The sequence below is a fragment of the Urocampus carinirostris genome, chromosome 2 (assembly GCF_059441175.1).
Source record: "Urocampus carinirostris isolate Australia breed hairy pipefish chromosome 2, RoL_Ucar_1.0, whole genome shotgun sequence".
NCBI classification, from domain to species: domain Eukaryota; kingdom Metazoa; phylum Chordata; class Actinopteri; order Syngnathiformes; family Syngnathidae; genus Urocampus; species Urocampus carinirostris.
The window spans coordinates 9,656,180-9,892,475 of record NC_142350.1 but is presented as its reverse complement, the minus strand read 5'-3'; the positions used below and the strand labels follow the sequence as shown (position 1 = coordinate 9,892,475).

The 236,296-nt window shown below is 39.3% G+C and overlaps 6 protein-coding genes and 1 pseudogene across 12 annotated transcripts; 3 read left to right on the top strand and 4 right to left on the bottom strand.

Annotated features, from left to right (window-relative positions):
- The first annotated feature begins 41,236 nt into the window (after positions 1-41,236).
- Positions 41,237-134,221, top strand: ext1b (exostosin glycosyltransferase 1b). Its single transcript, XM_088328848.1, has 11 exons — positions 41,237-43,031; positions 113,175-113,268; positions 113,888-113,995; positions 114,217-114,336; positions 118,280-118,412; positions 119,883-120,001; positions 122,658-122,753; positions 127,826-127,915; positions 128,647-128,807; positions 129,805-129,976; positions 132,008-134,221. The coding sequence occupies exons 1-11, from the start codon at positions 42,100-42,102 to the stop codon at positions 132,191-132,193; spliced, it is 2,211 nt and encodes a 736-aa protein (XP_088184974.1). The 5' UTR covers positions 41,237-42,099; the 3' UTR covers positions 132,194-134,221.
- A 1,016-nt stretch (positions 134,222-135,237) lies between these two features.
- Positions 135,238-179,837, bottom strand: med30 (mediator complex subunit 30). Of its 2 annotated transcripts, none has more exons than XM_088328849.1 (5): positions 179,767-179,837; positions 176,423-176,651; positions 171,940-172,098; positions 159,035-159,142; positions 135,238-136,672 (listed from the first exon to the last, which is right to left on the bottom strand). In XM_088328849.1, exons 2-5 carry the CDS (start codon positions 176,621-176,623, stop codon positions 136,583-136,585), a joined length of 558 nt encoding a protein of 185 aa, XP_088184975.1. In that variant the 5' UTR covers positions 176,624-176,651; positions 179,767-179,837; the 3' UTR covers positions 135,238-136,582. The 2 variants fall into 2 exon arrangements, with proteins under 2 accessions (XP_088184975.1, XP_088184976.1); XM_088328850.1 differs by having other exon boundaries at positions 135,238-136,669.
- LOC148370998 (U2 spliceosomal RNA) lies at positions 142,862-143,109 on the top strand (annotated as a pseudogene).
- Positions 179,838-180,498: 661 nt separating the features above from the next.
- On the bottom strand, positions 180,499-198,534 carry slc30a8 (solute carrier family 30 member 8). 3 transcript variants are annotated; one of them, XM_088328845.1, is made up of 10 exons: positions 198,227-198,534; positions 196,854-197,005; positions 196,630-196,776; positions 188,191-188,344; positions 187,958-188,112; positions 187,784-187,896; positions 184,587-184,692; positions 184,391-184,525; positions 183,299-183,421; positions 183,138-183,217 (listed from the first exon to the last, which is right to left on the bottom strand). In XM_088328845.1, exons 1-10 carry the CDS (start codon positions 198,298-198,300, stop codon positions 183,153-183,155), a joined length of 1,224 nt encoding a protein of 407 aa, XP_088184971.1. In that variant the 5' UTR covers positions 198,301-198,534; the 3' UTR covers positions 183,138-183,152. The 3 variants fall into 3 exon arrangements, with proteins under 3 accessions (XP_088184972.1, XP_088184971.1, XP_088184970.1); XM_088328844.1 differs by having other exon boundaries at positions 196,854-197,008; positions 198,227-198,532; XM_088328846.1 differs by lacking the exons at positions 183,138-183,217; positions 183,299-183,421 and adding an exon at positions 180,499-180,811 and having other exon boundaries at positions 196,854-197,008; positions 198,227-198,529.
- A 13,040-nt stretch (positions 198,535-211,574) lies between these two features.
- On the top strand, positions 211,575-215,222 carry LOC148370995 (uncharacterized). Of its 3 annotated transcripts, none has more exons than XM_088328841.1 (2): positions 211,575-211,982; positions 214,409-215,222. In XM_088328841.1, exons 1-2 carry the CDS (start codon positions 211,605-211,607, stop codon positions 214,658-214,660), a joined length of 630 nt encoding a protein of 209 aa, XP_088184967.1. In that variant the 5' UTR covers positions 211,575-211,604; the 3' UTR covers positions 214,661-215,222. The 3 variants fall into 3 exon arrangements, 2 of the variants coding, with proteins under 2 accessions (XP_088184967.1, XP_088184968.1); XM_088328842.1 differs by having other exon boundaries at positions 211,606-211,916; XR_015849744.1 differs by lacking the exon at positions 211,575-211,982 and adding an exon at positions 211,992-213,398.
- Positions 215,138-225,081, bottom strand: LOC148370994 (alanine and arginine rich domain containing protein). The gene is made up of 2 exons (XM_088328843.1): positions 224,634-225,081; positions 215,138-217,049 (listed from the first exon to the last, which is right to left on the bottom strand). Exons 1-2 carry the CDS (start codon positions 224,847-224,849, stop codon positions 216,927-216,929), a joined length of 339 nt encoding a protein of 112 aa, XP_088184969.1. The 5' UTR covers positions 224,850-225,081; the 3' UTR covers positions 215,138-216,926.
- A 3,305-nt stretch (positions 225,082-228,386) lies between these two features.
- Positions 228,387-233,254, bottom strand: utp23 (UTP23 small subunit processome component). Of its 2 annotated transcripts, none has more exons than XM_088328838.1 (3): positions 232,881-233,254; positions 232,449-232,623; positions 228,387-229,921 (listed from the first exon to the last, which is right to left on the bottom strand). In XM_088328838.1, exons 1-3 carry the CDS (start codon positions 233,066-233,068, stop codon positions 229,535-229,537), a joined length of 750 nt encoding a protein of 249 aa, XP_088184964.1. In that variant the 5' UTR covers positions 233,069-233,254; the 3' UTR covers positions 228,387-229,534. The 2 variants fall into 2 exon arrangements, with proteins under 2 accessions (XP_088184964.1, XP_088184966.1); XM_088328840.1 differs by having other exon boundaries at positions 232,449-232,609; positions 232,881-233,012.
- Between the last annotated feature and the right edge of the window lie 3,042 nt (positions 233,255-236,296).

The window sequence follows — 236,296 nt, the reverse complement described above, 5'->3', positions numbered from 1 at the left end:
CAAGCGTGAAATAAACATGGGAAAATGTCAACCAGAACAAAAGGTTGACATCGCATCTTCCTTTATGTTGCTTATGATTGTCAACCTCTCCCACGATTTTTGCCTTTTCAGCATTCCCGAGTTTGTGAAATCTTTGTATTTCCCAGGCTCGAGAAACCTTTGCTTTTTATTCCGGGGTCGGTAAAATCTTTGCTTTTTTGTCCTGCTTTTATGTGGATCTTTTACTTTTTACATCTCTCTTTCAAGCTACATCTCACTGATCCCTTCACTACGTCTTTTAAGAAGACTCGGCGACTGCTGTTGCTTATATTGGCAAGCATCCGCTCGTATCTCGACGGGCTTTGGCGTGTCAGTGTCTCGACGCGTATCATTATCTCGACACGTGTCAGCATCTGCGTCTGGAGGCGTCGGCGTGCCCCAGCTTCTTTTTTTTTATCTTCACAGGACTTTGCACGCATGTAAGTGGGCATCGGGAGAGCGTCTCCTTAAGCCGCCTTATCGGGCTTCTCTGCCTCGCGTTGATTCTGTGGAGATGGAGCTGACATCCACCCGCCTGTGAACTCCCCGGTCTCTTTCTCGCTGCCAGCTGCTCCTCTCCGACGGATACTTTTCGGGGAGGTTTAATCTCGCCAGCTTTACCACAACCGGTGTCAGCGCAAGAAAGGATCTTGCTCATCCATCCATCTGACTTTCTTGGGTAGCCTCTTGAACTTTGGAGAGAAAAACACTATCTGTTGCAAGTCCCCATGGGGCTGGTCTTGATGCAGTACAATATAAGCACGTGGTTTGATAGAATTGTCTGTCTATGGAGACTTGGCCTGGTAAATGTCAATACAAATTCCAATAATTTGAATTGCTTTGAGAACTAGAAGGTAATGAGTAGGACAAGATTAACACCTCTTGTTGGCGAGACAGGAACAGAAATTAGACTTGTATAGGTTGAAAGAAAGACAATTTGGAGGTTGAGATGAAGACAATACCTTTGGAGGTCAAGACAAGAACAGGAATGAGACTTGGATGTGGAAACCAAACAAAGAGAGTAGGACGTGAACCTTTGGAAGGTGAACGCCAAGAACAGACTAAGACAGTGGTGTTAAATTGATTTTAACTCGGGGACCACACGATAGAACAAGTGTTCTCTCGGGGGCCGGACTAGTAAATGAGAGAGAAAGTAAAAAAAAGAGGAAAATATAAGAGGAAGAGAGGCAGAGAAAATTAGAGAGAGTAGGACAAAGAAAATGGGAAAGAGAGAGAGAGAGACAAGTGAGAGAGAGAGTGTGCGAGAAACAAAAAAGACAAAAAGTGAAATAGTGAGTGACAGGGAAAGAAAGAAAGAAATCCAAAGAGAAATAGAAACAGAGAGGGGGAGAAAAGAGAAAGAGAAAAGGGAATAAAGAGAGTAGGGGAAAGGAAGAAAGAGCAAAAGAAGGTAAAAAATACACAGAGAGAAAAAGACAAAGAGAAATACAGAAAGAGAAAACGACAGAGAGAGAGTGAAAGAGAGAGAGAGAGAGAGAGAGAGAGAGAGAGAGAGAGAGAGAGAGAGAGAGAGAGAGAGAGAGAGAGAGAGAGAGAGAGAAAAAATTACTAGTACAGCGTTTGTGAGAGGATCCTGGCTTTGGCAACATCAAGTGGACATACAGTATGTCAACCTCCAGCTTGTTTTTCTCTTACGCTTCACTGAGCGTTGTCTCGCGGGCTGGATTCAATCCCTTAGCGGGCCAGATACAGCCCGCGGGCCGCCTGTTTGATATCCCTGGACTAAGACCTTTGGAAGTTGAGCCCAAAACAAGAAGAGTAATGCGAGATCAAAATATTGGCGTATCAAGACTAACAAGAGATTGAGACTTTTGGAAGCTAAAACCAAGACCAGAAAAGTAGGATGAGATCAAATCCTTTAAATATTAATACCAATAACCGACCAAGACTTTTGAAAGTGCGAATAAGACAAGACCTCTCGAGGTCGAGACAAGAACAGGAATGAAGCTTTTGAAAGTGGAGAGACCAAGAACCGAGTAGGTTGAGAAGAGGACATCACCTTTGGAGGTCGAGACATGAAAAGGAGACTTTTAGAAGCTGAGACCAAGACAAGAGAGGTCGATATCAAACGTTTAATGGTCAGGTCCATGAAAAATACTTTGGAAGTTGAGAAAAAGACAAGATCTCTGGATTTCAGAACTAAAACAGGAAAGAGACTTTTGAAAGTTGATTCCAAGACAAGAATGAGATTCAAAGTTGAGACTAAAACAAGACTTTCGGAGCCGGATACCAGAGACTGATATACGAGACTGAGACAAGACCAAGAGTTGGGAAATCAAGGCCAAACCAGTATGCAACTTTTGGGGTTTAAAATCGAAACTAAGACTTTAGAAATTAAAATCAACAACAAAAACGAAACTTTTTGACCTCAAGACAAGACCAAGATTTTTGGAAGCTGACACTGAAACAAAAATTATACTTTTGAAAAACGAAGATCACTGCTTTTGGAAGTTGAGACCATACAAGGTTTTAAAGGGTGAGACAAATACCACACATAGACAATTCATATTTGAGGCCGAGGTAAGACCAAGATTTTTGAACATGAGGGCCAATACAAAACTGCAAATTTTGAAGTTTGATATCAAGATCAAAACCTTTGGAGGCCAAGACCAAGATCAGACAGAGACCCCTGTAAGCTGAGAAAATAATACAAAGAACAAACATAGACAATTGGTCTAGATGACCCAGACAAGACCAAGATCCTTGACAGCCAGGGCCAAACCAGACTGCTGCTTTTGAAGTTTGCGGTAAAGACTGTTAAAAGTCGAGTCAAACACAAGAATTAGACTATTACATTTTAAGGCCACAGTTTTTTAATGCAAAAATCAAGACAAGACTGAGATTTTTAGATGTTGAGACCAAGACCGACAATTTTAGCTCATGAGGAAAAGTCGAGTCCCAAACGTTTTAAAGGCAAGACCTAGACAAGATTAAGATTTAAGTTCACGGTAAAAGCTTTCGTAATCGAGAACATGACAAGAACAATGAATTTAAATGTTGAGACCAAGAAAGACCTAAACCTTCAGGGAATGAGACTGAAATAAAACCAAGACTCCATCCATCCATCCATTATCTGCACCGCTTATCTTCAGTAGGGTCGCGGGGGTGCTGGAGCCCATCCCAGCCATCATCGGGCAGTGGGCAGGGGACACCCTGAACTAATTGCCAGCCAGTCACGGGGCAAAAACAAGACTCTTTGAGGCCAAAACAGACTGTGCTCAGTAAGATTAGGACCCAGACTTTTCAAAGTCAAGAACAAGAATACGACTGACATTTTTGGAAATTAGATTAGGATATGCCAAGACACTGATTTTTAGAGATTGACACCAAAATATGACCTAACTTTTGAATTTTGAGACCTAGACAAGATCGATACTGCTAGGTTTTTTTGTTTGTTTCCGGTCCATATTATCACTCCATGCATGGCTTCGTGCCCCGATTAAATTGCGATGGGAGTTTGCCCGTTCACTGGATTACTGTATTGGTCTGGTGTTTTGTGGTCGGGTTTCCTTTGCATTTGTGACATTACTGTCAAAGGAAATGACAACCCAGTGAGGTTGTGACTAAAGTGTGGAATTTCCAACCAAACACATATACAGATCCATACCTGGGAACCATTGAGATGTGAAGAATTCTGGTTTCGTAATAAGCTAGGAAGAAACACTCAAATGTGTTTAGAAGTTTTCAGTGCTGCTTACTATTGAACCTCAGACCGCCACCATGGTTTTCTGCCAGGAAATGACGGCCTCACCTCCCGTGGTGCTTTTTTAATCAGGTAGACGTTGGCGACAAAAAAAAACCCAGCAGGACTTATCTAAGGAGAAAAAGAACTGTGATAGTTAATATTCGCAGTAAAGTAGACCTTGGGATACTGTGTCCCTGCCTTATGGTGTGTTCTGTCGTCACCGTCCCCCTCCCCCTTACATCCACCAGCTACTCCACTCTACCAGCTCAAGTTAACACCAAAGGTTAATAAACTTTCATTTTCCTATACATATATTTATAGTTACAGTGTTTAAAATGTTAATTAATCCTATGCAGGTTTATTACATATAAATTTTACTTGATATGTAATATATCATTGTTTTGTTGTTTTTATCTGGGGCTCAGAATGTATTCGCTAATTACCGGAGTTTTCTATCCTCTACACCACAATATCTCCACCTCAGAACAGATTATTGTCGCACTACGTATCTATTTTTTCAGGCGCGGCCTACATCTCAACTCAACCTCGCTTATGTAACAGGAAATGGACAAATGGACCTGATGGTCAAACAACATCAATAGGTCACTGTTTTCCAGATCTTCTTAAGTGCTTCCCGGTTCCACACATGTTTCCAGTCATAATGTTAATCATCTGCCAGGAGTTGGAAAGACCCTAAGATGAAATGTTGTAAAGTGGGGGTGGCCACGTCGGATGAAACGTTTCCAAATGAATATCGACAAATCCTCGGAGGTTAGAAGTCCAAAAACATGTACTCAGAACCCCTCGGGAAACTGCTGGTGCCACGTTTCATTGCCCTTTCTCTGTGAGCAACATAAAACAAGATAAATCCATTCCTCCCAAAGGGGTGTATGTTACTTCAGTTCTCCTGTATCTTCAGGACCGCCCTCCCCACCCCCACCCCCCTTCTGACTTGGGTTCAATCCAGATTAAAGCCATAAAAGCAGTCACTCAAAGATGACAGATCAAGGCCCAGCAGAGTGAAATGTTTCTGCTATTTTGGCTCTTTCAGAAGCAGCGGCATGCGGAGAAACTGCTCATTAGAAGGCAAGTGTGACAGAACCTCTCCCCCCCACCACTTCACCAGAACTCAAGCAAACAGGAGGGAGGAGGAGGAGGAGAGAGGCAGATGGTGGCAGAAAGTGGAAGGAGGGAGAGAGGAGAAAAAAAGGAATGCTGGAGGTGGAGTGAAAGTGATGGAGAGTGAGAGATACAGCTGTGGAAGGAGAGAGTGGATGTCATTAGCTTCGGACCAAAGGCTGTTTAACGAGCAGGCTCGCAGCAGCGCTCCATTGTCAGGGGGGGCCTGCTGAGTCCAAAACCTTCAGGTTCTGCTCTAGTCTGTTCCATCACGGTAGGGGAAGCTAGGAAAAGAGAGATAAATTATCACTACTGACATACTGGTGGAGGACAAATTCGGAAGGTCCATTTCCTCAGGATCTACAGTTTATTACGAATACAGTAGACCCCTCATAATACAACATTAATCTGTTCTGAGGTGGTGATCGCATAGTAAAATAACAGGATAGCAGAGGGATAGAAACGTATGGTAATTAACTAATGGATTCGGAACCTGCAATACCCCAGATAAAAACATTAAAATTTACACATTTTATAAAGTACTACGTTTTTTTGCGGATGGACCCAAGCGCAGGGTAGCTAGAATCAAAAGAGGTACAAAGTAACAAACAGGTGGTCACAAAAAAAATACAACACATACTAAAGGGCTGAAATCTATAGATGCACGACATGGTGGCTGTCCAGGGAATTTGTCCCGATTTAGTGAACTGTCGCTCGATAATCTTAAACAGGTGGTGAATACGGCCAAACCGACGACTTGTCTGTTCGACCCGCTTCCAGGTTCGCTTATTAAAGGTCAGTTTGAGGTCCTTGGACCCAGTTCTAAATAATATAAACATATCACTCTCCTCAGGTGTAGTTCCAGCGGCTTTTAAGTCCGCCGTTATTAGACCTACACTGAAACGACCCAACCTTGATCCAGAAAGCTTATGTAACTACATATGTCAAACTTACCGTTTCTTTCTAAAGTACTTGAAAAAGTAGTGGCACAGCAGCTGAATGATTTCATATCCGAGAACAATCTTTTTGAATCAATGCAATCAGGATTCAGGGATAGCCACTCTACTGAGACAGCTCTGATAAAGGTAACCAATGATCTCCTACTGGCAATGGACTCTGGCGCTTCATCACTTTTGCTGCTGCTGGACCTTAGTGCTGCTTTTGACACAGTGGACCATAATATCTTACTAGAACGGTTGGAAAAATGGATTGGTCTCTCGGGAACCGTCCTCTCATGGTTCAGATCCTACCTCTCAGATAGGACGCACTGTGTTAAATATGGCGAAATTACATCTGAGCCCTTTAGTGTTGTTACCTGTGGTGTTCCGCAGGGTTCAGTGCTTGGCCCCCTTCTTTTCAGCATTTACATGCTTCCATTAGGTGATATTATTCGCAAGTATAATATCAGTTTCCACTGCCACGCAGGTGACACTCAACTATATCTTCCGTTGGAGGTATCTGCCAAACTAAATTGTGGAAATTTGGAGGCCTGCCTCGCTAAGATAAAAGAGTGGATGTCACTCAATTTCTTGCGTCTTAACTCTGAAAAGACAGAAATGTTAGTTATTGGTCCATCTAAATGCTGTGACTTATTCTCAAAAACTGCTGTGAACACTGACAAATGTCACATCACCCAGAGTGACTCAGTTAAAAATTTAGGTGTCATATTTGACCCTGATCTGTCCTTTCAAACACATGTGAAGAAAATTACTAGAACCGTTTTTTTCCATCTTCGCAACATTGCTAAAATTCGTCCTATACTGTCTCAGTCGGATGCAGAGATTATAGTTCACGCGTTTGTTACCTCCCGTCTCGATTACTGTAATGCACTACTCTCCGGTCTCCCGAAGTCCAGAATCAATAGTCTTCAGCTGGTACAAAATTCTGCAGCGAGGCTTTTAACTAAGACAAAAAAGTCCGATCACATCACGCCGATTTTGGCTAACCTGCATTGGCTCCCTGCTAGCCTAAGATGTGATGCCAAGGTTCTCTTAGTATTATACAAAATCATACATGAACTTGCTCCCTCATATCTTTCAGATCTGATTTCCCCCTATGTTCCGGTCCGAAGCCTTCGTTCTGAGAGCGCCGGTCTTCTGGTGATCCCAAGAGCCAAGAAGTGTTCCACTGGTTCGAGAGCGTTCTCCATCCGGGCCTCGGTGCTGTGGAATGCTCTACCCCCTGAGATTCGATCTGCAATCTCAGTGGAAATGTTTCAATCCAAGCTTAAAACCCACTTCTACTCTATAGCACAGGAATAACCTATACTTTTCGTGGACAATATCTCTGTATTATTTGTGATTGCAACATCCTTTGCTGTCTGGTAATCCTGAAAGGGGGATGCCACATGTGCGGTCCCTTTTCAAGGTTTCTTCATTTTCCTCATGTTGAGATTTTTTAGTTTTTCCTTGCCCTCATGTTGGTTCCAGATCAGGGGATGGTGTAATAATAGTCTGAAAAAACAGTCTGTGTAATAACCTGTGATGCCCTTTGAGACACTTTGTGATTAAGGGCTATACAAATAAAAATTACTTGACTTGACTTGACAAAACAACAAAATGTCCAAACAAAACGAGACCTGACATGATAGTAGCAGACATGAAAAATTATATGGCAACCGGGACCCAGGGAGAAGCCTTCACATCTCTGTCCTGGCAACCTCTGGTTCCTGTCTCTGCAGAGAGGAAAAATCTCCTTCAACTTCTGGTTCTTGTCTCTGTAATGAGGAGAAAGCCCCTCGACCGCTTCTGGTTCCTGTCTCAGCAGCAAGGGGCAAGGATCGTTTCGATTGAGGTTTTTTTGCTGAAATCTTCATCCCGGGTTCCCTGCATTTGGGTCCGCCCTTGCAAAAATGACATGTATAGGATATATGTAAAGAAAGAGAAAAATCTTACCTCAGGTATGATATGTCATGAGCTGGTCAAGTGGAGTAGCAGGTGGATGACACTTGCCAAGGTTTTAATGCGATTAAAATATTTCTTAGTTTAAATCCCCTTCCTTTTTGTGATGATAGGCCTAATTGTTGATTGGTTAGGGACATTCAAGTAAGCAAGGTTTATTTTTCATTTATTGATCAATGCAAGCTTCGTTTCCATGGTATTCATGTTTTTACTTCTCCATTTAACATCACAATGAACAAAAGCGAATAAATACAGTGCAGAAAATACAGTATTTTATTGCTGACTCATTTAGTGATTTTCTTGATAACGTGACAGAATCCAAAAGCAGGCAATCTTATCATTTGTGCTAACATTGCAAAATTTGAGTTTTAGATATTTTTGCCCATGAGAAATAATCTATTGATGTCGTATAGTGGGTGAGTGAGTGAATGAATGAATGAATGGTCTTTATTGTCACTATACAAATGTGCAACAAAATTGAAGAGCTTCTCCTTTTAGTGCAAGTAGCAATGTAAATAGCGTAAATAGCTTTGCGCTAGCATCTGGGATCCTATGAGTGAGCAAGGTCTCCATGAGGATTAAACTATAAACGTCACAAATGTAGCGGTTTCGCACGAGTTGCAGCTCCAGGCCATCTGTTTTATGTATAATGGAATTTTCGTCTTGTGAGATACAGGCTTGGCAAGGGTGGCTTGTGTGAGTTGGTACGTAGCCGCAGCAGTAGGCTGTACCTGTGAAAGGCTGTAAAGAGGGGTCAAAAACACCTTACTCTTCACTGGTAAGTGAAAACATCATAAGGTATCTGTACTCTAAGGCCAGGGAGAAAAGGATTATTACAGTTTTATGTTTTCTCTTTGACCTTCCAAAGTCTTGGTCTGATCACTGCACCTTCCCTGGGCACTGGAGTCACTGTATCCTGGGCGTCTACTGTACAGGGACAAGTTTCCTCCCCATGATGTCCAAGTTCTCCCTTACCGTGTAAAGCTTGATTGGCCAGTTGCGACCCGAGGTAAAGCTGTTCGGATGCCCCTGGACGTTCCGGGCATGTGCCAAAACAATGAGACCCCTGGGGTGACCGAAGACTAGCGAGACTTTGAGGGAATGAAAAAGAGTGACTGCTGTGTTTCCTGGCTCCTACGTATGTTTTTAATGCCTGATCTCTGGTATTTCCTTTCCCAATTACAAAAAGCGGTAAATAAAAAGGCATAAAAACAAAAGATATAACAATGAATTGCATTGTTCATGTACAGACTTTGTGTCTTCTCATAAGTATTTGTTATTCCAGTAGCACACGAAGGAGTCTATTACCGTAGACTGATATATCCAGATTTTCGTGTAGGTTTCATGTCGTTATACCTGCTGGAGAATTTGCTTGATTGCTCTGACACACGTGGAATGGCGGATGGGACATGTGATCATTTGTGATTGCACAAAACTCTCAACCTCAGACACCTGTGACTGTGTATAACTTCTAGACCACGAGTCTCCAACCTTTTTTTAAGCGCCGAGGCAATTTTTGTTATTCATTAGTCCAAAGGGCAACCACTTTGGTATACATTTTTCAAGTAAATCCGTATCTTGTACTACTTTCTATGTCTTTACTATGTTATTACAAGATTAAGTATTGCAAGTATAAATAAGAGAAAAAAAGGACAAGGGAAGACAGCGAGAGAAAGAAAAAGAGAGACAGAAATAGAGAGAGTAAGAGAGAGAGAGGAGGAGAAAGACATTGTGAAAGAAGGAGAGAGAGAAAGAAAATGAAGAGAGAAAGATGAGAATGAAAGACAGGAAGATGAAAAAATATATAAATAAAGAGAAAGTAAGAGCGAAAAAAAGAAAAGAGAGAAAGAGACAGAAAAAGAAAGGGAGAAAGAAAAAGATAGCGAGAAAGAGGGACACATAAAGAACGAAAGGAAATGAACTGAGAGAGAATGTAAGAAACAAAGAAAGAAAAAGAAAGAAAGAGAGGAGATAAGGTAGGTAGTAGGCTTAAACAGACTCAACCACAAATACAATAGAATTTTACTATAAAATCACAATGGCCCAGCACTGGTGGGGTATTTTGAAAACTGGTCTGCGGGCACCTCAGCTGTCCTCACGATGTATTCAATGTTGTATTTCAACCTTTGCTTGCTGCCCAACCTTTTGACACTTGTTTATGCCCGACTAAAGACTTATTATATCCTGACAACCTTGAGTGTACTGGACTGTGTTTTTGTTGCCCGTTTTCTCCTTTCCTCCTATGTGTGGAGAGTATTTTGGCACAAGGTTCGTACGGGTATCTGAAATCCTTGAATATACTTGCATTTTAATGTTGTGTTTTCAAGGTCAATACAATGCATGAGTTTTGGGCGAAGTCTTCGAAAACCCTTGAAATAGTTGCCGTTACCATGTTTCTTGGCAGTCTGACTCTATAGACCACACTAAAAAAAAACAATACAAAAAAGAAAGTGTGGGAAAATGACGCAGACACGCCTGCTCTGGTGGCTTGTCTTTATGGCGTTGTCATTTGAAATGTCACTGCCCTGTACTGGTCGCATCCAAGAGGACAGCTCTATTTAGAAAACCGGCTCTTTTGGCTTGGCTCCTCAGATTTATTGTTTTTTTAATGATATATCATCAATAATAATAAAACATCATGCACCACATTATTTAGTAATTAGTAATTTCATGTTTTGCAAGGGATCCCAGAAAAACACATTAGACAAAAACTAAAATATTCACAGATCTACAAAAAACATTTTGTAATATACAAAACTATTTTAACGTTTTACACACCGGACAAATTTAAATTCGAACAACAAGACAAAATCCCTGAAAATGCAAAACAATAAAATAAAAATTTAAAACATTAACTCTTCAGTGCAGATAATAAATGAACTATTTACAATTGTATTTCAACTAATTTGTCACGGTCGCCATGGCTACCAGTCTGCCGCGCCCCCGAACTCAGCTGCAGCAGATCAGCTGATTGCTGGTCTGCTATTTAAGGCTGGATTTTGGGTTTGGCGGGCGCTGGCTCATTACACAATTCCCGGTCTGTTATGCCTTGTCCTGTTTTAGTTTTAAACGTTTTCCGTCTGTTATGCCTTGTCCTGTTGAGTTCGTGCCGGAGGAACTCTGTATTGTTCTGTTTTGTCCCGGAGTATTGGGCGACTTTTATTTTGTTGAATAAAACTTATGGATCGTTATGCAATTGAGTTCTCCCTTCCTGCCTCCTGCCTCCGTTCTGGTCCGGTCACCTTCCACCCCTTCCCTCTACCTCGCCTCGTGACAGAATGAGCCAGCCACGACAAGAACTCAGCGAACGATCCCAGCGCGATTTGGGGAGACCTGGAGAACGCAGCTTGGCAAGCGCCCACTGAGTCCGACTTCGACTCCCTGCCCGTCCGAACCACGGCCCCGCCCGTCGTGGCCATTGCTGTGCCTCGAATGGGGTCCCGGGAGGAATTGACGCCTGCCTGTTCGACTCTCATGCCTGCCTGCCCGACTCCCGTGCCAATTGCCTGCTATTCAGTCTCCCCTGCGTGCCAGTCCGACTCCGACTCCGCTGCCTGCCGGGCCGACTCCGCTGCCTGCCGGGCCGACTCCGCTGCCTGCCGGGCCGACTCCGCTGCCTGCCGGGCCGACTCCGCTGCCTGCCAGTCCGACTCCGCTGCCTGCCAGTCCGACTCCGCTGCCTGCCAGTCCGACTCCGCTGCTCCTATTTTGCCGGTTCTGATTTTGACTCTCTCCTGTTTTGCCGGTTCTGATTTTGACTCTCTCCTGTTTTGCCGGTTCTGATTTTGACTCTCGCCTGTTTTTGCCAATTTTGACTGTCCTCTGTGTTTGCCGGTTCTGATTCCCTGTCTGTCCTGAGTTTGCCGGTTCTGATTCCTTGTCTGTCCTCTGTGTTTGCCGGTTCTGATTCCCTGTCTGTCCTCTGTGTTTGCCGGTTCTGATTCCCTGTCTGTCCTCTGTGTTTGCCCGTTCTGATTCCCTGTCTGTCCTTCGTGTTTGCCGGTTCTGAGTCCCTGTCTGTCCTTCGTGTTTGCCGGTTCTGATTCCCTGTCTGTCCTTCGTGTTTGCCGGTTCTGATTCCCTGTCTGTCCTCGTGTTCGCCGGTCCAGTTTGCCTGCCGGCCCCCCCCAACCCTGCCGAGCGTCGAACCATTCCGGGGCGTGAGGTAGTCTTTTATTTTTTTTTTCCTTTTTTGGGGACCTCAGGAGCTGTCCCTTAAAGGGGGGGCTCTGTCACGGTCGCCATGGCTACCAGTCTGCCGCGCCCCCGAACTCAGCTGCAGCAGATCAGCTGATTGCTGGTCTGCTATTTAAGGCTGGATTTTGGGTTTGGCGGGCGCTGGCTCATTACACAATTCCCGGTCTGTTATGCCTTGTCCTGTTTTAGTTTTAAACGTTTTCCGTCTGTTATGCCTTGTCCTGTTGAGTTCGTGCCGGAGGAACTCTGTATTGTTCTGTTTTGTCCCGGAGTATTGGGCGACTTTTATTTTGTTGAATAAAACTTATGGATCGTTATGCAATTGAGTTCTCCCTTCCTGCCTCCTGCCTCCGTTCTGGTCCGGTCACCTTCCACTCCACCACGCGTCGTGACATAATTTAGACACAGGTCTTCTCTAAAACACGCTAAAGATACATATTAAATTTAGTAAAACAAAAAGCAAAAGATCAGCAGTCTTTAATTTACAACGATTGAATGCACCCTGCTTGGGAGCAATCAATATCATTAAAATGAGTCCAAATTTGGCTCATTTTTCTGTTCTCTATACATACAGTACTTTCTTTCTTTTTTTTGTCCTCTGTGTTGAACTGAATTATTACCCAAGTGCTATAGAGCCTTTTCTGTGTTAGTAAACAATTGTGGCATAGCCAAGCAGCGTGTGCATAGTTAAAGCAGAATGGCAGAATTCCTGTCATTTTATAGCAGCCCAGTGACACAAAAAGATCGTAGATCATTTTTTGGAACAGCTCATAATAGCACTAATGATGTGCTATTAGAAAGATAGCTACTTTATTTTAGATATCAAAACTAACAAAAAGGAAATGATCCCTTCATTGGCGCTGTATTACTTCCTTCAAAAGCACTGGGAAAAAAATCAAAATTGTTCTTAAGAAGTGTGTGAATTTGGCCATAAAAAAGGTCTATGAACCCTGTTGTTATTTCCCTTTGCCACCATTACACCTGTCAACCCTGCTCATGTGTCCACACATGGGTCCACCCACCAAATCTTATCACTTTTATTAAAAATAAGGAGGTGATTTAAGCAAGGAAATGACAACTTTGGCATATGGCATCCATCCGATACTCTGATTGACCAGCTCAAGTCACATGCAAAGATAAATAAAATGTTACTTTTTCTCTACGTTTATTTATTCATGATGTTACTTATGTGTATTTAACCAATACACATACATTACATATAAGTCTTACCTACTATACACTACTTTTGTCATTTTTATATTTTTCTCTGTACTACGAGACTGGGTGGAAACATTTGTTGGCCTGGAGAGGGATGGGCGCCACCAAGCTGTTTTTTTCCAAGAGACACCACAAGAAATGGTGCCCCCTAAGAGATCTACGCACCCACTAATGGAGATTCGGACTTCATTGGCTAACTAGCATAGATTTCTCTCCCCCGCTATATGGCAATTTTACATGACGGTCGCAACCTCATAATAGATCAGTGTTTTATCCTGGGGGTCTACTGTAATGTGAATTTCTTTCCTATTCTCGTCGAAGTGACCAACGAAAGCATTTTGTCAGCGCAAGGCTTAGTGGAACAGGCTGTGGAACAGCATGAACAGGAGGTGGTAGGATGCCACATCCTTCTATGTTACTTCACACCCTGAAACAGTCCTGGAAAAGTGTTAGAATCGAGTCCTGCTTCTTTCATGTCCTTGATAAGACTTAAGTCGTCATCCAGGATTTTTTTTTAGGGGAGATTGTTCGTATCTTTGTTTGCATACTTTGTGCCTGAACATGGAGGCAAGAGGGATGCGAGATTATGGGGGATAAAAACTTTAGAATTCGTCTGGGTGAATTGGGTCGGATCCGTTTTTCCACAGCATAATAAAGTCTAAAAACAGAAAGACTATATTAAGAATTAATTTGAATTAATCAACCAAGGAAAAAAAATACACACTCTACTTACGAATGTGATTTGTTCTGGGAGTAGCTACGTGACCTGAAAACTTCGTAAATCAAGACGCATTTTGAATGTAGTTGCGCTAATTTGTTTCAGGCCTCGCAAATGTACAGTATGATATTTTTTTAATAAATTATAAAAGAGCATCACAACATAAAACAAATACACGGTAAAATTAGATTACCGCACAAAAAAAACATAAAACGAGAGGCACACCATGTAAAAAATCTAGGAATAAAGGAAATTGATACCAATATTTATTTACCTTCTTGCCTCGCTTTTGTTGAAAAACTGATCCAATGACATATGCTTCTGTCTGTTTTGACAATCCGTCGGAAATTCGCAGATGAAGCGATAGCCCGACATGTCAATACTTTTTCCGTGCAATTCCATTCCACAAATTTTGAGACTTCCTGGAATTTTGGTAAAATGTCTTAAATTTGGGCTGATTGAATGATGGCTGCGTTCTCCTCCCTGTTGTCTCGCCGGGACCCCTCTTCTTCCTCGTCTCTGAACTCTGATCTGTGACGGAGACTCGAAGAGAATGCCGAGGGCACGCATGAGCACTGGGTATCCAGGGAGATTTTAAGCAGTCGCCATTTTGTTTATGTTCGGGAGCGACTAATAGCAGCACGTACTGTACTGTTTTTTTGCCTTCCTATCCTGAAACGCCTTTGTAACTAGGGACAATATTTTCCCGTTTAGATACTTTGTATCCTGAAACTCAAAACTGTTTAAAACGTAATATACCAGGCCTTGAACGATAACACAGTTGTAAATAATATCTCATCTCATCTCATCAGCCGTACCGCTTATCCTACGTAATCTAAAAACATCTAAATCTAAACTACTTCATAAATCCTGATTAGTGTGTTTGTATTAAATTGCCAAACTGAATTTTGTGAAAACGTACACAGTACTTAGTTGTGCGTTGTACTCATTTTTATAGAGGTGATAAATTGTGAATTTTGTCTGTTGTACTTCCTATCTCAAATAAAATCAATAAAAAGATTGAAAAATAAATGTGTTTAATACATAAGTAGATGATCATTCTCTTTATTAGTTGTTCGAAAAAAATAATAAATACTTAAATAAAATTATTTGTCGATGAAGCCTATAAAATGGAATTTATTTGAGTTTCCTGAAAAATTTTATCATGTTATTACTGTGTTATTACTGTGTTATGTCATCTCATCTCATCAGCTGCACCGCTTTTCCTCAGTAGGGTCGCGGGGATGCTGGAGCCCATCCCAGCAATCATCGGGCAGTGGGCAGGGGACACCCTGGACTGGTTGCCAGCCAATCGCAGGGCACACAGGGACAGACAACTCACTCGCTCAGTCACACCTAGGGACAATTTGGACCGGCCAATTCACCTGAAAGGCATGTTTATAACAAGGTTAATTATTTAAAAATAGGGTAAGATAGAATCAGTCAACCACAAAAAAAAAAAAAAAATTACTAGACAATCTCAATGACCCAGCACTGGGGGGCTATTTTTGAAACAGGTTTCGCGGGTACTTCAACTGTCCTTAAGGGGCAACGCGTTAAAGACCCCTGTTTGAGACACTCCCCGGGAAAACCCAATATTGCCAAGTTTGTGTCCATGAAGGAAGGAGTGAATTTGTGTTATGTTAGGTTTGGGGGAGCCGCGCATCCATCATCCTGCTGCCCCTTTTTGCTTTCTTTGTGTTTGCTGGTTTCAAACTTGGCACACATTTCCCACCGTGACAGCTGGGACGAAATGCCGAGCAAGAACCCCAACCATAGCAAATGCGTCGCATCTTATAACATGTTTACAAATTAGCAGGAGGGTGCCGATTACTTATGGAGATGGGAAGGGATCCAGTCACAAAAATAGAATATCCCTCATTGAAATATAATGATTAGGCCTGTTTAACTGTTGATCAAGCTGTTTTAACCTTTGAGTTAAGGTAGTTAATGTAGATTTAAATCATTAACTTGGTGTTGGGATGGGGGAGATTCAGTCACCAAAAATAGAAGTATTCCATTTTAATGTAAAAAAGATGGAAGATGTTTGTTTGTATTTGTTTTCTCTTAATTTATAAAATGCAAGCTTATGAAGTCATTTTTAGTATTGTCAAAGCTTTAACTCATAAATTAAATCTTTAAAACGGTTTCAACCTGTGAGTTAAAGCTAGCTTAAAGCATTAACTCAGGGTTTAGATCACAAGTGTCAAACAGGCGGCCCGCGGGCCACATCAGGCCCGCTAAGGGATTGAATCCGGCCCGCGAGACAACACTCAGAGAAGCGAAAGAGAAAAACAAGCTGCTGGTTGAAATATGTCAACTTGATGTTGCCAAAGCCAGGTGCCTCTCACAAAGACACTGTACTAGTATTTATTTCTCTCTCTCTCTCTCTCTCTCTCTCTCTCTCTCTCTCTCTCTCTCTCTCTCTCTCTCTCTCTCTCTCTTCTCTCTCTTTCTTTTCCACCCTTTTTCTCCCCCTCTGTCTGTCTCTTTCACTCTGTGTCTCTCTTTTTCTCTTCCTTTTTTTGCTCTTTGTCTCCTTTTTTCTCTGTGTCTTTTAACTTATTTTGCTCTAAGAGAGAGGTGTTGTGAAAGGATAGTGGGATGTTTGGACGTGTTCTAAGGGATGGGCTGGGCACTCGTATGATGCGGCAGGGGTAAACCAGTGAAAGCTGACGGCCGCTGCTGTTGAACAGAAGAGTGTGTTTTGTCACCCTGACTTGACATGGCCGCTTTCTTGCATGACCAACTTGGGTGCCGAGGTGCTCAACGTGTTTGGGTGTTTGGGCATTTGGGCATTTGGGTTGGCCATGGTCAAATTTTTGGTGTTTTTTGCTACTTTTTTTCCTTTTACTTTTCTTTGTCTTTGTGTATGTGTTTGTCTTGCTGTCGGTCACCCCTCTCGAGGGATATGACCAGGGTTGATAGATAGATAGATAGATAGATAGATAGATAGATAGATAGATAGATAGATAGATAGATAGATAGATAGATAGATAGATAGATAGATAGATAGATAGATAGATAGATAGATAGATAGATAGATAGATAGATAGATAGATAGATAGATAGATAGATAGATAGATAGATAGATAGATAGATAGATAGATAGATAAATAGATAGATAGATAGATAGATAGATAGATAGATAGATAGATAGATAGATAGATAGATAGATAGATAGATAGATAGATAGATAGATAGATAGATAGATAGATAGATAGATAGATAGATGTTGTTGAAGCTTTAACTTATGAGTTAAAGCTGTTTCAACCCTTAAGTTAAAGCAGTCTTTTGCATTAACTCCTACTTGTAAAGTCAGAATTAGTGAAGGCAAAGCTTTAACTTATTGGTCAAAGCTTTACCTTCTTAGTTAAAGCTTTAACTTACAGCTATTTTGACTTTCGAGGAGATTCAAAACATGAACTTAGCATTTGAAAAGAGGAAGATCCACTTTTGGCTAATGTAGTGCCTAGCTAATTTTAGAGTAGCGTTAGACTACTTTTGTGTTATTTTGAATTTATTTTATTATTATTATTACTATTATTTTTATATATTTTTTTTTATTGGTGTGTTAAATGTTGAATCTTAGATTTCATAGTTGTATCAAGGCTGGCTATCAGTGTAAACCTTACTTATTTTATTCATAGCACTTGATATTATATGTTATTTAAGATGAAACTAAAACAATAGTTGATCAATAAAGAGCGAGTGCTATAAATGCAAAACACCGGCTTGGTTTGAAAGAAACGGTAGCGCCGGCAAAGTATCTTGGCATGCAACCAAGTATATTATCAGTGCAGTGCGTGTTATCACCCTGATGTGTTTTGACAGCTCGAAGCTCCTCAATATTAAACTCCTGAATAGGTAATGGAAGCAGCTGCGATGCCAGGTTATGTCTGCGTTTCCGGCCCCAAGCCTTCAGTCATCAATTTGTGGACATAATACCAAGGAAATGACTTTTCATTGTTCGTGGACGGATAGCGGGGTGGCGGGCCACCACCCGATTGCCTTGGCGACGTCGGTGATTGACAGGTGGGATGAGACGCTTTTAGGAAATGATAGCCTACTCTTAAACGCTGAAATGCTGTCATCACTCGCTACTTCGCTCTTTGTATTTCGCGGCTTCAGTGCGTCAAGGGCAGAAAACTGTTCGGCGATCAATTACCCCCAATAACATACTGCTAGGAGAGAGGACCAGTAGAGAGGTCCAACCTAGCATCTCTTTCTGCCATTCTGTCCACCCAAAAGTGAACTGCATTCGTGTGGCCATGATACATTATCCCTGATCGCATACAGTTGCGAGCAAGGTCTGGTAGATGGCACTTTTGTCGAAAAACATACCTTTCCGGCCTGCTTAATAGAATGAAATGCAGTGTTGTCGTGATCCACTATCCTTGGTCGACTATTGCTGAAAGCAGGGGCCGGCAGAGCGCTTTTTTCTCTTTTTCTGTCTGTCTTTCCTTTCTCTGTTTCTTTCTCTCTCTGTGTCTGGACCCACTCGCGTAACGTTACTCACAGTTTTATTGGGGAGAAAGGAAAGGAGTGCACACACAATTCAGAGATGGCTGGTTGCGGGGAGTAGGTTGCTCAGACGCAGAAGTGGGACTTCTGTGGCGAGCGATGGCGGTGTCTGGAGCAAAAAAAAATCGAAAACCAGGAGAGGAGAGTAGACGTGGTCGAGATAAAAACGGATCGTTATTTGGGGCAGGAGAGCAGACGTGGTTGAGATCAAACATGTCGTAGAGGGAGAAAAACGAGCAAAAACACAGGACAGGCGAAAAAGGGCTTGTCGTGTCAAAACGGAGATTCGCAGACGGACCAACGAAGGGGGACTGACTGGACAGAGTTTAAATACTGACAGGGAGCCAATCTGTCAACAAGCTCCAGCTGGCGCCAACCGGGCGGCGCCAATTGGGCACCATGGCAACAGTGACACACGGGCGGGGCCAACTGTTGCTATGGTAATCGTGACGCTGTCTTTCTCTCTCTCGCTTTCTCTCTCTCCAAACACACACATATATATATATATATATATATATATATAGAGATGTTTTTTGTCCTATCAGTATAAAAATGTTCAACTGTGATTAATCGCAGTTCCGAAGAACAGCTCTATTTACCGTTTCCAGGTTACTTTGTACCCGCTTTTGTGTCGCTCAACCTCGACTGCGCACAACCCGACATGAACTCACAAAAAAAAGAATGATGGAATACATCCGTGAAGAAAGCTGAGCTTGTACTCAAAACTTAATTACATGTACACGCCCGTTAAAGCTTTTCATGGTGAGTAATGAAACAAAAGTGGACAAAAGTTATTGTGAAGCTATACGTGTCCTCACATGTTTTTGTTTGTCTTTATGGTGACAATCATTCTGGTCTGTCTGTTGTCAGCGATGACTGATTCCTTTGTTTATGCGTCAATTCATCATGCGGAACTACTGGAAGAGAAGTTCAAGATTTTAGTCATCTATTGTCTTAAAAAGAAAATATGTTGTATGTTGTTGTTTAGAATAGACAAATGAATGGAAGAGTCACGTTTCAATAAACGTGTAGAATCATAATCACGTGTTATAACAGGTGACTTAGAATGGATTTTGATATTTTAACTTTTTCTCAAGTTTCAGGTAAAGGCTCTGAGGTGGGGGTCAGAAAGGGAAGTTGCCACACAGCAGGGGATAGAAACCTATGTTAATCAGTGAATGTGTTTTGAACACTCTGTACCAATGATAAAAACATTGAAATACCCAAATAATACACAGTAAGAACTACTTTTGTGTAATATGCGTGTATATGATTAAAAAACTGACACGTTATTAATTTTGGTGTGACATGACTAAAGCTGGTAGATTGGAGTAGAAGAAGGATGAAGATAAATGAGTAGATGAAAGTTCAAACAGATTTTATAACTTCCACTTGAGATGATTGCCATCCCCTTGCTTTAATTATCTCCTTGTTTTTAATCATAGTCCTGATCGTCAATTTAATACAGTCATGCAACTTAGCAAGGGTAGCAGTTCATGTGCCTTCTTTGTTTTTTTTGAAAATCGCAAGCTTTGTTTTCATGGTTAGCTTTTTTTGTGTGTGTGTCCCCATTTAGTATCTCTGCAAGCCTAGGGACACATAGCTAATAGATTTTAATAGTCGTTTTAAAACGCACGCTTTCCAGGATTGTCATGCCATTGGAAAACTTGGTTATAACTGATCTTAAAGGTCCTGATCGTTGATTGGTTACGGACGCTTTCCATAACAAGGGTACAGATTCATACGTCTTCTTCATACTTCTTGATAATCTCAAGTTTCCATGGTTATCATGTTTTACCTCTCCCTTTAGCATCACTGTAAGCCTTGGGACCCATAGAAAATTAATACAGTACAAATTACACAGTATTCTATTGTCGACTCTCTAAATCTTTATGAAGCACACTAATATCTGCATTAACTGAACAACTAAAAGGCATTATGGGACATTGTTCAGCTGTGACGCAAACTAATAGTAAACAAGCATTTTATATGACGTGAATTAAAAGCAGATAGGCATCTTATGGCCTCGACAAACACCGTAAAGTTGGAATATTATATGTATAGTTGAGGAAACAAAAAAAATGAATTCCACTTTTACTGTAAAAACGTCATAAGGCAAGGTACACCGGCAGTCTACTGTGCGTCTAATGTCCTTATGACTCAACACTTTATCGTCTGGATTTCGATTTCAGTTCAAGATTCAGAGCGGCTGACCTCAGCCTGAGGATCTGAGGATGGAAGAGCTGGAAATTGGAAAAATCTGGCCTCATCCATCTAAACGGGAGCTCGGGAAATTGAAGTGGAAGCTTGGATTAGTAAGACTGGCTCTCTCGGTCAGCATTTATTTACATTAAAACTATCTAGAGTTAGCTTAAGTATCTAGTTAACTATCCTGAATCTGACAAAGCAGTCCCAAGCGGCAGAAATTGCATAGGTAACGTTTGTGGCACTGCTAACGCTAATGCTAATTTGTAAAAGAGAGCAGATTGCCATCAGCTTTGTAGAAATCGGGTAAACTCGGTTGAATTTCCGGCTACTTACTAGCATACTTTGAAAAAGTCCTACGGGCAAAATTTGGTCTTAAAATTACGTTTGAGTAGCAGTGCTGTCTTCTAGGGATCAACAGAGGAAGTGTAATATTTCTCGTATCAGTAAGTAGCAGCAGATGGCTATTATTGTTTAGGTTATCTGGTTTTTAAGTATTTCAAGATTTTGCCTGATTGTTAGCTGCCATTATTTAGCAGAAATTGCGTAGGGAGGGTTTTTGTGGTGCTAATGCTATTTCAGGGAAATAAGCTTTAATAAAGAATTCTATTCAGCTCACACTTCTGGGAAGCAAAGTACAAGCAAAACTTGTAAACTCACGATGGCGCACAATGGCGCACAATGGCGCACACTTGTGAAGCGTGAAAGAAACAGGCACGGCACTCCATTGAATATGATTGAGTGGCATAAATGACATTTATACTAAGTCAAAAATAAAATGCAGAAACAACATCTATTTGTAGAATGGCTTTGCTCCTGCACCACCACTTCTAAATGGATTGCTTGCAAACATTTATACGGGACAGTTTGTTTGTCACTAGTCATCTAAATGATTTATTCGAATTAATCCAAAAATCGGAATTTTAATTCCAGTCCGACTACTTCCTGCATGTAGACCTCCCAAATATGTTAAAATGTTTTAATACACAATTAAGGTCACGCTATATAAAATGTCCAACAACTTACTATTTAGTGATATTAGATGCTTGTTAACTGCCCTTACTTAGCATAGATTGCATCGGTATTGTTTGCTAATGCTTATTTGCAAAAGTCAGTAAATCGCCGAGAGATCATGTCTAGCGAGTTCAAATTTTGAGCTAGTTACTACAAAGGAATCTAATTAATGATTTGAGTAACTTGTTAGCATACATTTAAAAGAAAATGAACGAGCAAGGTTTTGGCTAAATATTAGCTTCTCTTTAGAGAAATTTTGAGTAACGGTAGTGTCTTCAAGGCTAACTGTAATACCCTTCCGTATCTATACTTGCTGGCATATCGCTCTCTTCTTTGCTCTTTGTGGAAAGTGACATTTTTTATAAAATTGTAAACCAGACGTTAAAGTAAAAGATCCTCTTTGTGTTTTTTCTGTCTTTTTTCTGCAATTTAAGCTCAAACTTCCTCTTAAATTTAAGATGGTTACAGATATTATATTCTTTTCCTAAATAATGAAACTCAAGCTGAGACTTATCTTCGATAGAGGTGGTGGTTTTTTTACACAAATAATAAAATATGCCTTCGCTGAGAAAAAGCAATATGAAGTGCGCTGTTGTGGGTGCAAACACTGCCTAAATACATGGCTTCCTTAATTGCTTTTATCGTAGTTGTAACCGAGTCCAAAAAATACATTACTCTGAATCAGTCTACACCAGGGCTCCTCGACCTTTTTCATGCTGGGAGCTACTTTTTTTCCACCTATTAGTGTAAAGGGCATCCATTTTGATATACATTTCTAAAATAATAACTTATCTCTTTCTACATACTATATTGGTACTATGCTATTACTAGGGTAATTATTGGAAATGAGAGAGAGAGTGAGAGGGGAAGTAAAAGAGAAAGAAAAGGAAGAAAGGGAGAGCAAAACAAAGGAAAAAGAGAGACAGTATGAATGAGAGTAAAAGAGTAAGATAAAAAAAAGTGATCAAGTAAAAAAAGAGAAAGATAAAAAGAGAGCTAGAGAGAGCAAAAGAGAGAAGAAGGAAGGGAAGAACAAGAGATGGAAAGAGAAAAAACAAAAAATGAGAGATAAGTAGGAAGTTGGGTTAATTTGACTCAGTCAACTACAAAATATTTTTTTACCAGAAATTCCCAATGACCAAACACTGCCAGAGTATTTTCAGAACAGCTCCGAAGGCACTACAGCTGTCCTTAGGGGGCACCTAGGTGCCCAGGGGCACCAGGTTTGAGACCCCTGGTCTACAATCTATTCTTCCCTCGATCGAAAAAAAAAGAAAACTCTGCAACCTGCACCAAAACTTAGACCAGTTTATGACAGAGTTAATAAAAATCAACTCATGTATATTACCACCCAAACTAGTTCTCGATTGAGTATTCCATTCTTGGCGCATTGTTCTTCGTAAAAATAATGCTCCGTATCCGTCAAACTTGACTGGCAGCTTTTCATGTTTCGTCCTCTAGATTTGTATTCAAGTTTCCGCCGATCTTTTCGTGCTCTTCCTTGATCGAAACAAATGAGGGAGAAAACTAGGGAGGACGGCTGGGGTGAGCGACGATAACGAGTGATGAACGAGGCCAGATGACGACAGAAATTGCCCTCAGGTCCCCTAAACGCAAATATTGCAGATGAAATACTTCATAAGAGAGATCGAGTCCAAACTATTTCAGGTGGAGTCACTACCCCAAAACGTGAGGTGTAACTTTTCAATATGGTAATGTTTAACCTTGGCTTACCAGCTCAGTAGCCTATATGGTAGGGCGCCCGCTTTGAGACTGGGAGGTCGCTGGTTCGCGCCTCGGCCGAGTCATACCTAAGACTTATAACATTGGTAAAATGGCGGCGCCCTCTGTTGGCTGCGGCTGCATCGGCTCGCTACAACGGGTCAGGTGTATCGACATTTCGTTCTATGTACATTGTTACAAAGAATGACAATACAAAGAAAATTATTATTATTATTATTATTAGTAGTAGTAATACAAAATATGTGCAGTAGACCCCCAGGTTATGACATTTTGAGGCAGGGAATCGCAAAGTGTCGTATAGTAGGGGATGGAAAACTATGGTAAAGAGGTAATGATAACTAGCTAATGTGTTCTAAAAATACCCAAATAGTCCATAGTAGGTAATTCTTATGTGTCATATGTGTGTATATTATTATATAAATGAAATAAAATGAAATTGTATTAAACTTTGATGTGAGGTAACTTAAGCTTGTACAGTGGAGTAGCAGGTGGATTCAAAAGGGAAGGAGACAGTTATAACAATAGACAAGAGAAACTTGCTTTTATTCCCTCCTTATCTTTAAATATAGTCCTGTTTGTCAAGTGGTTACAGCCTTTCATCTTAGCAACTTGTTTACCTTCTTCAAATTCAGGTTATCATATGTTTATTCTTCGCTTTAAAAAGCATGTAGCGAATAAATACAGTAAACGAAACATAGTATTGTATGTTCGACTGGCAAAATCTTTACCAAGCACATGAGATTCTGCCCTGAATGAATAAAGAGAAAGGCCTTGTAGGAGATAGTTCAGCCAATATCATTCAGGCATTTTCATGGTGCTGTGACGCAAAACAACATCAAATCACCATTTAATATGATATTGACCAATAGCAGACAGGCATCTTAGATAGGTATTTGCCATTTGCACAAACACTGCTAAGTTTGAATGTTGTACATATTCAACATGGAACTTAATTTTTTCTTTGGTGTGACGTAACTTGAGCTGCTCAATGACATGTAGCAATTTATGTTAAATCAATATTTGCAATCTTGTTTGGTTATGGATATATTCCCGAGCAAGAGAAGCCATTTTTGTGCCTTCTTCATATTTTTCATTGTCCCAAGCTTCATTCACATTGGTTATTGTGTTTTTGCGTCTCCCTTCAGCATCAATGCATGCTTTGGAAACCGTAGCGAAAAAACACAGTACAAAAAATAGTATTTTATTGCGAACTCACAAAATTTTCCAAAGCACATAAGATCCTAAACTCAATAAAAAGAAACGCATTGTGAGAAGTAGTTTAGCCAATACCAGATCTTCATTTTCATGTTGTCATGACGCAAGCCAATAGCAAACCAGTTTTTTATTTGACATCAACCAATTGCAGACAGGCATCTTAGAAATGCAACTCATAATGCGTATGAATGTCACCAACTAACTTGTTGTTGATATCGTATAGTGGGAAAAATGCCTTAAAGAGGGACTGAAAAAACATATTTTTTCACACTTTGATTGTGAAAACATTGTAAGGTGTAGGCGCCATATTTTGGGGGTCTACTGTATTCAATATTATATATATATATATATATATATATATATATATATATATATATATATATATATATATATATATATATATATATATATATATATATATATATATATATATATATATATTCCACAAAGTTATCAACACACTGAACTGCAGTTTTGGACCACAGTTTAAAGTGTAATATCCCAGTTCTTAGTGCAACATCCTGATTTTAAGTGTAATATCCCAGATTCAAGTGCAATGTCCCGGATATGTATGGATTTAATTTTGGTTTTAGCAGCCTCAATATCCCCCCTGCAATGGCATCAGCTCTAATATAACTATTACCAGTGGCAACTGCGTCCTTTTCTTCGTATAATGGGCCTATTGAGTAACTTACAAATGATTTTAATAGTGCTTCTGTTAACGTCCTTGACTCTGTGGCGCCCCTAGGAATAGCTTTGAAACAAAGAAGCATACAATTTGGTTTACTGAAAAACACAGGTCATTCAAACAAGGTTACAGGAAACTTGAACAAAAATGGCGCACTACAAAGCTTGAGGTTTTCTGGCAAGCCTGGTGTGACAGCATGCTAAATTATAAAGTGGCTCTTGCTTCAGCTAAAGCATCGTTTTTCTCTAAGATTATTGCTGTACATAAATAGAATCCGAAATCGGTATCTCAGGAACCTTACTCTCAGGGTTTAGGTCCTACCTATAAGACAGAACGGAACGTGTTACCTAGGACAATCTGACCTCTGAACATTTTGATGTCACCTTTGGCGTTCCAAAGGGCTCTGTACTTGGCCCTCTTCTTTTTAGTATTTATATGCTTCCTCTTGGTAATATTATCCGCCAGTTTTTATTAGTTTATAATGCTATGCAGATGACACTTAAATCTATCTGCCACTGGAGGCAACCTCTCCGTTAAGTTGTAGCAAATTAGAAGCCTGCTGTACTGAAATACAAAGATGGATGTCACTTAATTATTTTGTGCCTTAACTCCGAAAAAACAAGATGTTATTGTTGGTTCATCTTATTGTCGCTTTTTATTCTCAAACACTGCTCCGAACCTTGACAAATGTAATATCACCCCTAGTGACTCTCCCAAAGATCTACCTGTTATATCTGATCCTAATCTGTTGTTTCAGTTAGTTGTGAAAAATTACACTAGAATAGCTTCCTTCCACCTCCGTAATATTGCAAAGAATCGCCCGATGCTGTCGCTATCAGATGCTGAGATTATGATTCGTGCGTTTTTTACTTCTCGGCTTGATTACTGTAATTTATTGCTTTTTGGTCTCCTGATGTCTAGCATCAAAAGTTTGCAGCTGGTTCAAAATGCGGCAGCAAGACTTTTGACTAAGACAAGAAAGTTTGACCATATTACTCCTATATTAACTATCTTGCACTGGTTCCCAGTCCGCTTAAGATGTGGCTTTAAGGTTCTCTTACTAACATACAAATGTTTGCATGGACTTGCCCATTATTATCTCTCTGATTTGATTTCCCCATATGTACCTACACAAACCATCCGCTCAGAAAACACTGGTCTACTTGTGAATCCAAGAGCCAAGAAGAGATCTGCATGCTCGAGAGCATTATCCATCTGGGCTTTGGGGTTGTGGAATGCTCTGCGATCTCTAACCTCAGTTGAAGTTTTTCAATCTAGACTTAAAACACATATCTATGCTATAGCTTATGATAGATGCCCACCTCCTTCTTTTCTTTACCTGTCTTTTTCAGCTACCTGGCTGGTGGTGAAATCAGGGAGAAGGACGTATCAAGATGAGTCAGCGGACCAACGCCTGGACCTGGAGCATGTCAAAGTCCAGCTGTCAGAGATGGGAAGCTGCACCGTTGCTGTCGTGCACTTTCTGGACAATTTCTACATATTACCTATGTTTTTCTTATTGATGTTCACTATGTTTCGTGTATTGTTACCCAATGCAAAATCTATTGCATCCTGTTCGTCCTGATATCGGGATTACCACTATGGAGGCCCCTTCTCAAGATTTCTTGTTTTCCCCATGTTGAGCTTTTAAGTTTTTCCTTACCCACGTGTGGGTTAAGATCAAGGAACGGTGTAATTGTGGCCTGTGCAGTCCTTTGAGACGTTTTGTGATTAAGAGCTATACAAATAAATGTGACTTGACTTGACTTGGTCATTTGCCAGATTGTAATTAGCTTGTCAGAGAGCCTAATTGGGCTCATCGTTTACATATTTGAGAAGTTTTAATGACAGTTTTAATGCAGCATAAATGATGGTTGTTCTTTTCCTGGGTATATACACCCCCCAGATTAAAAAAAAAAAAACATGTCGTCAGTGGCGTGATAAGACAAGTCTCTGTGTTTGTGTTTTACATTTGTATTTTTCTCGATAATATTTTTTTTTTAAACATGTTGCAACAAACATCTCATTACAAAATGAACAAATCACCTGAAAAGAAAAAGGCCTGAAGGTTGGAAGCCAAAGGCTTATAGAAGACCTATCCGCAAAATAACTTTGTACACTTCTTCTATCTGTCATGATTGCCCATTGCCCTCACCTGTGCCCGCTCGTTTGGCGCCAGCTGCTTCTCGTTGCCTGATTGGTTCCCCTCCTATTTAAACTCAACGATTCCATTCACTCCTTGTCAGTCCATCAGCAAACCTCCGCGCATAGAAGGCAAGCATTATTTGTCTCTGGCTCCTGTCTGTCCCGTCCTTACCTGTATCCTGCTGGTATGCCCCTGGCTTCCGATTGTTTTTGGCTCCCTGACTTTTTCCTTCCATCGACCACGTTCCAAACTCCCGCCCCAGCTACTCGACCCATGTTTGCCAACCGACCACGGTCTGATCTCCCGTCCCGGCTACTCAACTCGTTTCTGCTCATCGACCACGCTCCGATCGCATGTCCCGGTTACTCCACTCGTTTCCACCTTCCGACCACGCTCCGATCCCAAGAGCTCCCTGCTCTTCTTGCCCAGCGATCGCCGAATTGCAGGCGCTTGCTTTCCCGTACCTGACTTCTCAGCTTCTGCAATAAAGTTTGTTGTGAAACGTTATGTGTTTGGGTCTACCATCTGTTCGGATTTTAACACAATCAATCATATAAACAAATGATCATATCCTACATAATAACACTCATTTTTTAATCCATTTAAAATGATTACATTGTTGGAATCACGATACATACAGCATTTCACAATCTCAAAAAAAGATGTTTTTCTTTACCCATCCTTCTCCTCCTTACTCTCTAATAACAATATAAAGTGTAAAACCTGAGAAAAATAAGGATTTTCTTGTGAAACATTTGAAATGGGATTGGACGTGTACCAAGAGTTAAATACAAGACCAGGTAATGGGCCTGTGCCATTTCCAGTTTCCGAATTACATGTTAGGAGGAAATAAACACTGTTAAACTAGTCTATTTTTAACTTGTAATTGTAAAACATTTCAATTCGACAATTCAAGGTTTGAAAATTATTGGTGATGGACAGCAATGACAATTCTGAGCAGATAATCAAATTATATTCATAAATGCTTCTACAATGTCACAAAAAGCATGAACGTTAAAGTTGACTTGGGGGAAGAAAATGAACATTTTGATTTTTTTTAAGTGATTTATCTGAAGTTTTATTTTGTTTTAAAAAAACGACCCTAACTATTGTTTTTAAAATCTATATACAGTTCTTTAACTTTAGATAGTTTTAGATGGCGTAGTGGTAGTCAGTAGTTTATACAGCCCTTTGAGACTTCTCTTGATCAAGGGCTATACAAATAAACACGACTTGCTGCTGATAAACATTTGGAGTGGTTGATCGAAAAAAATTCAGAATCAAACGCATACAGGTATACACTGGACCCCAGGATGCAGCGACCCCATCTTGCAACGTTTTCACTTTACCGTATGGAATAAGATGGGTTTTTTTTCGGTCCATCTTTAAGCCATTTTCCCCACCACTCAACTTCAACTAAAACTTATATTGTGAGTCCAAAAACTTTCAAAACACAAGTGTGGTTAGTTCCAACACTAAGATACCTGTCTGCTAATTGTCAATATTATCTAAAATTCTGCTTAGCTATTGGTTTGTGTCTCTGCATCATGAAAACATTGATACGTTATTACTTCCCACAATGCCTTTCCCTTCATCCGGGTTACAATCTCATGTGCTTCACAAGGATTTTGTGAGTTGACGATACATCACCCTATTTTGTCTGTAGTCTATTTTCTCACCATAGTTTCAATGCTTGCACTGATGCTAAAGTGAGAGGTAAACACATGATAACCAGGAAACAAAGCCCACGATTGTCAGGGAAAACAATGAATCGCTAATCTCGTTAAATTGGAAGGACCTAACCAAATCGATGGAGATTATTATTAAAAATAAGGAAGCAATTAAAGCAAAACAAGCCATGTTTTGGTGAAACATAAAAAGACCCAATACCTTAGGTAATTTGATAATTTTGTGTATTTTACACAAAACAACTAAATCTTCGGGTTGTTCTTGACATATTGACTCAGATTGTTTAGTATAAAATGGACCTTTTTTATTTTAAACAAAATTACTGCTTCTGTATATTTATCTTATAACAACACTAAAACATGTTTCAATTTGTGTGGGTTTTGTTTCCGCAACGTTGGGTGATATCAACCTTAGCATTGGTCCATTTTTGACCCAAACTTGAATTATTTTGAACCAACTGCTTTTAGAGTGTGCCATTCTCTTTTTTTTTGCAGTTCAGAATGTCGTGTGCTCTTTAAAGACTTTGCGCATTGGTGATACAATTCTGTTGTTTTTTGTACTATAAATAGATAAATAAATATTGATTATGTAAGACAGGGAACCAATCAGGAAGCCAGCAGCGGCTGGCGCCAAACGAGCGGGCACTGGTAAAATTAATCAGTCATCATGATAGATACATAACTATGTTTTTTTGTACTGTATTTATTTGCCATGGGTTTAACACTTGCAGTGATGCTAAAAGGAGAAGCAAAAGCATGATAACCATGGAAATGGAGGTTGAGATGATCTAGAATGACGAACAAGGCACACTCCTTGTTTCCTTCGCTAAGAAATATAGCTCTAACCAATTGACAATTAGGACTACTATTCAAAATAAGGAGGCCATATAGCAATTTCACTTTGCAATCCCCACCGAAGAACTAAATCATGTTGTATACAGGGGTCTACTTTATAGACCATTTCACTGAAAAAATCTTGTTGCACACCACCAGGCGGTAAAAGTGAATCCAAACGAAAGATCGCTTTTGCTAGACCGCACAGGCACACAAATTGGATAATTTCCCACAGCACAGTACGACAATTCATTCCTGCGGCCGTGCGGCCGAAAAACACTGGTGTTTGGTCTTTGGGCCAAGCTAATCAGAGACCCCAGAACAGACTAAATACAGACTGTCGTATCCAATCTAAGGCGAACCCTGAACCACGGCACTTGACTTGAATACAGTTTTCACGTTCCGAACTTGTGACGTCAGTGTGAAACCCGGCAACCCGTCGTAACCTCACTTCAGCGTTAAAACGTTTGAAAAATGTATCCAAGACGCAAGCGAGGCTTCATTTGTCTCTTTGACTTAACTTTCAGTCTGAAAGGGACATTCATAATTCATAAAATCATAATTAAGCCTGCATTGTCACGCTCAAAACCTGTCCCCATGTGTCGTTACGGTCTTCTCGTTCTGAGACCAAAACACGTTTTCGTCTGCGGTGTTTACAGACTATCAACAAAGGGGAAAATATTTGCATCTCTTTGATGATTGTTGATGAATAGTTGACGCGGCCGACTCTTGGAAAGGACTAGCAGAAAAATGTCCCCGCCCAGTAATACAGTCAGAGTCATGAATCTCATAATAGTATAATAGTATTTTGTGTCAGGAACCAGAACAGGATCAGGACCCAATCGCGTGACGTTCTCACACAAGCCTTTATTTTACAGGAAATGCGGAGTCATGCACATTAGGCAGCCAGCCCGGCGTGGAAAGAAAGGAAGTCAGAGATCGACAAAATCGATTCCAATTGCACGAGTTGATACTGGACAAATGGGGTCGATACCGGACAGGATGGGACAGACAAGATAGATAACGAATCAGGATATCGAAAATAAACAGCAGAAACTAGACGGAAACAAAACTGGAACCCGAAATTAACAGGACAAAAATAAACGGGAACAATACCGGACTGGAAATATCAACAGGAAAACAGGACCGAGTCAGAACCCACGTCTTGTGGGGCAGAAGTTTGTTTGACAGGCAGTCACACAGCCTTTTGCGTCTGTATTGCGGGTAAAATTTTGCGATTTTCTTTTGCCCGTGGTTGCCCGCGGTAGAAAATGCGCAAAATTGGCCAACCCGCTGTTCATCCGTGGTATGCCCGCAAAACAGACGCCGGTGACTGTTCCGCTTCCTCATCACGTCAGTTCCACGTCCTTTCCGCGTGTGGACCACGGGTATAAAAGCTGCCGAGCCGGGCTGTAGAAATCATAATCGCTCAAGGCACAGTCCCGTGAAGATAAAGATTTCAAGCTATGGCACCGAAGAAGAAGCCAATATGTTATTATTGTAATAGTTCTCATCTCATCAGCCGTACCGCTTATCCTCATTAGGGTCGCGGGGGGGCTGGAGCCCATCCCAGCCATCTCCGGGCAGTGGGCAGGGGACACCCTAAACTGGTTGCCAGCCAATCGCAGGGCACACAGGGACAGACAACTCATTCGCTCATTCACACCTAGGGACAATTTGGACCGGCCAATTCACCTGAAATGCATGTTTTTGGAACGTGGGAGGAAACCGGAGTGCCCGGAGGAAACCCACGCAAGCACGGGGAGAACATACAAACTCCGCACAGGAAGTCTGGAGCTGGATTTGAACCCACGACAGGTTCCCATGACATGAACTGTGCCGCACAAGCGCTAACCACTGCGCCGCCGTGCTGCCCTATTGTAATAGTTTTTCATTTTTATTTTATTATCTTGTTATGAAATTAAAAGAAATGTCAAGAAATAAAAATGGATTAAGACGAGGTCACTACGGTGACGGGGATCCATGTTCACCCCTTGACATCTCGAGCACAACTGACGTGTGCTCGGCAAGTCGCGCTGTATATACGCGGAGAAAGGCGTTTGACAGTCACACGCGTTACACACGCTACTTCACGTGATAACACCGCGATACAGGCGCAGAACAAACGTGCTATGACCGTGCTCCACCCGCGATTACCCGCTAAAATTCCGCGTCCTACCCGTGTGTAACCACGCCCTGGCCGCGGCCGTAGCACGTCGTTCCGCGTCAGTACCGCGTCATATCCGTTTGTGTACCACGTGTGCCGCCCGCGGTTACCCGTGGTCTAAAGTTTTGAGCAGCGCAAAACTTTTTCGCGCGGCCAACCGCGTGTGAATTTCTTGCCGCGTGTAAAGCACGGCTGTATCTCGTCTGTATCACGATCTCAAAGCGTCCAACAGCGTCTGCTTCACGGGCAGAAATTTCTGGTCGTGATTCAGGCGCGATAGAGACGCAAACGGCTGTGTGACCAGGCCCTCACCAAGGAAGCAAGAGAGCGCTGAGCTTGATATAGACAGAAAGCCAATCTCTCAACGAGCCGCAGCTGGCGCCACACGGGTGGGGCCAATTGGGCACCATGGCAACCGTTACACGCACGGGCGCGGCCAATTGGGCGCCATGGTAACCATAACAATTTTGTGTATTTTATATATATATATATATATATATACTCAGTATTACTCAGTATTTTTGAAGTTGTTTTTTCTGAGTTTGTCCACCCCTGATCTGGTGCTCAGCACCCCCAAAGCTCTTAACCTAAAATTGCCCCTGCTCTAAGTCTTCACTTTTTGCCACTGGCTTTGTCCATTCCTGCATGCAAATCGAAGAAGAAAAAAAAATCTCGGCCATACTCGGTGACCTCACAATCATGCCAATAATGCAGACTTGCCGGCAGCCGGGTTGAAGTGAAAAACAGGTCGCCAGAGCGGAGACGGCTTCGAGTGGACACTGCAGGGGAGAAAAGGCATTAACATTCTGTTGACGCAGATCAGCATCGCATATTGTGCATATTGTCTATGATGGAAATGCGAACCCGACACTCACCGTGGGTGTCGAGATTTACCGTACAGTAAGCCCCCGGGATACAACGTTAATTCTCTCTGAGGTGGGGTTCACAAACTGAAATTGCCGTATAGCGGGGGGATAGAAACCTATGGTAATTGACTAATGCCTGAACAACCCAAGATTCACAAATCCCTTAACAGCATGGGTAGGTCGGGGCACCAATGAGGACGCAACTCTGGACAAGCTTCTTCACTGTTCACAGTCCCTGGCCTGTTCTTGAGCACCAGTCCATTCTTTAATGTTGTAGACCAGTTCTTTTTCGGTCCTCCTCTCCTCCTGAGCAGTGGAGAAATGTATTGGTCAGTCCTGATGATCTCGAGACGTGACCATCCCACTGAAGTTTCCATCTGCACACAGTAGACAACTGTTCTTCGTAGAGTCCAATGTGCACTCTAAAGGCGTTGCCCACCGTTTCGTTTCTCATATGGGCTAAGTAGCTGATACCTAGAAGTTTTCTGTAGCATAGCATCTCCAAGGCCTGGATTTCCTTTTCAGTTTTGCTGTGAGAGTCCATGTTTGCAAGCGTAGAGGAAGATAGAAGTAACCAGGGCTTGCATGAGTCTGATCTTTGATTTCACTGTTCTTGTCCCTCCAGGATTAAAACATCAAAATAGCTGAATCATACATGAATACTACTTATCTGTAATATACGTATATAGGATTAAATAACATAAATATTAGGGAAAATTCCTATTTTATTAGCCTTTGTTGTGACATGATTTGAGCTGGTCAAGTGAAATAGCGGGTGGATGCAAAGGGAGGAGGAGCCATGGATTCAATTTAAAACAACTTTGAACCTTTCCACTTGCAAGGATAAACGTTTTTGAACACGTGAAAAAATTTGCTGTGGATGTTGTATTGTGGTTCTGTTGGTAGTATACAAAATCATGCATGGACTTGCTCCCTCATATCTTTCAGATTTGATTTCCCCCTATGTTCCGGTCCGGAGCCTTTGCTCTGAAAATGCTGGTCTACTCGTGATCCCAAGAGCCAAGAAGAGATCTGCAGGTTCGAGAGCATTCTCCATTCGGGCCCCGGTGCTGTGGAATGCTCTTCCCCTTGAGATTCGATCTGCAACCTCAGTGGAAATGTTTACATCTAAGCTTAAAACACACTTCTATTCCATAGCATATGAACAACCTATATTTTATGTTGGTTCTCGACTGGGCTGACTTGAGGACCCATAATTCCACCCTGATGACAAACTAACTGCAACCCAAATCAAGGAGAAAAAAAAATCACTTCTCAAGTCTATCCAATGAAAGGATTGTGCAGTTTTGAAGCAGAGGTAGTAGAATAATTTCACCTTTTTTTATTTTTATTTTTCAAAAAACAAAATGACCAACAAAACCAAAACAACTTCAAGTACTCCATATACTTGCAAATAAGCCTATAGCCCATTTAAGGGGCCCCATAAAACTGCTTTAAAATAGCCACATACTAAAAATAAATATTAATAAAGTGTGTACCTACACATTGATAATGATCAATTTATGATATGTAATGAATGAATGAATGAATGAATTAATTAATTAATTAATTAATTAATTGCCTTGATCCTAATTTAACTAGTTTAACGAAATTGGCGAGTTTCTCCTTTCAGTGCAAGTAAAACTAATTTAAAAGGTAATAATGATCAAAAGGATAAACCATTAAAACAGTATATTAATGAGATATAGATAAAGTATTATCATACTGGTAAAAAGCTAAAAATATTAAATTATTAGACCATTTTTGTTCCTTTTAAAAACGCTTTAATGGCATACACTCAGACACCATTTTTGAATTTCGCAATTATTTATTCCTTTGACTTGATCGTTGTTGTCACTATTTTCCACTTTTCTTACTTCCTTCTGGTTGTCACTTACTTTCTTAGGACCCACTATTAATGGCGGAAAAAGAAAACAAAACCTACAAAGTCACAACAAAATGAGATGTGGTCCCTCACAAACGCAATCGGTCACGTTGTTATTAGGAGCCACTCTAAAGTGGAAAATGTAAACAAACACAAGGAAGGAAACATGTCCCAGGGAAAATTAATCACAAACGCAACCATTGAACAAAAGGAAAAGATTGAGCAGGGCATCTACCATTGAGGAGTCAAATCGACCGTCTGTTTTTCCTTCTTCACACCATTATCTTGCCAAGGCTCGCAAACCACTAAAAATGGGTCACCGACCCACTTTTGCGTCCTGACACAACAGTTAAAATACACTGCTTTAAGGCATGGAAAATATTGATTATCACAGTTTTCTTTTTCTCCAGTTTTCTGATTTTGAACTGAATGGAAGACAAAAAAGACATTGTGGGAGGTAGTTCAGGAAATAGAATATTAGCATTTTCATGAACCTGTGACGCAAATCAATACCAGACAAGCATCATCTAATGTTGACCAATAACATACAGGCTTCTTACAGAGGTAACTTGCACAGACACCACAAAGTTGTAATTTTTTTATGTTGTATAGTGGGGAAAATGCCATAAGAGCGGCTGAAGAAACATCTTATTCCACAGCATAAAGTAAAAATCTCATAAGAAGGAGTTGGCGTATGCAGATGGTCCACTGTACAAAAATTCTCTCAATTCAATTCCAACTTAATAGACGCTATAGGTCCCGATTTCTAACTTGTTCATCAATCCACCTGAGAGCTGCTGGAATTGTAAATGAAGTGGATTACGGTTTGTAATCGTCCGGGGGGGATCCGCAAAAACCCCGGAGCAAACGTGGGCGGCTCGGGCGACATCATCAGCACTTTCGGAATTGATTAGCGCTTTTCAATTCAATGGCGTTGATTTGATCAACTCGCTGGATTTAAAGACTCTCCGGCGAGCGTTCAGCAGAAAGTCAAATGGAGCTTTGTTTATCGGGATGCAAAGTCGAGAGTAAAAAAGTTAAAAGCCAAGGGTGGCGAAAACTACAAATATTTCCACGCAAGTATCACTTAGAACCGGAAAGAGAAGCAATGCTAAATGTTAATTCAACATAAGGGTGGTATGGTTACCTTGTTTAACAACAAAGTGTACTTTTATAAAATAAAGTCTAAAATTGCTAGCTTGTAGCTAGCAATAATTTCTGTGAAGTAGTAAACATCACCCCCACGGCTGACATTTCAAACAAGTTTCACTCAGAATGGAAATACAAGCAAAAAGAAGCAATGCTAAATCGTGAGCTAATCTAAGATTCACACCTAGCTTGGTAGCTACTTGCTAAACAGAACCACGAATAAATGACGGTATACAATAGGGGCAACCTATGACTCGTGAGCCATATATGGCTCTTTTTATGAATACATTCGGCTTGGAGATAAAATCTAACTACTGAACATTATTCTGTGTTCCAAAGTCAGCCTGATTTAGGTACATGCAAAACCGAAGCAACACTGACAAGTTCAGCGCTTCAGTCCAGTATATATATGATGTACATGGTACAATCTCGCCCGATTTAGGTCATTATGAAGCTGAAGAAACACTGACAAGTTCAATGGTTCAGTCCAGTAAATGTAGACCACATTCTCAACTACTGCTCACTGTTGAGCTACTTTATGATGAAAAGACACCGATCAAACTGTAAATAGATAAAAATGCCAGCAAACCAGTTAGCAATTTGATTGGGTGAGTGGTCGAGGTGGGCAGATCTCTGCACACAGCGCAATGCACTTCCTTCTTTCTCTTGCTCACTGCAGTCTGCGCCAAAGGTAAATACGCAATATCCTTGTTTTTGCAGTATTTTGTGATCTCTCATCTCATTAGCTGTACCGCTTATCCTCATTAGGGTCGCGGGGGGGGGGGGGGGGGGGGTGCTGGAGCCCATCCTAGTCATCTCCAGGCAGTGGGCAGGGGTATTTTGTGATATTTTTACAAAATAATTTGGCTCGCACCTTATATTGAAACCATTATTTAGGACAAAACTGACAGTCAAAAAAGAGACTCTTAAGTAACTGTGGGCAGGAGACAAATATTAAGTGGTGTATTTATATCGATTAGGGACACAGGCTCTGGCATTATTCCGTATTTCATAGATTTGATGTCTAAAGGGGTCTAAAAAGTTTGCCACCCCTGGTATACAATATTACTCAAAACAGGAATACGAGGATAGAGAAGCAATGCTAAATGCTAAGCTACTCTGGGATTCCCATATACAGTGGAACCTCGGTTTTCGAACGCCTTTCAGTTCGAACAAATCGGAGTCCGACCAAAAATTTTGAGAAATTCTTGCTTTGCTGTTCGGTCAAAAAATCGGAGTTCGAACGTCGGTAATGCGTGAGTGCGTACGCTAGGGTGCGATGCTTAGCGGCGTACGGGTGTAGATCGCTCTTCGCGTGACCAACTGTTATCGCGTGCAGACGTGCTTCGTTTTGCTTTCGCTTTTAATATAGGTGTACGAAGTGTTTTAGCCCCTAATTATGCCTCCGAAGAAAGTCAATGCAAGCAGCAAAGTTGCTACAGGTGAAAAAAGAAAAGTAGTGCATACAACTATTGCATTTAAGAAAGAAATAGCAAAATATGAAGGAGGTGTGCGAGTGTCTGATCTTGCCTGCGCCTTCTGCGGACCACCACAAAGGTAAGAAATCATTTTCATAATTATTTTCTTTATCCTTTTTTTTATTTTTACACGTTCATGTTAGTGTAATCTTTCGTACGGAAGATTACGATAAAGCGAACGTACGATTAACCTGGGTTAGCTTTGAGTTTACGTTAAACATTCAAGGTAAACATTCAGGGTGTTGGAACGGAGCCCAACATTGAGGGTGTTGGAACGGAGCCCCCTTTCCAATGAACCGCTCACCACTTGTTGTGGAGACCCGGATGCTAAATGACTTGTAAACGACCGTATTTTTTTTATTTTTACACGTTCATGTTAGCGTAATCTTTCGTACGGAAGATTACGATAACGCGAACGTGCGATTAGCCTGGGTTAGCTTTATGTTTGCGTTAAGCATTCAAGCTAAACATTCAGGGTGTTGGAACGGATTAAAACGATTTACATTATTTTTAATGGGAAAAATGATTTCGGTGATCGAACAAATCGGTTTTCGAACAGGGTTCTGGAACGGATTATGGTCGAGAACCGAGGTTCCACTGTACTATAGGTAGGTATTTACTTGCTAAACAGAACCAGGAATAAATGAAAGTATACAAGTATCACTTAAAACAGGAATATGAGGAAAGAGAAGCAATGCTAGACGCGAGGCTAATCTAAGAATCACACATATCCATGTACTGTAGCTATTCGATAAACAGAACTAGGAAAAAAATTAGGAGTTTTCCTTCCATTTAAAAATGAGCAATACCCGAGGAAATATTGTTTCCATGTTACCGTGACATCACAAGTTTATCAGCAACCAATCGGCAGCAGCGCGAGCGCTCTCAAAGACTGTTTTGTCTTCCCCCTCGCCAGAAAACTCGCTGAAGCATCAGATTAGCCGTCCACCTCAGGAATGTGTTTACCGCAAACCTGAATATGAAAGTTTTCACGGCGGCTTCTTGACGTCAGCAAGGGGATGCGCTAGCCGACAACGATGGAGAATTTGTTTTTTTTTTCAGTGAATACGTTGTTATCTGATGCGGAGAGCAGTTAAAGTTTTATTGCGTTTTCAAATGTTATCTGGTTGGAACAATAAGCTGGGAATCAGCCTCACGCATTTGCTAACATTTTAGCCGTATGCTAATTTGAGATATAGCTTACTTTAATTGAATGTGTAGAGACTTTATCAGTCGGTGATACAATACTGTATTTTTTTGTACTGTTTTTTATTCCCTTTGGGTCCCAAGGGATGCAGTGATGCTTAAAGGATAAGCAAAAACACGGGAACCATGGAAACAAAGCTCGCAATTACCAAGGAATGTGAAGAAGGCACACAAATCGATACCTTCGCTAAGTTGCAAGACCGTAACTAAATCCACGATCGGGAGTATTATTGGAAAAAAAAAGGAGGGAATTAAAGCAAAGTAATATCCCAAGGGCATGACTATCCTTTCAAGTGGAAGTTTTAAAATGAGTTTTAATTTGAATCCGCCATCTCCTCGTCCCTCTGCAATCACCTGCTACTCCACTCTACCAGCTCAGGTTACGTCACACTAAAAGTAAATAAAATAAATTAAATAAAACAAGGCATGCCAAAAAAGAGCCACCACGCATGACACGAATTTGCTAACTCAGCCCCTGCTCTCAATTATATTTTGCTCTTGATAATAGATCACGACCAAAAAATGCAATTCATTTTAGGAGGGTCACAACGGCTCACTTCAGCAACCTGAACCCCCCAAAAAGGTGCTATCCCAGTCCCTGCCCTCGGCAATAGTTGACCCGGGTATAGTGGATCCTGGGTACAACTGTACGTTCCATTATAGTAAGTAAGAACAGCATGCCTCCTGAAAAGAGGGCCTTCTCCTGGTCCACACTCACAGTCGTATGTGGTTGGGGATAATGGATCGTGGACTAAAGAGTGCAGTTTATTTTAGGGGGAAATAACGACAAAAAAGAGCAGCCCGGCCCAACAATAGTGCACTCTTCCAGTCCCTGCTTGCAGTAATATGTGATCAGGAATAGTGGATCGCAGCTTCACGAGTGAGGTTCACCTTTTGGTGGACAGAAGGGCAAAAAAGACCCACTAGGCTCAATAAAAATACGCTCTGATGGCCCTTGCAGTAAAATGTGAAATAATTTTCACCTGAAATGCAAAGTGGCCGCCAAGTGAAAAGTGCTAACCACGCATGCAGAACCAAATGCTGTGAGCAACATTTGGCCCAAAACGGGACATTTCTAATTACCATTATCATAAAACAAATAAAAAAAGAGCAATCAAGCTGCCCGGCTCATAAATCGTTGCTTTGCTACAGTGAGTTTTGATTACGGATTTTTTTTCTTTTTCTAATTGATATAGAAGCCTTCTGTCCTAACTGCGAAATTACATAATTGATTGTCCGAAAAATGAGTCCATGCTAAATGAAAGAAATGGAGAGAGGAAGTCATAACTTATCAATATGGATTATTTTCAATGATCTCGCGTGATCTATTACCAGTCATGTCGATTTTTGCGTACGATGCAATTTTTTATGTCTCATTTGCATGTTATGATAGTTAGCACAGCGTATGTCAGATATTCAGATAAAAAAGTCATTAAAGTATCGTGTTTTTTCAGAATTTGTTGAGATCAGGTTGACCTTGGTTTTCCAGCGAAAGAACAGATTTGTTTTTTTTTTTTTTTTTTTTTTGCTGGGCTGGGAATTATTAGTAGCAGGACAGATGAAGGTTTAAATAGCTCACTGGCAGAAGTCCCGATCACTCAAAACTCATGAAAAATCCCACCGAGGATAAAATGCTCCAATGAGGTCGGGCTGCCTTTTGATACTGGCCTGGAGTCACGCTGTTATTAGGAGCCACTCTAAAGTGGAAAATGTAAACAAACACGAGGAAGGAAACATGTCCCAGGGAAAATTAATATGTGAAAAATGAAAACATAATTACAACAGACTTTTCCATTTTCATTTTATGTATTTTAGTCTGTTCTAAGGCTCACATTGTTATTCCTTGTAATAATCAGCAAAGAACCAGAATCATGAGAATGGATGGATGGATGGATGGATGGATGGATGGATGGATGGATGGATGGATGGATGGATGGATGGATGGATGGATGAAAAATGGATGAACGTGTGGATGATTAATCGATAAAATTATGGCTGGATGAATGATTAATTGATAAAATGATGGATGGGTGGATGGATGTAGTGGTACTTGAAGCAGTGGTCAATACCATTATTATTCACAAGTTAACAAAAAGGAACTAGAATTCGAAGAACAATAAACTGTGATTGAAAATGTGTAATTCGAGGGTAAATATTTTATTGTAAAGAAAATGTCTGCAGAAAGAATGGTATTTTATATTAACTTGATATCAGTGTTTGGTATCGATGACTTTTAAATAGACAATTGTGGTGATTGGTATCGAGCTGAAAAATATAATCAGCAGGGAAGTGAACAGGAGAAACAAAGGCATTGAAAAAACAAGTTTGGTCCGTTTAGGACCTGAGTCACCCTCGAACACAAATCGCGGTTCTTGGGAGGGCCAACCCCTGCCACCACTTGCCTCCACCCGGGCACTGGTGGCACCTCTCCAAGCGACCTGGGGGCGTTCCCACCTCGCGGAGCAATCCGGTTATGAATGGGTGCATGTCTCCAAGTCCCGCCCTTTCCGCTCCGTGCTTTCACCAATCAGCGTCAACGCTGAAGCCTGCTCCGCGACGTCACGACAGTTGCAGTCGTGTCGCGATTGGAATGCGAGCGACTAACAAACGGAATTGTGGACGCTGGGAAATTGCTTACCCAGCCCGAGGAATTTCTCCTTTTCTTTGGAACCTTTCCGAGCATTCGCGTGGGGCCGCCTCCGCTTTTTTTTCCTTCGTCGAGCGGAGAACTTAAAGCGTCGCCGAGCGAGCGAGCTTTTATTATCAACGCATCGTGTCTGAGATAAGAAGAGCAATGCCCGGATTCGTCAGGTTACGCCGTTGTCGCTGAAACGTTTTCCCCCTGGTTTGTTTTGGGAAGGACCATGGAGTGATCCGACGAAGAAGAGCCAAGCACCGAGCGGTTCGGGACGAAGAACGCCGACTTGTGTTCACTAGCGGGCCAACGTTGGAGATTTCCCACCCCTGGGGGGTTGGTTGGTAAAGGGGGGGACGTTGCCGCTGTTTAACCAGAGTAAGCTACTTTTTTCCGCCCCCCCCTGGTTGAAAAGCTCTGAATGAGAGTGCCGCGGAGGGGTTCGCGGGCCACCGGGTTCGGGCGGCACGCTGGAAGTGTTACGACGGCAGAGGAACGTCTTTCGGACGGATTAAAAGCGATATCTCGTCCGTTGTGTTGAGCTCATCCAATGTAGTCCCCCAAAAGTCATTCAAAGACGTTTTCAACCAGTTTCCGCTGGGTGAGAAGTGGAAGCCGCTGTCCAAATCGCCCACATGCCCTGGATCAGTCGCTGGCTTTGGGAACCGAATACGCAGGAGGGTTGGGGATCCTTGGAGGAGGCAGCCGGAGGATGGAGCCGTGTAGCCGGCGCTGCTGAGACCCGAAGCCGGTCGCCGTCGTCCTCCCCGAGCCGGACCCATGCAGGCCAAAAAGCGCTACTTGATCCTGCTGTCAGCCGGCGCTTGCCTGGCGCTTCTTTACCTGGGAGCAGTACCGCTGCAGACGGCGAGCAGGCGCCGGCACGACGGTAAGCGTCGCGGGTACCGACCTTTCCGCCCCTGGCCTCACCTTTCGGACCGCTTACACTCCTTTGCCCCGGGGGACGCCGAGGACTATAGCGTGCACACGTCCACTAAAAACGACCGGGACTCCAACGCCAGCGTTTACAAAGGCAAGCGGTGCCGAATGGAATCATGTTTCGACTTTTCCCGCTGTCGCAAAAACGGCTTCAAAGTTTACGTGTACCCGCAGCAAAAAGGAGAGAAGATATCAGAAAGTTATCAGGACATTTTGTCCACTATCGAGGGGTCAAGGTTCTACACCTCGGACCCGAGTCAGGCGTGTTTGTTCGTGCTGAGCTTGGACACCTTGGACCGCGACCAGCTGTCTCCACAGTATGTCCACAACCTGAAGACCAAGATCCAGAACTTGCCTCTGTGGAACGATGGCAGGAACCATCTGATATTTAATTTATATTCCGGGACGTGGCCGGACTACACGGAAGACTTGGGCTTTGACATGGGCCAGGCCATGTTGGCCAAGGCCAGCATCGGCATGGAGAACTTCAGATCCAACTTTGACATCTCCATTCCCCTCTACACTAGGGACCATCCCAAATCGGGAGGGGAGAAGGGCTTTCTCAAGTACAACAATATCCCGCCTAATAGAAAGTACATGCTGGTTTTTAAGGGGAAGCGCTACCTGACCGGTATCGGGTCGGACACCAGGAATGCCTTACACCACGTCCACAATGCTGAGGATGTTGTGCTGCTCACCACCTGCAAGCACGGAAAAGACTGGCAGAAGCACAAAGACGGCCGTTGCGATAAGGACAACGCCGAGTATGATAGGTAAGCCCCACCAAATTATTTTCCGGTCTTTTTTTTAAACAAAATATAAGATATTTTCAAGTCTTAAGTTTATCCTTTAATAGTTAGATGAAAAGATGTAGTGGGGTACAGAGAAAACAGGTGAGGAAAAACAACATCTAGTCAGGAAGTTGAAAAAAAAAGAAAATGTTAAATATATACATCTTCTCCAAGTGAAATGTGTATCTAGCTTTTTTTCATCTAATCAAGATTGGTAAGTCGAGCTGCGTGACTCCAACAGATTCTCTTTCTGTCTAAATAATATCCAGTCTTGGACAAATCACACGCAAGTGAGAGCTTTCTAACAATATGTATTGAGGTATAGAGAAAACGGGTGAGTAAAAACATCCAAGTCTAGTTGGGAAACTGCCAAAAAAAAAGTACATTATAAAATGTATATATTTTCTCCAAGTGAAATTTGTGTTTTTATTTTTTTATTTTATCGCATTTAATTTTTTCTCATCACTTTTTAACTCCTCTATAGTATTGTGAGAAAATAGAGGAAATATAAGTAAACATTAAATAATATTACAATTTTATTATACATTTTTTAAATGTAAATAATATTAGGAAAAGCAAACCTTGTAAAATAAGCGGCTCCATAAAATATCAATAGGCGAAGCCTATTTTTGCTAATATATATTTATTTTTATTTTCATTGTTTTCTAGTTTTGGGCAGTAGGCACAAATAAATTAATATATAAATCAATAGTCATATAAAGAAGTCCCTTTTAAAAAGATAATTGTGTTTTCTTGTTCTCCTTTTTTAGTTTTGAGCTGTAGGCACACTACGAAATATGGAAAACTGTTTTGAAATAAAATAGTACATAAATAAAAATATAAGACCCTTTAAGTTATATCACTATTTCTACAAGTAGTCTCATTCTGTATACAATATATGTATATAGACGTGTATCAATTTTTCTGTCTCTTTTTTTATAGTTTTGAGCTCAGGCAAAAAATCTGCAAAATATCTAGTGTAAAAGATGGGGAAAATGTTATAAATTATGATTATTTCATGTATACAAATATATATATATATAAAATTTTCTATTCCTCTTTTTTTGCATATAATTTTCCAGATTTTTTTTTTTTTTTTAACATTTGTTTATCCTTTTTGGGGGGGGCGGGCTAGGTTGAGCGTTGTGCACTGCAAAAAAAGTTCAATAAAATTGTACTACCAAATTAGTAAAAAAGGGAAACAATACAGTCATGAAAGATTAAAAAAAAATAATTAGAATGTGCAACTATTTTCTACCAACAAAAATACATTTTGTAAAGCCCCCAGATGACCCTACTTCAATCCCCACCTCCAGTCCTGCAGTAATTTTTATTGAATTAATTCTTCCATCAATTTAAATAACACTTCCAAATCTAGTTGTAATGGTGGGACTTGTAAGTTTCACCAGTAGCAGGTGATGGCATTTCTAGTCAATTAGCCCTACACCCTCCCCCACTTTTCTCCCTGGATTAGTATTTTCACTTGTCTACTTGGTGCTAATATGTTAAAGTCACTTGTGAAATTATTTAGTGCAGATAAATACACCTCAATACTGTGTCGTTTTAGCTGTTTCGTGTCATCTTTTCCAGTCGGGCCCTCGGGGTTAGTTGACTCATTTAGTGATAATGGTTCTTGCCTACAGCTGGTGTATTTTACATGCTTTTCTGCAGAAGTTATGTGATGCGCTATGCTTCGTCATGCCACTGCCCCAAAGAACGTAGTTTATCAAGCAGGTGATCCTTCTCCACGGGTAAACTCAGGCATGTGCTAACAGCACTAGTCGTGCCCCAGGAGCAAATATTTCCAAAGCGTTTGAGATTTCATTTCTGCAAAAGAAATCGATTCTGAGCGGGGCCCAAGCTGTAACCGGTGAAAGTTTCAAGTCAGCGCGACAGGAAAATCATGCCTGGACACGCCAGGTTTGGAAAATAGTTTAGTCATGTTCCTAGCCAGCCGAGATGTGGCCAATGGCGCCCAAATTATTGTATCTAAATTAGCTACTGCTACCCATTTCTTTTCATTTCCTGTGGTTGTTCAGCTAGTCGCACATCACAAAGTTTGGTTTAACCCTTCTTTGGTATATGCAACAAAACGGACAACAGCACTTTAAAAAACAAATAAAATAACGCACTCGTGCTTAATTAGCTTGCATCTGCAAATAAACTAGTCAAATCATCAAACTTGTAACTTGTAACAGGCAGGAAAACGTTTAGGGGCAGAGCAATGAGGTTTCCACTTATATGTAGGAAAACCCTTGGAGAAATACTGCTTTTTTAATGATTAAAATTATGCAACTTTACATTTTGACTAAAATCAATATTTTCGATATATTGTTGTGGACCACTGAGATACAAGAGGAGTCAGTTTTGAGTTTGGGTAGCTCAGTTATTGCCATGTAGCGGGGGACAGAAACCTGTAGTAATTGAAACTTATGCATTCCGAACCCCCGGTGCCCACGATTAAAACATTGAATCTGAAAAACAGTATATAGTAAGCCCAACTTGTGTGTAATGTACATGCGTATGATTTTAAATAACATTTTAAATGATTACACTTTTAAAGGAAATATTTCATTCATCATATTCATATTTTATTCATATTCAGTGTGACATGAGTTTAGCTGGTTGAGTGGAGTAGCTGGTGGACGCAGCGGGGGGAGAAAATGGCGGATTAAAATGAAAACTGATTTTAATAAGATTGTCATGCCTTTAGAAGATTCCTTTGCCTTAAGAGTTTCCTTATTTTTAATAGTAGTCCAGATCATTGATTAGTTATGTTACCTAGCTAGAGTACTGATTTGTGTGTCCTCTGTATTTATTTATAATCACAAGTTTCTTTTCTATGATTATTATGTTTTATGTTTCTGCTTCTCTCTTTAGCATCAAGGCAAGCCTTGAGACAAAAAACAGTATTGTATCCTTGATTCTTGAAGTCTTCACGAAGAACAAGAGATTCTAAACTGAATAAGAAAAAAAGTAATAGTGGGAGGGAGTTCATCTAATTCCATATCAGAATTTTCATGAGGCTGTGGCGCGAATCAATGGCAGACCAGCATTTTACATTTAATTGACCAATAGCAAAGAGGCATCTAATAGACATAATTTGCCATATGCATGAAAACTGCTAAGTTAGATTTTTTTTGTTTTTGTAACATTTTTTTTGTAGTTGTTCGCAAAGTGGGGAAATTGCTGTGAAAAGGAGCCCCGGAAAATCGTATTCCACTTTGTAAAGTAAAAATGTTGTAAGGCGCGGTCACCGTATCAGGGTGGTCTACAGTATCAAGTATTTGTAAGAGGCGTCAATTAGGGCGTTGTTTGTTTTTATGCTGGCCAATTACCATGGAATCTAATGTCGAAGTCTGGCGGTCCAGTAAATAGCACACCAAATTTGCCAAACGAACACATATGGAAGAACGAGACAAACGTTTACTGTATGAAAATTCTGAGTCTATAAAAGCAAATGGGACTATCCCATTCCAGGAAATGAATTTCTGTTACTTTTTCTTTCGATTTGCTCATGCTCGTATTACGAGTGCGTTTGGCAGGTTAAGGATAAGCGCGCTGCTGCGTTTGCCACCTCGTGCCGCCTGAAGCAAGGTGCTGTAAATGACTCCCTGAACTCGAACTGAACTTTAAAACCCGCTATTCTGTCGAGCATACGGAAAAAAAGCTGCTAACACAAAGCGCACGAGTAAGCGCTCGTCACGCCATACGTCATCCTTTCCTCAAACAATCACGGATCAGCACCATTTTCCGTATTATTTTTCCTTTGGAAACTGTAATGGGGAAAAAAAGTTAGCCGTCATTCTGCTTGTTTCAGTTGTTTTAGATTAGCTAGCTACACTAGGTAATTGTTTGATTCATTATTGTAAAAGATGAATGAATCTTTGAGTATCTTTGTCTAAATCGCACCATTTTATTTATTGCATCGGGTGGTAGATGTGTTTATCGAGCCCGTTTCTCATCGTATTTGCAGCTTTAGCATCCAGTCTCACTGCTGTTTCCTTTTAAAACTGAGTAAATCCAGTTTTGCTTTGATAGTTTCTTCCAGGCAGTTGTGTTTGCTTTTCTTGAAGATCTGTGATTTCCCACACTTGTTTCAGGAATTTTTGAGTTGCTTGGGGTTTGATTTTATTAGCCCAACTTGATATTTGAAATTCTTTTCGGACATTCTGTGTGAATGCTGAATCTTTTTTTATTCAGAGGGGAAAAAATGCTGTAAAATAGCAGTGTTTTTTTTCTTGTCACGATGTTGTAATGGAGCATTATGGGTATGGAATGTGTTCAGCCAAAATGACAATGTACAACTATTGACCAATCACGCACGCTTCCAAGACAGGAAAAAGCAGAGACAACATGGTGCCCTGAATAAAAATTGTGTGATGATGAGTACAAATCAAACGCCTTTTCCTAGGTCATCAAAGATGCTCTCCCTTTGGCGTTTTGGGTTATATTGTCGTATCATCCAATGTTGAAGAAATGTGGTCGGCGGTATTTGTTGACTGATCACTCATTGCTCATATATTGCAATTTAACACTGCGAAACAGGGGTCACAAAACTATGGCCCATGGGCTTTGTCAGACCCACCAACAGATTTAATTCGGCCCACGAGGATTTTTTTAGGTAACACAAAATTTCATGTATATACGTAAAATTAAAGTCATTTTTATTCTTTCTTTGTGGCCTGGTATAAAATGACCGTCTGCCCAGTACCGGGCCGCAGCCTGGTGGTTGCCGACCACTAATTTATCCTCCATCCATTATCTGCACCGCTTATCCTCAGTAGTGTCGCCGGGGTGCTGGATTCCATCTTCGGGCAGTGGGCAGAGGACACCCTGAACTGGGTGCCGGCCAGTCGCAGGGCACACAGAGACAGACAACTCACATGCTCATTCAAATCTTGGGACAATTTAGAAAGGCCAATCAACCTGAAATGCATGTTTTTGGAATGTGGGAGAAAACCAGTGTGCCCGGAGGACGAAGAGAACATGTAAACTCTGCACAGGAAGGCTGGTAGCTGGATTTGATCCCATGACCTCAGAACTGTGCCGCGTACGCGCTAACCACTCATCCAACCGCCCCACCCCTAATTTGTCCTATTAAATAAAAGTAAAATACTATTTTATCTATACGATATATATACTTGAAAAAAATTGGCACACCCGCTGAAGGTCTTGGTTGATCAACACAGCGCTAGCAGACAACACAAGGCTGACATTCAAGCATCTGCAACATTCCCTCTCAAAATCATGTTAGGCCGAGATAAGTGTTGCTTCCTCCACTTGGCCCACCTTTGAGGCCCTCCAGGAGAAAATGTCAACCCTTGCTTGGATGCGGCATGCACGCCAACGTGGCGAAGAGCCCAATCAAACACGCTAGCGCTATTATTTTGACAAAGACGAGCAAAGGGAGAGAAAAAGTGCCAACGTGCGAGAGGAGTTCCCCCGAGCGAGCCAAGACATTTTTGCTGATGAAACCGCCGTAATAAAAGAGAGATTTGGTTTGTGTTCCTCTCGTTGCCGCCTAATGGGAACAAATTCGACGCTAAGCTTTTTTTTATTGCAGCACACGCTAACTGCAGAAAACTGCAATGTCACAAATCTCAATTTTTATTCACTTTCCTTGTCCCCTTTGTGACCTTGGCAGTGGCACACGTTCAAGTACTGCAAAATAAGAGCCTGTTAGATTTTCATGCAGGGGATCTTTCGCAAAAACCCTAGAACTAAGCTAGATGATACTTACACCGTAATCTACAACTTTTGAAGCCAACAAATAAATACGTACAGGTCACACTAACTGCTAAGCGAACCTAAGATTACATCGGTTAGTATGGCCTCCATATGCATGTTAAGATTACAAGCATCCTCTCAAACATCAAGACATCCTAAAGGCTACTTACACTCCAATCAGCTAGCTAACATTAAGTTTTGCTTGTTACTATTGTAGCTAAAAGCATTGGGGACCTGCTTCTCAGTCGGTGACCATCACAGCAAATAGGCTACAATAATAATTTATGATATTGACAACACATTTGGGTCATGCTAATTGCTAACTTAAGACTATAAGGTTTAGCATGGATGCTCTTGTGCCTGTTTCCTGTCAAAGAAGATTGCCAGAGTCCTTTCAAACATCAAGACAACCTCAATGTTGCTTACACTCCAGTTCGCTAGCTAAAATAAAGTTTTGCTAGGTACTTGCTACAGTAACCGACACGGCAATCAAGCGACAACCCTGACAAATAATTTATAATGTTGACAAAGACACACATTGAGGTCATGCTAATTGCTAAGCTATTACGACTAATTTAATTTGGAACTGAGTGCATGAGGACAAGGGACTTCAGGCAATTTGTGTTATTGGACTCGAGATCACAAAATATGTATATAGGCTTTCAAAAAATATTGATAAATCAATTTAGCTTTGCTTCAATACAAGAGAAGTAGAAAACCGTATTATATTCATTAAGAAAAAAAACATTTGTAGGATTTTTTAAAGCAAAAATTATATCATGGTTGATATTCTATAGTACAGAAAGCATATGGAGTTTACATTATGCCTCTTATCATTTATTTATTGTAAGACGGTAAACAAAAAAATAGATTTCCCATGAAGCTCAAACACAAAAGAAGTATGCTAACGTACTGCCTGCTACTTAAGGAGACCCAGCTTATAATTTAAGTGCAGAATTAATTCTCCCTTATCAGGAAATCATTATGAAAACAAAACAAAAACAGGGCACTGTGTTAACATTATTGCAAAACTCCACTTGTAATGACATAAATATAACATGTTTCCAACAGCGTTATTACACATTTCACTTCAACATAGCCTGACTGCGTGCCACTGGCAATAAACAAGACCCTAGTTCCAAAAAAGATCACAGGATGTCATGGTTGCAAAGGTCAACATATACATTTTCTCTTAGAAATTGGGTCATTGGCTTTTCTGAGGTTTTGTGATTCAATGATTTGAACCTTGTTAACCACTTGTAAGCCCCGACAGAAAATATGACCTCAGACATACACGTTTCACTTTAATGTAACCTGTGAGTTGCTTGGCTACTTTGCCTGCCTGATTTCCAGACATCCGAACGGCGACGGCGCTACATCCACAGCCGTTTAATCAGAGCCACTTTTTCCTACATTTCACTTTTCGGGCCATGTATAGAGAACGGCGGGTTGCAGCATTCCTTAAAACAGCTGTGTGCAAGGAGGGACTTGTAATTAATGTCCACCGATACCATGAAGTAGGAACATATGTCTTTGTATGAGGAATAATGAACACGTGTAGACACGTAATTACAGTCTAAGCCTCTAGACATTTTAAAGGGTTGAATATAATCGTTTGAAGGAAATGCTGAGTCCTAACACACGTTATGCATCATCAACAACATTCGAACTGAAAACATTTCTCGCATTCCTTTACATGAGCCGATATTTAGACTAGCTTCAAGTCTGATAGATTCTACTGGAAAGCAAACCCGGTTAAAGGTCAGGGAATGCTTTTATGATCAAGCGCGTGTCTTGACAGCAAAAAGCTCGCAATCCTACAAATCTTCAGCATGTGTTTAGAGTTACGCTACACCGGAGCTACAGGCGAATATATGAGCTCAAACTGTATATAGTTCGAGCGCCCCAGTCAACAACTAACAGCTGTTTGGACACGTGCGAGCATTCTGGAGACAGCGCGGCGTTGGCCTGTTAGACGCTCTAAAATCAATTTGGCTAAGAGGGCTGCGTCAGTGTTTTTGCAAACAAATTAATTTATAATAAGTCACAACGGGAAGCATTAGTTGATGCAATCCAAATGATATGGGGAAATGTACAAGATGGCTAAAACTATTGAGACATGTGTTGGTAACTGCCCAAAACGGTGATCTTTTAGGGATGCACCCAATTTTTTGCATCAAAAGGTTTCCGCCCCAAAATAACCAAAAGGGAATTTTCAATTTCATCTGAAAAAAAAATTGACCATAACAATAAGACTTTCGAAAGAACAATGCTGTGATGGCAAGTGAGGCGAGCCATGTGAAGCTAGCTTTCCCTCAGGGGGGATTATGAGCACAATGCACAATTGATTATAAAACTTTAATTTGCTTCGTTGCTTTAATCGCCTCCTTTTTCTTAATAATTATCCTGATTGTTATTTGATTCTGGCCATATTTCTTGGCGAGGGTAATGATGTGTGTGCTTTTTTCATATTCATTCATCAACCCAAAGTTTGTTTCCATGGTCATCATGCTTTTGCGTTTAGTATCACTGCAAGTCTTAGGACCCATATTTATTAAATAAAGTGTTGTATCACTAACTTGCAAAGTCTTTACCAGGCACAAAAGGTTTTGAACTGAAAGAATAAAAAGGCATCGTGGGGTGTAGGTCAATGAATAGCATACAGACGCTGCCCGACATACAGACGAGTTAGGTTCCGGACGATAGTTAGTAAGTTGAATTTGTTCGTAAGTTGTTTTAGTGCTATATTTTGTATGTTAATGGTTTATATAAGTATGTTTAAGGCTTGCATAAGTAACTTGTATTGTTTTTTACAAAATTAACATTTCATAAATTAATATGCTCTATAAACATAAATAAAGTTAAGTGTTACTTACTTTTGGAAGATGTTCTTCCAGAGGTCCTCCCCCGTGGTAAAAAGTGGTGGAAAAAAAGGATTCCGACCATTTTCCTAATCGTATTAAGCTTTCTTATCCCACTTTCATTACTTTGCACTTTACATATTGATTGGATGCACGAGATATTAAACAATAAAAACGTCAAGCGCGCTCGGGATACAGTACATGTTGTTATGATAACACACGAACCAGGAAGTAGAAGCCGGATTTCTTCGTGAGTGTGGATGCTGGGTGACCTCTCACCGCTCCACGCGGCGCAAAGAAGCACTCCAGCACTGTCCTCTACTCGGATAAATGTGTATACAATACAAAATCTAACTTCGAGCAATGTCCGGATATTTTTCGACATCTTGAAAAAATGATCGTATCTGCAGGAATCCGTTAGCCGAATGTTTGTAAGTCGGGGAGCGTCTGTATCTGCATTTTTATGATGCCATGAATCAAACCAATAGCCGAACAGCAGTTTATATGAGATCGTCCAATTGCAGACAGGGATCTTAGAGGCGTAACTCCACATACATACGAACACCTCAAGAGGTTGAATTTCATAAATATTTGGGTACGTAAAAATATTTTTGTTGTTGATGTTGTAAGGTCGGGAAAATACCACAACGAGGAGATAAAAAGCCATTGTATTGCACATCATAACATGAGAACATCGTAAGGTAGGCATGCCGTAACCCAAGGGGCTCCTCTATGTAAAATGTATTAATACATTTAAATAAAATTTAGTTTTACTAGAGTTTTTTTATTTTTACACTGCAGTGTGCCTCAAGAAATCTTCCAGATGAAAAAGTGTGCCCTGGTTCAAAAAAAGTTGAGAAACCGAACACTTGCAGATTCAGAGAGAAGGGAGTCACTCATGTTTGTTTTTCCCGTTGTCAGATTAATAAATGATGAATATTTCATGATTGCCTGGCCTCCCTTAGATAACGCATCATCTTCTGACAGAGAATGTAAATGATGCACCGTATAATTAGTCTGAGCATGTCGCATGAAGCTTAATTAGGACTCTTTGATATTCTGGTGTGTTTGTTTACCCGAGAAATGCCCAAACCGTCGGCAAGGTATAACAAAAAAAGTGCTTACTGTGCCCATTTGATTGTATGGTGTAATGTTTTTGTTTGTCTTTTTTAAGTACAAATAACTTGTGTGCTGTCAAATTAGAATTTTTAACAAATCTTGCACAACTGTATTGATTAGGTATCCGATCCACTTTACATTATACTTTTGCGCCATTATGAGGATGGTTTACAAACTGCATTTACCTTCCATTTCGGTCCAACAGAAACCATAGATTTTGCCATTATCAAAATATTTTGAAAAGGTACCAGGGAGCCACTAGGGAGTGCTATAGATTGCGTATGGCTCCAGAGCAATTTTATGGGAGGGTAGGTACAACTACGTTGGCTATGGAAAGCATCTTCCTTGGTTTAGCCAAACAGATTCCAGAACACAACACGACAAAAATCTGCAAAGTAGCGAAACTGCAATACAGGAAGGGATTTCTGTGCTATATTATTTCCACACCGTTCAAGCTTGTTATCGGCTAGCCTTTTGATGAACTAACGTGAACAGTTCTTTCTCTTTCTCTGTCACTCTCTTCTGTCGCTTTTTATCTCCAATTTATTCCCCCTGTGTATTTTTTTACGTCCATTTGACGTATTCAGAATGGATTCCCAAGTGAAAACCCTGCAACTATTTTTGAGAAATATGTGAGACTTATTGTACGACAGAAATAAATCCATATATAAAATATTCTGAAAAAAAATGAATTTTTTACTCTTACTCATATTAAGCATGTAATCCGATAGCTTATTGCATATACAGTTCTTTTGCTTTCTCCAGTGTTTTTTCCCCCATGTGTTATTTCTGTCTTCCGCAGCGTGTTTTTGGTGGGCACATGGCGGCGTTTTGGTATTCTTTGTCTGCTAGGCGGGTCGTGTGAACGTTAGCATGTGTGCGCTATAGTGGCCTGCACGATCGGGGTTGCGACCCTGCTGTCTGTCCCTTGCTTAGCAAGTGCTGCAAAGCCCGACTCACTGACCCAAATTCAATGAGAGATTAGCAGCCCAGCCAAGCCGCCTCTGGCCTCAAAGGTGGCTGCCGTGGGGGAAGTCGGGGGAGTGGGAAACAATTTTCGGATGGATGTGAACTCTGCCACTATTGCTCTGTGAAACTCGAGACTTTTACTGCACCCCCACGTTGCTGGCTTGTCCATGTGAGACCCCCCTTTCTTTTTTTAGACTAGCGCTATTCTATACAAAAAACACTTGCATATTTATTTGAAAAACATACAGTTGTTAAAGGTGGGGTGCGTCGTTTGCGGTGTTCCTAAAAAGTTGAAAGTAAATATTCTCCCTATTCAGTATGTGCTAACAATTCCTAATTGAGTTCAAAGAGCCCTTATGCTTTGTTTTCCACTACGCCCCTCTTTTATCTTACTTTTTGCAAAATGCGGAACACATTAGGTAGGAGGAATGGGGGCTGGTCGGAGTGCTAGAGAGTGACGTCATGCTCTTCCCCCCGGGTTTTGTATTTGTTTTTATTTGTCAGTGTTGCATGAAAATGGTGAAAGTGAGAAGAGCCCTTCTTTAAGTACAGTCCAGATTGAAACGTTAGAAATATACGCACTTGCACACGCATAATGAACGAGCTGACAGTCTGCAATGATGACACAAGCCAGGAGATGGTGTCCGCGAGAAAAATATGTTCAAAACTCAGCTCCTTTAAACATATGGATGGCTAATGATACGAGAAAATTGATCCATATCTCAATGGTCGGCCATACTGCTTTTAAAATCTCGATTATACGGCCGTTTGAAAAATACTATTTAATCGTTAAAATTCCAGTTACAATTTGAAGGAAAAATACTACAAATTAACATGTTAGATAATATCAAATATTATTATTCGTAACAGTTGTATTTTTCACGTTTTACATATAATTTTACATTTACCTTTCTTGTGTTTCCTTTATTTTGTCTAAAAAATGCCCGGTGAAATAAGTTGGAAAAAATATTTTGTAATATTTTGTATCAAAAAAAGAAGATGAAATCTGTGATTTACTTCATCTAAAAGTCCATGTTGAAAGTTTTGTTAAATCTTTGAGGAGAAAATATAACAAGAAAACAAATTGTATCAGAAATCATAATTGTTATTATTAGTAGTATTTAACTAGTTTTAGTCCAATTTTTCATTATTTCTATCCAACTTTTTTTTTTTTTTTTTACAATATAGCTTTAAAAAATATTGGTATGAATTATATACTTTTTTGTAATATACTATGTGGAATAGATAAATAAGATTTGTGATTTATTGCATGTAATAGTCCACGTTAAAGATACTGTTAAAACATCAGGCATAAATGTAAAATACATGATGATGATGACAAAATATTAAATGCTCTAAAAGTATTATTATAATTATTATTAGTAGTAGTATCTTCCTTATTTGACATGTTTTTTAACACAAAAAAGTCCTGTGAAATAAATTGAAAAAAAGGTTATATATTATGTTATTGAAATAATTGTGTCAAATAAATTAATACAATTTGTAACTTAATCTAATTCTTTTAGTTAGAGCTATGAGCAAAATGTTACACGCCCTGTGTAAAAATTGTACTTTATATAACTAAATGATTAAGATAAATAAATCCATGTTTTATTTGTTATTATTACATTTGTAACTTAATATTTCTATCTTTGATCGGTGGAGCAAAGTATAATAAAAAAATATACAAATCATTAAATAAATTGACATTTTATTATTTAAAATGTGATTTTAGATGGCTTTTTTTAAATGGCCTGGCGCAGTTCAAAATAAGAATAAAATACATCAAAAAATACAATAAAAATACAAAATAACACAATAAAAAGAGCAAACATTTATGACATAACAACAATCTTACTTGAAAAGAGTATCAGTTGTAATACTGAATTTGTTTTCTGTAAAAAAGAAAATTCTGGAATATTTGAGTTAGGATGGGAAATAATAAGGGAGGGGGCTTTGGAGGTGTTACAACCCCTCAAAATGTCAGCTTTGATGGCCCCTATAGGCCGTTTGACACGCATTTACCGCTAGACGCATAAACGGGGGCCGATCCTCAACGTCAGTTTGCATGTTGCCCCCCTGAATCCCCCATCCTCATTCTCACCACCTCCAGAGTGAAAATAAACACTGGCCCTCTTTGCTGTTATTGATATTCAAATGGTAATAGGCCGGCCGAGGAGGGTAATCCGAGTCAAGGTAACGCGGATGGGAAAGGGGGACGGGGGGCAATAGCTTAAAAAAACATTATGTCACTGAGGAATGCGTGCAGAGCTCAACATTGGAGAGGCTGAGGCTAGATTTGGAGAAAGGCTGTTTTGTTGCAGGAGATCTGGCTCCCTGGCAGGCTGATTGAAGGGCTCTATTACCCCAAAAAGCCCCCACCCTCGGCCCTCCTCCCTGGCCTGGCCCAAGGCTGCTTTATGGCTCCGTTTGACTTGCACTCCCCGGGTGTAAACGTTGCGACGGGATCCTTTTGTGCGCAAGTTTACTCTCTTCCTGAGGAAACACTCGTGCCTTGTTGACACGGCAACCCCTTGCCATATGGCTTGGACAGCTTCACAAGAAAATGGTAGACGATATCAGGACCCCCGACAAAGGAAAACGTATATCTGTATCGTGGCGGGGAATACATTTCACACATAGGCCTTCAGTATCTCTGCGTCTGAATAAAGCCAACCCTCAATATCTGTTTTATGGCTGCATTACAACAGAAAAAAGGGTCGATTTGTACAATCAATTCTGATTTTTGTTTTATTTTTGTTGCCCTCCATCCCCAAAAAATAACCACAATCTCAGTCATCAAAACTCTTCATTTTGTTGAAACCAAGAACATTTAATTAAATGGATCCAAATGAGAAATCGGTCCATTTCGGACCCCATTTAACTTACTTTTGAAAATGTTGATGATGCAGTGTATTATAAATTAAAACACCCACATACCCAAACAAAGCCGTTGTAAATACTGTTAATTTTGTCCAGAATATGCAAAAATATTAACTTGTTTATTTAAAAATAAAATAAATTAAATTTCAAAAAAAGGTTGGATTAATTCAAGTACATAATCGGTCAATTTTTGACCTTATTATGACTTGTATTAAAGTGATTTTTAATTTTTAAGTGATGCTGCACATTAAAAATTGTCACTAGTTAATTCTGCTCCTTTTTAAAAAAGTTGAAAAAAATTTTTTTTTGTGTAAAACCACCTAATTTCATTTTTTCGAAAAAAAAAAACACCAAAACATTTGACTTTTTTCCCATCCATCCAACCATCCATTATCTTTCGCTTATCCGGGGTCAGGTCGCAGCAGCCTTAAAAGGGAAGCCCAGTTGTCCCTATCCCCAGCCACCTCCTCCAGCTCATCTGACGGGATCCCGAGGCGTTCCCAAGCCAGCCGAAATACATAGTCTCTCCAGCGTGTCCTGGGTAGCCCTCGAGGCCTCCTGCCGGTGGGACATGCCTGGAACACCTCCCAAGGGAGGCGTCCAGGAGGCATCTTATCAGATGCCAGAACCACCTCAACTGGCTCCTCTCAATGCGGAGGAGCAGTGGCTCTACAGAGTCCCTCCCGGATGACTGAGCTTCTCACTTTATCTCCCAGACACCCTGCGGAGGAAACTCATTTCAGCCACTTTTATCAGGAATCGTGTTCTTTCGGGCATAACCCAAAGTTCATGACCATAGGTGAGGGTAGGAACGAGCCCAACTCAGAGTCCTCCGGCTCTGCTTCCCCAGAGGAAGACGTGTCGGTGGGGTTGAGGAGGTCTTCGAAGTACTCCGCCCACCAATTTGCAACGTCCTGGGTCGAGCAGCAGCGCCCCATCGCCACTATACACAGTGTCGATGGCACACCGCTAACCCCGTGTTAAACATTAAAACACCTATAAAAAAACTCATTAGAAATTCATTAGATAATATTAAATAAATGTTTGATTAATAAAATCAATCCAACTTTTTTGACCCCATTTTGACTCATATTTGACCCAAACGATAAAGAAGCCGCGTATTATAAATTAACAGGCGCACTCGTCGCAAGTTAATTCCGCTCCCGTTTCCACAGCTCGAGGTTTTAGCTCTCGTCGCGCTCCTGCGATCTAAAAGCCCCCCCCCCTCATATAAACAGACATAGGAGTTTAAAAGTCTCCCAGAAAACTTTCATGACATCACAGACGGAAACATTTTTCAGTGTATGAGTCATTTCCACTGCGGTTAGATATTCAGTGGCGTTTCTTTTCCTCTATCCAAAACGTTTGCACGTACTTGTTTCTGGCTGTGATGCATCCCCCATTGAAAAGCTCAACAAGCAAAATCACTTCTAATCTCAAATCAGTTCTTTATCTGGTTTTTAAAGGGACAATGTGTATTGTTTAGCGCCTCTCAGTGTAAAAAAAAAAGCAAACTTCATTCATTCAAAAACACTTTGTTCATCTAATTAATTGAGCAAAAGTATGTGATCTATGATATGTGTGCATTTTTAAATACTAAGCTGAGGCCTTTTCATTTATTTTACATAACATGAGGCTCACCTTGAGTGAGCCGACAAAATTGTCTGCCATTTTGTTGCTGTTGAGGTATCCAAAAACCTAAAAAAGCCTACCCCAAAACACAAAAACCCTGGCGAAAGGCTGGGCAGATAACTGAGAAGAAAAGAAGTGCGGTTGGGTCACTTTGAGTCACCGTAGTTTTACATCCCCCCTAAGCTCGTTACCACCCTATTTGGTTGCACGACACAATACTGCAACATCTGAATTATGGTTTCAAAACGAGGTACAAGCAGTTTTTTTTTTTTTTTTTGTAAAAATGTCCAAAAATATTGCAAACATGGATACTGACAGTTTTACCTTCAATGCTGATGGAGCTGGGCAGGGAGAAGTGCGCTGTCTGCATAGCTCCGCCCAACTCTACTGCATACCCAATCAATTTGCTCAGTATGTTTGCCTGGCGTTTATGGATGTTTAAATTTTTTTTCTGTGGGTTTTCATTACAAAGTGTCTCAACAGTGAACCTTAATTGTTTAATGAGCTTTCATGTAAAGTTTTCTTTAGTGACGTACAGCCAAAATGATGTCTGTTGGTGCGTGATCTCGACTAATCTTTAGTGGAGAGTATGTTCTATATATACTGGACCAAATAGTTCATGCTAATATGCACTAGATACGACTCTGCATATATGAGATTTTAAATAAAATTTGCATATGTATAACTTTATCTCAGAGCCGTATGTACTCATGAAAAAAGCCATATCTGACTCGCGAGTCACAGGTAAACGAGCCATATATGGCTCGCGAGCCATAGGTTCCAGACCCCTGGACTGAGATCTTGATACACACTTATAAGAACATATTTGATATTACTGTATCATATTGTTGTTATTGTGTTATTACTATGTTATTAACACTAAATCGGGAAATACAACGTTTTCTGCGCAGTTTTCCACAGATTCGCTTGCGAATGATTTTTTTTAGAATGAGCGAAGCAGAAAAACGAATGCAGTCATGCTAACTTTCCATGCCGCTCACTTTAAGACACTATACAGTCGCCCTAACGTTACTTTGTAGCCGTTCTGGCTAATTGCATTTGTCAAACCACTCTCTACTTGGTATTCTACCCGGTCGTCTCCAGAGGTGCATTCATCCCTCTTTGTGTACCACCTGCTTGCCTGAACATTAATTCTGCAGCCCAATACATTTTGCTGACCTTCTCATCTGATAAAGAAAGCAGGCCTCGTTACTCATCGCTAGCCTCGGAGTGAGCTAATTTGAGCTAATGCTAAGCGAGGTCGCTTGTATCGACAATAAAAAAACGTTTTCAGCTTGTCACTGGAATTTTTTTGCAGGTTACGTTGCGGCGTAAGAGAACTAAATGAGTTTTTGGCTAATAACTACCACTTTTGCATGCAGGCAGATCATGTTTCAAGTGGAACCCTTGCTAGTTTTTGGCTTGAACTGTTTCAAATCGCTGAGGTATCGGCGCAATGTTTACACTGCAGTACAGACGGAAATCCAGACAAGTATGTGTTGGGTTTACTCTGCAGTCTGCGTGTTTGTGTTTGTGTGCATAGTGCGCAGCCAGCGTTTCTTTTTCACAACCAGGTCCAGTTTTGACATTTAATTCCTGCTCACTTTGACTGTACTATTCATATATTACTAATATGTTACTGTGGTTTTACGTTCTTATTAATACTATAAGAGATAATTGCCAAATTGGTGTAGTTGTCCCCCCAAAAATGGCCACTCCATTTAATTTGTTTTATGTTGGTAATGTGTTATTGCTTTGCTATTAAGACAAGGAAAATGGCTTAATTTTTAAATATCTTGCTCACTTTAATTGTATCGTTATGAACAATACCAATTTAATATCAGTGTTCACGGTTCACTTAACCACTAAGGTCTTAGGGGCATTACTTCCTGTGATGTGTCTTGGGCAAGTACAGCCTGGCATCGGCTGTTTTTTTTCGGTAGCAGTTTTCTCCCCTACATGAAAGAGAAACTGACATGGTTACCAGTAGAAGGAGAAGCCTTGTGATGTGACTCAGATACAGGGCCTTCATGAAATGAAATGAAATGATCTGCATTTATATAGCGCTTTTCAAGTCAATGACTTCCCAAAGCGCTTTACATTGTGCTTCACATTTCCCAATAGCGGCCGTGATCTGTGCAGCCATGTAAGGCGCTAACCTGCTTGTTGGGGGTATTGGGGGTTCAGTGTCTTACCCAAGGACACTTCGGCATGTAACACGGACAAGCTGGGATTCGAACTGGGATCTCTTAATCCTAAAACGATCGCTCTACCTCCTGAGCTACTGCCGCCCTTCATCATCTAGTTGCTGTTGTTTTTCGGTGTAAAGTGTCATCCCCTCTTCAGAGATGAGCTACACTTCAGCATTGACGCATACTGATAAAAGACCATTTTATTCTGAAATAATGAGTATCACATTTTGCAATACGCATTGCATCACTCGTGGCTTTCGTACGTCTTAAAGGGAAAAATGCTGAATCGGCATAGTCAATTTGATTTTATTTTTATTAACATACTGTATTACTAATGTGTTTCTACATTGTTACATTATAACTAAACCTAGAAGGGAAAACCGCTAAATTAGCGCAATGGTCCACAAAAAAGTGTCAATTTGTTGTCATTGGTATGTTACTAACATGTTAATAACAATGTAATACAATTCTAGTAAATCCTAAAGGTAAAACCGCTAAATCTGTGTCATCAGCAAATGACCAGTCACTTTGATTTTATTCTCATTGGTATGATACTATTGTGTTGCAGCATTGATAGCACATTGTTACTTGAAGGGAAAACTGCTCGATTGTCCTGTTGGTGCACCAACAAATGTCAGTCAATTTGATTTTAAAGTTATTATTGTTATTAAGACTAGATGCAATAACGGCTGGGTCAGTGTAATGGTCTACAAATAAATGACCTGTTAGTTCTTGTTGTTTTTTATATTGTTATTACTAGCGTGCTTCTACATTATTATTACATTGTTATCAAGACTAGAAGGAAAAACGGCTAAATTGATACAGTCGCCCACATAGAATGGCCAGTTAGTCCTGGCTCACTTTGATTTCTTTACTGCGATGTTACTGTTGTGTTTTACTTTAATATTACATTGTAATCAGTAAGTGTAAACTTTTTTTGTTGCTAAGAATGTATTTTTGCCCAAGCGCTCAATAAACACTCTCTACTATATTTTTCGGGCTATGCCATATGGTTTTAATTCCTATGTTATTAATGTGTTACTGCATTGTAATGGCATCATTAGTAAGACGAAAATCAAAAATCCCCAGCAGCAACACAAATGTATGTCTATGTTGATGCTTTCTTACCGCAATGAGACAAAAAAATATACCATGTTACAATAGTTGAGTTGTATAAAGCTCTTTCTTTTAAAATTTCCCCAAATTTCCGTCGAACGGGTGTTTCAGGTCGCCGGATGAGTTTATTTACTTATGTGCGAAGCAGAGGGGATTCATTATTCAATAACTTGCATTAAATGCGGAGTGTGGAGTGAGACCAAACGAGCCGGCGGCGTCTCTTTCTGGATGCTGATAAGCTTTTTGATGGCTTTTTTGGGGGGGGGGGGAACGCATTTCTTGCAAAAAGTAATAAATATATAAAGTAGAAGCGAGGAGATGTGACAACTCCGAGGAGGGTGCATTCAAAGTGTCAAACACTGTAGGAATTTCTTGAAAGCAAGAGTTAGTTCTGTCAATCTCAAAAGCAGGAGCATGCGTTCCTGGCGCCGCGGGGCGGAATGAACGCTAATATCGTTGACACTTTCATTCGACAAAGGTGAACTTTAACCTCGCTAACGCCAAGGGAAATGCTCCCACGGACATTCTTGGGATTCCTGTCCGGCATTATCCCGCGAGAATGGAAACGGGGAGCTTATATTTTCCATGTTGTCTCCGGCATTGACGTGAGCTGACAAACAAGATATTAATAACACGACTGGAATACGTATAAGTACACGGTCAGATCATCTCTTTTTATTGTTTTTGTAAATGCCGAGGTCCTGCTCATCTCTGTAGAGCGGGATGAAGTTTTACACGGAAAAACAACGGCGACCACATGATGGAGGTGCTGTATCTGTGTATGATCATGTGACTTCTGCTAATGGTAACCATGGAAACCAGTATTATCTATCTCATGTAGGCAGCTGACCGCTACCCCAAAATAACAGCCTGACGAGGGGTGGATGCCGGCATGCTGTACTTGCCCAAGACACACCACAAGAAGGGGTGCCCATACGACCCTAGCGGTTAAAGGATCCGTGAACAGTGAAAGTAATCTGGTATAAAAAGTAGTGAAAGTAATTATGTCAGGGGTCGCGAAACTTTTTGAAGCTGAGGGCTACTCTTTGTTACAGAATACCTTGAAGTGCTTACAGTTTGAAACCCATTCCTGAAATAACAACTTATGTTAGTAAAATGCTGTTATTGTGGTACTACCAGGTTAAACTTATTAAAAGTAAAATAGGCCAGTTCGAAATCAGATTTCTTCGAAAATAGCAATGACACATCACTTGATGAGCTTTTTTCAGAACACCTCAGCAAGACAAAAATAAGGGCAGAATCTTGATAAACTACCATTTTCTTCCAGTTTTTATTGGCCCAATTTGATCCTATAAACTACTTAATATCCTAAAATGGCCTTGAACCCTATGTTGGAAACAATAGTATATTAACAGTAATATGTATTTTAATAGTAATAATAATGATTTTATTTTTTTCAAATGACTTTTTCCCCTTGAGGTTTTCAATTTGTTGGTAATCTGCAGCAAGACATTTACTATTCTGACCATAAAAATGCTGAAACAGAGTATTTTTGTGAAATTATCTTTTTATTTCACTCCGTCACGACACGTTTGACAAAATATCGTGGACGCTTTTCTAAAAACGTATCTTTTCTATTTCAGTGGTTATTTATTTCGTGAATAGAATGTTTGAAACAAAAATACAAAAAAGCCATAAATCGAGATACGTATTTTTGAAATAACCGCAAAGATATATGAAAATATTTGCCATTGCATTGATTTAATAATCAGAAGCAAAAAAAATGCCCCAAAACAGAGGTGTTTCTTTTTTAAATGGCAGCGGCGATATGAAAAAAGTTATATTCAAAATTAAGTTGATCTGCTGGACCTGTCACGGTCGCCATGGCGCCCAATTGGCCCCGCCAGCTGCGACTCATTGACAGATTTGCTTTCCGTCTATTTAAACTCGGTGCTCTCATTCTTTCTTTGTCAGTCCGTCAACGAACCTCTGCCCCGCAAGACGTGGGTTTTGACTTGGTCCTGTTTCCTGTTGGCATTTCTTGTCGGGTATTGTTCCAGTTTATTTTTGTCCTGTTTAATATCGGTTTCCAGTTTAATTCCCGTCTATTTTTGTCCTGTTTATTATTCTCTCCAGTTTTCGTTCCAGTCTAGTTTGTCCTGTTTTATTTCGATATCCTGTTTCATTATCATTCCTGTTTGTCCTGTCCTGTCCGGTATCGACCCCATCTGTCCGATATCTACTCTGGCAATTGGTATCGATCTCGTCTGCCTCTGGTTTCCTATCATTTCACGCCAGACTGCTGCCTAGCGTGCATGGCTCCTCATTTCCCGTAAAATATAAGGCTTGTGTGAGAAACGTCATGCGTTTGGGTCCTGATCCAATTCTGGGTCTTGACAGGCCATCGTTTTTTTTTTGCCCTTTTAAAGAGTCCTAAAAATCTTAAAGATAAGGAATCTAAAGATTCCTTATAGCAACTGTGTTGTTCTGAAATCTCTGTGACCGTGTTTAGATTTCTGTAAGAAAAAAATAGACTGAACTTACTATTTTACTGAAATCATATGTAAAGATACTCCAAATATGGCCACACACACCCGCTGCTGTTATTTCCGAGTCCTGCCAACATTATAGCTCTCCTGTTAATGATTGCCCATTTAACGTTGGCCAACGCGACCTTATCAAGGCCGCATGTGTCACAGCGTCGCTCCTTATCAGTGTGTTATTGCACAGCGGATTTGTTCGTAACTAAACGTATTGGCGCGGGAAATCTAGCAAAGGTCGTATATCGCAGCTGCAGGAAGACAGACGGCCACCCAGATGTGTTTACGTCTTGCTCCTCTCAGTAGAAGCCGTATGTACTCATGAAAAAAGCCATATCTGACTGATTAAACTTCTGACGTTGAATAAACGTTGTAATGTTTTTAAGGGGATATACTATATTGATTGAAATTTTAATCATGTTTTGGTCAGCTATGTTCGAGACCCCTGCTAATTTATGTATGATAACATTACAAAACATGTTGAACTCAATGAACTTTATATGAAATGTCATTTTTGATTGTAGGTCATAAGCTACATGGAAATGAATGACCTCAGTTAATTAGGATTTGGCCAACTTTTTTGATCTAGCCAATAGCATTAGCTGATAGCTCCATAGCAGCTTTGCCTAGTCTGCTAGTATTGATGTTTCACTATTTTATTCTGCTGTTCACTGTGGCCATGTTTGCTTATGCAGCTTCGAGTATTAACGACTACCTTTGCTGATATGGCCTCTAGCTTCGGCAATGTTAGAGCCAGCAATAGCCGATAGGTCCACAGACGCCCTGGATTGCAATAGCATCAAAATTTACCTATGTTTCTGTGAGTATTAACAACAAGCTTGGCCAATGTCCCTGTATGAGTTCCTTGCTGCTCTACAGATGCTGCCACTAGCATTAGTAGCTAAAACTACAAACTTAGACTAGCATTAGCAGCCAGTTCTGCCTACATTGCTGCTAGCATTCAAGGGACGCTTATTTGGGGGGAACCTGCTGGCTATATAAGCTACAAGCTTTGTAGACTTTGTAGCCATTAGTTACTTGCAGGCTCTGCTGATGCAGCCATTTGAATTAGTGGCCAGCTTTACCCATGATGGTGCTAGCATTCATGGCTAGCTTCTTTGAGTTGTTTGCTGGCTACATTAGAGACTAGCTTTGCTGACTTTGCCACTACCATTACTTGCTTACTTAGCTGGTGTAGCCCCTAGCATTACTTGCAAGCTCCGCCTATGCCCTCACCAGCATTATCAGTTGGCTCCACCGATGCTCTGGATAGCTTTAGCTGAAAGCTTTGCCTACACGGCTGCTAGCAATTACAGGTAGCTTTGCTAAAGCAGACACTAGCATGTGTTTAAATGATTGTTTTAAAAACTACCGGGAAAACAATTGTGTGAAAACTTTGACAATCTCCAGTAGCTCACCCTTCATCATCTCCACTCCCACCTTGAACCAAGTTTGATGGACTTTGGCGGGCAACAATTACATAACAAATCAAAAGTGCGTCACGTTTTGAAATGGTCACACACTGACCCGACAGAAGAAAATCGGCGGCAGCAATTTAGCACTCGGCTGCTTCGGCTGTCAGGGTCATTGTATCTGTCACGCACGTCCATGACCGCACCGACCCCTCCTTGCCTTTGGGGGCCGCGTGAACTGGCCGGGCTTCAACAATAGAGCACAAAATTGACACCGCGGGGTCGAGGAGGCAGACAAGGGGGAGATTGTGCGAAGGAGAAATGAACGAGGTGACAAAATGAAGTGAGGCCACAGAGTGTTGCACTCACAAAAGCGCCGAGCGTCAGAGCGCTTGGACAAAAGTGCGTTTTGGGGCTTTGACCCTAATGTAAACAGTTGAGCACGGGCCAATAGGACCTTTTTTTCCAGCACTAGCCAAAAGACCTCTAGGATAGGTTCCACTTTCGAGGAGAACCAAACAGGCGGGCCCGGAGTGGGCATATAAATATATGATGTACTGTGTATGTACACACGTGTGCTACTTTGTTTGTTTAAAGCCGCAGCGTAGCGTTGGCTGACAGCTGCTGCTGCCAATGTGGTCAGCGCTGACCACCGTTTGTTTCCAGAGCTTTTTTGCCAGGATTTTTGCGTGTCTCCGACTGGATTTGTGAAAATTTTCCTTGAACTGGAGAGGAGCGCGTTATATGTGGAAACTCGATGACTACGTTTAAAACATATACTTGTGTGAATAAACGTGAATGCATATTATTTATACAATAATCATCACTTATTATTGTGATGATTATCACGATTGACCAGAACCCCCCGCGACATACAAAAATCTGAAAAATAGCCCCTCTCCCATTTTTAACATGCTTTAATCCTGCCCCTGCTCGCGGAAATAGTTAAAAGTTAGTGTTCATCTTAGCTTTAAAAAACGGGGGAAAAGAGCCACCACGCATGATACAAATTAGCTCCCTCGGGTCCCACTCACGGCAACATTCGACCAGAAATAATGGATCGCGGCCGCACAAGTGGTGTTTATTTTCGGCTTAAAGAATGGAGGAAAAAAGGCCATCACGCATGACACAAATTTGCTATCTCGGCCGCAGCTCTCACCAATGGTCGACTAGTGTTAATAGATCACGACCAAAACAGTGCAGTTCATTGTACGTGGGCCACAATGGCACTCTCTCGGTCCCTGATCTTAGCAGATGATGGATCGCAGCCATTACTGTTTTTTTATCTCTTCAGGCAGGGCCAGAATGGCTCACCTCCTTACAGAAGGGTTTTATATGTGACTGGGAAGCAAACCTATGTGCACTTCATTAGGCCCGACACTAGCGAACTCTGCCAATCCCCGCTTGTAGCAATATGCCATCAAGGATAATAGATAGTGGCTTCCTGAGTTGATTTTAGCCGAAAAAACTGACAGCAAAAAAGAAAAAAAACACCAAGGCCTTTTGTTTTATTTTGCTATGAAACTTGCATATATAAATTATGTTTGTATTTTATGTTAAAGTTATTGTTTTATTTATGAATATTTTTTGTCCTTTTTTATCAATTGTGGAAAGTATTGATATCTCTGTGCCACAGTTTGAAGCTAGATTTAAATGCACAAACCGGAATTTTGACCTTAACCCTGAAAAAATGCTGAATTAGATAGATAGATAGATAGTTTATTCATCCCTATAGGGAAATTCACACTTCCAGCAGTATCTTTTGTTGTTTATTAGAATGCCCTTGGGGTGCTGTGTTGTAGCAGCAGCGGAGTGGATGACGTCACACGCTAGTCCTCAAGTTCGATGTCCCTGCAGCCGATGGAAATCTTTGTGCCCAGGGTTACACCACCTTGTGTTCACGTAGATAGCGAGTCCACCTCATCTCTGCTTCCCGCAGGCTTTTGTGTCTCTAACAGCGCTGAAGCCGGTTAGCTACGGGTAGCTCCATGTTAGCGTCCGGGATGCTAGACGTGAGCCACGTATCCGTAAAACAGCAAACTGCACTCCCTGTACGCTTTGATGTTTTTCACCAGAACAGCCAGTTTGTCGGTCTTATTTGGTAGAGAGTTCACATTTACCCTTATTATGGACGTTACCAAAGCCTTATAACGCCGCTAGCCGCTTCGCTAGCTCCGGCTCTGCATCCACGATAGGCCCCCTCATCACGCCAGCACGAGAATTCTTCAGGGCACAGAGTTGATTCCTCTAATAAACGCATTTTTGTGCGTTAAAACCTATAACGATAGAATAGAAAGTAATCCAAAGTGTAGTTGTCAAACAGGACGAAAAACACCAAAGATAAAAGCAGACACTTAAAACAATAAATCACAAAAAGTGCGAAATAACACGGAGCTGCTGGAAAGGCTGCCGCCAGCGGCGGTGCCGCTTTTTGGAATTAGGAAAGTATCTGCATCATCTTTAAGCGCCACTCATGTATCATTGCCTGATTTTCCTCTGAGCGTTTCCTGTTGGGATTAGGAAAGAGGGTTTTAGTGTACTTTCCCACAGAACGGATCTGAAGGTTTTTGTACTCTTAGTTGTGACTAAAGAAAAGCAAGTCATAAAATACAGTTATTTACAGCGAGGATTTTCAAGCACTTCAAAGATTTCCTTGGTTTAATCACCTCTCGTTTTTAATAATAATCGCCATTGTCGATTGGTTACGGTCATATTTTCAAGGAAGGGTAACTATTTTAGTCCCTTCTTCATATAGTTCGGGTGGGTGAACCGGTCCCAGAGAAAAATTAGCTTAAAGAAAACCGGAGTGTGTACTTTGGCCTCATTGTTTGCCATTTTAAAGGATGTCCGCTGAGCAAGGAAATGAAGGGTGTGGAAGGGACGCCGTGACCAGACAGCCGGAGTGTGGAATGGCCCGGCAGAGGCCACATCAAGACCCTGAGACATGTTGAAGCTCTCTCATATTAATTAGATATGCATGTTGCGACAATTTTTCGGGATCCGTTTTGTCAGGATCACAAACGAGGATAATAACTCCACGTTCTCGCCGAGCTGGCGGCTTCCAAGAGAGAAAGGAATTGGAAAATGTGAAGCCCTCTAACTAATTCCCCCAACCACCCCACCCCTGCAAACACAATCCCTTTTGCCTTAGTAACCTGACGGCTTTTCCCAGTGCCAAGCCCTTTCGTTGGGCCATCACTCAGTGCTCCGGAAAATCCGAATCTCTTCAGTCGGGGATCAAAGCTCGGGGCTCAGCCCGGCCACCGTGCAAGAAGTCACATTCTTCGGCTGATCTGCAGGGACCTGCCATGCAGCTTGACAGTGGAAGAACGTTGCGAATGTTTGTCCAGAAGAAAAGCTGACTATCTATGCACTTCCCCCGCCCCGTTGGGTTTCAACTGTAACCGTTAAAATCCAATAGAAAAAGCAGCAATGTGGAGTTGATGGATGGATGAATGTGTGGGATTATCTCGAATAGGCTCACTCCCAATGAACTGAACTCACCTTGACCTCTCGGGCATAAGAGGAAATGGAATGCGGAAAAGAAGTGAAGCGACAGGAATTGGCAAAGCGGAATGTTTGGGGAGGAGGGGGAATGTAGACTACAGTTTCAGAATACCACCAGCTAGATAGAAAGAGAGAAGAAACATACAAAATCGTATTAAAGACGCCAACAAAAGTAGCTTTAACTTTTCCTAAGTTTTACATTTTGTTGTTACCAAAAATTTGACATGAAATAGATGCAAGCCAGCTATGTCTTTCAGATTAGGCCAAGGGCAGCTGATGATTTTTGAGGCTGTGTCAATGACTCTCTAAGGTTCTCCTGTCTTTTGCAGTGCTTCCAGCGTACCACACAGTCATGATGACTGCTAGCACAAAAGAGAGGACAAAGGCCGTATCTTAGCTAGAAAGAGAAAACAAACATTCCAAACCATATTAAAGTCCCCAACAAAAGTAATCTTAAGTTTTTCAAAGTTTTTTCAGTTGATACCAGCAATATCCTGAAAATACACTACGGTAACGCAAGCCAGCAATGTCTTCCAGACTGGGCAGACAGCAGCAAATGAGTTTCTAAGTCGTTTTGATGACTCTCTGCACTCAGCGTACCACAACGTGATGCAAGAAGGGTGAACAAACATTCCAAACTGTATATAAAACCCCATCAAAGTAACTTTCAGAGGTTTCCCCTGTTCTTGTTCATGCCAAAACTGGACACCGTGCCCTTTTCCCTCCCCTTTCATAGCTCATTGTTTCCATCAAGAAAAACTTAGAAATGTCAGCAGAAGATAAAATAAAAATCAGGTATTCTCCTGCCGTCGTCTCCAAAGAACAAATTTACGTAGAACGTCAGGAAATGAATTTAAAAAATGTAGGAATGTTTTGGTAAACTACTTTAAATGAAGTATGAAAAAGGCACATTTTGACAAGTGTAACTTTAAAGTTTTGGCCGTAATTTGTTTTCTGCTTGTTTTGAAAGATCTATTAGCTATAAAGCAATCTACTTCCTTTATCGATTGTTCCCGTCGTTTTTTTAAAGACGAGTGTGACTGATGAAGGATATATCTCATTAACTGCTCGTAGATGTTTCCACTACTTAAAACCTTATTTATCTCTAATAGATCGAAACACGTTTGCTCACTTGGCTCCCAGTGTTCCGAATCGTATTTTTTTTCTCTATTAACTGCGCAGTTCTGCATCTCCAAATAGATCTGGATAAAGCAATCTATTTACCAACTGTGTGACTCACGGAGAGAAGGCGAAGCCACACAGGAGAAGAGGAACACGGGAAGACGTAGCGAAAAAAATGGCCAGGCAAAACGAAGCCAATCCGATGCATTGAATTCCGCATTCCGCACCCACAGCGGTTGACTGGTAAACTACTCAGTTTGATTTAAAAAAAAACATATAGAGAAGCAAAGACAGCCTTATTTTGCACACCATTAGTGACGTTGCTCATCCTTCAATGGGGCCTCTTGAAAAAAAACAACCTTTCAGTAAAGTACCGAGAATTTACTGTCTGAGGGTTTCGAGGAAATAATTGAGCAGCAAAAATATTACAAACTCGACCTGCCTCGACTAATGTCTGTAAATGACTTGTTTCATTTTATGCGAGATGGGTATCAAGAGGATGGGTCGATGAATCTCAATTAGAAAAGTCGCGCTATCAGCATTGTTTACTAGCTAGCTGAAATAGATGTTAGACTGTGACCTTATGGTTTATGAATAAGAACTCATATGAAGTTTTTTTTGCATCAAAGCACGCTTGTAATACGAAGTAGCTCTTATCATTTATTACTCAAATAAGTCACGGTGACTAAATCAAAAATCAAATTATAGTTTCATCAGCACAGTGATAAAGAAAAACTATTTGAAGGCATTTTTGTTGCCCAGGTTGTATCAAATTAAAGCAGGCTTGTAATAAGTAAGTAGGTCGCATCATTTATTTGTCCAAGACGTTGTGGGGGCTAAATCAAAAATAAACTGGCAGTTTTATCAGCACACTGTAACTATTATTCTGCATCAAGCTAAAAAAAGACTGTTACTGACCAATAGAAAGGGAGATTGGTAGAAATGAATGGTTAATGTTTGATGTCCCTAAGAAATTTCCAGCGATGACTGTTTGAAGCCAGAGGCTTTTAGGACACTGGTCCTCTAAATAACTTTGCATATTTTTTCCGTCAATCATTTTAACCCATTATCATGACTTGTATCATGATAACAATTATTTGTTAGACCATTTAGAAATGATCACTTGAATTGAATCAAGATGAACATTTGACAGTTTTTGTTTTTCTTGCTCTCTAATGGTCTGCATTTATATAGCGCTTTTTCAAGTCAATTACCTCCCAAAGCGCTTTACAATGTGCTTCACAGTGATCCATTCACACACACACACTCACACACCAATAGCGTCCATGCAGCCATGCAAGGCGCCGACCTGCTTATTGGGGGCATTCAGTGTCTTAGCCAAGGACACTTCGACATATAACCTGGAGGAGCCGGGAATCGAACCTGCGACCTCTTGATTCCAAGACGAGCGCTCTATCTCCTTAGCTAATGCTGCTCTCTAGCTACCATAACATGTGTAAAACCTGAGCAATAACACAAGGAAGTGTTTTCTCTTTGATGTTTTTTTAAATGTTTGGTTTGTACCATGTTGACTGTTTTCTCCACATTGTCTTCCCTTGAGGTGATTTAAAATAATACCAAACTAAGTTTATAGCAAGTTGACTGTTTTCCCCACAATATTACTCCATGATGATTCTAAATCATTGCAATTTGACGGGTTTCTTCACAACATTCCTTCCTTTGATGTTTTCAAATCATACAGAGATAAGTTATTACCAAGTTCAGTGTTTTCGCAACATAAGTAAAATCTCGGGGAACCTTGAGCAGGTGTAGACAGGCGTGCGATGATTGAATATGTTCGATCTTTTGGTCTGACCTTTCGGTGACTTTAAGTCTCCAGAAAGACTGAGATGTCAGTGAGACTGATTGTACTCTAGATCAGGGACCACATATCAAGACCTGGAGCCATATATCGCAAAAATATCTCTCTCATTGGTACAGACTATGAGAAATCTTATTGAAAAACTTTGTGTTCCCCAGATGTTCCCACTGCAGAGATCACAACCTGAACTTTTGTTTACCTAAGTGTAGCAATTAGATGCACGTTATAGAAATCGTTGTTTTTGTGTCAGTTGCCTGTTCAGTTAAATCATACGGTACATGAGGCAGAAGATCGGAGAAGCACAAGCAGGTCTATCTTCTGGGAGGTCAGCGAGCGTTCCCTCTGAGCCTCATTAGGAGCTGTATTTGTGAGAGGGAGGAGGAATCCGAGGCAGGTGGGGTTAGTACAGGATGGGAAGGTTTGTGGTTGAGGAACAACCGGAAAAACGAAACTTGTTTTTTTAGAAAAACGATGAGCAGCCGTTGCAGTCTTGTGGACCGGAAAAGTCTTACCAGTCGCGTGGGACAAGGCGAGAGAGGACAAAAGGCAAAAAATAGACCTGGGAGAAGTTTCCACTTTGCTTGTTACATGCTTGACATTTTCTGAAATGTTAAGGAAAGTCCACTTTGTAAGGCTCCAGTCAGGTTTACGGTCAGTGCTATAATTTTCTCCGTTGTGAGCTCATCATCTTTAATCATTTCCTCAATCAGTGTCCTCTCTATTTCTTGATAATCAAAGGCTTTCATTTCAATGTTGCTTCATCACTGCATAGTGATGAAGCAACATTGAACTGTGACTCATGATGTCTTTACAAATTACATACGATAATGAACTGAATGAAAATAGAGAAAGACATTTTAGGACGTAGTTCAGCCAATAGCACAGTGCATTTTCATGATGCTGTGAACCAAAATAATTTGTTGTTGCTGTCGTATGCAGCAGTGGGAAGAATGTCATAAAGAGGGGCTAAAAGACCATCGTCTTCCACAATGAAAGTGAAAACCTCTTAAGGTGGGGTAACTGAATCTCGGGGTATACTGTACTTGATTAATCTGTCTTTTTTATTTTAGTTGTTGTTGCGTTATATATCAAGTTATTCTGCTCTTCGAGAGATTATATCATCGGTTTACGTAGTCTGGCTTTAAATGTCCCAAAAATATAAACCATTTTTCACCTGAGCGTTTAGTGCCAAATGAAAAATAGTTACAAAAGCTCTAGTTTTTCCTGTACTCTGTGGAAGCAAGCGACGCATGGTCGGGTGTTGATTAGCCCGAAAATCAAGATGGTGCTAGTGCGCTTTTGGTTCACAACTAAGCATTATGTTTCCAGGGTAATAATTAGCCAGAGCCGAGCTCTACTAATTTGGTCTAATCAAACCCGGGCTCTTGGAGTTCAACATGGGTTGCGTTGAAGGTTCTGATAATATAAAGTTATGGTCAACCCACTGAGCCATTCTGATTCGAGTGCCAGAAGTCTGATGAGTCACGGCTTATCTTTTTTTTTTAACCTTGCTTTTTATCAAAGTACTTGGCTTCTCTTTGCAAACGTTGACTTGCAAGGCTCCGAGGTTATGATTTTGTTCTTATTCTGATAGCTCGTTATGCTAGCACAGGGGTTGGGAAGCTATGGCTCTTTTCAAGACAACATATGAATACAATAGAATAGAATATACCTTTATTACCATTGTTACAAAATGAGTTGAACATATTGTGACAACAAAATTGGACGTGGCATAACATATAGACTGTATAAGATAAAAGATTAAAAAAAGATAAAAACAATTTGGATATATATGAGCACAAAATATTTACACAAGAAAGTGTGGGCATGTAAAAGCAGAAGAAATTTACATTGGGTGTTTACTTAGAGGGGATCGTAGTAGTGGCTCAAAGATATAATATAACTATTGCATTTTTTTCAATGTATTGTTCCAGGCACAGTCGATTATCGTACATGCGAAGCTAAGACAATGCTGCTGTACAATGTCAAGTCAAGTCAAGTCATTTTTATTTGTATAGCCCTTAATCACAAATAGTCTCAAAGGGCTTAAATGTGAACAATGTGAAAACTGTGAAAAAAATAATGTGTTTGGTCCAGTTTATATAGGACATTTAACTACAGTTTACAGTCGAGCTGTTACACCTACAGATCTGTTGTGGATGTAAATTGTTAATAATCCTTGAAACGGAAGTTCACTAAACAATGTATGTTTATTGTTGAAACACATTTAGAAAGCTTTTAACCAAAACAAAAGTTTTACCTGGAAGCTCTAGCAAAGAATGTAGAGCCAATTGATTGGAGGAGCGGTAGGAATGAGCGAAGCTTAACACAGTGCGCGTGCACTTTCTTCTTTGCCAAGCGCCGTCTGCACTGAAGGTAAACATGTTGGTATACTCGATTGCAATATTTTGTGACATTTTTACAAAAGAACTATTCTTGCACCTTGTTTTGAAACAATAATCCAGGACAAAAATGACAGTCAAAATGAGCTTCAACATTCTTAAGTAACTGCGAGAGGGAGACTAATTCTAAGTGGGATATTTATATTTATACGGAACACAGGCTCTGGCATAATTATTATTTCATAGACTTTATCACATCATCTAACGTCACACAGTGAAATTAAATGCGCTGAAGTTTTTTTTTTGGGGGGGGGTTGTCTTAAAATATAACATGGTGTGGGTCTCTCAAAAAAATGTGCTAGCACAAATTTAAATTTAATTTTGGTACGGACATCAGAAAAATATTGATTTAACACAAAAATGATTTAAGAGCCATCAAAAAAGCCAATAAAAAAATTCCGAATAATTGTTGTTGAAAAGCTAAAACTGAGAATTTGTAATCCAAACTGTATCTAAATGATTATTCGAATAATAATGTATTCGAAATAATTAATTAGACTTTGCTCTAATGATTGCGTATTTGGGCCATGAACTATTATAATCTATTAGCAAGACTCCCAAAAACGTCAAAAAATTGTACGAAAAATAATGGCCATAATATTAGGGATTTTTGAAAATGTATTGAAAACATTGGTGCAGACATTTGCAAAAGATTAATAGATTTAAAAAAAAGATAATTTATGATCTATGAAGAAAGACAATAAGAAAATTAGCAAATATTTCTCGTTGAGAACGCATGAAGAATTCCCAATCCAAAAATGTTTTTAAATGATGAATCTATTAATAAAATAGTTGACGATTAATTGAATTATCCACTAGTTGTGTAAAAATTAATTAGTTCAGGGATAACCAACGTTGTGCCCGCGGGCAGCAGGTAACCCCTTAGACGGCCGAGTAGCCTGCGGACTGTTCCTGAAAATCGCTCACCAGTGATGGGTCATTTGTAGTTTTCTAGGAACTTCAATTTTTGACTGGCATACCATTTTATTTTGGTCCTAGTCCTAATAATTACAACCTGGTTTTGATAGTAAAACCGTAGTGATAACATGATAACATTTTATTTTAGGGATGCATTTCTAAATGGTTGCACTAATCGGTAACAAAATAGTGACTTTCAACCTAAAAATGTTGGTGGTCCCTAATGCCTAATGACTAATTTGCACTAATGGCAACATACTATAGTTTTTAGTATTGTATTAAACCGATCTACGCTAATGACTCAGTTGAACTAGTTCTAAACTCAATTATTTTCCCAATGCAAATTCTAAATTCACTGCGGAACAGTCCGTTCCCTCCCCAACCCTCTGACCCCTCCAGGCAAAAAAATGCTTGAAAGCAGGCTAAACAAAAACAGGTGATTGACGTAGCTTGGCTGAGGACATTTTTTATTCAGTTCGAAAGCAAATTGAAGCAACAAGTCATTGGTTTTAGTAGAATTTAGTTCCAAAATTCAACAGGCTGGTGTTAGATGGACTTGTGAATTGTCTCTCATTCTAATTCAAGTTCCGTTCTTTTCAATTGAGGGCTGTTTCGATTTAACTGTACAGATTTTTGAACAAAAACACGACAAGGCCATGTTGCATAGGGAAGGAATAATACATCATGGCGGCGCCCCTGTTCGGCTGCGGCTGCATCGGCTCGCAACAGTTTTGACGGCGCACAAAGTCGGCTCGAACTGCAGATTAAGATACGATCGCAGTTTTTTTTGCTGGATATGCGATCATCATCAAGCGCTCGTTGCTACGACCACTCGGGAGTGTTTATTAGCCACGGACTGCTATGTCAACAAGACCCAGCGGCCTACAAAGCAGCGAAGCAGAGTGGCAAGACAGCGGCGTGACCGCCGGACGAGGAAGCGAGGTTGTCGGGCCGGGCTAACAGCTAGGCTAAAGGCTAAACCCTGCAAAACGCCTCTCCCATCCATTCTCCAACGTTCGCTCTCTGGACAATAAACTGGACCATTTAACAACTGGAAGTGGCATCTCACCGCGAGATGACGAACTGCTGTGCTAAAATTCTGACGAAGACATGGTTAATCTTATCTATCCCAGCTGACGTTCAAAGAAACTGTGCGGGTCAGATGTAACGACATTTCGTTCTGTATACACGTGTATACGAATGACAATAAAGTAAATCTGAATCTGAATACTGTAAAGGGCCGTAAGAAATTCCATTAGTGCTGTATGGCAGCCATAATCTCATTGGCTGATTTAATTTAAATGTTGATGTCAGTTGCAAAACTCGGCAAAAAATTGTGAAACGAAAAAGGCTTGCAACACTGAGTATGACTCAGAAATAATCTGTCAGTGGCGGAACTCAAAGTGCAAGCTTTTTATTTTTTTATGCAGATGAAGATTGAACACCAGCCAGACAGGGAGTCAGAAATCTTTTAAAATCAAATTAATAGTGTATGTGTGCCTTAGGAAGTTAGCCAGCTACTTAGCCTGACATAAATTAGACATTTAAGACAAATTAAGACAAGACTTACGCCACAAATATATATATGTATACATATATATTTACCCAACTGGCACACAATTTTGTTTCATACAAAAATCCAGCGCCTGTTGGGAAATATGGGGATTAATTATTCAATGAAAAATATTCTATTGAAAGAGTCTTCAGGAAGGGCATGACAAACCCAGTTCGTCTCGAGGGCTAGGTCCAGACTTTCTGATCTCCGGTGGTCCGGATCAGTCAAAAAATGTCAACGTCAATAATTTAGCTTTGTTTTTCAGTACTATGCTTTATCATTCAGCCTTCATTTGTAGCATACCCTACTTATTACAATCACTGATGATAAGGGATCTTTTCTAAGCACCACCCATTTATCCACAAACAATGGAAAAAATATGGTTTTAATGTTTCGTATTGAAGGTCTTATCAATTTGTTCATTTTGACAGTTGAGTAAATTCACCTTTACATCTGAACCAACTCGCCACAAACATAAACAAACTCAAATGAGAGTTATGAATAAAAACTTAATTTTCACACCGCTTTGAAAATACTAAAAAGTAGTGAACGGGTAATGATATTTGATAAAACTACTAGGCTGAGCCTACTGAAACTGAGAAAATACTGCTTAATATTGTCTTTAACAGGAAACCAGACTGGACATCAGCTGTTTTACACCTTTTTTTGCCCTCCCGTGGTGGGAATGAGCATTTTGTTCGGATTTATTTAAAAAAAATATCTAATTTGGTAGAAATGAGCTAGAGACTTCCTTTTTTTAAATACTCTGAAATGTACTGGCCGGATTATATCATCCTACGGGCCGTATCCTTATATAGAATTCAATGCTAAACTAATCGTTACCACCATCCTCGTCCCGGCATCTTTTCATTGCCGTGCCCTTGCCTTAAACCCCGTCAGCCATTGTCGGTTTAATCTCCGGCCGGTTTAGATTGACTTCATGTGGGTGTGTGCCACGCCACTTGGCGGCCCCTGGTCCTTGGCGTTGATTTCTTTTTTTTCCCGGCAAGATGACGTCAGTTGGCAAAAAGTTCTCGCCGTTTGTTTATGTCACGTTTGCCGAAGCGTCTCGGGTAACGCTGTGCTCTTATTTCATGACATAAGCAGACGGTGACGGCGAGATCTATAATTTCCCCCCCGCTTGCACTTTTTTAAAATTTCGTTTTTAGACTTCCCTACATTTCCATCTGTTGACAGAACTTTGATCCAGGGCGTTGAGAGGAAGGGCTTTTATTTTCCCGTGTGTGGCTGTATGTGTGTGTTTTTTAAGCTATTCAGCGATCTAACGAGCTAGCTAGTTTGACAAATCGGGACACAATCTTAAAGTGTAATTTTGGTGATATTTTTTACCTTTTTAACGCCCCTTTTAAGGTTTTTACATTATAATTATATCAAAAAAGTATTAAACATAATAGATCTGTCGGAAAAAAATATTTAAAATTAAAAACTATAACTGAAATATATAACATATTTGAAAAAGGAATTTCACGTTTTTAATTTCTAAGTTTGTTTTTATAATAAAGGTACATATAAAAATGAAAATTTGCCTCTTTTCACGTTTTCTAGTATATTCATACTACAAAAAAAATCATTTTATAATATATTTATATTTAAAATACAAATAATAAAAATGAAAAATATATAAAATAAAACAATAAATTAAATAATGTACTGAAAAAGGATATCTCACGTTTCCGATTTCACAGTTTAAATATGTTTTTTAATATTTACTAGATATTATACTCTCATTTAAATACGAATAAAAACTATAGAGATTATAAAGGTACATATACAGATGAAAATTCGTTCTTTTCAGTTTTTATATTGTATTTTTTACCCAAAAATATATAGTTTTTGTTTTTATCCAAAAGCAAATAACAACTGAAATGCATAAAAATAAATTAATTAAACATACATGAAGAAAAGAACCGCATGTTCTCTAATTCACAATATGAGTCCCATGTTCTATTTTATATGTATGATAGGCTTAAAAACACATTTGAAAAAAAATCTTAAAAAAAAAAAAACTCACAGTAAAACAGTGAAAATATATTAATAATTTAAATGTATAATCTTGTGTTCTTTAACAGTTTTGCATTTATATATACATAATATTTATGTTTTTAAAAAATACAAATATATAAAAAAAATATTAAAAATAACTATTAAAAACATGGTTAGCGTGTCTGTGGTACAGTTCTGCGGTCTTGGGTTCAAATCCAGCTGCCAGCCTACCTATGCAGGGTTTGCATGTCATCCCCATACTTGTGTGGGTTTCCTGCCGGCATTCCAGGTTCCTCCCACATTCCAAAAATATGCATGTCAGGTTAATTGGCTGGTCCAAATTGTTCCTAGGTGTGAGTGAGCAAGTGAGTTATGTCTTTGTGCCCCGAGACTGGCTGGCAACCTGCTCAGAATGTCCCCTGCCCACTGCCAGAAGATGGCTGGAACGGGCTCAGCACCCCCGCAACCCTACTGAGGATAAGAGGTGCAGATAATGGATGGATATGATAGATAGATAGATACTTTATTCATCCCCGAAGGGAAATTCAAAATTCAGTAATATGCAATGTAGGGGGTGTGGTTTAATGTGGGCTTTTACTCTGCCGGGTAGAGTTAAAGAGCCTCGTGGCATGAGGAAGAAAAGATCTCTTCAGTCTGTTCACAATATGGATCTATATATAAATAAATAAATAAATACATTTATACATATATACGCTGCCCGATTTACGAACAAGTTTGGTTCCGGACAATTGTTCGCAAGTTGAATTTGTTGGTAAGTTGTTTCAGTGGTATATTTTTTATGTTTATGGTTTATATAAGTATGTTTAAGGCTTGAATAAGTAATCGGTTTGGTTTTGTACTAAAAAATAAACATTTCATGAAATAAAATGCTCTATAAAGATAAATAAAAGCAGGTTTAACTTACTTTTGGGGGATGCGCTTCAAGAGGTCCTCCTCCGTGGTCGAAAAAAAGCGTTCCGACCATTTTCCCAACCGCATCAGGCTTTCTTATTCCACTTTCGTTTCAAAGGAAACGGCTCACCTCTTCTTTACACTTTACAACAACCATATTGAATGGATACACGAGATATTAAACAATAAAAAAGTTCTTAGCGCGCTGGAGATAGTGTAAGCGTAGAATGTGAGGTTCGCATGAATGATGACAGTAGGGTGGCGAATTTCACGAGAGTTGTTGCGAGAGTGTAGGCGAGCGCGAGAGTTAAGTTTTGGAGAGAGTTTGGTGTGTTTACAAAGAAACCGCAAGTGTTACTAAGTATATTTTCATAAACGAGGAGCAATCCATTACCCACACAAAACGACCCGCTACATTGGTGGCACCGGTGAGATTACGAGCTGGTAAAGGAGAGATGTTTACATATGAATTAAGAGGAAGTGGATTTTTTCACTTCCGGGTGTGACCTCAAAAAACGCCACACGCCGGTAGCGGCGAAAAGGAGCACTACAGTAATGTCCTGTACTCGGAAAAGGGTGCACACAATAAAAAATCGAACTCACAGCGTATCCGGATATTTTTCGACATCCCGAAAAAATGTTCATATCTACAGTTTTACGTAAGTCGAATGGTCGTAAGTAGGGGAGCGTCTGTATTAACTTAGGAGTTCAATTTGCTTTTACACTTTGACTCATCAGTTAAATCTGATTTATAGCTTGAATTCAAGAGTTGAAGCTTAAGTAAGAGTTAAAGCATATATATATATATATATATATATATATATATATACACACATACAAAAGAGAATCTCATGTTCTTCATTTCATATTTTGAATCTCATGTTTTTTATATTTAGATTAAAAATAAATTTAAAATGCAAATACTTAAAACAAATGAAATTTAAAAAATAAAATAAGTAAATGACTACAAAATAAACAAACAAATTTTAAAAACATCTATAATTTCAGACCCCGTGTGCTTCATTTAAATATAAGTGTCTTGTTCTCTACTTCACCCAGCAAGCGACACCTCAGCAAAGGAAGACGAATGACAAGCGCTTTTCCCAAGAAGCTTAGCATATTACGTGGGCGCTAGCACGCAGCCTGCAAAAACGCCTACCCAGCTTACAAACATTATGCAACTTGCACGAGCATTTCATAAACCTTTACTTCTTGTCAAAAAGAAAATACACGCATTAATATCGGCCTCAGGGCTACAGGCTTTAAAGGGATACCCAAAATCTATAATACGCAAAATGTGAGAAAATAGTTCATGGTTTTTGCATAATATTTATATATAAGTCATTGGTATATTCCAATTATTTTCAGTCTATCTCGTTTTTGACTTTCAAAGCTCTGACGTCCTGTGAGGTCACAGCACCCTAGCAAGCCAGTCACCATATTGGTTTACATGTTAATTAGCAGAATAGGCTTTGAATGTTTCAAGCAAAGTTTTGGTAGTTTTTGTGGAGAAAGCCTACGCGTTGTGTTGCAGGTGGCTGCAGCAATGGTTAAACAAATGGTGAGCAGCCAAAATGGGGCAAACTGGCAAAAATAACACAACGAGATAACAGTTAGCTAAACCACCCAGGACACGGCAGGCTAGCCGGCTGCTATTAATGGCTAATTGGGACTGATTGGCGGAAAAACGGGAGGCTAGCGGACCAAAAACATGCTGTAAAAAGTTATGATAACCGGGAGCCGACAACCCAAAAAAAAAACCATTACATCGACAAACACAAACCCAGCCGGCGCAAAAACCAGTTGAATAGGCAGGCTAGCCAGCTAGCTGACTGTAACGAGGCTAACCTGGAAGCCTGTGGGAGCCCGCACGCTATCGGGCGAGCTATCTGGAAATATTATGTTGATTGCAACACACGTGTTGAAAAATACAAAATGTAAAGTCACAATCACCTACCTGCCTAAAAGGAGGCGAAGGCAAAAATTGAATGCACCCTGTACATGACATCAGGTAAACCTACTGCACACAGCTTTTGATGATCAAAGAACGCAATTTGGACAAAACAGTCAGAAGTTCCCCAGCGACACAGTAAGCAAAATTCCAATTACTCCAAGCTAAAATAAGAGCTTAGCATTTGCTGATTACTACAATCGCTGTCTGTTTTTAAACGGGACCGGCCATTGTTTTGATTTCTTGATGTCTTCTGGTGACATCACCGCCGTGGGGACATAAAATAAACTGCCTACTTTGAGAATAAATTTCTCGTGATTTATGCTGCATGGAATATGATGGAACATATCTGCGTGATTGTAGAATCTCTATACGTTCTGTGTCTAATTGAAAAAAAAAAGGTCTTTTGTAATCCCTTTAAGTGTTACGACGTTAAGAAAATATGGCGCTGATACCAAGCTTATTAGACGAGTGGCTGCACAAAACTGTAAACAGGAAACGCTAATGTCCATGTCCACTTTGCTAAAAAGATTCCATAGAATTCTTAACTGCAATCTAAACAGAAGGCTGAATTAGCGACTCTTATAGTGTCAAATGAAAAGACAACAGGGATAGCAATCGGAAAGATTGAGCAGTTTTATCGTATTTATTTTTGGTGACTTTCTTTAATTCATTTGCTAAGTGTGTTTTTGGCAGCGGATCAGAATCCACCTTGCCTAGATCAACAGGGTTCGTTTTGTAAATCTCCTTTTCTGCTGACTCAGCTTGTGTACTTTGCTCATAATCTATATAATCTATATATAGCAGCTGAGTGGTTAACGCATCTGCGGCAAAGTACTGAGGTCATGGATTCAAATCCAGCTAGCAGCTTTCCTGTGTGAAGTTTGCATGTTCTCCCCGTGCCTGCGCGGGTTTCCTCTCACATTCCCAAAACATGCATGGAAGCTTAATTGGTGACTTCAAATTGTCTCTAGTTGTGAATGAGCAAGTGAGTTCAGGGTGTCCCCTACCCACTACCCAGATAGCTGAGATGGGCCCTAGCGCCCCCGCGACCCTACTGAGGATAAACGGTGCAGATAATGGGTGGATGGAGATACAGTATGTGTTTATATATATATATATATGTATATATATGTGTATATGTGGATATAATATATATATATAGAGAGAGAGAGAGAGAGAGAGAGAGAGAGAGGAGAGAGAGAGATGAGAGAAGAGGAGAGAGAGAGGAGAGAGAGAGAGAGAGAGGAGAGAGAGAGAGAGAAGAGAGAGAGAGAGAGGAGAGAGAGAGAGAGAGAGAGAGAGAGGAGGAGAGAGAGAGAGAGAGAGAGAGAGAGAGAGAGAGAGAGAGAGAGAGAGAGAGAAGAGAGGAGAGAGAGAGAGAGAGAGAAGAGAGAGAGAGAGAGAGAGAGAGAGAGAGAGATGTGTATTTATATGTATATATGTGTGTATATGTATGTATGTATATGTGTGTATACATATTTCCGACTGGAGACTATTTAAGGTTGCATTATTTCCGTATGAATTTATAAGCTCACGTTGATTCTACTGACATTTGTCTGGGGTTTCCACTAGTGTTCTACAAGCTTTTTCTCCCTTTTGCAATTTAGCTCATTTTAATCCTTTTTTTTACTTGTTTATACTTTTTTGGGGCAGTGCAATTAATGATAGATAATCTAAAGTGTTGCATCTCAGGTTGCAGTTGCTATACTAGGAAAAAAAAAGTAAAATGATAACAAAAATATATACAATCATCAGAAAAATGCACATTAAAATCAGCAAAACTATTTGCTCATTTAAGTGTAATATATCTGTCATTGGCGGTATAAAAGTGGCAAATATCGGTTATTAGTATCAGTAATTATACTAGAAGAAATTGTAAATTAAGAAAAAATATAGTATTACAAAACGATTTGCTTATTTTAAACCTAATATGATTAATGACATTTTTTGCCATTAGCAGTAAACAAAATGTTAAAGTGGCAAGTATCAGGTATCAGGATCTGTTCCTAAAAGTAGAAAAAAAAAAGAAAAAAAATGTATCATAAAATTAACTATTAAAATATTTGCTAATAAAACTAAATAATTTCACTTTGGATGATTATTCTTTTCATATTTTTCGTTAAGTTTATTTATTTTATTTTATTTTTTTAATACTTTTGACTGCAAACAATTTCTGAACGTTTTGGTTACGTTTTTTTTCATTGACAAATAGTTTTAAGCAAGTCAAGTCATGTTTATTTGTATAGCCCTTAATCACAAAGTGTCTCAAAGGGCTGCACAGACCTCGGGTTATTGCAAACCACAGACTATTATTACACCATCCCCTGATCTAAAATCTACATGATAATGATAATAATACACAGATATTGTCAACATAAGATATAGCTATTTACTTGCTATAGAATAGAAGTGTGTTTTTAGCTTAGATTTAAAATTTCCATTGAGGTTGCAGATCGAATCTCAAGGCATTCCACAGCACCGGAGCCCGAATGGAGAATGCTCTCGAACCTGCGGATGTCTTCTTGGCTCTTAGGATCACTAGTAGACCAGCATTTTCTGAGCGAAGGCTCCGGACCGGAACATAGGGGGAAATTAAATCCGAAAGAAATGAGAGAGCTCGTTCATGCATGATTTTGTATACTACCAACAGAAACTTAAAATCACATCTTAAGCTAACAGGGAGCCAATGCAGGTTAGCTAAAATCGGGGTAATGTGATCAAACTTACTTGTCTTAGTTAAAAGCCTTGCTGCAGCATTTTGTAACAGCTGACGGCTCTTGATTTTGGACTTGGGGAGACCGGAGAGTAGTGCATTACAGTCATCAAGACGGGAGGTAAAAAACGCGTGAATTATAATCTCCGCATCCGACTGAGACATTATAGGGCGGATTTTAGCAATGTTGCGAAGATGGAAAAAAGCTGTTCTAGTAATATTCTTAACGTGTGTTTGAAAGGACAGATCGGGGTCAAATATGACAGCTAAATCTTTGACTGAGTAACTCTGGGTGATATTACATTTGTCAATGTTCAGAGTTGTTTCTGAGAACAAGTCACGGCATTTAGATGAACCAATAACTACTATTTCGGTCTTTTCAGAGTTAAGGCGCAAGAAGTTGAATGACATCCATTCTTTTATCTCAGTGAGGCAGGCCTCCAAATTTCCACAATTTAGTGTGGCAGATTCCTCCATTGGAATACAAAGTTAAGTGTCATCTGCGTAGCAATGGAAACTGATATCATACTTGCGAATAATATCACCTAATTGAAGCATGTAAATGCTGAAAAGAAGGGGGCCAAGCACTGAACCCTGCGGAACACCACAGGTAACACTGAAGGGCTCAGATGTCATTTCACCATATTTAACACAGTGCGTCCTATCTGAGAGGTAGGATCTGAACCATAAGAGGACGGTTCCTGAGAGACCAATCCATTTTTACAACCATTCTAGTAAAATATTATGGTCCACAGTGTCAAAGGCAGCACTAAGGTCCAGCAGCAGCAAGAGTGATGAAGCGCCGGAGTCCATTGCCAGTAGAAGATCATTGGTTATCTTAATAAGGGCTGTCTCAGTAGAGTGGTTAGCCCTGAATCCTGATTGCATCTATTCAATAAGATTGTTCTCGGATATAAAATCATCCAGCTGTTGTGCCACAACTTTTTCAAGTACTTTAGAAAGAAACGGTAGGTTTGACACAGGTCTATAATTACCTAAGCTTTCTGGATCAAGGTTGTGTCGTTTCAGTGAAGGTTTAATAACAGCAGACTTAAAAGCTGCTGGAAGTACACCTGAGGAGAGTGATACGTTTATAATATTTAGAACTGAAGGTCCAAGGACCCCAAAAAGACCTTTAATTAGCGAACCCAAGCAAAAAAAAATGTGTATGTGTATAATATATATATATATATATATATATATATAATGTATGTATGTATATAATGTATGTATGTATAATATACAAACCTTCCTGTGTTGAGTTTGCATGTTCTCCCTGTGCTTGCGTGGGTTTCCTTCGGGCTCTCCGGTTTCCTCCCTCATTCCAAAAACATGCATGTCAGGTGAATTGGCCGGTCCAAATTGTCCCTAGGAGTGAATGAGCGAGTGAGTTGTCCGTCCTTGTGTGCCCTGCGACTGGCCTGCAACCAGTTCAGGGTGTCACCTGCCCACTGCCCGCAGATAGCTGGGATGGGCTCCAGCGACCCTGCGACCCTCCTGAGGATATGCGGTGCAGATAACGGATGGATATATATATATATATATATATAAAATATATATATATATATATATATATGTATATATATATATATATATATATATATATATATATAATACAATTTTAAAATACTTACGAAAACATTTGTTCTATAATTTTGAGTATACCTTAAGGAAGTATTTTGTTTATCTTGTACTCAAGCAAATTTAAAATTCAAATTGTAAAATTAAGATAACTGGTAAAATGAAAAAAGTAGTATTTTCAGAAAATTTGTGCAAATAGTTGTGCAAATATTTTTGCTTATAAAATGAGAAACTTTTACTTTATTTTAGTAAAAAAAATATTTACTGTGTGTAATAGTTAGTGTCTCCTAGTGGAACAAAAAACTGTGCTGCATGCAGTAAAAAAACAAAACAACATCCATTGGTCTACTAGGGAAAAATACATGAATTATTATAACAATGTTAATTTTTGTTAAAAAAAAAAAAAATCATAGGTCCAGAAATTTGTATTTCTTTTACACCCTGTAATCCCCACTTAAGTCGGCGCCATGTTTGTCCGCCATCCTGCCCCCACGCTGTGCCGCGTATCACAGTGCCATCCAATGGTCAAATATTACACATTGGGGCTTTAAAAATACTATTTAAAATGTATACATACATTAAAATGTTGAAATAATTTAAAAAAAAGATTTTCTTTTGAGAATTTTGAATATATCTACTGGAAGTTTTTTCTTAATCTTGTATTCAAGCACAAATAAAAATAAAATACTTAAACCAAGATATTGAGAAATAAAACAGTAACTTCTTTACTCATTTTAGGCCTAATGTTTCTTTTTTCAGTTTTCCTCCTAATGTATTAGAAAAAATGTTTTTGAAGTATAACTTGACACATCACGTATTCCTGAGTAATAAACACAGAAATTGAATTCTCACAAGCTGTAGTAGCTAGCATTGAGTAGGACTTTTTAGCCTCCAGTCAATTGCACCAAATAGTAAACCTTACTGTGCATTGGTTCTTGGTACTTGGTCAAAATGCAATATTTCCCTGGAGGTACATAACAAATATTGAAAAGCTTCGCTATAGATGATCTTCCACTTTTTAAGATCACCATGGCGTTAAACTTTAATAGTGTTAGAGTCCAGAATTCATGCCAGTGTGCAACAACTCGCATGGTACAAGAGCCGAAGCGCTTTCCGCAAAAGGTTATGCGTTTGCCACAAAGGTTTTTGCCACTCTTAGCAGTGGAGGCCAACGGCCGTCAGGTGGGGTTCAGTTGCGGTGCCTGCCCCCCCCCCAGGTGTTTTGACATTTAAGGTGATTTTAAGTGAGGCTGCTGCCCAATACCACACCTGCAGTTCTATCTCCAAACCAACCCTGACATTTTGTCTTCTCCGTGTGAAACCTGCGTGTTCTTCCCAGTGTGCGTGTGTTAAAAAAACGTCGTGCTGCCACTTCCTTTCCGCCCACCGAATTTTTGGAAGCTGCACATACTCGGGTGTCAAACCGCGGAGGAAGGAGAACTTCTGTGTGGGATGAGGAAGAAGCTTGGTCTTTTGAGCTGGAAACCGGCAGACACCTACGAGTTAAAATGGCTGCAAGACCAGCAAGAAATCAATTGGTATTTTATTGCCGGAGGTTTTGGATTTGGAATTTTATTTACTGGAATTAGGACGTTACTCGGAACTGGACTAATAACGGCGAACTTTTCCCATTTAAATTGTCCACCACTCATTGTAAAGTTCGGACTAAATCTTAGATTGGGTCAACAAGATCCCAGGTCCACTTTTTTCTTGTGCAAGTAGAATTCTACTGCAGTGATTTTTATAAAGATACTAGGTCATATCATGAAAAGAGATGTTGGAATATTTCCCCAATTAAATAGCGATTAAAAGGTCCATAAAGGCTTTTTGGGTGAGTCAATGTGGAAGAATGTGAATCCTTAATCCTGTCAAACAAGTTCTCCGGGATAAATGGAAAGAAACAGCCATGGATAAAAATAAAACTGAAAACAGTGGGCCCACAGATTTTACTTCTATCTTGGGCAAAGTACCGATACCAATTTTTGATACAATTTAATCAAATCCACAATCAACATTCTTGGCAGAAAAAGTATGAAATATTAGGTATCGTAGTCAGTGCCTTTTTAATGGATTATTTGAATACGAAACATGTATAAACATTACAGAAAATGAAGAGTAAAAAGTTAAAATTGGCAAAATGATTTGCTAACCCAACAAAAACATTCACTCCAAAAGATGATTCTTTTTTTTCTGATTTTCTTTTCAAAATATGTTTTAATATACTATATAATTACAAAACATGATTTTACCAATATATATTTAAAAGTTGGGGGGGGAATGTCATAAAATTTGAAGCATACCAATAAATAAGCAGTTAAAAATAATATACTTAAACTAAGATCACTGATAAAATGATAAGAAATATAATATTAATTGGAAAAAAAACCTTAATTATCAGCAAAATTATTTACTAGTAAAACAAGAAAATTTTACTTTAAATTATTTTAAATTATTTTTTTATGTTAGTAATGTTTTATTCTTTAAAAAAAAGTATATATATATATATATATATATATATATATATATAATTTTTAACTTAATAAAAAGCATGACATTTACATCTTAAAGAATTTCAAAAAGCCATGCTGTACTTGCCCAAGACACACCACAGGAAATGGTGCCCCTACGACCCGTGTTGTTCCTTAAGGGATCCAAACAAAGAAAAAAAATGTTAGATAAATATTGTGCTACTTACACTTTTTTAATTTATGAGAGTAAATAAAGATTGGAACAATTCTGATTTAGAATGTCATGTTTTTTGGAAATGACAAAGAAGAAAAAAAAGACCCAAAGCGAAGCATTTAAAACAGCAGTGTCAATTTTGCTGTCAGTGGGCCTTTTGTGGCCCCCGGGATAATAGTTTGAGGCCCCCGCTTTTACATTGAATTTTAAAGTGCAGCCCATTTTATTTTAATTGTAATTCTTTGTTGTGTAGAAAATGTTCTTACTTACTTGCTGAATTGCTGTTGTATTGATTTATCCTTCCAGCCTTTATCTGTACTGCTTATCCTCAGTAGGGTCACGGGGGTGCTGGAGCCCATCTCAGCTACCCATCCCAGCCATTCTCGGGCAGTGGGCAGGGGATACCCTGAACTGGTTGCCACCCAGTTGCAGGGCACATTGAGACAGACAACCATTCACTCGCTCATTCACACCTAGTGACAATTTGGACAGGCCAATTAACCTGACATGCATGTTATTGAAATGTGTGAGGAAACCGGAGTGCCCGGAGGAAACCCACGCAAGCATTGGGAGAACATGCAAACTCCCCACAGGAAGATTTGATCTCGCGACCTCAGAACTGTGCCGCACACGCACTAACCACTGCGCCGCCGCGCTGCCCTTGTATTGATTTATTACCCACTTATTTATTTTCCCACAAATTCTAGTACTTTTTAACTTTATTTTGTGTAGGGAAACACATCTTTTTCTTTTCGAAAACCCGATTTGCCCCCATCTCACTCAGACCCTAGCTCCCGCGGCCCCTAAAAAAATTGAGCTTGGGGCCCCTTGATTCTAAAGCATATTTTCTCAAGTTTTGATTTCTGTGTTTGGCTTTGAGCTTTACAAGGACGCACATCCTTTCTCTCCTTGGCAGACCAATAGTTCAAGCAAACAGGAAATTATTTTGGGCATTTCCTGTGTTTTTTTTCCCCAATCGGACTCTTCCTTGGCATTTCCTCACTAGCTTCTTTTTACGTTCATCCATGATCGCTTCGTGGGGCTCTTAAAAAAAACAACAAAATGGCCGCAGACAATAAGTGAACATTGTGGGAGATAAAAAAAAAAATTCCGCCGGCAGACAAGAAATCAAAACTTCTGAGTAACCCTGCCCAAAAACTCATCCGTCAAGTGGTTTTGGTACCTCGAGAGTGAATATCGTCTCAATGCATGGGGGGGTGTGATATAAATGAAACATTTCTCTGAGCACAGAGCTCCATGAGGAAAACAAGCCCCGGACGTGATTAATGCTTTCCTTTTGAGAAAACGCGTGCTCCGCTATTACACGGCTTATTTTTGCCTGACACGGTACGAGCTTTTTATTGTTATAAATGCTTAATTATATGTATCAAGTTGTCTTTTAAACAGAAACCAAGGTTTCCTGTGGATATTTTAAAAAGCCTGGGTGTTTGGGGTTTGTTACGGGAAAGATTCAGTCATTAGGAGATAAAATTAGGCCTGATTAATATGCAAGGGGTGGGCAAACTAGGGCCCTCCGGCAGAATACAGGCTTATTAATTTGCCTGCCAAACAAAAATTACGAAAATATAATGATGATATATACAGGGTTCATAGGGGTGCTTGAAATCGGTAAAAAAAAGCTTGAATTATAATGTCTTTTCAAGGATTAAAAAGTGCTTGAATTTTGCCTAAATTCTGCCTAAAAATGACGCTGTTGTTACTGGTAGTTATCATACAACCATTAGGAGTACCGTATTTTCCGCACTATAAGGCGCACCTAAAAGCCTTTATTTTTTTCAAAAGCTGACCATGCGCCTTATAATACAGTGCGCCTTATATATGGATCAATATTAAGTCGCAAAGTCTTGCAACTAAAGCAAGCAGCCGCCAACTAGATTTTCTCCCGAAGGCGAAGTCGTCCGCGGCGTATGCTGGGATTTATATACCGGCGTTTCATTTCCTAACCAATGTGTCAATCATCATTTGAATCAGTCACTATTGGCTAAAGTTATTCAGAGGTAAAGGGGGCGGATCCTTTTTATCATTTACAGGCTCACATAGGCTAAAGGGGCGAAACAAAGCCTGCAATTGGCCGAAAAAGATTAATGTGAATCACACGTTGGTTGGGTTGCACTACGGCATAGAGAAAACATGTTTTACTATTCTGTATTTGTAAATATTTTACTCTCCTGGATTTACTACACTCACGGTTGTAAGAAGACCATGGTTACGTATCATTAATGAACGTGAAGGCTGCAAGAGAACTTAGGTGAGCTATGCGGCTTTATATTTTCCCGGTATCTTGTTTTAGAACGATCTTGATGTTTCTGTGATGAGTCTATTTTTAAACTAAATTCAATTCAAAGTGTTTATTGTCATATGCACAGTAAAGAACCCCGTTTCCCTGCACAATAAAATTCTTACTTTGCTGTCCACACAGTTGCCAGCATAAAAATAAAATGGAAACTAAGAAATGTTTGTTTGGTGACATCGTACGGACACCGCATCCGCACGTGTCTACGACACGTATTTGCTTCTTTGCAAGCTTTCGGAATGTTAAGGGGGTAATAAGTTTGACTGAACTATCTGACTGGGGGCGGCAGTAGCTCAGGAGGTAGAGCGCTCGTCTTGGGATCAAGGGATCCCAGTTCGAATCCCGGCTCGTCCGTGTTAAAGTGTCGAATTGTCCTTGGGCAAGACACTGAACCCCTAATACCCCCAATAAGCTGGTTAGTGCCTTACATTGCTGCAAGGCCGCTATTGGGAAATATAGAGCATAATGCAAAGCGCTTTGGGAAGTCATTGACTTGAAAAGCGCTATATAAATGCAGATCATTTCACTGTTTTGTCGACGTTCCCATTGTAGCGCCTTATAATCCGGTACGCCTTATGTATGGAAAATATAGGACCAAAAAATATTTTTTGGGGGTGCGCCTTATAGTGCGGAAAATACGGTAACCGTCAACATCTGCCTGGAAAAATATTTTAGCCCCAAAATTTTACTTAAAACAAATACAATGTGAAATAAAAACAGTAAAATATAGTAAATGAAATATATCTACTTGTATTTTTACTATACTATTATTACTGTACTACCATATCATATACTTAATTTTGCTGTATCACCAATATTGTCATATCCCATATTTATAAAGCGTAAGGCTATCTAGGAATCCATGAAAGCCCCATCGTCTTTGTTCCTTTTAATACATGTTAATGGGCAAAAAATGGCACTACTTAGCACTGCGACTTTCACGCTGCGCACGATATGTTCAGCGAAGCAGTTAGTGTTGCCTTCAGGGCCCAAGTACAGAACGGTACTTATCCGTCAATGCTCGGCGCAGATGTTCCAGGCGCTTAAGATTTATGGGACGTCTAATTCGAGAGTTCACATTTGGGGACTCGCAGTCGGTGGTGTGTTTTTGTCACGAGAATCGTCGGAATTTGTTAAGAGTGAGAAGAATTCGATTTTTAATCCTCAGTTGTTGTTGTTTTTTCCCTATTGGCCCGCTTCCTACCATTCACGCCTCCGTCCTTTAATCCTTTCTTTCTTCGGCACATTCTTTGGTCTTTGCGTGCAATTACTCGGCTAGCCTTTAGCGACCATTCATTTATTTACCCGTTCATTGATAATTTAGGCACGTTTCCTTTTTGTTACTCTCACTTAATCATCCATCATTTCGTCGTCGTTTTTGTTTAAGTGCTTCAAACAAATCCAAACAAAGACGAGGGAACAAAAAAAATACTCATAGAACAAAACATTAACCTTGAAATAAAATACCGTATTTTCCGCACTATAGGGCGCACTGGGTTATAGGGCGCACCCCCAAAAAATAGTTTTCGGTCCTATATCTTCCAAAGATAAGGCGTACCGGATTATAAGGCGCTACAATGGGAACGTCGACAAAACAGTCAGATGATTCAGTCAAACTGATTACCCCCTTAACATTCCCAAAGCTTGCAAAGATGCAAATACGTGTTGTAGACACGTGCGGATGCGGTGTCCGTACGATGTCACTCAAATGCATCGTTTCAAATATCATTCGGAAGGTTAAAGTCTTGGGATTCAAGAAATGCCAACCATTCCTTAGTTTCTATTTTCTTTTTCGCTCGCAACTTTACTGTGCATATGACAATAAACACTTGGAATTGAGTTTAATTCACTCAACTCATCACAGCAACATCAAGATCATTCTAAAACAAGATACCGGGAAAATATAAAGCCGCATACTCACCCAAGTTCTCACGTTCAATAATGATACGCAATCATGGTCTTCTTACAACCGTGAGTGTAGTAAATCCAGGAAAGTAAAATGTTTACAAATACAGACTAATGAAACATGTTTATGTATGGCGTAGTTTAGCAAGCTTGCTATTCAGTCATCTTTTTCGGCCAATTGCAGGGTTTCTTTTGACCCTCTAGCCTATCCGAGGCTCCGAATAACTTCAGCCAATAGCGATCGATTTAACGGATGATTGACACATCTTTTTCGGCCAATTGCAGGGTTTGTTTTGGCCCTCTAGCCAATCCAAGGCTCCGAATAACTTCAGCCAATAGCGATTGATTCAAATGATGATTGACACATTGGTTAGCCAATGAAACGCCAGTATATAAATCCTAGCATACACCGTGGACTACTCCACGTTCGGGGGAAAATCGAGTCGGCGGCTGTTGCGTAAGTTGCGAGACCTTACGATTTAATATTGAGCCATGTATGAGGCGCACTGTATTATAAGGCGCATGGTCAGCTTTTGAAAAAAATTAAGACTTTTAGGTGCGCCTTATAGTGCGGAAAATACGGTAGCTTATAAAATACTAGTAGTATGTAGTTTTACTAATGTAGCACTTGTTGCAGTGACTGCTGTAATTTTTGTATAAAAAAAAAGAGAGAGAATTGTCTAAATACTTTTGGTTTTTCTTGAACTTTTTCTACCATATTTTCTAACTTTTGTTACAGTAAAAAATCAATTAATAATTATATATAGGTATATGTGTATATATATATATATATATATATATATATATATATATATATAAATTTTAATTTTTTTACCCATGAACAAGAAAAATAAATCGGAATAAAAAAAAAATGGTACGTAAATGAGCAATTAGCTACCAATGAGATTTTCATTTAATTTGTTATATATTTTAAGAAATATTTATAAATAACCACATTTGTCTGATTGCAAATTAATGCTTATTTTAATTATTTTATTAATCAAAATCATTTTTAAAATAATTTGAAAAATGAAGGAACTCAGTGTCCCTGTTTTGTTTTTTACTTTAAATATTTATTTCTATTTATTTGTATTTTCATTCATTTATTCATTCAAAGGAGCTCAATATTCCTAACCTGTTTAAATGTTTATTTTTGATTGTATTTTAATTATTCATTCATTCTAAAAAACTCTTTACTCTTTATCTTTTTTCTTTTTAATTGTATACTATTTTGTTATTCTAAGGAGCTCAGTATTCATGACCTGTTTTCATTTATATTTTTAATTGTAGATTATTCATTGATCCATTTAACAATTTTAAGGAGTTTGGTGTTCTTGATCTGTTATTTTAATTTTATTTTTGAATTGTCTTTCCTTTTTTCTTTTGGATTGTTACTTTAAATTTGGATATCATTGTAACATTAAGCCAAAAGAATGACCTCAGTTGCAAAGAGTCTTAAACATTGTCAATCGTGGCGCTAAGACTGCCACAGCTTCCGTTGAACTACTGTCGCTTTTCCTCGTTGGGTTTTTTTTTTTCGACCGCGGAAAAGGGAAAAAAAGGAAAAATTCTTGCGTCCTTTTACTTACTCGCGTACTCGTAGTTGACTTAAATGAGACTTTTTAAACCTCGGGCTTCTGCTAAATGTCCCCATCGCGCTGTAATTGGTAGTCTCTGGTTGCCTGCAGGGGAAAAAAAAGCAGAAGAAAAAAAAAAAGTTTGTCATTGCCAACGCGGTGTCTCCGAAAGACGTTTAAGAATATTTACAGGCGCGCGTTGGCACTTCCTGGGAATTTGGGCAAGGAACTACGAGTGACACAAACATAAAATGTCCCTAAAGAGCTTTTAAGTGTTTAAGCTGTTCTGTTCAACATCCTTAAATCCATAAAAATATGACCATAATTACCCTCATAAACAATGGAGACCGGCTGCAAATAGCCACCTCCGAGACTCTTGCCTCCTAACTTGTCTTCAGCGTCTCCTTTTTTATAGTAATTAAAAGTTAGAACTAAAGACCGACCGTTATGGGTTTTTCACGACTGATACCGATTATTAGTACCATAAGGAGGCCGATAACCAATATTTAGAGCCAATATTCATTTGTTGTGAAAGCTTAAAAATTGGCATAAGACATTTTTCATTATGGAATAAAAAAACAAAAAATATTTGTTATCAATTCAGATAAAACCTTACTTGCTCTCTGAATTCTTTTACATTTAATAAATTAGAATTTCAACACAACTTACATGACTGATCTTTTACTTAAATCAAAAACTATTTGTAGAGGAAAAGAAAGGGGCTTAGGAGCAACTCGTTTAAAGGTACATAAAAGCTTAAATAGCTTCTTGAAACTTTTTATAGTTAATTACAATCTCAAAACAACTAACCTGACTATATTCTCACTTAAACCAAAAACTAACAGTGCTGAAAATAAAATGGCTTGGCAGCAACTCGTATAAAGATATATAAAAACTTTCATAGTTCTCTATTTTTTAACACTAAAAGAATAAAAATGTAAGTACAACCACCATGACTTAGTTTAACCTAAAACAAAAAGTACATCCACATTTAAATGAAGCTTGCGAATTGAAAAGGGTAGGCACCCTTGTTCTAGAGCCAGATTGATGAGTCAATGTTATGGTAACAGCCAATCACTCAGCCTTCCACTTTAGCGTGGTTTTTATGCTCTCAATCACAAACACACGCTTGATTGAAAAATAAGTTAACTTCACTTTTTACCCTTTACTCTTCATCTCACACACACACACACACACACACACACACACACACACACACACACACACACACACACGCTTTATTACCACTGACTTTTTAAAATCTCAATATTTTTTGCAAACTCGATTTACAGGCATTTCATGACTCAGAAGTTAGCAGATCTGCCACTTTAACCTTATTTTTCCTGATTCAAGTGGCTCCATCCCCTGTCACTTATACAATCAGAAGTCACAATGTGGGTAGCGTGTGGGATAGATGACAGGGGAGGAAGAGAAAAGCTCTGCTGTATCTGATCCTAACAACCCAGTTTTAAACATATTTAATTCTCCCGTCGAATACATAAAATGCCCATACGATATACCATCCAAGTATTGGTGCCGATAATCTGCCCGACTTCTAGTTCTAACCTCCAAAAGAAATCCATGAATACTAAAGTGGTTGCAGGAATCTGAAAAGGTGTTCTATCATGACCTCTGCAGAACAAATTCTAGCTCAAGGATCGGAAATTTCTTTGAGTCGAGGGCTGCCTTGGTTTAAAGAAAACTGCACAGGGGCCCGGCCGGAGAAATACAGAAAGTCGACTGATGTATAGGTCGATAATGAGTCTTAAATCCAATAGCTCTACAACACATTACAAAATAGATAACATAAGCCAATCCATTTTTTTCTCGTTTGCATTTACCTGCACCAGTTGTGTCTTATTATCTAGTTGTTTATAAAGGGACCATTTCAACCAAATGGTTTTGAAGCACACAAAATATGCAAATAATTAAATTCATTTACAAATAAAAAACTTGAAGCATAATAGCAAAGTAATACCTCCTCTTTTAAACGCTAAATTTGATCAATTTGAAAAACTCAATGCAAAACCGCTACTCCAGAAGTATTTTATTTGCATTCTTTGGCGACATCCAGTGGGCATAGTAAAAACTCCAGGTCATTGTTTGACTAGAAGCGGCTCATTTTTTTCTTATGCTTCTATCAGCATCTTCTCAGGGGCCGGATTAAATCTGCCGGCCGGCCTTATGTGGCTGGTGGGCCGTAGTTTTCCAAACTAGATGTCCAAGTTGATGTAGGTAGCTGGCCGGGCCTATAAACCACTGTGGGAAAACTTAAAGAATTAATATGCAGCAAAATGTTCTGTAAGCTCATCAAAATGTCTTTTTTTTGTCTTTCTCCCCATCATCTGCTTCCTCACCTGCCGATGTCTGTCCTCTTCTCCGACGTACGTTATATAGGTAAGAGCACTTTCATTTTTAGATATGAATGTTTCTTTTTTTCCTTGGATACGTACATGCAAGAAGAAAAGCAAGATTTGTCTTTTTTGTTAGTTTTGTGCCGTCACAGCTTTTAAAGGGGAGTCACAAATACTCATATTGACCACTATGCTTATTTATTTTAATTTTTATAAATATAGACTTTATCTCAAATGGGTAAAGTAGCAGTAGTAGCATTATTATTATATATATATATATATATATATAATCATCATTCCAGGTCATAACCCTCGAGAGGGGTGACCGACAGCAAGACAAACACATACAAAAACAAGGAAGATTAAAAAAAAAAGGGAAAAAGTAGCAAAAAACACACACCCGATCTCCTCTTTCGTCCACTCAGTCGCTTTACTTCCACATCCTCTAACATTTAGTGACCATATAACTAAGTTTGCGAGACCTTTCGGTCTCCCGCCTCCCTTTCTTTGCCTTGCTGTCTCTTAGGGAGTAGAGATAGAGAGGATAGGATCCCCAGTCCCCTCGCTCCCTCCACTTTGGTTTTTTTTTTTTTTTTTTTTTTTTTTTACATGGAAATATGTTACATTTAAGTCATGGTATTTATTTTTTAATTTAATTTCTTGTTTGTTTATTTTTACATAAATATGTATTAAATGTAGGTATTGTCTAAATCTAAATGATGAATGAATAATTTCAAGAAATAAATTATTGATTAATATCAATGAGGTAGTCTGATTTTGTTGTTTTTTCCTCATTTTTCTTTTACCTGAAAATGTATGAAATGAAAGTCATTCCATCTATTTAATCAAATTCTAAATAAATGACAAATTAAATTAACTAATTTATTCTGTCATTCCATTTTCCGTATGCACAAAACATCTTTGCTCGTCACTGTTTGTGTGAGAAACGAGACATGAAAAAATAAAAGGATGGCATTAAAAATGAATCCCGCTGCCAAATTGCAAGAAAATCTCCTTGAAAAAAATAATAAAACAGAGGCTAAACGGCAATAAATAGCTTTTAGCACTTCTTTCATTTCAGCTTGTGACACCCGACTCAATAACTCATGTGAGAATCTCCCCTAATTGTTTCATCTCCATTAGATGCCAAATCGAAGTTTACGCTCCTTTTGCCATCACTCATTTCTTCAACAGTGAATCAGCTGTTGAGTTTTTATTCGGCAAAAAACGCCGTTTCCAGTTTTTTTCGGCGTGTCATTGGGAGCAGCTGCAGGGATGGATTGTTTGCTGTGCTGGCAGCTGAATATCTTGCAGGCGTTGCCTGTTTTGGCTGCTGGGGACATCATGACCCTCCAACTTGCTTCAGCTGTTTCTTTCTATTCAAGAATGAGTTAACTTTTCAATTAATTTCTTCCTGACATTCGAAAAGTTCCCTGAATACACCGTATTGCTCGTGTAGCAAGCATGTTAGCATTGTTGATTATTTAGAGTTCATATGGTTGCTTGAAATCCTTGAATTTAATCTTGTATTTTCAAGGATAAAAAGTGTCAGTAAATGTTCGAAATTGTCTGCTTAAAAATGACGCCAACACTGCTCTCTGGTGGCCCGGCTTTGCCATTGCCTTACTTCGTCCCCCGTGATTAACAGCAGATACCATTAGTTTGTATGGCACTGTCCAATGAACTGTCATCGGCCCTACGATTGCGGCCAATTTGTCCGATGCATGCTTCAGCGAAACGGGGTATTGTGAAATGTTTACTCGTGCGATAATTATGTATCAATTATGGACGTTTATCATGGGCCATGCAAAAAAATGAAGTTGGCACTTCCCAATGGTAGATTTTAATAGAAATAGGAAAGAAATTCCTGCAACACCTTTATGGGGAGAGATTTGTCTCCAAAATATTTCCGCAAGTGTTGTTCAAAACCCATATATGTTCACGACTTACTAAAGATCTAAATATCATATGTCTTGATTGTTTACACGCAAAAGTAAAAATTGCATTTGGAAATCACAGGTATATGATTCACGCTGTATTTCATCTTTTAATAGTACTGCAGACATCGGCTTTGAAAGTCCTTAAAAGCTGCTTGAATTTGGCCATGAAAAAATGTGTACAAAGTCTTAATTGTCCTATCAGGTTGTAATTAACTTCTTCAAATTACTTACAATCATTGAACTTGAGTTAAAGCATCATTAAAGCTTGAATTTAAAAGACAAAGCTTTATAGGAAAAGTTAAAGCTGCTTCAAAAGTTACAATTAAAAATATAAATAAAAACAGGTCATATGATTTGATTCAATGATTTAAACTACTTTAAGTCTTTGACTTAAAGGGTTGAATCTGCCTCAAAGTTTGAAATAGTTAAAATTAAGATGAAAGAGTTAAATCATCTTTAAAGCATTACCTTAATGATTAAGTATGAATTAAATCTTTTATGAAAGAGCTCAAGCATCAATGAAAGAATTAACACATCTGAAAAGTATTTACTTCAAGGTTACCGTATTTTCCGCACTATAAGGCGCACCTAAAAGCCTTTATTTTTTTCAAAAGCTGACCATGCGCCTTATAATACAATGCGCCTTATATATGGCTCAATATTAAATTCGCAAGGTCTCGCAACTTACTCAACAGCCGCCGACTCGATTTTACCCCGAACGTGGAGTAGTCCGCGGTGTATGCTGGGATTTATATACCGGTGTTTCATTGGCTAACCAATGTGTCAATCATCATTTGAATCGATCACTATTGGCTGAAGTTATTCGGAGCCTCGGATTGGCTAGATGGCCAAAACAAACCCTGCAATCAGCCGAGTTTAGTAATGGCGTAGCAAGTCCGCGGTGTATGCTGGAATTATATACCGGCGTTTCATTGGCTAACCAATGTGTCAATCATCATTTGAATCGATCACTATTGGCTGAAGTTATTCGGAGCCTCGGATTGGCTAGATGGCCAAAACAAACCCTGCAATCGGCCGAGTTTAGCAATGGCGTAGCAAGTCCGCGGTGTATGCTGGGATTTATATACCGGCGTTTCATTGGCTAACCAATGTGTCAATCATCATTTGAATTGATCACTATTGGCTGAAGTTATTCGGAGCCTCGGATTGGCTAGATGGCCAAAACAAACCCTGCAATTGGCCGAGTTTAGCATGGCGTAGCAAGCTTAGCTAAACTACACCATAAAGAAACATGTTTTATTAGTCTGTATTTGTAAATATTCTACTCTCCTGGATTTACTTCACTCACGGTTGTAAGAAGACCATGATTGCGTATCATTATTGAACGTGAGAACTTAGGTGAGTTATGCGGCTTTATATTTTCCCGGTATCTTGTTTTAGAACTATCTTGATGTTGCTGTGATGAGTTGAGTGAATTAAACTCAATTCCAAGTGTTTATTGTCATATGCACAGTAAAGTTGTGAGCGAAAAAGAAAATAGAAACATAGAAATGTTTGGCATTTCTTGAATCCCAAGACTTTAACCTTCCGAATGATATTTGAAATGACGCATTTAAGTGACATCGTACGGACACCGCATCCGCACGTGTCTACGACACGTATTTGCTTCTTTGCAAGCTTTGGGAATGTTAAGGGGGTAATCAGTTGGACTGAATCATCTGACTGTTTTGTCGACGTTCCCATTGTAGCGCCTTATAATCCGGTGCACCTTATCTATGGAAGATATAGGACAAAAAAACTATTTTTTGGGGGTGCGCCCTATAGTGCGGAAAATACGGTAAATCTATTTTAAAGCTTTGACTCAGGGGTTTCAATGCTTAAACATGTAAAGCAGCTTCCAAGCTTTAATTGAAGAGTTAAAGCTTCAATAAGAGTTGAAGCATCTTTGAACTATAGACGCTGCCCGACTTACGACTGAGTTCGGTTTCAGACGATCATTCGTAAGTTGAATTTGTTGGTAAGTTGCTTCAGTGCTATATTTTTTATGTTTATGGTTTGTATAAGTATGTTTAAGGCTTGTAAAATGAACCAGTATTGTTTTGCACTAAAAAAAATAAATAATTCATAAAATAATATTCTCTATAAATATAAATAAAAGCAGGTTTAACTTACTTTTTGGGGATGCGCTTCAAGAGGTCCTCCTCCGCGGTAAAAAGTGGCTGAATAAAAGCGTTCCGACCATTTTCCCAACCGCATCAGGCTTTTTTATTCCACTTTCCTTTCAAAAGAAACGTATCGCCTCTTCTTTACAATTTACACCAACCATATTGAATGGATGCACGAGATATTAAACAATAAAAATGTCAAAGTTCGAAGACAGCTGATTTTTTTCACTTCCGGGTGGATGCCGGGCGACCTCAAACAACGCTACATGCTGGTAGCGACGGAAAGGAGCACTACAGTAATGTCCTGTACTCAGAAAAAGGTGCACATAATACAATATCTAACTTACAGCAATGTCCGGATATTTTTCGACACCCCGAAAAAAATGTTCGTATCTCCTGTTTAACGTGAGTCGAATGGTCGTAAGTAGGGGAGCGTCTGTATTAACTTAGGAGTTCAATCTGCTTTTACACTTTGAGTCATCAGTTAATATCTGATTTATATCTTGAATTCAAGAGTTGAAGCTTAAGTAAAAGAGTTAAAGCATCTTTGAAGCTCCAATTTAAAGATAAAACCTGCTTTAAAGTTTAACAGAGAATTTTGGCTTTAAATGAAGAATTAAAGCTAAACAAAAACGGCAAAGCATTTTTATTTTAAAATAATAATGCAGACTTCTTCTTGACATAAAGTGTTCAATGTAGATTCCACTGTCTGTAAAAAACTATAAAATTTTGAAGCCACAGAAAACAAACATAGAAGGTTATTAAAGTAAATGAAATGAAATGATCTGCATTTATATAGCTTTTCAAGTCAATGACTTCCCAAAGCGCTTTACAATGTGCTCCAAATTTCCCAATAGCGGCCTTGCAGCCATGTAAGGCGCTAACCTGCTTATTGGGGGTATTAGGGGTTCAGTGTCTTACCCAAGGACACTTCGACATGTAACACGGACGAGCCGGGATTCGAACTGGGATCCCTTGATCACAAGACGAGCGCTCTACAATCCTGAACTACTGCCGCCCCAAAGTACAAAAAGGTTTCCCGATCACTAACTATTTGAGAATGTTTCCAGCAGAAATCTTAAAAACTATCGTTTCATTCCGGCGGCACAATTTCATTCCAATCTCAAGGATTATTGTTCCATTTCGGAAGCGGGCCTCTTATCGTTATCCCAAGGATAACCGAGTCAGGGGTGGCGGAAGCAGCCGAGGTCAAAAGGTGTACATCAGCGGGTACCCGTTTCTTACCCTCTCTTTGATGGAAGCAATTTTCCGACCAACTTCCGGGGATTTAGGTCCATTTTCTACCACAAGGGTTGAAGATTTGGAACTCAACATTCAAATGTAGTCCGGTTATAGGCATATGCGCGTGCGTGCGTGTATGCGTGTGTGTGTCTTTTAATGTGCTATGACACAAATACACTGTGTATTGTAAAAGACAAGTTATGCATGATAGTTTTTCTAATAGAATTAAAAACAAATATTCTTCCTATTTTTTTTTCTGTATCTCTTTTTCCCCTCCCCATTCCTTTCTAGACTTTTCGCTTTTTTTTTTATTATCTTACCCCATAGTAGTGCGAAGATGGTTAATTTTTTATTCCATTGTTCAGAATCCACAGAATTTTAGCACACGCAAAGGTATCGTCTCGATTTCACATTTAAAAAAAACTTTCAAAATAAAAGCTAAAATGAATTAAGAATCATCAAAACTTAAACTTGTTACGCTTCTTTTTTCACTTAAATTACCCCTTAGTCCAACAGCTGTTTTGTTCTAAAGAACCAATCATTTTCACAAACAAAAGTTAACGGATAACTATCCGGATTATTTTCAATTATTTTTTAGTTTGATCTTAGTCTCATGATTGGTCGTTATAGAAGATGGAGGACAATCGGTGGCCAGCGCGAGACAGGGATGTTATTAAACGTACTGTGTCGCTTCACGTGCGATTACAGAATTCCAGTTTGATTCAACCAGCGGAATTTAAACGCAGGCTCGATGTAAAAAGCGATAGGGAATGGACAATATCTCGCTCAAAGTCAGATTTTTTTTTTTTTTTTTGGGAGTTGAAAGGTCAAAACTAGATCTCGGAAACACATCTGTCACGCTCTCTTGCTTTTTCTGCCTTTCATGACAAATCCTTTAATCTTAAGACTCTCCAAACGCCGGATGCCTGTCAAAAGCTGCTGTACAATAAGGCGCTCTGTTTTTAATACCTCAGCTGCCTTTTTTGTAGTTTTTTTCTTCAAATTTATGTGCTTTATAATATTTATCGTGTTTTTACTTTGGGGGTAAGCGTAGAGGAACATCTCTACCCACCTGATCGTGTTCCCGGCGGTAGATCTATAGTGGAAAAACCGTGGGAGACAGGCTATTACTATGTGGTTTTGAACTCATCAGTCAGACTAAATGGTCTGCGGTGGTATCGAAGACAGCGGCAGGCTTTTTGAGTGCAAAAGCAACATTTTTTTTCAACAGAGACTAGACTGCGGCACCACCCCTGTCCAAAACGCACGACACCACTTGGTTCTCTCATCTTACTGGATGCTAAGTGACAAATTTTGTAATATTTAAGTTTTAAAGTCGTTTTCGAAAAGCCATGATGATTGAAAGAAATTTTTAGGGTATTAATTGTGGATAAAAAAAAAACAAAAAAACCCACCGTAATTGTGAACAAAATTGTCAAACCGAAAAAGCGACATCCTTCACGTCCCTGTTGTCTCGTACGATAAAGTTTGCCAATTTTCAAAATAAATTGATTATAAAAAGAAGAAAATAAATAAATCAAAGAGTATATACATTTTGGTCGATTGTTTTTGTTGTAAAACTGTCTTTAGTTTCACTTCAGGCTTTCGATAATACTACAGTGGAACCTCGGTTTTCGAACGCCTCTCACTTTGAACAAATCGGAGTCCGACCAAAAATTTCGAGAAATTCTTGCTTCGCTGTTCGGTCAAAAAATCGGAGTTCGAACGCCGGTAAATGCGTGAGTGCGTATGCTAGGGTGCGATGCTGAGCGGCATACGGGTGTAGATCGCTCTTTTCGTTTTGCTTTCGCTTTTATAATAGGTTTATGAAGTGTTTTAGCCCCTAATTATGCCTCCGAAGAAAGTCAGTGCAAGCATCAAAGTTGCTACAGGTGAAAAAAGAAAATTAGTGCGTACAACTATTGCATTTAAGAAAGAAATAATAGCAAAATATTAAGGAGGTGTGCGAGTGTCTGATCTTGCCTGCGCCTTCTGCTGACCACCACAAAGGTAAGAAATCCTATTCATAATTATTTTCTTTATCCTTTTTTTTATTTTTACACGTTCATGTTAGCGTAATCTTTCGTACGGAAGATTACGATAACGCGAACGTACGATTAGCCTGGGTTAGCTTTATGATTCGAGGTAAACATTCAGGGTGTTGGAACTGAGCCCAAAATTCAGGGTGTTGGAACGGAGCCCCCTTTCCAATGAACCGCTCACCACTTGTTGTGGAGACCCGGATGCTAAATGACTTGTAAACGACCTGATTTTTTTATTTTTACACGTTCATGTTAGCGTAATCTTTCGTACGGAAGATTACGATAACGCGAACGTACGATTAGCCTGGGTTAGCTTTATGATTACGTTAAACATTCAAGGTAAACATTCAGGGTGTTGGAACGGATTAAAACGATTTACATTATTTCTAATGGGAAAAATGATTTCGGTGATTGAACAAATCGGTTTTCGAACAGGGTTCTGGAACGGATTATGGTCGAGAACCGAGGTTCCACTGTATTCCGGTCTATTTCAGCATTGCCACTGTCTCCGAACTCGAACATGTATAAATCTATAAATCAATGTCCCATATTTATGCGCTCTGTCATATTACCTCAGGTGGGTTTTTGCAGGTTTTTGTTCAAATTTTGGAGAATTTCAGGAAAGCTACGTATTTTGCACAATTTTACCCATCTTGGAGAAAATGTTGCTCATTTTAAGTGTTTTTTTTCTCATATCAAGGTATTTTCATGGGATTTTTGCACTAAAATTAGAAAAAAATGAAACTTAATATCAACAAAATCACTTATTTTTTGCTTATTTTAAATATTGTTTTTGGTAATATAGGTAAAAGATTTGTTTTTAATAAGCAAAATATGTTTTCATCTTCTTGATGAGTTAAATTTGCTCAGTTTAAAGATATTTTTGCTTATTTAGTTTGATTGAAAACTAAAGTACATAAACATATTTTTTATTTTTTTAAATATACTTTAATAATTTTATTTTTATTTTATTGTTTGTTCAGAGTGTCCACAACTTGATTGGTTCCGCAAGCTTCCTCAGGACACAATATGACTTCTTCCCTTCGTAGGGAAATCCACCTTTTTCAGAAGAACAGAAATACGATCTTTTTTTCCTTCGTGTCACTTTGAGGACGTTTTGTAGCGTTATATTGCGTTGCCTTTGTGGATACGGAAATAAAACGCAGCTCATCTCCATTTTTATTCCAGACGGCTGAGTAATAAACGTGAATCAACGCCGGCAAATATGCCGCGCGGCTCTTCGGATTATTCTATGCTGCGCAAATATTCAAACTTAGGGGAATTTCTATCATTTTTACTTTCCTGCAGTGCAGCAAATGAGTTAGCCCGTTCCAGACGGCAAATATTTTAACTCTTTACCTCGAGAGATTCAAAAAAATTCATGAGTCAATATGTCAAAAAATAGCAGTGCAGCAAATGAGTTAGCCCGTTCCAGACGGCAAATACTTTAACTCTTTAACTCGAGAGATTCAAGAAAATTCATGAGTCAATATGTCAAAAAATAGCTCTTTAAGTGGTCATTTTGTAATGAGATGTGACGATTAATCTACAACGTATCAATTATCTAATTTTGAAAAATGCTTATTAAAAAAAAAAAAAACATACAAAATTTTTGTCAAATTGATTAGGGAAATAAGGAATTAGATCAAACAAATCATATTGAATTAAAAAAACCTCCCCAAAAGTTGTTTTTTGAAGTAAATTAAAAAATGTATCAACAAATAACTCATAAATATATATATTAAAAAAACAACAACCTCAATTTCAAAAGCTGGTAAATAGATTCACCACAAGCTAGGACTCAAATTAGCGTAGTGATTAAAGCGAATACTAGCGCTATTTGTAACAACCGCGAAACAATTCCCACACACATGACTGAAGCGACTCAGACTATAAGTTCGTTATTTCGACGTTTCACAATGACATTTTTGCTCCGTTCTCGAGGCTTGCTCCGAGATTTGGACATAAAAAGCTAGCTAGCTAGCTAGCTTGCCCCCCGACCAGTTGGAAAACATTTTCAAGCCCCTGTCTAAATCTCCTTCCATTTTTATCCAATTTTTTATTTCTCCTCTCAAGGTTTTTTCATTTCCGTCTTATCTCGCAAATGACCTTGAGTTAAAACCATTTAATTAGCGCGCGTGGAACCCATAAACGCCGTTTCGATAGCAGCTTTAAGACGAGACCCCTGGCCAAATCTGACCATTTCTATTGTACGTGTAGTAGATTATGTCATATTAGGATAACACCCTCGGTTAGCAGTGTTTTGTACGTCCTGAGATAATGCTAGCTAGCGCTGAAAATGTAATGCTTTTAGTTATCGGTACTAAAGTCATACAATACTTTCGGTTGACAGTATTTGCACATGTTGATTATGATGCTAACGCCGTAAAAAATGTTTGTAAACCCACAAGTGATTAAAGCCGTAACAAGATATGTTAGCATAAGTTTGATTTTAAAATGTATACATTAAATACTACTAAACTCCCGATTCAAAGTATTTTCTACCGAGCGAGATGACACTAGTAGCGCTGAAAATTACATAAGCTACAAATAAGGGCACTGCAATTTGGTTCTTAGGTTAGTTTCGGCGATTATTTTTCCAATTAATCGGCGAATTTGTGGAATAAATACAAATCTCATTGTTTCAATTTCTTTATTGTGGCTTATTAAAGCTGCAGACAATTGATTTTGTTATTTGATTTGTCGATTTTTTTTTTCCCTGATACGGTTGGATGAAAGCTACTGTACGGTTGCTACGACTGTTTAATACTAAAGCCGCAGCCAACAATGAACTTTTGTTTGTCGATAAAGACGTTTTGATATTTGTATCACGTATAATTTCTGATTTGTCAGATAAATGAAAGGGTCACTGTTTTGAGTTCAATGTTACATATGTACTTTTGATTTTAAAAGATATTCATATATCAAAATATTTGTCACTACCCACAAAAATTACCATTTTCCAGTGTGATCCCATTAGTGAAATCGGCGTTATCTTCTGCTCTTTTATTCAAGTACTAATCAGAATCTTTGCTGGAGGGTCGATACCGGCAAAGTCGAGTTGTTTATGAGCTTTGGAGCGTGATTCACGTTTAAGAGCATTACTTAGCGCCTTGAGTGCCTCCAAGAAGAGCTTTTCTATCTCTTTGGAGTCTTTCAAATGACCTTGAGGCGAGATTTTTCGATTTTAATCGTTCTTAACCCTGACAGAGGTTGTAAATCGTGTTCATTATGTAAACTGGCCTTTTAATTGTTTAGTTGAATCACTTATAGAATGTTGTTTACGCAATATGTCAATATTGAAAGTTATCGTTTAAAAAAAGCCTACAAATGAATCAATCGTGTTTTTTCAATCCAATTTTGGAGAGGGGTATTTTTCACATGACGGCGACGAGTTGTACTTCATACGTATCCTTCTTCTCGAAGGTTACGGCCCTCAAGAGTAGACTAGTGAGTGGGAAATAACTTGAGTAATTATCGACTAATCGACAACTAATTGTTTATCCACTCAATCCAACCATATTGTTATGAATTGTTCGAACACTCTTTGACTTTGAATTTATCGACATCCTCTCTCGAAATATATTCTTTGACATTTTCTTCGTGTTGTCTGTTTATTGAACGATTAACCAATAATAGACAGTTAACTACATAACAATCAAATATTTGTATAATTAATTGTGTAATACACTTTGAATTTAAGGCAAATCCTCTGATTCAAGCTTCTCTAAATAAAAATATTGAACGATATAAAAACAGATCTTTATAAAAGGTTGGTGAGAATTAATCGATAACCAATTGATTATCAACGCATTAACAAACGTTTTTACGATAGAACTTTGTTTTCATATTAAATTCAAAACGACATTTACAAATGACAGTGACGATACTTTTAACATTGATTATTATTTATTTAATTTTAACAATCATTTCCCCGACACTCAAGAGATAAAATAAAACATATTCTAAAATACAAAGAATAAAAACACAGTTGATATTGATTCACCAACAAAAATAATCAATTATTTCAATAAATGTTTTGCATGGTACTGGCAAACCAAGTACCTAGTTCAACTCATACTCGATCAATTAAATCAACATTTTACAAATGACGTTTTTTCGATTAATAATAGTTATCTGTTAATACCTCCACTGACACTCAAAAAACAGTTCAAATCAGTTAATCGAACAAAATGATCGCAAAATTAATCTATGATTAAAATGATCACGTTTTCTTTCTTTTTTTTGCAGCTCTAGTAGACTCGGGTGTGTGTTTGAACCTAGAGGCCGACGAACCCAACCCTGGGTTTAATCGAACCCAGGTTAGGGCCTATTCAGCGATTGGGTTATACACATGAACTTTTTGAACTCGTCAACTGTGTTGTTTTTTGTGGTACCCTGAGCGTAGATTTCCCACAAGCCTCGGGGGCGGCAGCTGTGCAGCTACGCGCTGTCTGGCCCACTCCAGCTACGCGCTACACAACAGCTGTCGCCAAAGACACACACAAACGTACTCAAAGACGCAAAGCTGCACGCGTGCACCAGACATGTTTTCGTAGCCCTGTGCCATGACATTGCCGCTTCAGAACCCGCCTCTTTTTGTTCATGATAGGGAACGGTAGACCTCACGTTCCCCATTTCTTCAGGCTTATGCGGTAATAATGCCACTGTTGATGGTCATGTGATTGTGTTGTTACTACGTACTTTATGTCGGTAATGTTTTATGCGGTTACGTTGTTACTAAAGGTGGTGATTACTTGTGTAATTGGGTCAGTTGAAAGTCAGTTATTAGGCAATGTTTCTTCAGTCTTTTGCAGTTCCTATATCACTGTTACTTGTAATGTGATTGTGCTGTCTGTTATTATCTCGCTTATGTTCGTAATGCTGTGTTTATTTTCAGTTAATATTAAACAACAAATGTTGGTCTGTTCACCAAGTTTTATGCAGTTATTATGCAAGTAATTGTGATGATTATGGTGTCATTGAGTCTGTTAATGTTCACAATTACAATTCATGGTTTCTTCTGTCTTAGCCAGTTGCTATGTAACTGTTACAAAGCCAAAACTACACACAATGAGTAAGGACACCCTGAGGATGTCTTTTTACATGATTTTATTTTTTTTTTTTTTTGCCAATCACTCACAATCATAGTACTTCCTTAGTAGTATTTTTGGAGCATATCTTTACTTGTATTTTTTTAGTATTTCAGTAAAATTGTGTAGTGTTCCTGTAGTGTTTTTAGTATTATTGTAGTTTTATTTTTGTAGTATTTCCTTTATATTTTGTCGTATATCCGTAGTATATTTCTAGTATTTCCATAGGAGTATTTTTGTAAAATTTTGGTTGCAATATTTTTTTGTATTACTGAAGTAACATTTTGTAGTAATCCTGTTGTAATATTTCCGTAAAGTATTATAGTATTACTGTAATGATATTTTTGCAGTATTTCTATAAAAGTATTCTAAAGTATTTCCATAGTAGTATTTTTGTAATATTCAGGGATCAGAATGGAGATTTTCATTTTCAGCTGAAATAGCCAGCGTCCAGGAATAAACCAGCGCTGTTGTAGTATTTTTGTTTCAGATACACAAAAGGACAATGGGGACAAAGTTGGCACCCGAAAAACATTTTTTTTTAGTAGTACTTCATTTCCTATTTTGTATATATTTTCATTATATTTTGACCATTTTGTTTTGTGGGCCGGATGAAAAAGCGTGACAGGACCAGTGTAGACATTTTCTGATTAATTATCCACAAAGTGCCATAGTAACTGATCACTAAATATTATTATCAACAAGGACATAGTAACTGCAAAAGGGGTGGGGGGACATATACTAATAACTGCAAATATAAACTTAACCAGATATCTTATGAACATTTCCATCACCATAGGTTGCACACAAATTGCAAAAAGTTGGCAAACCTAGGGTGACTTACGTTGATGAATAGTAACTGACGGCATTAACAAAAACGGACGAGGCTAAATCCATTTTATTTACAGTGAATAAGCTAAATACAAAAATAATCATCAGAGCCAGACCCTTCCCCCTAAAAGTCTGAAACGTCATCTCGGTGACACCTCTCCAGGGAGCATCACCAACTGTCAATCAAGAAAAAGCAATGGAGTGCCCTGTGGCTTCATCGTAACCGCACGTCAATCAGAGCGCCGGATCACGGCGATTGTCTGGCGGCGCCCGTGGTGTGGGAACGGACGGGGGGCTGGGGGGATGACAAGGACGATTGGAAGACACGTATCATGCGGAGAGGGACATCAAAATAACGAGAACAAAAAAGAACAGAACTTCTTCTGTGACGCAGTTACGATTGAATTTCGATCCGTCCATCCATTATGCAAGTGTATTCGAGCAAATCGTGGAATATGGATGAGTGCGTCAAAATTGTCACGCTAAGACGTAAGAGGGACGAGGACATTCTCATAAATCACGAATGGACGTCGGCGGGGCCAGGATGTCCAACATGGCAGAAAATCGACTTGCAAATGTTCAATTTGCCGACTCGAGGCCATTTTGCCTGAATATTGATGTAATTACATCATTATTAACTCTTTCTCCATGCTAAATCAATAAAAGAGTTATTGATTATTTTGGATATCAATTACTTGTCAATTTATCAAAAAATGTTGACGCCCATGGTGTCTTAATCTTTGCATGTTTTCGGGCTGATTCAGGAGATGTTCACGGTCAAAAATAACACCTTACTCAGCTATATGAAAAAATAGTTTTTACTTTTTTTCATTAACTGCCTAGCGATGAATTAATTAATATGCATACTCAAAAATCTGAGTTTATTTGTAATATTCACAAACAACTAGCTGCTGAATTGCTAAGTAGTTGTTGATTACGATAAATTCCAGACAATAAGGCTGTGGTTGGATCCTTTAACTACACAAGTTGTTGGGGCGCCATTTCCTTTGGTGTGTCATGGGCAAGTACATTCTGGTGGCGCCCATCCCTCTCCAGGCCAACAACAACCAAGGAACTTTTGCGTGTTAGGCGAACGTGCTAACCGCAGAAACACATACAATTTTAATTCTTACCGTATTTTTTCCCTTTTTTTCTTACAGTAAAATTTGTTTTGGATGAATTGAACAAATTGTAAATACAATAAGACTTTTTATTTTCATTTTTAAGGTGAAAATACGATAGAATTTCTGTTTTTGGGTGCATCTTGAAATCGTGAAAATAGTGAAATTTTGTCAAATTATTTGTCAATAAATCAAGTCAAGTCAAGTCAAGTCATTTTTATTTGTATAGCCCTAAATCACGAAGAGTCTCAAAGGGCTTCACAGATTGTTACACTATATTACACAAACTATTTTCAACCGACAAGAGGAGTAGGTTATTCGTATGCAATGGAGTAGAAGTGAGTTTTAAGTTTAGATTTAAACATTTCCACTGAGGTTGCAGATCGAATCTCAGGGGGAAGAGCATTCCACAGCACCGGTGCCCGGATGGAGAACGCTCTCGAACCAGCAGAAGACTTCTTTGCTCTCGGGATCATCAGAAGACCAGCACTCTCAGATCGTAGGCTTCGGACCGGGACATAGTGGCAGATCAGATCTGAAAGATAAGAGGGAGCAAGTTTTGACTCGAGATTACATCCAATTATTATTTAAATAATCGTTGATAAGTGAATACTTTTTAATACATCGAAAAATATTGACACATGGATCTTAACATTTCCCGATTTTTTTAAAAATTTGGGGGGGTAGGCGGGGGTCAGAAATTACTTTACTCAACAACAAAAAAAACACGTTTTTTTAATTAGTTTTTCCCTCTATAATCATCTATTGGTTAGGTAATCAACGTGACTTGCTTTGACATTTGTGTGAGTTTATTTCAACTATTTTGGACAATTTTAACATGGTTACTTTGATAATATATTACTTGTCGATTAATGGAATAATTTTAATGTCTATGGTGTTTTTATCAATGTTCTTTATCTGTTGGAGGTTTGCTAGAACATCCACTGTTTTCTGAGTTTTGTCAGGCATTCAATTTCCAGAACTTGGTCGTTTTGTACTCGATTTTTGGGCTAACCGAGTTTTGGGGAGATCGGGAAACTGCCGCCGCGGACTTCCTGCGTGCCGCTATCTCTCGGCAGATGCTAAACATAAGTGAAAGGTGTCCTCTTTCCGTTGTCAGCGCTCAAAACGTAAAGGGACAAATCGAAAAGATTGCCAGAACAAAAGTATCCCGTTCAATTAGCATCATGTCTGGAAGACTTCTTGTTATTGGGCTTTTTGTACACGATTCCAGAGGATAATCGGTTGTCATGGCTGGCCGGAGGGGGGAAAACTGATGTATTTTATAGTTTTTTGGGGTAGGTAAGTGGACTGTTTAGTTTTTGGCAGCCTTTTTGAAAATATTTCCCGGGACTTTCCAGGAAGCGTGTACATACCTGCGCTACAAACGATACTCTCCAATTGGCAGCTTGGAGGGGAATTCTCCGGGTTTAAGACAGAGGGGAAGAAAAATATTCTATATTGAAAACAGGAAAAGTATCCACGAGGGCTGATGACTATAGACATCATAGAAATTCCAGAAACTAATGTCCAAGTTAAATAGGACAGTAGTTGAGTATTGACACCAGGTATTGGTTCAGTATGGTTCTTCATGTGAAGCTTTAATACATGTATCATACTCTCGAAGGTATTTTATCAATGGTTGGAACATCAATGGTTTTTTTTAAATTCGTGTTTGAATTTATTTTTGTAGAGAGGAATATTTTCTCGTTGCCTTTCGTTCACTAGGAATCGGTAAAATCCAATTTTGCCAGCGAGAAATCCGGTTAGAAAAGTGAGTTAGAATACATTGGAAAATGAGAAAAATGACTCGTTCGCTGGTATATGATTTTGCATCATTTTTTTGCTTATTTTCCGATGTATTTTCCAATATTAATGTTTTATGTAAAAGGAATCATTTAGGCCGAATAAGCAATAACCAAATTGCGTATCCAAGTCTTAGGTAGTCACTGATATCGATACTAAGCACAGATACTGTGTTTTGTGTGCTCAGGTTCGACTACAAAGAGATGCTCCACAACTCCACCTTCTGTTTGGTCCCCCGAGGACGAAGACTGGGCTCCTTTCGATTTCTCGAGGCGCTGCAGGTAAATACAATTTTTATTTTTTTATCAATTTGTTCACTGATTACTTTGTAGTTGTTTTTTCGGGGGGCATGTACTTTTGTAGTATTTTTCCCCTGCATTGTCTATTCTAACTATTGAAATAGTACAATAAAATAATACTTTTTTATGTTTTTGTTCAGTATTTTAAAAGGTCTTTCCTACTCTAATCAAACTTCAAGCAAGCAAAATTAGCAGATCGTTTTGTTTTGATTTTTACTGAATGTATTATTATTATGAATTAAACTTTATTTTCTATTGTTTATATTCTACTGTATTATTTTTATTTATTTAAGTATTTGAAGGTATTTTACTGTATTTGAAACATTTTTCTGAGTAAAAAACCTTACATTTATTTTTATTCTATTTTTGGTTAAAAAGTTAATTTTTGCGGAGGAGGCGCAGTTTTTGTTTGTTTTTTTTCTTTCAGTGAAAAAAATATTTTGTCTTTTTGTACACTACCAAGTAATTTTTGGTCTCTAAATAACTTTTTCCAGGTGTATTTTTTTGCCAGCAAAAATGATATTTTTGTGTTTTTTTCATCGTATTTCACAGTCCCTATTTATGCCAGTGATGATTTAGTTTTCTGTCTTTTTTGGGTTAGGCTGCGTGCGTCCCAGTGATGCTGAGCAACGGCTGGGAGCTTCCCTTCTCCGAAATAATCGATTGGAAGACGGCTGCCATCATTGGAGACGAAAGGCTACTGCTGCAGGTATGGCGCCAACTCCGCCCACTCACATACCGTGGTCAATCAGATAAGCTTGAGATATTGCCTATACCGGTGGACATTATCTATATTGGTAGCTTTCTAGCTCAGAACTAGAAACGACGCTGACAAAAAAGTCCAGTAATGAATGAATATTGTTCAGTTTTCCAAATCAAGACCAATAACAAGTGCTCAAAAAGAACCCCTCTTTGTGCTTTTGCGGTCAGATCCCTACCACGGTGCGCTCCATCCACCAGGACAAGATCCTTTCACTCCGTCAGCAGACGCAATTCCTGTGGGAAGCTTACTTCTCTTCCGTGGAGAAAATTGTGCTCACCACGCTGGAGGTGAGAAACTCTGAGCCCCGTCTCCTCATCCATCCATTCCAAAAAATGTCCATGAATGATAAATGTTGCGGTTGATGAGTGATGAAGCGCTCCCGTGTGGATTTTTGTATCGTGGTTATAACAGAAATGAGCGCGTCGTCGATAGCAAGAGATTAAGTTCAGCAGAGAGCAATTACCACAAACTTGTGTTTTCGCATTAATATTCACGGATCCCTTAACCACGTGGGTCGTCGGGGCACCATTTTCGTGGTGCGTCTTGGGCAAGTACGGACTGGCGACGCCCATTCTTCTCCAGGATGTTTTTTTTGGGTAGAGGATTGCTCCCCAACAGATGGTACTGGTCTCCATGGATACCAGTCACAGCCTCCTGAGCTGACTCAGTACAGGACCTTCATCATCTGGTAGCTGTTGTTTTTCGTTGTAAAGCGAAATTTTGGCACAGCACATCAGCTGCTGTTTCAAACGCACAAAACACATTTGTACCTTATTTCAGTGTAAGACTAATTGATTCAACAATAATCAATGCAATTGTTACTATTTTTTCCCAATATAGTATTGTTTGTAAATTATATTAAGCCTGTTGTCGTAAACGTTGTACACCTTTCGAAATTTAGAAGACCACACAAAAACACAAAAATATGTGTCAATCAGGGTATGTACCATAACGTTATTGTGGTATTTACTACTATTAAAATGGGGAGGGTGAATATATAACAATGCTTAGTGTTTTTGTTATTTTTGTTAGTTATATTTTGTTTATTACATGTTGTTATACAAACAACATGTAATAAACAAAACTAAACTTACTGTACTCCCTAAAGTTCATAACCCCAATAGTGTAGTAAACATTGCTAGCGATGCACATTGTTATGACATTGAAATTACTAATACTAGGACTGTTGGGTGTAAATTGTTTACTTTGGTTAATAACTAACAAAAAACAAAAAAGACAGCACGATTACTCTAAGGCAGTGAGTAATTGATATGGTCGTGCTATCATCTCCTTTTATTTTGAGAAAATATTGACAATAACAAGAATTTGGTGAAAACTTTATCGTTTCTATTACGTTATTACCTTGTTGTGACCTTGTTACACACAAAAGAAAACTATATACCAAACTTCACTCACTGTACTCATTTAAATTTCGACGTATAGACAATTGCAACAGCGCAGTCTCTTCCTGAGCACTCCACACTGTTATGACATGGTAGTTACAATGTAATTAAACTATTTGCTAATGTTAGCACTGGTGGAAGTGAACGGCTAACTGCTACATAGTCTACAGCCCGAGAACCGAACTCCACTCTTTTCTTTTTGTTCTTTTTGTTTTTCCCTTCCGCGAACCCAAAAAGCGCCCGCGTTTGAGTTTTCATCTTCTGAAGCTCGGCACTTCCGCCAACCTCGTGTTTTATTCAACATCAACTTACTGACCGGGGCGTCTTCCGTGCATATTATTTTTTTTCTATTTTGTGAGGGGTGACGTTAAGTCCAAATCACATCTCCATATGTCACGGTTCATCTGCAAGGCAGCGAACACAACCTCGCCATGTTGTCGCGCCGCACTAAAGTGCAATGTGACTTCGCACGCGTAGAACCATTGTAGAAACCTTAATCCAGCCGACTGACTGTCACTGCAAAAAACGGAGGAAGGCCTGTGCAAAAAGGGGGGTGGCCACGGTGGCGGAGGTCAATGACATTACCGCGGCAACCATGCTTCAATTATCCACATCACTTAAAGTGTCATGAGACGACATACAGGGCTGGCGCTCAGAATTGGCGAAAAGTATTAGGATAAAAGTAGAGGTACTCTCCTGAATGAGCTGTCTATTTAAGGAAGGACAAAAATGTATTAATTGATTTAAAACACTTTTAATCAGTTTAGCTTTACTAATACGTTTTAAATTGAACCAATTAATTCACAAAACTAGCACGGCGGATGGGTGGTTAGTGTGCAGACCAATAGTGCAAAGGTCCAGGGTTTAATTCCAGCTACCACAGCATGTTCTCCCCTTAAAAAAAACTGAAAAATTGTCTTCCATTTTAAAACATTCTTAAAATGAAATTGTCTACTCAAATTTTGCACACAAAAAATGCAGGAAAAAAAATATTTAAAAGTCATTAATTAATAAATATAATGACGTTAGAAATAACTCATTTCAATATTAAAGTAAGAAAAATTACTTTTTCTGGGGCTAGAACTAAAATGTTTCATTTAAAAAAAAAAAACGCTTGTTAAAATGATACATCATCTCCAATTTTTTAATAATAAGATGGTTCAAAAAAACATGTAAACAGAATAGAAATTCAGTTTTGTGGGGTTAGCCTGAAAAAATACTCTTCTAATTTAGCGAAAAATAAAAAACAAAACAGCTCAATAATGTAACACTAAACAACTTGAAGTCGATCTTCTGTGACTGTCAAACCGTCCAAAACGTAGTTGCCGTTCCACTCGTTAAAAGGCACCTGTTAAAACCGGCTCTCCGCGTGGTCCCGGGCACCCGGGATTTATCCGTCACGCTCCAATTGGTCGATGCTGGAGATTGAGTCGTCCATCACGTCGGGGGCGGAGCCAACCGGGCCGGCCAAATTGCCCGTCGTAAGGCGGAACGGCCCACACTTTTTAAAGACGATTCCTGAGAAAAGTCTGCGTTTATCGTTAGCAGCCGTAGCAAATCAAACTGTGCTCCGGGGGCTGAGAAAAAAAACAAGCGCACCCTGGCATTTTTTGATGTGGCTTTGTCAATATTATCATGGGGGGGGGTCCGAGGGCCCCAAGATACGCTCATAACTGTTTTTTACATTCCGACTCGGCCGGGGCCACAAATCAGCCGACTTCCCCAGAGTTACCGTAAAATAGGAGCCCTGAACGGTGCCTGTTTTACCGAAGCAATTTCGCTTGGCTCAAGGGCAAGCTAGCGATAGTGGCTTTTGTTTTGAAAAGATTTGTCTGAGGAATTTGTTTGGGAATATATATATAAATATGTATATATATTGTATATAAATATATAAGTTTTAAATGAGAAAAATATATTTATCTACCATATGGCACATTGTTTTTCCCTTTTCAAGTGTTATCTTATTGTACTGTAAAAGAAACAAGTTAAAAATGAAGCAAAGAATAGTAAAATAAAGGATAATACCAGAATAAAGTATTTTATTTTTATTCTGTATTATTTGTATTATTGTTGAGTATGAAAATACTCGATTTGAGTATTTAATTTTTACTTTGAGTATTTGTATGGTTTAATTATTCTAATTTTTATTTAACAGGAACAATTCAGTTAAAAAGTCATCAAAGAATTTGATTTTACAGGAAAAGAAACTTTCATATGTAATATTGTGTATTTATTTTCAAATGTACCAAAAAAAATTGAGGAAATATTTTATTTTTTTATTTGTGTTATTTCAATACTTTAATATTGTTTTAGTGCGTATAAGAAATGCCACTTAACTATTTAATTATTTTACTAAAAATACAGTTTAAAATATGAAAAGCTATTTTAGAAATTATTGGAAATGTAATAAAGTGGTAAACTTATATATTGAAATAGTTTCTTATTGCAGTTGTAAAACAATATAGGATATACGTCAACATATTTTACGAGAGGAATTCTTAAAATAACCATTAAAAATTGCAAATACTTTTACTTTTTTTTTAATTTTAAAAAAAGTTAATTTTGAACTTTATAAAAAATATTTCTTAAAATCAGGAAAAGATTAAGTAATGCAAATTGAAAAGATTTATGTGATTTAAACCGAGAAAAAAATGAACATATTTCATGTCCAGAAAACTGTCGTGTAGGTTTTTCTCCGTTTTGATAAAATGAGAAAGCAATACCTAAGATATATGTCATTTTTATATTCGAAGCAGTGACCTATAAAGAGAAATAATGTCATCGTATCGGACTCTGTTATTGACCGTTGTCTTTATTTTTATTCTAGATCATCCACGACCGGGTCCTAGAGCAGAGTTCTCGAAGCCCCCTGATGTGGAACAGTCACCCTGGGGGGCTTTTTGCCCTCCCTCAGTACTCCAGCCACCTCGGGGACTTCCCCTTCTTCTACGCAACATTTGGTGAGACAACGATATCATTACCAACACTACAAAGACTTAAGATATCAATAATTGACTTTGCCCAAATTTAGTCTATTAAAAAAATCTATAACAAAATATAGGGAAGTTTGGTAAGAGTCAGATTAATATTAGTAGAGAGGAAACATTTTGATACCATATACTGATACCACTAGTACATATAACTACTACAACAACAACAAAAGCAATATTTTACTATTTTATATCTCACTTTAGCCCAATTTGCCCTTTTTGTTCTATTTTATAAAACAAAAGGCCGTTATCTATTTTTCCGTTTTTCAATTTTCAACTGACACTGGCCACTGATATCAATATCAGGTATCGCTACTATAGTAATAGATATACAAATGTATATTCGTCCCTCCAAAGAAATCTTTTCATAATAGGGACACTATAAATTTTTATCAGATTGATTGTAGTACAATAGTCACAAATACATATACTAGTACCACAGTTAAATTTCAACCGATGTCGTGGTCAAGTATCGCTATACGAGTAATCGATATATAAATGTATATTTCACCCTTGCAAAGAAATCTATTCCTAGTAATAGGCATGTTTGATATCATTTTACACTGATTGATACTAGTACAATAGTCACAAATACAAATACCTGTACAATAGTCAAATTCCAACTGATACTTGTCACTTATATTGACATCAAGTATAGCTACTCAAGTAATAGATATATAAATCTATATTAGTCCACCCAAATAAATCTATTCCTAGTCATAATAACATTTATCATTTTTTCAGATTTGATACTAGTATTACAACAATTCCAACGGGTGCTGGCCACTGAAATTGACTTTTGAGTATCGCTGCTCAAGTAATAGATATACAAATGTGTATTCATCCCTCCCAAAGAAATGTATTCTTACAAATAGGGATATCTGTAAAAAAAATCTGATTGATACTAGTACAATTGTCACATATACCAATACCAGGGATAGGTAAGTATCAATACCAAGTAATGGTTTGGTGCAGATACCACGCTTGTTTAGAGGTATCAGTAACGCCATTGCATACAATCGATAGCAAAATAGTGTGTTGGGATTTATAGAAATTAAGGAGAATTTTAACAGTTTTTTTGTACTTGGTATTGTGGATTCATAATCATTACCATTTGTGCATCATATTTTAACTAATAAGCAATACTTAATGTTTTGTTTTTGTTTTTTTAAAGTTGGCTGTTACTGTAAGAAGTATTTCTACAATAAAAATAAGACTTACGCAGTTGCAGATACTTGATATTGGAACTCTATTCACTCGAGCAGTGAAAATCTTTTAGCTGTTATGAGTACTGATTGAGCAAACGAACCCACTTAAGAAAGAAATGACATCAAATCTATGCTGAAATGACACAAACGCGTAGCAGTACAAGTTTTGTAAACTTCAGTAATTAACTATGGTGGCCTGTCGGGTGTTTTTTTTTTTTTTTGTTTGTTTCAGGTATCAAACCAAATCCAAAGTTCACAGCCGTCATCCACGCCGTTTCCAATCTAGTGTCTCAGTCCCAACCCATCCTCAAGCTACTGGTTGCTGTGGCCAAGTCCCAGTACTGTGCACAGGTATGCTAATGAGAGAGGCCGGGCTTGACTTTTTTATGCAAGGGGGTGGACGTCTCTTTTTGCCCATATCTATGGCGGCAAATTTGAATACGAACAAAATGATGTGAAAGTAAAACATACCTTTATTTAGCACAGCTAGAAACACTTGTTAAAGGTCAATTAATTGACGGATTAATTACAAATGTCTCCTTTTCAATCTGTTCCAAAACAAGAATGAATGGTTTGGTCTATAACAAGTCAGAGGTTACAAAAAATAACTAAATAACAAGTGCCAGTGAAAAAAAAAAAAAATCAGCACAATTGATTAATCATTTATATTCACCATTCTGAGGATTTGAGGAATTTATCATTCGCAAGGCATCGATGACTGATAACAAAAAGGTTTGTTAGTTGGCGAGTAAACGCTTAGATGTTTCACTTACACTAGAAAAATTTTGACACAATAAATTAGACATATTGTGTCACTGCTAGAAACACTCGTTTCAATACACGATTAATCGATAGATAAATCAAAATAACCACAAATGTCTCCCTTAATATATGTTCTAAAACTTGAAATAATGATAATTTAGCTATTGGTTTGGTCAATTACATCTCAGAAATTACCTTTAAAAAACTGGTTCATTAATTTTCCCCAAAAAGCAAATAACTGGTGTCAGTGCCCAAAAATGAACTAATTACGATACATTTATCATTAGTACTGTATATCTATCAATGCTTCATATTTCGGTCAGAAAAATAGTTTGTGATTGATTGTCGATGAATTGATTACTTGTTTCACTTCTACACTCGAAATTTTGACAAAACAATAAATTGAACAAATAGCGGTTGCTATTTCTTAGCACGGCTAGAAACATTTGTTTTAATATTTGAATAATCAACTGAATAGTTGGATTAACCACAAATGCAACTTTTTAATCTGTGTTTTAAAACATAAAATGAATGGTAATTTAGTTTTTTTTATCCTTAAATTGCTAGTGACAGTACAAAAAATAGCTCATTAATTACAATTAATTGATTCATTTTTACTGCTGAAAAATTGAAATTCTGAAAATTGATTTCTGATCCACAAAGCTTTGTTTAAAGGTCATAAAAAATGTGATTAGGTTAATTATTTCCTGATCTATCAATTAGTCATTTCACTGTCATAGTCAACATATAACAAATCAATAAAACAGATATATTGTCAATATATTTTTGGATTTCCACCATAACATAAAAAAAACATCAAAATGTGAAACTTATAATAAATATTTTAAACCGTTATCAATAACTCGTGTATTTATTTGGACTTATAAAATATCAATTGTTGAAAAAATGTACATAAATGACACGACTGGATAGGTTAAGGCTTGATGAAGTAAGGAGAAGAACTGGTGTGGTGAGAGAGCTTCCTAAAAGGGTTGATGAAAATGTTCTGAGATGGATTGGACATATGGAAAGGAATTGATGAAGGCTGTTTATGTAGTGAGGAAGTTGTGGTAAATAAAATGAGAGGAAGGCCCAAATATTGTTGGATGGTTGGGATGAAACGGGCACTGGATGTGAGGTCCGTTAATTTAAAAGATGCAAGAGTGTGTGCAAGGTATAGATGTGAATGGAAAGGATAGTTCAGAATGACTGATATCAACCATATGATTCAGAGGGGGTAAACCAGTGTATGCTGATGAAGGGTTGCATGGCACAGCAACTCACCCCTTGTTGCTCTGTGGGCTTAATGTTTGGTGAACGTAAATGTGTTCTTGACCCGAGCCAACGAAGGGGGATATGGCTTTGGTATATATATATATATATATATATATATATATATGGATAAATACAAAATAACTTTATGTAAGCCCATATTTTTTGTCTTCTCCGGTTCTATTTTGTTCATTTCATACAACGTTTTATTTTTGGTGTTAATAAATTATGTAGAGGCCAGAAGGGGAACCGGAATGGAGAGCCAGGTCCACAACCCACCCGCGCTGTGCCATGAGTAGATGAAGATACAGATAAATGAATGTCGGCACGGGACTGGGAATAGCGCATGTGATAAAAAGGAATCTAAATTTGACGCGTAGGGAAAAGAAAAACTCGTCGAACAAAAAAACAGATTTCTCGCAGCCCCGCTAGCAATTCGCCAACAGTTTTTTTGCTCCCTGAAGTCATTGCTGTAGACTGGCAAATGTTCTTCGGGCTTGCAACCGCAATCACCATCAGCGCCCTGGGAGCCCGCAAGATGCTCAAGATGCCATCTGTCCTCGCAACGAAACCTGGGAAACGAAATTTACTTGCGGGTTTTTCTGCATCTTTTACAAGATTTTATTTATTGTTTTGTTATTTTCCAATTGGTTTTGGACTAATAAAAATATTATCACAGGTTTGTTTTCAATGATCTTTAGTTAATATGTTAAGAATACTATCAAATGAGGACAAATAAGTTCTAAATGTTGCAACAAATATATATATGTATATATATAGATCTATGGATATTAAAGAGTAGATGAAGAAAATAAGGGTTTCCAGTGCTTTATGGGCCAGGTGTGTTACCCTCCTTTAATATTTTTTTTTTACAACATCCTTTAAACTTACCCTATCAACCTTAACCATGGAAGCAGTAATTGGAAAAAATATGTATACACAGTTTCAATATTTATGTTTCATTATTTTGCAGATAATTGTGTTGTGGAATTGTGACAAGCCACTCCCTGCCAAGCACCGCTGGCCAGCCACGTCCGTGCCGGTCATTGTCATCGAGGGAGAAAACAAGGTAGGCCTAACATTTTTAAACATATATAATTTATTTTTTAAATTTACTTTCCCTAAAAAACAAAATTGACAAAACGATAGCAGCTAGCTCAGTTTCTGTCAGACTAGTGGCTAACGGCGATCTGTGTTATGGTTCGACTCACCACTCGTGGTTAGCAGCTAGCTTTTAATCCAGAAGGCAATTAGATAGTAACTACCTTTCACTCAGCTAGAACAGTAGCTAGCAGCTAGGTGTTTTTCCTGTCAAGAAATGTACTTGTATTGAATTCTGTATCTAGTAGCTAGCTTGTGTACGGCAGAATTGTTGCCAGCAGGTAGCTCTGTATCAGGTAGAAGAGTTGCCAGCAGCAAGCTCTGTTTCTTTCAGACTAGTAGCTAATAACTGTGTTCGTTTGACATGCTACTAGTGTTTAGCAGCTGGCTTTCCATTTAATGGACTATTTGTTAGCAGCCAGCCCTTTGTTTAATAGAATAATTACTTGTAGCTAATTCTATATCTGGTACACTGGTGGCTACAGCTAGCTTGTGTCTGGTAGAACTGACTAGCAGTTAGCTCTGTATCAGGGAGAAGAGTTGCTAGCAGGTAGTTCTGTGACGGGCAGTTTCGTGGTACACTAGTGCTTAGCAGCTGGCTGAGTGTTTGGTTGACTTAATACAACAGACTAGCAGCTAGCTCTGTGTCTGGTACAAGAGTGGGTGGAAGATAACAACTTAATTTGCAGCTAGCTCTGAATCTAGGCTTATTGCAAACCATGTTTGTTTGACTTGCTATTTGCTACTACTGGTTAGCAGCTAACTGCTTGTCCAGGGGCTAGTAGTGAGTGACTATCAGGAATAATACAGTACTCGCTAGCTCATATTTCCAAGTGTAACGATTGTGCCGGAACGAAAAGAAATCCGACTTTTCTGGACTGACTATAGCCGTCCTTTGGGAGGGGAGGCTGAATCGCTCGGGGGCAGATTCCAGCAGAGCGCCAGGAAGCCCCTGGGCTCGTATGTCGCGCTTCTAACGTTACAAAGCACCTGCGCTGTAGAAATACTTGTCTTTTGTTCACCGCCGCCATCCTCTCAACTGGTTCAGTGGCGAGAGGGGGCACAGTCTAGTTTCTCTTATCACCGTCACGGGAGCATTCGGCCTTCACGGTGACACGGCCAGGTCTCATTTGTCGAGCGTGGGAGGCAACACTTGGTCTGTATCGAAATTATTATTATTATTATTATTTTCAAGGTAAAAAATATAGTAAAATGAAAAAAAAAATAACTTTTATAAAATTGGAAAGTAAAATAAAGGTTTTGCTAACAAAACACAACTTTTATGAAGTATATGCATGTTCAGTTAATTCTGTAAAAAAAATATATATATTTTGCATCTTACGTATGTGTTCCCAATAACTTCAATCAAATTTAAACCCAAGATAAAAAGATGCTCTCGAAATTCTAGGTTTTCAAACTGTTTTAACTCTTGAGTTAAAGCTTTAAACACACTTCAGCCCTTCAGTCAAATATTTAAACAGTTTTAACTCTTGGGTTGAGGATGGAAAGCTGATATACTCTTGACCAAAGGCTTTAAAGATGTTTTAAATCTTGATTTAAGACTTTAAATATGTTCAACTCTTTACTCGAGGATTTTAAAATGCATCAATTCTTAAGTTAAAGCTTTAATTCTTCCCTTAAGGCATTACATACACATCAAATGTTGGTTTGAGTCTTTAAATGTGTTTTAACTCTTAACCAAATGCAATAAACGATAAACTTTAGGCATTAAAGATAATTCAAATCTTGAGTTAAGGCTTTAAATATGTTTTAACTTACAGATTTAAAATCACATTAACTCTTAGAGCTGTACCTGTATCTGAAGTCAAGTATTTAAAAACACCTCAACTATTGAGTTAAAGATCTAACTCTTAAATTCAGGCATTAAATACACCCAATATGGAGTTAAAACTCTATATTTGTTTGAACTTTTAACAAAAGAATTTAAAAACATCACAACTCTATAGCTAATCTTAAACTCTTAACCTAAGGCATCAAACACTCCTTGAATCTTGAGATAAATCTTTTCATTTGTTTTAACTCCTAACTGGGGCATTAAACACACCTCAAACCTTGAGGTAATTCAAAAAGCCTTTACTCTTCTATTAGTTTGAAATCTTAACTAAGGATATGGGTTTTTCAGGGCCGATAACCGACATTCATTATATTCATTACCTGTAAAAGCTAAAAAAAATTGGCATGAGGGATTTTGAATAATGCAAAAAGATACAGTGAAAATGTGTTATAAATTCTAATAAAACTTGAATAGCGCTCTGAAACCTTTCACAGTAAATGAATTCGAAGTTCAATACAACTGACATGACAAATAAGTGTGGTATTCCTCTGCCTTCTCTCAAAGATAGGCTTGAAGTATGTCTTGCTTTGAAAGCAGGAGATTTTAAGTTCAATTCAAATATTTGTTGACACGGGGGAATCCAATCAAACCAGGGTCTCATTCACAATGGTTCTCTGGTTACTGTGATCATTGAACAACAAGCATGCTTGACAATGAGGCGGGGGGGGATTTTTTAAGGGTCATTGTTCTATCTTCTTTATTCATTATCCGTTATCCGTTATCGGTCAGTTCATAATACGCTACAAAGCTTAGGAGCCGGGACTCTTACTCTCAGCCAAAAGGCCAAGCTAAGGTCCTAGCCTTAAAGCCTTGCTGGTATAGTACTATAGCACACTACGTAAAGTCTACAATTAGTAGTGATCGTGAATATTATAACGTTTGGCTACATTGTACAGTGTTGGTGACGTTCGCATGAATATGTTTTAATAAACTAATTATTTCGACAACGTTTTGTTTTTTGTTTTAATCTAGCCGAGCAATTGTTTTTACTCATCACGTTATACAGACTACGATCGCGACATTCGTGCTATCGGAAGCGCGACGCTTAGAAGCATCGGGAAAACGGAGTGCGCGTTCAGATGAAGGGGATACCGGTGTTGTCTGCTTCCAAGTGTGCGTCGCTGCACGTTGATGAAATTTCAGTCAATGGTGGGTTCAAAAAAAAAAGGACAGTAAACGCGAATGTGAAAAATATTAGGGGCAGTCTGCGGTCTGTGACTGCGCACAGAACGGCGTGGGCTTCCTGCTTCAGTGGCTCCGCCCCCGTTCGCTTATCGGGTGGGTAGCGTTCGAGACAGAAGGCAGGAGAGGAAGAGAAAAGTTTGGTTCAGCCGTTGCTCGGCGTCGTGTTTAATAATCTGCCTAGTAATATGCAGATGCCGATATCCGTCGATCAGTTGACCTCTAATCTTAGCATAAGTATGTATTTTTTCAAACCTTAAAGGATATGAAAACTCTTGACTTCAGAAAAAAAAGCTGAGTTGAAGATTTATATGTGTTTTAACTCTTAAACAAAGGATTTGAAAACACTACTCTTAAAAACCTAAAGCATACCCCCAAACCTTGAATTTACATGTATACTCCTAACACAAGGATTTTAAAACACCTCAACTCTCGAGTTAAAGCTTTCACTCTTAACTTCTGAGGCAGGGGTCTCCAATGTAGTGCTCCTTAAGGACAGCTCAGATGCTCGTGGACCTGTTCTGATAGCTCACCAGTGCTGGGTCATTATGATTTTCTAGTAAAATGATATTTTTTAAGTGGTTGCCTGAGTTTATTTATTTTATACTACTTCCAATCATTAATCTGGTAATTCGTTATTTAAGAAATGCATATCAAACTGGGTGCCCTTTGTGCTAATTTGTAACAAAAAGTTGCTCTCAGCTTAAAAAAGGTTAAAGACCCTCACTCTAAGGCATACCCCTCAAACCTTGAATGAAATCTTTACATTTGTATTAAAAAAATAAGGATTTAAAAAAAGCTTAGAAATAAGGATTTCGAAACGCTTTAGCTGTTGACCTTTGCATTTGGCTTTCTGTTCTCCTACTGTGCAAAATGGCCACGCTCTCTTTTGCACGCTTTTCGGCGGTGCAAGGAAGCCCCGCCGAGAGCCAGCGAGGTCGCTCGGTCGGAGCGCGGCAGTCTCTTGGTGACAGGTGTCGGGAAAAAGAAAAAAAGAAAAGGTTGGGCGACACGAAGCGCTAGAGCTTTTGGAAGCAGATGGCGTCGCAGCGCTCTTCAGGTTGCTCGCTCGAAATGGAGTTTATTTGAGCGTGCGTGTCCGTCACGCCTCGGCTCGCCGTGCAAGAGACGGCATCTCGTGCGGGTGGGAGGAAGCTTGACCACACACACCGACACACAAGCGCTCCCATCTGGGTGTTTTTTTATCCCACCCACCAGTTTCTATCACTTCCAGTATACGGGCCTCTCCGTATGTGGATTCGTACCAAGCCGAGACGAATGCCGAAACGCTTATGAAGCTACCTCAGCATATCTAATACAGAGATTAACCGGTTTCCGCAGTTAATGGGGACCATAACCACCCGCGCACGGAGACAGATTTTTTAAATTCTAGCTTATAAATCTTTACATAACTTACATAACTAAATATTGTAAATAAGACATGACTAGAGTGAAAAGGAGGGTGCAAAATATTTTTAATATGTAGTATGTCAAATACAATGTTATTGAAAAGTATAACCATGGATTAGAAGAGCCAGAAAGTGCAGTTAGGAAATGATTGGGTAAAATGTATTTACAATAGGGGGGAAAAAAACAAACTTGGGTCCACTATCATATTATTTGACTGAACATGAGAGAATTAAAAATATTTATTTTATAAGAAAAATATACTTTTATTTTAAGATGTTTTTTTAGAATAAGAAATGTTTTCGGGAATTTCCATTTTTATAAAAGTATAAACTAACAGTATATTTGAAAGGCAGAGAAAATAAATAAGAAATATATTTCAAACTCAGATACACTTAAATGGAAATAATTGCTTCTTTTACGTATATTTTCCTAGTGTACACAGGACTTTTTTTGGGTATTCAAAGTATTCATGATATTGGAAATTGGTATCTGTGAGTTCTAAGATGATCCATAATAGGGAGCAGCTTACAATATAGCCAAAGGATTGTTGTTTTTTTTAATCTCCCGCCTAACCCGAATGTATCTTTCTGTAGGTGATGAGCAGCCGTTTCCTCCCGTATGAGGCCATCGTGACCGACGCTGTCCTCAGCCTGGACGAAGACACGGTCTTGTCCACCACAGAGGTGAATATTGGAGAGTTTTTGCCCAAACACCAGAGAAAATATCAATCTCCTTTCAGTTGTCATAACTCTATTTTGAGTTGTGGGCCGCATTAGGTGAAAACATTTGGTCAAGGGGGATCCTGGAGACCTATCCATTTTTTTCAATAATGTACATGTAGACATTTACATGTGATATCGCTTAAGATTTGGTTTTAAAACGCTCACAATTAAAGCGAAATAATACATCAGTATCCTGTTTTATGCACGCAACTTGATATTTAGTTTAAGTTTTACTGTAGTTTAACCTTTTTAGTATTTCCGTATTATGTTTATTTTTTTTGTAGTATTATTACTTTAGTTGCAAAATAACATATATGGCTGTTTTCAAGCATTGAACGTGATGTTTAGTTTTTTAGCAATTTTTGTTGTACGCATTGGGGACTACAAAAAACATTTTATCAGTCGTACTTCATCTAGGGTTATATATATTTTCGCTATATTTTGACTGCTTTAGTTTGGTGAGCCGGATGAGAAAGCCTGCGGGTTGTAGTTTGCTCACCACTGAGTTAAAAGATAAACTAGCTTTTTTGGTTTAGTTGCGATGCCGAGTTTGACCTGTGGGAGTCAGTGCGACTCCAAACACTCTCTAAAGCTAAAAAGAAAAAACGGATTAGCCGCAAACTACAAAAAAAATTGAGCAGTTTGCGGACAACGTTTTCAATTTGTTAACGTATCGTGTGCGTTTTCGGCAGGTGGATTTTGCCTTCACGGTGTGGCAAAGTTTCCCGGAACGCATTGTGGGCTACCCGGCCCGGAGTCACTTTTGGGACGGCAACAAGGAGCGTTGGGGGTACACCTCCAAGTGGACCAATGACTACTCCATGGTGCTGACCGGCGCCGCTATCTACCATAGGTACCGATCATTCACGTTATCGCTTTCACGCCAGCGTCCGGACGGTTTCGCTGAGCTGTGACCAGACGGGGGCCATAAATCAGCCCGGTTAGTCGAGAGACCGGTAGAGAGGTTGCCGAGTCAGCAACCTGGAAAATGAAGTCGGGGTGGGGGGGAAATACAGCCGGGAGGGTGCCGCATTTTTCATCAAGCGTGCCGAAAAAGACGCTAGTTTTGATGGCTGTGACAGAGGTACCGAGGACAGGGGTCATAAATCAAGAGTTCCTAAATGTCCTCAATAAACAAATATATACACCTTGTTTGTGTATTACAATTATAAATATCTTTAAAAATGAAGTAATCAAATATTTAAAAAAAAAAAAAACTCATATTCTAAATGAAAGAAATATATATATATTTTTTAATTTACAATACTCAAATAAAACTCAAATCAAACAAAAGTAATAACATAAAAAGCAAATAGGATTTTTGAAAAATCAGCAATAAACAAAAAAATATTAAAGAAACAATAAATTAAACAAATCAAACAATCATTTAAAAAAACGGAACAAATTAAATCAAACAGATATTAAAAATGCAAAGTATTTTACAATGTAATAATAAAATTAAAAATATTCACAAAAAAATAAGACATAAACATATGAAACCTTTAAAAAAAAAATTAAAACTTTTTTTTAAACCAATGATCAAATTGAAATCAAGGACATGACCAACATTAAATAATCAAATAAAAAATTGATTTAAAGTACAAAAATGGAATGAAATTCTCAAAGGATTGGTCGATGTTAGAGGTAGAAAAAAAATTTGGTGAAATTATTCTTTGTCATCTCGAAAATTTGCGGGGGGGGGGGGGGGGGGGGGGGCGGAAATCTTAAAATGTCTGTTTAATATTATCATTAATGGCGCTATCGTTTTGTTATTGTTTTCAATATACTGAAGCTTAACAAGCGGGTCCCTGAAAAATACTGATCTCCCCTCCCCCCCTTTGATGTTTTAGGTATTACCACTACCTTTACACGTACTACCTTCCGACGAGTTTGAAGAGCATGGTGGACCAGCTGGCCAACTGTGAGGACATCCTCATGAACTTTTTGGTTTCTGCCGTCACCAAACTCCCTCCCGTCAAGGTCACGCAGAAGAAGCAGTACAAGGAGACCATGATGGGACAGGTACTTTTTTTTTCTACTCTTAGTAAGGAAAACAGATTGTTGTTGTTTTTTTTTTTACGAGGGTCATTAAGTTTTATAGCCCGGTTTGAAAACAAATCATCACCGCCGTTACTCACCTCAGCCGTTTTTCACATGCATTTCATTAGAAACGGGCACGTATCAATCGGGTCCATTTTTGAAAAATAATCCTTTCACTGATAAGGAATAAGGTACTTGAAATGAGCAAATTGTTAAAGGAAGATCTTGTGTTATATTTATACTATAGTTTTGAAAATTTGAATTCATACAAAATATAATAAGCAACATTTTAAAGGATATCTTTTTATATTTCATCTTTATTAGAACAATAACAAAAAATATTTACCTAATAAAATACTTGAAATGTTAAATATTTGTGTTATTCTTATACTTCAAATTCAAACTCAAATTTTCAAAACTAATTTAAACAAAATAAAATAATCATTCTAAAATAAAGTAATATTTAAGTTGGTTACCTTTCTTTTTTTTATATAATAAGGAAAAATATTACTTTTTTAAACTCAGGAAAGTAAAAAAAATAAAGTACAAAAAAATAAGGTATTGTATTTATTATTAAATATTTAAAGGAGGAATCAATTAGATTTAAAAAAAAAAAGTTATTATCCCTGATTTTCCGCATAAGGCACACCACCCTAAAAAGTATTTTGTCATATTTAGTCTTTCGTATATAATCATTGCACATTTTATATAGTTACAGTAATATATATATATTAGTGCAATGGTTGAGAAGTCGAAAAATGTCGTTGACCTGGATAAAAAACATTGCCTGCAACGGAATTCAAACCCGGGTCGCGGCAGTGAGTGCCGAAATGTAGATCATCAGTAATACATATCACTCAACGAGGTATTGGATTTGATCTCTATTTCACTCATGGTGCCAGAAACGAATCTAAGAGAATGGAGAAAACAGAATAACATCCTGAAAGATCTAAAACGATGACAAGGGAAACAACTTTTTGTTTATATCTTTAGTGACGACTTTCTCCTTTCTCCAGCTTTTGTCTCTGGTACCGTGAGTCAAAATCATGTGATAATGAGATAAAATGGAATGCCTTCCCACATGCAACCTGTATGTACCTGTGCCGTTACCCAAGTTGCATTCCTGTTGCCTACAATATTTTGCAATTTCGGTCAATCTTTGCACAGATAAGGTGGCGTACCGTCAAATCTCATGTAGTATTGCACACGGATACATACTGTATACGATTCTAATTTTCTCCACATATAAGGCGCATTTTCAAGTTAAAGGCCAATTTGTTTTTGTTTTTTAGGTGCAACTTGTAGTTCAAAACATATGGTGCATTGTAAAAAAATATTACGCTAAATATTAATTTTCTGCTTTATTGGGAAATATTTATCCTATAATTAATGATGATAATGCATTTGATTTGGAAGTGCATTTCAGGACACCTAAGGTTGCTGTACAGTAAAAAATGAGCTCAACATTGTAAAATATCCGGTCAAATTATTATAGATTTGGTCAAATGAGAGAACAAATACATACGCCCAAAATTTTGAATATGAATGAACTCTCATTAAAGTGTTTTCTGAGGTTAACAGGTCAAAATTACAGACATCCTTACTATATTCACAGGGTTTGTACACCTTTTTAATGGCCAAATTCAAGCACCTTTTAAGGACTTTAGAAGCGGGTGGAAACATATGTTGGCCTGGAGAGGGGTGGTTGTCAGCAAGCTGTACATGTATCTGTCCTCCCGGGCGTGACCCATAGGAGGCGATGACGTTTCATAGGACAATGCCTTACAAACTCAAACCAGCTGCCGTTCATGAGGAAGGAAATGGAATGCAAAGGAAAGCCACCGGAGCGTTTTTGACATATTTAAGCAGAGTTGTTGATAAAAAGGCCAACAATTTCAAGCACTTCACCCAAAATTTAAGGATTTTAAGCGCCCATATCAACCCTTCTTTAGTTTGTTTAAAAATGGTATTAGTCTATCACTAATCTTTGAACTCTTATTCCCCCCTCCCCAGTCTTCAAGGGCATCCCGCTGGGCAGACCCAGACCACTTTGCCCAGCGACAAACGTGCATGAACAAGTTTGCCAACTGGTTTGGCACCATGCCACTGGTCCGATCCCAGATGAGACTGGACCCTATCCTCTTCAAGGACCAGGTCTCTATCCTGCGCAAGAAATACAGGGACATCGAGAGGCTCTGACATGGGAGGGGGGCATGTTACTGACATGGACTAAACTTCAAAAGCCCCCTCCCTCCAAAACGGAGACGTTTGCTGCTGACGACAACTCTTGGATAGAATATTTTTTTGTGTGGGGACAAAGTATGAGAGGGGGGTGGGGGCCAAACATTTGATCCATATCACCCCCCATCCCCATCCCCCTTTCCTCAACATGGGTTGATTTGATTTTTGTACAAATCAGCTGGCTTGGAGCAAAGGAAACACTTTTGGACGTCGTATGACGTCCGCGGCACTGGACGGGAGCCCAGTAGCCGACCCCTTCCCCCCAACAAAGCAGACAACCTTACAGGAGTAAAACACGCAACCCTAACACCCATTTCATTTTGGATCGTTTTTTTTCTCTTCCGAGTGCCATCCGGACATCAAGTCCGCATTTTGGATTATTTATTTTACGTTGTCCCTTTCAAATGTCCGCCACTGACATTTTCTCTTTTTTTGTCCATTCGTGTCGCTGTCATGGTTACGTATAACAAGTCGACAGCTCGGATCGTAACTGGTCAGCTCTCGTGACAAGTTCGGACGTTTGAATGAAAGAAACGTGATCCAAGTGGCCTTTCTGTCACGGGCATGTGTTTGTTTTTTTTACAGAATATTCTGATCGGTCAAATTAAAATCTTTGAAATAGAAAGTAACCTATGGTGGAACCTCCAAATCATGACAATTAATACGAGTAAATCTATCTTTAAATGTACATTGTGTGACCACTAGATGGAACTGTATTGTCAAAGACCAACGAAAACCAGTGCCAAATGAGCACAGCGTAGCAGCAAGATGCTAGAAAACATGGTGGCAACTATGGATTGTGCTATGTTAAAGGAAAACAAATTTCTCACATAATGAATATTTATAAAAGTTTTTTTGCCCAGCTATTAAAAAAATGAACCAAAATATTTATAGTAAAAACAAATAAGATCTACTGTATCAATTAAAAATACAAATTGAAAGAGAATTCAAATTTTTTTATTTAAAATATTTAGAATTGTAAAAAAAAATGTTAAAGATGCAAACTAAGAAATTTTGATATTTATTTAAAAAATGTTTAGAAATTATATCAAATAATAATAAACTTAACCACTCAAACAATATCATAAAATCAAAAAAAAATTTCATTTCTTAAAATAATTTACATTTAATGTTTATTTGGACATGTCATTTCTATATATATGTAATCATATAAAAACTAAATATATAATTAATAAATTAAAAAAAAATTATACTATTATATAACTTATACTAATACTATTATGAAGTAACAAAATCCATATATTTTCATTAATAAATAAAGACCGGATACCAGTACGAATATGTGTCCGATGCAGATTGATACTTGAATTTGAGGTTCCACTGTACAAATATTCTCATTTTTTTTAATACAGGAAAATAAGCAGGAAACATTTATGCAGACAAATAGCATTGCTTTGTTTTTGGGTCATTTTATCAAAAATAGATGTTTTCACACATTTTTTAAAAACTAATTATTCACTTATTTTGTTTTTTACTTACAGGATTTCTTCAACAGCACTTTTTTTAATCATCAACTTCTTGTAATCAACAGTAAATAATTTGAGGAACATTTACATATCACTCTGCTTGCTTACTTTTGCTTGCATTTAAGCTCAGTAAGAAATCCTCTGCTGGGTCAGGATGAGGTAAAAAAAATACAAAAAAAGTCATAATATATATATATATGCAAGTTTTCTTCCCAAATCAAAACAATAAGGTGCAGGACTGGTGTTTATTTTCATTCGTGCCTTTTTTTGTCAACGGGAGTTTGATGCCGCTTCAACACATACCCTCCCCCTCCCTTTTTGTGTTTGCACATTGCCACAAAACCGCATTTCCGATTATTTATCATCATGTGATCCTGATGCCTTCTACATGACAAACCTCCCCCCCTTCCTATGTAAAGACTTTTCTAGAGGTCACAAACGAGATAGACAAACAATGATTTTGTATGGATGATTTATAATAAACTCATTTGATGATAAACTGGGTCTATTTTTTTTGTGCGTGAGGGGGGGAAAATGGGCGGTCTGCCAGGCTCATAAAGTGATGATGTGAACCCTAAGTGTCTGAATTTGAATAGCCATTTACTCCAAGTCGGGATTAAAGTCCAAACAAACCAAATTAGTTTTAATTGATAAAAGCCAGGCAGGCACCCTGCCGAGCTCACAAAATGCTCATGGAAACGTATACCGGTAATGTCTTGTGTTGATTTTAACAGCCATTTACTTTCAGTTTTTACATTTAGTCAGGTTTTATTTTGTATTTGAATCTGATTGAACAAAATCAGTTTGAGTTAATAAAATCCAGGCAGCCTACCAATCTCAAAGTGCTGATGGAAACCCATTTGCTTAGTTTTAACGGCCATTTACTTTGTTTTATTTTGTATTCCAGTCCAAGTAAACCAAATAAACGTTAGTGTTGAAAAGCCAGGTGTCCTGCTGAGGTCACCAGGTGCTGATGAAACCCGGTAATGTGTTCTGGTCATTTTATCAGCCAATTACTCTCAGTTTATCTTTTTATTTATTTGTTTAATTTTGTATTTAAATCCAAGTAAACAAAATCAGTTTTAGTAATGAAAGCCAGGCGGCCCGCCAAGCTTATGAAGTGCTGATGGAAACCTGTCATCTTTTATATTTTACCACCCATTTACTTTTTCAGTTTAACGTTTGTTTGTGAAAGAAAAAAACATAAAAACAAACAATCAGTCGTTTTTATTTATTATAATGTATTTCTATCCAAGTAAACAAAAGCCAGGCAGACAACCAAGCTCATGAAGTGCCGATGGAAAGCCAAAACTTGTCTTTATTTTAACATACACTTTCAGTTTAGTAGTTTTTATTTAACTCCAAATAAAACAAATTTGGTTTAGTTACCGTTATAGAAATTAGGCGATCTGTCAAGCTCATAAAGTGCTGATGGAAACCCGTCATGTCTCCTGTTATTTTTACCAGACATTTATACCTTTAAATTCCAAATTTAAATATGACTATAAGACAGAGAAGAATAAAATTAGTTTTAATAAAAGGCAGACGACTAGCGACTCTGATGGAAAACCCATTTACTTGCAGTTTTATGTTTTTTGTTGTTAAAATATTTTTATACATCATATTTTTGGGGGTTAGGTTTTATTTTTATATTGTATTTAAGTTCGAGTAAAACAAATTAGGCTTTAGTTAATAAATGCTCGGCAGCCCATCAAGCTTATGAAGTGCTGTGAGAAACCCGTAATATCTCTGCACATTTTACCAGCAATTTTACTTGTTATGTTTGTTTTTTTATACACATTTATCCTACATTTTATGGGTCAAATTGTATTTTGTATTCAAGTTTACGTGAACAAAAAATGAGTTTGTCAAAAAAAATAAAATCATTTAACCAAGTTTGAGCCGGGACAATTTTTTTCTACACTTGGTCATTTCCTTCTGATCTGAAATTAATTGACATAACCTTTTTATATTTAAGAAAAACATAATTTTGTTTGAAAGGCGGATTACAACAAAATCATTTTTTCCTCTTTGTACATACATTTGGGTCAAATTTTTTTAAGTTAACTCAATTTGTGATTTGTTATTGTGAATAAATTCTACCTTAGCATTCATTTATTAGTTGACAAAACGAATCCTTACAAGCCCTTTTTCTTTATAAAAAAAAACCCTACACAGTACGGCTATAAGCCAAAAGGTAAAAATATCTATTACTAACAATTGAGTCCTACTTGTTTTCTATTATAGCACAAACAAGCCTCCCCCTAACGTCAACCGCACACTTGTATACGCTAATTACCATCCCTACATGAAGCAATGCCCGCAGGAACGACACAAATTATAATAAATCATGTTTATTAATCCTACACAGTAAGGCTTTTTTTTGTCATCTCTCCTTAGGGCGGAGTAATAAATGCTACCTTAGTTGCCAATTTATCGAACTGTACTGTCATTCATGGCCATGTGTAATCGATTGAGTAATACTTTGTATTTTTCCACTCAATAACACAATGTAATCCTTTCAAGTTTCATATATTGAATTTTTAAAAACAATAAAATGTTCAGCAGAAACGATCCGCCTAGTGTTTATGTGCACGGCACTGGTTTGATTTCAGTATTTAAGTCACTGAAACTGAAAACTTTGACGCGTTTGTAAAAATCTAAGGAGCTGAATTAACTTCATCGTGTCCAACACGTAGGTACGGCCACGGTTTTGTTTTTTGTTTTTTCGAAAAACAATTTAAACTCACCACTCGGTATTTTTGGATCCTATCTTCTTCGTCGTTTCTTCCCATGGAATATGAATCAAATTGCTACCTCGGCAAAATTTCGTGTCCGTGTTATCAATGGCGCTTTCAGTTTAGACAACCAGCATGGAGTTGATTTCCCAGATGAGGTTGCGGAGCTGATCCATGATCTGCTTCAGTTGCTGGTTCTTTTGCTTCAGCTTCTGGCGAAAAAAAACGGGACCGTTACAAATTATTTAGCATTTCAATATATATTACACTATTATATTTTTTCATTTGTTTGCCGTATTTTAACTCTATTGGGCAGACTAATTACTCTTATTCATCAGTTTGATTTACACATTTTCCACCTGATAATGCATTTTTGGCCTCGGGAAGCAATATCTAAACTGTGGCCAATCTCGAGCCCACAAGTCCATATTTTCCGGCCCAACGTATAAGCAATTTATCAGCTTGACGCCGGAACGTTCTTGTAGGTTTATAACCTTTAGTCTATGGGTATTTTGCAGCCTCTAGAAATGTTTATATTTATATTTCCTAAAATTATACATGCTACAGTTTTTTTGTAAAAATAAAGAAAAGAAAACTAAAAAGCTGTATTTAAAGATTTGGAAGTCATTTTTCTCATTAAATGAATTCAATTGTTTTTTTTTTTTACATTTTATATATTTAAAAAAAAAATGCTACACTAACCTGACAGAAAGTGTGGATCTGTGTATAAAAAATACCCAGAAATTATAAATTTCAAGAGATAAAACTTTAAGCATAAAATTCTAAACCTTATTTTGATTTTCTAATAATACTTTTCCTATAATTCATATGAATACAAAAATACAACAAATACTAGTTGTGTAAAGGGTGTTTGGGTTTCTGTTCTAAAAATACAAAAACCATATTATTAAATGTATCAAAACTATTTTTTTCCAAAATGTTTTATTTTTGCATTTTATTTTGTTTTTATTTGTGTTTCTGGTCAGGTGTGTTGGGCTGCAAAAACCTATGTGACGATACAGAAAGACTAAGAACCACTGCTTTTGTGGACATCTCTCAATTAAAATGTAAAAATCAATTTAAATGTTCATATTTTATTTGTATATTTCATTTTGTTGCCAATTGTGTTTGGCAGGAAATATATTTAACAGTAAAGCACTCTTTTAACATATCAGCACTAAAAACAAACATTGAAATGGACCCCTATTCAGTCAAGTGCTTTTTCAAACTTTCAATTAAAAATCTATTTCGGTGGACCGCCGCATCATGGCTCCAAGTCATTTGTCAACGGGCGCATCAATTCGGTAATTGCGCAACGCTCGGGATTTGCAGAATCTCTGCGCTTTATCAAGCTTTCTAATTGCCGCCGCTCGGCTAATCGCAATTGTGTCCTGGTGGCGTCTTTGTTGACGCCTCGTAAAAGGAAAAATTAAGCTCATCTTGTAATGGCATTACCAGATGACTCAAATCATTATCGGCGTTTTCACGTCAAATAAAAATCACAAAGCTATGCGGGAACCCTGCTGTTGTGTTGTCATAGTTTTGAAGATTGGAGATACCAAATATGTTGTGGCGTTTGATGACCGAGGGGGCTTTTCGTGAGGGTTTTGCGAGTGAAGCATGAACGTGCTTTCAGTCAGGATTCGTCGGCTAATCCGTCCTGTCTCCGGCAACTCAAATCGCAGCTTTGACTGTGTGGATGTGGCCGGGAATTACAAGTGTAAGTGTCTGTGAGAGAGGAGAGGGGATTAGATGAGACGAGAACAACGGACACAGTCGAGATGAGTACACTTTTCCCGTATGGTTAAGACTTATGGAAAATAAACCAAATATGAGATATTATACAGCTATGGATAGAAATATAGATATGTCGTATTTAGATATTCCATCTAAATACTGTTCATTCTTCAAGTACAAGTAATCTACAGAAAATAAACAAACATGAAAACACTCTCGTGTTGCAACTCTAATTTGAAAGGAAAAAAAATAATAATGTATAAGTCATTTTTAGAAGCTTAATTCAGAATAATGTTCTTTTTTTAAGTACCAAGCAGGTACCAAAATTGAGCCTTAAAATAATCTGCTGCAACTAGAGGTAAGATCCACCCCTACCCGACCCGGGTGCATGGGTATTAAAGCCCAAACAAGCCTGAGTAAAACAACTAACTTGATTTTAGGGATCTAGCTTGACACAAACTCGAATTTCCATATTTTATCAGTGAGGACTCGGGAGGAGTAGTGATTTGGATCGAGTCTCAACCCCTTCAATGACAGGTGGATTATATATATATATATATATATATATATATATATATATATATATATATATATATATATATATATATTTATTCTATTTTTTAAGTCAGCGAGAGATGTTTGAGGCTTTTCCCAACTTTAATTTTGCTTCGGGCTCGGGCTAAAGATTGTACCTGTAGTGAAAATCTGTGTATATAGGTCCTTTTTAGAATCTTAATCCGACAAAATGTTCTGCTTGCAAGTACAAAACGATTCATCTACAGATTAACCGAACAATTATGTTTTGTTGCAGCCCCAATTTGAAACAAAATCAAAATTAATATGTATAAATATATGTGTGTTTTTTAGAGCCCTAATTTAAAGTAATGGTGAGTTTTCAAGTACAATGCAATTAATCAGAATAATAATCAACAGATTACTTAAACACTAAAATATTTTATTACAGCCCTAATTTTAAACAAGAAATTATTTAAATAAATTATATTTAGAATCTTAATTCAAACAAATGTTTTGTTTCAAAGAACAATGTGATCAATCTAAACATTAATCAAGCATTAAAACAATCTGTAGTTGCATCCCAAATTTGAAACACAATTTATACATATCTGTTTATCTTTTATATATATATATATATATATATATATGTGTTGTTTTTACAATCTTAACTTAAAATTCTGTTCTGGTTTCAAGAACAATGTAATATAGAGATTAGTCTACTGAAACAAAAAATATTTTGTTGCAGCAACAATTTATAAACATACATACATACATATATATACACGTACATACATACACACATATATACACACACACATATACATTATGTATATATATATATATATATATATATATATATATATATATACATAGTTTTAATAATCTTAAATCAAAATAATGCTTTGCTTTGAAGTAGAATGCGGCTAATCTACGGATTAATCCAGCATTGAAATAACATTGAGTTGCAACAAAGAACTGAATTTGAAACAAATATCATATACATCTATATTTAGATATATGCTTATATTTAGAATTATAATTCAAAATAATGTTCTGTTTTCAAGAACAATGTGATTAATCAGAAGATTGCACCTCGTTTGGTCTGTTAATTTTAAATTAGAGAATAATTCTTCATTTTTTTTCAAAAGTAAAATATATTATCTTAGACGGTTATTGCGAACAACTCAGTTAAAAAAATAATTCAGTGCCACAGGATGTAATAAGATGTTTATAATCCATCCATGGTGCCATGGAAGTGTTTTTTACTAACTGCCCCTACCTTTTAAAAAAGTTGTGGAAAAACGTCTGGAAATTACAAAAATTGTGAACCACTCTCTTAAAAGAATTAATACATCAAACACAAATAAGCCAATTTAAATGTCTACCATCCCCTGTGCTATGGATGTGTAAATGCGTTGTTTTTGTTTACAACCCCCGTACCTATGTACTCTTTCTGGTTCACATAAACCTACGTAGACTTTATCCAAATAGAAACGGGAGTTTACGTGTGTGGATTTGAAAGCAATCTAAATAGCTTCTCAATAAATTGCAAATTTTCTGAGAATACACACGCACTCAAATCTTCCGCAAAGTGGAAAACTTGAGTTAAGTCAAACTTGCTGAAGTAAGCTTTTTACTGATGACGGCTGCCCAGGGAACGGTGACCCTGTCGTGTCAAAACATCTGATGCTATCCCCGCAAGGAGCCTGGGCCACAAACAGACTCAATTTGCCACCGCTTTACGGAAAAAAACTTAATTGACTTTATAAACTTTACGGCTTCCCTCAAAGGGGCGGTTTAAGTGCCTGTGTGCGTTTGGATTGAGATTTCCTTGGGGAGTGGAGGCTTTTTATAAGACAGCAGATAAAAGCCCTGTCTTCCAGAGGTGGCAGAAATACAATTGGTGCACTGTCATTCTTGCCCGGGCACTAGATGCTACATCCTCCGCATGGTAGAACTGCAGTGTCAGCTGACCAGGGTGGAACACATTTGATCAATTGAAAGGCGGGTTGGGGCATTTGAGCTCATGCCAAGTCCATTGATTGGGATTTGCTTTTCTTTTTTATACGGTCCTCATTTATGGAATTTGGGGTGGTGGTGCTGCTTTGAACCTGACAGAGAAGAACTGCAGAAAAATAATGCAATATTTACTCGGTGGCAGACAGGTTGTCAATTTCTGCGCTACTGGTCGCCTGTCGGGAGCTGATAACATTTCAGCCACAGTTGACGTAAACGCGGCCCTTCAAGGAATTTTAAAGGGCAGTGGAGGGTATGGAGGAGATTAGAAAAATATTAGGACATTTTGCAACTGTGTTTACGCATTAATAATTTCTTAAACAAATTTAAATACAGCCAGAATATGTTTGCACAACCTGCCTCACTATTAGGACCTGGTTTGACCAAATTCAAAATCTTGTTCAGACTTGTTTTTTTTTTCTGATTTAAAAACACAAAACAGCTGTAATGTGTTGATGAAACACTTGCTTCATTCAAACAAAAGACTGCAATCCCGGGAAAAAAAAAAAAATTAGACCTAGGCGATAAAAATTAACGATAATTATCGTCATATAATTTTTGCCACGATAAATAATAAAAATGTTCGCTAAAAGTTGATCATTTAAACTGTAAATACCATCCAACCAATATAGAAGATGCAAAAAGACAAGTTCCGGACAAACATTCAGGAGATAAAGAAGGTGAAGTGGACAGGCCAATTATTTTGCAGGAAAGTCGGGAGGGCCACAACACTCCGTGTTGAACACGGTCAAAATGAGGGCTAAAGGGCCAAAGGATAAGAGCCAGCGTACCCACTCAAAACATGCTGAAAGAAAGCAGAGGCCTTCATCTTTACTTGTTTTGAGGTATTTTGGATACTTAAGAGTCTGATAAAAAATAAAAAAGAGCGGCAATATGCACTGCAAACTTTATCGACCAAGACGGGCAACATGACAAACCTGTCCCACCATTTAAAAAAGTATCTACCGCTAGGATACACTGAAGAAAAAAAAGCCCCAGACAAGTGTTAGCGGATATTTAACAAGAACCAGGCCCCATGAAAAAACATTTCCAAGCGTGAGCCAGCTAGCAAGGTGCTGCCTGTGTATTAGTGCAACCGGCTCCCCCTCTGAGAAGGTATTCACTTGTTTGATGTTCGTCATAATTTTTAAATGCAGTGTAATAGTTTGTCACCATGTGTCTATGTTCTAACATCAAAGATTGGTTAACGCAGCATCGGATTTTGTCAACTTTCACTCAGGAGCAAACATTTGATCAAAATTGTTAAAGGGAAAAAAAAGACTTATCGGTATCAACGATAAGTAATTTTATTGAGATAATTTTTGTCATATCGCCCATATCTAATATACACACAGAGACTGGAAGTGCTTCAGTTATCGCGGATTTGCAGATTTTGAATGAGACGGGATTGTCATTTATATCAATGTATCGTGCATGGTATTCTGTTCGACAGCACACAGCAAACGCCATCACAAAGGCAGGTTAGGGAGGGCTTTGTGTGTTGTTGCAACTGTGATAGGCTGGTGTATCCTGTCAGTCAAACAGCAGGGCGGGGGAACGAGTGGCCACCAAAACAAACTGCGGAGAATGGCACCACATAGCTTTAAGTGGCTCCTTACATTGAAAGGAAATTCAGACATTAAATCGGACTCTGAGGAAAGTCAGAAGAGTGCAGGTGCTCCGTGGATTAGTATCGGGTTCGGGAAGCAACTGAGGTTGCGACGGGAGAGAAACTAATAGCACGGCTGGATGTCCAGCCTACTGCATTGTCTATGCTAACAACACTTAAGACGCCTCTGCCCAGCCTGTATCACACCAACAGCAAATTTATTACACATGAAACGGATAACCTGGAGCTACAACTCGTGGCTACAACTTGCTATATCTGAGACGGTTGTATTTCAATCATCCCGGAAACTCCTGCTTTAATACGATAAAAGAATAAAGTCGTAAAAATAATATATATGTATTGTATGTATTTATTGTTGATGTTATGGAACCTTGCGGAGAGAAAACCAATCTATGGCGTCATAGATGTTAATTTTAATGAATAGAATATTTAATTACATTTTGAGAACAAAAACATTCAAAATCAAACTAAAATAAAGCTAAAATGGGATTATACAACCTGCACCACTATTCAGACCTGCTTGAACAGAGTTTAAAATCATGTGTAGTCCATTGCTATGACAGCCATAATATTTTGGCCTCGGGTTAAACTATATAGCCGGTGGTCTAGCACAGGAGTGTCAAACTGCAGCTTCTGGTTTACTCAAATCAATCTGGATTTTTTTGCAATCCGGAGATGGAATAAGAGCTTGCTCTGTCCACTCCACGCATCGGCCCGGTATTGCAGTACTTCCGGGAACGTGCATTCGCAATGATCGCAGCAATGCTTTAGGGCTAGGACCTTAGCTTGGCCTTTTGGCTGAGAGTAAGTGTCCCGGCTCCTAGGCTTTGTAGCGTATTATGAACTGACCGATAACGGATAATGGATAATGAATAACGAAGATAGAACAATAACCCTTAAAAACCCCCCTCTAATCAAAGACTACAGTCTCCCCAAAATATTATGTTCTATATTTATGTATTATCATAATTTTTTAATGATTATCTGGAACACAGCCATCAAAGAAAAACGAGATCTTTGATGTCTATAGCTGTCAATGACAATGAAGGAGATGTGCCATCACATAACATTTTAGAAGCAGACAAACTGAAATTCAGCCAAAAATGCTTTCTCAATCCTGTGCCACTATTAAGACATGCTTTGTTTGAGTCTAAAATCTTGTTTAGTCCTTTGTTGTAATTTCAAAATACAGAACAGCGGTGATTTTTTGGTTTTAGAGTTCAAATCTTCATTGTTATCAAACTTAACATGATAAAAGACTTTAGTCTGAAAAAAAAAGATATATATTTATTGTTGATGTGATCTGAGTAAAAACAGATTTGTACCATCCATTTCTGTCAATGGAAATACATGAATAGTGCTTAAATATCACATAAAATTTAATAAAGAACATTCCAAATCCATTATTCAATAAATACACAACTTATCTAAAACAGTTTTCAGATTTTAAAAGTATCTCATAAAAAAACAACACACAAAGGCCCAGTGGACGTCTGACGACATGAGAACGGAGTTTTGAATCTTTTCAAAGTAAATTAAAAACATCTCGCTTTTACTGCAGCCTTTTATGTGAACGCACGCGTTTGATGCTTACGCAAGCAAGCGCTGAAGCTTTCTCTCAAGACTAGCGACAAGCTCTTGGATATCAAAGTGTATAATCTCTCTTCTTTCTACCCTTTATATTTTGAGTTGCCATTTATCGGACAACCGAGCAGTCTTGAAAAACTGTCAAATATAAAACGTGTGAAAAAAAGATCTTTTCGAGCGGTACTTGTTACACAACCAGGCTAACCCTTTTGAATAAGTACAATTTTAAAAATTGTATTAAAGTTAAAATACAGAGGCAAAACTATATGCAATCACACTTTAAAAAAAGATTTATATTTTTAAATGTGCTACATAATGAAATGGCCCTGACGTTTATATAGCGGTGCTTGCAAGCGCCACTAGATAGATAGATAGATAGATAGATACTTTATTCATCCCCGAAGGGAAATTCACATTTCCAGCAGCATCCCTGAGCTGAGAACAGTACAATAATAAAGCCAAAAGAATACAATATACAAATACACAGTGTGACGTGCAAATGCCCACTGTAGCTTGCGTGTTATATAGAGTAACTAAATAGTGCTACACAGAATACATATTGCAGTAAGATTCGGTAATATCCAATGTAGGTGGTGTGGTTTAATGTGGGCCTTTACTCTGCCGGGTGGAGTTAAAGAGCCTCATGGCATGAGGAAGAAAAGATCTCTTCAGTCTGTCCGTAGTACAAGACAGTGACAGCAGTCTGTTAGCGACGATAGCTGCATTAGCATCATTAGCGCTGAACTTTTCATTAAACACAGGCAACAACAACTTTATAAAAGAGTCATTATATCTAAAATGGCCTCCGAGAATGTGTTGTTTATTTTTGAATCAACCTCAAAAGACAACAACTAAATTGCATACATTCAAACATATAGTTTGGATACATTTATTAAAACAATCTACACAAAACAATTTTTGTTTTTAAACAACCACCCCAAATTAGCTTGCTGAAAATTTGATTTTTTTTTTAAACTAGCCCCCAAAAATGTGGGTAATTAAAACTCCAATATTAGTGAACTGCACTTATAAATAATTTAATTGTTTCAATTAAAATAGTAAATTATTAATAAATGTCCTCTTTGTTTTTCTTTTGACAAAAATAATTTTTAAACAGTCTCCAAAATTGGGTCATCTGTTTTAATCAAACCTCAAAAATTGGGTTGGTTATTTGAAAAGGTTGTATCAAATGTATCCAAGTAGTCGATTAATTGTTTTTTTTGCCTAATATTTCACTTGCTCATTTTCAGCAACGAGTCATAATCTTACACCTTATTTCTATAGTAAATTGGTTAACGGTGGCCAAAATATGCCTAATTAAAATGTGATTGACAGACTAGCAGAGGGGCTGTCTTACTATTGTGCCAAAATGTTGATACTGCGACTATTTTGAATGTGACAAAAATCACAAAATTATTGTTGTTACATGTCTGTTTCTAAACTGTTTACCGCTGTCTCCCTTGGTTGTTTTTACCTTAAATTAAACGCCATTGCCACCAGAATCGATAGTAAACACCAGCAGCCACCTCGCAGACCTTCAAGAGACACAAAAAATGCACGGGCCGCTTTTCAATTTTACACCCTGACACCCCCCCCCCCTCCTTAATTTCTCATTTGAATAAAGCGAACAGACACGGTAATTAACAGGGTATTAAGAAAGCGAGCGAGTGCGCCAGGGAGTGGGAAAAGGGGCGAGAGTGCCATGAGAAGAGCAGCGAAGTGGGAGAGATAGCGGCGAGGAGGCGGCGGTGGCGAAAGCGAAGCGCTGTGGAGAATTAATAACGTGACGGATCTCTCCGAGGCCTCCTTAATAGGCTGTGACAGGAATTTATTCACACTTAGGCTGGTATCAAATCAAACGCCAGGCAAGTGGCTGTGGCAGGCTTCAGCTCCAGAAAGAAGGGGGGACCGTGTCTTATACGTCCAGGCCGGCAACCCCCCTTTGGGATTTAGGCTTATCAAGAGCTGTTTGTGTTTGGTTATTTACGGGGAAAAAAAGATAACAAACCCAATAAATGTGTTGTTTTTGCAGCAAATACAGTACGCATACAGTATTCCCTTGATTTTTGCAGTTAATCTGTTCGGTAACTACCCATTATAAGTAAATTCCCGCAAAGTAGGATTATATTATAGATATTATAGCATAACACAATTCATTGACAGTATTTTCCCGCCATTTAGGTGCACCATGTTAAAAGGCGCACTCTCCATAGCTGATTCCATCTATTTACTTAACGACTCATATGGCGCACCGGCTCATTGGGCGCGAGTTCCGGGCGACCTCCTTACAACCACACAGACAACAATACAAAAGAGCGTATTAAATAAAAATGCAGGGAGAGCATAATTGTTTTTAGTTGTGGTTCATTTAGGTATTGATAACAAAGTAAAACACATGGATAAAATATTTCAGCTTCCTCCAACATGCGAACCTTTGACCCATTTATCTTCAATTCTCTCGCGGCTGCTCGATTTACATGTTCTTCTGCGTAGCGTAGAAATCAAAACACCACGACGGACGAAAACAAGGAAAGCCCTCAATGGAAAGAAAGTGAGGTTTTGGATTTAATTCATATTCGGGGGGACAACTCTCTTCAGTGTCGGGTGGCACAATAACTTTCAAATTACTCGATAGGCTACAACGTTAGCATCCATGAGCACTTCCGCTAAAAATGCATTGTGTGTGCCGCGCAAGCAGGATATGACGTCAGTCAAAAAAGTGACAACTAAAAGTCACAGGTGACGCATAGAAATCACATTTAGTTGGAAATGTGACCAATCTCACAAAAACATGGGATTTCATTCAAAAATATTGTAAGTCTTGACTCAGCCAAGGTTCGAAGCTATGACCTCCCATTCTCGGGTGCGAGCTCCCAAACCTAAGACCACCGAGCTGGACTCTGCTCTGCATGAGGGACAGGGCACACTGCCCGATAGATTTCATTCAAAATGTAGGGCGCACCCTAAGACTCTTATGTGCGCCATGTTGGTTTAAGATCAGGTAATTGTGTAGATGTCTGCTTCACTTGTGCATATTTTTATGCCCCAAAGCACTGAGGGACTTGTAGTTCAGGGACGAATGATACATGCAAACTCTGCCCTACTACCTAAAAAAGCCTCATGTAAATGTTTTATTTATTTTTTTAGGCACTGCTAAAAAAACAAGAGTTCATAAATCATAAATGCAACAGGTATCCATCCACATACCGTATACTGTAAGTCTAAGCTTCTGACAAGTCCAGTCATTTGTTTGTACAGCACTTAATCACAAACAGTCGCAGACCACCATTACCACACTCCCTGGTCTGAACGCTACTAAAAACTGTGTGCTAAGGCTACAAAAACACAAAGACTAAAAGGGAAGATAATTTACCACATTCGCTCTAAAGAAATATGGTACTTTAGGTGAAATCTCACATTTTGAAGTAAAATTTAAAGTGAACTGCCAACTAGTGGCGGTGGTAGTTTGCACTGTATGACCTTCAGACATGGCAAAAGCATATACTTCAATCAGAAAACTTACTTGATGGCACATTGCCATCAAGCTTTGTACAAACGGAATCCTCATCCATTCACATGCATTCCATACCTGTCAACCTCAGCCAATTGCTCTCCTTATTAATGATCGCAATTCCTTTTATTAAGCAATAACAAACCTTACAAACTATTTACTCACAGAAAGACAGGCCATGCTGAATAGCACACCAATATTATTAATATATAATGATGTTGTTTCCAACCAGGGACCAAGGTTAGAGTCAAAACGGCAAGACGAGATCATCCTAACTAAAAAAAAACACGTTTTTTAAAATGTATTTTTATGTATTTTTTTGCCGTGAAAATTGTTATATGGCGTACATAATTTAATCTATCCATCTACCTACCCTGGTCGTATCCCTCGAGAAGAGTGACCGACAGCAAGACAAAGACATACACAAAAACAAAAGAAAAAAAGGAAAAAAGTAGCAAAAAACACAAAAGAATTGACCATGGCCAACCCAAATGCCCAAAAGCCCAAACAAGTTAAGAACCTCGGCCCCCAAGTCGGTCATGCTTTCGTCCCTCTAGATGAAACGAGACACAAGAAAGCGGCCATGTCACTCGGGTCATGGTGATGAAACACACTCTTCTGTTCAACAGCAGCGCCCGAAAGCTTTAGCTGGTTTATCCCTGCCGCATCATACGGGTGCTCTGCTCATCCCTTAGAACAACGTCCAAACATTCCATTATCCTTTCACAACACCTCTCCACTCATTCCTATCACCAACAAGAGCTCTAGCTTCCACTAGATTTAGACCTCTTTCCTGCAGTGCACTCATAACACCATCCATTCACGCCAATCGCGGCCTTCCCCTTGGTCTCCTTCCATTTACTTCTGCTCTGTAGAGCCTCTTCAACATTTGCTCCTCATCCATCCTCTCCATGTGTACAAACGAACCGAGTACTCTCTCATCAACACGCTTACTCAGTTCCGCTACTACTCTAGTTCTGTCTCTCACAATTTCATGTCTCAATCCATCCAATCTTGTCACTCCTAACAGACTCCTCAAACACTTCATCTCAAAAACATTTAATATCCTTCTCAAATCTGCATTCAGGCTCCAGGTCTCTGCACCATACAACACAGTCACACTCTCATACGGTCCTCTCTTGACATCCATACTCATACTCTTGTTACTCATCACTCTTGTCAGAGCACCCAAAACCTTGCTTCCTTGATTCACTCTGCAATACCTCGCATTCCATTCCACCAACTGCAGCCACATCACAACCCAAGTACCTAAAGCCTTCAACTTCTTCCAGCACCTGTCCATGCAACCTTATTTCTAACGCCATGCCCACTCCATCACGTGAACACTTCATCACCTTACTTATCCCAACATTCACACATAACTTACACCTATCACATACTCTTCCAAACACCATTACCAACCTTCTCAATGTTTCCTCAGAATCAGCCAGAAGCGCTGTGTCATCTGCAAACAACAACCGACTTTCCTGGCTAATCGTTCCATTGTTACTCATCATCTCTACACCTCTACCAATTACTCTTGCATTTACCTCTCACCACACCATCCATGTACACATTAAACAGCCATGGCTACATCACACACCCCGGTCTCACCCCAGTCAACACAGGGTACCACTCAACTAACTCACTCTCTACTTGTAAAATACTGTGAAAACATTTAAGTTGATAAATATGGCTTTTGAGTTATCTGGGATATTTTTGTGCAGCAAAGCACTTTTGGACTTTTAGTTCAGAAACAAAAGACAGGCAAACTACGGCTTCCCTGCTAAATGAGCCTGATGTGAATTGGTTTATTTCTCTGGTATATTTCAATTTTATTGTCTGCCACCGCGGTAAAAAAGCCACAGGAACATCCATCAGTATATAGAGGATGTCACAGTTGTATCCATCCATTTGTAGAGTAAATCCATCCTTCTAGAAAGCCACATGTGAGCACAACTTGAAAATAGAAGGGAGACAGCAATGGATCACACCTTTGGAGCATACAAGCATGGTACTTTTTTTCAATTTGATGAGTGACAGAAATGAAATCCTCCTTTTAATTAATGTCGAAAGATAAATGCTGAAACGACGTTTATTTCTGTAATGACGTCACTCATACATCCCCCCAGATCAGAAAGCATGCAAACGGCAAGTGTAAGGGGTTATTCATTTGTCACTAGTCATGTAAACGATTAATTAGGATCGCTCCAATTAGCACCCAGAGGACAGTTCTCTTGGTTTGAGTGTACTGGCACTCCTAAAATTACAGCGAAATTATGCGATGTATGCAAAAAAAGCCGCAGATGTCCACGAGGAAGCAACAACTTATGAGTCAAACCATTATATGGCGAGGGAACATTGCAAAAAAAAAAACAGTACTTTCCAAAAAATATTTATATAATAAAGCTTACGTCATTGGAAATGTTCTTGATAGTGTTGAAAAATTACACTATGGTAAGACTTGTATCAATCTTACAGTTTGATCTCATTTTTTTCTTCGTAAAAAAGGGAGGTTCTGCTAAAAAAGCACATACACTCGATTTTTCTGACATTAGCAAAACTTATCAGCTCAGAACTCTACAACACATTTTTCCGCTTCAGCATCAATTTCCCACAGAATTCGCTTACAAAACATTTTTTTTTCAACTTTATCATCTGGCAGTGCCCATCCATTCTTTTCCCAACACATGACTGTTCATTTCTCTTTCTGCCATCGGCCAGCTATTTATCCATGTTTCACTTTTCTTAACACTAATCTTTCACGGAGCGGGGTCTGTCCATCTATCTCCTTTTTTATCTCCTCCCTCGACAATCTCACTCCACTCCCCACTTCATCCAGAACGGTCCGATCTGGCAAGCGCGGCAGATGCGGATCGGGCTGGCGAACATCTGCCTCCCTTGTCCTGCTGCATCTTTACTCTGCTTATCAGACTAAGCACTTTAACTCCCCAAAGCTTGCTGCCCTTACTGCCACCTTAATGTGCAGCTGGGTAGCCTGGAGAAAATCCCTGCTAAATATGTTTCGACACATGGGGTGCGCTATCAAGGGGCAAAGGGGAGGGAATCTCTTCTAATAGATTCGGGTTTTCCCTTTGGGTTGATCCTTTTTCCCTTTTCCCATAACATAGAAGTATTCTTGAAGAATACTAAGAGCCTTGCTTTAAAGTATGGATTGTCATTGGCGAGATTTTGAAGACAAAGCTATAGGTTCTCATGTTAAAATCCAATACATTTCTTTTGGGGAATGATGAAAACATTTGCAGTTAAAGATCCATATTTTTTTTATTATTCGGGTTTCTGAAGAGGTGTGTCATCGTGGGGAAAGATTAATACATTTGAAATAAATAAAAAACAACATTTTTGCAATATTTGGATTTTGTAAATACGTACTGTAAATGCATTCTGAAACTCCCAAAAAGGTTTGAACATGAACAACTTTTGGAATTTAAAAGATTCCGTTGCTTCAATTAGACTTATTCCACTTTTAAATATGCATATAATAATGTCACTTTTTGAAAAATGTTTTTAAAAGGGTATAAGCACAATTATGAATTTTACAAGTTGATTTGAATATATGTAAAATGACACAAAAAAAATTGTTGAATCAAATCAATCATAATGAGTCAAAAAATTGAACCCTATTTTAAATCGTGTAAAAAATTATTAAGAAGTACGGATAAAGACCATTCTGGCTGAACCCAGTAATTTGTCTTATTTTGGACAAAATAATGATGAAACAATTTACCTTATTTCTTGATGAATTGCCTAAACAAGTAACAAAATCTATCAAAATAACTAGTTATCATATAATTTATGTATGGTAAACCAAGCTATTTTAGAATACAGGGGATTAATAAAAAAGAATGTCCATTTATTATTCGACAAAAAAATTCAACAAATTACCAAAATATAAAGGTATTGCAGTCTTTTTCAGGCTTGATTGCAACAAGTGGGTGTTTGTAATGTCATAACAAAAACCATGGAACCCCCAAATAAACCAAACTAAAATGAAAACATAAGAGGGGAACAGTACTTCAATAAACACAACAGGCTACAAAAACGTTGACCTGTTTTCGACACACGATGCGAAAATAAAAATGTTTTTCAAGCACATAAAACCGGCACAGTTAGCAAGGTCAGCATTAAACCTGCCAAACGTAAACACATTTTGCATGCTGACGTTACCAACGGGGGCAACAAAAAACACAAGTGCGTGTTCTATACACAACAACTGGAACACAAAGTTTATTTCCAAGTGTAATGGATAGAGAGCAATTCCGCAGTGTCTTCTGTACATTCGGATCATTTGACAGAACTCAATTTGCATGCTAATGCATCGCATCGCATCGGGGGAAGGTCACGTCACAAACAAGGTTATTTATCTCTTATGTTTTGCAGTTTTGAATACAGGACGGAAAAATGCACTTTCCAATCTTTTGTTTGTTTTTTCCAAGGCTATCGATTGCTAATTTAAAGTATGTTTGCACCGATTTATTCAAGGTAAAGATTTTTTTTTCTTTTTTTTTTCCTCAACGTATCCGGAGGCTATTGCGTTCAAGCGCTGTTCGACGTGTTGTTGTTTGGGATGTACACAGCCGAGCTCGCTTCGATGTTTGCCTGTTGTGTTGACGCTTAAAAGCAGCCGAGGGAGCGCTGTGCTCAACGGCTCTTAAAAATAACCGAATCTCCTTTCCGCCGTCGCTTCTGCTGCTGACACGACTGACCTAGGGCCATTATCATTGCCGCACACTCAGGCAGTCTGGTGTGCACGGACATGCTTAGTGAATGTGTGCAAGCGGGGGGAAAATGATATAACTAAAGGTCCATGCTTGTACATTAAAGGACCAAATATTTAACAAAAAATAACTCATCTTTGTAGTCTTTGTTGAACTATAGCATATTGTAAGCTCTGGAGCGACTTATATAACACCTGTACATTAAAAATATACAATATACATGGGATACAAAGTCCCTAACTAACGACATTTTCACTTTACGATGTAGCATTTGCCTCTCTACACTACATCACAACTTTGCGGTTGGACGAGTTGAGTGTCTAAGAACCTTGTCTGCAATTGGTCAATGTCATATACGGTATATATACACCTTTGAGACTTCTTGTGCTTCAGGGCTGTAGTAATAAACATGACTTGACTTAAATTGCTTGTCAGCTATTGGTTCATGTCACGGCATCATAAAAATGGCAATATAATATTGTCTGAACTACCTCCTACAATACCTTTCTCTTCATTTGAGTCAGAAACTAGTGTGCTTTGTAAAGACTGATACTGTACAATTTGTACTGTAATTATTAGCTATGGGTCTAAGACTTGCAGTGATGCTAAAGATAGAAAAACAAAATAACGATTGAGACAATGATTGTGATTATCAAGAAATATGAAGAAAACCAACTCATGGTTAACCCTTGCTAAGGAAAATGGCCATATCCAATCGACGACCAGGACGAAGATTATTATTAAAATTAAGCGATCAAAGCAAGGAAATATTCCATAAGCATGCAAGTGGAAGTTTTAAAATCAGTTTTACTATTAATCTGTCGTCTCTGTCTTCTTCCACCTTTGCATCTACTGCACTTGACCAACTCAAGTAATGCCACGCCAGAGGTAAATAACCCTTTCACTATTCACTTATCCCGTCAAATCTAAAAATAGGGGCCTTATTGACACCACTGGCAGCACCCATTACTATTCAGCCCATGATTTTTGGGTACGGCTTTTCTACCCCACATAAACAGATAGTGGTGGTTTCGCGGGTTACCAGTAGCAGAAGAAGCCTACTGGCTCAGATACAGCACCTTCCTCATCTGGCCGCTGTTACTTTTTTTGTGTAACCGATCAGCTTCCTCTTTGAGATGAAACGAATCTCAGCATTGACGGCCAGCAACGTGTGAGCGCACCTTGCGTGTATATTTATTTATAATGTTTTTTAATCATGTGAACGAATATTGCACATAACAAGTACTTATCATATACTATGTTGTTGATAGTTTTTATCTGGGGCATTTTCAACACATTAGCTACACCTTACCATAGGTTTATATCCCTGCTCTACAGTAATTTCCCTTTGGAATTCCCACAATAGAACAGATTTATGTTGTATCCCGGGTTTTAATGTATATTGTTCGTGTATGATATAAGTCACTTTATTATATAAATAGAAACCCTACGGAAAGATTGTGGCACTACTTGTTTTACCAGACCCCCAAAATTTTTACCTTGTCCAGGATTACAGTTCTTCTTATGCTTTCATTGGCCCAAAACAAAACCTCCCAAACACTTCGAGCAGAATTTTCCAAGGTCTGCTCATGGTAGTTTGGTTCTTATAGTTTTTTTCTGGCTATAAGTGGGGAAAAAAACATCAAAACCTGACATCTTTTGATTATGCCAACTCAGCAAAAATGCCATTTGCATCATTTTTTCCTTCCATTAAGTCTGAGCTACCGCTGCCTCTTCAAATTGACATTTTGACAGCGGGGAACTAATAAAGCCGAAGTGCGCCATATCAAATAGAACTATACCGCTCGGTGGACGAGAAAATATACCGCTGTGCCAAAAAGCAATCGACGTCGGCAAATGAGAAGGGAGGTTTCCACGGAGACTTTCCAAGTGCTAAAGATAAGGACTTTGATAAAACTGCATTTTTTTTGCCTTACATGTTTGATATTAAAGGATTTTTTTCCCCAACGTTTGTTTCGTCAGCTAGAAAAGTGTGTGGCCTGGATTTATTTGCCACAACGGTGGACGCAATCTGTACAAAAAGACTGACTGACAACATAACGTGTCGGTTATCTGCACGGCACGTCACAGGGTCCTCTATCAGAGGAAAGCGAAAAACACATTTGACAGGTTACACATTGGAAAAAAGCTTTTAGAAGCAGGATGACATTTGAGGCCACTCAAAAAATACACCACCTCAGCTCCAAAAGAAAAGAAAAAGATTTATTTTGCACGAGTCTGAAAGGAAAGGACGTTAGGAATGGTGCCCTCACTTTTTTGCAGTGGATAGAGGTCATGATAAGAATGTTTTTCTTTTGTTTTAGGGGATAATTCAAAAATCTACTGAGCTGTAACAGATCCACCAAACAGTTACTTGAGTGACTATGTTTAGGATATCCTACCTTGTAAGTAGTCAATGATCGCATCATGCACAGTTGCATATTAGTTCAAGGCAAAAATAAAAAATGGAACTGAAAAATACTTGTATTCTGGAATATTTGTTTTACACATATATATTTCATTTTGATTTTTTAATTTTATTTTTGTATGTGGAGCTGCAAACATAGGTAAAATAAACTAAAATAAAATGTCATATTAAATAAATGAACAAAAACAGTAAGTGGGGGGAGAGAGAGCTGGCCATGGATATACAGAGAAGAGAGAGAGAGGTGGAGGAAAATAAATAGGGAAAGAGAGAGAGGGAAAGGAACAGAAAAAGAGTGGATATAGAGAGCGCAAAAGATAGAGATAGAGGTGCATAGATGGAGAAAAAAAGAGACAGAGATAGAGATTGGGAGAAAGAGCCAGGTGAAGATAGAAAGAAAATAAAGAGAGAAAGAAAGAGCAAAAGACGGCGATAAAGGGACAGAGAAGACAGAGAAAGAGAAGGACAGAGATGGCGAGAGAGAGAGATGGAGATAGAAAGCGAGAGAGAGGGCATGAGAGGCAGAAAGAAAGTGAAGGATAGCGTTGGAGAGAGATGGAAAAAGATATACTGTATATATAGGAATAGATAAAGAGGTAGAGAAAGAACAAAAGAGATGGAAATGATAAGAGAACGACAGTAAGAGATAGTGGTAGAGATAGAGAAAGGGACATCTAAAGATAGAGCGAGAGAGAGGAATGGAGAGACGGAGAGAGCAAAACAGAGATAGACATGAAGAGAAAGAGAGTCGATAGAAAGATGAAGAGATCGAAACAGATAGAGATGGAGACAGAGCGAAAGATAGACGGGCAGAGATGAAGAGAGAGAGAGAAAGACCGTGAACGAGCGAGAGAAATACAGGGAGCGAGAAAAAGATGGCTAAAAATAGAGCAAGAGAGAGCAAGAAATATGCTAAAGGTTGTGTTAATTTAACAACACTGAGGAAACATCGCTTTGACACAATGAAAAGTAGCGAGAGAAATAGAGACAGAGAGAAATAGAGAGAGCAAGATTAATCTAGATAGTGAGATAGAGATAGAGATAGATAAAATAATAACTAAAAATGAGCAAAACTGAAAAATATTTTTTGATTCGATTTTTAAAAATTATATCTTACTGTTATTTTATCTTTTCTTTTTTTTACTCTTATTCCCTCCTCTGAATCAATCTCCCAAAAATAGTCAGAAATGACTCTAGCCACCTCCCACTAGGCCCTAGTGACTAGGGGGATATGGCTGTGGTATATACATACATACATACTCTTTTTCAGCAGAGTATAGTGATGTACAGTTGTGATCAAAAGTTAACATACACTTGTGAAGAACAAAATGTCATTTCTACAACTCTGATTTTTCTCTGAGTGATTGGAACAGATAGTTCTTTGTTACAAAAACATTCATGAGGTTTGGTTCTTTTATGACTTTATTATGGGTTAACAGAAAAGTGATCAAATCTGGTGGGTCAAAAATATACATACATCAACACTAATTGGCAAATTTGGTGAATTAGGAAGTTGTGTCAGTGAAATGCGCTTCATAGTATGGCCTCTTAACTTCTTGTGAGTGACTTTTCTCAGGCCATTTAAATAAGGGTCATTGGATGCAAACGCTCACGAACGCCAAAATGAAAGTCAAAGGAGCTCAGCATGGATCTGAAAAAGCGAATCATTGACTTGAACATGTCAGGAAAGTCACTTGCTGCTGTTTCAAAGCAGTTGCAGGTCCCAAGAGCAACAGTGCAAACAATTGTTTTTAACTATAAAGTGTATGGCACCGTTTTGTCATTGCCACGATCAGGAAGAAAATGCAAGCTATCATCTGCTGCGGATAGAAAATTGGTCAAGTGGGTGAAGATTCAACCGAGAATCACCAAAAAGCAGATCTGCCGAGAATTAGAAGCTGCTGGAACACAGGTGTCACAAGTGTCCACAATCAAGCGTGTTTTGCATCGCCATGGACTGAGAGGCTGTCGTGCAGGAAGGATGCCCTTACTCCAAAAGGGGCACTTTAAGGCTTGACTGAAGTTGGCTGCTGATGACATGGACAACGATAAGACCTTCTGAGTAAAGTTAAGTGGTCAGACGAAACAAAAATTGAGCTATTTGGCCACAATGCCCAGCAATATGTTTGGAGGAGAAAAGGTGAGGACTTTAACCCCAAGTACACCATGCCTACCGTAAAGCACGGTGGTGGTAGTATTATGCTGTGCGGCTGTTTTGCTGCCAATAGAACTGGTGCTTTGCAGATAGTAAATGGGATAATAAAAAAGGAAGATTTTCTTCAAATTCTCCAATATAACCTGAAGTCATCAGCCCGAAGTTTGGGTCTTGGGCGCAGTTGGGTGTTCCAACAGGACAATGACCCCACACACAAGTCAAAAGTGGTAATGGAACAGTTAAATCAGGCTAGAATTAAGGTTTTAGAATGGCCTTCCCAAAGTCCTGACTTAAACCCCATTGAGAACTTGTGGACAATACTGAAAAAAAACAAGCCATGTCAGAAAGCCATCAAATCTAACTGAACTTCACCAATTCTGTTAAGAGGAGTGGTCAAAGATTCAAGCAGAAGCTTGCCAGAAGCTTGTGAATGGTTACCAAAAGCGCCTAATTGAAGTGAAAATGGCCAAGAGACATGATACATAATATTAGGGCTGCTGTATGTACATTTTTGACCCAGCAGATTTGATCACTTTTTTCTTTTAACCAATAATAAAGTCATGAAAGAACCAATCATCATAAATGTTTGTGGAAAAAAGAACTATCCGTTTTAATCACTCTATCAGAGAAAAATCAGAGTGGTAGAAATAACTGGAAACTGAAGAGAACCATGACATTATGTTCTTCACAAGTGTATGTAAACTTTTGACCACAATTGTATGTGCTGGTTAGCAGTTTTGGCAATGATGCTCATGAGGCTATGGATGAGTTTCTCAATAATGTATGGTGTATTTAATAAGTGCATATAGTAATGAGAGAATTACTGATTAGGACAAAAATGTCTAGCAGAGTACTGGATTATCTGTCCTCTAAATGGGGCAGTAAAAACAATTGGTTTTCCTTTTATTGTTTGGTCAAAACTTTTTAGGCTGACTACGTCAACTGACTTTATTTTCGAATCATTACAGTCTCCCTTTCTAGACAAGAAAGTCGTTTTTTTACTAGTCTTGATGAAGCAGTCACATGAAATTACTCAATAAAAAAAGACTTGAAACTTAAATGTTCCCTTTTTACCCACCCACTCAAAACAAAACCATACTATGCACCTGTTATAAATCCCTAAGGCCCCTCCCTAAAGCGTGTTGGCGTGCTTTACTGCAGGAAAAAGATAACTCTTCTCTCCAGGAAAAGAAAAAAAAGTTATCCTCCAACAAGCAGAGAATTCCCTCCCTGAATTCCATTGCAGACAGACACTGAGCGCCTTTTCCCACGTGGCTCCCATCATGAGTCTCAAAGGTCAGGAAAATATGGAATCGAGTTGATTATTTTATGAAGTGACAGGCGCCCTGAACGGACTTCCCTTTAGCGGCGAAATAACAGGAAGCAGGCCAGATAAGGACTAAGTAGAGGGCCCAATCACACAGATGAAAGTATCGGAAAATAGTTGCGTTAAATCCTGCATGTCACAAGGCTTGATAAGGCCAGGGAAAAGCTTACAGTATTTAACTAGACACTCTGAATGACAAGCATTTATTATTTATATCTCATCCCATCTCATCTCATTTGCTGCACTGCTTATCCTCAGTAGGGTCGCGGGGGTGCTGGAGCCCATCCCAGCAATCATCGGGCAGTGGGCACGGGACACCATGAACTGGTTGCCAGTTAATCGTAGGGCACACAGGGACAGACAACTCGATTGCTGATTCACACCTAGGGACAATTTGGACCAGCCAATCCACCTGAAATGCATGTCTGGGAGGGTTAGGGAGGAAACCAGAGGATTATGCGTTTTCTAGTGAAGGGGAAAAAATAGTTTTCAACTAAGACAACAAACATTTTTGTATTTTCTAAACAGACTTGTTGAGTATTTTCACAATGCCCTCTTACTGTGAAAAGGGGATGCCATTTTCTTTCTTCATTTTAAAAGAAGATGACTCTTTTGTTCAATCTAAAATGAAAGGCTCATTTTCATCTATGAAAAACTCAACGATGCTAGCCAGCTCAAAAAAATCATAACACTTGTTTTTATTGGAGAACTTGACATATAATTGATGACTTTTTTCTGGATAGAAAACAATGCTAGATTTCGATAATTTTTTGTTAAAAAGGACGACAATGCTAGTTCTTCTCACAGAGGATAACGATGATATAAAGATGGTGATGGTAGCTTCCGGCTAAGAAAATAAGACAGTTGGTTTCAGCATTGTAGAAAAAGTCGCTTATTCTTCAAACTGTCTTTTTGGCACCGTACTTCATACCTTGTTAACCTCTTGGACCTCCCTCCTGTCTTCTGCGCTAGGATGGTTCTGTCCAGATGAGTGGTCGTCGTGTTTGGCGCTGTCATCCTCCATGAAGGGTATCAGTTGCTGGAATGGAAAAACAAAAACGCTCTTTATACGTTATTGAGCTTACAACAGATAACAATCAGTAGCCAGGTTGCAGCGTGCTTTTAATCAATATCAATCTTCAAATAAGCCCTAATGCCCTGCACCCCTTTCGGATAAGCTTTACATTAACATTTGGAGTGCGATTATAAGTTAAAACGATGCTTTTATTGGGCAATCTAGTCCCTGTGCAGTGGTGAAAATGGAGATTTTGTGTAAGCGCGTGGAAGCATGATAAGCCCTCTCCTTCCTCGCAGGGAAAGACGGGGGAAAAAAGAGTGAGAAATTCATTCATTTTTAAACAGCCTGTGTGCTTGACCTTGTCTACTCGACACTGGCATGTGTGAGGGCCTTCCAGCGTGTCACTTTAAGATGATAGTGACCCCTAGTGGTCGTCACGAAAGAAGGTAACATGATCCATCTTTCAAATGGACTGTATAAATACAAATGTTCAATGAAATAATTCCAAATCAATACAAAATAGTGATAACACAAGATTTTCCAGTCTACATATTTTAATGGATATTCAAAACAATTCTATCCATGTATTTAAATAAAAAGGATAACACCCATTTTCTAGCTACTGCAAAAAACGGTGTTTTAACGGCGGGATTTATTTTCACTGCAAAGTTTGAAGTAGATAATTTAGCATATTTTTAATGCATCTTTTTTCTTATTTTTTAAAACAAAACTTCTAATATGTTAAAATAAAAATAATTTTAGAAAATGAGCTTTTCAAGTATTTCTAATAGCATTTTTTTTTTCATTCAACTGTTTTCAGTTAAAAAGATAATTCTTAGAATTTGTTACATTATTTGCGAATTATAGGTATTATTCAATTGCTTTCTTTAAAAAAAAGGTTAATGAAATAGATTAAAAAATATAAGTGTTCATTATTTTCTAGAAAGTGATTTTGGAAAAACATAAAAAGCTATAGGACAAATTATAATTTCTTTCTCGATTTTACCCTTAAAAATCTTTTATAAAATGTTATAAATTTTAAAAAACTAAGATTAGGATTCATATATCGAATACTTCATAAAAAAAAATCAAATATGTAGTAGGAAACCGGTGTGCCCAAAGGAAACCCACACAAGCACGGGGAGAATATGCAAACTCCACAAAGGAAGGTTCAAACTAATATATATATATGATGTAAAATATTTAAATCGAGGTAGAAAAAAAATGATGTCAAACCCACATCATTGTGATTTTAACTGAACAACACTGACTCGAATGTATACAATTTTTAAAAGTACAGTCCTGAATTTGGCATCATGCGTGTTGGTGTGTGCAAGGTGGGGAAAAAATGTGCTGAGTGAGGCCAAGATGAATGACGATAACAGTGTGTGTGCCTGTGAGTCATAACCCCCGCCTCCCTCATGAAAAGATGGATGTAGTTTCCCGCCTTGACAGAGAAAAATGGGCTAATGAAGTTCGCCAGGTCCAGAAGAAAAAGTGAGAAATAACTGCAAGGATAAATAATTAAACTGAAAGAAAAAGGCAGGAGCGCGACCCAGAAGGAACTGAACGAAGACAGAAGTCAAATGGGGTTTGGGAGGAAAATAGGATGGGAGGATGGAAAAGCTTTAGAATTAGGCCAGAACAACAGCTGGAAAGAAAAAAGAGAAAAGGACAAAGTGCTTTCAGCTCCAGCTGTTTATTAATCGGGTCTATTGCAAATTGGGCTGCAATGGGGTCACGCCACTAGAGTCATCGATTCAGGGCAGCCGGTGGTGAGCTGCCAAGGGGCCCGGTGCAAAATACATTATGATCAGAATGCTTGGACTTAAAAAAAAGAAAAAAATTATACATCTTAAACATATTATACACAATTTCCTTTAATTTAAAAAGCTATTTATGTCAAACATTGAGGTTTTCTAGCTTTAACTCAGTTAAATATTCAGACCACCTTTAACTCAGCTTTAAAGCTCTAACTAACTACTTAGAGCAGATTCAAAGGTTTAACTCAGAAGCTGAATTGAAGAAAAAAATTCACTTATTTTAAAATAAGATAGATAGATATTTTTTTAGGTAATTGTTTATTGAAGGTATTGTTGGATACATTAATCAAAACATGACACAAAAAGAAAAACTAATGCTGAGAGTGAGCATGGCCAAATATGGTCACCTTACGCCCCCTCCCCTAAGGAAATTTGACAGATCTGTTTCTGCCAACCTTTGCTTAAAGGTTTGCACCGTATTTGCACTAATAACCCGGTCAGGCAAAAAATTCCAAATTTTTGGTATTCTGAAAGAAATAAAGTTTCCGTGCAAGTTGCTGGTAGGTCTAGGCACCCGTAACTTATATCTGTGACCACGTAAACCATCAACACGACAGAACTCAAAAAATTGATCGAAAGGCACATCGATCATTCCATGCAGTACTTTGAACACAAAAATTAAATCAAATCGAATTCTACGGAGCTCCAAAAAGTCCAAGTTCAGTCTTTGTAGTCTTTCCGGATATGACAAGCTGTGCATCCCAGGTATCCGCTTCGTATACCGTCGTTGAACTCCTTCCAGTAGGTTAATGTCCTTGAGTAAGTAAGGGTTCCACACAACGCTGTTATATTCTAACCCGGGTCTAACATAAACGCAAAACATTCGAACTAAGAATGCTGGGTTCTTGTTGTAAAAGTTTCTGTAAATGTTTGATGCTATGTTATTGGCTTTGTTGGTAATTTTGGCGATATGCGTGATAAACTTTAAGTTTGAAGTAAGAGTGACACCCAGATCCTTATGTTCAGTAACAACATGCAAATCATGATCATTAATGTTATACAGCGGAACAGAACCATGTAAAAACGACTGTGCAAAGCATTTATGAGATGACAATTGCAGTTGCCACTTTTCGGACCAAAGAAAAACTGATTTAATGTCATTTTGGAGAGAATCAATTGTTCCTGTCACCTGGGTTTTTGGTAAGAAAGCCGACAGTTTAGCATCATCGGCAAAAATTGAGATGTCACTACTTTGAATGGCCTCAGGTAGGTCGTTCACAAAAAACAGAAATAATAATGGTCCTAGTACTGAGCCCTGCGGTACCCCACTACAAACTTCCGACCACGCTGAAAGAACATCATCAATTTTTACGCATTGTTTACGATTTGACAAATATGCTGTTATCCATTCAAGCAGTTTTCCCCGAATACCATAGCATTTCAGTTTTTGTAAAAGCTTGTTATGAGACACTTTATCAAAAGCCTTGCAAAAGTCTAAGTAAACAACATGACCAGCCATATTGTGAACAAAAAACATACTGGTAATATTATTCAAATGAGCTATTAAGTTAGTCATGGTAGAATGTCCGGACCTAAACCCATGTTGTTTAAACGTAAAAAGATTGTGCTCCTGTATAAATTTCCATATGGCATCTGAGATAATTTTCTCAAACACTTTACAGACGCAGCTAGTCAAGCTAACTGGTCTATAGTTGGCTGCACTTGTTGTGCTCCCCCCTTTAAAAATCGGTATGACAATAGCACTAAGCCAGTCCTCAGGCAGCTGTGAATCCTCAAAAGATCTAGAGAACAGGTAAAATAATGGTTCACATAGAAAGTCAGCTAGCTTTTTAAGCAAGAAATTTGGAATTTTGTCAGGGCCGGCTTAAAATTTGCTGGGAAGTTTTATCAAGTATCTGTGAATTAACTCCTTTGAAAGTTCCACAGAATTTAGAACAGCTGTTCTGCTGGGAAAGTCGGGTGAAACCCCATTGTCACGACCAAAAACACTGGCATACTGATCATTTAATATACGGACATTGTCAGCATTATCTGTAGCAACGGTACCGTCAGATGCCTTCAGGTTGGGAATAGATGCCCTAGAAATTAGTTTACGGTTGATGTATGAAAAGAATTTACGAGTATTATTAGCCTCTAAAACTTTATTTTCCTCAGCCACCCTTTCCCGCCTGATGGCCCTCCGCAGTTCCCTTGAAGCATCTTGATAACTTTCCAAGTATGCCAACTGATCACGTTTATAAAGCTTGTGAATAAACTGCTTTCGCCTATGCAATTCAGCTATATCACGGTTGACGTGAGGTGTAACAGCAACTGAGGGTACGTATACAGATATCAAAGTGTAAACAACAGATTAAAATATTGCCCACATTTCTTCAATATTCCCACAACTATCAAATAAGAGGTACCAGTTGACACTAGACAGAAAGTATCTCATGCCATGTAGATCACAGTCTTTAAAATTTATGTAGTTCTGAGCAGCGGTATCTTTTTTAAGTTGGAAAGTAACAGAATCGTGATCACTGGTAGAGAAACTCGGCCCAACGTCAATGTTTTTAACCAGATATCTGTCAGTGGAAAACACAAGGTCTAATACATTGGACCCCCTGGTTGGTTTATCGACATGCTGAAAGAAACCTGCATTTGAAACCAAGTTTTTGAACATTGAAGTTAGATTAGTATCAGAATTTTGAAGAAAACTGTGGTGAAGGTCAGGAAAGTTAAAATCACCCATAAGTAGAATTTGCAATTTAGTATCAAAAATAGAATTCAGATGTTCGAACATAGCGACGTTGGCCTGAAAAGAGCTCAGACCAGAGCGATATACAAGCACTATTCTCAGCTTCACCCCAGAAATAAGAATATCACATCTCAATAACTCAATTCTATCGAATTGATAATTAGCGACAGAAAACACAGTTATACCATGAGAAACCATGAGCAAAACTCCTCCATGTTGGGCATTTTTACGGTCAGTTCTAATGGACTGATATTTCTCTATAGTTGGTCCTGTGTCACCAGCGGAGTACCAAGTTTCTGTAATTGCCAAAATATCAGGGGTGTAGAAATTCATGTAGGAGACCAAGTCATCTGCCTTAGAAGTCAAACATTGGGCATTAATGAGATGAATCAAGGGGCTGTTCAATAAAGGCGAAGGCGACCTTAGGCATTTCCCGGCTTGACAATAATTTTCCCGTCCCGTATAATAATGTTTACTTCACCTTCGTCCCGACGGCGCTTAAGTTCGTCCTGTAGTTCCCTGTCGCGTTCCCTTTCTTTTGGTGTCATATCTGGACGAACAAATCCAGAAGACAACGTCGGGAAGGTACTTTTCACCCGATTGAATCCACGGAGAAACGCCAGCCTTGATCTTGTATTCCGGAATCGGATCTTCACAATCCTGGGTTTACCATCATTCCTCAGCCTTCCATCACGAAAAACTTCCAGAATGTCCCGTTTCTCTACTCCCGGGACTGCTTCGGCGACTTCCTGAAAGAGCTGGGAATCCTGGACAGCTTCCCCATTTTCTCGATGTGTCTTTGCTCCAACCACCACGAGATTATGCTTCCTAGCCTCCTTTGCTAGCATTTCCTCCATTAGGCTAGTCGACATTCTGGCAACTTCTGGCATCATCTGCGTCATGATCTCTCGGACCAAAGTTGGTACCATGGCCTTCACGGTTTCACGGACAGTGGAGACCAAATCAGCAGAGTTCAGGGCACCGCACGGCCCAGACGACCCGGATAGAGGCACCGGAGTGCTATCCACGTAGGTGAACACCGTTCCAGAGCTACTCAGAGAGGCGTAAGAATCCTTATTATCAGCGGATAAGCCGGGAACGCAGGACTTGCAGATGTAAGTAGCTTGCTTATCCTGTATCGCGAGGCTTAGGTCCTGAACTGACAGTCCAGAGCACTCATAGTGAATATAGTGTTTGCAGTGACTGCACTGGATCATTGCTCCATGGTCCACGGCACCGCAAAAACATGGTTTAGAAACTGCCTTTCTAGGCGCCATATCAAATAAATCAAAAACTCAGTTCAATTATTGAGTAAAACAAAACAAAAACTTCGACTCGACTTCAAAATACGGCATTTCGGACCCGCCGCATTTTCGCGCGCCACTAGATATAGAGATAGAGATAGATAGATAGATAGATAGATACTTTGTTCATCCCCGTAGGGAAATTCATACTTCCAGCAGTCTACCCCGTTGTTTATTAACAGATTAACATGATGCCCTATGGGTGCTTGTTGCAGAGTGGATGACGTCACACGCTAGTCCAAAAGTTCGACATCCCTGCGGCAGATGGAAATCTTTTCTTGTGTCCAGGGATACACCACCTCGTGTTAGCGAGTCCACCTCCTCTCCGATTCCCCCAGGCTTTCGTGTCTCTGTATAGCGGCGCTGCAGCCGGATTGCTCCTACACATTAGCGTCCGGAATGCTAAACGTGAGCCACATTTCCGCAAACCACAGCAACTGCGCTCCCTGTGCGCTTCGATGTTTTCCACCAGCACTCGATGATCTTATTTGGTCGTGAGTTCGTATTTACCATGATTACGGATGGTACCGAAGACTTATAACGCCGCTAGCCGCTTAGCTAGCTCTGGCTCTTCTTCCACGATAGGCCCCCTCATCACGCCGGCACGAAAATTCGTCAGGGCAGGGAGTTGATTCCTCAAATAAACGCATTTTTGTGCGCTAAAACCCATGTCCATAGGATAGAAAGTCATCCAAAGTGTAGTTGTCAAACGGGAAGAAAAACACCGAAGATAGGAGCAGACAATAAAAAGTGAGAGATAACAGGGCAGCTGCTGGAAAAGGCAGCCGCTTGCTGGCGGCGCCGCTTTGATCTTTGAAATTAACTCGCTTAATAAATATATTTTATAAAAGCATCTTGAAATATTTAAAATATGTTAAGAGCTGCTTTTTATATTCCTTGCACTACTTAAAGCGGATCTAAACTTGAAATAATTGACAAAAAAACTCATTACTCATAATTAACTCACTAAATAATTACAATAAAAGCAATTGGAAAGATTTCACTTAAGACAGCTTAGATGTCAATGCTTTGCAATATGTATTCTGTGTAGCACTATTTAGATATTCTATATAACACGCTACAGTGGGCATTTGCACGTCACACTGGGTATTTGTATATTATATTCTTTTTGCTTTATTATTGTATTGTTCTCAGCTCAGGGATGCTGCTGGAAATGTGAATTTCCCTTCGGGGATGAATAAAGTATCTATCTATCTATCTATCTATCTATCTTAAATCACCAAACCAGCTCTAACTAAGACAAATGTAGCTTTAAAGCTTTTACTAACTAGTTACAGAAATTTAGAGCAATTTTAAAGCTTTGACTCACTACCTAAGCAGATCCAATCATTTAACTCAAAATGAACTATTGACCAAAACTTGTCTGAAGATAATGGATCATTAACTCACTTAATAAATATAAATAAATTCAAAAAACTTTTAGCTTGCATGTCAAAATAGCTTTGAGGTCAAAGCTTTAACTCAGAGTCAAATAATCAAAAAAGCTTCAACTCAGAAGTTACCGTAGTCTTCAAGCTTTTCCTACTATGTACACACAGCATATATTGTTTTCTATGACTTAAACTTGAAATGTGGTTTAAGAATTTAAAAAGAACCTATTTGTTTAAAATTGTCTCTAATTCATGTGGTTAGTTTTGTTTTGTTTTATTTGTTTCAGTTATTTCGTTGACTTGGTCCTAAATTTGATTTTAAATGGCATTAAAAAGTATTAAAAAGTCTTACATTCAACTTGCCTTAAACTGTAGGAACCCTGGAGTAATGAATATACCAAAAAAAACAACACAGAAACCAAGAAGGGGGGAAAGTCCTTGACTTAAGAGTTAGCCTTAACGCATTAACTCACGACTTAAAGCAGATCCGTACATTCATCTCGGAAAGATTAATTGACTAATAATTATTTGAAAATAACTCAACTCAAATAAAAAAATACAAATAAATTAAAATAACTTAAAAGATTGATATTATAGTTTAAGAACAGCTATCGAGCTTTATTTCATCGCTTAAAGCAGGTCTAAATGTATAACTCAGATGTTAAGCAGTTATAAAAAACTTTGGTCATGCAACTACATCTTAGGGATCACTAAAACCTTTTGGGGGGAAACACAAAATAGTTTTACGTTTGCACAGTCAACAGCAGGCACTGCTACTGATTTGAACAAACCACATTGAACTATTTGCCCAATTGCACAGCCTTCAGAGCATGCCTATAATGAATGCTGGGTCTTATTTGTTTTTTTTAAGAATCTACTGTTAACTTGTCTGGCCTGCAAAAATGAAAAATATAATACAAACCTGGCTGGTCACATTGCACTGCTACTATTTTGAACAGAACTAATACATACATACATACATACATACATACATATATATACTGGACTGTCTCAGAAAATTAGAATATTGTGATAAAGTTCTTTATTTTCTGTAATGCAATTAAAAAAACAAAAATGTCATACATTCTGGATTCATTACACATCAACTGAACTATTTCAAGCCTTTTATTATTTGAATATTGCTGATTTTGCCTTACAGCTGAAAAAAACTCAAAAATCCTATCTCAAAATATTAGAATACTTCCTCAGACCAAGTAAAAAAATAATTTTATAACAGCAAAACTAAATCAAACATATGAAAATGTCCATTGATGCACTCAGTACTTGGTTGGGAATCCTTTTGCACGGATTACTGCATCAATCCGGCGTGGCATGGAGGCAATCAGCCTGTGGCATTGCTGAGGTGTTATTGATGCCCAGGATGCTTCGATAGCGGCCTTCAGCTCATTTGCATTTGTAGGTCTGGTGTCTTTCATCTTCTTCTTAACTATACCCCACAAATTCTCGATGGGGTTCAGGTCAGGGGAATTAGCAGGCCAATCAAGGACAGTGATGCCATGGTCAGTGCACCAGTTACTGGTGGTTTTGGCACTGTGGGCAGGTGCCAGATCATGCTGGAAAATGAAATCCTCATCTCCATAGAGCTTTTCAGCAGATGGAAGCATGTAGTGCTCTAAAATCTCTTGGTACACAGTTGCATTTACTCTGGACTTGATGAAACACAGTGGACCAACACCAGCAGCTGACATGGCTCCCCAAACCATTGCTGACTGTGGGAACTTCACACTGGATTTCAAGCAACTTGGATTTTGCTCTTCTCCAGCCTTCCTCCAGACTCTGGCGCCTTGACTTCCAAATGAAATGCAAAACTTGCTTTCGTCTGAAAAGAGGACTTTGGACCACACTGCAACTGTCCAGTGCTTCTTCTCCATAGCCCAAGTCAGACGCTTCTTCCGTTGTCTTGAGTTCAGAAGTGGCTTGACCATGGGAATACGGCTATTGTAGCCCATTTCCCGAACACGTCTGTGAACTGTGGCTTTTGATACCTGGACTCCAGCTTCAGCCCACTGTCTTTGAAGCTCCCTCAAATTCTGGAAGCGGCTCTTCTTCACAATTTTGTTAAGGCTGCGGTCATCTCTCTTGGTTGTGCAGCGTTTCCGGCCACATTTTTCCCTTCCAACAGACTTTTTGTGGATATGCTTTGAAACTGCACTCTGTGAACAGCCTGCTCTTTGAGAAATTTCTTTTTGTGTCTTACCCTCCAGATGGAGGGTATCAATGATGGTCCTCTGGGCAGCAGTCAGATCAGCAGTGATTTAGTTTACTGAACCAAGCTGAGTGTTTTTAAGGCTCAGGAAACCCTCGCAAGGTGTTTCGAGTTAATTAGATGATTCAGGTGATTAGTTGAACAGCCTACTTGTATACTTTTTCATGATATTCTAATATTTTGAGATAGGATTTTTGAGTTTTCTTAAGCTGTAAGCCAAATTCAGCAATATTAAAATAATGAAAGGCTTGAAATAGTTCAGTTGATGTGTAATTAATCCAGAATGTATGACATTTTTGTTTTTTTAATTGCATTACAGAAAATAAAGAACTTTATCACAATATTCTAATTTTCTGAGACAGTCCAGTATATACACACACACACCGTAAATTCCGGACTATAAGCCGCTACTTTTTTCCCCAAACTTTCAACCCTGCGCCTTATTCAGTGATGCGGCCAATTTATGTAATTTATCTAACGGCCGCCAGCTTAGACCGGTGGAATATATGCGCAGAGGACGCAGCTTTCAAGCTAAATGCAACCGAGCAGTCCGATAAAGAAGGAAACAGAGCTACTGCACGTTAACTTTACTTTGCGAGCGTGTTGCTGGCGTGTTTTTGAGTAATGGAGCGTGGGACCACGTCAATTTGACATAGTCTCTTTCCCATACTGGGGTAGACGACTTTGATGACGTCGGTTATGAGGAGGAAGAAGAGGATCGTTTATCGTGATTACTACAAGTTCGGTATGTTCTCTTTACCCCAGTCGTCTACTGTGATGCGAGCGTGTTGCTAGTAGCGTTTTGCTACCCTTCACAGGCAACGGTTTTGGGATGAAAGTTATAATATTATTATTAAAGCTTTGAAAACTCTCTCGGTCTTTCTTTGTAAATATGTTTAACCATGTATAATATGTATTTGCAACTCTATATTTTTGTAATGTATTTATTTTAGAAACTTATTCTGATATGTTTTGCACGAGCAAATGAGAAAGAAGGGGCGGGGCAAACGCGGGCTGACGGGAAGTGGAGTAAAGGTGAGACGTGTTTGTGGACGCGGCCGACAATAGTGGATATATATTTTTCCCACCCTTACCTTTGGAAATATACACTTTTAAGTACCGGTATCATTTTCCGTTCATTTTGCTGGCTGTGATTTTTGGACTGTGTCGGTTATGGGTTAATTTTGTGTTTGTGTTGCATTTTTGTAATGTGGGCGCATGCGGATAATATACAGATGCGGCTTGTGTATGTACAAAATAGGTTTTCCTCCCGAAATGTGGTGGGTGCGGTTTATAATCAGGTGCGCTCTATAGTCCGGAATTTACGGTGTGTGTGTATATATATATATATATATATATATATATATATATATATATATTACATATACATACATATAAAATATATATATTGTATGTGTATATATAAGTAAATGTGGAAAGAGTCGGCAGCAGCAACCAAAAAGGATTTGTTCCAATTCAGGACTGATCTCTCACATCCCTCCTTTATCCTCCAGTGGGATTAGCTCAGAGCCAATCTGTGGAAACCAGAGGTCTGCAGCAGTCGAAAATCCAATCGAAAAGTGAGCTGCGTCGTCTTGCTGTATGCATCCTTGCAAAATGCGGCTTGTGCGCCTGTTTGTGAAATACTGGACCATGCTACAGTGCACTCATGCAAGACTGTGCAAGACACAGATGTATTGATGTGTAACTGGCCTAAAGACACTTTGGGGACTCACCTGAGAGGATGGGCCGCATAGGAAAGAAAGAACTAGATGGAGAAGATAAGAACCCCACTGAGCAAATACCTGTGTGTCTAGTGGGGACCATTAGCTTCCTTTGGTGGTCTAATCTGAGCATGTCACATATGATAGCAGTGGTAAGTAGTTATTACTGAGAGTGTTATAGTCATGGTGTAGTTTTTACCAGGTGTCACCAACCTTTTTGAATAGCCCTCCCCACAGGGTTCGTAAGCCTTTTTAATGGCCAAATTCAAGCACATTTTAAGGACTTTCAAGGCCAATTCTCTAATTTCTCTAGTACTGTTTAAAGAAAAAAAATCTGTAGTGTATCATCTATTTTGCAGCGCTACAAAATTACAAATGTGATTTTTAATCTTGCATGTGCATTTATCAAGACATATTTTTTTCTTGAGTATATTGTAAATATATTTCTTTTTGAGACAAATCTCTCCCCAAATGGGTGTTGGGTAAAAATGAAGGTAATATGAAGCTTTCATTTTCAGTTGCAGGAAGTTTTTTTCTATTAAAATTTACTACTGGGACACACTATAATACTTTTTTGAAAGGCCAAAAAATAAATGTCAAGAATTGATGTGTTATCCTTGCACTAATAAAAATGTCATAGTGCCCTGTTTAGGTTTAGCATGCACCTGTCCTCTCGCAGGGTGAAATGACACTTCATAGAACGATGCCAATGCAGTTAATCTCGAGAAGGAAAAGCCATAGGAAAGCAAAGCCACCAGAGAGCAGTGTCTGCGTCATTTCTAAACAGACTTGTTGAGAAACATGGCAACAATTTCAAACAGTTTTCAATCCTTGAAAACACATCAACATTGAAGCATGCTGAAGTACAAATCCTGTTCCCATTTATATTCAACTCATTGAAATGTATTATTCCTCTCATTCCTGTTTGTTAAATGGCCACAAGATACCGGTTTCGGCCACTGTCACGAACAACTTAAAGTCCCAATGTGTAATATTTGACTACAAGATGGCACTGTGTTGTCTGGTACGAGCGAGGACCAGTAAAACACGGCACAACGTGAAGGCAGAATGCCAAGCAAACATGGCGCCACCTTAAGTGGGGATTCCACATTGTAAAAGAAATACTCATTTGTCGAACTTAAAGTAAAATTAACATTGGTATGATAGGTCATAGGGCGGAGTTTGCATGTTCTCCCCGTGCTTGCGTGGGTTTCCTCCCACATTCCCAAAACATGCATGTCAGGTTAATTGGCTGGTCCAAATTTTCCCTAGGTGTGAATGAGTGAGCGAATTGTCTGTCCCTGTGTGCCCGGCGAGTGGCTGGCACCCAGTTCGGGGTGTCCCCTCCCCACTGCCCGAAGATAGCTGGGAAGGGCTCCAGCACCCCCCGCGACCCTACTGAGCATAAGTGGTGCAGATAATGGATGGATGGATGATAGTTCCTGTATTTTTGCCTAGTATTCAAATCAATGTTGATGAAAGTTTTTTTGTACCACTAGGAGGCACTAAATACTTCACATCGTACCTTTAATATAAGTCATGTATCAGCACTAAGATGGATACCTCGTGTTGGTACTCGCCTAGCCATATATTTTCAGTAGGAATTTATTTTACCTTGGTCATATTAGTCTTGGTGAATTTATCAACTCACCTGTGGAAGTATCGGTTCCAACCCGGCGCAGTTTTCGGAGCATTTGTCATAGACAAAGCGAAGCTTGCGGAAGAGCACAGAAAGAATCCGGAGATGCTCCTTCAGTTTCCCAAGTCTATCCTGGTGGGTGGTGGGGTGGTAAGTGACTCCATTAGGCAGCTAAGGAGAAGCGAGAGAAAGGGTTGTGTTAAGTATTGATCCGCTGTGACCGCTAAAAGCAAAAGAATTAAAACAGGAACTAGAAGGTAAGCAGGGGTCTGTTTCTTTGATTTTACAAGTCGCAAGATTGGCTGTTTCCCAAAAGCGGCAAGTTGTCCAGGATTAACGCATGCTGACCTTCTTGTCGAGGCGTGAAGCCAAGCTGAGCTGGGTTTTCGGTGCCCAGCTAAACCTAGCAGATCAAATTTGACTGTGTTCATAAGTCAGAAGACTTATATAAATCAGGTTCTTCGAAGTTGATCATTGTTCCACATTGAATTCTATTTCAAACTCACCAAGTACGTCTACTCGAGAATTTCCAGTACCATATAAAGTCACTGGCGTGCCGCCAGGGTTTAATTGGTCCCCGCCAGAGTCTATACAAGCATTATTAAAAAGATAAGAATATTCTTAAATATATATAATTTCAAAGTTAATCAAAATAACATCCAGGTTTCTCATGATATAAAAAACTGTAAATGCCATAGTGTTTATTTTTGCTACATATCTGTCAGTCAGCCCTTCCCTTTCTGCAGTGAATTTAAATTAGTTTTAATAAATCAAGCAACACTGAATCACTAAAAAAAAAAAAAAAACCACAAAATGTAAAGTACAAAAAAAAATATTTAAATTTAAATATAAAATCCCTGAGAAAAAAAACAGGCCATGTACAGGCGTGTAGCCTAAACGCCATCAAAAGATGCTTCTCCTAAAATAATAATAAGAAAAAGAACAAATGAATGATGAATTAAAAGTATGTAATAAATTACTTGGATTGTGTGCCTAATGATTGCTTGCAATCAGTGACCCCTTTTATTTTTGACCCAAGCAGTTTTTACAAGGCTACCATTTGCATTTAGGGCTACACGCTAAAAGTTAGCTGAAGCTAAGAAAATAACAAACAATTTTGCTAATATTATAACCAATATGGACTTGATAGCAAATTTTCGGGGCAGCACGGCGGCGCAGTGGTTAGCGCGTGTGCAGCACAGTTCTGAGGTCGTGAGATCAAACCTCCTGTGTGGAGTTTGCATGTTGTCCCCGTGCTTGCTTGGGTTTCCTCCGGGCACTCCGGTTTCCTCCCACATTCCAAAAACATGCATGTCAGGTTAATTGGCTGGTCCAAATTGTCCCTAGGTGTGACTTAGCGAGCGAATTGTCTGTCCCTGTGTGCCCTGCGACTGGCTGGCAACCAGTTCAGGGTGTCCCCTGCCCACTGCCAGAAGATAGCTGGGATGGGCTCCAGCGACCCTATTGAAGATAAGCGGTGCAGATAATGGATGGATGGATAGCAAATTTTCTCCTAGCTGATGTAAGGTGTGCACTGCAAACCTGAGAATTTTTGATGAGTTCCTGAGTCCAATCTTTTCGCTTTAATGCATTTAACCACAACTATTTTTATTTGAGTAAAACTTAAATTTACAATTAAAAAAAAATGTTCTCCTTTTCTGGCACACAAACCGTAACATAATGACAACTAGCAGCAACGACAGCTTTCTTTTTCTATCTCCTGACAAGTGCCAAGTATTTTTTTAGCTCCAGGCTAAGCCACCGCCCACTGGATACATCGGTATATTTACAAAAAAATGAAAGGGCGAATAGGTTCACAAGATTTCAGATTTTCCCACATTGTTTAGCACCATGAACACAATACATCTTGAACATGAGGACAGTGTGATTCAGAAACAGAAACAAAAATAGTGTATAATACGGAAAGCTCTGCTGCATGGGGAGCAGAGCCTTCAGCCGCTCTACCCCCTAGCTTTGGAACTCTTTGCCGCCTGACCTCCGAAATTCTGCGACCCTTTCCACCTTCAAATCCGGACTCAAAACTCACCTCTTCAGACTATTCTTGACGATATGCCTCACACACCGCCCCTTTTAACTATAATGTGTTTTATTGGCTATTCATTACTTGCTTGTTTTACTCTTCGTTTATTGTTGTGTCCTACTCGTATGTACAGCGACCTTGGGTGTCCTGAAAGGCGCTTCGAAATACAATGTATTTTTATTATTATTACCATATTATTATTATTATATAATTTGTAAAAAAATTATTTTCAATGATAAAGATTTTGTTTTAAGTGGTGAATTCTGGAAATGAGCAAGATGATTTGATAAGCGACATGACATAGTTTTCCTGGAGTATTTTTCAGACTTTATTCAAAACACTTAACTGAAAGCTAAACTGTATTTGCATTTAAAATAACAAATCTTGTATTGCATTGTATATATAAAACAATTGGACAGGAGAAGGCGGATAATATTCTCAAGTAAGGCTGCACAATTTTGGGAAAAAACGTATTTGCTTTTTTAAGACCACTGCTACAATTTTGATGCGATTTTAAAAGGAAAGTGCATTTTCTGTGCTAGCTTTGGTTTTGTGAGTACCTAATCCTTGGATGCATGACCTTCCAGTTCATACACATTCCATGAGTGGGGTCAATAATTAGTGGGGGTAAAAAATAAAAATACTGATGGGATCATGTCATACACTTTATAAGGAATACTTGGAAAATGAAAATGCTACAACTTTTTTATTTTTAAAGATTTTGAAGAATAAAAAGTTGTTTTTATCCATTCAAAAACTGCAAATTATTAATATTTCAAATGATATATTGCTTATCTTGTCTATGTTTGTACTGAAATATTATGTACATAAAATAAACTATAAAACTAAAAATATAATAAAATTATATTTTTGCTCATTTTAAACAGTTATGTTCATCTTATTTTATTTGTTAACATACATTATTTTACTAATCTAAATGTTAATTTTTTTGAAACATAATATTCAAAATAATTTGGTTGATTGCGACTAACTATATTTCTCCAATCCTAAAAGAAATAAAAAATCATAAAATAAAAAAATATATTCAAAAAGAGAAAAATTATCCGAGTGGGAGAAAGGACATTTAATGTTTCACTACATTTCTCTTTGCTGTTCTAGAGGGATATTTTGCATTTCGTGCATTATAAGTCAGATAAAATATTTCATCTATGTCTGGTTCTGGCCAAAAACATCTCTGTTGCTGTATTTTCGAGACACTTTATTAAATACCTTAATGTCACACTTTCAAAGAATATAAAGTACATTTTATTTTGAAAATGTCTCATCAGCTGCACCGCTTATCCTCAGTAGGGTCGCGGGGATGCTGGAGCCCATCCCAGCAATCATCGGGCAGTGGGCAGGGGACACCCTGAACTGATTGCAGGGCACACGGGGACAGACAACTCACTCGCTCAGTCACACCTAGGGACAATTTGGACCGGGCAATTCACCTGAAATGCATGTTTTTGGAACGTGGGAGGAAACCGGAGTGCCCGGAGGAAACCCACGCAAGCACGGGGAGAACATACAAACTCCGCACAGTAAGGCCGGGAGCTGGATTTGAACCCACTCAGGAGGTTCCCACGACCTCTGAACTATGCCGCACACGCGCTAACCACTGCACCGCCGTGCTGCCCATTTTGAAAATGCTAAATTTGTAGAAGAATAATATAATTTACTTTTATTGTCATTCTTTGTAACCATGCACACAGCCCCACCAGCAGCAAGTCAACTGCAGGAGAGAGAGTGGGAAAGGTGAGAGGAGAGAGAGTGGGAAAGGTGAGATGGCACAACATTCATTTGGACAGGTAACTTAAAATTAGTTTTACCTGGTTATATCAGTATCAGAAATTATTTTCCCCCCATTTTATTAACACTCCACTTATTGAAACATGAATATTTTGTTTGTTTGTTTGTTTGTACATGATTCAATTGTTTGTTTGTTTGTACATGATTCAAATTGAATCTTTTCTTCCGGCGCCGTCACGAATGGCAGCCATTCCAGCAGCTCCCGTGTTATTTTCGATTGTTCTCGATTGTTCTCAGCTTAGGGATGCTGCTGGAAATGTGAATTTCCCTTCGGGGATGAACAAAGTATCTATCTATCTATCTATCACAGAACGAAATGTCGATACACCTGACCCGTACAGTTAAACTGCAGCGAGCCGATGCAGCCGCAGCCAAACAGGGCTGCTGCCATTTTTAGACCCAACTGCTGTGTTGGGAGTCATTAGGTGACCAAACCCCCCAATTCCTTAATGCCAAGCGCCAAGGGAGGCAATGATGCCAATGTTGTAAGTCTTAGGTATGACTCGGTCGAGGCTTGAACCAGCGACCTCACAGTCTCGGAGCGGGCGCCCTACCATCTAGGCTACCGAGCTGATAATTGAACCTCCCGCACTAAAATTAGATGCTAGAGAAGAACCACAAGAGTAATGATTAAAAAGGGAGGACCTGCATGTTCCTGAGAAGCTGAAAAATCTCCATGGTCCTGAGGACAATGTCTTGAACCATCTCCTGGCCAATGCGACACAGCGAAGACGTGTTGACATCTCGGGCTTGCTGCTGTTGCTGTTGCTGCTGCTGCTGCTGCTGCTGGTGGTGATGGGGCGGGGGCTGCCCGGTAAAAGGTGACACTATTGGACGGGTCGTCATGGAAATGACAGGTTGATGATCAAAATTCCTATATCAAATCAAATATTTCGGGTGAGTCCAAATCCATCCATCCATTACCTGCACCGCTTATGCTCAGTAGGGTCGCGGGGGGTGCTGGGGCCCATCCCAGCTATCTTTGGGCAGTTGGCAGGGGACACCCTGAACTGGTTGCCAGCCAGTCGCAGGGCACACAGGGACAGACAATTGGCTCGCTAAGTCACACCTAAGGACAATTTGGACAAGCCAATTAACCTAACATGCATGTTTTGGGAATGTGGGAAGAAACCGGAGTGCCCAGAAGAAACCCATGCAAGCACGGGGAGAACATGCAAACTCCACACAGGCACACAGGAGGTTTGATCTCACGACCTCAGAACTGTGCCACACACGCGCTAACCACTGCGCCGCCGTGCTGCCCTGAGTCCAAATCTTTGTCCTAAATTAAAGCTAGCAGGTTTAAATTACAAGTAGGACACAAAAGTACAGTAGACCCCCCCAAGTTACAGCATCCCTGCCTGACAACGTTTTAACTTTACAGCGTGGGAAATGATATGTATTTGGCGCCTCCCTGTGGTATTTTTCCCACTACAACAGCAAATGATTTCACATACCCAAAAACTTTATGGTGTTCATGTGTATGACAAGTTACAGCTCAAAGATGCCTGTCTGCTACTAGTTGTCATCATACAAAATACTACTCTGCTATTGGTTTGCAATATGGCATAATGAAAATGCATGTATGCCGTTAGGTGAACTCTGTCCCACAATGCCTTTCTCTTCATTAGGTTCAGAATCGCGTGTCCTTTATAAAGACTTTGCAAGTCATCGATACAATACCGTATTTTTGTACCGAGTTTATTTCAGTTCTCAAATTGGTTGGGGGGTCCGAGACTGAGTTAAGGGGGTTGCGTTTGACATTCATTTAACTTTTGAATTTCGGATGCATTTAAAAAAAATAAGCCTATCCTTTTCTGTATGATGGTCCATATTTCTTTCTTTTTTGTTCTTTTATGAGGGGCTGCAAGTAACAGTTATTGATTATTTTTTTCCAATAATCAGTGAAACGGATATTTAAAAAAACACATATTTTATGTCCTCTTTCATTATATATTGATGTTTTGGACGGATAGAAAAATAGTGCACAAAACAATAGAATATTCTATCATTTAAAACATTAAAAAATCCAAGTGTTTGTCAAATAGATTAACAGTAAACAAAAATGCATACAAATGAATGCTATACACTTTCAAATGTGATACTAACAGTAATAAGATACTTTTTTATGACAAAAAATAATTGAGAAGCACCGATTTATAAGCTATGGGTCAAGGCTTGCAGGGAGAAGAAAAACCTGATAACCATGGAAACAAACCTTGTGATGATTAAGAAATATGAAAATGTTAAAAGAATTGCTACCCTCACTAAGTTGCATGATCGTAATCAATTGAGAACCAGGATGATTAATAAAAATGGAGAGGCCGTTAAAGCGAGATCTTCTAAGTGCATAGAGTTCCTTGCCAGTCGAAGATTGAAAATTCCTCGTCTCCTCCCTCTGCATCCACCCACTACTTCACTCAACCAGCTTCCAGCCATGTCACAGGGTAAATACAATTTCATTTTTCATTTTCTTGTACAATTATTGACTAAACTGTGGAAATTTGGAGGCCTGCCTCATTGAGATAAAAGAGTGGATGTCACTCAATTTCTTGCGTCTTAACTCTGAAAAGACCGAAATGTTAGTCATTGGTCCATCTAAATGCCGTGACTTATTCTCAAAAACTGCTGTGAACATTGACAAATGTCACATCACACAGAGTGACTCAGTTAAAAATTTTGGTGTCATATTTGACCCTGATCTATCCTTTGAAACGCATGTAAAGAAAATTACTAGAACCGCTTTCTTCCATCTTCGTAACATTGCTAAAATTCGTTCTATACTGTCTCAGTCGGATGCAGAAATTATAATTCATGCGTTTGTTACCTCCCGTCTCGATTAATGTAATGCACTACTCTCTGGTCTCCCGAAGTCTAGAATCAAGTCTCTTCAGCTGGTACAAAATGCCGCAGCGAGGCTTTTAACTAGGACAAAAAAGTCCGATCACATCACACCGATTTTGGCTAACCTGCATTGGCTCCCACTTAGCCTTAGATGTGATTTCAAGGTTCTCTTAGTATTATACAAAATCATACATGGACTTGCTCCCTCTTATCTTTCAGATCTGATTTCCCCCTATGTCCCAGTCCGAAGCCTACGATCTGAGAGTGCCGGTCTTCTGGTGATCCCAAGAGCAAAGAAGTATTCTGCTGGTTCGAGAGCGTTCTCCATCCGGGCACCGGTGCTGAGGAATGCTCTCCTCCCTGAGATCCGATCTGCAACCTCAGTGGAAATGTTTAAATCTAAGCTTAAAACTCACTTCTACTCTATAGCATATGAATAACCTACTCTTCTCGTCGGCTCCAGAGCAGGGGAATGTATAATAATATTCTGAAAAATAGTCTGTGTAATATAGTGTAAAAATCTGTGAAGCCCTTTGAGACTCTTCGTGATTTAGGGCTATACAAATAAAAATGACTTGACTTGACAATGTAAGACCTGGGAGTGGTGTAATTGTAACCAAACATGACAGTGGCTGCTATGTATGGATTCCCCTATGTAAAATAAATAGATTTCTCGACCTATGGATATTTATAAATTGACATTGGTTCGATAGTTCATGTATTTCAGCCTACTATTATTATCACTAAGAGGTACTATATATTACACACCGTCCCTTTAAGTGAAAGAAAGAGCAGATCCGTGACGTCACCTGACTCGTCTTTTCACGTGTAACGTCAACAAAAAATAAAAAACATTTTTTCTATAACGAAAGGGCTCATTCTAGGGCCCATGGTAGTCAATTTGAAGTGTAAATGTAAAAATAAACGCATTTAAAGTGACATTTTGTGAAAGGGACGTCTAAAATAAGTTGAACTGTACATAGCTGTAATTAATTCCATATGGAAAAGTGGAGCGCTTGTCTTTCCAAGCTAAGAATGCAAAAGTGACAGCTAATTTGTACTCGTCGACAACCTTAACAAAAACTTTGTACATCTTAGTGCGTTAACGTGTGTAGATAAAAATGTTTGGAAATTAGTTTAATTACCTGCGCGGCGATTAATCCTCTGTGTTGATTACATGTCAAGTTGCCGGTTTCCGTGGAGTGGTAGCATCGCGAGAATTACTTTCGAGACCGTAATTATTAAAATTGTGTCGTAGTATCGCGAGAAAAAAAACAGAGACCGTAATTGTGAGAACTAAACCGCAAGGTGATAATACAAGTCATGTGGCGCGGGCTCGAATGACTAATCTCACTTTGATTTAAGGTTGTTGTGAAGTATATAAGCAGTAAATATTTTGAAATGCGATCAGTATTACGCAGTTTTTGGTAGTTTTCTCATCTTTTGTTTTCTTTTGATATACTTTTTCTAGTGATACGGTACAAACCTCGTAGGACGTTCTCGCCTTGCGTTTGTGCGTTATCTTGTGAAACAGCGCGAGCTTGTGGTTAATTTTATGAATAAATTTCATTTTTACAACACTTTCAGACAACAAAACGCAACTTTAAGTGCAGTTAAAAAGATAAAAGTACAATAAGGATGAAACTATATTCTTCCCTCCCAACTTGCGGAACATCAAATGCACGCACGGCATAGAATAGAAACAAAGTATTTCAATGTAGTCATTAACCTCAGTATTTATTTTAATATGAATGTCGTCTGCTTTATATTTCGTTGTCGTGATTTATTACTGCACATCGTTGGTCTGTTGTGATTTATCAAAAACAAATTCAGGATACACGATTTACAACGACTTTACATTTTCATCAGACAGCAACTACCAAATAATCACGTTGCTTTATTAAAATACAAGAGCAGCATTTGACAGAAATAGGAAGACACATAAAAGTATTTATTTATAAAATAAACTGAGCGCAACATTGAGATTCAAAAATGCATGTCGGAATATCGTAAAAAGCTAAATTGAAACTTCCTTTACAGCTCCCTACATCTTGGGGTCTTCGCACAAGGTGCAACCCGGTTTCAAATCGGCCTGGCGCTCCATTTGGATGGTGACCGAGTGGAAGTTGTAAGACGAATAACAGGCCTGCGTCATCTCTCGCAGGACCGTCTGAGCGTCCGCCGACTCATCTGTGTAGGGAAAGAAAAAAATACCGTATTTTCTGGACCATGAGGAGCCCCCAAAACCCCTAAATTGGCCAGAAATTTAAACGTGTTCCTTATATACAGGAAAATTTGAAATCCTTTACCTAATTTATTCTTATTCCTTTTGCTTTATTATTGTATTGTTCTCAGCTCAGGGATGCTGCTGGAAATGTGAATTTCCCTTCAGGGATGAATAAAGTATGTATCTATCTATCTATCTATCTATCTAATGATACCTCAAGATTCATAAATGCCACACCAAAAACAGTTGAGATGCAAAAGTATCTTGGAGCACAAAACATGTCCAGAGTTCAAAATCCCCCCCAGTTTCAATTCCACTCAAACTTGCTGTCTCACATATATGCACCTCTGCTTCATCAGTATCAAGTGAAAGATATTTTTCTAAAGCAGATGACATTCTCTGCAAAAAAAGGGTCGCTTGAGTCCTAAAACTTTGGGGAGAAAAAAAAAACGAATAAGCACTGTATTTTACCTCCTTATTTCACTTTTTTACTTGACAAAGTGACACAGAAAAAAAATCACATTCAAAATATACATTTACAAGGCTGGAGTGGGCCCTTTTTCAGCCTGGGAGTTTTCTACCCAAAGCCAGCCCACTAAGCTAAGGAGGAGGAATTTGAATGAATGGAACAGCAGCGAGCATTTATAATGCATTTTTATCGGGAAGAAATTCAGGTTTATGTTGATAAATTAACAGGAAAAACTTTATTCTAATTCAAAAGTTATATATTATATAAAGACTAATGTGGATAAAAAACATTTTTACCTGTGTTTACCATTTTTAATTTGAAATGACAATTGTATTTGCCTTCCCAACAGATTGTTAGGCTTCACACCAAACTCTTATAACGCTTATGAAGTAGCTTCAATACAGACAATTTAAGTGGGCTACTTTAGACATCAAAATCCGTCTAAGCAAAGCACTCGTCTCTGGAACTTTGACGACAATGTCATTGTCTATTGACATAAGAATTTCCTTTTCAGTGTACATGAGCATGAAGACAGTGAGCTTCTTAGCCCAGATTTCACACAAGCAGACAAGCTACGCTTACATGCAATCCTGGTACAGGAAAGGGTCAAAGAGAACCTACCAGTATATGCCAGCCCAATGATATGGTAGGCATCTGTGAGGAGGTTATATTATGAGAGGACCTGCTTTTTCTCCTTTATGCTTTAGTCCCCCAAGTTGCTTTAGTCTTATTTTTTCTCCTGGTTTTTTTTTTCATTGTTGTCTTTTTCAGCTTTAGCTGTCCCCCAAAAGTAATTGCGTGCCTAATGTTACATCATAATTTTTAATATATGGATAAAAAAATTAAAACAATCTGAAGAAGCTTTTGGGAGCTCTTTTTAGTGAGCCGAACCGAAAGAGAGGCTTCCCGAGAAAAAAATACTTTACTACATATATTCTGGCTGATCAATCAACCCACCAATATGGCTCTTTTTGAAATGTGTGAGCAATTGATGGATTTAACCTGTAAATAGGTTATTCTACAGTTGCATACTGTGTTCTATTCTTGCTTAGTGTGTGTGCCATTTTCGCCTAGTTCAATAGTAGTAATATTGTTGATACTATAACATGTTGTTGTAAGTTTAAACAGGTGTTGATACGATAAGATGTTGTGAAAACAGATCTCAAACTGTTTTTTTGTTCACTCCCCCTCCCTTTAGCAGAAGAAACATTATGTAAACTAGCGCGTTCCTAATACAATAAAAAGGCAAGGACGAAATATACTTTTTCAGAGTGTCTAGTAGACTGTAACAGGCAGTCATCTCTCCTTCCAAGTAGGTGATACTCATGGTCTGTGTCTTCTTTAAGTACAGGTTTTTATTACAAGTGTTGGGGTTAACCTAACAGCAATCCTATTCGTAGCAGTAGTTTTAATTCTGTGTGCCTTATAGTACTTTTATATGGCCTTATATATATAAAAAATATTGCAAAAGATTATTTATGGGGGTGCGGCGTGTAATCCAGTGCACCTTACAGAGCATAAAATGCGGGTGATCAAATTTCATTAGGTTATTCATTAGAATCTCTCATTATTACACTATTTTTACTCACGTTTCAAGAATTAAATGTTACAGAATGGAGACAACAGAAAACTCGTCCTGAAAGATATGAATAAACAAAGTCTGATACATCATCATCAAAGCATTTATCGTTTCCGTCACTCTGACTAGAAATGGTGTTCTAATGAAAAAAAAATCAAATGCCTTTTTGTATGTCATCCGTATCACTGGCCACGACCTGGATTTGATTATCATTGCATGCAATGCTATGCCATTATGGTCAGTGATCAGTGGCGCTTTAAGGCACAGGTGAGGCGGGCAAATTTGTTACCATGGCGTGGGGGGTGGCACAAGAACTACCACCTAAAAAAAAGAATAAATGTGCGCTGGTAAGCTGTTTTGTATTATCAAACAAGTCCTGTTTATTTGTATAGCCCTTCTTACAACATTTCACTTGGGCGCTCCTTCGCTGCAGCTTGACGACCCTGCCTGCTGGGAAGGTGTACAGAGGGACTGACAGCCAGGCAGTATGAGACGAGAATAAGTTGCGCAGAGGACACTTCCTCTCTGAATGGGGAGGAGGGGGGTAAGAGGTAGATTCACTGTATTACTATACATATAATAATTAGTTGGCTCCTCCTGTCTTCCAAATAAGGCACATTATTTATAAATTTAAAAATACAGGGCAAATACTGCGCATTTTTCTGAATTGTGTAAAATATAATAAAATATGTGATACAAAATCGATGAAGAGGTCACTCAGGTGAATTGGTTTGGTCTTAACTGCTTGTCGCGAGTGACTGTGGGAATGGGCATCTGTTTACATTCGAGGCAAGTAGAAAATAAAGAGAAGGAAAAGAAAAACTGTCCCAAGCCATCCTCGGCCCACTTTAGAAACAAAAGAAAAGAAGAGGAGAAACCAGCAAAGGATAAAGGTATGCCACTTGTTTTCTTTATATGATTACGGATGGTCGGTATCAATGCTATTGGTAATTTTGTCGGATACATTTATTGGCCTTCTTGCTCTTATGCTCGTTATGCTTATACAATACTAAATCGATTTTCACCCTGCAAACACGCAATCTCCTTTCACCTTTGTATTGTGCTTTTGCTACAAAACTGGTACAAATTATTGTTTTATTATTTTCAGTATTGCACTCACTCTGCCATTCACGGTGGCTCAAGCAGAGAGGAGCCTTTCAAAATTGAAGTTGATAAAGTTGTACCTGCGGTCAAGCATGTCTCAGGAGCGGTTAACTGAACTTGCTGTCATCAAGCAATAATCACAAAGTAGGGGAGCAGATTGCTTATGGCCATATTATAGATCATTTTAAATCAAAGAAAGCCAGAAAGTGGGGGTGTCTCGCCCAGGGACTAATTTAGTGTAGAACCACCACAGTTAAGGATGTTTTTTTGTTTGAACATTAATTGCACGATACAGTAGTATACCGTAAGACCTCATGCAGTAATGCACACGAACATGCGATGGATCAGATGTCATGAAGTCTTTTTATCCGGACCCACTGTTTTACTTACCAATGGCCACATGTGCCGACAGCACAGCCTGGTTGACAGTGAGGGCCCAAATGTGAAGATTGTGAACTGCAGTCACACCCTTTACCGCCAGGAGGGCATCACGAACCTCGCCGTATTTGGTCCCCGCAGGGGTGCCTGAGACCAAATTTGGTTTGAATATTTGAATGGTGAAAGCATGCAGCGACATCAAGCTCACCTTCCATTAAGACGATGAGAATATCTCTCATGATGGTGAATGTGGTGCACAGGACTAAGATGGAGAAGAGAAAGGTGCAGATGGGGTCCGCTATTTTGTACTCTGGCTAAAATATTAAGAATAAGAATCATGTTGGAACAAAATATCAAATCAACTTAAACCCAAATTACTGGTTAAAGGTTATAAACTGAGTGCTGTGTCTTTCAGACTTGATAGTCTTTGATAAAGTTAGCAGCTGCATTTTTTACAACCTAATAAATAAATGGATAAAGAAATCAAATGAAAAGTAAATAAAAAACAGATGTGTACCAACTATTTTATCTTAGGAAAAAAAAATCGGGAATGATGCAGTTGCGTGGTATTGTCACCGGCCTGAAATAGATTACACTGTTTTGGCTGGGACCCATTATTCCAAGTCGACTATTGCTGATGTGGCGCCGAAAGAGCACATTTGTGACATGCATGGCAGCTCTTTTTTTTTCCTTCATTCTTGGTGCCTATGATGAATAGCAACCATGCAGCTGACATCTATTGTCCCTATAATTAGGATTGTCTTTATCAATATTGATAAACCTTGTGAAACATTATACAGTACGTCACAAAAATTAGCAAACCCCTCAAACTGAAGAAACATCCTTTTGACACAATGAAAGGTAGTCGGTGTAAAGCTTACATAGCAGTGTAAATTGATTTCTTTCCCTAAAAAAACTCAAAATATAGCTATTAGTAGCTACTGAATGCAACAAGATTAGACATGGCACTAGAGGTAAGATCTTGGCCCCTGACCTGAACCCAGCCGAATGTCGGGCATAAAATGTCAATCATTGAGTCGGGCTGGGCCGAGAATTTCTCTCGCTGTTTTTCTTTTTTTTTTTTTTTCCCTGTTTTTTTCTTACTTCAGGGCCGCGCATACTTCAGTGCCGAAGTGCACACTTGATTTGTGATACAGAGCCCAAAGTAAACCTGAAGCTGCACCTCGGCACAGCACGTAGTTCTGCCAGAGAAGGCACTTTGGCACCAAACGTGCACTTCAGCGTTGTTCATACTTGGGCACAGAAATACAGAAATGGGATTACTTTGGGACCGGTCCTTAAAAATCAATGTACCGTATTTTCCGCACTATAAGGCGCACCTAAAAGCCTTCGTTTTTTTTCAAAAGCTGACCATGCGCCTTATAATACAGTGCGCCTTATTTATGGATCAATATTAATTCGCAAAGTCTTGCAACTAATGCAGCAGCCGCCGACTAGATTTTTCCCTGAACGCCAGTAGTCCGCGGTGTACGCTGGGATTTATTTACCGGCGTTTCATTGGCTAACCAATGTGTCAATCATCATTTGAATCGATCACTATTGGCTAAAGTTATTCGGAGGTAAAGGGGGCGGATCTTTTTTATCATTTACAGGCTCGCATAGGCTAAGGGGCAAAACAAAGTCTGCAATTGGCCGAAAAAGATGTGTCAATCATCAGTTGAATCGATCACTATTGGCTAAAGTTATTCGGAGGTCAAGGGGCGGATCCTTTTTATCATTTACAGGCTGGCATAGGCTAAAGCGGCTAAACAAAGCCTGCAATTGGCCGAAAAAGGTGAATGTGAATAGCACGTGTGGGTTTCTACGGCATAGAGGAAACATGTTAAACCCTTCTGTATTTGTAAATATTTTATCCTCCTGGATTTACTACACTCATGGATATAAGAGGACCTTGGTTGCACATTATTATTGAACACAACGACTTCGGTGAGCTACTCCGGCTATATATTTTCCCAATATCTTGTTTCAGACTGAACTCAATGTTTCTGTGATAAGCGGTGCAGATAATGGATGGAATGGAGTGTCTATTTTTAAATTAAACTCAATTCCAAGTGTTTGATGTCATATGCACAGTAAATTTGCAAGCGAAAAAGAAAATAGAAACTAAGGAATGGTTGGCATTTCTTGAATCCCAAGACTTTAACCTTCCGAATGATATTTGGAACGATGCATTTGAGTGACATCGTACGGACACCGCATCCGCACGTGTCTACGACACGTATTTGCTTCTTTGCAAGCTTTCGGAATGTTAAGGGGGTAATAAGTTTGACTGAACTATCTGACTGTTTTGTCAACATTCCCATTGTAGCGCCTTATAATCTGGTGCGTCTTATGTATGTCAAATATAGGACCAAAAACTATTTTTTCGGGTTGCACCATATAACCCGGTGCGCCTTATAGTGCGGAAAATACGGTAATCTGTCGGGTTCGGGCTTTTATACCCGCTGACGGGATCGGGTTGGATTTTTTTGGCCCTGACTTACCTGTAATGGCACTCCAGGGTAAAACATGTATAGACTTTAAAGACAAAAAAAGATAAAAGACTATCAGGATGAATAGGGAAAGAAATAATTACAACATAGTGCTTAGAAAAACTAGTAATAATGCGAAAAATAGTGTATTGTAACAATAGTGCAATAAATAACTGCAATAACATTTAACGGCAGCAATTTAAAAAAACAATTCACAAGGTGTATATATTTATTAATTACTTTAAAGTTTCGTGCAATAGTATACATTTTTTACAGTTTTATTTGTCAATAATAAAAAGCTAAATAAACCCCAAATAGTCGCAAGATATGTTTTCAGTTTTTTGCATTCGTTTATGAAATGATGAAATGATCTGCATTTATATAGCGCTTTTCAAGTCAATGACTTCCCAAAGCGCTTTACATTGTGCTTCACATTTCCCAATAGCGGCCGTGATCTGTGCAGCCATGTAAGGCGCTAACCTGCTTATTGGGGGTATTGGGGGTTCAGTGTCTTACCCATGGACACTTCGGCATGTAACACGGACAAGCCGGGATTCGAACTGGGATCCCTTAATCCTAAAACGATCGCTCTACCTCCTGAGCTACTGCCGCCCCGTTTAGGATTGGGAAGCTGTCTCTGAGCCTGTTGGTCTTGTTTTTGAGGGACCTCTAGAGCCTACCAGAGAGGAATGTGTCCAAGAGGTGGTGGCCGGGGTGTGAATGGTCTTTCATAATGTTAATGGCTTTGCTACAGTATCACAAGCCGGCAATGTCTATGACTAATTACTGTGAGCAGGGGCTGACAGCGCACATGTTAAAAATGGCACGAGATAGTTTACGGATTTTTGCATAATACCAACCTTTTGCATAATGCTCTGCATATTTTGGGATGTGTACTTTTAAAGAGCCTCACCTTAAAGAAGATGATCAGGGCACTGATAAGTACGCTAAGACTCTGCAGAAGATCGCCCACAACGTGCACAAAAGCCGCCCGTACGCTGGCGTTGGCCTGCTGCACTCGAACCCCTATAGCAAACATTAACAGAATGAGAACATTGAAAACATGTCTGAATAAACATACACTCACCGTCCCCATTTTGCTCCATAACAGCAAGACTGTCACCGGAATAGGAGTGATTGAAAATCCGGGAGTTCTCTTTGCTTGAATTGTGACTGTGCCCGTGTGATGCCAGGCCTCCGTGGCTGTGCCCGTGGCCAGATTGGTGCAGCGTGAGGGCCATACTGCTCCCCAAAAAATGTGTTAATAATTAAGTGCTTCAAGGTTGTGAAGAAAATTCCCAAGTTGTGCAATTAACTTACATGATGTTAGCCAAAACGGCGCAACCAGAGGTAATGAGCATGACTGTGCCGTCAATGGTGTAATCGTCACTGATGAGACGCTCCACGGCTAAGTAAACCAAAACTCCCGTTACCAGCCAGATGGTGAATACCGACAGCAAGGCACCCAGGATTTCTGCAAGGATGAAGAAATAAATGAAAAAAAGTGGACAGAGTGAGAAAAGGCTCAAAGCAGCTGTAAAAGAATGAAAAACATTATTTGAAATATTGGAACATTCATTTACTGACCCCAAACATTCAGAGAAGGCAAAACCTAGTGGGTTTTAGCCGGGAAGGTTTTGGCTAGCTAGGGCCAAAACAAAAAATAGTTTTAAATCGCAAGAAAGTTCTGAATTTAATATTGTGAGAGGCATGGCGTTAATAAATGTTTGGGAAAGAAATAAAACCATATTGAATAATGTTTTCTCATTTTTGGGATTTTGAGGAGGAAGAAAATACTCAGTTTACAATGTAGCAAATTTGCTAGAGGAAAAACTTATACACTATATTAAAAGGGACAGGATGTAATATTTAGTGCCTCCTAATGGTTGCTGCTACGCTGTGTTCTGTGGCACTAGTTTTATTTTACATTAAACAATACAGTGCCATCTAGTGGTCAAATATTATACAATAGGGCTTTGAGAATAACAAATTTTGTAGCTTAGTTTGCCAAAAACACCTTAATATAAATACAAAAGTATCCTTATAGTAATTTTTTTTTTAATTGCTACTTAAGAAATTGATTGATCGGCAGGTAAAACAACCCTCGAATTTAGATAAAACTCATATTTTACACTTTATAACATCACAAATTTGAAAAAAAATGTTTTTGAAATGGCACATTTTCCCACAAAAAGATACACTATGTAAAGGCCAACGTTTAGAAGAAGAATAGAATTTACTTTTATTGTCATTCTTTGTAACAATGCACACAGAACAAAATGTCGATACACCTGACCCGTACAGTTGAACTGTAGCGAGCCGAATGCAGCCGCAGCCAAACAGGGCGCAGCCATTTTTAGTCATTAGGTGACCAAACCCCCCCAATTCCAACCCTTAACCCAAGCAGGGAGGCAATGAGTACCAATGTTGTAAGTCTTAGGTATGACTCGGCCGAGGCTTGAACCAGCGACCTCCCAGTCTCAGAGCGGGCGCCCTACCATCTAGGCTACTGAGCTGGTAAATTTGAGGATATTTCTCATAATTGTTTTTTCCCTATTAATATTGCTCTTTAAGAAATCACCTTTTTAACTTTAGTTAACAAGAACAAGAAAACGTAAAGTTTTACAAAAAAAAATATACCCACCTTATACAAATGTATACAGGTAATGGGCCTTGTTAGCTGCCATAAAAACAAAAAACTGCTTTGGGATTTTTACAAAAAAACTAGTGCAAATAACCAATTTTGATCTTTTGCAATACGAGCGTGGAAGCTTATTTTTGTTCCTGTATTTTTAAAAGGACAGTGTGTAATATTTAGTGCCTTCTATTGATACAAAATAACTTTCATTCAATAAAAATAAAAAAAACATTATTTTGAATACCAGGCAAAAACAAAATGATTTATCATACAACTGGTTCAAGATGGCTGCGCATGGATACATGCTTGCGGCTCGTAGCTCTCCAGCTAATCTTCTATTTATTGCCGTTCTCTTGTCTTTTTTGCTTTCACTTTTGGACACATGTGTGGCCAAAAACACTTACAGTAGGGACGAACTTATTCGGTTGGGTGAGCGTCTAAATTTCGACTTTTCGGGCACTTTTTATACCGCCCATGATATACCGAGTGAACTTCAAAGAGACCCGGGATCCTTGTGGACAGCTATTCCTCTTAATAAACGACGCCGACGGCGCCGTAAAGAAAGGAAACAGAAGCGTGGTTGCCGTGCAGGTAGATGTGTGAAGCGTGTGAAGTCCAAGCAGCAAGATGGACGCGAGGATGGACGCGAGGATGTAACTAATTCCACCATTCATTCCTCGCCGGACGACCGACGCTTTAAACTCAGCGCTCACGAACGGCCACAACGCCGGGAGCTTTTGAAGATCTCGACAAAGACTACAAAGAGTTCAGCTAAGTCAAATGATTCAGCAAAGCTGAAATTTGGTCTGTTAAATATTAGATCGCTTGCTCCAAAAGCTTTACTTGTTGATAACATTATTCGTGATTATAAACTTAACTGTATGGGTCTTTGTGAAACGTGGTTGCGCCCGGATGAGTACTTAGCGCTAAATTATGCCTCTCCCCCAGACTACGAGAGTAGTCATTTAGCGCGCACGTTGAAAAGGGGTGGTGGTGTTGCGCTAATCTCTGAAAAATCGCTCAAATTTAATCCACGTACCTCTAATAATTACAAAACGTTTGAGGCTCTTGTGATGCGGTCCTCTCTATTGTCAATTGACGTAATAACTATCTATCGTGCACCTGGGCCATACACAACTTTCTTAGACGAATTTGCTGAACTTTTGTCTGAACTAGTAACCTATGCAGACAAAATGATAATTATGGGAGACTTTAACATTCATATGAACTCCCCACACAGTTCACTTACTATTGCGTTTAGTTCTCTAATTGATGCATTTGGTTTTAATCAATTGGTTGATTTGCCAACCCATAAAAATGGGAACACGCTAGACTTGATTCTGACTCGAGGAGTTTTAACCTCAAACATTATGGTGTTACCGTGTACTACCGTTATCTCTGATCATTATCTAGTGACATTTGAGGTGCTAACTAAATGTAGTGTTAAAAAAGCTGAGGGATTTAGCGGACGCAATATAAGCACTGGCACAGTTTCTGAGCTCTTTGAACTCCTTCCTGGAGCAGTTGCGTCCTTTCCTAAATACAATGGCTCGATTGACTCACTCATGAATGAGTTCAATACCACCCTGACTAGTGTGCTGGATTCAATAGCGCCCATAAAACTAAAATCACGTCCTAAAAGACGCACACCTTGGTTTACTGATGAAACTAGAACCCTTAAAAAAGAATGAAGGAAATGGGAGAGAAAATGGCGCGCTACCAAGCTTGAGGTTTTCCATAAAACCTGGTGTGACAGCTTGTTAAAGTATAAAGCGGCCCTTGCCTCTGCAAAATCGGCCTACCTCTCGAAGGTGATTGCATCTCAAAAGAACAACCCCAAAGCCCTTTTTGACACTGTAGCATCCCTTACAAGGCAACAGACTATCGCAGATAGTTCGACACACTCTGCTCAGGACTTAATGGTCTTCTTCACTAAGAAGATTCAATGCATACAGGAAGAAATTGCAAAAGATATTGTTAGTACCACACGTATTAAAGGACTGAAATTTACAAATGCACGACAGGGTGGCTGCCCTGGGAAAATGGCCGGTTTTAGTGAACTGTCACTTGATGATCTCAAACAAGTGGTGAATGCGGCCAAACCGACAACTTGCCAGTTCGACCCGCTCCCAGGTTCACTTATTAAAAGTCTTTTTAGCGTCCTTGGGCCTTCAGTTCTAAATATTATAAATACATCACTCTCCTCAGGTGTAGTTCCAGCAGCTTTTAAGTCCGCCGTTATTAAACCCACACTGAAACGACCCAACCTTGATCCAGAAATCTTAAGTAATTACAGACCTGTGTCAAACCTACCTTTCCTCTCTAAAGTACTCGAAAGAGTAGTGGCACAGCAGCTGAATGCTTTCATATCTGAGAATAACCTTTTTGAATCTATGCAATCAGGATTCAGGGCTAACCACTCTACTGAGACAGCTCTGATCAAGGTAACAAATGATCTCCTAATGTCAATGGATTCTGGCGCATCATCACTTTTGCTGCTGCTGGATCTTAGTGCTGCTTTTGACACAGTGCGCCACAATATCCTACTAGAACGGTTGGAAAAATGGATTGGTCTCTCAGGAACCGTCCTCTCGTGGTTCAGATCCTACCTCTCAGATAGGACGCACTGTGTTAAATATGGTGAAACGACATCTGAGCCCTTTAATGTTACCTGCGGTGTTCCGCAGGGTTCAGTGCTCGGCCCCCTACTTTTCAACATTTACATGCTTCCATTAGGTGATATTATTCGCAAGTACAATATCAGCTTCCACTGCTATGCAGACGACACTCAACTATATCTTCCGTTGGAGGAATCTTCCACACTAAACTGTGGAAATTTGGAGGCCTGTCTCACTGAGATAAAAGAGTGGATGTCACTCAATTTCTTGCGTCTTAACTCTGAAAAGACCGAAATGTTAGTCATTGGTCCTTCTAAATGCCGTGACTTATTCTCAAAAACTGCTGTGAACATTGACAAATGTCACATCACACAGAGTGACTCAGTTAAAAATTTAGGTGTCATATTTGACCCTGATCTATCCTTTGAGATGCATGTAAAGCAAATTACTAGAACTGCCTTCTTCCATCTTCGCAACATTGCTAAAATCCGTTAAATACTGTCTCAGTCTGATGCGGAAACAATAATTCATGCATTTGTTACCTCCCGTCTCGATTACTGTAATGCACTACTCTCCGGTCTCCCGAAGTCCAGAATCAAGTCTCTTCAGCTAGTACAAAATGCCGCAGCGAGGCTTTTAACTAGGACAAAAAAGTACGATCACATAACACCGATTTTGGCTAACCTGCATTGGCTCCCAGTTAGCCAAAGATGTGACTTCAAAGTTCTCTTAGTATTGTACAAAATCATACATGGACTTGCTCCCTCTTATCTTTCAGATCTGATCTGCCACTATGTCCCGGTCCGAAGCCTACGATCTGAGAGTGCTGGTCTTCTGATGACCCCGAGAGCAAAGAAGTCTTCTGCTGGTTCGAGAGCGTTCTCCATCCGGGCACCGGTGCTGTGGAATGCTCTTCCCCCTGAGATCCGATCTGCAACCTCAGTGGAAATGTTTAAATCTAAACTTAAAACTCACAGACAAAATTATTATTATGGGGGACTTTAACATTCATATGAACTCTCCACTCAGTTCACTCACTGTTGCGTTTCAGTCTATAATTGATGCTTTTGGTTTTAATCAACTGGTTGATTTGCCAACCCATAAAGATGGAAACACGCTCGACTTGGTTCTGACTCGAGGAGTTTCAACCTCAAACATGGCGGTGCTATCGTGTACTACAGTTATCTCGGATCATTATTTAGTTACATTTGAGGTGCTAGCTAAATGTAGTACCAAAAAAACTGAAGGATTCACCGGACGCAATATAAGCACAGGCACAGTTTCTGAGCTCTCCGATATTCTTCCAGGAGCAGTTGCGTCCTTTCCTTCCTACATAGGCTCCATCGAACCACTCCTAAATGAATTTAACGCTACCCTGGCCAATGCCCTGGATTTAGTTGCGCCCATCCGGCATAAATTACGACCTAAAAGACGCACACCTTGGTTTAATGATGAAACTAAATCCCTTAAACGAGAATGCAGGAAATCTGAAAGAAAATGGCGCGCTACCAAGCTTGAAGTTTTCCATCAAATCTGGTGTGATAGTTTGTTGAAGTATAAAGCGGCCCTGGCCTCTGCAAAATCAGCCTACCTTTCGAAAGTGATTGCGTCACAAAAGAACAATCCCAAGGCCCTTTTTGACACTGTAGCATCACTTACAAGGCAACAGACTATCCCAGATAGCTCCACCCATTCTGCTCACGACATAATGGTCTTCTTTACTAAGAAGATCCAGAGCATACAGGAAGAAATTGCTAAAGACAATATTAATTCAACACATACTAAAGCACTCAAATCCCTAGATGCACGACATGGTGGCTGTCCAGGGACTTGGTCCCGTTTTAGTGAACTGTCACTCGAAAATCTTAAACAGATGGTGAATACTGCCAAACCGACGACTTGCCAGTTCGACCCACTTCCAGGTTCACTTATTAAAGGTCTCTTTGGCGTTCTTGCACCTTCAGTTCTAAATATTTTAAACATATCACTCGCCTCTGGTGTAGTTCCAGCTGCTTTTAAGTCCGCTGTCATTAAACCCACACTGAAACGACCCAACCTAGATCCAGAAAACTTATGTAATTATAGACCTGTGTCAAACCTACCGTTTCTTTCTAAAATACTTGAAAAAGTAGTGGCACAGCAGCTGAATGATTTCATGTCCGATAACAATCTCTTTGAATCGATGCAATCAGGATTCAGGGCTAACCACTCTACTGAGACAGCTCTGATAAAGGTAACCAATGATCTCCTACGGGCAATGGACTCGGGCGCATCATCACTTTTGCTGCTGCTGGACATTAGTGCTGCATTTGACACAGTGGACCATATTATCTTGCTAGAACGGTTGGAAAAATGGATTGGTCTCTCAGGAAACGTCCTATTATGGTTCAGATCTTACCTCTCAGATAGGACACACTGCGTTAAATATGGCGAATTGACATCTGAGCCATTTAGTGTAACTTGTGGTGTTCCGCAGGGTTCAGTGCTTGGCCCCCTTCTCTTCAGCATTTATATGCTTCCACTAGGTGATATTATTCGCAAGTATAGCATCAGTTTCCATTGTTACGCAGATGACACTCAACTCTATCTCCCGATGGAGGAATCTACCACACTAAACTGTGGAACTTTGGAGGCCTGCCTCACTGAGATAAAAGAGTGGATGTCACTCAATTTCCTGCGTCTTAACCCTGAAAAGACTGAAATGTTAGTAATTGGTCCTTCTAAGTCCCGTGACTTATTCTCTAAAACCGCAGTGAACTTGGACAATTGCCACATCACACAGAGTGACTCACTTAAAAATTTAGGTGTCATTTTCGACCCTGATCTGTCCTTTCAAACACATGTGAAGAAAATTACTAGAACCGCTTTCTTCCATCTCCGTAACATTGCTAAAATTCGTCCTATACTTTCTCAGTCGGATGCGGAAATCATAATTCATGCGTTTGTTACCTCCCGTCTCGACTACTGTAATGCACTACTTTCCGGTCTTCCGATGACCAGACTCAAGAGTCTTCAGCTGGTACAAAATGCTGCAGCGAGGCTTTTAACAAGGACAAAAAAGTATGATCACATCACCCCAATTTTGGCTAACCTGCATTGGCTCCCTGTTAGCCTAAGATGCGATTTTAAGGTTCTCCTACTACTATACAAAATCATACATGGACTTTCCCCCTCGTATCTTTCAGATCTGATCTGCCCTTATGTCCCGGCCCGAAGCCTTCGTTCCGAGAGCGCCGGTCTCCTGGTGATCCCAAGAGCCAAGAAGTGTTCCGCTGGTTCGAGAGCGTTCTCCATCCGGGCACCGGTGTTGTGGAATGCTCTTCCCCCTGATATCCGATCTGCAACCTCGGTGGAAATGTTTAAATCTAGGCTTAAAACTCACTTCTACTCTATAGCATACGAGTAACCTAATCTTCTTATATGTAATAACTTGTGAAGCCCTTAGAGACTAATTGTGATTAAGGGCTATACAAATAAAAATGACTTGACTTGACTTGACTTGACTTCTACTCCATTGCATACGAATAGCCTACTCCTCTTGTCGGTTGAAAATAGTTTGTGTAATATAGTGTAACAATCTGTGAAGCCCTTTGAGACTCTTCGTGATTTAGGGCTATACAAATAAAAATGACTTGACTTGGTTGAGAAATTTGCATTTCTTTTACAAGGTGAAATCCCTATCTAAGGTCGCCGCAATGTTTGTGTTGCAACTTGCTGCTGCGCTGTGATCTGTGGCACTGGTTTTCGTTTGCATTAAACCAGGAATGTTCAAAGTCCGGTGCGAGGGGGCCATTTATGGCCTGTGATCAAAATAAATTTGGACCAAAAAAAAAAAAAAAAAAAAAAAAAAAAAACCTTCTATGTTTCACCGAATGATGGCAGTAGCCCTTTGGTCACCTTACCCTTGGCTTTCCGTGAGAATTTTAGCCCACCCCATTTCCGACATGGCGGCTGTAAACAAAAAAAGGAAAATTGACCGTGAGGGCCGACGCTTCGCGGAAAAGTGGAAATTTGAGTATTTTTACCATAATCCGAAACAACTGTATCCGCCTAATTTGCCAAGAGACTGTGGCTGTTTTCAAATGACATAATATCAAGATGCCAGACGAAACATGGCGACTACAGAAAGCTATTTGGAAACAAACGCTGTGAAAAAGTCAAGCACCTGGAATCTGTTTTAACGGCAAAGCGGGGCTTATCCACGAGACCCTGCGAGTCGAATGAAAATGCTACAAAGGTGAGCTATGAGGTCGCAACGCTAATAACAAAGTACTGCAGACCTTTCACAGAGGGTGAATTCATTAAGGAATGTTTAAAGAATGCCAGGCAGAATAGTTGGCCCTCACACATTTTCAGCTTACCAAATCTGGCCTGCTTTCTGAAAATTTTGGACACCCCTGCATGACAATACTGTGCCATCTAGTGGTCAAATACTACACATTGGGGCTTCAAGCAAATCTTGAAACTTGTGTAGCAAAGGAATGCGGGAACTGGAGTTGTTACCAGCTCGGTGCCAGCCGTAGCTGAGTTTGTGGGTGGCCGGCCTAGAAGACAGCCAAAGGGACAAAAGGCTGATGATGAAACTGGTGAAGTCAACTAATAGGTGAGCAGCGTCTGTCATCACCGCCAAGCTGCCTGCAAAATAGCCGCCTAGGATAAAAAAAAACTTAAAGCGTTAACAACATTAAGAGCATTTAATGATAAATGCGTTCGGAAATCAGACTCACCAAGGATCTCGCCGATCATAAAAATCAGGCAGATGGCAGACACCACATACAACCTCTTTCTTGCAACTTTCCTTTCTTTATCGCGATCTTCCTGTGCATGGCTGTTGTCATGGCAATGTTTGACTACATCACTCGTCTCCTGATTCCTGGCGCTGCTGTCAACATGTGGAAATAAAATTAAAATCTTACGACACACAAAATTTCAGGCTTACTACTTTTGTGTGAGCTAGCTAGAGGTTTCTCCCATTTTACTTCTTGCCATGGACTCATGTCTTTTGAAAGTCACATGACCATAAAAGAAAATTAGGTGAGCTGTTTTTGACCATTACTTTGAAATTTCTGAACATTTTATTGTAATATTCTTAAAGGCTAAATGACAAAAAATAATAATTATGGTAAAATATTCCTTCTGTTATTAATATGTATATATATATATTTATAAAATGTGCAACAAATCAGTAATTTTGTTTATTCTAATACTTGTCTTTTTTTAACATTGCCCCTAGAATAAGTAAAATTAATAAATAGAAATAAATTTGAAATGTTGAAATGAGAAAACAAACTAATAGGGTAGAAAGTATTGGTCGCTCTTGCTATTATATTTATGGTGAAAAAACTATCAAAAGATAAAATACTGTATTGGTTGTTTGTTAGTACAAATATGTATCAAAAGAGCAAAAAAAAAAGACCAATCGAACATTAAGTTCACTTTTAGGAATTCTTAAAGTGAATGTATTTTTAGCAGTTCACTTTAAGGAATTCTAAAAGTGAACTGCTAAAAATACATTGAAAAAAAAAAGAATAATACAGATCAAAATATATTTGAAATCGGAAACATTATCTGGTATGCAGCAAAATAATTTTGGTACTGAATTTATGTTAAGGGGTTAATAAAATATAAATTGTTAGTTTTCGTATGTTATTTGAATGGTTATCAAAAGAGCAAAATTATGTACCATGTCAAAAACATTGTTCATTTTAAGAAATGTTTTTTCTAATTTTACTCCTAACGGCATCATTTATTGATTACATAAATATTATTTTATCACGCGTGTTTGTTTATAAAACATGCACGTACCATTATTCTAATTTAAGAAAATAGTATCACATTTAGGAAAGTCGTAAATTCAGCAATTGTGCAAGAGCATCTCATGACTGGTGCACACAGCACGACCGGTTCACACTTTTCAGTGAATTAAAAAAAAACACATTTGCACACTGCTAATCCTACCAAGCTGTAGTCTCGTGTGAAAAAAAAAAGAATGGATGAAATGATTGACCTAGAACACAAATTTAAGTTTTTCGTTACAACAATAATTTCAATTAAACAGAGTAAACCACCATGAAAATGTAACTATAAAATATAAACTTACCATCCCGGTTTACTGTAAGTACTTTGAACTTCCGAAATGAGACGAAACTTTTCGGAATCTTTCGGCTTAAACATGACGATATGAAGAATACCTCACACTATCACGGCAAGGTAAACCTGCCCAAAAACAGCAACTAAATAAATAAAATAGCCTTATTAAAGATGATTTTAAAAAGCTATGCGTGATTTGAGCTCCTCTTCGTCTGTTTCAGGCTAATTGAACGTCATTACCGTGCAGCCTTGAGTGCAAAACCAGACAAATGATGGTTTCCTTCGGCAACTGCCTTGTGACCTCTTCACCGTGTGCAAAATTAAAACAGTGTCGCTTGCACACAAAAAAATCACCTTTTCAAAACATACACGTGTTTAGATTTGTTTTAAATATACAGTATATTATATTTCGCTGCATCTTTTAACAATGAATGCATACTAGACCTCTAAAAATGTGTAGTATTTCTAAAGTGAAAATCCTAAAGTCGAATGGGGGAAAGAAATAAGCACAATGTTCATACTTCGAAGATGACCAATAAAAAGAAAACAAATGTATCTGGTTGTGTTGTTGTCACTGCCTCTAAGTTGGAAACATTGTAATGTCCAGACGATTGTACACAAATAGTGTGTATTCATTGGCGCCAGGCTCTTGCTTTTCGGAAGTTTTTTTTGCAACCACCCCTTCTGCTGACTAGAATTCAATGCCATAATGTATTGCCAATGTTGACAACTGAGGAAGAGACCCAAAATTATGACTGCATACATGAATCCCCTTAAGCAAGTCCTGATTCACACCAGAAAACCGCCTCTGTGCTCCAGAACATCCATCCATCCATCCATTATCTGCACCGCTTATCCTCAGTAGGGTTGCGGGGGCACTAGAGACCATCCCAGCTATCTTCGGGCAGTGGGCAGGGGACATCCTGAACTGGTTGCCAGCCAATCGCAGGGCACACAGGGACAGACAATTCGCTCGCTCACTCCCACCGAGGGACAATTTGAACCGGCCAATTAACCTAAAATGCATGTTTTTGGAATGTGGGAGGGAACCAGAGTGCTCGGAGGAAACCCACGCAAGCACGGGGAGAACATGCAAACTCCACACAGGAGGTTTGATCTCACGACTCAGAACTGTGCCGCACACGCGCTAACCACTGCGCTGCCGTACTGCCCCCGCTTCAGAACATAAACTGTTTTATTACCAAGAAGATAAGAATTCATTATCATAATCATTTTGGAATTATTAATTAATATATATTTTTTTGTAGTAAATGGTTTATAGATAATCTGTGAAAATGTCATGATAATGTGGTCAACTGATGAGAAGAAAATACATATTTATCAGAATACATCTTAAATGTTGTTCTGGATGGGATGTTTTTAACTTCGGTCACTGATCATATTTTGCTTCTCCGTGAGTGTATGTGTATTGAACTCTCTCCTTAACATGGTGTTTATTCGTTTTTGTTTTTTAAACAACTATTTTTCAACATGCTGGTGTTGGGGGCGAAAGATTTTTTATTTTATTTAATTGACTATAAGGGATTTAATATAGAGGGCTCCGAGCTCTGTGCTGAAAATAGTAACACGGCTTCGTTTTTAGCACAGAGCTCGGAGCCCTCTATAATTAAATTAAATTTTTGTTGAATCCAGTGGGGATTTTTCACAGAAGGCTGAAGGTCGCGCCGTTCGAAGTGTTTTGGCTGGGGAATTTTAAAAGCGTGGCGCTGACGAGGGAATTGGGCCTCGTTTTTGGCATTGCTTTGAGCTGATAAGTTCTCTTGTTTTGAGCCCACTGGACGTGGTGTTATGGGTGCAGCGTCTTCCGGGGAGGAGGAGTTCCTGGCCCGCCCAGGAGGAGGTGATGTTGGCACCTGGCCCGCCCAGGGGAGAAGTCACCACGCCGGGGGAGTGGCCGATGCCCCGACGTATCAAAAGGACGGAACCCGGAAGATGGAGGAGCAGAGACAGACAAAGGCCCAATCCCATTCCTCTCACTTGGCCCTGAGAACCCTCCGGTGAGGTCCCTCCATAGGGAAGTCCCCTCAGTGAGTGGAGTGCAAAGTGAAGATTGTCCCCTAAGAAATTGGACGGGACTTGCAAGGCTGAACCGTGATTTTCTGCACAATTATCCTACTCTACGGTTTGGAGTGTGAAGATTTTTTTTTTTGCGGCTCCCTCGGTAGATTCGTGCACTTCGTAAAGTAGCGATTTTGCAATGTTTATGTTTTAAAGCGAAAATGCGATTTTCTATTGCATTTATGCCTGACCAAGATATCTCAATATATTTCGTTGCAAATACATGCGTAGTTGTGGAAAACTACTTACATTTGTGCGGTTCCTTTCCAGCCATGTTTGTTGATATTGAGAATTCGCAAAGCCTTCTGGGTAGTCACTTCGCTCCAAGTGAGGTACCGACCTCCCTCGATCTGAAGTGGTTATGTCATGGGTTGAGGGCACTTCTCCCTCGGTCTTGAGAGTATTGGGACACATCCCATTTTCACGTGAACGCGCAAAACCGAGTGACTAGGGCAAATAGCGAGTGAAAGTGAGAAGAATGGGACGCAGCCAAAATCTTAGACGAAAAGATGGGGGTCTCGACAAAACTAATTGGACTAATTCGATCATAATTCGGCTAAATTCGATGGAATTCACCTGAGAAATAATTTGGGAAAATAAATCTGCCACCGTGTGGAAAAGCCTGTCTCTTGTCAATGTTTCCCTAAATTAAGAAAACGAGCATGCGTTTGTTAGGAGGATTTAGTTTGTGTTTGGTCAAAGGAGTCAGATAACTAATCCGAACAATTTGGTAAACGCTAAATTTATAATATATAGTTTGATTCCTAACAGGGGGATGACAACACACATAGCTAACACACACGCAACAATTAATGATCATTGTTGCCTTCGATTCAAAGCAGCTAAAATGAGGACTAATATCTGTTGATGATAACAAAGTCCTTATATTGGGCGGTAAAGAAGTTGTTAAAAAAACGTGTATAACATACTCTCAACATAATACACCAGAGCTATGCGGCTATGCTGCAAGTGACAGTAGCCGAGAGAAGGAGGAGCTGGCGGAGGGGGAGCGGTGCCAGGAATCAAATGGACGACACCATTTCGAGGCAGTGGGGTATTTCAAAATTTGGTTTGAATCTTTGAATCTGTTTTTTTTGTACAGCCCTTAATAACATAAAGTCTCAAAAGGCTGTTCAGACTATTCATACACCATCCCCTGATCTAAAACCTAAATAAGGGCAAGGAAACTGTCAGGAACCAGGACAGAATCTCGGAACCAATTGCGTTCGTTTTAAAGGAATCTTTATTGGAATGGACGCTGGTGTTTGTCGGTCATCAACAGCGTCGGACGGAATGGCAGTTCTGTGACAGGTAGGCAGAATCAATACAGGTTAGCGGGCAGATCGGTGGCCAGGGCAGGAGAGTAGATCGTCAACGTGGGACGGAAACAGGTCGAAACAGGAGGCAGGCAGGAATCAAGCAGGCGAAGTCTTTGGTACTGGTAATCTGGCGAATCACACAGAGAGACACAAGTACGGTCTGACACTCCCCTCTGGGTGCTGACAGCTGAAGAGGGGAGTGCCAGCCAATCAGAGAGCACGCTCCTGCGCGCCAAACGATTGCCCCAGGTGTCTTCGTTTTGGCAATCATTACAGAAGTGCCCAACCGCCCCCGCGCCCCAAGGGACGGCTCCAGGAGTTCCAAAACAAAAAAAATAATCCAAGGCTCGTCACAGGTAATCCAAGGGTAGGTCACAGGTCATCACAGGCAAACCAAGAAAAAGTCACAGGAAAACACAGGTAATCCATGGGAAAGTCACAGGTAAACACAGGCAAGTCACAAGTAATTCTTAAAAACGTCACCGATAATCCCAAGGTGCGTCACAGGTAGTCCCCAGGCGAGTCACAGATCGTCCTCAGGCATGTAACCGACGATCCCCCGGAAAGGATAAACAATCCACCGGTAGGTACAGAAAAGTTCACAGGTAAAAGCAAAATGCATACAAAACAGTACAGTACCTCTCAGAATTCCTCTGAGTGGACCCATCGTCAGCATCCGAAGGGGCGGCAGAGGGTGGGTCCGAAGGTGGACGGGTTGTAGTACCGGACCCTCGGTGACGACCACGGCGCGGCGCTGGTTGGTCCGTGTGTAGGCGGTGGAACTCCGCCACGAGAGACCGGTCTAGGATCTGCCGGGTGGGAACCCATGACCTCTCCTCCGGACCGTATCCCTCCCAGTCCACCAAGTACTGGAGTCCCCGACCTCTGCGTTGGGAGCGGAGCAGGCAACGTACTGTGTAGACTGGCTCTCCGTCCAGCAGGTGTGGAGCCGGGGGAGGAGGCGTCTCGGGTGCCAATGGGCTCAGGCTGACGGGCTTGATCCGGGAAACATGGAACGTGGGGTGTACCTTCATTGATCTCGGCAGGCAGAGACTGGACCGCTGAGGGGTTGATTATCTTCTCTACGGGGAACGGGCCCAGAAATCGAGGGGCCAGTTTCCTCGACTCTTTGGCGCAGGGGAGCTTGGGTAGTGCCACGAAATGGACCATTTTGCTGAACCGGTCCACAATTGTAAGGACGGTTGTCATACCCTCCGATTCTGGCAATCCTGTCACAAAGTCCATGGCAATATGGGACCACGGTCGGCGGGGAACCGGCAGAGGATGTAGTAGACTGGCCAGGCGCTGGTGAGAGGACTTGTTCTGGGCACATACTTGACAGGCCAGGACGTATTCTTGTATATCTTTGGCCATGGAAGGCCACCAGAAACGCCGAGACAAGAAACTGTGGGTCCGAGCTGACCCCGGGTGGCAAGAAAGGCGAGAATCGTGCCCCCACTGAATGACCTCTGAGCGTAGGGATTCTGGGACGAATAGTCGACCCTCGGGACAGGTGCTGGGTACGGCTTGATCTGGTGGCGCCTCTCTGACTCGGTTTTCAATGTCCCAGGAAACAGCCGCTACCATGCGTGATGCCGGGAGAACCGTTGCTGGGCCTTGAGGTTGCTCGCCTGGTTTCTGGAATTGCCGGGAGAGGGCGTCGGGCTTCACCTTGCGGGACCCGGGCCGCTAGGACAGGGTAAAATTGAAAAGGGTAAAAAACAGGGACCAACGCAACTAACGTGGGTTTAGTCGCTTTGCCGATCTAATGTATTCTAGATTCTTATGATCTGTCCAGACTAAGAACGGCACAGTCACCCCCTTCAGCCAGTGCCGCCACTCCTCCAGCGCTAGCTTGATGGCCAACAACTCACGATCCCCCACATCGTAATTGCGTTCGGCCGGGGATAACCGCCGGGAAACGAAGGCGCACGGGTGCATCTCCTGGTCCATGGTCGATCTCTGGGACAGGACGGCCCCAACTCCCACGTCTGAGGCATCCACCTCAACCACGAGTTGACGCGCGGAGTCTGGTACCTGGAAGATAGGACCCGTTGAAAAATGTATTTTTAAGGTATTGAAGGCCTCGTTGGCCGCAGAGGACCACCGGAACGGCTCTTTAGGACTGGTGAGGGCCGTGAGAGGAGCCGCCACCGAGCTGTAGCTCCTGATGAACCTCCGGTAGAAGTTGGCGAACCCTTGGAACTATTGGAGCTTTTTGCGAGAATCCGGGACAGGCCAAGAGGTGACGGCCGATACCTTGGCAGGGTCAATCTGAAGACTCCTCTCGGCCACAATGTAGCCCAGGAACGAAACTGTCTCGGCATGGAACTCGCATTTTTCTGCCTTCACAAATAGAGAGTTCTCCAGGAGACGACGGAGAACGAGCTGGACATGTTTTTAGTTCTCCTCGAGGGACTTTGAAAAAAATTAGGATGTCATCCAGGTTCACAAATACGAAGCGGTTGAGCACATCTCGTAATACATCATTATTTAATGATTGGAAGACGGCGGGGGCGTTGGTTAACCCGGATGGCATTACCAGATACTCGGAGTGGCCGGTGGGTGTGTTGAACGCCGTCTTCCATTCATCTCCCTCCCGGATTCGGACCGAATGGTAGGCCTTGGTGAAGATCGTGGCCCCCTGTAGTAATTCGAAAGCAGAGGCGAGCAGAGGCAAAGGGTAACGATTCTTCACCGTAATGTCATTGAGCCCTCGATAGTCTATGCAGGGCCGAAGTGACCCGTCCTTCTTTCCGACAAAGAAGAACCCCGCCCCCACTGGCGATGAGGAGGGCCGAATAATGCCGGCCACCAAAGCATCAGAAATGTACTCCTCCATTGCCTCTCTCTCGGGAACTGACAGGGAGTAGAGACGACCCCGAGGAGGAGTGGATCCTGGCAGAAGGTCAATCGCACAGTAGTAGGGTCTATGAGGTGGCAGGGAAGAGGCCTTTGCCTTGCTGAACACTTCCCGTAGGTGGTGGTAGCAAGCTGGAACTTTAGATAGATAGATAGATAGATACTTTATTCATCCCCGAAGGGAAATTCACATTTCCAGCAGCATCCCTGAGCTGAGAACAGGATGGTGCCTTCGAGGAAGTGGGACGGTCAGGGTGAGGGGCGGCTCGCAGACAGGTTTGGTGACAGTCCATGCCCCATTCGAGTACCGACCCAGTATTCCAGTCAAAGTGGGGGTTGTGTTGGACCAACCATGGATGGCCCAGAACGAGAGGTTGTCCCGGGGAGTGGAGCAGATGGAACCGGATACTCTCTCTGTGATTTCCAGATAGTCTCAATTCGATGGGCGCCGTTATTCGAGACACGGTGCCCAACAGGTGTCCATCTAATGCTCGGGCTGATACCGGGTTTGGAAGGGGGTTCACGGGTATCCCTAGCTTGCGTGCGAGGGACAGATCAAGGATATTAGCCTCAGCGCCAGAATCGATCTGGGCAGGCAACGTCTTTGGGGAACCGGAGAGAAGGAGATGGGCCTGGAGAACTGGTCTAGCATTTTTGGGGAACGAAACTAAAGCTGAGCTCAATCGGACGCCCCCTATGTCCGACGAGCGTTGGCTTTCAACGGACAATTGGCCACCCGATGTCCCTTGCCGCCGCAGTATAAACATAATTGCTCGGAACGCCTTCGCAGGCGTTCCTCGGCTGAGGGGGGATGTATGATCCACCTCCATCTTCTCATCGGTGGTGGTGATCGTGGGCCTGGGGTTCCGAACGTTGCCCACTTCTTGAGCCGGACTGGTAACGAATCGGCTGGGGCTTCCCCTTTCCCGACGTGTTGCCTGAACCCGACGGTCGATCCGGGCGGTTAAATCAATGGCTTCGTCGAGCGTTGCCGGGGGAGAGTGGGACACCAACTCATCCTTGAGGTAGCTCGCTAAACTGTGGAGGTAGGCGTCGACCAGCGCCTTCTCGTGTCAGTGGCTTTAGGCCGCTAAGAGTCCGGAAGTTGATAGTGTAATCGGCGGTTGTGCGTCTCCCCTGGCGAATGTACATGAGCCAACGGGAGGCGTCGGCCGACGAGGAACCAGAATCAAACATTTTAGTCATTTCTTGGGCCAGGAGATTAAATGAAGTGCACGCCGTCGCGCCCTGCTCATATGCGGCTGTTCCCCAGGGACGAGCTCCTCCAGATAGGTGATTTATTACGAATGCCACTTTTGCCACTTCGGTCGCGAAGTTGCGGGGCTGGAGGTCGAAAATCAGACGGCAATTTACTAAGAAGGGGCGGATCTGGGCGGAATCCCCACAGAACTTCTCCGGCGCGCCCACTCGTGGCTCAGCGAACCCGGCGCTGAGCTGATCTGGAAGGGGCAGAGCCAGAGTTCGCGGCCGTGTACTCGGGGAAGTATTGCCAGGGTTCGGCACCGATGATGTCGTTCGTTGTGACAGCATGTCGGACAAACTCGCCCAACGCTGCTGTTGTTGCTCGAACAAGTGCTGGTGATTTGCACTTGTTGAACCAGGGTGGTGACGTCATTGGCGATTTGCTGTACCGCACCTTAGGTCAGGAGTAGGCGCTGTAACGCGGATGGCTGATCAGCATTTCCCCGTTCTCCGGTGGGGAGAGAAAGGTTCGCTGGGTCAATTCTCTGGTCAGACCCTTCTGTCAGGAACTAGGACAGAATCTCGGACCCAATTGCGTTCCTTTTTAAGGAATCTTTATTGGAATGAGTTGTCGGAGCTTGCTTTGGAAGCCGGTGTTTGTCGGTCATCAGAAGTGTCGGACGGAATGGCAGTTCTGTGACAGGTAGGCAGTATCGATACAACTTAGCGGGCAGATCGGTGGCCAGGGCAGGAGAGTAAATCGTAAACGTGGGACAGAAACAGGTCGAAACAGGAGGCAGGCAGGAATCAAGCAGGGGAAGTCTTTGGTACTGATAATCTGGCGAAACACACAGAGAGACACAAGTACGGTCTGACACTCCCCTCTGGGTGCTGACAGCTTAAGAGGGGAGTGCCAGCCAATCAGAGAGCGCGCTCCTGCGCGCCAAACGATTGCCCCAGGTGTCTTCGTTTTGGCAATCATGACAGAAACATTCAAAACCTAAGAATGGGGAAATTAAGAAGGGGCCGCACGTGAGGTAATCCCCCTTCCAGAATGAACAGGCTGGAATGGATGTTGCAATGGCATCAACAAACATTACACAGACATAATCGGAATGAAATATAGGTGATTCATTAGCTACAGTATATAACATAAGTGTATTTTAAGCCTAGATTTAAACAGTTCCAATAAGGTTGCAGATCGAATCCCAGAGGGCAGAGCACTCCACAGCGCCGGGGCCCGGATGGAGAAAGCTTTCGAACCTGTGGTTTTCTTCTTGGCTCTTGAGATCACAAGTAAATTAGCATTTTCCTAACGAAGGCTCCGGACAGGAACATAGAGGGAAAATAAATCTTCGTTCCAGTTTTCAGGACTTTCGACAAGAACAATGATAGCTTCATCAACTCCAAGGAGTGCATGGAGAGCCTTTGCGTCTTCACGTTTTTTCTTACTTTTTTACTTTTTATCTTGGTTTAATTTAGGGGTGCTTCAGCAACATCATAAGATAAAGTTGCTGCAAAGCGTATTTTTTGTAGAACAAGAATTGTTCCGTTGTAGGTTTTCATTTATTTTCTTTGACCTTTAATTTCTTGCAACTGAGATGAAGTACCAAAATTAAAAGCCCCATATATCATTACATTCAAATGTTGTTATTCAAGTTAAACAAAATACGCCAACACAAAATTAAACGTAAACAAAGATGTCGCGTAAAAAAGCAACAAACATACAGTACAATATGTAATAAATTAATTCAAACAAGCAATCATATTCATCAATATAACCTGAAAAAAAATGTGATGAGGCTGCTTCTTTGAAAAATATAAATCAAAAAGATATTTTGTAGCTTGATAAATTCGTATTGTTGTTTTTGGAGGGACTAGTATCACCACAGGATTTCGCTTCTGTAAAAGACATTCAATGATTTGGGTGTTGATTAGAACAATTAATATGTTGTTTTTTGTGTTAAGATCTTAAATCACCAATGTGTAATATTTGACCACTTGATGGCACTGTGTTGTCTGGTGCGAGCAAGGGCCAGTCCCTCGGAGCACAGCGTGGCGGCATTCTGCCAGAGAGATATGGTGAGGGCCTAAGTGGGGATTCCACAGATTGAAGAAAATACAAATTTATCGACCTATTATAATTTTGGCGATAAAAAAATAGCATTGGTATGATAGTTCGTGTATATTTGTCTGGTATTCAAATCAATGTTGTATATATATATATATATATATATATATATATACAACTTAGCGGGCAGATCGGTTTATATATATATATATATATATATATACCGTATTTTCCGCACTATAAGGCGCACCTAAAAGTCTTAATTTTTTTCAAAAGCTGACCATGCGCCTTATAATACAGTGCGCCTTATATATGGCTCAATATTAAATCGCAAGGTCTCGCAACTTACGCAACAGCCGCCGACTCGATTTTCCCCCGAACGTGGAGTAGTCCGCGGTGTATGCTGGGATTTATATTCCGGTGTTTCATTGGCTAACCAATGTGTCAATCATCATTTAAATCGATCGCTATTGGCTAAAGTTATTCGGAGCCTCAGATAGACTAGAGGGCCGAAACAAACCCTGCAATTGGCCGAAAAAGATGACTGAATAGCAAGCTTGCTAAACTACGCCATAAAGAAACATGTTTCATTAGTCTGTATTTGTAAATATTTTACTCTCCTGGATTTACTACACTCACAGTTGTAAGAAGACCATGATTGCGTATCATTATTGAACGTGAGAACTTAGGTGAGCTATGCGGCTTTATATTTTCCCGGTATCTTGTTTTAGAACGATCTTGATGTTGCTGTGATGAGTTGAGTGAATTAAACTCAATTCCAAGTGTTTATTGTCATATGCACAGTAAAGTTGCGAGCGGAAAAGAAAATAGAAACTAAGGAATGGTTGGCATTTCTTGAATCCCAAGACTTTAACCTTCCGAATGGTATTTGAAATGATGCATTTAAGTGACATCGTACGGACACGGCATCCGCACGTGTCTACGACACGTATTTGCTTCTTTGCAAGCTTTGGGAATGTTAAGGGGGTAATCAGTTGGACTGAATCATCTGACTGTTTTGTCGACGTTCCCATTGTAGCGCCTTATAATCCGGTGCGCCTTATCTATGGAAGATATAGGACCAAAAACTATTTTTTTGGGGTGCGCCCTATAACCCGGTGCGCCCTATAGTGCGGAAAATACGGTATATAGATATATATATATACCGCAGCCATATCCCCCTAGTGGGAGGTGGCTAGAGTCATTACTGACTCTTTTTGGGAGATACAAAGGAGGGGATTCCCAGCCCCCTCGCTCAGCCCAATTGAGGGGTTGAGAGTCATTAGGTGACCAAACCCCCCAATGCCAACCCCTAATGCTCAACGCCAAGCAGGGAGGCAACGGGTACCAATGTTTAAGTCTTAGGCTTAAACCACAACCTCCCAGTCTCGGGGCGGGCACCATACCCCCAAGGCCACCGAGCTGGTACATATATATACCGAAGCCAAGTCCTCCTAGTTGGAGGTGGCTAGAGTCAAGAACACACTTGCTTCGCTCTTCCGAACTTGACACCGAACATAAAGCCCAAAGCACAACCAGTGGTGAGTTTCTGTGCAATGCAACCCTTCATCAGCAGAGACGCCCGACAGCATACATTGGTTTGCCCCCTCCGCATCATATGCGTTGATATCAGTCATTCTAAACTATCCTTCACCATTCACATCTATCCCTTCTACACACTCTTGCATCCATTAAATTAACATCCAGTGCCCGTTTCATCCCAGGATGACTGAGCTTCTCACCTTATCTCTAAGGGAAAACCCAGACACTCTGCGGATTAAACTCATTTCGGCCACTTGTCTCCGGGATTGTGTTTTTTCGGTCATAACCCGCAGTTCATGACCATAGGTGAGGGTAGGAAAGTAGTTTGAGCGGTAGATCGAGAGCTTTGCCTTTCGGCTCAGCTCCCTCTTCACCACGACGAACCAAACCGGTATTTATTTATTTATTTATTTATTTTTTCTTTGTTTTTGTATGTGTTTGTCTTGCTGTCGGTCACCCCTCTTGAGGGATATGACCAAGTTAGATAGATGGATAGATAGTCCCTGTAAAACGCGTTTAATCAAGCTACGGATTACTCTAGAATTAGAGACCATTCTTTTTGGCTTGGGAAACTAGATGGGTTAGCAAAAGGAGTTCCGTGCACCTGTTTGATAACAGATAGGGAGCTTGCAGCTCTGTGGAAACAAAGGTCCTTTGGCCTGAGAAACCCGCTCCCCTGACCCCTAAGGCATTTGCAGAATCGTAAAACCACACACTTATTGAGCACTATATGAATATGAACGTAAAAGTATATATTGGATAGAATATAGGATAAAAGGCACATTTAGACCATAATTTTCCTTACACCTAATGTAAAGCATGGTGTCGAGAATGTGATGGTTTGGGGCTGCATGAGTGCAACTGGAGTCGGGGAGTTGCATTTCATTGAGGAAAATATGAAGTCAAGCATGAACTGTGAAATAATGGAGCAAGAAAGGATCCCCACCCTCCAGGGCAATGTTCCAGACTTGTAATGACCCCAAATGTACTTATTAAATGACCAGGGCTTTTCTAATCTAAATCCAGATCTAAATCCAAAAGAACATCTTTGGAGCATTCTCAAGCAGAAGGTGGAGACGCGCAAGATCTGAAATATCCCCAAGCTCAGTCATGTTGTCATGGAGAAGTGGAAGAGCATTCCAGTGGCAATTTGTGAGGGTCTGATGAAATCCACCGCCAGGAGGATTTAAGTGGGTCTGAAAAATCAGGGTGGCCACACAAAATATTGAACTTCAGAAACTTTTACTTAAGGGGTACACAATTTTGTTACCAAGGCTTTAGCTACTAATGGCTATGTTTTGAGTTTTTGGGGGGTAAAAATAAATGTACACTGCTATATAAACTTTACACAGACTACCTCTCTTCGTGTTAAAGCGATGTTTCTTCAGTGTTGTTCAGTTAAACAGAAATATGAGGGGTGTACTCAGTTTTGTGACATATTGTATGGTTTCTCTAACTTATGTTTTTTTTAACTTAATTAACATTTTTGGTACCACAAGGACGCACTAAATAGTACACACTCTCCCTTTAAACCCAAGCTCAAGCCTAAAATGTCAATCATTACGTTTGTGTTCAGGCCAGGCCGGGCTTCTCTCACTCGCTGTCTTATTTTTTTTAAAATTATCAACCGTCAGTGTTCTTTATTTCCTTTTTCTATGTGGATGATCTGCACACACACACACCCCTTTACCTAATGTGTTCTGCCCCGAACAACTGTGCTAAAAGGAAGATAAAAGGTGCATTGGAAAGCATAAGGGCTTTTTGAACTCAGTTGGTTAACACATACTTGCTTTATTAAAATATTTAACTTTGAACTTTTTAAGAACACCTAAAAAAAATCAGTCAGTGTGTTTAAGGGAGAAAAGCGATGGTCTAACGTTTAAGGCGGTATTTTTGATGCATAAGTATGCTGTCGTGATGTTTTTGAAACATTAAAAATAAAACACCAAGGACAAATTACAGCCCATTGAAGTCTATTTTAGTCAGACTCTTGGAAATCACTCTGTTGGTTGCCAGTTGGAATTAAAATTGCAGTCGGTTGCCTGGGGCAACAAACTGGCACGACGAGAATTAATCACGCATGACCGTCTCCATTGTTTACAAATCCGAAAAGATCCTAAAGTCTCATGAAAGTTCATGCGCTTACCTTCCTGGAAAACATTTATCACACTGCAGTCTCCAGTTGCCATGACAATCTTCCATATTAATGACCAGCGAGTGTCTCTTTCAAAAAGCGGTAAAGAGGTTAGCACAAAGCTCTGACGTCACCGTCACTTCTCCAATGATCTCGAGCTGGCTCTGCCAAGGAGGAGATGTTTGAGTGTGGGAGGGGGCGGAGAAAGTGCCCACAGAAGTGCCAAGGAACTCATAACGGAAACCAGACGAGGCTTGGCGGCCGAATACCAACCGACGGAAAGCGAGGTTCTCGATTTGACATGATGGAAGTTGTCCTAACCCGACTGCGGGATTTCTCCTGCAAGGACACCACCTTTGACCACTGCACTCCTGCGGGAACCTGCAGGGATCTCCAAAACAGGTCCAACTACCCCAGGACAGGATTTCCAGCTTTGGAGGGGGACAAGATGGACATCGAAAGCGCCCTGGCTTGGCTACGCAGGGAACTAGTAAGACCGGAGAGGCGAATCGATCATTTATTGGTAGAAATTGTCTTGATTGCCTCCGAACTTCTAGTAAGTTCACAGTTCAGACTCAAAGTCCAGTAAATCCTCTGAAGTGGAGATCGTGGCATTTATGTCCTCGTAAATTGTCTCGGTTTTTTTTTTGGTTCTTTTTGGTTAGTTCCTAGGATACGGCGAAATCACGTTGTTAAAATGTCAGAGCCTCCATCTCCCATAAAACGTCCGACATTCCTCAAATTCAATAGGCTCTGTCTCCGGGTCTTATATCTACAAGAGTGTCTGTTTGCCTCTTGAACTCTTTTATCATTTTCGGACCTGCGCGGATGGGTTGTCGTGGTAACCGGGTGATGTCATTTACATAGGAACAATTTTTCGTACTATTGTTGAACCCCAAGATACAGCATGAATCCATTCAATGGTTGGTGATCGTAAATTCCAATTGCCATACAGCGAGGGATAGAAACCTATGGAAATTAGTAATTAATTATTTCCAACGCCATGGCATCCCAGAAAAACCCCCACTAAAATAACAATATTGTATGTCGCAAGAACAACTTATGTTTAGTATACATGTATATGATGAAATGTAACTATATGTAAAAATAATCTACAGTGACAGTAGATTATAAATTAAACTGATTTTAAGCCTTACAATTGTGATGATTGTCATGTCTTTAGATTTTCTTGCCTCAATCGTCTCCTTTTTAAAAATATTAGTCCCAAATATTGGATTTGGCAATGCAACGTTGTGTGCCTTTCTCATATTTATTGATAACCGCAAGCTTTGTTTCCATGGTTATCATGTTTTTGTTTCTCCCTTGGGGATCACTGCAAGCCTTGGGGTCCATAGAGAATACAGTGCAAAAACACAGTACAGTATCACTGAAAGTCTAAACAAAGTACCCGAGATTTTGCACAGAATGAGAACGGAGAAAGGCATTGTCGGATTTCAACTAATAGCATATTGGTATTTTCATGATACTGAGATGCAAACGAATAGCAGAACAGCATTTCATATGATGTTGGGCAATGGCAAACCCTGCAAAGTGTGAATTTTATACGTTTTCGGGCAAGCTAAATGTGTAGTTAATGTCATACAGCTGGGTAAACGTCGTAAAGAGGGACCAAAAACATGTTATTACTCACTGTCAAGTGAAAACATCTCAAAGTGATAACAAAGGACCATTTTTTTCCAATTAGCCACAGAACGAGTAGTGTTCCTCCCCACGATCATGCAGATATGTTCCATAACCATGGATCTCGAGATATTCATTTTCAAAGTAGACAGTTTGATTTCATATCCCTTAGAGATGTGACATCACCGGAAGACATTAAGGATTTAAAACAATGGCAGGTTTCATTAAAAAAAAACGACGGTCGTTGTAGTAATCAGCGAACGCCAAGCGCTCATTTTTCCTGGATTCATTGGAACTTTGCTTCCTGTGTTGCTGAGACTGGTTTGTTGGAGTTGCGTGATTTGATCATCAAAAGCTGCATGGGATAGGTTTACCTGCTGTTGTGTACGGCGTGCTCCTTTTCGGGTTGTGATTGTGAATATTTTTTGTGGGGTTTTTTTTTGCGGCATGTCTTGCATTTAATATAATATTGTCCAGATAGCTCCCCGTTAGCGTGCGGGTTCCTGAAGGCTTTCAGGTTAACCCTGTTAGCAGTCGGCTTACTGGCTAGACTGCCATGCTAATGTTTTTTCCCCGGCTGAGTTCGTGTTTGTTTCTGCAATGGTAGTTTTCTTTCATTGTCTCGCAATTATCCTGGTGCTTACTGCATGTTTTTGGTCAGCCAGCCTTTTGTTATTCCGCCGATCAGTCCCGGTTAGCCTTTTTTTGCAACCGGCTTGCCTGCGGTGTCCCGGCTGGTTTAGCTAACTGTTAGCTCTCTGTGTTATTTTTGCCAGTTCAGCTAATTTTGGCTGCTCCCACCTGCAATATGGCGCCTAGGCATTCCCCACAAAGACTACCATAACTTTGCTTGAAAAACTCAAAACCTTTTTGACAAATTAACATGTAAACCAGTATGGTGACTGGCTTACTCTGGTGCTGGTGTTCCACAAGTGACGTCAGAGCTCAGGAGATCAGAGACGAGACAGGCTGTCTTCAGAATGCATTATCTTGGAAAATAATCGGTGTATACCGATTACATATATATATATATACTGTAGTGTTTTATAACCAAAGAAATAAAAATGACCAGAAAAAGGAGATAGAATATCAAAACCTGAGGGTTTTTTAATTAGCGTCCCGAGGATCTCGTCCAAAATACTGTGTCCAAAGGCAAAAGACAAGGGTATAGTTTTGGCATGAATGGAGGGGACGTGTCCCCACCAATATTGAGCAACCATTGTTTTGTTCCCACCAATGTTATGTAATCCCTCAAAAATGAGCTTGTACCTACCTATGCCCTTGTTTAAACCACAAGGACCATATTTCCCAACTCAAATTTACAGGTATGCGTTTTTTCAGGTGGAGATGCGATGCCAAGACCAAGTACTGATTAGGCAGCTGATGGAGCTTCACTCCGGCATCCAGGAGCTCAAGCACGATTTGGCCGAGGAAGATGACGAAAACCAAGCCTCGGATGAGACTGACAGCTCCTGGGATTTGGGGAGCGTCAGCTCCAGCTCAGAGACGCCTCTTTTCCTGGAGAGGCACCGTTGTCTTTACTCAAGTAATTGGGGAGAGAAATCTTTTAGCAGGAGAAGTTCTGTACCTTGAGAAAGTCTTACAATACTGGACTGGGATTTTGAGGTCAAACGACAAGTCGACGGGTATAGACATTAATGGGAGTCAACGTGTTAACGCCAGGGACGTTTATGGCCGTCAATACATTTAGAATGTGGACAACAAAATGCCAGTCCACACTTGGTCTCTCTTATAACTCATATTCAGTCGCTATTTTAGATTAGCATGACCTAAAGGCAAACACTATCGCTTTTGTGTAACTTTTAGGGGACAAATATACTTTTAAAGAAGTGTAAGCTTAATAAGATATTTTATTCTGTGATTTAAAAAAAATTGTTTCGTATCCGGAATGTTTTTACAATGTTCATAAAAGAAAAGGTTACATCACAGCGAGTTGTTATGGCCAAAAGCTCACTGACCTTAAATGACATTTACGCTACACAAAATGAAGTCGAGGCAATGAAACAGTTGTAACTGAGATTTGTCAAGTTTTTCTCCACACTTTTATTTTAATGAAAGACGGTTGCATGATTTTAACAACCACCAAAGGTTGTTTTTTTTGAAACATGAAACAATAAAGATGTACGAAAATCAACCGTTTATTTTGTTTGTCATGCCGTGAAAGTGCCATGCAACAAAAATTATGTTTTACGAAGTCCCATTACTCAAAACACAGAATTTATCAATGGTGATGTAGGCCACTTTGTCATTTACTGTTGACAGGAAATAAAATTAAAGTTCTTCGGGTTGGGTTAGCGATAAATCACATCTCAGCTTGTCAATGTCACACAATTAAACTTCAATGTGATGTCATTTTAAGATGACAAGTGGAAAAATTGAAAAAAGCCCCAACGCTTGTATTTGACGTTTATGGTTGCCAATGGCAGCACGGTGGCGCAGTGGTTAGTGCGTGTGCGGCACAGTTCTGAGGTCATGAGATCGAACCTCCTGTGTGGAGTTTGCATGTTCTCCCCGTGTTTGCATGGGTTTCCTCCGGGCACTCCGGTTTCCTCCCACATTCCAAAAACATGCATGTTAGGTGAATTGGTCGGTCCAAATTGATCCTAGGTGTGAATGAGCAGGTGAGTTGTCTCTCCCTGTGTGCCCTGCGACTGGCTGGCAACAAGTGAAGGGTGTCCCCTGCCCTCTGCCTGAAGACAGCTGGGATGGGCTCCAGCACCCCCGCGACCCTACTGAGGATAGGCGGTGCAGATAATGGGTGGGTGGATGAATGGTTCCCAATGACGGTTAAAACCATCACTGGAAATGAATGAGTAAGTGTTCCAAAAAGTGCAAAAATATTTAGAATTTTCAACATTTTAAGTTGACAAAAAGTAGCAAAATGGGACAAAAACCTCGACTTATTGCATTTGGCGTATACGGACGTCTTCGGGAGTGAACGGTCAGCTACAATGTTGTCTAAAACCATCAGTGGCACTGGAGCCAATAATGTTTGCAAAGTGCAAAAATGAATCGGAAAATAGGTCATTTTAAGTTGACAGCAAGGGGCAAAATGGAAAAAAAGAAAGCTAACTCATTGCATTTGAAACCTTTGGCCGTCAATTGGATTGAATGAGTAAACACAAATGACGATTAAAACTGTCAAAGGCAGTGGATGGGTTAATGTTCCAAAAATAGCAGATTAATCAGAAACATCCTTTGAAGTTGACAGCAAGTGGAAAATGAGAAGAATAAAAAACACTCAATGCATTTGACGTCTATTCACGTCAATGGGAGTAAATGAGTCAGAATCAATGACATCTAAAACCATCATTGGCAGTTAATGAGTTCATTTTAACAGGAACACATCCACTGCCATTGACAAAATCATAAACTACTATATCATTTCAAATCTACAACAAGGGGCGAAAAAAAAAAATTACTTCTATCGATGTCGATGGGAGTAATGATTGAACGGCAGCTGCATTTAAAGCAATCAAATGGCAGTGACTGAGTTTATGGTCCAAAATATGTGAAACATTATATAAAGTTGACAGCATAAGGCAAAATGTGAAAAAAAGTAAATCATTCAGTTTGATGTCCATGTCTCTCAATGAGAGTTGAAAAGTCAACACCAATGACATCTAAAAATGTCAATGGCAGTGATTGAGTTAATAATCTAAAAAAAAAAAATGAATCAGAAATCCGTATTGTCAGGAACATTTTTGGCCTGACTTCCAAAAATAAACAAAATATTTTGTACAAGTGCAAAACATCATGCAAAAACAGAACAAATGATTATGAATACCCTGCTTTTAATTTGAAATTTGTGTCTATTTATCAAATGGCCTCTGGGATTTCACTGCGGATCGTCTCCGGCGTCTTCCAGAAATCCGTAACTTTCCCTTCGCAGTCTTTGGATCTCCGTGTTGAGTCCCAGCAGCGTTTGGGCGAGCTGAAGGTCCTGTGAACGCATCTCCAGCTGCAGAAAAAGTTGTAAAATAGTTGCAGCTAGCGAAAAGCTATTTTATTATAGCAATTCAAAATATGAACAGAATTTTAAAAAAGCATCCTGAAAGTTGGTGGTTAATGAGTGGCGACCAGGTAAATTGGAACTTGTATATTTGTTGATTTGAAATTGAAATAGTAGAGCTTTAGCTCCATCATTTGACGGGTACTTGTTTGTATAGTAATTGGTACTTGGCAAAAATTGTTGAAAGGCGGTGTCTGTAACTTCAATTAATCTTCTACTTACTGACGTCTGAAATCATCATTGCAGCCTCTGTTAAGCTGCTTGTTTTGTGTGTACAAGTACGTGACTCTCTTGGATGCTCTTGAATAAACTTTTCTTTTTACATCTTTTGGAGAGGTTGGGTTGGCATTTGGACTGTATTTGAAACAGTCTTTTCTTACTTCTACCATTTTCACCTAGAATAAAAGAAAAGAGGTGTTGTAAAAGGATAGTGGGATTGTGGACGCGTTTTTAAGGATGGGCTGGGCACCCGTATGATGCGGCAGGGGTAAACCAGTGAAAGCTGTCGGGCCTTGCTGTTGAACAGAAGAGTGTGTTGTGTCACCCTGACCCGAATGACATGACTGCTTTCTTGTGTCCCGTTTCGTCTGGAGGGATGAAAGCATTACCAACTTGGGTGCCGAGGTGGTTAACTTCATTAGGTGTTTGGGCATTTGGGTTGGCCATGGTCCAAAAATTATTGGGTGTGTCTTTTGCTACTTTTCCCCTTTTTTATTTTCTGTTTTTGTGTATGTGTTTGTCTTGCTGCCGGTCACTCCTCTCGAGGGATATGACAAAGGTAGATAGATGGATAGATAGTCCCTGTAAAACGCGTTTAATCAAACTACGGGCTGTGGGCCACATGCAGACTTTTTAATCCGCCACCCTATTGTTAATAATATAATGATAATATATTAGAAAAAAAAAGCAAAGCAAAAGTACTAACAAATAAGAATGGGTTGGTTTGCTGCTACACATGTCTCCAGTGTCCCCAACATTCAAATGGCTGACTACATTTTCCTTTAATTGTTATTTATTAATCAGGTATTTAGTTTATCTATCAGGATATTTACCAATTCTAATAATAGTGATAATTAAAAAGAACACTTCTGAACTAGCTATCTAGAATTTGGGGGTTTTCAATGCATATTGTCAGATTTAGGGCGCACAAAAATGACATTACACGTTACTTTAATTTATTTCTGATTAAATGCTGCATTTATAAACAAACAATATATAAACTATACTTGTAATGTAGACATCATCGCTGGTATTAAGATGTATCTCTATTTTTTAGTTATTTTTCATTTTTACATGAACGGAATGTCCATTCATCCATTTTTTGCACCACTTATCAAGGGCCTTTGCTAGCCATTTGGGTACCCTAAGCACACACCCACTGCTTTATGGTGCCCACCAACACCACAAAAGACAATTTTCAGTGCAATTTGTTAATTTACATAACACTGTTAACAAACATGAGAATTAAATAAGTAATTTCCTTCGTTTCTTTAGAATTAATAAGGTGAGGATATTTTGTTGTTTTGGTAAAATATCGTTTTAACATGCTTTGTATGAGAATTGTGTGAATAATTTAGTGCTGTTGAAATACAATTCTACATAGACAACAAATTAATTCGCACTCACCTTATCAATGCAAAACTTTCACTGACACTGACAGTAAAAGCATGCCTTCGTGTGACACTTTTCGCTATCATCAACAAGCTGAGTTTGAAGGCTTTGTTTAAAAAATGGCATTACCAAACTGTAGTCTTTTTATTCTTACTATTTTGTTGTATTCTGTTATTTTACTTTGTGATAGACACTTGATTAAAACAAAAACTCAGTTTTGTTTCCAGTATTTTTTTTTTTAATAGGCACACATTTTTGGTAATACAGGCGGTCACGAGAGACTCAAATCTTACAGCCCAGTGCGCCGGAGCGGTCGCATCCAATAGGCCAGTGCACCATATGAGCAGCCAAGAAAAAAATTGGACCAAAGAGAGTGTGCCCTTTAAAACAGTGCGCCAAATTGATGTGGAAATAGGGTACAATGATGAGCTTTTTTTTTTTTCAACATGACTACCGGCAAGCGATGCATGAGCTTCATCTCGTTTTTTATTTTTTCCGTTCCAGACTCTAGTTGCCGTTTCGAGGCCATGTTCGCCGGAGTTCATCAAATTGCATACGGGGCATAACCGAACATACCACTGGCAGGGGAGGGACGCACCATGAGACTGGAGATAGGCAGGGGCACAAAGCAGATTCACCCCTTTTCCCAGGAAATTTGGTTTATACTTATTTTGAATTGTTTAACCATATTAGCGCATATTACAGTATTAACATTTTTAACATGTTACCATTTTTTAACGACCCTGATTTCTTTTGGTGCCCTCCAGGGCAATTGATGCCCTAACACAGCGCGCGTTTGAGGGGCTATCCTCTGTAGGGTCGCGGCGGTGCCAGAGCCCATCTCGTCTATCTTGGGCAGTGGACACTCTGAACTGGTTGCCAGCCAACCACAGGGTAGACAACACGAGGATGGACGCGAGGATGTAACTAATTCCACCATTCATTCCTCGCCGGACAACCGAAGCTTTAAACTCAGCGCTCACGAACGGCCACAACGCCGGGAGCTTTTGAAGATCTCGACAAAGACTACAAAGAGTTCAGCTAAGTCAAATGATTCAGCAAAGCTAAAATTTGGTCTTTTGAATGTTAGATCCCTCGCCCCTAAAGCTTTACTTGTAGATAATATTATTCGTGATTATAAACTGAATTGTATGGGTCTTTGTGAAACGTGGTTACGCCCGGATGAGTACTTAGCGCTTAATTATGCTTCTCCCCCAGACTACCAGAGTAGTCATACAGCACGCACGCTGAAAAGGGGTGGTGGTGTTGCGCTAATCTCCGAAAAATCGCTTAAATTTAATCCACGGACCGCTAATAATTACAAAACGTTTGAGGCTCTTGTGACGCGGTCCCCTCAATTGTCAATTGATGTAATAACTATCTATCGTGCTCCTGGGCCATACACAACTTTCTTAGACGAATTCGCTGAACTTTTGTCTGAACTAGTAACCTATGCAGACAAAATTATAATTATGGGAGACTTTAATATTCATATGAATGACCCACACAGTTCACTCACTATTGCGTTTAGTTCTTTACTTGATGGATTTGGTTTTACTCAACTAGTTGATTTGCCAACCCATAAAAATGGGAACACGCTAGACTTGATTCTGACTCGAGGAGTTTTAACCTCAAACATTATGGTGCTACCGTGTACTACCGTTATCTCCGATCATTATTTAGTGACATTTGAGGTGCTAACTAAATGTAGTGTTAAAAAAGCTGAAGGATTTAGCGGACGCAATATAAGCACTGGCACAGTTTCTGAGCTCCTTGAACTCCTTCCTGAAGCAGTTGCGTCCTTTCCTAAATACACTGGCTCGATTGACTCACTCACGAATGAGTTCAATACCACCCTGACTAGTGTGATGGATACCATAGCGCCCTTAAAACTAAAATCACGTCCTAAAAGACGCACACCTTGGTTTACTGATGAAACTAGAACCCTTAAAAAAGAATGCAGGAAATGGGAGAGGAAATGGCGCGCTACCAAGCTTGAGGTTTTCCATCAAACCTGGTGTGATAGCTTGTTAAAGTATAAAGCGGCCCTTGCCTCTGCAAAATCGGCCTACCTTTCGAAGGTGATTGCGTCTCAAAAGAACAACCCCAAAGCCCTTTTTGACACTGTAGCATCGCTTACAAGGCAACAGACTACCGCTGATAGTTCGACACACTCTGCTCAGGACTTAATGGTCTTCTTCACTAAAAAGATTCAATGCATACAGGAAGAAATTGCTAAAGATACTATTAGTACCACTCATATTAAAGAACTGAAACTTACAGATGCACGACAGGGTGGCTGCCCAGGGAAAATGGCCGGTTTTAGTGAACTGTCACTTGATGATCTCAAACAAGTGGTGACTGCGGCCAAACCGACAACTTGCCAGTTCGACCCGCTCCCAGGTTCACTTATTAAAAGTCTTTTTAGCGTCATTGGGCCTTCAGTTCTAAATATTATAAATACATCACTCTCCTCAGGTGTAGTTCCAGCAGCTTTTAAGTCCGCCGTTATTAAACCCACACTAAAACGACCCAACCTTGATCCAGAAATCTTAAGTAATTACAGACCTGTGTCAAACCTACCTTTCCTCTCTAAAGTACTCGAAAGAGTAGTGGCACAGCAGCTGAATGCTTTCATATCTGAGAACAACCTTTTTGAATCGATGCAATCAGGATTCAGGGCTAACCACTCTACTGAGACAGCGCTGATCAAGGTAACAAATGATCTCCTAATGTCAATGGATTCTGGCGCTTCATCACTTTTGCTGCTGCTGGATCTTAGTGCTGCTTTTGACACAGTGCGCCACAATATCCTACTAGAACGGTTGGAAAAATGGATTGGTCTCTCAGGAACCGTCCTCTCGTGGTTCAGATCCTACCTCTCAGATAGGACGCACTGTGTGAAATATGGTGAAACGACATCTGAGCCCTTTAATGTTACCTGCGGTGTTCCGCAGGGTTCTGTGCTCGGCCCCCTACTTTTCAACATTTACATGCTTCCATTAGGTGATATTATCCGCAAGTACAATATCAGCTTCCACTGCTACGCAGACGACACTCAACTATATCTTCCGTTGGAGGAATCTTCCACACTAAACTGTGGAAATTTGGAGGCCTGTCTCACTGAGATAAAAGAGTGGATGTCACTCAATTTCTTGCGTCTTAACCCTGAAAAGACCGAAATGTTAGTCATTGGTCCTTCTAAATGCCGTGACTTCTTCTCAAAAACTGCTGTGAACCTTGACAAATGTCACATCACACAGAGTGACTCAGTTAAAAATTTAGGTGTCATATTTGACCCTGATCTATCATTTGAGATGCATGTAAAGCAAATTACTAGAACTGCCTTCTTCCATCTTCGCAACATTGCTAAAATCCGTTCAATACTGTCTCAGTCTGATGCGGAAACAATAATTCATGCATTTGTTACCTCCCGTCTCGACTACTGTAATGCACTACTTTCCGGTCTCCCGAAGTCCAGAATCAAGTCTCTTCAGCTAGTACAAAATGCCGCAGCGAGGCTTTTAACTAGGACAAAAAAGTACGATCACATAACACCGATTTTGGCTAACCTGCATTGGCTCCCAGTTAGCCAAAGATGTGACTTCAAAGTTCTCTTAGTACTGTACAAAATCATACATGGACTTGCTCCCTCTTATCTTTCAGATCTGATCTGCCGCTATGTCCCGGTCCGAAGCCTGCGATCTGAGAGTGCCGGTCTTCTGGTGATCCCGAGAGCAAAGAAGTCTTCTGCTGGTTCGAGAGCGTTCTCCATCCGGGCACCGGTGCTGTGGAATGCTCTTCCCCCTGAGATCCGATCTGCAACCTCAGTGGAAATGTTTAAATCTAAACTTAAAACTCACCTCTACTCTATTGCATACGAATAACCTACTCCTCTTGTCGGTTGACAATAGTCTGTGTAATATAGTGTAACAATCTGTGAAGCCCTTTGAGACTCTTCGTGATTTAGGGCTATACAAAAATAAATGACTTGACTTGACTTGACTTGACAACTCACTCAAAAAAATATTAGGTTATTATCTAGATAAAAATTCGTTCTTTTTATGAACCAAGTTTCAACACTAGGTAGAACTGCTCCTTTAGAAAAAACAGTCAATTTTTGGAACAACACAATACAGCCACAGCTAGTGGTCAAATATTACACATTATCCCTTTATAATAGGCCTTAAGGGATTTTTAAACTTTTTCGACATGAGCCTCTAACGATATGGCCACGGGCACTTTAGTCCCCTCTAAGGACAACTGAGGACCTGTTCTGAAAATAGTTCACCAGTGCTGGGTCATTGTGATGTTTTCGTAATAACATCACCACTAAAAATAATTGTTTTTAGTGGCTAGTAATAACATAAGTTGTTATTTTAGAAACGCATATCAAACTGGGTTCCCTTTCAGAAGCAAAAAGTAGCTCTCAGCATGAAAAAGAGTAAAGACCCCTTGTTTATAAATTATCTTATGTCAAGCACATGGTAAAACCAGGGATGTGATTTTTCCGCTAATTCGCGGAATTCCGCTTTTTTTAACTCCAAAAATAAAATTTTAAAATTTCCGATTTTTTAGGTGGTAAAAAATCCGATTTCGTCTCTACAGCATTCCATTTTAGTGTTTCCGTAACTGAAATGAAACGTACTTGCGATTGGTTGAAGTCTCCGTGTTGACCAATAAACGCGCTTGTTATAGGAGTATGCCATTGTTCATTTCTCACACGTTTTTGCCGGGTGTTTAAAGAAAGATGTCCGTGATCGAACGCAAAGATGCTCCGCGAGTTAAAGAAATTGATAAGATTGTAAAAAACAAGTTTCGATGGGACTGGTTGGAGAAGGAATTATCTACAAATGTTGGAAAGAAGACTGTGACGAATTTGTTCAGTGACTTTATTCGGAAGATCGATCGTGCCGGGAAAGCGCTTTCCATTTGGTGCCATGATACCATTGACTATGGTGGGAGAGGTTTCAAAGCTCTTGAAAGTCACGCAAAGGGCAAAAAACACGTGAAAGAACTCCAGTCAAGATCAACAAATGATTCCATCGCTGGAAGTTTCGGTGCCCAAACGAAAACTCCAAAACTTTACGGCCTCCATCCCTTATTGACATCACAATCGGAAGCGGTAATAGAGAGACGTGATCCACCCCAACAACCTGTACCAGTTGCTGATAGAGTCGTGAATTTTGAGGTAGGTGGTAAACTTTTCAAATTTTTTTTGACAGTTTTCCCCTTTTTTTGGAAAATATTATAACGTAATAAAAATGGCCACAAATATTTAACAATTACAATAATAGATTTTCATGTGTACATTACACCAACACTTTACTGTAGGGCCTATAATTATTGTATTTTCATTTATAGATAACATCTTCTGCTATAACAAAGACATTTGTGGTATGTTCTAATATGAGTTACTTTTCATTTGGTCATGATACAATTATTTGTTCATGAAATTTGAACTCTTCAACATGATTTATGTGTTAACTTAGTAATCACATTAGTTAGATATGATGATATTCTCAGTGATAGTTTTTAAAAGCAAAGGCAGTCCAATGTTTTTTAATGTGACTGATTTTGAGTTGACTTAAACTGTAATTTTATATGGGATAGTTCAATATACATTGAAAATTTATGCTGTTGTTTTGTCTATTTCTTTGTCATCTGAGTGCATTGAAAGTACTTAAAAACACGGAAAACCCATGAGCTCCGGGGGGCTTCGCCCCACTTGTCCCCCCACCAGGGCACTGCCCTGGACCTAGCTGGGTGCCCGCGGCCCCCAGACCCCCGGCTAATTTTCAGATAATTTCACTTTGGTCAAATCACATCCCTGTAAAACAAAAACAATATTACTACTTATACTACTAGCACTGATTTATGACATTGAGAGCTGATTTATGACAACGTTCAAAAATATCCTACCAGCTCGGACCTGAGCCAAGCGATGGCCCCATCGATCTGCGCCCTCCTCAGTTCCTCGTTGGCTTGCTGACTTCTAGCGGTAGTTAGCTGCCTAGTAGGGGCGCCGCTTTCCACCCGGGACTCTCCGCCGGTCCTGAAGGCTCGGATCAGCTTGTTCTTGATGTTCTCCAGGACCATGGAGGACAGGGCGTCCTCGCCATGGCTGTCACTATCCATACCGACTTGAACTCATGGGGAGAACTTTTTTTTGTGGGGTGAGGGTGATCTCCTGCTCGATGTGGTCTCAGACGTCTTCTGTGGCCGCCTCGTGTACAGCTGCAGTGTTTTGTCATTGTTACTATGGAGTAACACCCCTCCAACTCTCATCCCTCCCTAGGGTAGCCCTAATAAGAAAGCGAAAAGATCTCGGACAAAGACTATTGTTGCTTCCAATAAGAACTGAAAAGAAAAGTCCCCCTTTTTCCCGCCACCACACCCTCCCCTAGTTTTTCCCTTTCCAAGCGGGGGTGGAGGGAGTTCTTCTTATTGAACATTGCCCCATACAACACAAGTGTGAGAAACGTGTTGCAAAGGAGCTCCCTGATGTACAGCAACCCAGCAAATCCATCAAGTCGCCCCCCCTGCCTAAATAAGACCTGCTTGTCAGGCTTAAGAGGCAGACAGGTTGGGCGAGAAGCGAGACACTGCTTCAGTGTTAGCAAAAAGTGAAATACAAGCAGGGCACTTTGTGTTCACGTTAAGTCCAAGGGGGAGGGACGGAGGATGCTTTTTGGCAGGTTTTTCCCAGTTTTTGTCTAAAGGGATACGACGGGGGAGGGGGTTACTTACGAGCCTGACTGAGCAAATAGAAGACGGCACAATCAGTCGCGTTACAAGTGTGAGTGGGGCTTTTCTGAGCAGTCATTACTCATGTCTCTGTCATATGGACGAGTACTGCATTTCAATTCATTTATACGGGTAATGATTGATCAGTCCAGAAGGAAACCAATAAAGACACACACATGAATTATGCAAGTGGTTTGATACTAACAAACTATATTTATTTACATGACAATGAAAATTGAATCAAAAGAAAGAATAAAGGACATTGTTGACAAGAAAAACTTATTTCTAATTAAACGGTGTAGAGGAAAAAAATGGCATGGTTGAGAGCCAACGACTAACTCGTTCGCATTAAAAAGAGAAATGGCAATGCTTGCATCCAGCTTTTATCGCCTGACTGGAATCGACCAAAGTGGGTGGAGATGCGTACCTTGCCCATGTGCCTCTCCCTTGCGGGCCTATTTGATGAATGTGCACAGAAATTTGACGTGATTAACAGAAAGAAAACCCACAATTTGGTTGCCAATGCTAAGCTTTATGCTGGATACGCCTGTCGGTATATTTCCCCAAACTTAACATTTTATGATCAGTATTCCTCTAACATTGGCCAATCATGGCATGCTAGCACAGCGGTAGATTTTTGTTACAATGAAAAATGTCGGTTCCTGTAATCTAATCATCTGATAAACCAAAAGAGTTGTCTTGTGGGGGTAGGGTCTGCCACCTAAGTCCGGGGGGAGGGGGTGGTTGTGTTCCTGTAACTACATTGAAAGGGGGCTGCTCTTTGTACTTAGCAAGGGATTTTGCCTACAATAATTTTTTTTTTACATAAATATATTTATCTAAGACGCTGCCCTACTTACTAACGAGATATTTTTCGGACGAACATTCGTAAGATGAAATTGTTCGTAAGCTGCTTCAGTGTTATATTTTGTACTAAAAAAATAAACATTTCATAAAACAATATGCTCTATAAAGATAAATAAAGTGAGGTTTAACTTACTCTTGGAAGATGTGCTTCAAGAGGTTCTCCTCCGCGGTAGAGTTGACGAAAAAAAAAAGCGATCCAACCATTTTCTCAACCGCATCAAGCTCTCTTATTCCACACTCATTTCAATAGAAATGGCTCGCCTCGCCTTTACACTTTACCCCAACCATATTGAATTAACGCACGAGATATTAAACAATAAAAATGTCAAAATTCTAAGCGCGCTGGAGATACAGTATAGAATATTTACACACAAACTAAAAAGAGGAAACAGATTTTTCTTCCGGTTGGATGCTGGTTGACCTCTCACAGTGCCACCATGCCGGTAGCGGCGAAAAGAAGCACTACAGTAATGTCCTGTACTCGGAAAAAGGTGCACATAACACAAAATCAAATTACATCAATGTCCGGATATTTTTGGACATCCCGAAAAAAAATGTTCGGATCTACCGTTTATCGTAAGAAGAATGGTCGTGAGTAGGTGAGCGTCTGTACAGGACTTTTTAAATGTAAAAATACAAATAAAATGACATTTTTCTTACTTACTTAGCAGATACGTGTCCATTTTTTATTTATTTATTTATCTTTAATTTCTTTTTTAAATTTGATTTTCTTCTTAACATTTATCTTTCCCTTTGAATGTTGTTTTTACCATTATTTCTTATTTTTTTGTGTTAATCATATACATTAGTCAATTTACTACAGGATTTTGGGGAGAGTGAAAATACAGCAGATACGCCTAATTTTAAGTATTCCTTTCCCTTATTTTTTACTTTTGTTTTCAAAATTGTATTTTCACCTTTTTCTGCCACAAAATGCAATACTCAGGCAGTAAGCGACCCAAGAAATATAGTCCAAAACATAGCACAAGACAAGCACAAAACATTGCAGTGTTGGGGGAAAAACAACATTTTTAGTATTGTTTATTTATTTTATGATCTGAAATTTGAACATTTTAGAACAGTAAAAAAATAAATACATATTTCTAAAACATTTTTGGTGTGTTGGTTGATAATTTTGCTTAGTTTAGTTAGACTTCTTGTTTTATTTTAAGTTTATTCTCAATTTGTACTTGTAATTTCAGTTTTAAAAAATGGTTTCCTAGTAACAGTCTTAATTTGTTGAAAAAAAAAGTTCCCAATTTTTAAGTAGACATTGAATTGTTCAGCTGTTAACACCATGCAAAGTCAGATCGAAACAATGGTTCCCAACTTAAATTGTTGTGGAATAAAGTAAATGTGCTTATTTTATCTTTTTATTCAATAAAAATGAATTATTCTGTTTCTTAACTTTCAAACGGCATTTTGACATGAAAAGCTCCAAAAGCGGTCTTGTATATTTATTTTAACAAACAGAATGTACACGTCCTATGATTACGGAGTACTGTATGCCGATAAATAATGTATTTTCAAACATTTTGGGCACTCTGTAACTCTTTCGCGCATTCATTACCCATTTACAGAAGAATACTATTTGGGTAGTGCTTCATTCACATCCCACCCTCTCTCTGACAGATCACCACTGTCCATCTCTCACCCTTGGATATAGCCGCATCCAGAGGAAAACAAAGTATGGGATGAGAATAATTCTAATAGAATCTGAGGGCACTCTCCAAGTTTGCTGACTGTTTTCAACTAACTTTTTGGGAGGTAAACAAACACTGTACTTTCTTGCATAAAAACAAATAAGAATCAATTAGATGTAGGATAATTGGAGTATCGCTTCCTTCCCTGCAAGTTATCTACACGAGCCACCACACAAAGCCATCTCCATCGTCGATGATGCAACCCATCCAAATCACTGTCTCTTCAGCCTCTTGTTCACTGGACAAAGATACAGATGCCCCCGCTCCGGCACTACCAGACTCAGTTTTTTCCACCAGGCAGTGAGACTACTAAACTCTCGAAAAAAACACGGTAGGAAGAGAAATGGACACTTGTGACTGCACATCAACATGCAAACCTGATGATTGCATTTATATTCAGATTCAGATTTACTTTATTGTCATTCGTGTACACGTGTATACAGAACGAAATGTCGATACATCTGACCCGCAGTTTCCTTGAGCGTCAGCCGGGATAGATAAGATTAACCATGTCTTCGTCAGAATTTTAGCGCAGCAGTTCGTCATCTCGTGGTTCGATGTTACTTCCAGTTGTAAATGGTCCAGTTTATTGTCCAGAGAGCGAACGTTGGCGAGGAAAACGGATGGGAGAGGCGTTTTGAAGGGTTTAGCCTTTAGCCTAGCGGTTAGCCCGGCCCGACAACCTCGCTTCCTCCTCCGGTAACGCCGCTCTCTTGCCATTCTGCTTCGCTGCTTTGTAGGCCGCTGGGTCTTGTTGACATAGCAGTCCGTGGCTAATAAACACTCCCGAGTGGTCGTAGCACCGAGCGCTTGATGTCTGGTTGATCGCATTTCCAGCAAAAAAAAAACTGCGATCGTATATTAATCTGCAGTTTGAGTTGACTTGTGCGCCTTCAAAACTGAGTCGAAGACTGGGTTTTATGGCCAAAGTTTAAAAAAACTAACGAGCCGATATAGCTGCAGCCGAACAGGGGCGCCGCCATCTTGAAAATTGTTTACTTATTTTATCTTTTACCTTTTTTACCATTATTCACATGACTGTCACTATTTGCTGCTGCTTTGGGCAATTTATTGTATGTCGTGTCTTATAATGTCAATTGTTTTTACTTCAATATCGGCTGAAAAGTCATTTGCACTTTTATTGAACATTATCGTAGGTTAAGACCGTTTCGTGCATCTGCACTTTATCGTTGTCTGCACATTGGAGGGTGAAACGGAATTTCGGTTAATTGTATATCAAGTACATTTGAGGAATTGAAAAATAAGGTTGACTTTGATATAAATCTGATTGGATTAGGTGAAGCAGTGATTTTTTTTTGTAATGGATTTTTTTTCCTTTTGAAGATGACAGGCAGTGACCCTGCAAAAGGACTGATAATGTCCCTCTTAAAAAGGGTAAAAAAATACAAATTGATGAGATGATCGGCAATGCAAATGTCATAATTTGTTCAAGTCAGCATTTGTGGCAGAATTTTCTAATAAATGCTGTATTATGAAATATGACATCTACGACGTGGCACCGTTATTGTCTGCTTCCGTCTTATGTTTTTTGTGCCTGCTCCGAGTCCTCTTCTTACCCTCCTGGCTTTTTTGAAGCGGCGGTGTTGGCCCCTTTTTCTTTTTCTTTTTCAGGCAGCTTAAAGGGTTCGGGTTGTGTGCTTTTCTTTTCCTTTTCTTGCCCAGTCTGTCCGCATGCGTCCTAATAATTCCTAGTTCCTCTTTCATGCTGTGCAGGCTCTGCTTCTGCTCCGGGCTCAAGAACTTGCCCAGCTGGACGGCCTGGACCTGGTCGAGCGACGACTGGCTGGGTTTGTCCAGCACAATGGTATTGAGGATGATGTAAAAGAGAGGGACGCCTGGGATTTTCTTGAGACCTGTCGTCAGGTTTAAGTCCTGCAAAGCAATGAAGATGCAACTCTATTGATTTCCAACTGTGTGCAATAATTACAACTAGGGATGCACCACAATTTTGGGATTGTAATTATTTGCCGAAAATGAGTAAAAGAGCTTTTCGGTTTTGTTTGAATGAAAAGAAAACCTGAATAAGGCTTCTGAAAAAAAGGATGTTGTGATTGATGTCATTTCAAAAGTGAAGCAAGCCATACAAAGCAACTTTTTACTCAGGGGCGATTCAGAGCTGAACACACTGCTGCTGATTTGATATTTTGCACACCAAGAGGTTGGAGTTGGTGGTTGCTGTGAGACCGGGAGCCTTGCCAAGTTTTTACCAGGAAGGCATTTTTAATGTGTCCCTCAGCTTCCTCGATTTTGTTCGCCTCTAGCCAGACTTTGCCAAATGTTTACATGCCAACACAACAGAGCTAACTATGTGTGGGACACTTAAATCATTCATCGCCAAAGTTGGTTCTAAACTATGTACTCAAGGGTTTTATTTACTTTCATTATTATTTCAATTTGACAAATAATTGTGACTAGATTGTTACATTGTAACGACTACCACACCACAATCATCATTATTGATTACCTACCCACTCATTTTTGTCAGTATTGATTCGCCAGTCTGTTAAAAGCCAAAATATGTATATGTATAGTGGAGAATCTATCAATTTTTACACTATATAGCTAGCCACTGTAAAAAAAGAATCAACTTGCTTGTGTTATTTGCATTTTAGATCTCTTATATAGGTTTTACTTCGTCTCTATCCCTTTGTTAGCTGGCTGGATTTTTTTCAGGCCTTTAAATGCCTAGGTTTGTGGATTATGAGTTTTGTAAACATTAAGAATCCAGTAATATGCCTCTGTTTGTATTTCTCCTCGTTCGATTTCTTTCATTTCAGTCATGTTGCAAAAAACATTACATCACAGAATGAACAAATCAACTGAAAAGAAAAAAGAGATAACAGGTTGAAGCCAAAGGCTTAGAAGAGACCTGTCCCCAAAATAATTCTTTAGTCATACAAAAAAATATATGATAACTTACGTCATTATAACAATCATTTGTTTAGCCATCAAGAAAATACCAAAATTATTGAATCACGATATATACAGTATTTTACAGTTTCTGATAAGTTCTTTTCACATCCTTCTCTTCCTGACTCTCTAAAAACAACACAATGTGTGAAATCTGTGACAGGCATTTTCTCATGAAAATTTTTAAATTTAAAAATGGGATTGGAGGTGCACCAAGAGTGAGCCACAAGAGCCTGAACAGGACAGGTCAGAGACATTGTCCAGCCCCACTTTCATTGCTTTTTGTAGCACAGATGACATCAACCTGATCAAGGGTGTTCTCCAGAGTTGTCTGTTCAATGAGGACCAAGAGGGCATATCGGCGTTGCTCACACCAAATGCCATCTCGGCGCCTCTTACACAAATGTTGCTCCGTAAGCGTACTGTATTCACAGGTCAAGGTCAAGCTGGACATCAGTACAATGTGTTTCCTTGGGAGGCCAGTTCTCGCTCAGCACAAAGGCTACCAGAGCCCACGCACCACATTTCAATCCCACTCTGAAAACAAGCTTTATTTCTTTTTTAACCTTGTCCTCAATTTTGTTTACATACTTCCATACAGCTTTTGTTACTGTTTATCAATAACCTTAATCTTTTTATGGTCCTTTTAACAGTTAGGCACAAGTGAGGTTCATTATGACTTTTATACTAAACATAAAAGGTATTCCTTCAGTTCAGTTGTTTACAATCTGTCCAGGTCTTCAATACTCTTTAGCAGTGTTTTATTTGATCTGGAATACTTCCTATTGTTTAAAAAAAAAAAAACTTACAAATTGTCGTCCAGGTGCTGTCTATCAGTCCAGTTTTTTTCCAACTGACATGTCGCTTTTTGGGATATTTAATTTAATTTGGTGAGATTTTTGTTGATGTAAACTTTTGGCCCATTAATTTAGGACCTTGCTTCAAAATAACACGCTTCTTTAATGGGTTGGAAACCCGTAGCAAAACAGATGGAAGTTGATAGCAGAGGTCTACAACAGCATCATATATTATGTTGAAATTTCTGCGTTAAGCAATCAATCACCTGTTGAGCCACTGTCTCCATGTTTTAGTTAGTATTTCATGCGCGTGGCTAATTTTAGTCCAGAAATTATTAAAACATTAAGACAAGAACTTTGTTCAAAATCAACTGCCTTGTGTTGTAGACTTTTTATTTTCTCTTGCATTTCTTTGTGTAGTTGTTGATTTTCTTTAATTTGTCACTAGGGCTCGATTACCATTTTGATTTACTCAAGTTGTTTTGTCCCTTTCAGTCATTTGTTTTGTCATTAAATTATTTCATATTGCATCCCTTCTATGAATTAAGAGAAAATTAAATCTCTAATTTATATATTTACAATTTTGCTGTGATTCATTTTTGGAGATTAGCCAAGCATTTCACATTTTTTGTTTGCCCACAATATTTTGTTTCAGTCAATCCCTAATTAAAAAGTAATTTTAAAAAAGTTACCTGTGTGGCAATAAAGTAGTGCTGCGGGTTTGTGGTCTCCAGCATGGAAAGCAGACACTCCGATGCAGGAATCGGGCTATTGAGATGCTGACACTTCCTTACTTGATACCGTTGCAAGATGATTTTGGCTCCAACGAGATCATTCCCCAGATTCTGTAGTTCTTTCAAAACACAACTAAAAGGTTTTTTTTAATGCACAGTTGAATGTTTTTTTTTTCTCATTGACATTAAAGACAATAACAACGTAATGCTAATGCAGCATTTCAGTATTTTCTGACGGACTTAAAACTTGGTCCAATCTACAAGCACTACTTTGTCATTGTTCATCTATCCTGATATTCTTTTTCCATGTTATTACATTCGATTTTATTGTAAACAATGTACACTAGGTTGGAATCAATGACATTAAAAACAATTCAATTCTCTACTTACTTAGTAGTGCAAAGTTGTACCTCGCCCATGAGATATTTTGGCATTTGCTCCTTGATTTGAATCTTGTTACTTAGTGCCGCTTGACAAAAAGTTCCATCAATAAGAATTTGATATGGTTCCCTGAAGCCAAAATTAAATTTGTAAAAAGATAACGTTTTCTTGGCTGATTTCTGTCGCTTGATCTTCATTATGGCGGACAAATGACTCTATATTACTGTAGTACCGCTATAAATGCAAACTTCAACGCTTGTTGTAATTTAACTATACCACTCGAATATAGCAAATTAAGTTTAAGTTGTAATCGATCATATGAAAGTTACATGTTAGCAGCGTGGAGTAAGCGTGAGGGAAGAACAAGCAGGGTGTTTGCTTTAAAAGGCTCTGTCGGAAAACACATGCAAGACAAACGTTCCGGTCGTATTATTATTTTAGATACCTATTCTGTATAACATATCTTGACAGTGTAAAGAAAATAAATACTTTCATTTATTTCTTTATTCACATTGTTTGCCATATTTTCTGTTTATGGCACGTCACTATTTTCCGATGAACATGTAATTCTGAAAAGTTTACTACCACAACTACCTTGTAAATATTACCCAACAATTCTAATACTTTTTTTTCATATTTTTTTTCCATTTTGAATATTTTATTACATGTTTATCCTGGAATTCCGAGAGAATGTCTCTGCAAACAATGTAGAGTACACCATTAATGACAATAAAGAAAATGTTTGTAATTATCTTGCAAGCTTTCCACCAGAGGGCACCAACTAGAGGGGTGTGGCACAACTGTGCACACCTGAGTCTAATATCCCCACACATGTCTCAAATTACTCCAGGCCTTTAAATAGACTATTGGGCCTTCCAGATTGGCTTTTTTTGTCCTTTTCTTGACATTTTGTTAGTGGGTTCTGTGATAAAATATCTTTTTCCTGAGCATGCCTGCCTCTAATTCTGCTTCTCTGCACTTAGGTCTACCCTTAAATCTGGTCTATTCTATTCAACGACACAATTTTAAATTATTCCCAACAGTCTTTATATAGGACTTTAAACCAAACTTACAGAGTAGTGTGAAAGTAACAAAATGAAGTCAAAAACCCTTAAATTAGTAATTAAAAAAATAAAATATGAAGTAAATAATTAAAATAAATTTTTCATTCATTTCAAAATCTGGTTAGGAAATTAATAAGTGTCTTAAAGACTCAAACCAATTCTGAGTCTTGTGCTGATCAAAGGTTAAAAAGTAGAGAAATCATTTAAGACGTGTTTAATATTTCAATACTTAACTCAAAGTTAAATTGATACTGTTTTAACGTTTGGAATGTGCAAGTTGTGGAAAGGGTACAAACTGTTGAGGGGATGAGACCAGGATTCGATAAGCTTCAGCTTTATTCATCCAGCCTTTTTTTCTTTTTAGTTTTAATTATCTAGGTCAACTCTTGACATCAGAAGTTGTTACAATTAGTTTATTTTATATATATATATATATATATATATATATATATATATATATATATATATATATATATATATATATATATATATATATATATATATATATATATATATATATATATGTCTCTGATATATATATATATATATATATATTTAGCTACAATAAAACATGATTAAATTGTTTCCAAACTTCTAATTCTGATATCATTTTATTTTCCTTTTTAGGCGGTACAAATATGTATAATTCTTATTTTTAAGAGAACATTTTGCCACATTTGTCCTAAAATATTCAGTAAGATCAAAATATGGACAAAATGTATTGTTTTACCTCACCTACCTGAGCATTTTCATTTGTGAATGTCAAATTAATATAATAAAGATCTAAAGTAAAGGTTTCTATTGGCTTTACTGTACTTTATGAGTCTCTGATTCATATATTCCATGCACAATACCCTTCCAAAATATTTTGAACCTATTGTCAATTTGATCTAAACTTCTATCTAAACTACTTTAAAAATTCAGATTTGTGTGTGTTTGTGTTTGGATGTGACTTATAGGCTCCCGAACGGCTTAACTAATTTTTGCCAAAATTTACACAGTTGCACTTTAGGCCTCCGTGAGTGTCTGCAGCAAGTTTGTATTAAGACACCGGCAATAAATACAGACACAATTGATAAAGATCTGCTTTCGTGGGGTGTAAGGTTGTCTAATGGCCAAATTGGGTACTGCAGTACTTGACCACCAACAACTCCAATCAGCCCAATCCAATTTTCTGTCGGCTTGGAAATGCTGAGCCATTTTGCTTGTTAATTATACAATATTTTTGGTTCATCAAAAGTGCTATCCAAATAAATTTTATTTCCATTTTTACCGAAAACTGGAGCATGTATGATTGTGTTTTCAAGTGGTTATGTCCCGTGTGTGCAGGTCAAGTCAAGTCAAGTCATTTTTATTTGTATAGCCCTAAATCACGAAGAGTCTCAAAGGGCTTCACAGATTATTACACTATATTACACAGACTATTTTTCAGGCGACGAGAAGAGTAGGTTATTCATATGCTATGGAGTAGAAGTGAGTTTTAAGCTTGGATTTAAACATTTCCACTGAGGTTGCAGATCGGATCTCAGGGGGAAGAGCATTCCACAGCACCGGTGCCCGGATGGAGAACGCTCTGGAACCAGCAGAACACTTCTTTGCTCTTGGGATCACCAGAAGACCGGCACTCTCAGATCGTAGGCTTCGGACCGGGACATAGGGGCAAATCAGATCTGAAAGATAAGAGGGAGCAAGTCCATGTATGATTTTGTATAATACTAAGAGAACCTTGAAATCACATCTAAGGCTAACTGGGAGCCAATGCAGGTTAGTCAAAATCGGTGTTATGTGATCATACTTTTTTGTCCTAGTTAAAAGCCTCGCTGCGGCATTTTGTACAAGCTGAAGAGACTTGATTCTAGACTTCGGGAGACCAGAGAGTAGTGCATTACAGTAATCGAGACGGGAGGTAACAAACGCATGAATTATAATTTCCGCATCCGACTGAGACAGTATTGAACGGATTTTAGCAATGTTACGAAGATGGAAGAAAGCGGTTCTAGTAATTTTCTTTACATGCATTTCAAAGGATAGATCAGGGTCAAATATGACACCTAAATTTTTAACTGAGTCACTCTGTGTGATGTGACATTTGTCAATGTTCACAGCAGTTTTTGAGACTAAGTCACGGCATTTAGATGGACCAATGACTAACATTTCGGTCTTTTCAGAGTTAAGACGCAAGAAATTGAGTGACATCCACTCTTTTATCTCAATGAGGCAGGCCTCCAAATTTCCACAGTTTAGTGTGGGAGATTCCTCCAACGGAAGATATAGTTGAGTGTCGTCTGCGTAGCAGTGGAAGCTGATATTGTACTTGCGAATAATATCACCTAATGGAAGCATGTAAATGCTGAAAAGAAG

What these genes read in the sequence shown, in the direction of transcription:
- utp23 (XM_088328838.1), bottom strand. Translation starts at nt 233,068, where the DNA reads ATGAAGATCAAGCGACAGAAATCAGCCAAGAAAACGTTATCTTTTTAC. An exon ending in GTACAACTTTGCACTACTAA is followed by an intron (nt 232,624 to 232,880) that starts GTAAGTAGAGAA and finishes AAAACCTTTTAG; the next exon opens with TTGTGTTTTGAAAGAACTAC. An exon ending in ACTACTTTATTGCCACACAG is followed by an intron (nt 229,922 to 232,448) that starts GTAACTTTTTTA and finishes ATTGCTTTGCAG; the next exon opens with GACTTAAACCTGACGACAGG.
- med30 (XM_088328849.1), bottom strand. Translation starts at nt 176,623, where the DNA reads ATGACGACCCGTCCAATAGTGTCACCTTTTACCGGGCAGCCCCCGCCC. An exon ending in TGGAACCGATACTTCCACAG is followed by an intron (nt 159,143 to 171,939) that starts GTGAGTTGATAA and finishes TTTCCATTCCAG; the next exon opens with CAACTGATACCCTTCATGGA. An exon ending in AGGTCCAAGAGGTTAACAAG is followed by an intron (nt 136,673 to 159,034) that starts GTATGAAGTACG and finishes TTTTTTCGCCAG; the next exon opens with AAGCTGAAGCAAAAGAACCA.
- LOC148370994 (XM_088328843.1), bottom strand. Translation starts at nt 224,849, where the DNA reads ATGGATAGTGACAGCCATGGCGAGGACGCCCTGTCCTCCATGGTCCTG. An exon ending in CTTGGCTCAGGTCCGAGCTG is followed by an intron (nt 217,050 to 224,633) that starts GTAGGATATTTT and finishes CTTTTTCTGCAG; the next exon opens with CTGGAGATGCGTTCACAGGA.
- ext1b (XM_088328848.1), top strand. Translation starts at nt 42,100, where the DNA reads ATGCAGGCCAAAAAGCGCTACTTGATCCTGCTGTCAGCCGGCGCTTGC. An exon ending in TCATCGAGGGAGAAAACAAG is followed by an intron (nt 122,754 to 127,825) that starts GTAGGCCTAACA and finishes ATCTTTCTGTAG; the next exon opens with GTGATGAGCAGCCGTTTCCT. An exon ending in CGGTCTTGTCCACCACAGAG is followed by an intron (nt 127,916 to 128,646) that starts GTGAATATTGGA and finishes CGTTTTCGGCAG; the next exon opens with GTGGATTTTGCCTTCACGGT.
- LOC148370995 (XM_088328841.1), top strand. Translation starts at nt 211,605, where the DNA reads ATGTTTGAGTGTGGGAGGGGGCGGAGAAAGTGCCCACAGAAGTGCCAA. An exon ending in TGATTGCCTCCGAACTTCTA is followed by an intron (nt 211,983 to 214,408) that starts GTAAGTTCACAG and finishes GCGTTTTTTCAG; the next exon opens with GTGGAGATGCGATGCCAAGA.
- slc30a8 (XM_088328844.1), bottom strand. Translation starts at nt 198,300, where the DNA reads ATGTTTAAGCCGAAAGATTCCGAAAAGTTTCGTCTCATTTCGGAAGTT. An exon ending in ACTTACAGTAAACCGGGATG is followed by an intron (nt 197,009 to 198,226) that starts GTAAGTTTATAT and finishes ACATGTTGACAG; the next exon opens with CAGCGCCAGGAATCAGGAGA. An exon ending in CTACGGCTGGCACCGAGCTG is followed by an intron (nt 188,345 to 196,629) that starts GTAACAACTCCA and finishes TCATCCTTGCAG; the next exon opens with AAATCCTGGGTGCCTTGCTG.